At 38.7% G+C, this 217,214-nt stretch overlaps 1 protein-coding gene, 2 long non-coding RNA genes and 1 pseudogene across 4 annotated transcripts; 3 read left to right on the forward strand and 1 right to left on the reverse strand.

Moving 5' to 3' along the window:
• Positions 1 to 21,014: 21,014 nt before the first annotated feature.
• LOC117064253 lies at positions 21,015 to 21,536 on the forward strand (annotated as a pseudogene).
• Positions 21,537 to 23,200: 1,664 nt separating this feature from the next.
• Positions 23,201 to 29,654, reverse strand: LOC117064082. Its single transcript, XR_004429261.1, has 3 exons — positions 29,592 to 29,654; positions 28,644 to 28,777; positions 23,201 to 23,389 (listed from the first exon to the last, which is right to left on the reverse strand). It is a non-coding gene; the product is annotated as an uncharacterized LOC117064082 (long non-coding RNA).
• Positions 29,655 to 29,902: 248 nt separating this feature from the next.
• Positions 29,903 to 185,694, forward strand: ROCK1 (Rho associated coiled-coil containing protein kinase 1). 2 transcript variants are annotated; one of them, XM_033178174.1, is made up of 33 exons: positions 29,903 to 30,750; positions 69,782 to 69,863; positions 83,765 to 83,865; positions 84,415 to 84,552; positions 87,844 to 88,019; positions 89,098 to 89,182; positions 90,425 to 90,569; positions 90,904 to 91,042; positions 93,915 to 94,006; positions 106,562 to 106,721; positions 112,012 to 112,072; positions 115,431 to 115,519; positions 119,766 to 119,814; positions 128,753 to 128,888; positions 130,108 to 130,199; positions 130,303 to 130,549; positions 144,077 to 144,183; positions 145,692 to 145,842; positions 149,895 to 150,055; positions 152,746 to 152,930; positions 154,751 to 154,820; positions 157,564 to 157,658; positions 166,854 to 167,019; positions 168,484 to 168,577; positions 168,828 to 168,916; positions 169,756 to 169,944; positions 170,614 to 170,773; positions 177,760 to 177,830; positions 178,043 to 178,131; positions 180,031 to 180,109; positions 180,232 to 180,493; positions 181,479 to 181,686; positions 184,222 to 185,694. In XM_033178174.1, the coding sequence occupies exons 1-33, from the start codon at positions 30,658 to 30,660 to the stop codon at positions 184,223 to 184,225; spliced, it is 4,065 nt and encodes a 1,354-aa protein (XP_033034065.1). In that variant the 5' UTR covers positions 29,903 to 30,657; the 3' UTR covers positions 184,226 to 185,694. The 2 variants fall into 2 exon arrangements, with proteins under 2 accessions (XP_033034065.1, XP_033034066.1); XM_033178175.1 differs by having other exon boundaries at positions 29,924 to 30,750; positions 115,434 to 115,519.
• On the forward strand, positions 123,265 to 126,561 carry LOC117064084. The gene is made up of 2 exons (XR_004429262.1): positions 123,265 to 123,606; positions 124,588 to 126,561. It is a non-coding gene; the product is annotated as an uncharacterized LOC117064084 (long non-coding RNA).
• Positions 185,695 to 217,214: the final 31,520 nt, after the last annotated feature.

Genomic DNA, 217,214 nt, shown 5'->3' on the forward strand with positions numbered 1-217,214 from the left:
AGGCTGGAGCCACCGCGCCCGGCCGAGTTTTTTTGTTTTTGTTTTTAAGTTTTTTTAGACAGGAGACTGAGGTGGAAGGATTGTATACACACACACACACACACCACACACACACACACACACAATTACCCAGGCATGGTGGCACCAGCTCCTGGGGAGGCTAAGGCAGGAGGAACGCCTGAGCTGGAGAGGTCAAGGCTGCAGTGAGTTGTGATGGCACCACTGCACTCCAGCTTGGGCAACAGAGTGAGACCCTGTCTCTAAAATAAATAAACAAAAGTGTGTATGTGTGTGTTTTTAAGGAAAATAACAGTCATGAATAAGTAATGAGGGATACTATTTCCTACACCAATTACACAGCAAGCTATGCTGGCTTACGCTGCCTTGTTAGGACTAAAAACACCCTAACAAAACTCTGCACTATCCTGAGGTCCAGAAATAGATACCAGTTGATCCTGGCTCCCTCAGGAATTTAGGTTGGCATTTAGGGAGTGGGAGTGTGTGTACTCTGGCATTAGGGGTCACTCTGGTAGTCCTATTGATGTTTGCTGGGAGAACATTAGTTTCCAAGAAGTATAAGACAAGATAGCAGGCTAGAGGTCCCAAAATGCAAGGAAAAACACAACAGAGGGTTTTGTACAGGATTTCAAACTTCAATCTACGATTCCCACTACCCGCCATAGAATGATTTCTAAAATCTTTCTCTTTTGCTAATGTGAGAATTCCTTGTATTTGGAGGTTATATATTTCAGTCACTATACAGCTTTCCACTTGTTGTGCAAGTCAAATAGTTCTGTTTTTAGAAACATGTAAACCACTGTAGTTTCTGACTAAATTAGATTAAGATATGTGACTGGGGAATGTGAGATGGAGTACTTCCAGTTCATGAATCTGGATAGCTTATATTAAAGGAGATTTGGAAAAAGAAGTAAAGTTTGAGTATCCCTTCTCCAAAGTGTTTGGTCCAAGAAATGTTTCAGATTTTGTATTTTGTATTTTTTTTAGATTTCGTAATATACACATACACATAATGAGATATCTTGGGCATGGGACCCAAATCTAAGCATGAAATTCATTTATGTTTCATATACACATTATATACATAGAATGAAGGTAATTTAATACAATATTTTATTTTATTTTTATTTTTTTGAAACTAAGTCTCACTCTATCACCCAGGCTGAAGTGCAGTGGTGCCATCTCAGCTCACTGCAACCTCTGCCTCCTGGACTCAAACAATTCTCCCATCTCAGCCTCTCGAGTGCGTGGGACTACACATAGACACCATCATGCCCAGCTGATTTTTTGTATTTTTAGTAGAGACAGGGTTTCTCCATGTTGGCCAGGCTGGTCTTAAACTCCTGACCTCAGGTGATCTGCCTGCCTTGGCCTCCCAAAGTGCTGGGATTACAGGCGAGAGCCACTGTGCCCGGCCTAACACAATATTTTAAATAATTTTGTTCATGAAACAAAGTTGGGTACACTGAACCACCAGAAAGTAAAGGTGCCCCTCTCGCAGCCACCCATGTGGATGGTCTGTAGTGGTTTGGCATCACCGTCATTCCTGACTCTGAATTCATATGCTACCAATAAACAATCATTTTCTTACACTTATTCACACATGAGTACCTAATAGAAAAAAAAAAGACATAACATTAATACTGAAAATGATATGACATATCACTAATGGCGAAAAAATAATGTGCGTAGGGTAACAAAACAGCACAGCACCACCACCAGAATACCTGGATCAGCTGTTCAACAACAGCATGAAAAACAGCGGCAGGCTTTCAATCTCAACCCACCATGCTGTGTTTTGACTAAAAGGTAACTGTATACTGTATTTTATTTTTTTTAGGTGAGAAGAAACATTAGAAGCAGTCAAGAGACCAGCAAGTGGGTCCTCTAGGGATGAGGAGGCATTCTGAATAGACTGGGCTGTACTCCTATGTTCTGACTGCAATCCATCCATGGAGTCAAGTGTGGAATTTTCCATTTATGGTGTCATGTCAGCACTCCAAAAGTTTCAGATTTTGGAGCACTTCGAATTTCAGATTTTCAGATTAGGAATGCTCAACCTGCATTATTATGAATAAAGTGGAACATTGCATAATTAAAATGTGTAACACATTAAAGATGTAACAATCCTAAATGTGTGTGCACCTAACAATAGGGCTTCAAAATACATGAAACAAAAGCTAAAAGAACTAAAGGAAAAATAAAGAAATCTGCATTTATACATGCAGACATCACCACTTCTTAGAAATCAATAGAAGAATTTAATTACAAATTAGTAGGATATAAAAGAACACTACTGGCCGGGCGCGGTGGCTCAAGCCTGTAATCCCAGCACTTTGGGAGGCCGAGACGGGCGGATCACAAGGTCAGGAGATCGAGACCATCCTGGCTAACACAGTGAAACCCCGTCTCTACTAAAAAATACAAAAACTAGCCGGGCGAGGTGGCGGGCGTCTGTAGTCCCAGCTACTCGGGAGGCTGAGGCAGGAGAATGACGTAAACCCGGGAGGCGGAGCTTGCAGTGAGCTGAGATCTGGCCACTGCACTCCAGTCCGGGCGACAGAGCGAGACTCCGCCTCAAAAAAAATAAATAAAATAAATAAATAAATAAATAAATAAATAAAAGAACACTACTATCAATTAAGTTGACCATATTAGCTTTTTTAAAATAATATTTTACCCAACATCAACAGATTACACAATCTTTCCAAATGTACATGGGACATTAACCAAGATAGACCATACTCTGGACCATAAAATAAATATGAACAAGTTTAAAGAATTAAAAGCATATACAGAATAGGCAATTTCATAGAGACAGAAAATAGACTAGTGGTTACACGAGGTTGGGGGAAATGGTATGCTATTGTTTAACGAGTGCAAAGCCTCTGTTGATGATGAAAATGTTCTGGAAATAGTTATAATGGTAACACAACATTGTAAATGTGCTTAATGCCACTGAGTTGTGAACTTGAAAATCGTGAATTTTATATCATGGTTATTAAAAAAAATCCACTGAGGAAAAAAATCCATATACATAATCTATTATCTCACCAGAACAGGATTAAACAAGAAAACAATAGGACGATATCAGGAAAATCCTCAAATATTCTGAAATTGAACCACATACTTCTAAATAAACCATGTGCCAAAGAGAAATTTCAAGGATATTAGAAAATATTTTGAATTGAATAAAAATAAAAACAAATAAAATAAACAAAAACACATTTAAAAAATCAAAATTTGTGGACTGCAGCCAACAAAGGAAAACTTACAAAACAGAATGTATATATTAGAAAAGAACAAGTGTGTAAAAATAATAGTCTAAGCTTTGAGCTTAAGAATCTAGAAAAAGGATGAAATAAATGCAAGCATGTAGAAAAAATGAAATAATAAAGATAACAGTGGAAATCAATAACATTGAAAATAAGGAAATAATAAAACAATGAAATAAAAAGCCGATTCATTGAAAAGACCAGTAAAACGTATAAACCTTTAGCCAAACTGACCAAGAAAAAAGAGAACAAAGGCAAATTACCAATATTAGGAATGAAAGAGAGGCCATCACTAGAGACACTACCAACATTGTAAGGACAATAGGGGAATATAATTTAAAAATTTATTCTCAGAAATATAATAACTTAGAAGAAAAACACAAATTAACAAAGCTCCTTCAAGAAGAAACGGGTAACCTGAAGAACTTTGTATCTACTTTTAAAAATTAATTTGTGGTTTAAAAGTTTTAACAAAGAAAATTCTAGATTTCCCCAGTGAAGATTTAGGATATTTAAAGATACAACAATTCTACATAAACATAGAAAATAGTAGAGGACAGGACACTTCCCAGCTCACTGTATGAGTCTAGCACTACTGTGACAGTGAAACAAACCAAAGGAAAGGGAAAAGAAAAAAATAAGAGAGAGAGAGAGGGAAAGCCACACACACACACCCCACAGACGTGAGAGAGAGATAGAGAATATAAACATAGACACCTAAAATCTTCAAAAATGTTGGCAAATTGAATCCAGCAATTTATTAAAATAATAACACTTAATGACAAGTTATTCAAGAAATGGGATAATGTTGGTTTAATATTTAAAATGTATTTAAAAGTCAATGTAATTTACCATATCAATGGAATTTTAAAAATCATATGATCATCTCAATGCATGAAGAAAAAACATTCATACTTTAATTTCTAAAAAGCCCACCAAACCAAGATGGGAACTTCTCCATTTTAATAGAGGGCATATGTAGTTAACATAATGGTAAATGACTGAATGGTTTCTCCTAATATCAAAAACAAAGGAAGGATGTCCACTCTCATTGCTTCTATTCAACACTGTACTGGAAAGCAAAGCCAGTGCATTAAGACAAGAAAAAGAAATAAAATGAATACAGATTAAAAAATGAATAATTCTGTCTCTATTGGCTGACAACATGATCATCTAAATAAAAAACTCCAAGGAATATATAAAACATCTACTGGAATGAGTAAGTGAATTTAGGAAAATCACAAGATTTTTTTTCTTTTTTTTTTTTTTATTTTATAAACTACAAAACCCATCACTTGTAAAAATCAAAGGATTTAACGTCAATATACAAACACCAATTGTACTTCTATAAACTAAGAACAACTGTCATATATTGAAATTTGAAGATAATACTATATATAAACAATATAAAAATATGAAATATTTGTGTATAATCTAACAAAATATGTGCTAGAAATTCCAAATGATTGATGTAAGAAATAAAAGAAGTTAGGCTGGGTGTGGTGGCTCATGCCTGTAATTCCAGCACTTTGGGAGGCCGAGGTAGGCAGATCACCTGAGGTCGGGAGTTCGAGACCAGCCTGACCAACATGGAGAAACCCCGACTCTACTAAAAATACAAAATTAGAACAGCATGGTGGCGCATGGCTGTAATCCCAGCTACTTGGGAGGCTGAGGCAGGAGAATCGTTTGAACCTGGGAGGCAGAGGTTGCGGTGAGCCAAGACTATGCCATTGCACTCCAGCCTAGGCAACAAGAGTGAAACTCTGTCTCAAAAACCAACCAACCAACCAACAAACCAACTAACCAACCAACCAACCAATAAACAGAAATAAAAGAAGACTTAAGTAAATGGAAATTATATGGTGTTAATGGATTAGAAGACTCAATATTATTAAGATGTCAGTTCTTCCCCAACTGATTTATAGATTTAATGTAATCTCAATAAAAATCCCATTAGAGTATTTTGTAGAAATTAGCAGGTTGGTTTTACCATTTACATGGCTGGGTGTGGTGCACACAGTAGTTTCAGCTACTCAGGAGGCTGAGGCAGGAGGACTGCTGAGCACAGGTGTTTGAGGCTGTAGTGCACTGTGATTGTGCCTGTGAATAGCCACTGAACTTCAGGCTAGGCAACATGGCAAGACTCCCATCTCTAAAAATAAATAAAATTTAATTTAAAAATAAGACAAAATGATAAATAGAATGTACATGGATAAGCGAAGGACCTATAATAGCCAAAACAATTCTGAAAAATACAAACAAAGCTGCAGCAGTCACACTTCTTGATTTCAAGGCTTTTATAAATCTAGAGTAATCAAGACAGCATAGTATTGGTAAAAGACAAACATATAGATCAGTTGAATAGAACAGAGAGTCCAGAAATAGACTCGCACAAAATTGCTCAATTGATTTTCAATAAAGTTGCCAAAGAAATTAAATGGTGAAAGGACAGTTTTTAGCAACTGGCAATCCAATAATTTGAGATCCATATGCAAAAACAAAATGGAATTATATTTCTGTTGTTGATTTCTTTTTTTCTTTTTTTTTTATTATTATTATACTTTAAGTTCTAGCGTACGTGTGCATACTGTGCAGGTTTGTTACATACGTATACTTGTGCCATGTTGGTGTGCTGCACCTCTGTTGTTGATTTCTAACGTAATTTTATTATGGTCAGTTAAAATGGTTTGCGTGGTTTCAAATTATGTAAATTTGTTAAGATTTGTTTTTGTCCTTCATGTATTTTGAAACCTTCTTATTAGATGTGTACCCATTTAGGATTATGTCTTCTCCAAATTCCTTTTGATTATTTTTTGTATGGTATATCTTTTTCTACCTTTTTACTATTTACCTATTTAAGTCTTTATAATTAAACTGGCTTTCCTGAGGACAGCACATAGGTTTTTTAAGCTAATATAGTAACTTTTATCTCTTAGTTGCCATGTTTAGATCATTTATATTTAATGTAATTATTGGAATGTTTAGATTTAGTTATATCATTATATTATGTATCTTTTGTTTGTCCCATCTGCTTTTTTGTTTCCCTATTTTCCCTTTCCCTTTCTGCCTTCCTATTGGAATGTTTGGATAGGTTTAGTATTCTACTCTATTTTACATATTGCTTTTTGGTTCTCTCTCACTCTCACTCTTTCTAGTTGTTCTAGAGCAGGGTTTCTCACTCTTAACACTATCAATATTTTGAAACAGATAATTCTTTGTTTTGGACCAGATAAATCTTTGTTCTGCATTGTGCAATGTAAAATGTTTAGCAACATTTCTGACCTCTACCCACTAGATGACAGTCACACGCCTTTCTCCAGTTATGGCAATCAAAAATGTCCTCTCGACCCCAATTAAGAATGACTGCTCTAAGTAGTACAATAGAAATACTTAACATTTCTGGGTCTACTTAGAGTAATGTTTTACTGTTTAAGTAATATGCAGATGCCTTACAACAATAAAGGTCCTTTAAGTTCCTTCCTTTATGTTATAGTTGTCATATATATTAAATCTACAGAAGCATTAAAAACCCCACAGGACAATGTTAAATTTTTCTTTCAAATTTTTTTTTCTTTCAACAATTATGCATATTTTAGGCCGGGCGCGGTGGCTCACGTCTGTAATCCCAGCACTTTGGGAGGCTAAGGCGGGTGCAACTCGAGGTCAGGGGATTGAGACATCCTGGCCAACATGGTGAAACCACGTCTCTACTAATAAGACAAAATTAGCTGGGCATGGTGGTGTGTGCCTGTAATCCCAGCTACTTGGGAGGCTGCGGCAGGAGAATAGCTTGAACCATGGAGTTGGAGGTTGCAGTGAGCCAAGATTGCGCCACTACACTCCAGCCTGGGTGATAAGAGTGAGACTCTGTCTCAAACAACAATAACAACAAAAAACAACAACAAAAAAAAACAGCTATACATATTTTAAAGAACTAAAAAGGAAGAAAAAGGCAAACAATCTTTTAGATTTACCCAGCTATTTACTATTTTTGCTGTTTTTCATTCATTCCTAACGTTCCAGGTTTCACCTAGGATTATTTTGCTTCAGTCTGAAGAACTTCCTTGCACATTTCTTTGAGTTAGCTATGAGTTTTCTTAGTTTTCCTTCATCTGAGAATATCTTTGTTTCTCCTTCATGCCTGAGGATATGTTTGCTGGATATAGAATGCTGGCTCGACAGTTTTGTCATAATTTTATAGATGTTGTTCCACTGTCTTCTGGCCTCCGTGGTTTCTGATGAGAAGTCCAACATCATTGTTAACATCATTGTTCTCCTATATATAACGTGTCATTTTTCCTTAGCTGCTTTTAATATTTTTTTCATTACATTTAGTGTTTAGTAATTTCATTATAATGTGTTTGTGCTTTTCTCTGAGTTTATTCTATTTTGGGTTTGCTGAACTTCTTAAATCTGCAAATTGATGTCTTTTTCTCCAAGTTTGGGAAATTTTCAGCCATTATCTTCAAATGTTTTTTCCATACCAGTATCTTTATAGGACTCCAGTGTTATCAGTGTTAGACTTTTGATATAGTCCCATGAGTCTCTGAAGTTCTATTCAGTTTTTTTCCAATCTTTTTCTCTTTGTTCTTCAAATTGGATGACTTCTATTAATCTATCTTTAGGTTCACTTACTCTTTTCTCTGTCATCTTCATTCTGCTATTGAACCCATCCAGTAAACTTTATTTTACTTATGTATTTACTTTGAGACAGGGTCTCACTCTGTCACCCAGGCTGGAATGCAGTGGCACAATCTTGGCTCACTGCAGCCTCCACCTCCCAGGCTCAAGTGATCTTCCCACCTCAGCCACCTGAGTAGCTGGCACCCCAGTTACGTGTCACTATGCCCAGTTAATTTTTTGTATTTTTGGTAGAGACCATATTGCCCAGGCTGGTTTTGAACTCCTGACCTCAAGTGATATGCCTGCCTCAGCCTCCCTAAGAGCTGGGAATACAGGTGTGAGCCACCGTACCCGGCCCCATCCAGTAAATTTTAAATTTCAGATATTGTATGCTTCAATACTAAATTTTCTATTTTCTTTTAAAATGATCTTTCCACTTACTTAACATGTGTTTTCCTTTACCTCATGGAACTTATAGTATCTATTTTAAAGTCTTTATCTGATAATGTTACAAGGTGTGTCATCTTGGGGTTGGCCTTTGCTAATTGTCTGTTCTCTTAAGTACTGGTCAGGGCTGGGGTTGGTGGCTCACACCTGTAATCCCAGCACTTTGGGAGGCCAAGGGGGGTGGATCACGAGGTCAGGAGATCGAGACCATCCTGGCTAACACGGTGAAACCCCGTCTCTACTAAAACTACAAAAAATTAGCCTGGCATGGTGGCGGGCGCCTGTAGTCCCAGCTACTTGGGAGGCTGAGGCAGGAGAATGGCGTGAACCCGGGAGGCGGAGCGTGCAGTGAGCCGAGATGGCGCCACTGCACTCGGGCCTGGGCGACAGAGCCAGACTCCGTCTCGGAAAAAAAAAAAAAAAGAACTGGTCACATTTTTCCGGTTCTGTTGAGTAATTTTCAATTGTATTCCGGACTTTTTGAATATTAAATTGTGTGGATATGAGTCCTATCAAAATCCTCTAAGGGATGTTGTTATTATTACTTTATGTTATCATTTTAGCAGGCAATCACTCCAGTTAGCTTCAGACTGCAAGTTTTAAAAATCACTTTCTGTGGGCAGTGTTCCCATCTCAGTTCAGTTTTCAAAATGCAGTGAATGCTGCTTTGGGTCTGTTCAACACACATACTTCTAAGAAGTTAGTCTGAAACTTGCGTGGTGCTTTACATATTAGTTCAATTCTCAAAGCTGTGCTATGCTGTCTTAGGTCTCTTACCATGCATATGCACCTCAAAGGTAAACATGGATTTGTGTAGTTTCTTACATATTATTAAGACATCCTGTTCTCCAGTACACTTCTCTCCAGGATTCCTTCCACACTCTGTCCCATGGAGGTCCCTTTTTCCAGTTCTTCTGGGCAGAAAGATAAGGTTTCTTTTAAGAGTTTTAATTGCCAGGCCTGGCGCAGTGGCTCACGCCTGTAATCCCAGCACTTTGGGAGGCCGAGGCGGGTGGATCACGAGGTCAGGAGATCGAGACCATCCTGGCTAACACGGTGAAACCCCCGTCTCTACTGAAAATACAAAAAAAATTAGCCGGGCATGGTGGCAGGCGCCTGTAGTCCCAGCTACTCGGGAGGCTGAGGCAGGAGAATGGCGTGAACCCGGGAGGCAGAGCTTTCAGTGATCCGAGATCGCGCCACTGCACTCCAGCCTGGGCGACAGAGCGAGACTCCATCTCAAAAAAAAAAAAAAAAAAAGAGTTTTAATTGCCTGGATCACTGCTACTAAGAAGTTCTGCACTTGAGGCCTGCCCTTGGGGCACAGCCACAGGAGAAAAGAGGGAAAAATGAAAAATCATTGTCATATGTGTTGCTTCTTCAAGTTTTGACTCCACATCACTATTTGCCTGTTTTATTTACTTTCAAGAGTCGTCAGATTTTTTTTTTTTAATTTTGTCCTGAGTTTTTAGTTATAATCAGCAGGAGATATAGGTCATAGTGGATGTGCTCCATTTTGATCCGAATAGGAAGTCATATCCTGATATTCGATGTAAGAAAAAATTTTGGCAGGGCATGATGGTTCATACCTGTAATCCCAGCACTTTGGAAAGCTGGGGCATGCGGATTGCCTGAGCTCAGGAGTTCGAGACCAGCCTGGGCAATATGATGAAACCCTATCTCTACAGAGAAAAAAAAAAGTCATTAGCCGGGTATGGTGGTGTCCGCCTATGGTTGCTTGGGAGGCTGAGGTGGGAGGATGGTTTGAGCCCAGGAGGTGGAGGTTGCAGTGAGTTGAGATTGCGCCACTGCTCTCCAGCCTGGGTGACAAAGTCAGACCCTGTTTCAAAAAAGAAAGAGAAAAAAAAATTTTTGAGGATATTTGTAAGGACGTATGAAATTCATATAATGGAAGGATGAAGTCTTGGAGATCACATAGGTCAGTGGAACTCCCTCAGTAGTTGCCTAGGGTAAGAAGGGGGTAAGAGTGCTAAGTATAGACAATATTCATCAAGTGTATTCTTAAAATAACTGACCGAAGTCAGAACTCAAGTATTCCAGTTATGCTGAGATCTTTTTTTTTTTTTTTTTTTTTTTTGAGACGGAGTCTTGCTCTGCCACCCAGGCTGGAGTGCAGTGGCCGGATCTCAGCTCACTGCAAGCTCCGCCTCCTGGGTTTACGCCATTCTCCTGCCTCAGCCTCCCAAGTAGCTGGGACTACAGGCGCCCGCCTCGTCGCCCGGCTAGTTTTTTGTATTTTTAAGTAGAGACAGGGTTTCACCGTATTAGCCAGGATGGTCTCGATCTCCTGACCTCGTGATCCGCCCGTCTCGGCCTCCCAAAGTGCTGGGATTACAGGCTTGAGCCACCGCGCCCGGCCTATGCTGAGATCTTGATGTCTTTTCTCATACTCTTCTTTAGTGGTGAGCCTTGCACAAACACCCTCCAATGATGTCTAGGATCACTGTTTAGACATTTTGCTCCTCAAAGCTCTAGGCATTCCACGGAGCAGTTTCAGGGCCAAAACCAGTGGTGTGTGGGTGGACTTGTGTTATTAGCGCCTGCTTCAATTAGAGCAGCCCACTTTGATCTCTTTTTCATATTGGACTGCAAGATGTCACAACATGATTTACAGTGGTAAAAAAACATGACAAAAAAAATCATAGGAAATCACCAGTTTACAGTAAAGAGCCTGGGATTGGATTGATCAGCAGTAGCAGTATATGATGTTGCTTTCCAGTTCTTCTCTGATGCTTGTAAAACAGCTGACACACTAGATAGGAAGTAGTGATGACTCTTCAGGGATTGCCTGGGACACTAGGGAAGGTTTAGAGCAGACAACATGTTTCTGTTCCCTTGCATTTAAAGCACTTGTCTCTATGCTGGAAAATGCAAAATTAGCTGTCATTGGCTTCTGTGCTTCACTCCCTTACTACCAGAGTAAACCAGTTCTGCTTGATTACCTAAAGCTATCAAACAAAGATGATACTAATTTTATCTTTTTGGAGAATATTTGCTTTTTATAAGAGACTCCTGAGAATGGTAAATTCTTTACAACACAAATAAATTGAATACTTGCATTTAAGGTATCAGGTTAGTGGGAGAAGAGACTCTTCCTTGATTACCTTATAACACACAGGTTATATAAAGTAACTTAAACAATCTTGGACCCATCTGTTAGGGCTAGGGTAGTGGCTGAGTATTAATTACACCTAATAGTTCTCCCAAGCTTCCAATAAATACTCATAAAGTAGTATCAAAAAATGAAAATGCACAACACACAACAACCTGTGAAACAAAAGATAAAAGTCAAACATAGAGGAGAATCTTAGAAGTATTTCTATTATTAAATTCTTAGTAGAGTCAAATTAAGAAACAGAAGTGCATAGTGATGCACACAGCACCTTTTTTTTTTTTTTTTCTGAGACAGAGTCTTGCTGTGTTACCTAGGTTGGAGTGCAGTGGTATAATCATAGCTCACTGCAGTCTTGACCTCCCAGGTTCAAGTGATCCTCCCATCTCAGCCTGCTGAGTAGCTGGGACCACAGGCATGCGCTAGTGCACCCAGCTAGTTTTTTTTGTTTTGTTTTGTTTGTGTTTTTTGTCTTTTTTGTAAACAAAGGGTTTTGCCACGTTGCCCAGGCTCGATCTCCTGGGCTTAAGCAATCCACCCATCTCGGCCTCCCAAAGTGTTGGGATTACAGGCATGATCCACCATGCCTGGCCTCATATAGCATCTTTTGAATTAGGAAAACACAGCTGGAAAACAGGTAAAAAGAATTCTCTTTTATATCTCCCCTCACTTCCCCTGAGTGCCCGTAATTTGGGAACACAGAGTTTCGTTAATGAGAAGACTAGGCAGCCATAGCTTTCACCGTGTGAAAACTGATTTCTGAATGGTCAGAGTGTCCCATCCCGTCATTAACAGCACCTTTTAGCCAATTGAGGTTCTACAATTCTCAGTGCATAATAGGCTAGGATAAAGAGAATGGAGATCTTGGGATACGAAGTCCTCTCAAATGGAGATCTTGGGATACTATCCACCTTGAATATGAATTTCAGGTGGGGTAAAGGTAGATGAACCATAAAGGTGATACAATCTGGGGAATAGTTAGAGTTTTCATTCACCACTCAATGGCATTAAAGGATAAATACGCTTAAACGTCTACGCTTCTCTAGGTTAAACATCTTCTTCCTAATATAGAATTAGGAAGAGACTATTTCATTCCAAAAAAATGACACAAGATAAATGCTCATTAAGCAGTAAAAACTGGCTTTGCATGTCAAATCACGAGCTATTAGAGAAGCGTCCATCAGTACCTAAGTTGTTATTATTTGTTTGTTTTTTTGAGACAGAGTCTTGCTATGTCACCCAGGCTGCAGTGAAGTGGCACAATGTCAGCTCACTGCAACCTCCGCCTGCTGTGTTCAAGTGATTCTCACGCCTCAGCCTCTCGAGTAGCTAGGACTACAGGTGTGCACCACAACACCCAGCTAATTTTTTTTTTTTTTTTAATAGAGATGAGGTTTTGCCATTTGCCCAGGTTGGTCTCAAATTCCTGAGTTCAGGCAATCCACCTGCCTCAGCCTCCCAAAGTGCTAGGATTACAGGCATAGGCCACCGCACTTGGCCAGTACCTAAGTTAGATGTACTAAATAGCAAAACTCTGTGCCTTATCTGTTTCCAAACTCTGGGCCTAGATATTTTCCCTCCAATTCAAAGACGAGAAAATAAGGAAAAAATAGTGGAGGCTAAGGAAAAAAGATCGATAGTATAAGACAGATCTCCTAAAAACTCAGAAAAGTCTTCATCTAATACTGATTTTCTACAGGCAGAGGAAGAAATTTTAGAAAGATTGTTTATTTTAAAACAAAACCTGTATGTCGACTGACAGGTGAATGGGTACACAAAATGTACTATATACATATAATGAAATATTATTCAGCCTTTAAAAAGGAATGAAATTCTTTTCTATGCTGTATTGTAGGTGAAACATTAAGACACTATGCTAAGTGAAATAAGCCAGACAGAAAAGGACATATATTGTATGATTGCACTTATATGAGCCGCCTAAAATAGTTATATTCATAGATAGAAAGTAGAATAGTGGTTGTTAAGGGTTGCAGGGAGAGAAGAATTGGGGAGTTAACAGGAATAGAGCTTCACTTTGGAAATGTTCTGGAGATGAATGGTGATGATGGTTGTACAACAGTGTACTTAATGCCACTTAATTGTACACTGAAAAATGGTTAAAATGGTATATTTTATGTCAAGTACATTTTACCACAATAAAAAATGCAAAAAAAAAAAACTATGAAAAACCAAAAAAGTTACAAAAAAGTACATACCGTATTATTCCATTTCCATGAAGTTCAAAACCAGGTAGAATGAATCTATGGTGATAGAAATCAGAACATTGATTACTTTTGGTGGGTAAGGTTTGTGGGAAGGGAAAGTGAGGAAATATTTGGGAGTATTGAAAGTGTCCTATGTCTTGACTTGGGTACTGTTCACCCAGGTGTATACATATGTAAAAGTCCATTAAGTTGAACACTCAATATGTATGTTTTACTAAATATACATTATATTCATATATATTATATGTAAATGTATTATATATAGTATATAACAGATATTATATCTAATTATACATATTACATCTGCACCTATGAAATACAAACAGGCTATTAAAAAGAGAGCAGTCTAGGCCAGGTACAGTGGCTCATGCCTGTAATCCCAGCACTTTGGGAGGCTGAGGCTGGTGGATCACAAGGTCAGCAGATCGAGACCATCCTGGCGAACATGGTGAAACCCTGTCTCTACTAAAAATACAAAAATTAGCCGCGCATGGTGGTGTGCACCTGTAGTCCCAGCTACTCAGGAGGCTGAGGCAGGAAAAGTGCTTGAACCCAGGAGACGGAGGTTGCAGTGAGCCCAGATTGCACCACTGCACTCCAATCTGGGTGACACAGCGAGACTCTGTTCTCAAAAAAAACAAAGAAAAAAAAAGAGAGAGAGAGAGCAGTCTAAAATGAGATGAAAACAGATTGAGATTAAAAACAAAAAACAAAAACAAACAAACAAAAAAACAGGCTAGAAAAGCCTTCAAGGAAATCAAAATTTTAAAAGGCAGTAATTATTTGAGAGGCTGTGGCAGGAGGATCACTTGAGGTCAGGAATTTGAGATCAGTCTGGGCAACATAGCACGATCTTGTCTCTACAAAAATTAAAAAAAGTAGAAAAACTTAGCCAGGGCTGGTGGTGTGTGCCTGTAATCCCTGCTGCTCCAGAGGTTGGGGTGGGAAGATTGTTAGAGCCCAGGAATTTGAGGCTGCAGTGAGCTATCATCACATCACTGCACTCCAATCTGGATGATAACATGAGACTCTGTCTCTAAAAAAAATTTTTTAAATAAAAATTAAAATGCAGTAACTCAATAACATCCATTTTGGGAACAGTTTATAGCAGAATTGCAGATCAAATCATGAAGTAAAAGAGTTTACTAATAGGTAAAAATAATTTCTCAGTGCAGAAAATTAAATTCATGTTTCAGAAGACAAACTTGGAAGTCTTCCCAGAATGCAGAAGAAAAGAAAGAAAGAAAAATAAAAACAGATAAGGAGGACAGAGATAAGACCCTAAGTATTGATAACTGATGTTCCAAAAGAAGAAAATGAAATAAACGGAGCATTATCAATAAACTAATATATGAGAAAAACATTTTACTGAGGAGAAAAAAGAACCAAGTCAGAGTTCTCTCTTTCAGAAAAACATTATAAGAGATCCACTTCTGGGATTATACCAGTGAAGTTTTTGAATTTCAGAAATACACAAAGAATCTTACAAGAGCTAAGTTGGAAAATGTTGCCTATAAAGTAGCAAAGCACAGATTACTTTTTAACTTTTTCTCAGTGGCACTAAGTCTAAAAAAGAAAATGGAGCAAATGTAATGAATTTTTAGAAAACTGTATCTACCCATGTTGTCACTGACATGAAGACGATAGGCATTCTTACCTATGCAAGGTTTTACCTAAGTATTATTCATTTTAAAATTATTTAAAGTTTTACTTTAGGTTGCCCAAAATGAGTCAAAATTAAGATTGAAGAAAGCAGATTCTCTAGAAATAAACATGGCAATTAAACATACAGAAAGAAATATGAACATTAATCATAGTTTAGCTACAAATTTGAATTAATATTATAAAACTTGGAAAAAAGGTTATAGTGTTTTTAAAAAAGAAGAGAGAAAGATAAAGTTTGAGGCAGCAAATGTGCAAAGTTTCTCATCCAAATAGAAAGTTACAAAAGTTATAATTTTATTTTTAAATTTATGATCAGAGACATGTATGGTCAACACTGCTTATGTTTCAAGGTAATTATTAGCATGCTAACAAGAATGTTTTAATCCAAAATCCAAATCATTGCAGAAGCAAGAGGAAAATAAGGTCAATGTTACATAGCAAATTATAGAAAGCAAAAACAACAATTAAGAAGAAATTTTTTAAAAAAGAAAGAAGGAGGGCAGGAATAGTGACTCATGCCCTTAATCCCAGCACTTCAGGAGGCCAAGGTGGGAGGATCGCTTGAGCCTAGGAGTTCAAGACCAGCTTGGGCAACAAAGTGAGACTTCCCCTGACCCCACCCTACCTGCTCTATAAAAAAATGGAAAAAAATTAGCCCAGTGTGGTGGCAAGTGCCTGTAATCCCAGCTACTCTTGAGGCTGAGGCAAGAGGATTGCTTGAGCGCAGAAGTTCCAGATTAGCCTGGGCAACAAAGTGAGAATCCATCTCTACAAAAAATAGAAAAAATTAGCTGAGTGGGGTGGCTGGACCCTGTAGTCCCAGCTCCTCTTTGGGAGGATCACTTGAGCCCAGGAGTTTGAAGTTGCAGCAAGCTATCATCGCCCCACTGCATTCCAGCCTGGGCAACAGAGTGAAACCCTGTCTAACAAATATATGTATATATGGATATGATTGTGTACCTATGGGAAGAATAAAAGAAACTGAATACCCATTTCCTTTTGTGAAAGGAACTAAGTGGCTTATGGAGGCTTTATTTATTTTTATGGTTGCCTTCCATTTATGAAAGATGCTTTTTCATCTTCCATCATGGTATAAAGTTTTTAAGTCTAAAAAATTATACAATTAGTGGAGGAAGAATTATAATAATACTTTTCATTGTATACCCCATTGTATCTTTTAAATTTGTGTGATCATATACATATACTAATTGTTTGAATAAAGATAGTATAAAATTTTCAGAATATGGATTGGAACAAGAGACATTTCTTGATCTCTGTTAAATTCACTGTATGTGTATGATGTTGAAGTTGTTGTATTTGGTTTATATGTAGAGAAAAGTAGAACAAGTTGATTTTAAGGACATGGGGAAAATAATAAAGTAGACGTATTTGAAAAGATGAAAACCATTTAGGCTTGAAAAGATGAAGAACATGCTTGGTTCATTGGAGCTTCGCATGTCCTGGTTTTAGTCTCTCGTGGTGCCCAGCTATACTTTCTGCTGTTGCTTAAATTGGCTGAAGTTGGTTTCTGTTTCCTGCAACAACCACATCAAAATACCTAAAACCTTGGTGATACAGTTATAAATAAGAAAATCCTAAATAAACCATTCAAAAGTAGCAGTATATTGGGATGAATGTGTGTGTATTTATCTCTAGACCTACGAGGGTAACATAATATTACCCTTGTAACATAATATTATCCTTGTAACATAATATTGGAAACTTTCTTTCTTTTTTTCTTTTTTTCCTTTTGAGATGGAGTCTCAGTCTGTCGCCTAGGCTGGAGTGCAGTGGCACAATCTTGGCTCACTGCAACCTCTGCCTCCCAGGTTCAAACAATTCTCCTACCTCAGCCTCCCAAGTAGCTGGGATTACAGGCACATACCACCACATACCACCACAAAAATTTTTGTATTTTTCGTAGAGACAGGGTTTCATCATGTTGGCCAGGCTGGTGTCAAACTCCTGGCCTCAGGGGATCGGTCAGCCTCGGCCCCCTAAAATGCTGGAATTACAGGTGTGAACCACCGTGCCTGGCCTGGAACTTTCTTTATATCATACATATGTCAATCATTAGCTATACAATAATGTCAACATATACCAAAAAAGCAATTGATAAAATATTAAACAAATTCCTAACAAAGCTTCAAAAGCAAATTGTATAGATAATTTTAGATGGGACTCAGCATAGTTTTAACTGCAGTGATAACATTATTCTATGTCAATTATCTCTGTAGTCTAATTACTGCCAGAAGAAAGTTCGAGTTTGGTGCACTAGCATATATTTTTAACACTTTCCTAACACTTCCTAATGTCCTTTTTTCCCCCCACTGAGCAGTTGGCATTAGGCTCAGTGCCTTTTTTTTTTTTTTTTTTTTTTGAGACAGGGTCTTACTCTGTTGCTCAGGCTCAAGTGCAGTGGTGCAACCATGGCTCACTGCAGTCTTGACTTCCCAGGCTTAGGTGATCCTCCCACCTCAGCCTCCCAAGTAGCGGGGCTACAGATGCTTGCCACCACGCCTGGCTAATTTTTTATATTTTTTGTAGAGATGGGGTTTTGCCATGTTGCCCAGGCTGGTCAAAACTCCTGGCCTCAAGTGATCTGCCCACCAGGGTCTCCCAAAGTGCTGCGATTACAGGCATGAGCCACGGCACTCAACCAAGCTCAGAGCCTTAAGCAAGGAACAGTAATAGAATGTTACAACATTGTTTTGTGTTATTTTATTTATTTTTATGGTTGCCTTCCATTTATAGAAAATGATTATGTTTTTCCATCTTCTATAATGGTGTAAAGCTTCCTTTTTAGTGGAATTTAAATCTAAAAAAATTACACAGTTGAAGAAAAATGTTAAGTAAATAAAATCATATGTTGTAGTAGATATGATGTTAGTATTTAACTGATGTCCATACATCAGTGAATAGAGAGACACTGTCTTAACATGATAGCGAGTATTTATTTTAAATCAAAACTTAACATGTGCTTAAATATGAGTTGTTTCTGAGGAAAACTGACAAAAGACAAGGATATCTGTTGTCTGTCTCTACTGCTGTAGTTAAAGAACTGAGACCTGAAATAGATGTGAGGTATGATTACTGGTAAGAAAGAAACCAAACCAAATGTCTAAACATTATTTAGACATACATGATATTTTGTCAAATTTAAGATTTTCTTTTTCACATTGTAGACTCTCTGAAATTGAGATACATCTCAAAAATGATAGCTTGTTAGTGTCCTTTCCTTTGGTGGTATGTAAAATAATTATATATCTTATAATTGATATTGTTTTACATTAAAATATGGTAGTTATCAATAAATCTTTAAAAATTTCAAAATGGGAAAATTTTATAGACACAATAAGTTCAATAAAATGGCTGGGTAAGAGATGCTAAATATATCATAATCAATAATCATGAAATAATCAAAATAAAAGTCCTATTCAGAATGACAACACAATTTTTAGAATATCCAGAAATAATCTCAGCAAAAAATCTGTGTGGCCCAGGTGATAACATCTATAACATTTTGTTAATAAATATTTTTAAACATTTTTGCGCTGGGTGTGGTGGCTCATGCCTGTAATCCTAGCACTTCGGGAAACTGAGGCAGGCAGATCGCTTGAGCCCAGGAATTTGAGACCAGCCTGAGTAACAGAACAAAAGTCTGTCTCTACAAAAGAATACAAAAATTAGCTGGGCATGGTGGCAGGCACACGTGGTCCTAGCTACTCAGGAGGCTGAAGTCGGAGGATCATTGGAGCCCAGGAAGTCAAAGCTGTGGTGAACAGTGATTGTACCACCGCACTACAGCCTGGGTGACAGAGTGAGACCCTGTCTGAAATAAATGTAATTTTTTTGAATAAAAGTTACCAATTACTGATTGGGAAGATGGAATAGCATAAAAATTTCTTTTCAAATTAAATTATAATTTAAAATATTTTCAGTTAAAATGGCAGTGGAATGGGGGTATAGTGAGGAAGAACTTGAAAAGTTATTCTAAAAATCATATGTAAGAATAACAAGTTAAAATCACTTTTTAAAGAAGAAGACTAGATTTTCTGGGCTATCCAAACACACCATGTGACTACAGTTATATTACTAAACTAGTAGAATAAATATATTTACAATGAAATAGAAGAGAGCAGGAATATAGTTACATATAATTCATCCTTGTTAATGAAAGTATAATGAATCATTAAGACAAGCTTATTTAATAGATGATGTTAATAGAATTGTTTAGCAATTTGAAAAAGTACAACAGATTCTCACCCTATTCAATACATCAAAATATATTCACTTATAATCAAAAACAAAATATGGAAAACCAAGCCATAGTGGGAGAGTGGGGGGACAAAAGTAAATAGAAATACAAATATATTAAGCCTATGGAAAGTGGAAGGACTTTGGAAAGTGGAAGGATTTTTTTTTCTTTTTCTTTTCTTTTTTTTTTTTTTGAGACGCAGTCTTGCTCTGTCGCCAGGCTGGAGTACAGGGGCGGCAATATCGGCTCACTGCAAGCTCCGTCTCCCCGGTTCAAGCGATTCTCCTGCCTCAGCCTCCCGAGTAGCTGGGACTACAGGCATGTGCCACCGCGCCCGGTTAATTTTTTGTATTTTTAGTAGAGACGGGGTTCACCATGTCAGTCAGGCTGGTCTCAAACTCCCAACCTCAGGTGACCCGCCTGCCTCGGCCTCCCAAAGTGCCGGGATTACAGGCGTGAGCCTCTGCGCCCGGCCGGAAAGTGGAAGGACTTTCTAAACATAAAAATAGCAAAAGAACTGCTCGCTTGGGCACATATACTATAATTGAACGATACAGAGATTAGCATGGCTGCTGTGGAAGAATGACACAAATTAAATTGTTTAAAAAAGTAAACATTTTGGTTGTCAAAAATATACTCAGAATTTAAAAATAAATAAAAACATTGGTAAAAATGTGCAATTAATAAGAAAAAGGTTAGTATTTTATTTATATTCATACAAATCAATAAGAAAAATTCTAAGAGTCAATTGATGAATAGGCACAGAATGTAAATTAACGAAAAAAAAAACCCCAAAACGACTAATTGGCAAACATATGGAACACATATCCAATCTCATAATAATCAATGATATGCAAATCAATACAACAATGAGTTCAGATGCAAATACCCAGTGCTGAGGAAAAAATAATAAAAAGATGCACAAGCTGGGCGCGGTGGCTCACATCTGTAATCCCAGCACTTTGGGATGCTGAGGCAGGCGGATTACCTGAGCTCAGTAGTTCGAGGCTAGCCTGGCCAACGTGGTGAAACCCCGTCTCTACTAAAAATACAAAAAATTAGCCAGGCGTGGTGGTGCACCTGTAGTCCCAGCGACTCAGGAGGCGGAGGCACGAGAATCACTTGAACCTGGGAAGTGGAGGTTGCAGTGGGCAGAGATCGGCCACTGCACTCCAGCCTGGGCAACAGAGTGAGACTCCGTCTCAAAAAAATAAATAAATAAAAATAAATAATAAAAATAAATAAATAAATAAGAAGGCATGCAACTATTAATAGTGGGAGTGTAAACTTGTATTACCAAATTAAACAAACAAAAAAACACTCCCTTTCTTTTGGCCAGAACCGCCATTTTCCAGTAATTCGCCAAAATGACGAACACAAAGGGAAAGAGGAGGAGCACCCAACATATGTTCTCTAGGCCTTTTAGAAAACATAGAGTTGTTCCTTTGGCCACGTATATACGAATCTGTAAGAAAGGTGATAGTGTAGACATCAAGGGAATGGGTACTGTCCAAAAAGGAATGCCCCACAGGTGTTACCTTGGCAAAACTGGAAGAGTCTACAATGTTCCCCAGCATGCTGTTGGCATTGTGTTAACAAACAAGTTAAGGGCAAGATTCTTGCGGAGAGAATTAATGTGCGTATTGAGTACATCAAGTACTCTGAGAGCCGAGATAGCTTCCTGAAACGCTTGAAGGAAAATGGTCAGATCAAGAAAGAAGCCAAAGAGAAAGGTAGGCGGGTTCCGCGGAAGCGCCAGCCTCCTCCACCCAGAGAAGCACACTGTATGAGAACCAATGGGAAGCAGCCTGAGCTGCTGGAACCTATTCCCTATGAATTCATGGTATAATAGGTGTTCAAAAAAATAAAAGACCTCTGGACTGTAAAAATGTTTCTCTTCGTTGAGTAGAAGTGTGGTGTCCTCTCCCAAAAGAAATATTTAAAGCAAATTTTAATTGTGCCCTAATTCATTATGTAGTGTCTTCACTATTCAAATTTAATGTATTTCTTGCTGAAATATGTGGGGTAGCTTATTGTGCAACAAATTACTCAATTGCTTAGAAAATGGCTAGGTATTATGTATGAAATATTTGTACTAGTTTGAAGATAGTCCCTCTAAATCATCAAGGAAGAAATAAAATTATTTACAAAAAAAAAACCACCCAATTTTATGTACAAAGATGTTTACAGTAGCATTATTTATAGATGAACAGAGTAATGGTTAAGCAGACTATGGTAAATTTCAAGAATGGTGTATTATGCAGGCTTGAAAAGTTACAGTTAGAGTATATATAAGACTGTACGCTGTAAAAAAGTATACAGTAATTACACATATAGCATATAAAATGAACAAACAATTGCGGAGGGAGAAAAAAGATGAAAAGGGAAACTACAAAAACATCAACAGTGATGGTAATTGGGTGGTGGGAATATGGGTGATTTTTGTTCTCTGCTTACTTTTCCATATTTTCCAAAATTTTAAAAATAAGCATGAACTATTTTTACAATGAAAAGAAAAACATGAGTATTGCTTTTAAAGTCCTAGCCTATGCCCTAGGGAATGTATGAAGCAGCAAAGACAAGAACACATAAACAAAAACAAATGTATAAATTCAACTAGCAGAGTATTCACACTGCAAATAAAAAGGGGTAAAGTGTATGAGTTATCATGGCTATTAAGAAAGAACAGAGAGTGTAAGGGTAACATTTATATAAATATGGGTGGGCATAAGGAATCAGTGTCTCTCTTCCAGTTAGAGAGATTTTTAGGGAGGAGGTTACATTTTAGGAGGTATTTGAATGATAGAAGGGAGGGGAAAACAGTGAAATGTCAGAAACATTTTTCTGTTTCCAAGTGTTTGGTATGGAAGTCTGAAAGTTGGGACTGAGATGAGTGATAAAAGTTATGACAAATAAAAAAGAGAAGTAGATACTGAGTGACGAGCCCGTCACTGCCAAAAAAAGGCAATTCGCCAGTTTAGGAACCTTAAAGAGGAAGATGTAAGAACCTAAAAAGCGATAGGACAGAAAGTACACTTGGTCTTGGAACTCAGTGGAGTGGTGCTGGGTGGGAGGGGGAAATTTGGATAGGAAGCTGTTACAAAAAAAATAAGAAAGAGTATGTAACCAGCTATGTGTATCTCCTTGATCTGGGCTTCCTTCTCTTATTATGGCCACATACCAACTATCTCAGAAATTCCACAAACATAAAAGCCCCCACTTTTATTTTTTTTATTTTATTTTATTTTATTTTTTTTTTTTTGAGGCGGAGTCTCGCTCTGTCTCCCGGACTGGAGTGCAGTGGCCGGATCTCAGCTCACTGCAAGCTCCGCCTCCCGGGTTTACGCCATTCTCCTGCCTCAGCCTCCCGAGTAGCTGGGACTACAGGCGCCCGCCACCTCGCCCAGCTAGTTTTTGTATTTTTAGTAGAGACGGGGTTTCACCGTGTTAGCCAGGATGGTCTCGATCTCCTGACCTCGTGATCCACCCGTCTCGGCCTCCCAAAGTGCTGGGATTACAGGCTTGAGCCACCGCGCCCGGCCGGAAAGCCCCCACTTTTAGAATAAATTGTAATATCAGCCATTTGCATGCTCAGGATTGTGAGTATAACAGTAGGGTTCCAAAATGGCAATGGCATAAAGCAGGGAAGTAATTGTTTCACAAAAATCCATTTTCCTCTATTTCTTCATTCTGTTTCTAGGGTCAGTGCAAGTATTTTTGCAGTTGAATGGAATAGCAGCTTCTAAGAAATAAAAAACAGATGTTAGAGGAAGGCATTCCAGGGTGAGTCAGGAGAAGCCTTAAGGGTACTCTGTGCTCACAGCTTGCCCTACACTTTTCCTTGCTGTAATCTTGATAGATACCTGCATCCCCAACTCTGCGTAGGCAGCCTCAAGGCCATAGTAGATCTAAAAATGTCAAAATACATTTACTTCCATGCCTGAATGTCCCATGGAAAGAAAAGCTTGACTGATCTCAAAAGGAGTACTCTTAGGTAAAGGAACATACTCTCTTGATTTGCTTTTCAAATCTAGGAAAATATATACAGATAAACTACTTATGGGCAAATATTAATCATATAAAACCAACCTGTTAAAACGAAATGAACTTAATTTTTTTCAACTTTCTGTTTACTAAGGTTGTTCAGTATCAAGTGAAGTTACTCCATATGAAAAAAAAAAGGTAGTGCCCTTTGGAAAGTTATATTAAACATAATAAGTATCATAGTTTCTTGGAAATGTTAGCTAAAGTTTCTATAGAAACTTAGCCACATCACATTGTTAACATGTGTGTGGTATGCATTTTTGAAATAACATGCAATTTATAGCACTGAATTAAAATTGATCTGTGATTGTACCTGCATTTTTGGTATGTTTCTGAAATAGAATAAACATGATTACCTTCTAAATTGAGGATATAGAAAAACATAGGTAGAATGTATTTATACAAGAATATGATAATTTTGTAATAACTTAAAACACCTGAAATCATTCTTTAATTTGTTTAAAAAGCTTTTACATTTCTTTTGGACAGTTTCCACTGAAGTGAAGATTAACATGAGTTAGTCTGTCATTCCTTTACCAAGGGTCTACTGTGGGCAGCTTCCTTTTATAGTGGGTAATATAAAGAAGTATAAAAGGCATTCCCAACATATACCTCTCTATATATTTACTTATGATTAATTCTTTTCTGAAATTCAACTGTTTTGTCTTGTATTGCTGTAAAACTATGCCAAAACCGGCCGGGCACAGTGGCTCACGCCTGTAATCCCAGCACTTTGGGAGGCCGAGACTGGCGGATCACGAGGTCAGGAGATCAAGACCATCCAGGCTAACACGGTGAAACCCCGTCTCTACTAAAAATACAAAAATTAGCCGGGTGTGGTGGCGGGCGCCTGTAGTCCCAGCTACTCGGGAGGCTGAGGCAGGAGAATGGCGTGAACCCGGGAGGCGGAGCTTGTAGTGAGTGGAGATCGCGCCACTGCACTCCAGTCTGCGCGACAGGGAGAGACTCCGTCTCAAAAACAAACAAACAAACAAACAAACACTATGCCAAAACCTACTGTCTCAAAGTACCAACCATTTTATTATTTGCCCATGATTCCGCAGTATGGGCAGAGGGCTTGGAGGGATCAGCTTGTTTCTTATTCTATGTGCCACCAAAGCTTGGGGGCTGCTGGAATGGGCCATAGTCTGGGGTCTCTGTTCTCAAGGTCTGTAGGATTCCTTGGTTGTTTTTCATGTAATCTGTTCGTGTGGTTACTTAGCTTGGGTTTCCTCACACCACGGTGATCTCAGTTTAGTCTGACTTCCCAGAGCATAAAACTGTTAGCTGCCAGGCACCCTCAGAGCTCAGGCCTCCTGCTGGCATAGTGCTATTTTTGCTGCACTGTATTGGTTAAAGCAGGTCACAAGACCCCAGCCCAGATTCAATGTGGGAAGGAATGCCACAAGGTTGTCAATATTGGAGACATAGTTCAGTGGGGGCCATCTTTGGAGGCTAGCTAACACATCAATGTTTATTACAGAAATTCACGAACAAAATACCAAGCCTATTTCCTACCAAATGACCAAAAGCAAAGGAATGCTCAGCTTAATTGTCTTTTACTATACAGAAGTCTACACCCAAATCTTTCTGATGTTTCCATGATCTCTCCCAAATATGTCTCATTCAAATTCTTTCAGCACTGCAGTCTCTTCATTAGGTTCTAGTATGACTCTCATGTACACTAAATGTTTCCAGATGTCTGAATTCCAAAATTCAGAAAAATTAAGATATAACTAGTTTAGTCTATATATTTACAGAGAGTTCTCAACTTTGTAAAATTTTTTAAAATTATTTTTTTCTTTTTTAGAGACAGGGTCTTGCTATGTCACCCAGGCTGGAGTGCAGTGGCACTTGGTCCTAGCTCACTGCAGCCTTGAACTTCTGGGCTGAAGCGATCCTCCTGCCTCAGCCTCCCAAGTAGCTGGGACTATAGACACGTACCGCCATGCCTGGTTAATTTTTAGATTTTTTTTGTAGACATGGGGATTTCGCCATGCTGCCCAGTCTGGTTTGCAACTCCTGAGCTCAAGCGATCCTCCTGCCTTGGCTTCCCAAAGAGCTAGGGTTACAGGCATGAGCCACCACGCTTGGCTAACTTCGTAATTTTTTAATTGCCAATTAGGAACATTAAAAAATGCACCATCTACTATTACTCTTGCTTCTTAAAGGAAAGTATGTTTAATTTTTAAAAAGTAACAGAATTTCATACTAAAGGACAGCCTTCAGTGTGAAACTGGTTACTTTATGAAAACTTACTACATATCTTTATTGTTCTTATTTTGCTGCAAGTCATGAAAATCCCACCAAGGACTGCCACTGGTTCCTGGACCCAGTGTTTGGGAATCCCTAGTCCATTCAGTGTTACTGAACATTTTCAAGGCCTTTAAAAACATTTTTTTTTTTTTTTAATTTTTTGAGACAGAGTCTGGTTCCATCGCCCAGGCTGAAGTGCAGCGACATGATCTCAGCTCACTACAACCTCTGCCTTCCAGGCTCAAGCAATTCTCCCACCTCAGTCCCCTGGGTAGCTGGGACTACAGATGCCACCATGCCTGGTTAATTTTTGTATTCTTTTGTAGAGATAGGGTTTCACCATGTTGCCCAGGCTGGTCTCCAATTCTTGAGTTCAAGTAATCTGCCTGCCTCGGCCTCCAAAAGTGCTGGTATTACAGGTGTGAGCCACCGCACCCACCCTTCAAGACCCTTTTCATTCAACCTGCTAAAATCATTTCACATCTTTACCTAGGGACTATAATCAGATTGATGATATTGCAAATTCTGTAACTCCCTCATTTACATGGCACCATTTAAATCTGTGCTAATGTAAATAATCCAATTGTTAAATACTTGTCACTGTATTAGGACTGGATAGTGTAAACATAGCCAGTAGTTATGAATGGGGGGTTCTGTAGTTAGATTGCCTCTGTTCCAATCAGGGTCTGAGCAAGTATTAACAACATATCTCTCTGCACTTCAGTTTCCCCATCTGTGGCATAGTTTTAAATTGATCATGTATAAAGTGTGTGGAGTAGTACCTAGCACATGGTGAGCACTCAGTATGTTTGTTATATTATTATTATATTTATACATGGCATCAGTATTTTGTACTTACATGTAGGATTTTAACATACTCTACTTTTTTTTTTTTGAGACGGAGTCTCGCTCTATCGCCCAGGCTGGAGTGCAGTGGTGCCATCTCTGGTCACTGCAAGTTCCGCCTCCTGGGTTCACGCCATTCTCCTGCCTCAGCCTCCCGAGTAGCTGGGACTACAGGGGCCCACCACCACGCCCAGCTAATTTCTTGTATTTTTAGTAGAGACGGGGTTTCACCATGTTAGACAGATGGTCTCAATCTCCTGACTTCGCGATACACCCACCTCAGGCTCCCAAAGTGCTGGGACTACAGGTGTGAGCCACTGCACCCGGCCCATACTTTACATTTTAAGGGTGATCTCAAATATCCACAATACTTTGGAAAAGATTAGTCACAATTAGACGATAGAATTTTAAGGTTGGAAGGGAACTTTATTTTGTTTTTATTTATTTATTTTTCTGAGACAGAGTCTCGCTCTGTCACCCAGGCTGGAGTGCAGTGGCGCCATCTTGGCTCACTGCAACCTCCGCCTCCCGGGTTCAAGCAATTCTCCTGCCTCAACCTCCAGAGAAGCTGGAGGTGCCTGCCATCACACCTGGCTAATGGAAGGGAATTTTTAATATCATATGATTCCACCCTATTATAGATGAGGATCTCTTTATTAAAAAAAGTTGGCCAGGCGCGGTGGCTCACGCCTGTAGTCCCAGCACTTTGGGAGGTCGAGGAGGGTGGATCACCAGGTCAGGAGTTCGAGACCAGCCTGACCAACATGGTGAAACCCTGTTTCTACTGAAAATACAAAAATAGGCCAGGGGTAGTGGCTAATGCCTGTAATCCCAGCACTTCCGGAGGGCAAGGTGGGTGGATCACCTGAGATCGGGAGTTCGAGACCAGCCTGACCAACATGGAGAAATCCCATCTCTACCAAAAATACAAAATTAGCAGGGGGTGGTGGCGCATGCCTGTAATCCCAGCTATGCGGGAGGCAGGAGAATCGCTTGAACCCGGGAGGTGGAGGTTGCGGTGAGCCGAGATCGCGACATTGCACACCAGCCTGAGCAACAAGAGTGAAACTCCATCTCAGTACAAAACAAAACACCAAAAATTAGCTGGGCGTGGTGGCACGCGCCTGTAATCCCAGCTACTCCGGAGGCTGAGGCGGGAGAATTGCTTGAACCCGGAGGCGGAGGTTGCAGTGAGCCGGGATGGCGCCACCGCACTCCTGCCTGGGTGACAAGAGCAAAACTCCGCCTCGCAGAAAAAAAAAAAAAAGTTAATTCAGAGTCCATCTATCTTATGGCAGAAGATAACTAGTGATGTGTTACAATCATGAGAAGAGCCTTGTAGGTAAGTAAGCTATATGGACTCCACATATATTTCTAGTAGTTCTGCCAGATTGGTTATCACTTCCACTTATATTTATCAGTGTCATTCATGTATTGTCTTAACTACCTGTATTTTTTCGTATGTGTCTAAATGGAAAGCAACATAATGTTCACTGTTCTCTGAGAACAAAATTCCTAATACCTAAAAATGGTAATAATAATTAAAAAAAGACAAGCAGGGTTTAGGAAATTTATTTTAGGGCAACTGCTAGATTTATTTTAAGCCCTACGCTTAAAAATAAATCTAATTCACATGACCTAAAATGCTGGAGCCAAGAAAAGTCACTGCAAAGGCATTTAATGAAATACCTGGTTTGTCTAGTTGTCTTTGCTATGATTTTTGTATAAACCAAGAACGTCCTATCTTGATATATACAGTGGATTTTATATCTAAATATTTCTTGTATTTAATAAAAATAGAAATAGACTTTTTTTCAAACAATATAAGATTATCCTAACCTCTGACTCACATCGTAAGGTTGGTGGACTGTTCAGATGCTGTACGATGCTTTTTATCCCGATGCTTTTTGGTTCATCTGTAGCATTTTCCATCATGGGGTAAAAGATCCACATTTTCTATTTCTAGTGATCCTTCATTTGATTTCTGAGCAAAAATAAAGTTTGATTAGAAATGCATTAAGGTAGATTTCCTGCTGAAACCAGTGAAAAACATAACTTTATCAGCGGGGGTGAGTGACAAATCTTTCACCTTTCCTCACACCACAGTCAGTGAAGCAACGAACTAGGAGAAATGCCTATTATTCTCATGTCCTACGTCAGTTCTGATAAAAATCACACTTAGTTTCACTGAATGTTTTGACATTGAAACGACAGCATTACACGTCCAGGAGAGAACTACAGTGGGGGTGTTAATGAAGTAAGAGAACTAATATGAATAACTTAAAAATATTGATTTTTTTCCACGGGATTATTTTCCTTTAAAAAAATTAAATTGAGCTTGACTTCTATTGACTGTATCTTCCGGAGTCAATATTTTATGGCTCCCCTGACACACACGCCTGGCGTGGGAGGGTTGAGCGCTTCGAAACTTTCCCAGTGAATCGTAAATGGGTTCAAGGCTAGGGCTCCGGAGGGCTATCCATGGAGTACCACCGAAAACCAAACGCCACCGAAAACCAAACGCCACTAAAAGCTGGTACCTGCCCACGAAAAGGCTTCCTGCCTAAAGAAGAACGTATCACCCCATCCTAACAGTAACAAGGAGAACAAGCACTCCCTCCTCGTCAGAAGTCTCTGGACTGGCTATAACCCAGAGGAAACAGAGCTGGGGCATCTGCCGGGACAGCGACCAGAAGCAGCCAGAGCTCCGCCTCTGTCCGGACCTCCAAGGCGGCTCCAGAGCCCTGCAAGGCTCCTCAGAGCCGGCCAAGGCTAGGACCCTACCGGCAGCTGCTTACCCCACGTCGGCTCCTCCCAGCGGTCCGCCTTCTCCGCCCGCCTGCCCGCAAGGCCCCGCCCACCTCACCGCCCCGCCCCGCCCTGCGGAGGCGACAGCGTGCGCGCGCGCGCGCGCGGGGTCCCGGCTGGTTCCCCTTCCGAGCGTCCGCGCCCCGCATGCGCAGTCTGCGCCGGCGGTCTCCGTTTGTTTGAACAGGAAGGCGGACATATTAGTCCCTCTCGGCCCCCCTCGCCCCACCCCCCCAGGCATTCGCCGCCGCGACTCGCCCTTTCCCCGGCTGGGACCGCAGCCCCTCCCAGGAGCTCCCCCATCAGCAGCCGCCGGGACCCAACTATCGTCTTCCTCTTCGCCCGCTCTCCAGCCTTTCCTCTGCTAAGTCTCCATCGGGCATCGACCTCGCCCTGCCCCACCGGACACCGTAGCAGCAGCCCCAGCAGCGACTGGACAAAATGGGAGAGTGAGGCTGTCCCGCGGGGAGCAGCTCGTGGCCGAGACTGATCGGTGCGTCGGGCCGGGCCAAGTAGAGCCGGGGACGCGGGGCTAGACCGTCTACAGCGCCTCTGAGCGGAGCGGGCCGGGCCCGTGGCCCGAGCTGCGGCCGCAGCTGGCACAGCTCCTCACCCGCCCTTCGCTTTCGCCTTTCCTCTTCTCCCTCCCTTGTTGCCCCGAGGGAGTCTCCACCCTGCTTCTCTTTCTCTCCCCGCTCCTGCCCATCTCGGGACGGGGACCCCTCCATGGCGACGGCGGCCGGGGCCCGCTAGGCTGAAGCACCTCGCCGGAGCGACAAGGCTGGTGGCGACGGCGCTGTCGGCTGTCGTGGGGGCTGCCGGGTGGGATGCGACTTTGGGCGTCCGAGCGGCTGTGGGTCGCTGTTGCCCCCGGCCCGGGGTCTGGAGAGCGGAGGTCCCCTCAGTGAGGGGAAGAAGGGGGAACCGGGCGCACCTGGTGACCCTGAGGTTCCGGCTCCTCCGCCCCGCGGCTGCGAACCCACCGCGGAGGAAGTTGGTTGAAATTGCTTTCCGCTGCTGGTGCTGGTACGAGGGCATTGTCACAGCAGCAGCAACATGTCGACTGGGGACAGTTTTGAGACTCGATTTGAAAAAATCGACAACCTGCTGCGGGATCCCAAATCGGAAGTGAATTCGGATTGTTTGCTGGTGAGTAGCGCTGTTCTCTTTTGCTTGTCTGGGGTTTTGCATGTCTTTCCTTCCTCTTGCATTACTCTGGTTCGCTGCAAAAGAAAGTCTCAGGTGTGCATAATCGTCTTGGAAAACGCTAGATTTCTGCTTCCCGAAGAATCTTGGAGTACCATTAACATCTCATGGCGTGGTCCTGTTTGCCATTTGACTGGCTCTGTACTACTCTCTGAACTTTTAATTCTGACTCAGTTCATGAGTACCCGAAAGATGCTTACAAACTGCTATTGCAGGCATCCTATAAAAAGTTATTACGTCAGAGTTACTGCAACGTATGTAGTTTGTTGAATGGCGATCGTAGTAATATTAATCTTTTTGATCAGTTTGACAGTTAAATTGAAAAGACAACTTTGCTTTTTTTTTTTTTTTTTTTGCGATTTAGCTCCTAGGGGTTTAGTTTTTAGCCTTGAAAGTGACAACGGATAATTGATATTGAGCAAGTGATTTTTGAGCCAAAATTTCATAGGTGATTTGAGTTTGAAGGAACTTTTGGCTGAACTATTGTAAAAACCCAAGATAATTGGTCATATGTCATTACAATGTTAACTTATTATATTATTGGTTACAAAAGTACCGACCATACAGTTATTGTAACTTTTTGGTGGTGTGGCACTTAACATTGTCACTTTTAAAACATTCTAAAGAGGGTTTTATGACATGAAAAACCAAAATCCCATTTTAAAAATAGTTAAGTGGTTGATAACCTACAGTTATCTGTAAATAATTGGAATTCTTAGGTTTGATACATTTCCTCTGTAAACGAGTTTCTGAACACCTAAGGGTTATATAATATTTCTCTTTTAGTCCAAACAAAGCCACACAATCTCTAAAAATAAGGTTTCAGGGAGTATGTATATGGACAGGATTTCACAAAGTCGTCAGTGAAATAATGTTAGATATGCTCAATTTTGGGAATTAAGATTAAGGAAACAAAATAATACCATTCAAAAAAATAATACAATTCAAAAATCCCATCTTGAATCAAAGGAAAATTAATGTAGATTGTTTAAAATTAACGTGCATATTTTTCCACGTGTATGGGCTTTACAAGAAGCTTCCCAAAACTTTCAGAATTGTTTTAAGCATCCCTGACCAGGAAATAAGAGTATTGTGGGTTGTTAGAAATGTCTTACCACATTATGGATGCTCTTCATATTGAGAAATAGTAAAGAAGGTTGATGCACAATGGATTTTAAAACATTTTATTAAACGAGATAAGTGGAAGGAATTAGAATATATCTTTCTAGTAAGGATTTCTATAACTTCTAAGAAGTCTGATTTATCTTTTAATATTTATCCAGTTTTCATGTATTTTTGAGTTTATTTTGCTTTTCGATCTCCTTATTACATGAGATGGTGTTATAAGGAGGGTTTTGTAGCTTTCTTTTTTTATTTTAATCATCTTCTAGCCTCTTACTATAGCTTCATTTGGTGGGGACCTTTATTTAGATGTGGAGGATACAAGGAAATATAAGTCATGGACTCTTTCCCTGAGAGTCCAATCTATTTAATGGAAGACAAAACCTTATCTCACATATGTACACAGAAACAAAGCCAAACACTTCACAGATTGAGAAACGTGATAAATTCCAGATGATTGTTTAGATAATGTATGCTCTTGGAAATTGAGAGGAAGAAGTCACTGTGAATTGAGAAAGCCAAAGTATGTTTTATGATGGATAGATAGGATTTAGATAGAGGGTACTCAGGAGGAGTGGAGGATAACGTGAATAGAGGATGGAGGCATGACTGGCTATGACAGGTTTGGGGAAACAAGGAAGATAAGGTTGGAAGGAAAGATTAGGGTTAGATTGTGGAGGATTTGATTGGTAGGCTAGGGATTTTGGACTGTCTTTACAATGTTGTGGCTGTTAAATATTTATAAATAAGACCCTGCTAGGATGAATGAGGAAGATGAATCTATTGTGTGGAAGATGGGTTAGCGTGGGAAAAGATTGGAGAGGTGGTGAGATTGGATGGTTTTAAAAAATTATTATTGTAATAGTCCAGAAATGATTGAAGCCCAAAATTGGGGCATGAGAATGAGAAAAGAAGAATTAATGGAACTTTATTGGCAGGCTTGGGGAAAAGAAGGGGAACCAAAGAGAGAGGCAGTAGTCAGATGACCCTAAAAAAGTTGAGCCTGGATTATGGGGAGAATGGTAAAAATAGCAAAGTCAGGTTTGGAAATTGCTTGGCTTTGAAGAATAGGCCTACAGATAAATTCAATTTTAGATTTGTTGTGTTTGAGGGGATAGTGGAACAATCATGAGGAAATGACCTGTAGACTGTTAGAGATACAGAACTGAGCTCATAATTACAGATAATGATTTGGAAGTCATTTGCACAAAGGTGCAAGTTGATATGATGATAAAGGGAGAAACAGTGGAGGGAAAACAGGGTGAAAGATGAAGGTTGAACAAGGAGGAAGAGTGGAGGAAGTAAGCAATCAAGGCCTCTGGAGTTAGGACAGCCAGGTATCATGGAGGCCAACACTTCTAAAACAACATTTTGAAAAAGAGAATAGTCAACAGACAGATTTGGTTGTTTTTTTCCCCTTGAAATCTTATAATCTTGTCCCCTTTTAATGTTTAGTTCCACAGCTGTTTATTGATAGTTGTTACTGAAATATTATTAGCCTATCAATCTGAACTTGGTAAAGACTGAATTTTCCTTTTTTTTTCTGAGATGGAATCTCACTCTGTTGCCCAGGCTGTAGTGCGGTGGTGCGATCTTGGCTCACTGCACCTCCGCCTCCCATGTTCAAGTGATTCTCCTGCCTCAGTCCCCGTGAGTAGTTGGGATTACAGGCGTGCACTACCACACCCGGCTAATTTCCGTATTTTTAGTAGAGATGGGGTTTCATGTTGGCCAGGCTGGTCTTGTACTCCTGACCGCAAGTAAACTGCCCGCCTCGGCCTCCCAGAGTGCTGGGATTACAGGTGTGAGCCACCGTGCCTGGCCCAAGACTGAATTTCCTTTGGAGACAAAAAGTCCTTTTTTTCCGGTTTTGTAGTATCTAGCATGAATTTTCTTTGCATGATGTCTTATGTTTAACATTGAGCATTCATTCATTCATTCATTCTGTCATTCACAGTGACCTATCAGGTGACTTCAACTTTTTCAGTGAGTTTGTTCTTGTTCTCCCCTATCTGGACTTTGGACTTCTCATATATTATAGGAGCAAAACTCCTTTTACATTGGTTGCCTTTCTCTATTATTTTGACTTTTGCTGATTTGTTTAACTGATACTTACTTATTAGTGTGTATTATGTGCCATAGGCAATTTAGTTCTAGGGTTTTTAGTATATGCAAATATTTTAAAATCTGAAAAAGTCTGCAGTCGGAAACACTTCGAGTCCCAAGCATTTTTTTTTTTTTTTTTTTTTTTTTTTTTTTTTTTTTTTTTTTTTGAGACGGAGTCTTGCTCTGTCGCCCGGTCTGGAGTGCAGTGGCCGGGTCTCAGCTCACTGCAAGCTCCGCCTCCCGGGTTTACGCCATTCTCCTGCCTCAGCCTCCGAGCAGCTGGGACCACAGGCGCCCGCCATGTCGCCCGGCTAGTTTTTTTTGTATTTTTTTTTTAGTAGAGACGGGGTTCACCGTGTTAGCAGGATGGTCTCGATCTCCTGACCTCGTGATCCGCCCGTCTCGGCCTCCCAAAGTGCTGGGATTACAGGCTTGAGCCACCGCGCCCGGCCGAGTCCCAAGCATTTTAAACAAGGGATACTCAACCTGCAGTAGTGTAGAATAATGTAGCTGGAAGAACTCTGGTAAGTGGGTATCCAACCTTTTCTGGAACACCTATAATTTTTTTCAAGAACTAAGTAAGTTCAGTCTTCATATTATGTATAAAAGCTAAAATAGTCTGCAAATATTAAGCTATATTATGATAACCATTCGCTTGTTTCCTAGAGCATTCAAATTTAGTCAGCTTTGCTTTTCTGTAAGTCATATTCTTTCCAGTGTCCTAATAGTTGTCCTTCTTACTGTCCATGTTACAGTTTATAAGGATTATCGGGAGCTATTTCCCTTTTTCTGACTTCCTTATCTTCTAATTATTTTGTCTAGGGCCTGTAATCATTTCTCAGTGATTTTGAGTACCCTTGAAAACAGAGTAAGGGATAGAGTTTAGTTAAGTCTGTTTAATCTTTGCAGAGGAAAAGATGCTTATGATTTGTAAATTAAAAAGGAAAAACAAGGCCAGGTACAGTGGCTCATGCCTGTAATCCCAGCACTTTGGGAGGCCAAGGCAGGTGAATAGCTTGAGCCCAGGAGTTTTTGAGAGCAGCTTGAGCAACATGATGAAATCCCGTTTCTACCAAAAATGCAAAAAATTAGCCAGGCATAATGGCATGCGCCTCTGGTCCCAGCTTCTGGAAGGCTGAGGCCAGAGAACTGCTTGAGCCCAGGATGGGGAGGTTGCAATGAGCCGAGATTGTGCCACTGCATTCCAGCCTGGGCCACACAGTAAGAACCTGTCTTAAAAGGAAAAACAAAAGTGGTTGGGAGGGTTATGGATATATTTGTTTTGAAGTTTGACATACTTTTCCTGAAAATACAGCCATCCTGCTTGTAGCATATTTATTAGCACACTGCTTCACGATGCCAGTTAAGAATATGACCTTTCCACTTTTCTTCTGGCTGGTGAAGGTGTAGCAATGGGTGAGTGGAGGAGATGGAAGGGAACCAATGTTAGTCGAACAGTGCATGTTGAGTTCTAACACTGTGCCGTTCCTTTTGTACATGTTTGTCACTACTATTTCTCATTAGGGAGTTGTTCAGAATGTGGAAGATAAACGTAAATGAAATTTCTGGTGTTAGTATTTGAGTTTTTCTTCCTTTAAATTATCTTCCTGGGCTCTCTTGACCTAGTGCTTTCCCATCTTTTCATTCTTTTTTTCTTTGCCTCCATCTTTGGCCTATAATGCTTACCTTTGTCTTCACTCTCTTGGAGAATTCATCCATTCTTACAGCTTCAATTACTGTTATCTCTATGCACATGATACCCAAATCTTTATTTTTAGTCTTTTGTTTCAAACCGTAAATATCTGACTGCCTTGTAAGCATCTCTACTTGGATGTCATGTTAGTCTCAAATCCCTCGTATTCCAAAACAGGCTTCCTCCCATAAACTTACCTGTTTTGTCATTAATTCCACTATTGTCCCTCTCACTAAACTGGAATTTTTGTTGTGAACTTTTTTGACAGTGTTAGTCCGCACATTGGGTTATTACAGCAGATTTTGGGTAGCATTTTAGAATCTAGATTATTGCTGTCTAATTCCCGGTACGCCTTGCCAGTTGAACTGATCAGTTTTGGGGATATATTACTCTTGGAATGAAAAGACCTGAGGTCATTAAATCTTTGAGCCTCAAAGTTGTATCTCTGCCAGTGTTCCTAATTTGTGTGTTAATAGGTGTTATTAGTATCAATTGCGTATCTGGTTAGTTTGGACCAGACTTTTTTGGATGTTAGTATGTTGAAGGAACTTCTTTAAAAAAAAAACAAGTTACTGTCCTAATTCATTTTTATTCATTCAGCAAATCTTTGTATAGGGCCTAAACTTGGATTGAAATCTAGGCTCTGCCATGTATTTGCTGAAATATTTTAGGGGGTTATTTTAACCTGTCAATGCTATTTCATCTTCAGAAAAATAAGGGGATAAAAGTACTAGATTGTTGTAAGAATTGAATAATACAGTCAAAACAACTATCACAGCATTTGGTATTTAGTAAGCAATTGTAATATGTCATATTTATAATATTTCTGTTAGATACTAGTCAGTGTGCTCAGTCTAGAAGTTGATGTTTATTGTCTTCTCTAAGTGCAGAGTAATTTATCTAGCACCTCAAACTGCTCATAAATTCAGAATCTAGCTGTGCATTAATGACATCTAAGCCAATTGTAACTGTAAATTGAGACATTTATTAATAGATAGATTGAATAAATGGGGAGGATCTTTTATGGACTGTTTATTTGTTTAGTCATGATTTATAACATGGTATCTACTTTGTGCCAAGGGTTTAGTTGGATATAAAAGGCAATTGGGAACTAATTTATGGAGATTGAGTTGTTATCTTGTTCTCTTTCTGTATGTATCTTTTATACTTTCAGTATGTGTTCTGTAAATAGGCCCTCTTGCACTACAGCCACCCTGTGGGTGTGTAGAGAGGTGGCTCAGAGTAACAGCTGAGATATGAATTAGTTAATTCATTAATCTTTTGAGTCAGAAATATTTTTAATCCAGAAGAAGGAGCTACATGTAAAATTTTATGTTGAACAAAGAGTAAATTCTCAGTTTTAGATTAGATTTTGCATAATTTTACACTAGTTTTACTTCATGATTGTAAGTTTTGGTGTTATGGATATATGGTGAAAACTGCAGATTCTATTATGATAATTGATAGAAAAACCCACTTACCAGGAAATACTACATACAGAGTTCTGTTGCTGAAGATAATCCAATAGCTCTACTTCTCCATTCTCATCCCCGCTAAAAAGGGGGCATATCCATTTAGTTTAAGCCCACAGTATAGCTGTTGGATACAACACACATGTGTTCAAGAAGATGAACAGATAGTACTGCAATTCGCAATGGAAAGTATTTATTCTTAAAAATATGCCATTGGTGTGGTGTTGTGAAAATAACACTGGACTGAAAATTCAGAGCATAGTCTTGTTTTACTGTTAACTCTCTGTGTGATGAAGTACATAATTTTTCTTATCTAACTTTCAGTTTCCCTATTTGTAGAACAAAGGTTGGACCAGATAGTTGCTGATGTCCCTTGTATCTCTGAAAATTCTATTATAGGCTTGGCATGGTGGCTCACACCTGTAATCCTAGCACTTTTGGAGGCCAAGGTGCATGTATCCCTTGAGCCCAGGAGTTTGAGACCGGCCTGGGCAACAGAGAGAGACCTCGGCTCTACAAAAAAAATAAAAATATTACCTGGGTGTTGTGGCTTCCACCTGTAGTCTCAGCTACTTGGGAGACTGAGGTAGCAAGATTGCTTGAGCTCAGGAGGTTGAGGCTGCAATGAGCCATGTTGGTGCCACTGCACTCTAGTCTGGTTGTCAAAGTGAGACTCTATCTCAAATAAATAAATAAATAAATAAATAAATAAAATAAAAATTCTATGAGACTTTGTTTATTACACTTCAATTAAAACTTCAAAAAATTGTCATTGATTTATTATTTAAGAAATAAAACTTAAACAGTTAAATGATGTTGGGGTAGAAATGTAAGACTGTCAGCCATCTTTAGTAAGTGCTGTTTTTGGAACTAGTTCCTACATTAATTTCAATAGTTATATTTGGCATTAGTTTTTGAATTTGTGACTTATGTTCATAACTGTAGAGGTATGAACAGAGGAAGTATAATTTTTCATTTGTTTATCTATTAAGATGTAAAGATATAGTTTTCTTCTCTAGTATACTTGCCCTCTCTGTTTGGGATTATGAAATATAGAGTATATTTTTATTACAGTTCCTAAACAATAGGAAGGTAGATGTTCAAATTAACGTCCAAAGTCTGATATGTCAGGGAGGCGAGACGTTATCTTACACTTGTGTTATATTTTTAAGGGTAAGCCAACCTGTACCCCTCTTAATTGATTCTTACTTCTGATACCAGATTTTTGGCCAGAAATTGAAAATTTTCTCAGATTGTTGTCTTGAACTACTTTTTTTTTTTTTGAGACAGGGTCTGGCCCTGTCACCCAGGCTGAAGTGTGGTGGCACGATCTCAGCTCACTGCAACCTCCACCTCCTGAGCTCAAACCATCCTTCTGCCTCAGCCTCTTCAGTAACTGGGACTACAGGCATGTGTCACCTTGCCTGGCTAATTTTTGTATTTTTTTTGGTCGAGATGGGGTTTTGCCGTGTTGCCCAGGCTGGTCTCAAGCGAGCCATTGGCCTCAGCCTCCCAAAGTGCTAGGATTACAGGCGTGAGCCACAGCACCCATCCCTCAAACTAATTTTGAAACAGTGCACTGCAATTAACTTTCCCTTTTCTCTTTTCAGTTATTCATTCATTCATTCATTTGACAAATGTTTATTTGGTGTATTCTGTGTGCTAGGAATTCTGCTATGTAATGGAACACCATGGTGAATAAAAACAAACATGCCCCGCTTTCATGGAATTTATAGTGTCAGGAAAAGGATTAATTAAATGTCTATCACACTAAGATAGGTGTGGGATAAGGTGAAGGACAGGTAAGAGATGTGATCATGACTTTCCTTTAAGGTTTAGTTTACTTGTAGTAAAGCCATTAAGTGTATAGTTTTCAGATATGAGGCTGTAGATTGTCTGTATCAGATTCACTTGAGGCACTTGTTAAAAATGGAACCTGGAATCTTGCCTAGACAAATAAAATCACAATTTTTTGGGATGATTCTTAGGATTTGCATGAGATATGGCTTCTTAGACACACTCAAGTTTGAAAACTGTAGTTACAGTGGAAAGTGTGAATTTTCATTCTGTTTGGTAATTTTATAATGAAAAATTTCAAACTTACACAGAAGTAGGGAAAATAGGATGGTGAACTCCTATTACTCAGATTTTGCAGTTTTCAAAATGTCATCACATTTGATTTCATTAATCACCCTTTTTCTTACCAAAATATTTTGAAGTAAATTCCATATATTGTCATTTCATCCTTACATACTTCAATAAGCATCTTTGAAAAAAAAAAAAAAAGACGTTTTCTTACATAATCATAATGGCCATTATCATGCCTAGCAAAATTGAAAGTGCTTTGGTATCATTAATTCCCAGTTTATATTCAGATTTCTTTGATTGTCTAAAACAGTGTCTATTTTACAGTTGCTTTATTAGAATCGGAATCCAAAGTCCAAATGTTGCTTTTCTTTGGTTAGGTCCTTTAAGACTCTTTTAAGTCTCTTCTTAATATAGAGAAATCTCATTTCCCCAACTTCTCCAACTCCCCTGCCCCTGCATGTTGAAGGAACTAGGTCAGGGGTGTTATACAGGACCTTGTTTTACATTCTGAATTTTTCTTTTTACTTTCCTGATGATATAATTTAACTTCTTCCTGTATTTTCCATATTTCCTATAGTAGGTAGCTCTAAAAACTTGATTTACTTATTTCAGATTTCTAGTCAGCGGTACTTAATAGATTGTATTTTCTTTTGCCTCACATGGGGGTGCATAATGTCTGGCTAGCCTGTGGTGATGCTAAGGTTGATCATTCTGTTCAGGTGGCATCAGTCTGCGGTAACTTCCTGTAAGAATCCTTCATTAACCTTTCATCTAATGGTTCCATTCATTCATGATCTTTAGCCGAATCCCTGTTATTTCATTAGGGAATAGCAAAATAATGATTTTCTAATTCTGTTATTCCTTTCACATTTATTAACTATAATTCTTCTGTTAAAAGTAGAACTTTTACCTATTAATATCAACTAGGGCTATATGTTTACCATGAAATACAATTCATGAAATACAGGATGAATGCTTCAATCTTTTCCTTAATTGCCACTTTTTATAGCAAGGTACTTTGGAGACTTATTACGGTAGATATGCCACGAACTGGGTAATTTGAGGGAAGTTTAAGTAAAGGACTGTTTACAAAGGTGTAGATAGTATTTAAGGAAGCCAAGCGGGTAGGATTAGTGCAGTACTCTGTGACTGGCCACAGTGAGGAAGAGAGTTGCGATCGCCTCTAGGCCAGCAGGAACAAGGGAAGAGGAGAACAGTTGAGGAGGGCAGCTCTATGGAAGAGGGCTGTCTGACAGGCAGTGTGGTTTCAAGTAAAGAGGAGCTTGTTGATCAGATATTAAGGGAGGCAGAGGGATATATCCCCTACCCTTATTCTCCTCTCTCCCTACATACAGTCTCCTTCTGAGGTCTCCCATTACCTGAAAAGCTAATATGCATAAGAGCCTGTTGATATGATCCATGTGAGTCACAAACAAGACACAACCAACATTTATTTATTTATTTCGCTGTCTTTTTTGTTTTGTTTTTTATTTTTGGCATCATTATAAACACATTTAAAAGTATTTTTGGTGTGTTTCAATCAATTTATGTCATCCTTGCTGATACTCAGCTTGTTCTGTCTTTGGCTAATGGGGGCTTCTTCAGGTTGATTCTTGTGTTATTTGTATATGACCCTAATTATCTTTGATAGAGCATCCTTGTTTTTTTTTTTTTTTTTTCTGCAATAAGGTACTCAGGCTCATCTTGTACATTTCTTGCCTCAGACCTGGAAATCAGCCATTCCTCCAGGAAACTCTTTCCTTTTGGTGGGGAATGCTACTCTTTACTACTGGTTGAAATTGTTTCTTGTCCTTGTTCAGTGAATAGAGCTATGATGTTTTATTTTTGAAAAGAAGAAAAAGTGCTTTATGCTGATTATTTCACCAACTTCATGTCAGTTAGACTCTTTCATTTTAGGTTTTTGCCCCCCTCCATACTTAAAAAGTGCTTTCTTTCCTTTTTGATTTAATTTTTTTGTGTGTGTATGTGAAACATTTACATGCTTTTTGGTTGGTTTGGGTTTTTTTGTTTTTGTTTTTATTTTGAGACGGTCTTGCTCTGTCGCCCAGGCTGGAGTGCAGTGGCACTATCTCGGCTCGCTGCAACCTCCACCCGTGCAGTTTCCAGCAATTCTTCTGACTCAGTCTCCCGAGTAGCTGGGACTACAGGCATGTGCCACCATGCCCGGCTAATTTTTTTTTTTTTTTTTTTTTTTTGAGACGGAGTCTTGCTCTGTCGCCCAGGCTGGAGTGCAGTGGCCGGATCTCAGCTCACTGCAAGCTCTGCCTCCCGGGTTCACGCTATTCTCCTGCCTCAGCCTCCGGAGTAGCTGGGACTACAGGTGCCCGCCACCTCGCCCGGCTAGTTTTTTTGTGTTTTTTTTTTTTTAGTAGAGACGGGGTTTCACCGTGTTAGCCAGGATGGTCTCGATCTCCTGACCTTGTGATCCGCCCATCTCAGCCTCCCAAAGTGCTGGGATTACAGGCTTGAGCCACCGCGCCTGGCCAATTTTTGTATTTTTAGTAGAGGCAGGGTTTTGCCATGTTGGCCAGGCTGGTCTTGAACTCCTGAGCTCAAGTGATCTGCCTGCTTCAGCCTCCCAAAGTGTTGGGATTACAGGCATGAGCCACCACGAAAACAGGCCTGGCTTGTTTTTTGAGACAGAGTCTTGCTCTGTCGCCCAGGCTGGAGTGCAGTGGCATGATCACAGTTCATTGCAGCCTCTTCCTCCTGGGCTGAAGCGATTCTCTCACTTCAGTCTCCTGAGCAGCTGGGACTATAGGCGCGTGCTACCACGCCTGGCTAATTTTAAAAATGTTTTGTAGAGATGGGATCTTGTGGTGTTGCCTAGGCCAAGATCAAACTCTTAGCCTCCCAAAGTGTTGGGATTAAAGATGTGAGCTACTGTGCCAGGCCCATTTACGTGGTTTGAAAGTTAATACTATACAGGATATATTCAGAATATTCTTACTTTGATCCACGTCTCTCTACTCTGTTCTTTTCCCTTTACTCTTTCTTTTGATTTGACATTTCAGTGTTTATTCTTATAAATATAAGCAAATATATATCCATATACAGATATACATAGATATATACATAGGTATGTTTATATTCTTTTTTTATCATTTGTTTACACAAAAAGTAGCATGCTACATATTGGGGTATGATTTTCCTCATTCCTTTTTATAGCTGCATCCTGTTCCATTTCGTGAGTGTTAGCATTGTTTATTCAGTCTCTCATGGATGGACATCTGAGTTGTTCATGCTATTAGTAACTTTGCTCATAAGTCATTTTATATTTTTAGCAGTGTGTCTTTGGAGTAGATTCCTAGAAGTGAGATTGCTGGGTCGAAGACACGTGCATATATAATTTTGCTCACTGTTAAAATAGTCTCCCTCTCCTAAGAGTTGTGCTGTTTTACATTTCCGCTAGTAATATATGGGATTGTCTGTTGTCTTCACCAACAATATGTTGTAAGACTTTTGAATTTTTGTCTGTTTAATAGGTGACAAAGTGGTATCTCAGTATAATTTTAATTTTATTTTCTATTTTTTCTATTCTGATGTTAATTTTAATTTCTGTTCTTCTCATGAGTAAGGTTGAACATCTTTTCATGCTTTTTTTTTTTTTTTTGAGACGGAGTCTCGCTCTGTCGCCCAGGCTGGAGTACAGTGGTGCGATCTCGGCTCACTGCAAGCTCCGCCTCCTGGGTTCACACCATTCTCCTGCCTCAGCCTCCCGAGTAGCTGGGACTACAGGCGCCCGCCACCTCGCCTGGCTAGTGTTTTGTATTTTTTAGTAGAGACGGGGTTTCACCGTGTTAGCCAGGATGGTCTCGATCTCCTGACCTCGTGATCTGCCTGTCTCGGCCTCCCAAAGTGCTGGGATTACAGGCTTGAGCCACCGCGCCCGGCCTCTTTTCATGTTTTAAGGGCCATTTGAATTCCTTCTGTGATCTGCCCATCCATATTTTTCGTTCATTTTAAATTTTCTTCTCAGTTTTTAGAAGCTCTTTACATGTTAGGGAACTTAGCCCTTTTTCTGTGGTAAAATGCAGATTTTTTATTTTTGCAATTTTTCATGTTTTAGACTTTGCTTCTGCATTTTGTTACTTTGCCGCACAATTTTTAAATGTCTCCAAATTATCAATCTTTTTTTGCTTCAAAATTTTGAATCATAGTTAGAAAGATTCCCCCTATGTCCAGATTATAAAGGAATTCATCCATATTTTCTCTGATACTTAACGTTTTTTTCCATTTTTACTTTGACATCTATTTGGAATTTATCATGTATGGTAAATTTTGAGATACATCCAATTTTATCTTTATTCAATAAATGGCTATCTGGTTATCTCCACAGCATTTGTTTTAAAATGCGTGTGTTCAGTGGTTGGCAGTGCCACTTTCTTCATATATTAAATTTCCATGTGTACTTGGGATTATTTCTAAACCTTCTATTCCGTTGGTCTCTGTTGCTTTTTCATGTGCTAGTATCACACTGTGTCAATAATAAAGGCTTTCTAATATCTCTCCAGCTTTTAAAATGTCTAGTAGGGCCATCTCCACCCCTGCCCTCCCATGCACATATACCATCATATAGAAGCCCATGGGTGGTTTTTTTTTTAGGGATAACTAGCTTCCAACCCTGGCTTTGTTGTTTACTAGCCCTTGGTCCTTGGACAGTTTACTAAAGCACTGTGATACCATTTATCACATCTCTGAAATGGGATGATGATGCCTACCTTATACTGTTGTAAGGATTACATGACACCAGCAGAACTGCCTTGTCAGGTATCTGTCAACCTCGTAGATAGTTAATATATACACCAATTTCTAAGAATATAGGCCTGGTTCACTATATATAGTGAAAGAAAAACTGAACTAGGAATCTATAGCCCTGAATTCTACTCTTGATTCTGTAAACTGAAAAATTGTATTGCCTTAGATGGATAATATCTCTTTCTGAACCTTGGTTTTATTTAGGAGTATAATGCAAAATTCACTCATCAAAACCATCTCCAAGTTAATTTGTCTTTAAATAAGAGTTTATTTAAATTCTCAACCTCTTCAAGAAGTTATAGATATATGCTTCTATTTGTTCTTCCTTTTTTTTTTTTTTTTTTGAGACAGAGTCTTGCTGTGTCGCCCAGACTGGAGTGCAGTGTGGCCTGTTCTCGGCTCACTGCAAACACCGCCTCCCAGGTTCAAGTGATTCTCCTGTCTCAGCATCCCGAGTAGCTGGGATTACAGGTGTGTGCCACCACGCCTGGCTAATTTTTGCATTTTTAGTAGAGACGGGGTTTCACTGTGTTGGCCAGGCTGGTATCGAACTCCTGACCTCAGTGATCCTCTCGCCTCGGCCTCCCAAAGTGCTGGGATAACAGGAGTGAACTACCGTACTTGGCCCTTCTATTTGTTCTTTAAATGATTGCTTGAATTGTATTTTCTGTAACAGAAAGAAAAATAAAATGTTTCTCTGATTTTTATCATCTACCCTAAAAGTATTTCCTCATCTCATCCTGATTCTATTTCTTCTGATCATTTCTGATAGGCTCTAGTTAGGGAGGCAGCGTGACATAGTAGTTAAGAGCGTGAATTCTGGAGTCAGACTGGGATTTTTGACTCCCACCCAGGTCAGCCACTTGTTAGCCCTGTGACTCTGGGTAAAGTTCTTAAGAGGAACTCAAACACGTCACCTTCAAATCATAGACCCTCCTAGAACTCTTAAGGATATTAAACGTGATAATGCATGTAATGCTTTGCAGAGTTCCCAACATTTAGTAGATGTTAACTGTTTTTAATCATCATTGTCATTATATATCCTTATGATTTGTCCTTGGGAAAATCTACTTTTGATCTAAGTGGATTATAATCTACCTCACACCTCTGCAGGCCAGGTTTTTATGTAGTTGTGTAATCTTGGACAAGTTACCTAACTTTTTTGAGTCTGAATATATTTTAATCTGCAAAATGAGAATCATGATAATACATCATAGGTTTTAATCAGGAGGATTAAATGAAATAATTGATAGGTGGTGCCATAGTTACATACAAGTATTAGTAGTTAATTCTTTTCCTTGGTTTACTTTTATAGTATAGGCTTGGTGAAGGTTCCACTATAGGCAAAAGTACTACTTGGGGGTAAAGTAGAGTGGGATACTTTATTTGAAATGTTCCCTGAATCTGATCTTTACTTTTTGTTACTGCTGCGCTAACCCAAATCCAAATTTTTCAACCCAACATTCTTGGATTTGTGGGACAGCCTAGCAGCTTCCCAATATAATCTATACTACATCTTTTTCTTAACTTTAGTGCTTTTTGTCATGTGGTCTCAGTGTACCTGTTTACTTAGTCTTTATTCCCAGCATTTCCCAAAATAGACTGTGCTCCACTGGATTTTCTTGCTTTCTGTAGTGTCTCACCTGCTCTTTCCTACTTTTGCTGTCATATTTCCGGGACCTACCTTTCCCCCATGTCCTTCTCACACAATTTTCTCATCTTTATAGTCTGACATAAATCACAGCTGTGTTAAACTGTTTTCTTTTTTGAACTCTTGTAGTCTCATGAAATTTAGAAATTGATCATAGCTGTCTTGTGTAGGGCTATTTTGTTTATCTTACCTAATGAGAATTCCTTGAGGGCTAAGCATAGTAATTCTAGACATCAGTGTTCAGTAGTACTTGATTGTTGTGAATGATTATCTCCCCTTTCCCCATTCCCTTGTTTTTTTCCCGTTCTTTCTCTGAATTAGTTGACCATAGCTATGTGGTATAGGGCTATCTTGTTTGTTAAACTTACCTAATGAGAATTCCTTGTGGGCTAAGCGCAACAATTCTAGACATCAGTGTTCAATAATGCTCATTAATTGTTGTGAATGATTATCTCCCCTATTTCCATTCCCTTGTTCTTTCGCTTTCTTTCTCTGAATTATTTAGGACTCTTTCAGTTGTAAGTGATAGAACCCAACATAAATATTTGTAGACAGGCTGTGCATGGTGGCTCATACCTGTAATCCCAGCACTTTGAGAGGCTGAGGCAGGCAGATCACCTAGGTCAGGAGTTCAAGACCAGCCTGGCCAACGTGGTGAAACCTCGTCTCTACTAAAAATACAAAAGTTAGCCGGGCATGGTGGCGAGCGCCTGTAGTCCCAGCCACCACTTTGGGAGGCTGAGACAGGAGAATTGCTTGAACCCAGGGGGCAGAGGTTGCAGTGAGCCAAGATTGTGCCACTACACTCCAGCCTGTGTGACAGAGCGAGACTGTGTCTCAAAAAAAAGAATATTTGTAGACAAAAAATAATTTTTAAAATGCTTTATTTTACACTTTTATGGGAACATAGTAGATGTATGTATTTATGGGGTACATGTGATGTTTTGATACAGGCATCCAATGTATAATAGTCACATCAGGGTAAATGGAGCATCTGTCACCTACAACACTTGCCATTTCTTTTATTTATTTATTTTTTTGAGACGGAGTCTCGCTCTGTCGCCCAGGCTGGAGTGCAGTGGCCGGATCTCAGCTCACTGCAAGCTCTGCCTCCCGGGTTCACGCCATTCTCCTGCCTCAGCCTCCCTAGTAGCTGGGACTACAGGCGCCTACCACCATGCCCGGCTAATTTTTTTGTATTTTTAGTAAAGATGGGGTTTCATTGTGTTAGCCAGGATGTTCTCGATCTCCTGACCTTGTGATCCGCCCACCTCAGCCTCCCAAAGTGCTGGGATTACAGGAGTGAGCCACTGCGCCCGGCCAACACTTACCATTTCTTTATGTTAAGAATGTTTTGATTCTACTCTTAGTTATTTTATTTTTTTAATTTTTAATTTTTGTAGGTACATAGTAGGTATATGTATTTATTGGGTATATGAGATGTTTTGATACAGGCATGCTGTGTGTAATCACATCATGGAAAATGGGATATCCATCCTCTCAAGCATTTATCCTTTGTGTTACAATCCAATTATTCTCCATTAATTATTTAAAAATATGCAGTTAAACTATTATTGACTGTAGTTAGCCTGTTGTGCTATCAAATACTAGATCTTATTCATTGTTTTCTAGCTAGATTTTTTTTTTTGTACCCATTAACTCTCCCCCCGTCCCTTTCTCCCCTACTGCCCTTCCTATCTCTGTCTCCATTAGTTGAGTTGTTTTGAGTTTTAGATCCCACAAATGAATGGGAACATGTGAGATTTATCTTTCTGTGTCTGGCTTATTTCACTTAACATAATGACCTTAAGTTCTATCTCTGTTGTGCAAATAATAGGATTTTATTCTTTTTTATGGTTGAATAATATCCCATTGTGTGTATGTACCACATTTTGTTTGTGCATTCGTCATGGACACTTAGGTTGCTTCCATATCTTGGGTGTTGTGAATAGTGATGTGATAAACGTGGGAGTGCAGATGTCTCTTTGCTATACTGATTTCTTTTGAGTATGTACCTAGAAGTGGGATTTCTGGATCCTATGGGTAGTTCGATTCGTTTTTTGAAGAACCGCCATACTGTTCTCCATAGTGGTCGTACTAATTTACATTCCCATTAACATTGTAGGAGAGTTCCCCTTTCTCCACATCCTGGCTTGCATTCATTATTGCCTCTTTTGGATAAAAACCATTTTAACTGGGGTGAAATGATATCACATTGTAGTTTTGATTTGCATTTCTCTGATGATCAGTGGTGCTGAGTACCTTTTCATGTACTTGTTTGCCATTTGTGTGTCTTTTTTTTTTTTTTTTTGAGACAGAGTTTCGCTCTTGTTGACCAGGCTGGAGTGCAATGGTGCACTTTCAACTCACTGCAACCTCCACCTCCCAGGTTCCAGCGATTCTCCTGCTTCAGCTTCCCGAGTAGCTGGGATTACAGCCATGTGCCACCACTCCTGGCTAATTTTTTTTGTATTTTTAGTAGAGATGGAGTTTCTTCATGTTGGTCAGGCTGGTCTTGAACTCCTGACCTCAGGTGATCCGCCCGCCTTGGCCTCCCAAAGTGCTGGGATTACAGGCATGAACCACTGCGCCCGACCATCTTTTTGTTTTTGTTTTTTTTTTTGAGATAGGCTTTTATTTTGTTGCTCAGGCTAGAGTGCAGTGGTGCGGTCATGGCTTACTGCAGCCCTGACCTCCTTGGCTTAAATGATTCTCTCACCTCAGCCTCTTGAGTAGCTGGGACTACAGGTGCATGCCACCATGCCCGGCTAATGTTTGTATTTTTTTTTTTTTTCTGTAGAGATAGAGTTTTGCCATGTTGCCCAGGCTGGTCTCAGACTCCTAAGCTCGAGTGATCCTCCTCCCAAAGTGCTGGGATTATGGGCATGATGTATGTCTTCTTTGCCCTTTTTTTTTTTTTGAGACAGAGTTTCGCTCTGTCGCCCAGGCTGGAGTGCAGTGGCCGGATCTCAGCTCACTGCAAACTCTGCCTCCCGGGTTCACGCCATTCTCCTGCCTCAGCCTCCCGAGTAGCTGGGACTACAGGCGCCCGCCACCTCGCCCGGCTAGTTTTTTGTATTTTTTAGTAGAGACGGGGTTTCACGGTGTTAGCCAGGATGGTCTCGATCTCCTGACCTCGTGATCCACCTGTCTCGGCCTCCCAAAGTGCTGGGATTACAGGCTTGAGCCACCGCGCCTGGCCTCTTTGCCCTTTTAAAAATTGGATTATTAGATTTTTTTCCTCCTGAGTTGTTTGAGCTCCTTATATATTCTGGTTATTAATCCCTTGTTTGCACATATTTTCTCCCATTCTTTGGGTTGCCTCCTCACATTGTTGATTGTTTAAAAAAGAATTTTGGATTCAGGAAAACTTAGTCTCATTAAAAGTAAAGATTCAGTTGAACTTCAATAAAAACCAGAACTTGGGCTTAAATATAAGCAAGGCTCATTCTCTGTGTTCTCTTATGTTTTTCTTTATGTTGGCATCATTCTCTCAGATTGTAGACTGGTTTTAGTCATGTGGAAAATATGGCTGCCTACAGCACTGGAATTTATATCTAACAGCTTCAGCTTTGACCATTGACTTCAGATCTTTGGGTCTTGAGTATAATAGAGCTCTGGAGGAAAAGATTCATTTAGTTACATTTAGGTCAGGTGCCCACTCCTTGACTAGACTAATTTTTTTTTTTTTTGAGATTGAGTCTCGTTCTGTCACCCAGGCTGGAATGCAGTGGCGTGATCTCAGCTCACTGCAGCCTCCATCTCCCGGATTCAAGCAATTCTCCTGCCTCAGCCTCCTGAGTAGTGGGAACTACAGGCGCACGCCACCATAGGCTCATTTTTTTGTGTTTTTAGTAGAGACGGGATTTCACCGTGTTAGCCAGGATGTTCCCAATCTCCTGACCTCATGATCTGCCCGCCTCGGCCTCCCAAAGTGCTGGGATCACAGGCGTGAGCCACCGTGCCTGGTTCCTTCACTAATTAATTGTGATAAGGCAGGTAGGATCACAGGAGAACTGTGAGAATGGGGAGGCAGTTCACAGGAAAATGAGGGCAGTAGGGCAGGGCAGACAGTGTCGTAGGTGTACATTATGCTACTCTTTCTTCCCTCTTTGTCCTTTGAGAAGTCATATACACTCTCCTAAAGTGCAGTTTTCTCAATCTATAAAATGGAATTAACAATAGTTTATTTCATGGGGTACCGATGAGGACTAAATGAGATCATTTAGAAAGCAGCATTTGAAACTTTACAAAAACAATAGAGTAACCTGGTGATAAGTGGCTGTACCTTGATCTCTCACCAACGTGCCCTGTGCTTATTTGGCCTGGCCCCAAAGGTTTTGCAAATGATGTGACTGCAGCTGGTTTTCCAGATCTGCTTCTTTGGTGTTGTCCACCAGAGAACTTGTGGTTACAAGACAAGTGCTAGGAGCGTCCAAGACTATTTGTTCAGGCACAGTGGAAAAAGTCTTTTCTTCTTACCTTCAAATAGAATCTCTAATTGATCTGGCCAACTTAGGTATTATGTACCCATATCTGAATCAATCTCAGTCAAAAGAATGGTGTGCTTATGAGCATAGGTCTGCATCATGTGCTCCAGTCTTGGAACTGGGGAAGAGCCAAGATACATTACAGTTGCATGAAGGAGGAGTGGAAATTGGAGTTCATTTACCATTATTAAATTATCTGACATTAAAATAAATATTGCCAGCTATTTGCCAAATTTCAACTTAAGACCACCAACTGAGATAACACTTGGTCTTTTAAGAGAGGGATACCTGTGTGCTGCGTTGCCTTGATGCTGTGTCATAGTGAGCATTTCCAGATTCCTGTTTATGGATCCAACCACGTTAGAACCAAATGCAGATTCTTGTGATTCATCACTGCTCCACCGTATGAGAATTGAAGGAAAAGTCTTGCCTCCCATTTAATAAATTATTTTCTCTTAAAAAATGTGATTAAAAAATGCCAGCCTATATGAAGAGGATGAGCATTTTCTGACATTTGCTAAAACGAAGCTGTGTTTTTTTTTTTTTTTTTTAAGACGAGGTCTCGCTTACCCAGGCTGGAGTGCAGTGTTGCAATCATGGCTCACTGCACCCTTGGCCTCCCAGACTCAAGCAGTCCTCCCACCTCAGCCTCCCGAGTAGCTGGGGCTACAGACCTGTGCCACCACAACTGGCTAACTTTGTTAAATTTTAGTAGAGACGACGTCTTACGATGTTGCCCAGGCTGGTCTTGAACTCCTGGGTTCAAGCAATCCTCCCATCTTGGCTTTCCAAAGTGCTGGAATTACAAGCAGTGCCTGGCCGGTTTTGTTTTATTTTGTTTGGTTGATTTGATTTTTTTAGTGGGGAAGGGAAAATCCAATTTGATACAGAAGCCAAGTGAAGAGATTCCCTCAATCATCATTGTAACTCCCCAATACCTTGTTCCTTCACCTGTCAAAAAGAATGGATTGGCTGTTTTCTTTAGTAATTTATGAAGACATTATTTTAATGTGAAGAGGCTATAAAAGAATAGTTTACAATTGGTCCATGAACAGCATGGTGGTTAGAGGTGCTGACTCCCCTAATAATTGAAAATCTGCATGTAACTTTTGACTCCCCTCCAAATTTAATAGTTTTTTATGTTATTTATTTATTTTTTGAGACAGTGTCTTGCTCTGTTGCCCAGGCTGGAGTGCAGTGGCACGATCTTGGCTCACGGCATCCTCTGCCCCCCCCGCCCACCCCTGGTTCAAGCGATTCTCAGCCACCATGCAGGGCTAATTTTTGTATTTGTAGTAGAGATGGGATTTCACTGTGTAGGCCAGGCTGGTCTCGAACTCATGGGCTCAAGTGATCCACCTGCCTCGGCCTCCCAAAGTGCTGGGATTACAGGTGTGAGCCACTGTGCCCAGCCCCAAATTTAACAGTTAACAGCCTTACCAATGTAAACATTCAGCTAGCACATATTTTGTGATATATATATGTATTAATTTATTTTTTGAGATGGAATCTCTGTCACCCAGGCTGGAGTACAGTGGCATGATCTTGGCTCACTGCAACCTCTGCCTCCTGGGTTCAAGTGATTCTCCTGTCTCTGCCTCCCAAGTAGCTGGGACTACAGGTGCATGCCACCACACCTGGCTAATTTTTGTATTTTTAGTAGAGACAGGGTTTCACCATATTGGCCAGGCTGGTCTTGAACTTTTTACCTTGTGATCTGCCCACCTTGGCCTCCCAAAGGGCTGGGATTACAGGCATGAGCTACCGCACCCGGCTGTTACATATCTTATATACGGTATTCTTACAGTAAAGTAAACTAGAGAAAAGAAAATATTAGGAAAATCATAAGGGAGAGAAAAGATATTTACTATTTATTAAGTGGAGGTGGATCTCATAAAGGTCTTCATCTTCATTATCTACATGTTGAGTAGCTGAGGAGGAGAAGAGATTGGTCTCTTTGTATCAGGGGTGGCAGAGAAGGAAGAGGCAAAGATGGAAAGGGAGGCAGGAGAGGCATACTTTGTGTATATTTTATTGAAAAAAATCTGCATATAAGTGGATCTGTGCAGTTCCAATTCATGTTGTTTAAGGGTCAACTGTTACAGAAAAACGGGTATTTTCACAGATTAAAAAGGTTTGGAGGCCGGGCGCGGTGGCTCAAGCCTGTAATCCCAGCACTTTGGGAAGCTGAGACGGGCGGATCACGAGGTCAGGAGTCAGATCGAGACCATCCTGGCTAACACGGTGAAACCCCGTCTCTACTAAAATACAAAAAACTAGCCGGGCGAGGTGGCGGGCGCCTGTAGTCCCAGCTACTCGGGAGGCTGAGACAGGAGAATGGCGTGAACCCGGGAGGCGGAGCTTGCAGTGAGCTGAGATCCTGCCACTGCACTCCAGCCCAGGCGACATAGCAAGACTCCGTCTCAAAAAAAAAAAAAGGTTTGGAAATTTACTGTTCCTATGAGATTAATTTTTTTTTCCCTAAATGGTAATAAATTTTGCTTACTTGGCTTTTGGGCTTCTGATCTATTGTACTTTGAGATACTGATGCTCTTACTATTGTAAGCTCTGTGAGAACAGGTATCTCATTGTCTTGTTCACTGTTGTATCACTGGCTCTTAGAGCCCTGCTTGACACGTTGTAAGTTTTCAATAAACATTTATTTGTTGTTGAATTTCTAGAAAATATCTTTTGCTTGTTTGTTTCTGTAACAAAAGCCGAAGATGGTTGACATCATGTTAGGAAATAGGATATAATTGATAATTTGTTTAAATGTAAACTATCTATCTGGGGGATAACATTTTAAAACTACAAGAGGTCTATATGCAAATACAGATATTCTGCTCCCCACCCCAGTACCTCTTGAATTTTGAATGAAGGACGAAAAGCCGATAATGTGTTTTTTTGTGTGTGCGTTGTTTGATACAGGGTCTCAAAAATAAAGGGAATCACTTTATTTGGCTTCTGTATGCAGTGGTGGGATCATGATTCACTACAGCCTCAACCTCATGGGCTTAAGTGATTCTCCTACCCAAGCCTCCTGAGTAGCTGAGGCTACAGGCATGCTAATTTTACCTGGCTAATTTTTAAATTTTTAATAGAGACAGGGTCCCACTATGTTGCCCAGGCTGATCTTAAACTATTAGGTTCAAGGGATCCTCCCGCCTTGGCCTCCCAAAGTATTGGGGTTACAGATGTGATGAAATGTGTCAACATTTGGCTGCATAATTCAAGGAACTAGTACTTTCTAAGTGACCAGTCAATGCATGATGTTATAAAATCATCCATGAATAAAAGATCCATTCAAAGTAGAAGATAGACCAATAAATTTTAATGTTGCAAACTGGTGCAAAAAGTTCTGAAACCATTGATATAATTTCAGATTCCATAATGCCCCTAATCTTTAAGAAATACCACTTGTCAAATTTGATGTAGTAGAAAAGAATTTCCGGTTATCTGAAAAGGCTGTTAACGTACTCTTCCCTTTTCCAACTACTGACAATCTCAGACTTAACAATGGTTCACTTTATGACTTTTCCACTTTATGGTGGTGTGTGTAAAAGCTGTATACATTCAGTAGAAACCGTACTTTGAGTACCCATACAACCATTCTGTTTTTCACTTTCAGTACAGTATTCAATAAATTACATGAGATATTTGACACTTTATTATAAAATAGGCCTTGTGTTAGATGATTTTGCACAACTGTAGGCTGATGTAAGTGTTCTGAGCACATTTAAGATAGGCTTCGCTAAGCTATGATGTTAGCAGATTAGATGTGTTAAATGCATTTTCAACCTGTGATATTTTCAACTTACAAGTGGTTTATCAGGATGTAACCCCCACCATCATAAATCTGGAAGCATCTGTCCATATCTGTGTGAAGTTAGATTTTCACGCTTCAAACCAAGACAGTGTATTGCCATAGATTGAATGCAGATGTAGATATGAGTGTCCAATTGTCTTCTATTAAGCTAGATGCTATAGAGATTTATAAAAATGTAAGATAATGCCATTCTTCTTCCCAATTAAAAAAAGTTTTAGGCCGGGTGTGGTGGCTCACGCCTGTAATCCCAGCACTTTGGGAGGCGGAGGCGGGTGGATTGCCTGAGGTCAGGAGTTCAAGACCAGTCTGGCCAACATGGTGAAACCCCGTCTCTACTAAAAATACAGAAAAATTAGCTGGTTGTGGTGGTGTGCCCCTGTAATCCCAGCTATTTGGAGGCTGAGGCAGGGGAATTTCTTGAACCAGGGGAATTTCTTGAACCAGTGGAGATTGCAGTGAACCGAGATCACACCACTACACTCCAGCCTGGTCAACAGAGCAAGACTCTGTCTTAAAAAAAAAAGTTTTAATAAAATATGTTATTTGTAATAACATATAATGGGAATATTTTTAAAAATTCCTGTCCTAGTTTATTTCTGCTGCTGTAACAGAACCAAGACTGGGTAATTTGTAAAGTACAGAAATTTGTTTTCTCATAGTTCTGGAGTCTGGGAAGACCAAGATCAAGGCACCAGCAGGTTTGGTTCTCTGATGATGGTCTAGTCTCTGATCCCAAGAAGGTGCCTGGAAAGCTGTATCCTCCAGAAGGGAGGGGGACAGTGTGTCCTCACATGGTAGAAGGCAGAAGGGCAAAAAGGAGCCAAACTCCCTAATCAAACGTGTTCATCATGGCATTAATGTATTTATGAGGAATCTGCGCTCATGACCTTTACACCTCCCCAAAGGCTCCACCTCTCAACACTGTTGCACTAGGGATTAAGTTTCCAATAAATGAATTTTGGGGAACACTTTCAGACCATAGCAAATTCGTTCAGATGATCCCTTTCTAGTTTCTTGAGAAAGGAACTTAGATTATTAATTGAAAATTATTATTCTTTTTCTTTTCTTAAAAAAATTTAGTTTAAGACAGGGTCTCACTCTGTCACCCAGACTGGAGTGCAGTGACATGATCATAGCTCACTTCAGCCTTGACCTTTCAGGGCTCAGGCTATCCTTCTGCCTCAGCCTCTCCTGGGTGGCTGGGACCACAGGCATGCGCCTTGATGCCCAGCTAATTTTTAAATATTTTGTAGAGACAAGGTCTTTCTATTGTTACCCAAATGGGCCTTGAACTCCTGAGCTCAAGTGCTCCTTCCACCTCAGTCTCCCAAAGTGTTAGGATTATTGGCCTGAGCCACTGCGCCTGACCATCATTACTCTTTTCTAATCATTTATTGCTATACATTTTTTCTTTTCGCAGTGATTTAGCTGCATTCCACAAATTCTGGTGTTGTATTTTCACTTTCCTTCAGTTCAATGTATATTTTTATTTCCTTTGAGGCTTTCCCTTTGACCCAGAAATTATTTAGAAATCTGTTGTTTAGTTTCCAAGTGTTTGGAGATTTCCCTACTGTCTTTTTCTTATTTATTGTAGTTTGTACATTTTGGTCAAAGAACACATTCTGTTATGATTTTAATTTTTTTCATTTGCTGAGGTTTGACTTATGGCACACAATATGGTGATCTGTCTTGGTAAGTGTTCCATGAGCACTTGTAAATGATGTGTATTCTGCTGCTTTGTGATGGAATGTTATATAAATGTCAATTAGATCTTGTTGATTAATTGTGTTAAGTTCTTGATGATTTTCTGCCCAGTTCTATCAATTGTTAAGAGAGAAGTATTCAAGTTACCAACTAAATTGTAGATTTGTGTATTTCTCTTTGCATTTCTGTCAGATTTTACTTCACTTATTTTGCAGTTCTTTTGTTCTGAGCATACATGGTTAAGATTGTTGTGCCTTCCTGGTAGGTGGACTCTTTTGTGATCATGTAATTTTCCATTCTGTGCCTGGCCGTTTTCTTTCTCTGAAGTCTGCCTTGTCTGACACTAATATAGCCACACCCACTTTCTTTTGATTAATATTTGCATGGTAAATAATTTCCCATTCATTTTCTTCCAACCTACCTTTGCATTTTAAGTGAATTTCTTGTCTGTGGATGGGTCATGTTTATGTATCCAGGTCTGCCAATCTGTTTCTTAATTTGAATTGTTGTCTAGACCATTTATATTTAATATAACTATCGTTATGTTAGGCTTTAAATCTGCTGTCATATTCCTTTTTTTTTCTGTCTTTACCTCCCTGTTTTTTGTGTCCGTGTTCCTTTTTTGCCTTCCTGGGCCACTTGAACACTTATTATAATTCCCTTTTGACTTATCTGAAAGTGTTTTTGTGTGTGTATATTTTTGTGTAGCTTTTTAAATTAGTTACTCTAGGTATTAAATTAAGCATAGAAAACATCATATTATATTGGTGTTGACATTTTGCTAGTTCAATTGAAAGGTAGAAATTTTTCCTCCTTTTTGTCATTTTACCCGTTTGTGATATATTCCTGTTTAATATCTTCTTACATGCATTGAGAAACAAGCAACATTATAATTTTTGCTTTAACTTTCGAGAGAAGAAAAATGTATTATCTTTTCCCATATTGTTACATTTTGTTCTTCTTTTCTGATATACCAGATTTCTTTCATCATCTTCTATTTAGATAATTTGCTTTAACCATTATTTTAGAATGTTTGCTTGAGACAGATCTCTTAGTTTTTCATTATCTGAGAATGTCTTGATTTTTTTTTTCAGTGGATGTAGAATTCTGGTTTGACATTTTAAAAAATTGGCTTAGATTTCTTTGGGTGTGTCCTGTTTTGATGTTTGGTCAGCTCCTTCAACCTGTAGGTTTATGTCTTTTGCCAAATTTGGGGAATTTTTAGCCATCATTTATTTTAGTCCCTTTTAGCCCCATTCTGTTTTTCTTGTTTGTCTTCTGGGCATACAGTGATACAGATGTTAAATCTTTTGTTTTGGTTCCATGGAAAATGAATGATTCTCTTCATTTTTTTTCTATGATCAAGGTCTGGTTATATGAGAATTTGTATAAGAATTTCAAGAAAATAACAATTAGCTGAGTTTTAAAAAATTATTTTCGGGCTGGTCGCAGTGGCTCACGCCTGTAATCCCAACACTTTGGGAGGTCTAGGCGGGTGGATCACTTGAGGTTGGGAGTTCGAAACCAGCCTGTCCAACGTGGTGGAACCCTGTCTCTACTAAAAATACAAAAATTAGCTGGGTATGGTGGTGCATGTTTGTAATCCCAGCTACTCAGGAGGCTGAGGCAGGAGAATAGCTTGAACCAGGGAGGTGGAGGTTACAGTGAGCTGAGATCACGCCACTGCCCTCCAGCCTGGACAACAGAGTGAGACTCTGTCTCCAAAAAAAAAAAAAAAATTTCATACTACTACTAACTAAAGAATGTATGACGTGTATTTATTTTTCCCCAAAGTAACAAATTAGATACTTAAAAGAATCATTTGAGAAATAACAAACTCTCTCTCCCCAGAGTCTGAACCATCTGAACTTCTTCAGTTACTCATGCCAGGAGAAAACTTTGATTGTGTTCACCCATACCTAGAAACCTTTAAGGCAGTAGGAAGGAAATCATCCTTGATATTATCTGTGAATATATTTTTGTGACTCGTTTGGATAAATCTTTAAAAAAGAAAAAACAGTCCTGTGTGCTTGTTACTGATACTATCTTGTTTTACAGATGAGAACATTGAGGTGGTGATGGGTTGAATAATTTGCTCAAGATCACATGACTGCTAAATAGTCTAGCTTGGAATATGAGACAGAACGCCATTTCTGTAGAAGTAGTCTCTTACTTTCCAAGGTTAATGTCTTAACTTGGTATCTTAAGCCTGTTCTCCCTTACATCTTTTGGAACCTTGTTAAATCATTTATCTTCTATAAAAATGTCTTTTCTGCCTAAAAATGTTTCATCAAGTTTAAGTTTTAAATCATGCACACTTCTAATTTTTCTCATTTAGCCATTTTTCTCATTTCTTCATTTTCCATTAATTTTTCAATGGACCGTAAGCTGGTATGTGCACCTTCTCCTCTGATGAAGCATTCTACTTAAGATTAATAATGCCCTTAAAAAATTGGCAGTAAAATATATGTTAACATGAAATTTGCCTTTTTTTTTTTTTTTTTTTTGAAATGGGGTTGTCCAGGCTGCTCTCAAACTCCGGGGCTCAAGTGATCTTCCCACTTCACTTTCCTGAGTAGCTGGGATTACAGGTGCGCGCCACTACATCCGTCTCCATTTTTTTTTTTTTTCTTTTTTTTTTTTTTTGGAGACGGAGTCTTGCTCTGTCGCCCGGGCTGGAGTGCAGTGGCCGGATCTCAGCTCACTGCAAGCTCCACCTCCCGGGTTCACGCCATTCTCCTGCCTCAGCCTCCGGAGTAGCTGGGACTACAGGCGCCCGCCACCTCGCCCGGCTAGTTTGTTGTATTTTTTTTTTTTTTTAGTAGAGACGGGGTTTCACCGTGTTAGCCAGGATGGTTTCGATCTCCTGACCTCGTGATCCACCCGTCTCGGCCTCCCAAAGTGCTGGGATTACAGGCTTGAGCCACCGCGCCCGGCCCCCGTCTCCATTTTAACTGTTCTTGAGTACAATTTGGTGGTGTTAAAGTACATTCACAATTTTGTGCTTTCACCAGTATCTGTTTGCACTATATCATCTGTTGCAAACAAACTGTGTATCCATTAATAAATAACTCTTTATTCCCTGTCCCTCCAGCCTATGGTAATCTCCATTCTACTTTCAGTTTCTACAAATTTGCCATTTCTAGGTACTGTGTATAAATGGAATTGTACAATATTTTTTCTTTTTAGTCTGGCTTATTTCATTTAGCATAATATTTTCAAATTTATCTATGTTGTAGTATGTGTCAGCATTTCCTTTTTTAAGGCTGAATAATATTACAGTGTATGTACATACTACCTTTCATCCATTCATCTGTTGGTGTACAATTGTGTTTCTACCTTGGGCTATTTTGACTATGCTGCTGTGAACATTGGTGTACAAATATCTGTTCAAATCCCTGCTTTTGGTTCCTTTGGGTGTATACCCAGAAGTGGAATTACTGATCATGTGGTAATTTTACGAGAAACGGATACACTATTTTTCACAGCAGCTACCCTGTTTTACATTCCCGCCAGCATTGCCAAGGGTTCCAGTTTCATTGCATCTTCTCCAACACTTGTTCTTTTCTGATTTTTTAAACCAATAACTATCCTAATGAGTGTGAAGTGATGTTTCATTGTGGTTTTGATTTGTATTTCCATAATGATTTATGATGTTGAGCATCTTTTCATGTGCATATTGGCCATTTCTGTCTTTGGAGACATTTTTATCCAAGCTTTTGCACAGTTTTAAAATGAGTTGTTTTGACTTTTAGGAGTGTCCTACATATTTTGGGTAATAATCTCTTATCAGACATAGTACTTGCAAATATTTTCTCCCATTCTGTGGATTGCCATTTCACTCTGTTAATAGTGTTCTTTAGTGCACAAAAGTTTTTAATTTTGATGAGGTTTAGTTTGTTTTTTCTTTTGTTGCCTGTGTTCTTGGTATCATGTACAAGAGATCATGGTCAAATTCAATATCCTGAAGCTTCCCCCTGTGTTTTTTTCTAAGCATTTTATAGTTCTAGCTTCTACATTTTGGTCTTTGATCCCTGTTGAGTTAATTTTGGTATATGGTATATTGTGGAGACTCAAATTTGATTCTCTTGCATGTGGATATGCAGTTTTTCCAGCACCGTTTGCTGAAAAGACCGTCCATTATTGAATGGTTACGTCACACATGTTGAAATTAATTGACCATATGTATGTGTGGGTTTGTGGTCTTTTTTTTTTTTTTTTTTTCCTATTCCATTTGTCTATACAGTTTTCCCTTGAATAACATGGGGATTAGGGGCACTGACCACTACCCTCTCCCCATGCATTTGAAATACATGAAATACATACTTTTTAAATTTCCCCAAAACTTAACTACTAATAGCCTACTGTTGACTGAAAGCCTTACTGATAGCATAAAGAGTTGATTAACAACATGTATTTTGTATGTTATATGTAAATATATATACTGTATTCTTACATAAAGTTACCCAGAGAAAAGAAAATATTACTAAACTCATAGGGAAGAGAAAATATATTTACCGTTTATTAAATGGAAGTGGATCATCATAAAGATCTTCATACTCACCATTTTCACATTGAGTAGGCTGAGTAGAAGGAAAAGGAGGAGTTGGTCTTTCTGTTTCATGGGTGGCAGAGGTGGAAGGAGGTATAAATGGACTCATGCAGTTGAAACTTATGTTGTTTGAGCACCAGCTGTATGTGCTTGTCCTTATGCCAGCAGTACACTATTTTGGTTACTGGTATTAGTTTTTAGCTCCAGAATTTGTTTCTTAATATAGTTTCTTTGTCTTTGTTGACATTCACATTTTGCTCATATATAATTTTCCTAGTTTCCTTTAGTTCCTTTTCTGTGTTTTCCTTCAGCTCTTTGAACATATTTAAGAGTTTTTAACGTCTTTATCAAGTCCAATGTCTAGGCTTCTTGGGTATGGTTTCTGTTCATTTATTTCATTCCTCCCAGCCGTGTTTTTCTGTTCCTTTGTATATCTTGTGGTTTCTTTATGGAAAATTGGCCATTTAACTGTTATAATGTGGTGATTTTGGAAATCAGATTTCCTCTATTCTCCAGGGTTTGCTAGTGGTATGGCTTTGATGAGTGGAGGAACACTAGGTTCTTTGTCTCAAGTCGAATTAGAAAAAGCTACACTGGACACACGTGGATCACATACCGAAAGGAAGGAGAACACTTTTATTCTCACTTCTCTTTCTGGATGGGTAACAGATCATCTTCAACATGCACTCCCCTGGAGTGTATTTTAAAGCACTGGTGGCACGCAAGCCCACAGGGAGTAGTTCCCCAGAGCTGAAGTGGGCTCCAGAGGAGCAATCTAAGACAGCTACTGAAGTGCCAACCCTTCCTGTTCCCCTCTATTTGTACCATCAGCCCCACCATCTCCAGTATATCCTACTCTCCCCTCTTCGTTCTTACACCTCCAGGAAATGCTTGATGGGAATGGTGCCATAAAGGTTCAGGTTTCCTTCTCATTGCAGGACCTTAAGCAAATAAAGGGAGACTTAGGTCAATTTTCTAATGACCCTGATAGGCGTGTAGAAATTTTCTGAAATTTAACTCAGGTATTTTATCTCACGTGGAGGGATGTTGTGTTGCTGCTAAGTCAAACCCTCCCTGCAACTGAAAAGCAGAGAGTTCCGCAAGCAGCAGAAAATTATGGAGATGAACAACATATCTCTTATAGCAGACCAAGTTAAAAAAGGGAAGAAAAAGGAAGGTGAGGAAGAGGTAGAAACTTCACTCCCACAAGGAAGGGAAGCAGTTCCGGTTAAATAACCCTAATTGGGATCCCAATAACTCAGCAGATGAATGGAAAAGGAAGCACTTTTTAAGGTGTATAATAGAAGGCCTATGGAAGACCACGGCTAAACCTCTCAGTTACTCTAAAGTGTCCATGATAGACCAAAAACCAGACAAGAATCCCACAGCTTTTATGGAAAGGCTGAGAGGGGCACTAATAAAGCACACCTCTCTATACCCCGATTCAGTTGAGGGACAGCTCATCCTGAAGGACAAGTTTATTACACAGGCAGCTCCTGATATTAAAAGAAAGCTACAGAAGCAAGCAATAGAACCAGAGAGCACCCTAGAAAGCCTCCTGAGAATAGCCACTTCAGTCTTTTACAATAGGGATTGGGAGGAAGCCCGAGAAAAGGAGAAGTAGTACAAGAGAAAAACAGAGGCTCTAGTAGCAGCATTACAATCTTGTAAAGTCCAGAATCCCCAAGGTGCATCCTCTAGCTGTTATCAATGTGGTCAGTCTGGGCATTTTAAGAAGGAATGCCCAGGAAGCAAGACGAAGCCACCTCGACCCTGTCCAGCCTGTGGTGGAGACTACTGGAGACAGACCTGCTTTGGTCTTTTGTTCTGGGTTCAGAACTAGTCTCACAGATGGTCCAGCAGGACTGATGGGTCCTGGAGCTCAAACCCCTGCCTCCAGCGACTCAGACTGCCATTACAGCACAGGTGTCCCGGGCTTTCCTGCTGGACAAGAGCTGCAAAACACCTTCCAAAGGACCCTTTTTTTTCTATCTGCCTAAAATAATTTCTTAATAACTCCTACTACACTAGGTTTTCTGTCTCTCTCTCTCTCTCCTCTCTCTCTCTCTCTCTCTCTCTCATTCTCTCTCTCTCTCTCTGTCTGTGTGTGTGTGTTGAGATAGAGTCTCGCTCTGTCACCCAGGCTGGAGTGCAGTGGTGCCATCTCAGCTCACTGCAGCCCCCCGCTCCCGGGTTCAAATGATTCTCGCGCCCTAGCCCCCCAAGTCGTTGGGACCACAGACGCACGCCACCACCCTGCCAAATTTTTGTATTTTTAGTAGAGACGGGGTTTCGCCATATTGGCCAGGCTAGTCTCGAACTCCTGGGCTCAAACGATCCGCCTGCCTTGGCCTCCCAAAGTGCTGGGATTACAAGCGTGAACCACCATGCCTGGCCTGTTTGTTTTTTCTTGCTGATGGCTGTAGTACAAATGGCTATAATGCATTTGTTTTGAGACTTTTCCAAATTGTTTTTGCAAAGACTATTCCTTACTGTGGGTGATTACTGAAGTCTTGATTCCTTTAGCTTGTATTCAGCTAATGTTTGGGCAGAGATTTCCTTGAATGTCAGGTGCTCCAATACATACCAAGAAAGCCTCAGAAAACAAAGAGAACCACCTCTCAGTCTTTGCAGATTTGCCCTCTGCTGGGGTACTCCTTTACCACTTAGCTAGGCTTGTTCTGAGTTTCAGGATGAAACTCAGATGAGATGAGAGCTTAGGATCTTCTCAGGATTTTTCTTAGCATGCTTCTTTGCCTGGGCTTCACATGGCTTTTTAAATTCTCCTGTATACATGGCTGCTTTTGAATCATCTCATTTCCCAAAGAGTCTCACCCTGCTTCTCCTCTGGGCCTAGATGGTCTATTCTTTGTGTTGTGTCCACTAGTCCTCCCTACTTCCCCGTCTTTTACCTCAGGTGTATCAGTAGGTTTTGTAGTTAGCTTCCTTGGAGCCTTTATGAGCAGCGCCTGCTGCTTTTCCTGCCTGTATTCTGAATTATGTGAAACAGAGTTTAGGTCTTGCCTTAGTCCTTCAGGTATCTCCCATACAAGATAGAATGAACATACACAGTATGGTCTTATTCTACCCCCTTGGGTTCAAGGTTTGGGGGGATGGTAAGAGGAGGAACCAGTCTACTACCTGCTCAAGACTTAAGACTATCCTTAGCGGGTGGGACAAGAGCAAGTAACCTGCCGTAACACTTTCCTACCATTTGGGATAGCTTTTACTTGATTGGATATTTGCTTGTTTGCTATAAACCTAAATTTTCCAGAACTTCTGCAGACCTGTTTCAGATAGCTTGTTACTTTTGATGTTTCTGTGGGTGAAGGAGAGCTTGGAGCTTCCTAGTCCATCAATTTGGTGACATCTGATAGTGACTTAAAATAAATTGTGGCTGTGTGTGTGTGTGTGTGTGTGTGTGTGTGTACCAAGAGGGGAGGATCACTTGAGGTCAGATGTTTTAGTCCAGCCTGGCCAACATGGTGAAACCCCATCTCTAATACAAATACAGAAATTTTTATGTGTGTGTTTATTTGTACACACACACAAAAACATATCATAAAACTTATCATTTAACTGTTTCTTTTTTGTTTGAGACAGTCTCCCTCCATCACCCGGGCTGGGGTGCAGTGGCACGATCTCGGCTCACTGCAACCTCCACCTCCTGGGTTCAAGTGATTCTCCTGCTTCAGCCTCCTGAATAGCTGGGATTACAGGTGCCTTCCACCACACCCAGCTAATTCTTGTCTTTTTAGTAGAGATGAGTTTTCACCATATTAGCCAGGCTGGTCTTGAACTCCTGACCTCAAGTGTTCCTCCCGCCTTGGCCTCCCAAAGTGCTGGAATTACATGCGTGAGCCACCTAGCCCATTTAACTGATGCTAAATGTATAAATCTGTGGCATTAAATCTTTCACGTTGTTATGCAACCATCAGTGATGTTTAAATGGCAAATGATTTGGCTTCTTTTGCATTCTCTATTCTGTTTGACTGCCTGAGGTGTTTTAAATTCATTCTTAAGGCATTTCTGCTTTTTAAGTTCCTTCTCAGCTTCGTTGGTACTATTCTTTCTGTCTTTCTTCTCTTCTCTGTGTCCTTCTCTACCATTTTTGCTCTGTGTACTTCTTTGCTTTTCTTCCTTTTCTTTCCTTTTTTTTTTTCGAAACAGAGTCTTGCTCTGTCACTAGGCTGGGGTGCAGTGGCGCGATGTTGGCTCATTGCAACCTCCGCCTCCCAGGTTCAAGTGATTCTCCTGCCTCTGCCCCCCGAGTACCTGGGACTACAAGCGGGCGTCCCCATATCCGGCTAATTTTTTGTATTTTAATGGACAAGTGGTTTCTCTATATTGGTCAGGCTCGTCTCGAACTCCAACCTCAGGTGATCTGCCCGCCTTGGCCTCCCAAAGTACGGGGATTACAGGCGTGAGCCACTGCACCCAGCCTGCTTTGTGTACCTCTTAAATGTTAGTGTTTCCCAGGGTTCTATTCTTGAGTCTTTCTCCACTCTCCCTGTTTATTCTTGTTGGATAATTGCATATGTTCTCACAGATTTAAGTGTGCTCTCATGACTCCCAAATCTATATTACAGTCCCAGTCTCTCTGTTAAACCCAAACTTATATCCAGTTACCATCTAGTTATCCATGAAATGATATCCCAAAGGACCTCAGATTTAGTGTGTCTGAAATATTTGTCTTCTCTCCAAATTATATTATCTGCCTTGTTTAATGAAGTTGCTATCTACTTACATCAACTTGAAGATCATATAATCATTTTCAACCCTTCCTGTTCCTCTTTCAGTTATTCATCAGATTATTTTGCTTCTAATGCCCTGTTCCTGTTTCCCCAGTTTTTCAGTCTTTTATCCTTTTATGCTTGTATTACCACAGTATTCTCCTAGTCGCTTTCATCTCCACCTATCTCTTTTGCTTTTAATTTATCATCTTTATCATTGACAGTCTACTAAAATAAAAACTAGTCATGCCACTCTCCCTACTGCAGAAATTCCTCTGGTTCCAAATTATCAGAAGATAAATTCTTCTCCTGGTATGTTATACCTTTAACATTCCCTACCTCATTGTCACAGCTTTGACTCCTTCTGCTTCATCTCCTTCTCACCTTTCCCAGTCCAGAACATTCTACTCTCATTCTCTGAATTCTCCTTGCTTTTCACTTCTAGATTGCCTTGCCCCACTTCTGTCTTATTCCTTCATAATTCTGTTCTTCAAGGTTCAGCTCAAATTTCATCTTCTCTGTAAAGCCCCAACAGCCCTTTCTCTGTTTATGTAGTACCTACTTACAACACTCGATATCCTATATTTACTTTTTCTACCTACTAACCTCTGAACTCTCAGAGACAGGAAGTATTTTCTTTTTCTGCTTTCCTGCAGAGAGGAGGCAGATTTAGAAATAAATAATTACAGTATAACAGCTAAATACATAATTTCTGTAATAGCACAAAGGAGGTCATATAACATTGCCTCAGGGCACTGGGGAAGGCAGCACAAAGTGAGGGACATTTTGAGGCAGTCTTAATGTAAGAATGTTCACATTCCAGCTGGAGAATAGAGCAGGTGCAGAGGTTCCATAGGGTAGAGTGAGCCTGGCTTATTTGGGAAATGGCTGGTAGCACACTGTGGCATAAGCCCAGCTATGTACATGTAGAGAAACAGGCTGGACAAAGGTGTGATTGGAAACTGATTGGGAAGAGCCATTGTTTGTTGTACTAGATAATTTGGAACATTATTTACTTATTTATTGATTATAAATGTCCTGGGCAGCATTGACATGGGTATAATAATGTCACACTAGTTAAACAGATATTAATTGTATTTAATATCAGGTTGTTAAAAGTCCCTAAGGAAATTCTGTTTTCATTTTCATAGCTGTGCTTAATTTTGATGAATTATTTCTTTATGAAGTGAAGAAAGATTGATTGATCGACTGATTGGTTTTTAGAGACAGGGTCCCACTCTGTTACCCGGGCTGCGGTGCAGTGGCGTAATCATAGATTACTGTAGCCTCGAGCTCCTGGGCTCAAGCGATCTTCCTGCCTCAGCCTCTCAAGTAGCTGGGACTGCAAGCATGTGGCACCACGCCCAGCTATTTTTATTTTTATTTTTAACTTTTATTTTTGTGGAGATAGGATCATGCTATGCTGTCTAGGCTGGTCTTGAACTCCTGGCTTCAAGTGATCCTCCTGTCTTGATCTCCCAAAGTGCTGGGATTACAGTTGTGAGCCATGACATCTGGCCTAAGGGACTTAGTTAAAACAACATTTTACTACATATACCAAAAGCATTTTCTTTAAATGGTATTATCCTCTCTTATTAGAGTTTGTCAGCACTCTTTAGTACCAGCGGTCAGTCCATTTTAGAAGTAGTTTGGTTTTCAGAAGCCCCAGTTTTGCTGCCATAGTTTTCAGTGAATTTTGAGGGTGGGGTAGTGTTTCTCCAAAAATATGTCTATTAGGTTTAGAATAATAAGCATTTAGATTTTGAAAATTTACCTAAAAATGAATGTTTCTTGTAATAGTGTAACTGTCCTTTCCTCGTTGAATTCTCATGCCTTATAATGTATTATTTTTAATGGATTTAATCCTAAGTGATGTTTTACTCCTGACTCATTTTTGTTAATTCAGATCTATCCAGAAAACTAAAGTTTGCAGTAGCGTTGAATAATTTTCTTTTGCTTCTGCTTCTGCTTCAACTCTGTTGTGGCATAACACAACAGGCCTCTACCTCCTCTTCCCTCTGCTCCCCCTCCCACCCATATCAGTGCTTCTCAGGAAATGTGAAGTGTTTTTACTTTAAAGATCACTGTAAAATGTTATACTTTTAATTGATTATGCCTGACTTTGTGTGTATATGTGAAAATACTTCTCTTATGTAACTACCTTCTTTTAACATATAACTGCTACAACTGGTCTGCTACTCTTGTTCAACTATTAGTAGCAAAGAATTTAATTACTGTAATTTTTTGACATTGATTGGCCCCTCTGTTATATATTTTCTCCTCCACATTTTTTTTTTTTTTTGAGACGGAGTCTCGCCCTTTCACCCAGGCTGGAGGCATGATTTTGGCTCACCGCAACCTCCGCCTCCCGGGTTCAAGCGATTGTCCTGTCTCAGCCTCCCAAGTAGCTGGGATTACAGGTGCCCACCACCACCATGCCCGACTAATTTTTATATTTTTAGTAGAGATGGGATTTCACCATTTTGGCCAGGCTGGTCTCTTAACTCCTGACCTCAAGCAGTATGCCTGCCTCAGCCTCCCAAAGTGCTGAGATTACAGGAGTGAACCACTGCGCCTGGCCTCCTCTACATTTTTAAATTGATGATTAAGCTATATGATGGACATGTTGTGAAAGTAGAGGGTAGTTTTGCTCGTGCCTAAATCATAAAATTAAGTAAAGGACCAGTGGAAGTATATCCTCTGATCATCATTCCTCGTGAATTGTTTTTGCACTTGGATGAATGTTATGTTAACATTCCGAGTCCTGGTACTAGAATTTGGACTTTTAGGAAGTGTGGAAGTCTTATTCTGCATTATTTTATGGAACTTCAGAGAACTGAATAAAAGATAAGAATAAAAGATAAGATTCCTGCGTCATTTGTAGTGGAAAAGCTGCACAACGTTGCTTGCATTGTGCAGCTTTTCCACTGCATTAAAATGGAAGCCTGCATCCCTCTCTCCCACCCCAGAGTCTTGACTCCCCTTAGAAACCTCAGTTGGTGTATGCTTTGGTTAAGGTAGAAGAATACATTCTTGCCAACTTTATTTCCCTAATAAAGGCACACAAGTTTTGCTTATGGGTGATGCTGAAAAGTAATAGACTATCCCGTGGTATTGTAGAATTAAAGTGTATGGTGCCACGTCCAAACACTTAGTGACCATATGTAATTAGTGGAGGCAGCTCATTTTTCGTTAACAAACACATGATCAGATACTTGGACACGCAAAACTCAGCTGCCCATATGTAACAACAACAACAAAAGTACTTCAGATTACTGCACTGGGGAAGGGTTTAACATCATGACCTAAGATTTACTTTTAAGGTTTTATGACCACGTGACTAAAATGTCTATTTTCTGTGTAGGTCATTCCTGTCAATAGGGAGACTAACATTGAGAGCTTTCAAATGTCAGTAACAGAGAGAGAAGTGAGACTATTAAGGTCCAGACACGTCACATATTAACTCATTTAATTCTTACAAATCTGTTATGTGTTGTAATCATTATACCTCATTTTACAAAAAAGAAAACAGGCTCAGAAAGGTTATGTGACTTGTCCTCCCAACAGTATCATGTTAAATATACTGTTTTTTTCTTTAAAATGCTTTTGCCTTGTTCTTTATTTTTTTAATGTTCTGACCCATCTGGAACTGATTACATTATTAAGCATTACGCAGAAGCCATTCTTTCCCATAGTGCAGTTCAGTTATACAAACAACATTTACCAAAGAGTAAGACTTTGTAATGAAGATTGCTTGGGATTATCTGAATGTTCTTCCAGTTCCTGCCATGCGGCAGGCTATAGTCTGAATAGATGCTTTCCCATTTCAGTACTGCTTGGTATACCTTCACACTGCCATGCACTTGCTTAGATAATATTTAAATATCCTCTTAAAAGCAAAAGCTCGGCCAGGCGTGGTGGCTCACACCTATAATCCCAGCACTTTGGGACTCTGATGCAGGAGCAATTGCTTGAGGTCTGGAGTTCAAGACCAGCCTGGGCAGTATGGTGAAACCCTGTCTCTACACAAAAAGATAAAATTTAGCCAGGCGTGGTAGTGTGAGCCTGTAGTCCCCGCTACTCTAGAGGCTGAGGCAGGAGGATGGCTTGAGTCCAGGAGGTGGAGGTTGCATTGAACCAGCATTGCACCACTGCACTCCAGCCTGGCCAACAGAGCAAGACCCTTTAAAAAAAAAAAAAAAAAAAACAGAAAAAATGCAAAAGTTCATGTGTGTCCTTTACTACTAGGTTTACCTAGAAAGTGCCTCAAAGAAAGAAAGAAGACCCATGAAAATCCAATACATTTTTATAATTAAAAATGTATATAGCTTGCATTTGTGATTATGAGGTATCTATTTTATATTAAACCTCACATTTTATTATTTAGCTGTTACCTTGTAAAATATTTATAGTAACAAATGTAGGTTTTTGATGTCTGTGAGATAAAGATAAATGCAGTAGTAAGGAGAAGTAATGCAAAATAAAATTTCATGTCCTTATGAGGGGAAAAGCTCATGGATTGAAATCACTTGCAGCCAATCTGTGGTAATTTTCTTGCCCCTGGGCCCAAAGACTACATATGAAATGAAAACAGCTTTTCTCCCAGTTCTCTCTCATCTAATCTTGTAGAGGGTGTTAAATGTACACAAAATGTATTAGGGGACATTAAATATTAAAGCATGTATTTTATTATTTCATAAAAAAGGAAACTTCATAATGTGATCCAAAAAACTAACCATTGTTTGTTTGTTTCTTTAGGATGGATTGGATGCTTTGGTATATGATTTGGATTTTCCTGCCTTAAGAAAAAACAAAAATATTGACAACTTTTTAAGCAGATGTAAGTAATTTTTTGTGGAGGTTAATGACAGACTTCATATAACTACATTTTGACTTAGATCATTCAAGCCCTTATTTTTTCTTCTATTTACTTTTTGGTGATTTCATCAATGATTTCTACATAGAGTTTAGTAGGAAGTGTGTAAGAAGCAGTTTGGATGCCTGTTAGGAGAACCAAAGTACTTAGAAAGGGATGAAAAATAGCTAAAATAAGTATTCAAAAAACTGTGCATTGAGTTTGAATAACCGCACATTGAGTTTGAGTGACTGCTGAGATATGAGAATTTTTCTCCATGAAAGCTGTTTTATATTTAAATTTTACAGATATTCTTTTCTGAAGGCTCCTTTTTAGATTGGATATTATAATTTAAAATTTTGATTAACTTATAACTTCAAACTTTTAATCTTAAAGAATTAGTAAGATTTAGATCATGAAGTCCTCCTTCAGTTATTTCTGTTTCTAAACTATAAATGTTGATACATATAAGTTTGATTGGTTTTGGTGTTATCTTTCAATTTTGGTTACATGTGTTTTGTTACAAAGATTTTATTTTTCTAAATAGTCATGTCTTTTTGATTTTTAAAATCATTTCTATACTTTGAAATCTTGTATTAGAATTTTTAAATTTTATGTTCTTTTAGTTTTTCATTTTTTAAAAATTTATTTAGTTTTATTTGAGTTTTTGAATATGGTTCCATATTCTGAACTGAGAAGTTTTTAAGTATAAAAGTTTTAATTCTTTCTCATGTCCTATGGACATATTAGTAAAATTTTATTAATGTTTATAGTTGCTTACCTCCCTACCTGACAACATAGTGAAGGAACTAAAAAGATGGAGAGGCTTGACTGTTTATCTTAATGGTAACTGGCGTTTACAGAGATGGTGTAGATGAGGGGTAAATACTCCTTAGTACAAAGGCAGAGGGTGGGGCGTGTTTTTTTTTTTAAAGTAATGGCTAGCAAGAATGAAATACGTACTTCCTTAAACTTAGCTACTTTGTTGCTTTCATAATGTTAAGTATGCTTGTATATTCTATTTTATAAATAGAGACATTAATGCTTTAGTAGAAATAAGTAAAATAAAAGTATAAATCTAAAGTAAACTGTTTTAACTGGTAAACCTGTACAATTTATTTTAATTTTTAAATTGGAGAAAAATGCAGAGAATAATATAACAAAATTTTAGGGAAGTCAAATGTAGCAGGTAAAAATCATGACCAAGGATAGTTTATGCCAGGATTACTAAGTTAGTATAAAATTCAAAAATCAATTAGTTTAATTTACCATATTAACGTACTTTAAAAAGGAAATTTAGTAGATGCAGAAAAAGCATTTGGTAAAATGTAATATCCATTCACAATTTAAAAATATCTGTTTGCAAACTAGGAATTGAAGAAAGCTTCCTTTCCCCAATAAAGGGAATCTACAAGAAACCTACAGTTCAGATTTTATCTACTTGTTTAAGACAAATGCTTTTCCCCTAAGATGGGAAAAGGCAAATCTGTCCTCTCTTACCACTTTTATTTGACATCATCTTAGAAGTTCTAGACAGTGCCATCAGGTAAAATAAAGAAAAGCCATACAGATTGAGAAGGAAGAAGTAAAACTTTCTCAATTTAGACAGCATGATTTTCCGTATCAAAAATCCTCAAGATTCTGCAAAAAAGCTACATGAACTAGTAAGTTTGTTAAGCAAGGTTGAAAGTTAGAAGATTAATATCCAAAAAGCAGTTGCACATACATTTATTAACAACAAGCAATTGGAAATTGATTTATTATAACAAATACAGCACTATTTACAATAGAAGCAAAAACATGAAAAATTTAGGAGTAAATTTGACAAAATATGTGTAAACCTGTATACTGAAAACTATACAGCATTGTAGACAGAAATTAAAGAAGACCTAACAAGATACTCAGTGTTCATGGATTGGACAATTCAGTATTAAAATGTTAACAGTCCCCAAATTAATTGATCTATAGAGCCCGTATATTCTCAGAACCTTAGCAGACAGTTTTTTGTATAAAGTGACTAGCAATTCTTTAATTCATACGGAAATGCAAAGGAAAATAGATAAACTGGGCATCATCAAAATTAAAAACTTTTATTTGTGCTTCAAAGATACTATCAAGAGTGAAGGCCAGGCACGGTGGGAGGCTTAAAAATGCATTTTAGATTCCTGCATGTTGTCCGTGTTGTGTGAAGTAGTAACTTGTTCCTTTTTTCCACTAAATTGCAGAGCAACCTTCTATTGAATGGATGTACCTTGGTTGGTTGGTTCATTCCTCTGTTGAAGAACATATTTGTTATTTCCTGTTTGGGCCAATTATGAATAAAGCTGCTGTAAATATTCGAGTACAAGGTTTTGCATGAATTTAGGTTTTTTTGTTTTGTTTTGTTTTGTTTGAGATGGAGTTTCACTGTTGTCACCAGGCTGGAGTGCAATAGTGCAATCTCGGCTCACTGCAACCTCTGCCTCCCAGGTTCAAGCGGTTCTCCTGCCTCAGCCTCCCGAGAAGCTGGGATTACAGGCATGCACCACCATGTCTGGCTAATTTTGTATTTTTAGTAGAGACAGGGTTTCTCCATGTTGGTCAGGCTGATCTCAAACTCCCGACCTCAGGTGGTCTGCCTGCCTTGGCCTCCCAAAGTTCTGGGGTTACAGGCGTGAGCCACAGCGCCTGGCAATGAATTTAGTTTTAAATTGACTTGGGCAGATACGTAAATACACAGAAGTAGGATTGCTAGGTTGTTTGCTAAGAATAGGTTTAACTTCTTAAGAAACTGCCAAACTGTCTTCCAAAGTGGCTATACCATTTTATTATACATTCCCACCAACAATGAATCAGAGTTTCTGTTGTTCTGCATCCTTGCTGCATTTGCTACTGTCAGTTTTCGTTTGCATAATGTCTTTCATAGAGCAAAAATTTTAATTTTGTTGAAATCTAACTTATAAACTATTTCTGCATTGGTTGTGCTTTTTTTTTTTTTTTTTTTTTTTTTTTTTTTTTTTTGAGGCGGAGTCTCGCTCTGTCGCCCGGACTGGAGTGCGGTGGCCGGATCTCAGCTCACTGCAAGCTCCGCCTCCCAGGTTTACGCCATTCTCCTGCCTCAGCCTCCCGAGTAGCTGGGACTACAGGCGCCCGCCACCTTGCCGGCTAGTTTTTGTATTTTTTTAGTAGAGACGGGGTTTCACCGTGTTAGCCAGGATGGTCTCGATCTCCTGACCTCGTGATCCGCCCGTCTTGGCCTCCCAAAGTGCTGGGATTACAGGCTTGAGCCACCGCGCCCGGCCTGGTTGTGCTTTTTGTGTCATGTAAAAATCATTGCCAAACTCAAGATTGATTTTTTAAAGCAACTTTATTAAGTTATTTACATACTATAAAATTCACCCATTTAAAGTGTACGATTCAGTGAGCTTGAGTGTATATATATTTACAGAGTTGTGCAACCATTACCACAGTTACTTTTACAACATTTTCATCACTTCATAAAGTAACCCCATACCCATTAACAGTCCGTCTCCATTTCTCTCCAGGCTTCCAGCCCTAGGCAACCACTAATCTAATTTCTGTCTGTATAGATTTGCCAACACCCATTAACTTTAAGTCACTCTCCTTTTCTCCCCAGGCTTCTAGCCTTAGGCAACCACTAATCTATTTTCTGTCTCTGTAGATTTGCCAGCTCTACAGAGACATTTCCTATGGATGGAATCGTCAGTAAAATGGTCTTTTGTGACTGCCTTCTTTGGCTTAGCATGTTTTCATTGTTCATCAGTGTTGTAGCATGTGTATTTCATTCTTTTTAATTGCCATAGTATTCCATTGTATGGATGTACCACATTTTGTTTATCTGCTCATCAGCTGATGGACATTTGTATTCTATTTTGGCTTTTATGAATAATGCTGCTATGGACATTTGTGTAGAAGTTTTTGTGTAGACATATGTTTTTATTGTTCTTGCGTATATACCTAGAAGTGGAATTGGTGGGTCATATGGTAATTCTATGTTTAACATTTTGAGAAACTCAAGATTGATTTTTAAATGTATACTTTTATTACTTTGGAGTAAATATATGTGGCTTTTCTGTTGTTCCTGAATAGATAAATGCAGTATGTGTTTATCCCCATTTGCATATAATGTCACTAAGTGTTTTTAATATTTCAGTAGCATCAAGTACAAGTATAGTCTGTATCCTTAAGGATTGTGGGGACATACAATGTAATAGAAGAAACAGACCTATATAAACAATCCCAGTTCAGATTGTTAGGTGAAATATAGGGAAATAATGTTGTCCCAGAGAAGGGAGTCATACCTTGTGCTCAAGAGGGAATCAGGAATGTCTAAAGAGGAGATAAAAGATTAGATCTTGTTTAATAGTAACTTGGTCAGATAAGGTGGTGGGGGAAGTCATTTTAGGTTAGTGATAACATCTGCAAAGGCACAGAGATGAAGCAGTATGGCTTATACAGGTAATTGCAAATAACTAGGCATTGCTAGAGCATAGTTGTGGGGAGTAGCTTATGTAGAAATATAAGACTGGACAGTCACTAACAAGATCAATTTTTTTTTTTTTTTTGCCATGTTGTTGAGGAGTTTGAATTTAGGAGTCTGGATTTTTAATTTATATTTATTTTTTGTTAGTCTGTTTATCAAACTGGATTATTCTGTGTGTATGTGGGTGGGTGGATGCGTGCATATGTGCCTGTGCAGTCAAAATGTAGCACATCTTCCTAGAGCATGATTTTATTTGAGCATTTGGACATTAAGTACTTTTCTTAATTAAAACCGTGCTGGGTGCAGTGGCTCACATCTGTAATACCAGCACTTTCGGAGGCTGAGGTGGGTAGATCACTTGAGCCCAGGAGTTTGAGATTGGCCTGGGCAACATGGCGAAACCCTGTCTCTACAAAAATACAAAAATTAGTTGTGCATTGTGTTTGCCTGTAGTCCCGGCTACTTGCGAGGCTGCAGTGGGATAATTGCTTGAACTCCGAGGTGGAGGTTGCAGTGAGCTGAGATTGCGCGACAGAGACCCTGTCTCAAGAAAAAAGAAAAGAAAATCAGATTTTTATGGAATTGAATATAACATTCTTGTTAATTTTTCAAGTAAGTTTAATTTGTGAGCTTTTAAGGGCTGCTTTCACTACTCTAAAAGTGTGCAATGTATACTGGGCTTTTTTAGGCAGAGTAGCAGTATTCTGGTCAAACAGTACGTGGTATTTAATGTTTATTACCATATTTTACCTATTCTGACATTTAAAAAAATTTGAACATTTTTGAAATTAGAATGTGTCTTAGAATCTCTAGTGGTACGTAAAGTAATGGTACATTTTGTAATCTAGGATCTCAGGCTAGGCAAAAATACATCTTTTTTTTTTTTTTTTCATTAGAAAAGCAAGAAAGGGTCATTATAAAAAACTTAAAATATATAGAAAACGTGGCAGAATAATCTGTAGTCTCACCAAACTCAGAGATGACTGCAATTATTGTTTTGGCATATTTTCTTCTGGCCTTTAAAAAAATTCATATCTGTAATCAGTATATAATTATGTTTTTAGAAAATCAAGTTCATATACTGTATGCAGTTTATTCTATTCTTTGCACAACACTATATGCTGAACATAATTCTATGTAATTATTCAACACAATTTTAAATGTTGCCTAATACTCTATTATATGTATATGAAATTATTTACTCTTTAAAATTGTAAAAACTGTTTTATTGTAGAAATCTTTGTCCCACGTTGTGTCTCATTTCCTTAGGATAAATTCCTAGAAGTAAAATTCACTGGGTATAAAGTATGATTTTTATTTATTTTCAATTTAATTTAATTTTTTTCTTGATACAGAGTGTTAGTCAGTCACCCAGGGTGGAGTGCAGTGGCCTGATCTCGGCTCACTGCAGCCTTCATCTCTGAGTTCAAGTGATTCTTGTGCCTCAGGTGTCCACCACCATGCCCAGCTAATTTTTGTATTTTTAGTAGAGACGGGGTTTCGCCATGTTGGCCAGGCTGGTCTTGAACTCCTGACCTCAAGCAATCCGCCCGCCTTGGTCTCCTGAAGTGCTGGGATTACAGGTGTGAATCACAGCACCTGGCCAATTTTTAAAACAGTGTTAGGAAAAATCATCCATTTGCTTTCTTGAAAATTAGATCCAAGAGTTTATATGTGATCGAAATCCTTTTGAATTTTTGGTAACCCAGAAGCTATAAGTTAGCCTTTTTGTACTGGTCCTTTTGCTAACTTGTGATCATTTGGAGAATGGTTAACTCTAAACTACTAGCTCTAACGATTAGCTAGTTAGTGGTTGTCAAGACTGTGGTTCCTATTTATGACTCAATTTGCTCATTTCATTTCTTGCTGAATATGTTGTATAGTAGTATTTCACTTCTCTGAATCTTAGCTTTCTGCCAGCTTTACCTGACTCATATAGTTGACAATCAGAAATTGCTAAAAGGGTCTAGGTGGTCACAACATCCTATTTGGAGGTTTTAGAATGAATGAGAACTTACCAGATTTATAATTTTGCAAGTATTATTTTGCATAAAACTAATTTTGTGAATAACAAAGAGGTCGAAATCTGCCATAGGAAAAGATAAAACAGTTTAAGAAGGATTGGAAGTTCTGAGAAGTTTACTGTTTTAGGTAAGGTGTCCAGGGGAGGCCTTGCTAAAAGGTGACATTTGAAAAAAGAGTTGAAGTAGTTGAGGGAGTTAGCCATGTGGATGTCTCGGGAGAGAGTGGCATACAGAGGAACAGCTAGTACAAAGGCCTGGAGGGAGGAGAGTGTACCTGACCTGTTTGGGGAACATCAAGGAAGCCAGTGTCGCTGGAGAGGACTAGGCAGGGGAGAGAATTGTAGGATGATATCATAGAAGTAAGGAGATAGGGAGGCTAGGTCATGTCGAGTCTGGTAGGCCATTGTAAAATCTTGGGCTTTTGCTCTGGGTGAGATGGCAAGACATTCGAGACTTGAGCAGAGAAGTGACATGATCAGGCTTGTGTTTTAAGAACATCACCCTGTGTTGAGAATGGACACAGGGAAATCAGTTGAGAGTCTATTGCAGTAATCCAAGGAAGAGATGATGGGGACTTGGTCTAGCATAGTAGCAATGTAGAGGGGGAGAGTTATCGGATTCCAGAAATATTTCAAAGAGACAGCCAACATATTTTCCTGAGAGATATGATGTGGAGTGTAAGAAAAAAAGGAGTCAAGAATGGCCCCTCGGTTTTGTCCTGAGCAAAATTGAGACATCAGCCAAAGTGTGAGACACATAGGTTTAAGTTTTGGGTGAGAATATGTCTTCAGTTTTTGGCACGTTAAATTTGAGGTGTTTTTCAAGAGAGGATATATTTTGAAAGTAATTGAATATATATGTTTGAAGTTTAAGAGAGAAGTCTAGACTAGAGATAAAAATGTGGAAATTGATATGTAGATGGTTTTAAAGCCAGAGAAGTGAGTGTAGATAGAGAAGAAGTCACCATCAAGGACTGAGCCTTGGAATGCTCTAGTGTTAAGAAATCTGAGAGAAGGGGAGGAACCACTAAGGCAACTGAGACTACCGAGGTTGAAAAGTAAAATTTTCAGTATTATTGGAAGAATGTTGTGTCCTGAAAGTCTAGTGAAAAGTATGTATCAGGAGAGAGTGATCAAACCGTTAAAGCCACTGATATATCAAGATGAGAGCTGAGAATTGACCATTGGATTTAGCAACATGATGCTCCTTTGTGACTTTGACAAGTAGTTTTAAAAGAAAGGTTAAGAGCCAGAGCCGATGGCCGGGCGCGGTGGCTCAAGCTTGTAATCCCAGCACTTTGGGAGACCGAGACGGGTGGATCACGAGGTCAGGAGATCGAGACCATCCTGGCTAACACGGTGAAACTCCGTCTCTACTAAAATATACAAAAAACTAGCCGGACGAGGTGGCGGGCGCCTGTAGTCCCAGCTACTTGGGAGGCTGAGGCAGGAGAATGGCGTAAACCTGGAAGGCGGAGCTTGCAGTGAGCTGAGATCCGGCCACTGCACTCCAGCCTGGGCTACAGAGCGAGACTCCGTCTCAAAAAAAAAAAAAAAGCCAGAACCGAACTGAAGTGAGTTTTAGAGCAAATAAGAGGAAAGATTTTAGTCACAGAAAGTGTAGACAACTTATGAGAAATTTTGCTACAGTAGGGAGTTGAGTAATGGGACAGTAGCTGCTGAGAGAAATGGGATCAAGAGATTATTTTTGTTTGTTTCTCTAAGATGGGAGAGAAAACAGCATGGTGGGATCCAGTTAGGAAGGGGAAAGCTTAGTAGTAAAGGAGAAAGGGGAGAATTGCTTGAGCAATGTCCTTGAACTACAGTAATAAAAAAGGATGACATCTAGTGCATGAATGGAGGGTTTGACTTAAGATAGAAGTAGTCTCCCATAGTAAAAGGTGAAAAGACAAAATATATGCTTGTACATGCTGATAGGTAAGTGTATAAGTGGTGGTAAGTCCGTGGTAGTTTTCTTCTGTTTCGTTTGTTTCAGGGTAGTAGCCAAACAAGATCATTAGCTGTGAATGAGGATCAGTGGGAGAGCTGTAGGAGGTGTGTGAAGAAAGAAGAAAACTTGAAATATGTCTCTAGGAGAGTGGGAGAGTTACTAGAAATTTAGGATTGCCAAGTAGAACTAAAGGCCAACTTGATGTTTGTGATTATGAATTTTAAAATAGGATCAGTCATTGTGATTTTACGTATTTATCGAGACATATTTAACTGCATGGGTGCTGACATAGAGTAGTTGGAGAGTTGGATTTAACTGTAATAGAATTATTGTTTTGCCAAACTAAGTAAAGTGAGGCAGAAGAGAGCTCATGACATTAAAGGTATATGCAAGGGAGTGATTATAACAATTGACCATGTAAGCTGGGTAGGTAGGAAAGAGAGGCTATCAGTGCAGTGAGGGAAAGTACGAGTGGAGTAGGATCAATGGATCGGAGGTCCTGGTGGGGCTGGGGTTGTTGGAGTTAAGATACTAGAGGAACTAAGCAGGAAAGCTATAAGAGAGTGCTTAGAGAATGTAAGTTTTCTAATTGAAATTGTGGGAAGATTGTAATTACTAGTAATGACAAGGTCTAGTATGTGACCATGGAAATGAGTGACCAAGGTAACATAGAGGACAAGATCATTGAAGGAGAGAAGTATAGGTGTTGAGAGGCCAAGGTACTGTAAGTATTGTCTGTGGGTACATTAAAGTTATTAAGAATTGAAACAGGAAAATATTGGAGAGAAGTTCAGTAAATCAGAAGTAAAACTGTCTAGCAATGAGACGTGGTGACCTCTGAGAGTCAGTGGATTACAGCAACAATGAGAGGTGGGAAGTACAACCTAATGAAAATCAAAGCTAGCAGATTTAAGGGTGGGGATGTGGAGATCTCCCATTTTCAGGGTCGGTAGTCTAAGGCATGTGGATAAGTAAAGGTCCCCACTTGAGAGCTGTGGGGAAGCAGTGCCCTCAGAGGGCCACTGGGTTTTATTAGAGCAGGAGGTGGTGAACTACAGCCCACAGGCCACATCTCACTCACCACTATGGCTCATGAACTAAGCATGTTTTTTGTATTTTTTTATGAATGTTTATGTATTTTTTATGATTAAAAAAAGTCAAAAGAATAATATATTATGAATGTGACATAATAGGAAATTCAGATTTTAGTGTCCATAAATAAAGTTTTCTTGGGATGTTGCCATACTTTAAAAAGTGTATTGTGTGTGGCGGCTTTTGTTCTACAACACCTAAACTGAGTAGCTACAACAGAGACCATATGTAATTCTCTCCTCACTTCACACTGCTGCTCAGCACAATAGACATCACAGTGATGCTGTTACAGCTTGAGTTTTGAGTGCTGTAAGTACCACCATACCACATTTTATTTTCTATTACCAGTGCATATGCATTGTGTCAAAGCAAGAAGAGAACAGTATACTTGAAATGTTGTCTTTTTTTCCTCTCCCCTAAGAGGCTGTCACACAGGCAGGAATGCAGTGGCACGTCCATAGCTCACTGCAACCTCGAACTCCTGGGCTCAAGCAGTCCTTCTCCCTCAGCCTTCCAAGTAGCTGGGACTACAGGTGCATGCCACCATGGACCTGGCTAATTTTTAAATTTTTTGTAAAGACAAGTCTTGCTGTGTTGTCCAGGCTGGTCTCGAACTCCTGGCCTTGAGCAGTCCTCTTGCCTCCATCTCCCAAAGCACTGGGATTACAGGTGTGAGCCATCATGCCCAGTCCAAATGTTGTCCTTTTGAAGCATAATGGAATATGCATTATTTTTATCAAGTTAGGTGACAAAGCATTTTTTTAAATTGTGCAGTGACAGTGTAGCTGTGCTAAAGGAATACAGTGTACATTGGACATTCCCAGACTAAGCACTCACTATGATCTTCCCGACATAGGACAGCAACAGTAAGAAAAAAGAGAAAATTTAAAACGGAGTATCTCATCCCCGTAAAATTTCTTCATAAAGAAAAATGATCATGCAGGCTTAACAAAAATAAAAAAATAAAAAAGGCTGCAATGTTATGTAAGCATACAAGTGGTGTATTCACTAGCCGAGCAGAGAAAGCTGTTCACTGATGGTATGTGATTGCAGCAGCCAAACAAATGTGTACAGAGAGAAAAACTTGCCTAAGACTGTTAGCCTTTGGGCAAGAATAGCTGCTCAAAGAATTGAGGGCATTGGGAGTGGCATCAATAGTCAATTAAAAAAATAACCAATTTTGAGTTGTTTTCCTTGACTCTTGTTTATTTAAGGAATCAATGCAGAGTTTGAAGTGACTGAAGAATTAGCCTAGAGTCTCCCCTTACAGACTTGGGAAAGCTTGGTCTTATTTTCTTTAGAATATGTATCACAATGTGAAATTAAGTTACATATTTATTTATGTACTTATTATTTCTCTTTAGAGCAGCAGTCCCCAAACTTTTTGGCGCCAGGGACCAGTTTTGTGGAAGATAATGTTTCTATGGACAGGATGGGGGTTGAGGGGGTGGCGGACGGGATGGTTTTCTGAAACTGTTCCACCTCAGATCATCAGGCATTAAAAAAAGATTCTCATAAGGAATATGCAACCTGGATCCCTTGCATGTGCAGTTCACAATAGGGTTTGTGCCCCTGTGAGAATCTAGGACCACTGCTGATCTGACAGGAGATGAAGCTCAGATGGCAATGCTTGCTCACCCACTGCTCATCTCCTGCTGTATGGCCCAGTTCTTAATAGGCCATGCCGGTACAGGTCTGCGGCTCAGGGGTTGGGAACCGCGTTCTAGTGCATGCATTGTTTTCCGTCTCAACGGAGCCATAAGCCTACAAAGTTCAGGCTATATAGTACCCCTAGACCAAGAGTGGGTTTCTTACATGACTACTTTACAATAAATAGGCTTCTGTTTAAGATCCTGAGATTTGGGTGGGTGTGAATACATAGTCCTGAGTGTTTGGGAAACTAAAGTCTAATGCTTAGAATTTTACCATTAAGTTCTTGATTAGTTCTAGGTTGGACCATTGGTGAGATGAACTAGGAAAACTGGGACCATAAAAACTCTGAGTTTGACTGAAAGCCATCCAACAGAGGCACTTACACTTATTAGCACGTAAACCTGTATTAGAACAAGCTAAAATCCAAGGCAGCAGAACATAGAAAGATCTTTTAGATTTTAAATGACTTGTCTGCAGCCTTTGTCAAGACTCTACAGCCTATTCTAGCTCAAATAGCTAGATCCAAGAATCTTTTCTCAACCTCACAGGCTATTATATTATCCAGGTTCAGAAATTTCTGTCTCATCTGGGGTATTACAATACTCTTGAAATTCTCCCCACCTCCTGTCTTGCCTTTATTGAACTCATCTTCTACATATTCCCTAGAGTAGTTTTCCTGAAATGTAAGCTTGACTATGTTGTTTTGTCCACTGTAATTCCTTTTCATGGCTTCCTGCCCATAGTAGTGGTGTTTCTCAGTTCCTAGCAGATTCCAGAGAATTCTTCAGGGGCTGTAGATGAGGCTCTGTCTCTTCTCTGACACCTTTAACCTCCTTTAGAACAGAGCAGTTTCTTTGATCTATTTTATATAGAGAGCTACTTTAAACTTTAATGTGAAAACTTTAATATGTAAATAACACTTAAATAATAGTGTTATTACTATAACTACTGGCTGACAGGTAAAGTTCAAGCTCTTGAACTTATCTGGGGATTTCCAGCCTCTTCTGTCAGTCCTTACGACAAACTTGAGACTCCAGCAACATAGAACTTAGATATAGTTCCTCTGTGCTTGGTTTACATTGCTTGTCTGCTTATATTTGTTTGTTCTTTCATTTTTTTGAGACAGGGTCTCACTCTGTCGCCCAGACTGGGGCGTACTGGTGTGATCTTGGCTCACTGCAACCTTCACCTCCCAGGCCTAGGTGATCCTTCCACCTTAGCCTCCTGAGTAGCTGGGACTACAGGAAACTGTCACTGCACCCAGCTAAATTTTTAAAAAATATTTTTTGTAGAGACAAGGTTTCATCATGTTTCCCAGGCTGGTCTTGAACTCCTGAACTCATACATTCCGCCTCCCTCAGCTTCCCAAAGTGTTGGGATTACAGGCGTGAGCCACCATGCCTGGTCTGTTCTTTCTTTCATTGTCTATTGCCTAGCTAACCACTACTATTCAGTTTAGACTTGTTTCAGGTACCATCATTTATGGAGTCTTCCTACCTGTCTCTCACCCCAGCAGGCTTTGGTTAGGTGTCCTCCTTAGTACTCAAAAAACTGTTTATATTCCTTATTACATTATTTTCAATTCTTTTTTTCATTGTTTCTGTTTCATTTGCTAGTGTTTGAACTCTTAAAGAATAGGAGCTACATTTTAAAGTTACCTTTATTTCCAGTGCTGTACAGCCTGATGTGTGGTAGATACAAATATTTGTGCAGTGAATTAATTGAGTATTGTTTATCTTTCTGATGCATCTTGCAGTGAATATGTAACCTAAAATTAAATGTTCTTATAACTTTGTAGAAATTTGCTCTCTGTTGCTGTATTTATTGGTCATAAAGTACACAAACACTTGACTTTAAATTTGCATTTGAAAAGGAAAACAAGAATATTAATACAGCTCTTATTAGGAGCTAGAACTGAAGTTTAATAGCTGCTGTGTATTTTATACAACTCGGAAATGTGAAGCTTTTCCATGTAATCTCATGCCAGTGTTGACCCATGTGGATTAAAATAGCCCTAATTTAATCTATGACCAAATTAGGAATTAGAATATCTATCCAGTGGGGATTTGTGAATTATTGTAGTTTGTAGTATGACAGGTTTATATAAATAATTGCAGTGATTTTCACTGTGTGTTTCAAGTTAAAATCTAGGTTCAAATAGAGAAATGTAATGATATAAGTATTAAAGATTGCCAGTTGGAAAATTTACTGTATTTTTTTTTTGGTGTATTTGCCTTTGATATCTTAAATTACATCTTTTTTTAAAGGATCACTAAAACTGACCTTATTTATAAAAAGAAAAATTTATTCTAGCATGAAAATATCTACTCATGTTTCCTAAATTCAGATTTGATGTGTACTTAAAATACCAGGAACTAATTAGCTAATTATTCTCAACTTTTGTTTGTAGTGTAATATTTGTTTTTAAAACATTCTATTAAGTCATATTTTGATTAATAAAAACCTTTAGTAGCTATAATGAAGTTATTCTGGAATTTGTTTTAAAAAATCTTAGCAAATTGAACATTTATCTGTTTTATAGCTTCAAGTTTCACCATATTTTCAAATAATTCTTAATGAAGTTTGTTGTTTTTCATTGTTTCTTAAGAACTCGAATGTAAAATAAGTAGTGCTAGTTGTAATACTTTAGTGATTTAAAATGATAAGCTTTTCTTTTCATACAGATAAAGACACAATAAATAAAATCAGAGATTTACGAATGAAAGCCGAAGATTATGAAGTAGTGAAGGTGATTGGTAGAGGTGCATTTGGAGAAGTTCAATTGGTAGGTTATTTTAATGAGAATAAAAAAGGACTTTATTAAATTAAAATAATCCACTTGTGTGTTTAACATATTATTTGGGAAAATACTGTTTTTATAGAATTGTTGCTTGAAGTTCCTTTAGACATTGTTGCCTAAGGGTATGAAAACCTAGTGTCAAATCCAGCCATAGTGGGAAGTGTTTTCCCCAAGTACCTATGGCAGAGAAGAAGTCTCAGGCGTCAGAAGATAAATCTTTGCTTGTCATATTAGACTAAAATGCAGTAGAGTAGTAAGCTTTATAAATAGGAAGCAGCTTACATAGCAGGGTGGAGGGGGGAACGTATCTTATAATATAGGAAATAAAGATTTTCTTAAAACATTACTTCTGATAATTAAGTCTTGACATTAGCTACTTGGAGTAATTTGGCAGAAGAGAAGAAATAAAAATAACTGAAACAGTAAAGCTTAATTATTTAACAAGTATTAAAAGCACTTAGTAAATTGTTCTGTGAAACCTTGAGCTTTAAATGTTAACAAAAGGTTCATTATTTTCCCTTTTCAATTTTAAAGGTAAGGCATAAATCCACCAGGAAGGTATATGCTATGAAGCTTCTCAGCAAATTTGAAATGATTAAGAGATCTGATTCTGCTTTTTTCTGGGAAGAAAGGGACATCATGGCTTTTGCTAATAGTCCGTGGGTTGTTCAGGTATGACTTTGCTGCTCTTTCATTATTGCTCTATTAGTTTGTAACTAAACATATCTGAGAAGCTTAGTTTGTGTTTTAGAATAGTAATAGAGAATTTACTGGCAGTTACAAAATTGTCTAATTACCTTTTAAATCTTAAAGTTTAATTATGTTGAATCATTTCTAGAAAGAAAGGCCAGAACAAAATAATTATGCTTTTGTAGAATTTATATATAGGAAATTTAATTTAAGTGTAGAATTTGGGCTGGGCATTATGGCTCAGGCCTGTAATCTCAATACTTTGGGAGGACGAGGCAGGAGGATTGCTTGAGCCCGGGAGTTTGAGACCAGCCTGGGCAACATGGTGACACCTATGTCTACAAAAAATTTAAAAAATTACTGAGGCATGGTGGTACACGCCTGTGGTCCCGGCTACTTAGGAGGCTGAAGCAGGAGGATTGCTTGAGTCCAGGAGGTTGAGGCTGCAGTGAGCTGTGTTCACGTCACTGCACTTTAGCCTGGGCAACAGAGTGAGACCCTGTATCAAAAATAAAAATAATAAATAAATATAAAATTTAAACACAGAATTTTAAATTAGATCTTTTTAAATACAGAAGATACAGAAAACTTAATCTACTTAGATTTGAGGGAAGTCATATATTATTAAAATTTAAATAGATACTTTTATTTAATATCGATTTTTTTTCCCCCAGACATGAGGCTCTCATTTTGTTTAGCTGTCTCCTCATTTATTTGTCTCTTATTTTGTGAAGAGGAGATAATAAGGGAAAGGAAGGGAAAGTGAGAGGAAACCAAGTTAAGCTAGGTCACCAAATAATACTTGTCTTTAGGTTTTCAGTAGAAAGAAAAATAAACGAAGTCAGTAGTTTTAGGTCCTCGTCTTGATTGCCATAGGCCTTTCTCTGAAGCTATGGCCATGTTACTTAACATCTCTGGGCCACAGTTTCCTTGTTCGTAAGTGTGAAAGTTGTCTTTGATTGGTTATGTTCAATTGTGGAGGTACCTTAGGCAAAATCATGGGGTCAAGTGGGGTTTTGGGTAGACTATAATTCTGAGTTTTCTCTCTGCTTTTATGAGTTCAGCTTCATGTTTTATCTGTCTTATGTATTGGGGTCCTTAATGCAAAATGTCATACGGAGGAAGTTAAACTGGGCTAGACCATTTCTAATTTTCTAACTTGTATTTGTGATTTATTTGTTTATAATATATAATGAAATCTATCCTTAAAAAGCATAACAGTAATTGGAATTAAAAGGATATGAAAAATGTTGAAGGTTTATGCCATAGCACTTTTTTTTTTTTTGAGACGGAGTCTTGCTCTGTTGCTCTGTCACCCACGCTGGAGTGCAATAGTGTGATCTCGGCTCACTGCAAGCTCCGCCTCTGGGGTTCATACCATTCTCCTGTCTCAGCCTCCGGAGTAGCTGGGACCACGCCCAGCTAATTTTTTTTGTATTTTTAGTAGAGATGGGCTTCACTGTGTTAGCCATGATGGTCTCGATCCCCTGATCTCATTATTCGCCCGCCTCAGCCTCCCAAAGTGCTGGGATTATAGGCGTGAGCCACCATACCCAGTCACCATAGCACTTTTCAACTTGAAATGTCTATGTTTTTAACAACTGTGTAGATCAGAGTTTCTCAGGGCTAATACTATTGACGTTTTGGGCCAGATAATTCTTTGTTGTTGGGGGCTATCCTTTACATTATTCCAATTACTGGTGTGTTTATTTAGGGTGTTTGGCAGCATTCCTGGCCTCTACACAGGAGATGCTAGTAGCAACTCTTCCCTCCTCACACACAGTTGTGACAACCAAAAATGTGTTCACCACTGGTTAACAACCACTGATACATGCATGTTCAGTGTCTGTTAGTTCAAAGATATGTGACATAATTGTTAATTTCAGGGCTATTTACAATTTAGGTATTCAGAGCTTTATTTCTCTGGATATATTGTCTATAAATAGGGGTAAAACTGTCACCAAATTAACAATATTTCTTTATGGGGCCCAAATGACAAATTGTGTACTTTAATCTGGGATAGTCATGAAATGCCACTTTGTTTCTTATCCTTCCCTCTTCCCCCAAAATATATTTTTTACATTAAAATAACTGAGTCTTGTCCGGGTGTGGTAGTCCCAAGCCTGTAATCCGAGCACTTCCAGAGGCTGAGGCAGGAAGATCACTTGAGGGCAGGAGTTCAAGACTGGCCCCCCTACCTGTACAAAAAAATAAAAAATCAAAACAAAATAACTGAATCTATAACTACAATTACTAAACACTGTTGAAAAAAATGAAACATTAAGAAGATTTTAAGACAAACATCTGGGTAAATTACAGATCATCTTCTCTGGGGCTTATTTTTATTTTAGTTTAATTCTGAACTTCTTATATTTACTTAAAATGTTATTTTATAAATTTGGCCTTTTTATTTGATCCCCGGTCACATACTATATTTATGCCTGATATCCTCACTAATTTCACATTAGTGGATTTTACTGTTACTATTTTAGCCCTAGCGGCTGCCTTCCTCCTACTTTTGTGTTGTTACTGCTCCTCCTCCTGACTGTTGTCATTTGTTGAGCATCTATTACACTAAGTGCTTTCTATATTCAGTAATCTTTTTTAACAACCCTCAACCCTGAAAGACAGTTAATCTGTTAGGTGCACTGTTACTTTATGGATTAATTTATGATTTGGTTCATTAAGCCTTTATTAAGCAATTGCTAACTGCCAGGCATCTGGATACTTGACTAAGCAACAGGTATAAAAGTTAAAGTACAGTCCTTACAGTGTTTTAGAAGAGATTATAGTCGCAGAGACTCGGGTAGGTTAAGCAAATTACTAGTCACACAGCTAATAAGAAACAGCTGAAACTAAGCCAAATTTATCAAAGCCTTCTTGAGCATTGTGATATTGATATAAATTTAATAGTAGACCTCACTGATGCACAAATAAGAAGTATAGTATTTCTTTGCCTAGGAGATTTGTATATTTACTGAAAATATTACAGTTTAAAAAAATTCTCAGTAAAGGAAATTCAAATAGTATAGAAAGTTATGAAGAAAGACTATCTCCATGTAACTCTTCTGAATAATCAGGTTATAGTCCTTTTGCATATACAGGGGTCTTTGTGGCATTTATGTTTGTCTTTTTTTTTTAACTAGACTTGCAACTTCTGTAATTTGATTAATTTTACTTAAATCTTTTATTAGTATTTTTGCTACTTTTTAAGTGAAACAATTTTGTTTAACATTAATGAATATGTTTTGTGTGTTTTTTTTGTCTGTGTAGCTTTTTTATGCATTCCAAGATGATCGTTATCTCTACATGGTGATGGAATACATGCCTGGTGGAGATCTTGTAAACTTAATGAGCAACTATGATGTGCCTGAAAAATGGGCACGATTCTATACTGCAGAAGTAGTTCTTGCATTGGATGCAATCCATTCCATGGGTTTTATTCACAGGTAAAGATAAAAGTGCTTTAAATTTTCTCATTTGTTGAAGGAAATAGCTAAAAAATAACTTTAACATTTCTTACTCTCAATTCACCCATTCTTCTGTATGACATGAATGATATTTCAGAACTCAAGACTTTGGCCAAGCGCTGACTCACGCCTGTAATCCCAGCACTTTGCGAGGCCGAGACAGGCGGATCTCTTGAGCTCAGGAGTTTGACACCAGCCTGGGCAACATGGGGAAACCCATCTCAACAACAGGTGGCATGCACCTGTGGTCCCAGCTCCTTGGGTGGCTAAGGTGGGAGGATCACTTGAGCCTGAGTGCAGAGGTTTCAGTGAGCTGAGATTTAGTCACTGCACTTCAGACTGGGTGACAGAATGAGATTCCATCTCAGGAAGGGGGGAAAAAAAGAACTCCAGACTTTGAAGTTTATAATTTTAGCATTTCAGTTTAATGTTGGTATAAATATATTCTTTAATATCCCTTAATCTGATCATATAGCCTTTAAATGGTATTCTGAAAAGTAAAAATTGTAAACTAGTTTTCTAAGGTATGTGCCAGGAGTTAAACACTTTGATGTTAATTTTTAAAATATGTAATTTAATTTGCTTTTAATTAGTGAATACATCATATTTATTCATAGACGAATAGTTTCATTTGTTGTACAAACACTGCTGGAATACTGTATGCAGTTGCTGTGCCTACATGTCAGGGATCAAAAATGAAAGCAACTTAGACCCTGCTCTGGGGTTTTTTATGTACTTATCTATCTCATGTTTCAATCACCTTTTGTGTCTGAGTGTTGTATTTTTGATGGTCAGTCTCTCTTAAACGATTTGATTTTCCCTCTGAAAGAATCAAACTCTGTTTAAAAAGGAATATATATGTTTTCTTCTGAGACATTAACATATAAAGAAGTTTCCTTGATGAAATTTAATTTATAGATGTGGTTAGAGAACACATACAGATCCAAGATGGCCTTACCTAAATTGAGGATGCTTGACCTAAAATAACTGCCTCATACAATTTTTACAGTGTCTAATCTGTTTCAGAAAATACTGTACTATTTTTTCCCTCCCGCAGAGATGTGAAGCCTGATAACATGCTGCTGGATAAATCTGGACATTTGAAGTTAGCAGATTTTGGTACTTGTATGAAGATGAATAAGGTTAATTAACTAGATTTTAATTTAGTTTTTGCTAATTCAAGATAGATGCTTCTTTAGAAAATGGCTTAAGAATTTACTAACCATCGCTGGACTTGTCCAGAATTGATATGACCTTATTTGTTGAACTAGATACCATGGTTTCAATGTGGTATTAGTAACTTGTTAGTGATTTATTTTTTCCTCTCTATTTAGGGTAAATGTGGATTGCCAAATTTACTAAATCCTTCATAACAACTCTAATATACACTGCTGGTAACTAGGAATGGAATTAGCTTAAACGTCACTAAATACTTCTGCCAGTGTTAAAATTAGACTTTCATAAAAATTAGATTTCAGTAATGTGTGTATTTTTTAGTGTTTTACTTCTGTTAACATATAAAAAATTTTACTGCTTATTTTAGGAGTGGGTCTTAAAAGATACCTATCCTCACTATATAATACCTATCCTCACTATATAATAAATATAGCTCATTCAGCTGTGTATGTTATTCCTTCACTTCATATAAACAGTGAAGGAAACACTGCATGAGAACTGTTGTGTGAGCATTTAGTTATAATTCTGTTTCATTAATACCAGCAAATATAGGTAACAACGAACAAGTCTCTCAGGTTTGGTGGGGGAGGGCAGTTAAAATTCACATCAAATAGATATTCAGTGTGCTTTACACTATTATGCCCTTTTCCCATACATATGCGCCCCCATTTTATATTTATACAGTCAACTTTTGTATGCTTCTTTTGTAGTTTCAAACATAGTTAAATAGCTATTTTAGTAAAAAATAAGGAAGTCAGCATTTATACCACTATGTTGTAAAATGCCCTATTCTATAAACTCCCCAGTGTATTTGCACTGGCCTGTGTACTTGTTCTCAGCAGTTAAGATGATACCATGATATTGGCACAACTCGGGGAATAATAAATGGTGGCAGTATGTCTTTCTAGTGAGCATTATTACAAAATAATCACTGGTGTGTGTATATATGTGAATACACATATAGTGTGTGTATATGCATACATGTGTATACACATACATTATATGGTATATATGTATATGGTGTGTATATAGTGTGTATATATATGATTAAGCTGTGTTAATTTTTGTCAGGTTTCCATTAAGTTTTAATGTATGATATTTTATAGCTCAAAGATTTGGAGTCCCATAGGTTATATTAATAAGAAAGTCATTTTAAATAATTGAGACTTTATATCCTAATTCAAAATTTGACCTGCCGCTCTTTTTAGGAAGGCATGGTACGATGTGATACAGCAGTTGGAACACCTGATTATATTTCCCCTGAAGTATTAAAATCCCAAGGTGGTGATGGTTATTATGGAAGAGAATGTGACTGGTGGTCGGTTGGGGTATTTTTATACGAAATGCTTGTAGGTGAGTAAAGGAAGATTTTATGTCTCTCTATTATAGTTGTTCATCTCAAAACTCGCCACTTGGCTCTTTCTAATATAATATTTATTTTCTTAAGCAATCTTGATTTTGTTTGTGGGTAATAAACATGATCCAAACCTGCTTTGTATGTGTTTTTAAAAGCATTTAGAGGCTTAGAGCAACTTTATGATGTGTTCTTTTTATATATTTGGAGTATGTTTTTAGTTTAATACATACCTAATAATCTTTTTAAATGGGTAACTTTGACTCGTCCTTTGAAACTGACTTTTTTCAAATGTATTTCATTTTGCTTTTGTTTTCTTTATTGATTTTTCAGGTGATACACCTTTTTATGCAGATTCTTTGGTTGGAACTTACAGTAAAATTATGAACCATAAAAATTCACTTACCTTTCCTGATGATAATGACATATCAAAAGAAGCAAAAAACCTTATTTGTGCCTTCCTTACTGACAGGTAAATAATTTTAAAATTGAGCCTGTATTAATTCTGAGGACTTCTCATCTTCTGCTCCGTTTTTAAGGTCCATATCTGAGTTTCTACGTGTAAATTGTTAGAATTTTTATATGCTACCATTCTCAAAACCGTTAATGACGGTGAGACCTGAGATAATTTTATGATATTCTAGATGTCTTTTGTGGATCTCAGCTCACTTATCATACCTAAGAAATTGTGATGATAATATAGTCTTGGCTGATGGCTAAATTAGATGACTTTTTCTTTTATTGTTAAATTTTTAACTTGGTTAATTATAAAAATTACAGTGTATTTTATTGAATCTAAAAAATTTTTTTAACATAACATCTCTGAAATTAGAGAACATCTCACAGTCAATGGTATGAGTTGGGAGCATTCTTTTTCCTAGTGGTATAAAAATGGTGATACACCTTATACTTTAAACCATTTTAGATTTGATGATGTATGGTATATGGTTGTTGAAAGAGTCAATAATATAAAGCCATTTTTAAAAGTATACTACCTTTTTTCTTCTAGACATAATAGTTGGTGTTCCATCTTGTAGATTCAACAAGCATTTTAATATTTGTCTGCGTTTTTGAAAGAAAAATGACATATTATGTATACCTTTGAAGTTTACTTATGAAATTTGAAAGTGAACCAGATGTATTAGTAAGATTATACTTAATGTTTATGATTGTAAATTGTTAAATATTAGGGAGACCTAGTACTTTTAAATATGTTTCAAGTTGATATTTGCTTTAACTTGCCTCCCTTCATTATGTCCCTTAGAGCTTGAAGTATGGTTTTTCAAATGTTTACTTTTTTTTTTTTTTAAATAGAGGCAGGGTTTTGCTCGTTGCCTAGGCTGGTTTCAAACTCCTGGGCTCAAGTGATCCTCGCACTTCAGCCTCCCAAAATGCTGGGATTATAGGCGTGAGCCACCCATGCCTGGCTAATTTTTACATTGATTGATTGATTCATTCATTGAGGCAGAGTCTTGCTCTGTCGCCCAGGCTGGAGTGCAGTGGCGCGATCTTGGCTCGCTGCAACCTCCACCTCCTGGGTTCAAGCGGTTCTCCTGCCTCAACCTCCTGAGTAGCTGAGACTACAGGTGCCTGCCACCATGCCTGGCTAATTTTTGTATTTTCAGTAGAGAGGGTTTCACTATGTTGGCCAGGCTGGTCTTGAACTCCTGACCTCATGATCTACCTGCCTTGGCCTCCCAAAGTGCTGGGATTACAGGTGTGAGCCACCGTGCCTGGCTAATTTTTACATTTTAATATAAAGAATTGTACTATGCTGTTTATTAAGTGCTAGGGATATAGTAGTGAGGAAGATACAGAGCCACTTCTCTCAAATATCTCATAGTCCTTTGGGGGAATTAGATGAGCAAATCAGACATTTATAGTACAGACAGCTAATTACCATGAGGTAAGTACCATGTGCCAGAGAACCATGGAGAGGTTTTCTTTTTTTTTTTTTTTTTTTTTTTTTGAGGCGGAGTCTCGCTCTGTCGCCGGGACTGGAGTGCAGTGGCCGGATCTCAGCTCACTGCAAGCTCCGCTTCCCGGGTTCACGCCATTCTCCTGCCTCAGCCTCCCGAGTAGCTGGGACTACAGGCGCCCGCCACCTCGCCCGGCTAGTTTTTTTGTATTTTTAGTAGAGACGGGGTTTCACCATGTTAGCCAGGATGGTCTCGATCTCCTGACCTCGTGATCCGCCCGTCTCGGCCTCCCAAAGTGCTGGGATTACAGGCTTGAGCCACCGCGCCCGGCCCATGGAGAGGTTTTCTAATCCAGTTTGAGAGTTTGTGAAAGCTTCTTGGAAAAATTGTCACATGTCTAAGCCAACTTATCTTTTAGCTTATGCAGAAACTTAGAATTTAGAGTATTTTCTTTATTTATAAGCACTCTACTAGGGAAAAAAAGGTGCTGACTTTCTTTTTCCAATTCAGCTAAAATCACATTTTTAAAAACTTTTTCCTCACCAGGAAAGAGGCTAGTATCAGTAACTTGTCCAGTGAAAGCTCTGAATTTTGTGGCAGTATCAAGAATTAGTAGTCACTGACTTTTGAGTGATCAGAAATAATTAATAGATTATAAATTGGAAATTCAAAATTTAAAATGTGTTTCTGGAGGTTTTTGGTAGCATCTGGTATTACTGCCTAAGTAAAGTTTTGGTTGGGGAAAAAAAAGCATAACTTTACCACTGTAAAAAAAAAATAAACATACACACACAAACAACTGTCAAGAAAATGCATGGTGCTTTTTTCATTTTGCTAATGAAGTAAGGTGGTGATCAATTGGGATTTTTGTTGTCAGTAGAAAAGTCATGGGTGTTTTTTGTAGTTATTCTTTAGTTTTCTTTTCTTTTTTTGAGGTGGAGTCTCGCTCTGTCTCACGGAGGCTGTAGTGCAGTGGCATGATCTCAGCTCACTGTAGCCTCTGCCTCCTGCGTTCAAGCGATTCTCCTGTCTCAGCCTCCCAAGTAGCTGGGACTACAGGCGTGTTCCACCACACCCGGTTAGTTTTATATTTTTAGTAGAGATGGGGTTTCACTGTGTTGGCCAGGCTGGTCTTGAACTCCTGACCTCAGGTGATCCACCCCACCTGGGCTTCCCAAAGTGCTGGGATTATAGGTGTGAGCCACCACGTCTGGCCTTTCTTCAGTTTTCTTTTAAAAAAATTCTTTAATGTTCTCTATCTTTAACATATTTTCTATTTGGGCTGAAATTATGCTGACAATATAATTTCACCTTAGAACTGTATTTGTCCTGCACAGATTTGATATTCTGCCCACAAATAAACCTGGACAGGTTATAATAAGATCTCAAATGATTAATTACTTTTCTCCTTCTGTCTTTATTCAGGGAAGTGAGATTAGGACGAAATGGTGTAGAAGAAATCAAACGACATCTCTTCTTCAAAAATGACCAGTGGGCTTGGGAAACACTCCGAGATAGTAAGTTATTTTTTTCTTGCATATTTTAGTGAATATTTGAAAGTAGTTGTGATAATTTGTTGGAACTACATTGCTAAATATTTTTGTGTGTCTGATGAAAATCAGAAGCCACAAATGCTATGTGGGAATTGTCCTAACCTATTAATTTGATAATATTGGGAAGATTATATTGTTACTCCTCTTATGTCCCATGCAGGATACCCAGATGAAATATAAATGTAATGGATTTAGACTTACCAGTCATAATTTTACATTTGATCTTTGTTGAATTGCTCTTTATGTTAGGCATTAGTTATCGTATTATGGAGGTGGTCAATAAGTAGTAGATAATGAGATTAAAATATATGTTTTTGTGAGAAGACAAGTTATTCTCTTGTTTTTGTTAAAACCCAAAATATAAGAAGGTTCTATTATTAATTAATGCCAGAATTCAATTTAATTTTATTTATGAGTTTATAGGCTATTTTGATATACTTGATTCCCTCAGGCTTTTGCAACTTGCAATTCAGAAACAAAAATGTATTGTATTTCAAGAAGCTAATTTTCAGTCAGTTTAGAACACTTTCTTATTTTTTTAAAAAAGTTAAAATTAGGCCGGGCGCGGTGGCTCAAGCCTGTAATCCCAGCACTTTGGGAGGCCGAGACGGGCGGATCACGAGGTCAGGAGATTGAGACCATCCTGGCTAACACGGTGAAACTCCGTCTCTACTAAAAATACAAAAAAAAAAAAAACCAAACAAAAAAAACTAGCCGGGTGAGGTGGCGGGCACCTGTAGTCCCAGCTACTAGGGAGGCTGAGGCAGGAGAATGGCGTAAACCCAGGAGGCGGAGCTTGCAGTGAGCTGAGATCCGGCCACTGCACTCGAGTCCCGGCGACAGGGTGAGACTCCGCCTCAAAAAAAAAAAAAAAAGTTAAAATTATAAGATGATTCACAGAAAACTTTCTGCAATATAGCTGAATCAAAATTATCATGGCGTCAAAGGCTGTCATCATCTTTGTGGATTTGGGAGGTAAAGAATTCATCTTTCCCCTGCTGACATCTTAGGATTTTTTTCCCTGTTCATTTATCAGAGAAAAGATAATGTATCTCAGTCCCTAACTTGCTGCCATAAGAATAGCAGTGAACAGTAACAATGGAAACGAACTCAACCTACCTCGTTTTAGAAAGTACACATTAGTTGTCTTAAGGACTGCCTATCTAGTTGAGACAGTGAAGGATAGTACTTTCCAGAGAGAAGGAAATCTTGTTAATTCTGATGAAATAAATCATGTAGGTTTGCTAATATTAGTGAAGCATTCCGGTTATCAAATATTTTAAAAGAACAGTTGTATTGCCTTCAAGTACTATAACACAGTACTTACGTTGTGCTGAGCTATAAAATTGTCTAAGGAGGAGAAAGGGAAAATAAATTCTCTGGAAATTAAGAAATTATGCAAGGAACATCATTGAATGACCAGCTGTTTGAGAAGCTGTAAGAGCAGCTTGACTTTAGGAGAATTTTATTAATGATTATATACTAGGAAATAAGGAACTACTTCCTCTTCAGAATTAAATGTGACATAATTATTATCTTCATGCTGCAAGTGAAATTGTTACATGACAAAGAGATGATCAGGGAGTGAGAAATGGTTACATTGAAACACTTTTTGTGTTTTTATTCAGGTTATCTTCTTAGTAAAGTTTAAGAAGGCTGAAGATGTGCAAATATTATTATAAATCTGAATAAAACTTTGAAGGGGACTGAAGAAAATACAAAATAATCTTTTGTATTGCTTTAAATTCTTTTTCAAAGTTAAGCAATGCATAAATAATTATAGAATAACCACACAATAAATCACCCTCAAAAGTAATAAAGATATTTTTCCTTTTATGTATTGAAAAACTGGTCACTTCAAAGAGGAGGTAATTTAGTCAACAATTATTTCTTGAACACCTGTTATATATTGAACACTGTTCAGTTTCAGGCAGTGGGAAAACAGCAGTGATGAAACTAACAAAAGTTTTCTTTCTCCCTTCTGGAGTTCATAGTCTTATGGAATTAGGGAGTCCAGATCAGTGGCATTTTATTATATTGCTGTACCTCCTTCATAAAACTGCTTAAGATCTGCATTGTCTATGTTGAATCTATGTAGTCAGATTTAGCATACTTAATAGCATTTTGGTAGTTTTTCCTAATTCTAAGAGGTCCTGTTTTGTGGTTATTGGAAAAAACAAAGAAAAATTGAAGTCTGTAGAACTTATTGTTCTTTGCTTCCCTTCCCCTCTTCCTACCCTTTCTTTACTTCCCACCCCTAAAATACCAAGAATTCTTTTATTCTGAACTGACCTCTTTGACCTGCTAAATTTCTAAAAATTATGTAACAGTTATAATTCCTTTTAATTTTTTTTTACTTTCCATTTTCTTTGGCAAAATTGCTTTCTAATACAAATAATAGTGTTTTTTTTGGTATTTTTACCACTTTACATGTCTCCACGTTGCAATGGCAATTAATCTTCACCTTGTGTTCCTTGGTGGTGTGGGAGCAGGACACAAAATAGCTTGATTTTTGGCAGAATTTCCTTGAGCTTCCTGATCTTGTTCACCCTTAATTCAGAGGCACAAAGTATTAAGATTGTAACATTATTTTTTCCACTCATTTGAGATAAAATTGAAGGAGTGACATGAGTAAGATTAAAGATAGGAGAAAGACATAAAAAATGAAAAGACCTAAATTACTTACTACAGGTCATAACTGCAAGCAAACAACAATGTCAAAATTCAGATCTAAGTCTCTTGACTCCAAAGCCTTTGATCTTTGAAATACCATGTACGATTTAAAGATCTTTACCTGTTCAGTATTACATAGATCAAAAATGGAAGGAATCGACGATTGTTGGCAGTTAAATTTTGGGAAAAAGAAAATAACATTTACTACATATTTAGCCTACATTATTAATAATACTGTTAGTATTTAACATAGTATTAACTTCAAATGAAATAATAAATGGCAAAGGATTTTGCAAGTTACCACATATTTAACATGTTATTAATAATGATTAATAATGAATAGGGCCAGGCGGCTCTATTCTACAGTGGTCTACAGTGTTACACAGTATTATACAGTGGCTCATGCTTGTCATCTCAGCACTTTGGGAGGCCAAAGTGGGAGGACCTCTTGAGGCCGGGAGTTTGAGACAGCCTGGGTAATGTTGCGAGACCCTATCTCTACAAAAAAATTTTAAAATTAGCCAGGTGTGATGGCACGCACCTAAGTTTCAACTAGTCGGGAGGCTGAGGTAAGAGAATCACTTGAGCCCAGGAGTTCAAGGCTGCGGTTAGCTTTGATCATGCTACTGCATTCCAGCCTGGGCAACAGAACAATAACTGTTTCTTTAGAAAAATTAATAATACTACATTAAATATGTGGTAACTTACAACACACTTTGCCATATATTATTATCTCATTTGAAATAAGATATTGGTGTTACTTAATCCACCTGTAGCTTGTGGGCAACACACAAGATGCTAACAGTGGTAATACTTCTGCTAGCTCAAAACTCATTGTATACACACATATATATTATTCTAGGTTCTGTGGGTTAATCAAGACCAGTACCCTCTCTGTTTGAATTTTACATTCTTACGGGAGAGATTATCAGTGTGGGCTTTGTGAATAAAGAACTTAAGGCCTACCAAGTTTCGGGGCTCTTTTACTTAGGAGTTTAGACTTTCTGAACATTATAATGGATTTTTAAAATATAAATTATCTCTTTATATTGTGATAAAGTATGCGTAAGATAAAATTCCCCATGTTGGGCATTTTTAACTATACAAGTCATATTGGCATTAAATACATTCACATTGTCTTAAAACATTACCACTGCTGTGTCCAGAACTTTTTCGTCATCCTATACTAAACTCTTTTAGTTAAACAGTAACTTTCCATTTCCCTCTCCCCTCAACTCTCAGTAATCACTATTCTTTCTATCTCTGAATTAGACTACTCAGGGTGTTTCATTTAAATAGATTACTATAATATTTGTCTTTTTGTGACTGGTTTATTTCACCTAGCATAGTGTCTTCAAGATTCATTCATGTCATAGCATGTATCATAATATTCCATTGTGTGGATATACTACATTTTGTTTATCCATTTATCCATTAATAGACACTTAAGATTGCTCTGTGTTTTAGCTATTGTGAATAACAAACAGTAGAGTACAAATGCCTGCTTTCCATATTGTATTATTATTATGTATTATTCCATATTATATTTTATATCCATATTAGTGTTATATATATGGATATTTCTGTAATATCCCTGTTTTCCATTAATTTGGGTATATACCTATAAGTGGAATGGCTAAGTCATATGATAATTAATTAGTTAGTTTTGTGGAGACAGCCTTGCTGTGTTGACCAGGCTAGTCTCAAACTCCAGGGCTCAAGAGATCCTCCTGCGTCAACCTCCCAAAGTGCAGGGAGCCACCATGCTCAGCCGTATGTTTAATGTTTTGAGGAAATGCCATAAAATTCACAATGTTTGCACCATTTCACATTCCCAGCTGCAGTGCACCAGAGTGCTGGGATTGTAGACGTGAGCCATCACATTCAGCCATATGTTTAATTTTTTTGAGGAGACGCCATAATAGTAACCCCGACGTTTGCACCATTTCACATTCGCAACAGCAGTGCACATGGGTCCAGTTTCTCCACATCTCCAACATTTGTTCTTTTCTGTTTTGTTTTGTTTTGTTTAATAGTAGTCATCCTAATGGATGTGAAATGGTATCTTATTGTGGTTTTGATTTGCATTTCTCTAATGACCAGGAATGGTAAACATCTTGTCATGTGCTTATTGGCCATTCCTATATCTTCTCCTGAGAGATTTCTATTCAAGTTCTTTGCCCATTTTAAAATTTGGTGGTTTGTTTTTGTTGTTGTTGAGTTATAGGAGTTCTTTTTAAATTTTGGATATTAATCTCTTATCAGATACATGGTTTGCAGATATTTTCTATTCTCTACACTCTGTTAATAGTGCTTTCAAGCACAAAATTTTTAATTTTGATGAAATCTGGTTTATTTCTTCTTTTGTTGCTTGTATTTTTGGCTTTGTATTTAAGAAATCATTGCCAAATCCAGTGTGTCATGAAATGTCTTACCTACGCTTTCTGTGAATTTCATAGTTTCAGCCAGTATGTTTAAGTCTTTGACCCGTTGTGAATTACTTTTTATATAGTGTATAGTAAGGGTCCACTTTAATATTTTTGTATGTGGATATCCAGTTTTCCCAACACTGTGTATTGAAAGGACTGTCCTTTCCCTGCATTGAAAGTTGTTGGCCCCTGTGTCAATCATTAGGCCATATACATGAGGGTTTATTTGTGGGGTTTTTGTTGTATTCCATTGGTCTGTATATGTTTGTCTTTATGTTGGTATCACACTGTACAATTATGGAAGCTTTGTAGTAAGTTTTGAAATCAGGAAATGTGAGCCTTTCAACTTCGTTCATTTTCAAAATTGTTTTGACTATTTGGGATCTCGTGAGATTTCCTATGAATTTTAGAATAAGTTTTTACATCTTTGCCAGAAAGGACATTGGGATTTCGATGGAGATTGCATTGAATCTTTAATTCATCTTACCATCTTAACAATACTAAGTTTTCGAGTCCATGAACGCAGGATGTCTCCTCATTTATGTAAGCCTTCTTTAATTTCAGCAATGTTTTTAAGTTTTTGGTGCATAAGCCTTACATCTCTTTGGTTAAATTTTTTCCTAGGTGTTTCTTTTTGATGTTTTTTTTTTGAGACGAGTCTCGCTCTGTCGCCCAGGCTGGAGTGCAGTGACTCAATCTAGGTTCACTGCAAGCTCCGCCTCTGGGGTTCATGCCATTCTCCTGCCTCAGCCTCCCGAGTAGCTGGGACTACAGGCACCCACCACCAAACCCAGCTAATTTTTTTACTTTTTTTTTTAGTAGAGACGGGGTTTCATCATGTTAGCCAGAATGGTCTCAATCTCCTGACCTCCTGAACGCCCCCCGCCTCCGCCTCCCAAAGTGTTGGGATTACAGGCGTGAGCCACCACGCCTGGCCTTTGATGTTATTTTAAATGTAATTGTTCCCTTAATTTTCTTTTCATATTGTTTATTGCTAGCATATAGAAGTAGAATTTTTAGGCCGGGTGCGGTGGCTCAAGCCTGTAATCCCAGCACTTTGGGAGGCTGAGATGGACGGAACACGAGGTCAGGAGATCAAGACCATCCTGGCTAACACGGTGAAACCCCATCTCTACTAAAAAATACAAAAAACTAGCTGGGCAAGGTGGCGGGCACCTGTAGTCCCAGCTACTCGGGAGGCTGAGGCAGGAGAATGGCATAAACCCGGGAGGCGGAGCTTGCAGTGAGCTGAGATCCGGCCACTATACTCCAGCCTGGGCAACAGAGCAAGACTCCTTCTCAAAAAAAAAAAAAAAAAGAAAAAAGTAGAACTTTTATTTCTGATCTTGTAACCTGCAATTTTGTTGAATTTGTCTGTTACCTCTAATGTATTATTTTGTAGCTTCTTTAGGATTTTCAATATTAGGATCCTGTCACCTGCGAATAGAGAGAGTTTTACTTCTTCCTTTCCAATTTATATGCCTTTTATTTATCATTCTTGCCTAATTACTCAGACTAGAGCTTCCAGTAAAGTGTTGAATAGCAGTGGTAAAAGTAGGCACCTTGTCTGTTTCTGGTCATAAGGAGGAAGCTTTTAGTCTTTCACCACTGAGTATAATGTTAACTGGGATTTTCATTAATGTCCTTTATCATATTGAGGAAGTTCCTTTCTATTCCTTGTTGGCCAAGTGTTTTCAATCATGAAAGGGTGTTATGTTTGTCAAATGCTTTTTGTATGACAACTGAAATTATCATATGGGTTTTTTTTCCTTCATTTTGTTTCATTTTTTTAATAGAGTCAAGGTCTTGCTCTGTTGCCCAGGCTGGAATGCGGTGCCATGATCTTAGCTCACTGTATTGTTGAACTCTCAGACTCAAGGGATCCTCCTGCCTCAGCCTCCCGAGTAGCTAGGAACACAGTCATGTGTCACCACACCTGGCTAATTTTCTTTTTATTTTCTGTAGAGATGGTGTCTTGCTATGTTGCCCAGACTGGTTTCAAACTCCTGGTCTCAAGCCACCCTCCCTTGGCCTTCCAAAGTGCTGGGGTTATAGGCATGAGCCACTATGGCCCTATTATGATTCTTTATTTCTTTTAAAATAAATTTTGGCAGTCTGTGTTTTCCAGGAATGTCTCTATTTCATCTAAGTTATCTAATTTGTCACTGTAGGCCGGGCGTAGTGGCTAACCCCTGTAATCCCAACAATTTGGGAGGCCGAGGTAGGTGGATCACTTGAGGCCAGGAGTTTGAGATCAGCCTGGCCAACATGGCAAAACCTGATCTCTACAAAAAATACAAAAAAAAAAAAAAAAAAAAGAACCAGCCAGGCATGGTGGTGCACTCCTGTAGTCCCAGCTACTCCAGAGACTGAGGCAGAGAATCACTTGAACCCAGGAAGCACAGATTACAGTGAGTTGAGGTTACACCACTACACTCCAGCCTGAGTGACAGAGCAAGACTCTGTCTCCAAAAAAAAAGAAAAAAAAAAGTCACTGTACGATTATGCATTGTATTTTCTTTTTACTTCTATGTGGTTGGTAGTTATGCCCCTACTTTCATTTTTTATTTTAGTTGTTTGTGTCTTCTGGGTTTTTTTTTTCCCCTCTTAGTTCAGTAGAAGAATTGTCAATTTTGCTGATCTTTATAAAGAACCGATTTTTAGTTTTGTTAATTTGCATTATTGATTTTCTATTCTCAGTTTTATTTCTATGCACTCCAATCTGTATTCTTTCTTTCCTTTTGCTAGCTCTTGGTTTAATTTGCTTTTCTTTTTATAGTTCCTTGTAGTGTCAAGTTGGGTTATTGGCTTGAGATCATTGGTTTTTAGTATAATAGACATTTATAGGTAAAATTTCCACCGGAGCACTGCTTTCATTGACTCCCATACATTTTGGTATGTTGTTTTCATTTTCATTTGTCTCAAAGTATTTAGTCTTCCCATTTTCATTTGTTCCTAAGTATTTAGTCTTCCTGTGATTATTTCTTTCAGTCACTGGTGATTTAAGAGTGTTTTGTTTAATTTCCATGTATTTGTGAAACTTTCAGTTTTCTTCCTATTACTGACTTCTTGGTTCATTCTCTTGTGGTTAAAGAAGATACTTTGTATGATTTCAGTGTTTTAAAACTTTTTAAGACTTGTTTTTTGGTCCAACTTATAATCTGTCTTGGAAAATGTTCCATATACACTTGAGAAAAATGTGTATTCTGCTGTTGTTGAGTGTTCTGTACACGCCTGTTACGTCTAGTTGGTTTGTGAAGTTGTTAATATCTTCTATTTTCTTATTAATCTTCTATTTATATGTTCTATCCATTGTTGAAAGTAGGTTATTGAAGACACGAACTTGTGTTAAGCCATTTTTGCATTGCTATAAAGGAATATCTGAGACTGGTAATTTATAAAGAAAAGAGTTTTAATTGGTTCATGGTTCTGCAGGCTGTACAAGCATGTTGCTGGCATCTGCTCAGCTTCTGGAGAGGCCTCAGGGAGCTTTTACTCATTGCAGAAGTCAAAATGAGAACAGGCCCCATCACATGGTAAGAGCCAGGAGCAAGAAAGAGGGTGAGGGGGACGATGACACGCACGTTTTTAAACAACCAGATCTGGCAATAACTCGTTCACTGTCTTGAGGACACCACCAAGGGGATGGTGCTGAACCATTCTTGAAAAATCCACTTCTGTGATCCAGTCACATCCCACCAGCCCCCGCCCCCCAACATTGGGGATTACTTTTCAGCATGACATTTGTGGGGACAAGCTATAAAACTGTCAGACTATTATTTTAGAACGGTTTGTTTCCTGCATTCATGTCTATTTTTGCTTCTTACATTTTGGGGCTGTGTTAGATGCATACATTTTTATAGTCATTATATTTTCTTAATGGATTGAGCCTTTTATCAATTAATATGCAGTGTCCTTTTTTGCCTCTTTTGACAGTTTTTTATTTAAAGTCTGTTTTGTCTCATGTTAATGTAGCCACTTCAGCTCCCTTTTGCATGGAATATCTTTTTTCCTCCATTACTTTTAACCTATGGATGCAGGTCAAGTAACCTTTTAACCTATGTCTGTGGATCTTAGGCAAGTCTCTATAGACGGATACAGTTGAATCTTTTTTTATTGCATTCTACCCATCTCAGCCTTTTGATTGGTGAGTTTAATCCATTTAAATGTAAAGTGAATACTGATAAGAAAAGACTTCTGTCATCTTCCTGTTTTCTATGTCATATATTTCCTTTTTATTCCTCAGATAATACATTATTGCTTTCTGTTGTGTTTAGTTTTTTACCCTAGTATGCTATTTTGATTCCTTCTTTTCCTTTTCTGTATATTTTTTAGTCATTTTCTTATTAATTAACATGGAGTTACACTTAACATTCTAAATTGATAACAATCTAGGTTGAATTGATACCACTTTACTTTGAGTAGCTTTCAAAAACTTGCTTCTATTTACATTTATCTAAATAGTTACCTTTACTGATACTCCTTTTTCTTCTTCATGTGGCTTTGAGTTAAGACAGTTTGATTATGGCATGTGATTATGATATGTCTTCATGTGGAGTTTTTGGAGTTTTTCATAGTTGGCATTCAGCTTCTTGGATGTGTAGAGTTATATATTTTACCAGATTTGGAAAGGTTTGGCCATTATTTCTTCAAATAGTCTTTTTGCCCCTTTCTCTCCTTCTGGAATTCCCATAATCTGTGTGTTGGTCTGGTTTGATGCCACAGTTTCCTTAGTCTCTGTTCACTTTTTCATTCTTTTTCTTTCTGTTCCTCACACTTGATAATTTCATTTGTCCTATCTTCAAGTTCACTGATTTTTTTCCTCTGCCTATTCAGATCTGCTGTTGAAGCTTTCTAGAGAAATTTTAACTTCAGCTATTGTACTTCTCAGTGCTAGACTTTCTATTTGGTTTTATTTTCGATCTCTTTCATGATATTTTTTCTTTGTTAAGACATCATCTTCCGGGTACTTTGTCTATAGTGTTCGTTTGTTTTTTGAACACATTTAAGAGAGTTTAAGATTTTGTTGAATAAATCTAATGTCTTGGTTTCCTCAGTGGTGGTTTCTATCATTTTCTATATTCCCTGTGAATGGCCTATACTTTCTTGCTTCTTTACATGCTTTGTAATTTTTTGTTGTAAACTGGACATTGTTTTAAAGCAGCTGTATCCTTCTAAGAGGGACATTTTGGATATTACAGTGTTGTAACTCTGGAAATCAGATTCTTCCTCTTTTACCCAGGGCTTGCTGTTGTTGCTTGTTGTGGGCTGTGATAGTGACTTTTCCAAACTATTTTTGCATTGTCATGTGTATTCACTGAAATCTCCATTTCATTATCTCAGCCAGTGACAGAGATTTCCTTAAATGCCAAATTTTTGTATTCTCTTTCTTCATTAAACACTCCCTGCTTGTTACTAGTTTTTTATTAGGTTCCAGAGTTCTCAGAAAGTTGCTCTGGTAGTTTTTGTCAACTCAGCGTTTGCTTCAGTGGAGGTATGATTTCTTTGTGTTCCCTACTTTGCCATTTTTGACAACATCTGCTGGATTCTTTTTTATGGAACATGGTTTCTACATTAACAGTTATTTAATGAAGGCAGATTTTTAAACAAATATATACTGATGTTTATTCTGTAAAGTTATCTTTATTCTTATTAGTTCTGAAGTGATTATATGGCATTATATAAAGCCTAAGTAAGCATCTTAATTTAGAAGCAGAAATAATTACTTTTATAACTCTTCCAATATTTTCCCCACTTGTGTCTCAGAACTTAAACAGGTGAGAATTTGTCATTTTAGAACTACTGTGAAATAGTGTCATTTATAAAAAGAGTAGATCCATCAGAAACAGCAAGAGAAAATGCAGCACACTTATTCTGCTTCTCTCTTTCTGATATAATTTTAAAGCAGGTTTTCTGAGCCTTAGCAGTTGACAAATAATTCTTTTTGTGGGGATTATCTTAAACTTAAGGATGTTTAGTGGCATCCCATGACTGTACTCATTAGGTGCCAGTAACACCTTTTTTCCATTAATGAGAACCAGAATATGTACCCAGACATTGCTGAATGCCCTCCAGCAGGCAAAAGTGTCTCTGATTGAGATCACTTTTAACATAAAATTTATGCCAAGACCATAATTAACTTTTGTATTTCCCAAGGGCGGCAACTGTTTGTGTTTTCCCCTCATTTTACAAATATTAGAAAGCTAGCCTTGTCTAATCAGTTCTGTTGGCCATTCAGGAAAGTGGAATGGTGGAAAAGCTCTAATCTCACTCTCTTATTACTATTAGTACTACGGCTTCATTCGGGTAAATGTGTTGTTTTGTTTCCTAAATATTAATTTACTGTGTCTCAGATGACACAACAATAAGTATTTCTTGCCTGAAATACCCAGATGATTGAAAAGAAAACTGATTCCTTTTCCCTAAAAGAACATGAGGTTGTTGTACCTAAAATAATTTTTTAGTATTTTGATGATCATGATTCAGGGATGTTTTATTATACTACAGTATCTTTAAGCTAAAAAATAAATTTTCTTAAACTTTTATTTTCTTAGAATTTATTTTTAGATGTACCTCTTGTAACATTCAAGTCCCAGAAGTAGATGTTAGTAGTATTAGTTTTATATAGTATTTTCTCCTATGTTATGAATATTTAAACGTTGTCACATATGGTTTTATATTATTAAGTATATGTAAGACTTGGTCCATATCAAATTTATAATTCTTGAAGATGTCATGTCCGTTTTTTGTATTACTGCCCTTTTTTGTTAACAATGATATCATAAATACCTCACTGCATTAGTCTTAATCACTTGATTCTAGAGGTAGCTAGTCTGAAAATACAATTCCAAATCCGTTGCTCCTGTGGCTTAATCTTATGGAGATATTGGGGTGGGAGAGAGGAGTATTGATCATCTGGATTCTGAGTGAGTAAAAATATTTCAGTACCAAATTATTATGTCCAGGAAGCTAAGAAGTAACCTTAATTTCTGGTTTACTATAAAGCAGATTAACCAAAAAATACTATATTTAAAGATAAACAATTTTTTCGAGTACAGTTTGTTATGCTTTAGTTTCTGAAAAGTTTTTTCTGTAGTCCTGAATGCTTTTGTGTATTTATAGGTACATTCTAAAACAAACCTTAATAATGCTTCATTTGTAATAGTCAAGTTAAACCCAAGGTATAGATAATTATAGGTGACTTTGAAGATAATTGTTTCATAGAATTTCATAATGATCAATTATCAGTTGATTTTTAATCCTGGCAAAGCTTAGTATAATAGGATTCAAGCCAGGTAGAATTTGTGGTTTGCAAACTTTTATAAGAGAGAAACCATCAGTAGTTGGTATGGAATCTGCTTCACTTTACTTGTATTTTAAGTTTGAAATGGGCAACTAATTTTGTTTCTGTTTTTAGCTGTAGCACCAGTTGTACCTGATTTAAGTAGTGACATTGATACTAGTAATTTTGATGACTTGGAAGAAGATAAAGGAGAGGAAGAAACATTCCCTATTCCTAAAGCTTTTGTTGGCAATCAACTACCTTTTGTAGGATTTACATATTATAGCAATCGTAGGTAAGTATGCTAAACAGTGATTGTAGGAGTAAATGCCGATTTTGTTCTAAGAAATATCTAAAAATCATTTTTAAAGTAGATTTAATGGTATATAAAGATATACCTTATGCAATTTTTCATTGATGTGTGATATCTCCAGTATTTCATATTTAATTTGTCTTGGACTCATCCATGTTTAGGACACTGTTTTTCAAAATATTTTTGCTAAATGATATACTATATATCCTCAAGTTACAACAATTAATAGGTCAAAAGATGCTATAAATACTGGTATTTTGATCTGTAGACTTATGGTTTATAATACATTTTGAAACAACATGTAGACTTTTTTTTTTTTTTTTTTTTTTTTTGGAGATGGAGTCTTGCTCTGTCACCCAAGCTGGAGTGCAGTGGCACAATCTTGGCTCACTGCAGCCTCCACCTCCTGGGTCCAAGCAATTCTCCTGCCTCAGCCTCCCGAGTAGCTGGGATTACAGGTGCTCACCACCACACCCAGCTAATTTTTGTATTTTTAGTAGAGATGGGGTTTCACCATGTTGGCCAGGCTGGTCTTGAACTCCTGACCTCATGATCTGCCCGCCTTGGCCTCCCAAAGTACTGCCATTACAGACATGACCCACCGTGCCTGGCCAGTATGTAGACTTTTCTTTTCTTTTCTTTTTTTTATTATTATTGTTATACTTTAAGTTCTAGGGTACATGTGCATAACGTGCAGGTTTGTTACATATGTATACTTGTGCCATGTTGGTATGCTGCACCCATCAACTCGTCAGCACCCATCAACTTGTCATTTACATCAGGTATAACTCCCAATGCAATCCCTCCCCCTCCCCCCACATGTAGACTTTTCTAGCATTGTCATCACCATATTGATGCTATCAATTTTTAGCTCTTCAAAAATTAAGTAATTCCTCCCCAAACCCATTTAATTTACCATGTGTTATAACATGTAGTATTACCTCCACTGTGACCTTGGACAAATAACTTTGGCCTTTTATGCCTCCATTTCCTCAAAAATAGGGATGATGATAATAACAATAATACTACTTGCCTACTTACCTCACAGGATTGTTGTAAGGTGCCAAGACCAGCGGTACTAGAGGAGTTAAAGACACACACCCACAAATATAGAGGTGTGAAGTGGGGAACCTGGGGTCTCACAGCCTTCAGAGCTGACAGCCCGGAACAGAGATTTACCCACATATTTATTAACAGCAAACCAGTCATTAGCATTGTTTCTATAGATACTAAGTTAACTAAAAGTATCTTTTATGGGAAACAAGGGATGGGTGGAATTAAATGAATAGGTTGGGCTAGTTAACTGCAACGGGAACACACCCTTAAGACACAGTTCTCTCATGCTAATCGTTTGTGGCTTAAGAATGCCTTTAAGAGGTTTTCCGCCCTGGGCGGGCCAGGTGTTCCTTGCCCTCATTCCTGTAAACCCACAACCTTCCAGCTTGGGTGTTAGGGCCATTAAGAACATGGTATAGTGCTGCAGAGATTTTGTTTATGGCCAGTTTTTGGGGGGCTTGTTCCCAACAGTAAGGTTTAAGTAAATTAAAACACAGTACAGCACTTAGAAGAGTGCTTTGTATGGTGTAAGCACTCAGTGTAACTATTATTATCATTGGTATGAGTTCATGTTAGCTTTACTCTAATGTACTTGAGATTTAAGTTAAACATTTAACATTATTTTAGTGTGCTGGGCATTTGTTCATTCCACAGATATCTTTGATAACTTATTATTTGTCAGGTATATACTAAGCACCAAATTGCATGGAGAAGGATGAATAAGATACAGTACCTTCTCTTGAGAGGCTCACATTTGGTGAGAAAGGGCTAAATTGTACAATGTAGGTTGGTAAGAATGACATAGTAGAAATCTCAGTCAGGCACGGTGGCTTACGCCTGTAATCTCAGCAGTTTGGGAGGCCAAGGTGGGCGGGTCACTTGAGGCCAAGAGTTTATGACTAACCTGGCCAACGTGGTGAAACCCTGTCTCTACTAAAAATACAAAAATTAGCCAGGCGTGGTGGCACATGCCGGTAATCCCAGCTACTTGGGAGACTGAGTCAGGAGAATTGCTTGAACCTGGAGGACGGAGGTTGCAGTGAGCCAAGATCATGCCACTGCACTCCAGCCTGGGCAATGGAATGAGACTGTCTCAAAAAAAAAAAAAAAAAAAAAAGGAAGGAAGGAAGTGAAGGAAGGAGAAGTCTAAACAAAGTGCTATACCAATATAATGCATTGAACTATATGATAACACTTACTGGGTGGGTTAAATCTGCTTTTAATTACCTCAAAAATAAGTACTTCTAAATTATACTCCTTTGGAATGGTATCAGATAACAGATTTGCTTGGAGTAAATTATTACATGTGAGGTCTTTATAACTAATCTTATTTTAAAGTGAAGAGTCTTGTCATTTTAGTATTAGAGCCATTCGGGTTAAGCTGAGAAATCAGAAAGACAATTTAGTCTGGCTTTTTGAAACTTCTTCAGTAATTCACTGTAAGATAGTACTTAATACTTTTTGTTGCATCATCAGTGAGATAGCTGGCACTTACCTTTTTTTCCTCCCTAACACTCCATAAGTATAATATTTTAACTATTTTCAATTAACATACATATACAGAAGAGCTTCAGGGTGATTTTTGCTGAAGCATTCTTTTTTTTTTGAGACAGAGTTTTGCTCTTGTTGCCCAGGTTGGAGTGCAATGATGCAATCTTGGCTCACTGCAACCTCCGTTTCCTGGGGTTCAAGCCATTCTCCTGCCTTGGCCTCCCAAGTAGCTGGGATTACAGGCATGCGCCACCACGCCCAGCTAATTTTGTGTTTTTAGTAGAGACAGGGTTTCTCCACGTTGGTCAGGCTGGTCTCGAACTCCTGACTTCAGGTGATCTGCCTGCCTTGGCCTCCCAAAGTGCTGGGATTACAGGTGTGACCCACCATGCCCAGCCTGCTGGAGCATTCTTTAACTTTTTGTATTCTTATCAATTATTCTTTGACTTGGTTTCTGAAACACTTAAGTTGTTGATAATAAACAACCTCCAATGTTTTTGTATTTTCTGTAGTAGAGTCCAGCAGTTAATAACTTTAAGTTTCTCTGTATAATGGTAACCTTGAGTTACATAAACATTTATTCTACTCTTTGTCCTACATTATCATGCACTTGGTTATGTTCTCTAGTTTTTCTTTGAATTCATGTTTTATGGCCCAAACTAATTTTTAAGTTTCTTAAAAGTAGAAATTATACTGCTTTTTTTTTTTTTTTTGTGAGATGGAGTCTCGCTATCTTCCAGGCTGAAGTGCAGTGGCGTGATCTCAGCTAACTGCAAGCTCCACCTCCTGGGTTGACGCCATTCTCCTGCCTCAGCCTCCTGAGTAGCTGGGACTACAGGCATCTGCCACCACGCCCAGCTAATTTTTTTTTTTTTGTAGTTTCGGTAGAGACGGGGTTTCACCGTGTTAGCCAGGATGGTCTCGATCTCCTGGCCTTGTGATCTGCCCGCCTTGGCCTCCCAAAGTGCTGGGATTACAGGTGTGAGCCACCGCCCCCAGCCATATATACTGTGTTCTTAACTGTCATAGCCCATTGACAAATATATGTAGTATTTTTTCTCTTAATAAGAAAGAACGAACAATATATATATATATATTTTTTTGAAACAGAGTCTCGCTCTGTTGTCGAGGCTGGAGTGCGGTGGTGTGATCTTGGCTCACTGCAATCTCCGCCTCCTGAGTTCACGTGATTCTTGTGCCTCAGCCTCTGAGTAGCTGGGATTTCAGATGCATACCACCACGCCTGGCTAATCTTTGTATTTTTATTAGAGATGGGATTTCACCATGTTGGCCAGTTTGGCTGGCCTCAAACCCCTGGCCTCAAGTGATCCACCCACCTTGGCCTCCCAAAGTAATCCCATCAAGTTACATGTGTGAGCCACTGCACCTGGCCCTGGCAAAAATATTGATTAGCCTTACTGTAATATGTAAGCATAATTTAGAATATACAGATATGAAATAGAAAACCTCTGAAATTCTTATCCCTGAAATCCAAATATACTTTTAATACCAAGGGCAGAAATAATTGTTGCTTAATTACAGCAGAATTAAACATGATTTTTAAAATAGCCTTAAGCTATATTCCTAATATAGTAACTCCTATTTCTTAAAAAGTTACCTAAATGACCAGATTCTGTGTAAAAGCATCAATATAATATGCAAACGTACCTTGATAGAAAATGACAGAAGTTGGAAGAATTAATGTATACAAGTGATGTCCTTAAATTTCCCTTGCTGCATTCAAGCTTTTATTACTAATTTTGCAAAAGACTAAAATGTCAGTCTCAGTTACATAACTTGTTAAGTTTAGAAAATATCTTAGAGACGAAACAGTCTCATCTAATTTAGATTTCACTGGCATTGCTATATGCCTTATTTATATTACGTAAGCAGAATCTCACATTGAATTTGTGAGATGCTTAATAATCGATGGAATTAAATTGCACTACATCCAGAATTTGTCAATTGTTATATGGGACTTTTCCTCTATAAAACTGCTACATAGCCCCTATTATTGTCTTAAAGTTGTCTGAATCTCCACTGGATCTGAATAATTTTTCAAGGAAAACCTAGGAAGTGGCATATTTCTAGCTGTTTCTTTTATAGTGCCATTATACTGTGTATTTTTATTGATTCTTAATGGATTCTGTCATTCACTGATTTTTAAAATTTACTTTAATTGTTCTTTTGGAACATTATTAATATCTGGTGTGTTAACAGATGCCTCCAATAGCTATGAAGTATACGATAACTATTTGATGTCCTTTTGCGAGAGCTCTACTGGTTAATTGGGATGCTGACTGTAGTGGTGGTGATGGTAGAAGTAGTGATTATAGTAGTTGTAGCCATAGTAATTGTAGCATGGTGGTGGTAGTAGCAACACTAGCGGCACTAGTACCTTACCAGAAAGCCTAATCTGAACTAACTTGAGACTTTGTTTTTTATTTATCTTACTTGGTATGAATATTCTTATGTTTTGCTACAAGAATATTAAGTCATATGTTTACAGGCTGCTACTATTTTTAGACCTAACTGGGTGTTTTCTTTAATATATGTATCATTTCTGAATTATGTTTATAAAAATTATGAACCTATACTTAATTTTTAAAAACAAAGCTACTGTAACACTGAACATAAAATAGGCATGTAGTATTTATTATTGGTTGTTACGGGATATTAAAGAGGTTTTTGTTTTGTTTTCTTTTAAAACTTTTTTTTCCTTCAGATACTTATCTTCAGCAAATCCTAATGATAACAGAACTAGCTCCAATGCAGATAAAAGCTTGGTAGGTATTTTCTTAATATTAAGAAAATTGTTTTTAAAATTGTTTTGTGGGTAATATATTTGTGTGTATGATAGTAAATTTATGTATTGTTTGTGAAGCTGTGGTTAGCTGAACTTAGATTTTTATGACACTTTTATCTCCCGTCTCCTTTTCGGTCTGATTTTTTGCTCAAACATCAAATGAAATAATATATTTGGAGGCAGTTAGTAAACTAAATTGTTACACAGATTGACAGAGGTCATCTTTTTTAATCTTTGGAATCGGGAACTATGATATATCAATGTGTCATTAAGGGTCTTGATAGGCAAACAGATTACATGTTCAAAAGATTTAAACGAGAGTTTTGTGTGTATGGTAAATATACAGAATATGAAATTTACCATTTTAATAATTTTTAAGTGTGCAGTTCAGTGGCATTAAGCACCTTCACATGGTTGTGCAGCCATCACTGCCATCCATCTCAAGAACCTTTTCATCATCCCAAACTAAAAATCTATGCCAATTAAACAATAACTCCTAATTTCACCCTCCCCCCAGGTCCTGGTAACCACTATTCTACATTCTAGGCACCTTATATGAATGGAATCATACAATATTTATCCATATGTGACTGACTTATTTCATGTAGCATACTGTCTTCAAGGTTCATCTATATTGTAGTATGTATTCAGATTTCCTTCGTGTTTAAGGTTGAGTAATATTCCAATGCGTACATATATATACACACACACACTCACACACATACATATATATATACACACGCACACCATATTTTGTGCATTTATTAAGTGAATTGTTTAATGAAGGGATGATTAACAAGCTGTGAACATCAGTAGAGGGAAACAATAAAGCGTACTAAAGCACCCATGTATGAACAAGAGTGGGAAGCCATTGCCCTATACTGAAGGAGCCAAGAGAGAAAACCTTAGTGTAGCTCAGAGAAAGCCTGACATCATAGAAGAGGAATATAAAACATAGAACATTGCAAGAACCACAGTGAAGCACAAAGGGTGTAGGGAGAATGAATATTTCTTTTTTTTACCTTCAGATTTCTGCTGGTGTCTCCTGTGGGTTGAAACCAACCTTAAAGTCATAGGGCTACAGAGTAATACAGGCAATGCACTCTAGATTTTAAGGCAAAGAAGAGCAGAGGATGAAATTTCAACGTTAGAAGCGAATGGGGGAAATGGAGAATAACCAGTATAGTCAGCATCATCTTAATTTGTCCACTGAGAAGTAAATTACTCTCAAAAATAAATTTTAGTTGAGTTCTTTATGTTGTTTATATAGCTCATGTTCTGAGACAGAGGTAAAACAAAATCTTACTTGCTTACATTTCAGAAGGTCCTTTTGGGTTAACAGGAATTTTCTGAAAAATATCCAGAGTAATTATCTGTCCCTTCCTAGAGCGTTCTTTGAACTTTTTGTCTACTATAGCCTACATTTTTTGAGGGGGCACAGAGACATTGCAAGCCTACATATTTTTAACAGGAGAGGAAGAGGTAGCAGCCATTTTTAAAAAGCTGATAATGATTCTTTTCTTTCTCCTTGATATATTGACTTTCAAATATAAGAGAATGTGGTGAAAAGGGAAAATGAGAAAAAGGTGAAGGAACTACATAAATACCCATTTGCTGTTAAGTTCATCTTTTAAATTTTAATCTCAGTAGAGCTGTTTGGCAAGTTATGTATTGCTAACAAGGGCTCAAAAATCTTTGACCTAGGTAATAATAAGGAGTTGCTGTAAGTCAGCTCTCACTGTATTACTTGACTGTAGAGTTAGAAGTACCTTTGGCCTTCAAAAATATTCAAAGGATTCATGTTTTCTTTGGGCGGATTTTGTTCAGTGGTGATTACCATAAGTTTGTCAGTGGTTGCTACCTTTATCTTTTGCTCTAATAATATCAAGGGGGAAATACTAATTATTTTAACCTAGAACTAAGTACAAAATCAACTAATTTAATTTTCCTTGAAAACCTTTTAGCAGAGATGCTAATGAACAACTTTGCAATCGCCAAATACAATGGATGATTTTCAGCCCGTGTCTTATTTTTCTTCTTTGCTGTATTTGACACTGACTACTTCCTCCTTCTTTGGAACTTCACACTTTTCTAACTCTTTTATGTTCCTATTGTTTCCCTCTTTTTTACCTCCCATATTTTTGAATTTTATTTATTTCTCAGTCCCCTTTTCAGGATCTTCCTCCTTTGCTTACTTTCGATTATTAAACATTTCCCAAAGTTCTGATCTTGGCTCTCTGCTCTTTCTCTGTAGGTAATCTCATTCATGTCCAGCTTGCTCTTCTGAGCTCCAGCCCTGAATCTTTCTCTCTCTTCTGTATACTTCTCAGGCATATCAAACTAGGCCAGAGCTAAACTCATTGTTTTCCTGTCCCCATTCCCTCCCTAGCAGTGTGTTGACTGTCTCTCATAATGGTATATCTGTTCTAACTTCCAATTGATTTGGTCATACGTTATGCTTTCTAATTGATACCTTTATCCATTACTTCCTCATCATTCCTATAGACTCTGCCTTTTATCAGATCCATATTCTCTTATCTGAACTGTTTTGATAGCTTTTTAACTGGTTGCTCTTCTTAGAACTTCACTGCCCTCTAAGCTTGTCATTCACCTTATTATTGTAGTGATGTTTCTGAGGTGCCAGCATTATGTCATTTCTCATTTAAAATGTTTATGGGTTAAAGTCCCTAACTCCAATTTGTGCATGCAAGCATCATTGCCTTCTTAGACTTAAAGTGAGTTGTTTTTCCTGTTACATTCTGTGCTCTGCTACAGTGCTTGATTTCTTTCCGTTTCCCAAATGTATCGTATTTTCTTCTGCCTTTCTACATTTGGGCTCATTGTTCATTCTAGCTAAAATGCCTTCCTTGTACCACCTGCTTTGCTTTATCAGATTATCAGTTCCTCTTACCTTTTTAGGCCTCAACTTAAGGATTATATATTCTTGGCAGAGTTAGAAGTGACCTTTTCTGTCCTTCGGAACACTCTGTAGATAATTTTATTATTGTTTACCAAAGTCTGTTGTAATATTTTGTGTATATTTATTTGAGACATTGTAGGTTCTTTTTTCTCTTCCAATTTAACTTTGCCTCACTATGTAACTATTTGCTTCATGAGAACAGGAACCAAATCTTTTTAATTTTTGTATTTCTAATGGCCTAACAGTAGATGTTAAGAAAATGCTTGTTAAATTGATAATAAAAAAATTGAGATAGAAAAGAGGTAAGATTAAACTAAATTATTTTCTAAAAAGGTTTAAAATATTAACATAGACTTGATATTTTAAATGTCTAAATATTCTTAGTAGAATGAATTTTTGTTTTTGTTTTAAATTAAAGCAGGAAAGTTTGCAGAAAACAATCTATAAGCTGGAAGAACAGCTGCATAATGAAATGCAGTTAAAAGATGAAATGGAGCAGAAGTGCAGGTGAGAATATACTTGAAGTTTTTCATATTAAAAGTTTTACATACCAAATACTTATTTGAAAGCTTATACCCTGCAAACATCTGAAAGTAGATAGAAAATGAGGATGTAAAGATTACTACTGATAATGCATTCATGATATGTCTCGGCTAGAATTGAGAAGTTGTATTTATGTTGGCTTAGGTATAGATGTATTTTCCTCAGAATATTTAAAGTACATTTGTTCCTGGCAGTCTGTATTCTTTTTTTTTTTTTTTTCTGAGACAGAGTCTCACTCTGTTGCCCAGGCTGGAGTGCAGTGATGTGATCTCAGCTCACTGCAAGCTCCACCTCCCGGGTTCACGCCATTCTCCTGCCTCAGCTTCTCCAGTAGCTGGGACTACAGGCACTTGCCACAATGCCCGGCTAATTTTTTTTTTTTTTTTTTTTTTTTTTTTTGTATTTTTAGTAGAGACGGGATTTCACTGTGTTAGCCAGGATCTCCTGACCTTGTGATCTGCCTGCCTCGTCTTCCCAAAGTGCTGGGATTACAGGTGTGAGCCACCGCGCCCGGCCAACAGTCTGTATTCTTAAAAAACTATAATGCTAATTCATTTAGTTGCCTGACTTACTGCTTTTTTCTCGTTACATAATTAGCTAACTAAAAAGGCAAATTAGGCTGGGCATGGCGGATCACTTGAGGGCATGAGTTCAAGACCAGCCAGGCCAGCATGAGAACTGCATCTCTACTGAAAATACAGACAATTAGCTGGGCACAGTGGTGTGCACCTGTAGTCCCCGCTGCTTGGGAGGCTGAGACATGAGAGTTGCTTGAACTCAGGAGGGAGAGGTTACAGTGAGCTGAGATCACGCCATTGCACTGCAGCCTGGGTGACAGAGCAAGACTCTGTCTCAAAAAGAAAAATAAATAAAGGGGAAATTAGTTTACATTAAATACAGTGCTTTTTGAAATGTAAAATGTTGAAGATTAAAATATATTAAATTTTTGATGTGGCCATTCTAATTTCCACTGTGGTTCTCTGGAGCAGTAACTCAGAGTATTTTTTTCTGTGGGTCTGATTTCAGCATGTTATTGGCATTAGACCCACAGAAAAAATATCTTTGAGGTATGCTCAAGATTAATTTAAATAACCTATCTTAATACTGAATTACTTATCAATTATAAGCAATACTTTTTTATAATTTATGTTTTTAGTGAATAGTATTGAATAAATGGAATGCAAAGGTAACACAAAAAGTATTCAACAAATAAAATTGGGAACACTGGTAATTTTGTGACAGAGCACGTGGGGGGTTTGGTACGAAACAGGTAAAATTCTCACTTTTAACCATTCTTTATAGATTATATGGTTAAGTGTATAATACAAACTTTTTTTTTTCTTTTTTTTTTTGAGACGGAGTCTTGCTCAGTCACCCAGGCTGGAGTGCAGTGGCGCGATCTCCACTCACTGCAAGCTCCGCCTCCCGGGTTCACGCCATTCTCCGGACTCAGCCTCCCGAGTAGCTGGGACTACAGGCGCCCACCAATATGCCCGGCTAATTTTTTTTTTTTTGTATTTTTAGTAGAGACAGGGTTTCACTGTGTTAGCCAGGATGGTCTTGATCTCCTGACCTCGTGATCTGCCCGTCTCGGCCTCCCAAAGTGCTGGGATTACAGGCGTGAGCCACCATGCCTGGCCAATACAAACTTTTTTTTAAAAAGGTATTTGAATATTATTTGAATATAAGCAAATAACTGATCCCAGAGTTTGGAAAGAATTTCTAAATATAAAATATGAAAATAAGGGGAAGAACTGGGTAGATACTGTTATATAAATGTTGAGAAGTCTCTACATCCAATTTTTTTTTTTTTTTGAGACAACGTCTCACTCTTGTCCCCTAGACTGGAGTGCGATGGTACGATCTCGGCTCACTGCAACCTCTGCTTCCCGGGTTCAAGCAATTCTTCTGCCTCAGCCCCCCGAGTAGCTGGGATTACAAGCACCAGCCACCACGCCCGGCTAGTTTTGGTATTTTTAATAGAGACGGGATTTCACCATGTTGGCCAGGCTGGTCTCGAACTCCTGACCTCAGGTGATCCACCCACCTCGGCCTACCAAAGTGTTGGGATTACAGGCATGAGCCGCCACTCCCGGCCCCCAAAAAATTTTAAACAAAATTAAAAGACAAGTGACAAACTGGTAGTAATGGTGAGTAGGGATCAGTTTGAGGAAGTAATAAGAATGGCTGAAGTGGCTAATAATCATGTGAAAATGTGTCACCTCAAGGAAATAAAATTGAGATGAAACTTTTAAAAAGTATGTATTGAATTGGTAAATAGTTTTTAAAATAAAAACCTAGTGCTAGGGATTGTGGAGTGATATTTACTTGCATGTCTTTAAATTAAATTCTCTGCATTCAAATCATTTTAGTTACAGCCATTTATTCAATAAAAATTTCAGTTAAAGTGTCAAGATAATGTGCTTGTCAACTATATAGTACTGAATAAATCAAGACATGGCCCCTCTCCACAAGGAGCTTGTAATTTAGCAAGAAAAATAAGTAATTATCAAGAAGTGTGGTATGTATTAATTGGGGAGAGAATAAAATTATACAGGAATATCAGGAATACATCAGGAGATGCCTGTACTGTTTTGTCAGAGATAAGAGAAAGCTAAAACCAGAAGAGTCAATGGAAATTATTTGGAGAGGAGTGGAAGGAAGTGTTAGGGTCCAGGAGGTGAGAATCTGTGAAGGCCGTGAGGTAAGAGACCTTGACTGGCCTGTAAGATGTGAGGGAAGGAAAAGCCTGAGATGAGAGTGGGGAGGATGACAAGGTCTAGATTGGGGAGGATTCTTTATTTCTCTTTTTTTTTTGGTGGGGGGGGACTAAGAAATTTGGAATTTATTTTAAGTGTGATGGAAAAACACCAAAAGTCATTAAACTAATAAGTAAAAAATATATATTAAATTTGCTGTTTCAAAAGCAGCATTTGGGACTTTATTCAACTAAATGGGAGTGAGGGAAGATGAGTCAAGGATGATTCCTAGGTGATGTCATTTACTTAGGGACTTTAGAAGAGAAGCAAATTGGTATTGGGGTGGGAGTGTGCAACGGAGGCAGTAAGTTCCATTTTGGAGATGCTGAATGAGGTTTTTGATGAGACATCCATGTGAAAATGTTGCATATATAGGTTTTGAAGCTCAGAATTACGTTTTGAACCAAAGAAAGCAAATTGTAATGAAGATAATACACTGAGTGTTGACAAATGGTGCCTTAACTGATTTGATATATGCTACCTTTCTCTTCGTTTACTTTATCCTGTATTAAAGGATAAATAGCTGATTTTTGAGTAGTGGCAAGTATTGCAGGATGGAGTTTAGGGATACTTAACCTGAAATCCATAGACCTCCCCTAAAGAGTCCATGGATGAAATTTGAAGTCTTTAAACTTGGATGAGAAAAGGTGAATGTTTTCTCTAACTTGTAACTTAATTTTAGCACTTGTTTCAATTCTGAGCATAGGCAGCAATTCAGTCATTAGCAGTAGTTGTTAATTTTTATTACCAATAGAAATTATAGATGTTTTCTTATTACAGTTGTGACAGCTATCTCTAAATATCATTTATGCTCATCACTACTTTGAAATTACTGCCACTAGATCTTGTGACATAATATATTAATAAAGAAGCATATATACTACTGAATTACACATGTTTTTAAAAAGCCTATTACTGAATTTTAATATAATTGGCTCCTTTTTTTTTTTTTTTGGAGACAGACTCTCACTCTATCACCCAGGCTGGAGTGCAGTAGCACGATCTTGGCTCACTGCAACCTCCACCTCCCAGGTTCAAGCAATTCTCCTGTCTTGGCCTCCCAGGTAGCTGGGATTACAGGCGCCCACCACCATGCCTGGCTAATTTTTAAAAATTTTAGTTTTAGTAGAGATGGGGTTTCACCATGTTGGCCAAGCTTGTCTCGAACTCCTGACCTCAGATGATCCACCCACCTCGGCCTCCCAAAGTGCTGGGATTAACATATATGAGCCACTGCACCTGGCTTAATTGTCTTTTAATCATATATAATTTTTGTGCTTCAAAAAATATTTTGAAAAAAGGCCATAGGCTTCACTTGACTGCCAAAGAGATCCATGGCACCAAAAAAGGGTACAAAACTCTAGCAGTGGAAAAGTAAGGAATGTGAGTGTTTAACACTGGGCAATAGGAAATAAATGTATTTCTAATCTGTATTGCTTTTGTTTTTACAGAACCTCAAACATAAAACTAGACAAGATAATGAAAGAATTGGATGAAGAGGTACTTTTTGTTTTCTAATCAGAAGTTTCCTTTTTGAGATTTTTCCCTCTTTCAACTTGTTTCATTTCCTGAGAAAATTGTATTTGAACTCTATAGTTTGAAACACAAAACAGAGCCAGAGAATTGTGATGAGAGCCTTACCTTGGAACTGCAGTTTCAAGTGGTACAGATTAGATTATAGTTTAGTTTCCTTTGTACAATTGTATTCTACAGCCATATTGAAATTTTAGTATGTAAATTTCAGTTCAGTGGTTCTTGATGGTTGAAATGTGAGAAAGGAGCCAGAGAAGCAAGCGATCAGAAAGTGAATCTCAAACTGTATCAGAAAGAGATAGACAAATAAGGAAAAGAAAGAAACACAGTTTAAAATATTTTTAAAAGATTAACACTGACATAATCTCATATAATCAAATGGGAAATATATTGATTTTAGAATGTTCATCTTTTCCATGGTTACCTGTCAAAATTTTTTTATTATCAAAGAAACAATAACAAGCATTCATAATTCAGATGTTTGTTTGCAAATATGTAATACATTTCCATTCCTCTTAGTCAACTTCTAAATATATTTCTACTGTGTCTATGAGTCCCATGAAAAGAAATACACTCTCTGTAGTCTTCTCCTAATACATTATTTTGTCCTTTTTTAGGTTTAATTTCTGATCGTTTTTATGCTGTGTTAATTTTTTCTTCCCTTATAGAATGATATCTGTCAATGGCTTGCTTTCTTTCATGGGTGGCTTTGGATATCCATGTAATCATCTAGGAAGATTTAGAGAGCATTTTACTAACTTGCCTTTGTATTTAGCCTTAGCAGTATATATTTGACTCTGAATGTTTAAGGAGTCCTTTTTTGCATATCTTCCACTTATATTTAACTTTTAAAACACAGATAAAATTCAAATGTGCTAGATTTAAGTTATTCATTTTTCCAAATTAGAAGTAGAGAGGGAAATTTGAGGTATGAAATTAAAATAGTCTCACTTCTAGAAAGATGGAGTAAAAGTACCTTTCCGTATTCCTCCCAGTAAGGACAGCTAAAAACCCTAAACATTAAACATAAAGCAAACATAAAAAGATTTCGAAAGGTGGAAAGAAGGCAAACCAGCCTGGGTTACTTGTGTCCTGAGAAACAACACATGGATGAATCTTCAGGGTTTTCTTTTTGCTGCGTGTATCCTAGACAGGGTGCCGGAGAAGCCAGCAACCTCGAAATATCAACAATTGCAGACAAAGCTCCAAAAAAAGCTAATTTCCTTAGCCTAAAGACCCGAAAAGGAGCAGGCTAGCAAGTCAGAAAACTTATACTATCACTGCTTTTTTTAGCCAAACACCACAGAAAAACGGTGGCCCCATTCTTAACAGCAAAGGCTGAGTGGGAAGTCTAGATTTCCATCTCCACTATGCTGTAGCACACCGCAACTTCCAATTAGAATAGTGTCAGAGAAGGCCCAGTAAAGGAATTTCATCTCCCGTGGGCAGTAACAAACCTTCCTTCTCTCCCCAGACAGCATAGCAGTGACCATGTGGGGAATCTACACTTACACTCCCCGCTGGCAGTAATGGGGTGCCCCTCCCACTGCCTTCTGGGTTGGTTTCAAAAGAGGCATGGTAGGGAGTCAGAACTTTCGACTGAAAATAACAAGCTGCCCTCCACAATGCAATGTCATCTGTGGGGGCCACATGAGGAGCAGCCATGGTGCACTCGGTGGAGGCCTGGTAGAGCGCCAGAACTCCTGCTTCCACCCAGCAATGATAAGGATCTGCTCCCTTCCCCACCTGAGGTGTCAGTAGAAGCTGAGTGGAAAACCTGGACTTCTACAAACTCCACCTGGCAGAAAAGAGGCAGCACCCCCCTAGTTTCACCAGAACAGTGTCAGAGGAGACCTTCTAAAAGAGATTTTAAATAAGATCCAGAATGCTGTAAGATAATGTCCAGGTTTGAATAGAAAACTACTCATCATCATCAGAACTAGGAAAATTTTAACTGGAATGAGAAACAATAATAAACTAATACCAACGCTCAGATGACACAGATGTTAGAATTATCTGACAAGGATTTAAAGGAATCATCATAAATATGTTTCAGTGAGCAACTATAAACATATAAACAAGCAAAAAAATAGTCTCAGAAAGACATAGTATAAAATAGAGCCAACCAAAAATTGCAATAACTGAAATAACAGTCTCAATAGATGGTGTCAGCAGCAGCAGAGGGAACAATGCAGAGGAACGAATCAGAGACCTTCAACAAAGAAAAATAGAAATTATGCAGTCTGAACAACAGAGAGAAAATGGTCAGAAAAAAAGTGACAGAGCCTCTGGGACCTGTAGAACTATAACAATGAAATTCTCACATTCATGTCACTCAAATTACTAAAGGGGAGGAGAAAAAGGGGGTGGGAAGAAATGATGATGGAAAATTCAACAAATTTGACAGAAGACCTGAACTGACTAACAAAAGACATAAACCACCAAGAAGCTTAACAAACCACAAAAAGTGTAAACCCAAAGATATCCACACCAAGACACAATAGTCAGATTTCTGAAAATTAATGACAAAAAAGAAATCTTAAATACAGGGCACACCTTACCTAGAAAGGAAAGAACAGTGTAAGTGACAGCTGATTTCTTACCAGAAACCATGGAGGCCAGGGGGAAGTGGCATGACTTTTTCAGGTGCTAAAAAAACAAAAAAACAAACCTATCAACCCAGAATTCTGTGTTCAATTAAAATATCCTTCTCAAATGAAAAAGAAAATGACAACATTCTCAGATGAGGAAAAACTAAGATAGTGTGTTACCAGCACACCTTCCCTAAAGGAATTGCTAAAAAAAATTCTCTAAACAGAAAGGAAATGATAAAAGAAGGAATCTTGGCCGGGAGGGGTGGCTCACATCTGTAATCCCAATGCTTTGGGAGGCTGAGGCGAGCAGATCAGTTGAGACCAGAAGTTCAAGACCAGCCTGGCCAACATGGCGAAACCCCATCTTAAAATACAAAAAAAATTAGCCAAATGTGGTAGCGCATGCTTGTAATCCTAGCTCAGGAGGCTGAGGCTAGAGAATTGCTTGAACCTGGGAGGTGGAGGTTGGAGTGAGCCAAGATTGCACCACTGCACTACAGCCTGGGTGACACAGCAAGACTGTCTCCAAAAGAAAAAGGAGGAATTTTGAATTACCAGGAATAAAGAAAGAGTAAAATATGGGTAAATACTTTTTTTTCTCCTCTTGATTTTTTTATAATAGGCAGTTGAAGCAGAAATTATATTGTCTAATATGATTCTCTGTGTATGAGAAAAAATATTTTAGACATTATAAACAGAGAATAATGGGTCATAAAGAAAGGTAAAGTTTTTAGGTCGAGTGTGGTGGCTCATGTCTGTAATCCCGGTGGATTGCTTGAGCCAGGAGTTCAAGACCAGCCTGAGCAACGAAGTGAAACCCCATCTCTACAAAAAATACAAAAATTAGCCAGGTGTGGTAGTGCACGCCTGTAGTCGCAGCTACTAGGGAGGTAGAGGTAGGAGGATTGCTTGAGTCCAGGAAGTTGAGGCTGCAGTGCCATAAGCATACCACTGTAGTCCAGCGTGGGTGATAGAGTGAAACCTTTTCTCAAAAATAAATAAAAAATATAAAAATTTAAAAAAGAAAGGGGAGGTTTTTATACTTTAACTGGTAAGATGCCAATACCAGTAGAGTGTGCTATATATTAAGCTATGCATCTACAATGTAATGTCTATGGCAGCCACTGAAAGGCCTTACAAGGAGATACATTCAAAAACACCGTAGGTAAATCAAAAGGAATGCTAAAAAAAATTCTCTAAACAGAAAGGAAATGATAAAAGAAGGAATCTTGGCCGGGAGGGGTGGCTCACATCTGTAATCCCAATGCTTTGGGAGGCTGAGGCGAGCAGATCAGTTGAGACCAGAAGTTCAAGACCAGCCTGGCCAACATGGCGAAACCCCATCTTAAAATACAAAAAAAATTAGCCAAATGTGGTAGCGCATGCTTGTAATCCTAGCTCAGGAGGCTGAGGCTAGAGAATTGCTTGAACCTGGGAGGTGGAGGTTGGAGTGAGCCAAGATTGCACCACTGCACTACAGCCTGGGTGACACAGCAAGACTGTCTCCAAAAGAAAAAGGAGGAATTTTGAATTACCAGGAATAAAGAAAGAGTAAAATATGGGTAAATACTTTTTTTTCTCCTCTTGATTTTTTTATAATAGGCAGTTGAAGCAGAAATTATATTGTCTAATATGATTCTCTGTGTATGAGAAAAAATATTTTAGACATTATAAACAGAGAATAATGGGTCATAAAGAAAGGTAAAGTTTTTAGGTCGAGTGTGGTGGCTCATGTCTGTAATCCCGGTGGATTGCTTGAGCCCAGGAGTTCAAGACCAGCCTGAGCAACGAAGTGAAACCCCATCTCTACAAAAAATACAAAAATTAGCCAGGTGTGGTAGTGCACGCCTGTAGTCGCAGCTACTAGGGAGGTAGAGGTAGGAGGATTGCTTGAGTCCAGGAAGTTGAGGCTGCAGTGCCATAAGCATACCACTGTAGTCCAGCGTGGGTGATAGAGTGAAACCTTTTCTCAAAAATAAATAAAAAATATAAAAATTTAAAAAAGAAAGGGGAGGTTTTTATACTTTAACTGGTAAGATGCCAATACCAGTAGAGTGTGCTATATATTAAGCTATGCATCTACAATGTAATGTCTATGGCAGCCACTGAAAGGCCTTACAAGGAGATACATTCAAAAACACCGTAGGTAAATCAAAAGGAATGCTAAAATAATATTCAGGTAACCACAGAAAGACAGGAAAGAAAATGTAGAAATAACAGAGATCAAACAAAAATGGCAGATTTAACCCTAACATACTACCAATAATAACATTAAATGGAAATTGAATGGAATACCAATCAAAAGAGGTGGTAGGCGTAGATTTTTTTAAATCCCCCATTTATGTATCTGTCAGAAACTCTTCAAATATAACAATATAGGGAAGTTGAATATCAGAAGATGTAAAGAGATAACATACAAATATTAAAAAGAAAGCAGCAATATTGACAATGTTAATACCTTAACGTAGACTTCAGAGCAAAGAAAATTACCATGAGCATAGAGGAATATTACATAATGATAAGAGTTAAGCCACCAAAAATAAAAAAAAATCCTAACTGTACACTACACAAAAGAGCTACAAAATATGTGAAGCAAAAGTTAATAAAACTGAAAGGAGAAATAGACCAATCCATAATTATTGTTGGAGACTTCAACACCCCTAAGAATTACCAAACATAGGAGAACTCAACCACACTGTCAGCCATCAGAATTTGTTCAACATTTACAGAACTCTCTGCTTAACAGCAGAATATGCCTTCTTTTCAAGTGCCTAAGGAACACACACCAGGTTAGACTACATGCTAAGCTATAAAACAAACACATTTGAAAGCACTGAAATCATACAGAGAGTTTCCTGACCAAAATGTACAGATGAGAATAACAGAAAAATCTGCAAACACATGGAAAGCAAACAACAAACTTCTAGATAATCCAGAGGTCAAAGAAGAAGTCTCAGTGAAAAAAATACATTGGAATGTTAATTATGTCTCATAAAACTGTTATGGCTCTTCATCTTTAAAAAATGTTTGAACAATGAAGTGAAAATACATCAGAATTTGTGAGATGCTGTTAACATAGTGATGAAGGTTAATTTATAGCACTAAATGCCTACCTTAGGAAAGAGGAGAAGTCTGAAATCAATAATTTAAACTCCTGCTTCTGGAAACGAGAATAAGAAGAGTGAAATAAACCCAAAACAGACAGAAGGAAGGACAAGTAACAAGAAGAGCAGAGAATAATGCAGTTAAAAGCAGAGAAACAATAGAGAAAAACAGTGAAACAAAAAACTGTGTGAAAAGATCAACAAAATTAACAAATCTCTAGCAAGACTGATAAAGGAAAAAGAGAGGACACAAGTTACCAGTATGAGGAATGAAATAGGGCTAGGGCATATACTATAGACCATATAGGTATCAAAAGAATCATAAGGAAATACTATGAACAGTTCTAAACACAATTAAGACATTTAGATGAAAGGGACTAACTTCTCAAAAAACAAACTACCACAACTCATACAGTGTGAAATAGGTAATTTCAGTAGCCCTATATAAGTGTTAAGGAAAGTGAATCCATACTTTTAAAACTTTTTAGATAATATGGATGACAAATAAACATATGAAAAGAGGTTCATGTAATTAGTCATTTGGGAAGTGCAAATTAAAATTACCATAAAATATTACTCCATAACTATGGAAAAACAGTAAGTTTTAAAATTATGTCAATAACGAACTGGCAAGGATATGGAGAAACTAGATCACTTGGACATTGCAGATGGGGATATGAAATGGTACAGACATTCTGGAAAACCAACTGGCTGTGTTCCTGAAAAACTAAACATGTACCTACTATGTGACCTAGCAATTGTATTCTTGGGCATTTATTCCAGAAAAATGAAAATTTATATTCTCACCAAAACCTGTACACTAGTGTTTATAATAGCTCTATTTGTAATAACCAAAAACTGAAAACAATCAAAATGTTCCACAGTAGGTGAATGGTTGAACAAACTTTGGTACATTTGTACCATAGAATACTCAGCCACAAGAAGGAATAAACTGGAGATACATACAATACATAGATGGATTTTAAGGACTTTATGTTGAGTTAAAAAAAAAAAAACCTGGCTTGGCTGGGCATGGTGGCTCGGGCCTGTAATCCTAGCACTTTGGGATGCCAAGGCAGGCAGATCACGAGGTCAGGAAGTTGAGACCATCCTGGCCAACATGGTGAAATCTCATCTCTACTAAAAATACAAAAAAAAAAAAAAAAAAAAAACTGTCTCAAAAAGTCATGTATTGCATAGTTCCATTTATATAACATTCTCAAAAAGACAAAATTATAGAAATGGAGAACCATTAGTTGCCAGGAATATGGGTGGTGGGAGAACAGGGATGGATGTAGCTATAACTAGTGACTGGAAAGAGATTGTTGTGATGACCAGTTCTGTATCTTCATTGTGGTGGTGCTTACATGAACCTACATATGTGATAAAATGACAGAACTGTACACACCTTATACCAGTGAGAATTTTCTGATTTTGTTATTGTACTATTGTTATATATAACGTAACTACTGGGGGAAGCTGAGTGGAAGGGCACTTGGGATCTCTCTCTACTATCTCTGCAACTTTCTTTGAATGTATAATTATCTAAAAATTAAAGTTAGAATGAGTTAGAATGATGAAGTCTTAGAAAGACCTTGAATGATTTATGTCCAATTTTTGCTTAAAGATGAGAAAGCCCAGAAACACTATAAAACAGGTTTCCTAATGTGGAGTCTTAAAAAGTGAAGCATCAAAAACAAGATTTACTGGTAGTGGTAACTCAGAAAGGTACACTTTTAAGTTGTGAAAATGTGGGTATTTTAGCCTGGGTACGGTGGCTCATGCCTGTAATCCCAGCACTTTGGGAGGCTGAGGCAAGCGGATCACTTGAGGTCAAGAGTTCAAGACCAGCCTGGCCAACATGACAAAACCTGTCTCTACCAAAAATAGAAAAATTAGCTAGGCACAGTGGTGCATCCCTGTAGTCTCAGCTACTTGGGAGACTGAGGCACGAGAAACACTTGAACCCTGGAGACAGAGGTTGCAGTGAGCCAAGATTGTGCCGCTGCACTGCAGCCTGGGCAACAGAGTGAGAATCTGTCTCAAAAAAATAAAAAAAAAATAGACAAAACAAATTGGTATTTTAATCCTCCTCTCTCTGGTAGTTTCTTTTTCTACAATAACAATTTCCTTGATTGCTTTTTAATACACATTGGTGGGTAGATACCTAGAACATCTTAGATAAGCAAGTTGTTGACAGAGATAGGATTAAGGGAGACATCGAGGAAATGGTGAACTCACTGCACATTCTGTACCATCTGGTAATGTTTGAACTTTTCATCACTTTATTATCAGATGATCCTTTCATGTTTCATTCCTTAAATTTGGGGTTGTTATGCCAAAATATTGGTAACACAATATGATTGTCTTAAACTTAGAGAGCGGCTTTCAGTCTGAAAAGATTCACAGGGTTGTATTTTAAATTTTTGGAGCCAGAAGTCTCTGAAAATTTTACCTATCAAGTTCAAGTAAGCAGATTCTCACTGTCTTCTTAAAAGGCAAGCTACTTAGAAAGTTGTGTTAGGAGATAGGAGATACTATTTGCTTTTGAAACAGAACATTTGTCTTAAGTGTTTGTTTTTTTTTTCTTGTTTTTTGTTTTTTTTTTTATTTTTTTTTATTTTTTTATTTTTTTGAGGCGGAGTCTCGCTCTGTCGCCCGGACTGGAGTGCAGTGGCCGGATCTCAGCTCACTGCAAGCTCCGCCTCCCGGGTTTACACCATTCTCCTGCCTCAGCCTCCCGAGTAGCTGGGACTACAGGCGCCCGCCACCTCGCCCGGCTAGTTTTTGTATTTTTAGTAGAGACGGGGTTTCACTGTGTTAGCCAGGATGGTCTCGATCTCCTGACCTCGTGATCCGCCCGTCTCGGCCTCCCAAAGTGCTGGGATTACAGGCTTGAGCCACCGCGCCCGGCCGTTTTTTGTTTACAGTGAAACCCCGTCTCTACTAAAGAATACAAAAAACTAGCCGGGCGACGAGGCGGGCGCCTGTAGTCCCAGCTACTTGGGAGGCGGAGGCAGGAGAATGGCGTGAACCTGGGAGGCGGAGCTTGCAGTGAGCTGAGATCCGGCCACCGCACTCCAGCCTGGGCGACAGAGCCAGACTCCGTCTCAAAAAAAAAAAAAAAAAAAAAAAGAACAAAATACTCTCTTAAATGAATGACGAGAGTATTAATCACAATGGTAACTTTTATCATTATAATTTCAGGGAAATCAAAGAAGAAATCTAGAATCTACAGTGTCTCAAATTGAGAAGGAGAAAATGTTACTACAGCATAGAATTAATGAATACCAAAGAAAAGCTGAACAGGAAAATGAGAAGAGAAGAAATGTAGAAAATGAAGGTGAATTGTCACTACTTTTGAAAAATGATAAAATTTCTAACACTGTCATGAGGTTGTCTTTAATTTAGTGTCCATGATATGTACATAAAGCTGCAGTCCTAAGACACTTTATAAGCTAAATAACCCAGATCTCAAGTTAAATTTATAACATATTAAAGTAAATAGTAAGTAGTGTTTAACTAGAGTAGTGATTGTCATCATGGTGTGCTCCTGGGAAGCTTTAAAGACTACTGGTGCCTAAGTCCCAGCGATTCTAATTTAATTGGTCTAGATATGTGGCCTGAGTATCATCATTTTTTACAAGCCCCCTAGGTACTTCTAACAAGCAGCTGCGTCTAAGAACTGCTAAACTAGGATTTCTTGTGTTTTAATGCCTGTTACAAATATATTTAAAATACCTTTCTACGCCCATTGATGCACTGATTTCACTTCCATAAGTTATTTTACATACATACTCAGACTGCAAACTGATATATGCACAAGGCTATTCATTGTAGCATTGCTTAAAATGACAAAAAAATAAATGCAGTCAATGTTTATATGAAACATAATGTAATACATATATGAAACATAAAGGTAATCAATGCTATAATAAATTTTAGTACATCTATATGATAAAATACTATGCAGCTTATAAAAAAAATCATCTCCTTAAATACTGGTATAAAACAATCTCTAAGATATATCTTTAAGTGACAAAAACAAAGTACAGATTGCTTGTGTTTAAAACAAGAGTACTTGTCTATATATGCTTAAATTAAATATATATTAGGGAGGAGAGTCGGTTAAGGGAGACTCACAAGGAGCAAAAATGACTAAATGGAGAAGGGAAGCCTTATACTATCTACCATTTGATACGTGTTAAATTTTGTATTAAGATATTGAATTATCAAGCAATTGATCTATTGAAAAATAATATTAAAACTAGCTTTATAATTACACTAACAGAGTGATCTTATAAAGGGAATAAAGGAGTTGGAGTTGGAGATTTACAATAGTGAGAAGAAATCTGTTTTTGCACTTTGTATTATAAAATGATGTTCTACTTTTTAATGAATTTAAAATGCAAGTACTTCCAAATTGGAATTTGGCTTTGGGAGTGGACCTAATGTAGCTGAGTGTTATGGCCTAAGACTAAATGTCATTTTTTAAAAAAGGATTTATATGTTTCCACTATGAAAATTTTGTAATTTCTATATATTATTCTTTCATTTTCTAGTTTCTACATTAAAGGATCAGTTGGAAGACTTAAAGAAAGTAAGTCAGAATTCACAACTTGCTAATGAGAAGCTGTCCCAGTTACAAAAGCAGGTGAGTGTTTCAAATGAGGTTCCTTTTTTAAAAAAAATGTAGATAATTAAATTGTATTGCACTTTGGTCAGAAACCTATTTTCTTTCTTTCTTTTTTAAATAGCTGGAAGAAGCCAATGACTTACTTAGGACAGAATCGGACACAGCTGTAAGACTGAGGAAGAGTCACACAGAAATGAGCAAGTCAATTAGTCAGTTAGAGTCCCTGAACAGAGAGTTGCAAGAGAGAAATCGAATTTTAGAGAATTCTAAGTCACAAACAGACAAAGATTATTACCAGCTGCAAGCTATATTAGAAGCTGAACGAAGAGACAGAGGTCATGATTCTGAGATGATCGGAGACCTTCAAGGTAATTTTTTTTTTTATTGTGGTAAAATATGCATAACATGAAATTTATTATAACATTTTAACCATTTTTATGTATACAGTTCAGTGGGATTAAATGCATTTCACAGTGTATGCAACTGTCATAAGTGGAATCATAGAGTGTTTGTCCTTTTGCGTCTGGCTTTTTTCACTTAGCACAATGTCTTCAAGGTTTATCCATGTTGTGTGTGTCAGATTTTCCTTCCTTTTTAGGGCTCAGTAATATTCCATGGTATGTGTATACCACATTTTGTTCATCCACTCATCTATCAATGGAAGGAATATTTTATAATTTTTATTTTTAATTGTCAAAAAATATATAACATAAAATTTACCATCTTGATCATTTTTAAGTCTAAGTTAATATATTTATGAACATATTATCCTCATAAAGAAAATGACTTTGGTGAAACCAGAAATGGTTGCATTCTTTTTTATTTACATTTTTTTGAGATAGGAACTTGCTCTGTTGCCCAGGCTGGAGTGCAGTGGCATGATCACAGCTCACTGCAGACTTGAACTCCGGAGGTCAAGCAATTCTCCCACCTCAATTTCCTGAGTAGCTGGGACTACAGGTGCATGCCACCATGCTCAGCTAATTTTTGCATTTTTTGTAGAGACGGAGTTTCACCATTTTGCCCAGGCTGGTCTCAAACTCCTGGACTTAAGTGAAACACCCACCTTGACCTCCCAAAGTGCTGGCATTATGGGTATGACACACCACACCAGGCCAGCATTCTTTCTCTTTTAGGATAATGCCTACATTTGTATCACGTTGTAATTTCTTCGCCCTCACAGGTACTCCTGCGGGGTAGGTAATGTGGATATTTTTCAGTTTTACAGGTAAATTAACCAAAAACTTCATTTGAAAACTTGCCTAATTCATAAAGGTTTTACTCAAAGTGAGACTAATCCAGGCAAAGAGGATTATCACTATTAAAACCTAGGAATTCCTCATGCATTGTTGGTAGTAATAGAAACTCAGTTGCAGAAATAGAATCCTATTACGCATTAAAAGTTATACACTTGGGAACGTTTGAACTGGAGATACTGACAGTCTTTGTGAATCTAAGAGGCAAAAGATTGAGTATAACTAACAGTGAATAAATGAACAGTTTTTAAATAGTAATAAAATTCAGTTTGTTTTCAAAAAGATTCCTGGCTTTACGTACTTACATATTTTTCTATTTTCTATTCCTGTTAGTAGCAGCATCCATACTACCTAATCAAAACAAACATGCATGGAAGTTGCCAGATCTCTCAGGAAAAAATTGGAGGGAGGAGTTCATTTTAATCTTAGTTAGAGTTGGGAACATAGTTTCAGGTCCCTTGGGGCTTGATGATTAGCTATAATTCAGTGGAGAGAGGTCAGGGTCAGCTTTTGTGACTAAGGAAACAGAAAATACGATCTCCTGTTGGTTCTTAGTTGAGGAGTGTTGTGCAATCATATTTCTCAGGGACCAGGCTTAAAATAGATCTGAATATAACTAAGAAAGTAACCACTTTATATGTAATAGGAAAGTCACAGACTTCCTTAAATTGCTTTCCTAGGCCTTTTTATACAGCTTATTAGCTGTTTGAAAGTCTCTTCATCTCCCTTCTTTGTCTGTAAACCAAGGAGATAAGAATAGGTTACCTCTAATAAATCTTTCCAATTCTGAAATTCTTGTAAGTTTGTGATCTGTATTTGACTGAGCTTTGAGCTCCTTGCTTCAGAGGCAGAGATCATCCATGTACTATCAACAGTGGTTTTAAACTGTATCTATTTTTTAGATACCAGTTAAAGTTAAGGAAAATTTGTAGCATGATTTATTGTTTGTTTATCCTTTTTCAGTGTTTCCTTTGTTTAGTTTGGAACTTAAATGTGAAAAAAAGCTCACATACACTAAAATAATGCACACAACTTATGTGAGTTTCAACATACATATAAAAGGGCATTGTGGTTTTTTAAAAAAATCACAATGTTTATATTACTCTTTTCTGGTCTTTAAGAACTTTCAGGCTTCTCAAGTATAAATTTAGTTTGGGATGATGGGCTTCTGGCAGAGTCTTGATTGTTATTCATTAATGGAGTGTCCTCTATATATGACCTCTGTTGAATAGTCTTTTTTATTTTTTACTTTTTATAACCCTTTAAAGTATAAAAACTATTCTTAGCTTGAGATCTGTACAGAAACAGGCGGCAGCCCGGACATTTGCCAGTGCCTGGACTAGTGAAACAATAAGGCTGCGATTGATTACAGGGAAAGTTTCCAAAAGTTCAGGCTGTAGAGGCTTAATGAAAGTGATCAAAATGTTATGGAGGATTGAAAATTTTAACTGAATTGATAAGCTCTCATATAGTAAGTTTATCTGTGATTCTTCAGATTGAATGGCAAGAAACAATCTTTTTTAATTAACCATTTTTAAAAGTCTGGTTTTTTTTTTTTTTTTTGTATTGTTTGCACCAGAAGTGCTTCAGATTTTGGATTTTGGGCGGTTTGTGAGAATATTTGCATTATGAGTATCCCAAATCTGAAATCCTTGAATGTCATGTCAGTGGTCAAAAAGTTTCAGAATTTGGAGCATTTGGGATTTTTGGATTTTCCGATTAGGGATGCCTAACCTGTCCTGTAGTGGCCTCTTGTGTACTCATCATTTAGCTTCAGAAATCTTCATTTGGTAGCCAGTCGTATTTCATTTGATACCTCTACCTCCCCTTCCCAATCCTCTGACACTGAATTATTTTGAAGCGCATATCAGGCACCATGTTGTCCTTTTGTAAATACATCCTAATTTGTAAATATTTCATTATCTTAAAGATAGGGACTCTTTTTTAGAAAGACAAATATGCCGGGCGCGGTGGCTCAAGCCTGTAATCCCAGCACTTTGGGAGGCCGAGACGGGCGGATCACGAGGTCAGGAGATCGAGACCATCCTGGCTAATACGGTGAAACCCTGTCTCTACTTAAAAATACAAAAAACTAGCCGGGCGAGGTGGCGGGCGCCTGTAGTCCCAGCTACTCGGGAGGCTGAGGCAGGAGAATGGCATAAACCTGGGAGGCGGAGCTTGCAGTGAGCTGAGATCCGGCCACTGCACTCCAGCCTGGGTGGCAGAGCAAGACTCCGTCTCAAAAAAAAAAAAAAAAAAAAAATAGAAAGACAAATATAACTACAATGTCATTATCAAAGGTAGAAAATAGGTGACAGTTATTTAATATTATAAAATATCTAATTACTGCTTAAATTCCTCTAGTAGTCTCATAATTTGTTGTTATTATTGCATTTATTTTGCTTGAATTTGGATCCAAAGTTTGGACATTGCATTTCATTAATAACGTCCCTGAAGTTTATTTTAATCTGTATTTTCCTCCTCCCTTTTGTGTTTTTGCTATTGTTTTTGGTTAAAGAAACCAGGGTTTTTTTGGTCCTGTGAGTGGCTCCCGTTCAGAATTTTACTGATGTCATCCACTGGTATCATTTAGCATGTTGCTGTGTCCGCGATAGTACTTTAAACTAGATGTTAGATCTAGAGATGTGATCTACTTCGGGTAGGACTTTGTCAAGAATACTTATAAGTAGTAGTATTTAGGTACCAGGAGATACATAAACATAAAATCTGGACTGGGCACAGTGACTCACACCTGTAAAACCAACACTTGTGGGAGACTGAGGTGGGTGGATCTCTTGAGCCCTGGAGTTTGAGACCAACCTGAACAACATGATGAAACCCCATCTCTACAAAAAATACAAAAATTAGCCAGGTATGGTGGCACGCACCTGTAGTCCTAGCTACTTAGGAGGCTCAGGTGGAGGATTGCTTGAGCCCAGGAGACGGAGGTTGCAGTGAGCCGAAATCGTGCCACTGTACTTCAGCCTGGGCAACAGAGAGAGACCCTGTCTCAGAAACAACAACAAACAAACAAATATAAAACTTAAACTCTGGCTGTATCTTTTTGTGGTGTTAGTAGCCATTGATGATATCATTGCCTAGGACCTTTGTTTCCTTAGGAATTTGCAGTGGTGATCATCTATTTTTATCCTTATTCATTTGTTAATTGGCATACTGCTCTAGAGATAAACATTTCTTCATCAATTATATAGTAGTTACTTTGAGGTACAGCTTATAAAAGAAAGGTTAAATGCTTAATTATTTGTCAGTTTTTGGAACAGTGAGTTATTTCCCAGGCATCCTCCAAAGATGATTAGTGAATTTTTAAAATGTATCTATGAACTCATGAATTTTAATATATTTAATATATATTAGCCCTTTGCATTCTTCTTAATGATGCTCACTTGAAGTTTAGTAGGAATTATTTAAGTTTAGACACTACCCTAGTAGTTTTGGATAGCATCCTTGCTTTTTGATATGCATAGATTTTGCAGGTTATTTTTTGGCCCAGACTTGGAATCACCCATTTGCCTAGGAACTCCAGTTCCTTTTGTAGCATATGACATTCAGGGTCTGTAACCTGAATTCTATGGGTACTCACTACTGTTGGGTTGGTCAATGTTAGTAGGTCGTTTTAATGGACAGAGGTAGGGAACAATTTTTTTTGTAATTAATAATTTCTTATTTACTGTGATCAGGAACTATTAAAATATTTTTGTCTCTTTGTTCTGTCAAATTTTAAAATGTGTTTTAAAAGTTTTCACTATCATTGTGAGTTTTTTTCTCATAGCCTCCCGCGTATTTCTTTTTTCTTTTTCTTTTTTCTTTTTTTTGAGACGGAGCCTCACTCTGTGGCCCAGGCTAGAGTGCAGTGGCATGATCTCGGCTCATTGCGACCTCCGGGTTCAGGTGATTCTCCTGCTTCAGCCTCCCGAGTAGAAGTAGCTGGGACTACAGGCACACACCACCATGCCCAGCTAATTTTTGTATTTTTAGTAGAGACAGGGTTTCTGACCTTTTGTGTTAGACTTCCTTCACTTAGCTTAATGTTTTACAGGTTCATCCATATTGTAGCATGTGTCAGTAGTTCATTCATTTATGGCTGAGTAATATTCTGTTATTTGTATATACCACATTTTGCTTAGCCATTCGTCTGTTGATGGGCCTGTGGATTGATTCCACCTTTTGGCTTGTGTGAATAGCACTGCTTCAACATTTGTGTACAAGTATTTGTTGGAGTACCTGTTTTTAATTCTTTAGGGGTGTATATTTAGGAGTGGAATTTCTGAGTCTTCTGGTAATTCTTTTTTTTTTTTTTTTTTTGAGACAGAGTCTTGCTCTGTTGCCCAGACTGGAGTGCAGTGGCCAGATCTCAGCTCACTGCAAGCTCCACCTCCCAGGTTTACGCCATTCTCCTGCCTCAGCCTCCCGAGTAGCTGGGACTACAGGTGCCCGCCACCTCGCCCGGCTAGTTTTTTGTATTTTTTAGTAGAGACGGGGTTTCACCATGTTAGCCAAGATGGTCTCGATCTCCTGACCTCATGATCCGCCTGTCTCGGCCTCCCAAAGTGCTGGGATTACAGGCTTGAGCCACCGCGCCTGGCCTATCTTCTGGTAATTCTGTGTGTAACTTTGGAGGAATTTCCAAAGTGTTTTCCACAATGGCTGCACCATTTTACATTCCTGTCACAATGTACAGGATTCCAGTTTCTCCATATCCCTGCCCACACTTGGTATTTTCCTTTTTTCAGTTATAGTTACTCTAGTGGGTATATGGTGATTGTCCCATTGTTGTTTGTTTTGATTTTCATTGTCCCTAATGATGTTGAGCATCTGATATCCAGTTGTCCCAGCAACATTTGTTGAACAGACTATTTCCTCTGTAAATGATCTTGGCATCTTTGTTGAAAATCGATTGGCAGCCAGGTGCAGTAGCTCACACCTGTAATCCCAGCACTCTGGGAAGCTGCATTGGGTGGATCGCTTAAGCTCAGGAGTTTGAGTCCAGTCTGGGCAACATGGCAAAACCCTGTCTCTACTAAAAATACAAAAATTAGCCGGGCATGATGGCACACACCTGTAGTCCCAGCTACTCAGGGGACTGAGGCCGGAGGGTCACTTGAGCCTGGGAGGCAGCGGTTGCAGTGAGCCAAGATTGCTCCACTACACTCCAGCATGGGCAAACAGAGTGAGACCCTGTCTCCAAAAAAAAAAGAAAATCAATTGAATATAGATATAATGCATCTATGATATTCTGGATTCTCAACCCCATTCCATTGGTCTGTGTGTTTGTCCTTATGCCAGCATGTACCACACTGTTCTGTTTTGTTCACTGTAGCTTTGTAGCAAGTTTTGAAATCAGGAAGTTTGAGCCCTCCAAGTTTGTCATTGTTCTTCAGTATGTTTTACGTATTCAGGGTTCTTTGCAATTCTATATGAATTTGAGGATTGGCTTTTCCATTTCTGCAAAAAAGATCTTTAGAATTTTGATAGCGATTTATTTGAATCTGTAGATTACTTTATGTAGTATTGCCATCTTAACAATATTAAATCTTCCAGCCAGGCGCGGTGGCTCACGCCTGTAATGTCAGCATTTTGGGAAGCCAAGGTGGGCAGATCACTTGAGCACAGGAGTTTGAGACCACCCTGAGCAACGTGGCGAAGCCTGTCTCTACAAAAAATTAAAAATTATCCAGGTGTGGTGGTGCACGCCTGTTGTCCCAGTGCTCCAGCCTGGCTGACAGAGGTAGACTTTGTCTCACAAAAACATCAAAACTAATATTGTCTTCCAATCCATGAACAAGGATATATTTTCATTTATTTAGATGTTTCAAAATGTGTTTCAGCAGTGTTTTTGTTTGTTTGTTTGTTTTTAGTTTTCTATATGCAAATTTCTTCCTGGGTATTTTATTCTTTTGGATGCTCTTGTAAATGGAATTTTCTCAATTTTCTTTTTGGATTGTTCATTGAGTATGACATTAGCTGTGGGTATTTCATGAATACCTTGCTTTACGTATTTTTAATGCAGTGTTTTTTGGTGTGTAAGATTTTGACTCCTGTATCTTCTGGGTGGATTTAAAATTTGTATTATAAATTATATTAAATGTATCTGACTCTGAGGCTTTTTCTTAATGTGCATTTTCTTCTTCTTATATCTTGTCCATTAATTTATTTTTAATTTTTGTCTATTCTTGGTGGGACTCAATGCCTTTTTGTAGATTATGCCTTTTTGTAAATTTTATATTTTGTTTTGGCATTTTAACATATTTAAATTAGTTTTTTGCTAAAACAGTGATATTTCAGCAAATGGTATTTGCCATGATGAATGAACTTTTTAATGTATTATAGAATTTGGTTTGCTAGCATCTTGAGGATTTTTGCATGTGTGTTCATCGTGAATATTGGCCTATAGCTTTTTTGTTTGTCTTTTAAAATGTGTCTTCATTTGGTTTTGGTATCAAGGTAATACTGGCCTTGTAGAATGAGTTTGGAAACATTCTCTTCTCCTCTGTTCTTTGGAATAGTTTGAGTAGGATTGTTATTTGTTCATCTTTAAATGTTTGATAAGGGCTGGATGCGGTGGCTCACGATTATAATCCCAGCACTTTGAGAGGCCAAGGCGATGGATCACTTGAGGTCAGGAGTTCCAGACCAACCTGGCCTGGCCAACATGGAGAAACCCCATCTGTACTAAAAATACAAAATTAGCCAGGCATGGTGGTGCATGCCTGTAATCCCAGCTACTCGGGAGGCTGAGGCAGGAGAATCGCTTGAACCTGGGAGGCGGAGGTGGTAGTGAGCCGAGATTGTACTGCTGCATTCCAGCCTGGGCAGCAGAGCAAAATTCTGTCTCAAAACAAACAAACAAAAAACAATGTTTGGTAAAATTTAGCAGTGAAGTCATTCAGTCCTGGGCTTTTATTTGCTGGAAGACTTTTTATTACAGCTTAGATCTCATTACTTGTTATTTGTCTGTTTAGGTTTTGGATTTCTTCATGGTTCAGTCTTGGTAGGTTGCATGTGTTTGATCTTTATTATTTATTTTCTTCTACTAATTTTGGGTTTGATTTGCTCTAGCTTTTCTTGTTCTTTAGGATGTATCATTAAGTTGTTTATTGAAAGTTTTTCTACCTTTTTGATGTAGATGCTCAGAGCTATACGCTTTCCTGTTAGTACTGCTTTCACTGTATCCCATAGGCTTTTGTATGTTTTGTTTTCATTATCGTTTGTTTCAGGAAGTATTTTAATTTTCTTCTTAATTTCTTCATCAATCCACTGGTCATTCAGGAGCATATTCTTTAATTTCCAGGTATTTGTATTGTTTCAAAAATTCCAGTTGTTGGCAGAGCATGGTGGCTCACGCCTGTCATCCCAGCACTTTGGGAGGCCGAGGCAGGTGGATCACTTGAGGTCAGGAGTTTGAGACCAGCCTGGCCAACATGGTGAAACCCCGTCTCTACTAAAAATACAAAAATTAGCTGGAAGTGGTGGCGGGCACCTGTAGTCCCAGATACTTGGGAGGTTGAGGCAGGAGATTCACTTGAACGTGGGAGGCGGAGGTTGCAGTGTGCCGAGATCATGCCATTTGCACTCCAGCCTGGGGTACAAGAGCGAGACTTCGTCTCACACACACACACACAAAGAAAATCCACTTGTTATTGATTTCTAGTTTTGTTTCATTGTGGTCAGAGAAGATAGATACATAATGTAATTTTACTTTTTTTGAATTTTTCAAGACTTGCTTTGTGGCGTAACGTATGGTCTGTCCTTGAGAATGATCCTCATGCTAAGGAGAGTGTATATTCTGTGGCTGTTGGATGAGATGTTCTGTAAATATTTATGAGGTCCCATCTGGTCTGTAGTGCAGATTAAATCTGATGTTTTCTTTGTTGATTTTCTGTCTAGATGATCTGTCCAGTGCTGAAAGTGAGGAGTCAAAGTCTCCAGGATTGTCTATCCCTGTCTTTAGCTCTAACAATGTCTGCTTTATATATCTGGTTGCTCCAGTGTTGGGTGCATCTGTATTTACAATTGTTATATTCTCTTGCTGAATTGACCCCTTTATCATTACGTTATGACCTTTTCTGTGCCTTTTTATAGATTTTGTCTTGAAATCTGTTTTGTCGGATACAAGTATAACTACTACTGCCCTTTTTTTGTTTTCTTTTTTTTAATTGGCATGGAATATCTGTTTTCATCCCCTGTGTTCTCTGTGTATGTCTCTGTGTACCTTTGTATGTGAAGTGTGTTTCTTGTAGTCAACAGATCACTGGGTTCTGTTTTTTTGTTTGTTTGTTTGTTTGTTGGTCCATTCAGCACTCCATGTCTTTGGATTGGGCAGTTTAGTTCATCGGCATTCATTGTTATTTTTAATAAGTAGGGACATACTCCTGCCATTTTGTTATTTTATTTTGTTTTATTTTATTTTTGTGATTGTTTTGTGGTCTTCTCTTCCTTCTTTCCTTCCTTCCTGCTTCCGTTTAATGAAGATGATTTTCTCTGGTGATAGGTTTTAATTTCTTGCTTTTTATTTTTTGGGTATCTGTCTGTTGTATGTCTTTTGATTTGAGGTTACCATGAGGCTTGCAAATAATATCCTCTAACCCATTATTTTAAACTGATGATGATTAACAGTGATTGCATTAACAAACTAACAAACAAGCAAAGAAAAAAACTAAGACAAACTCTACACTTTAACTTAGTCCCCTGCATTTTAACTTTTTGTTGCTTCTATTTATAATCTTACTGCGTCTTGGAAAGTATTGTAGTTGTTATTTTTGATCAGTTCTTTTAGTCTCTCTACCCAAGATATGAATAATCTATGCACTGCAATTACAGTGTTACAATACTGTTTTTCAGTGTACTTATCATTACCCTGTGGCCACCACCCCTGAAACTGTGCTGAGTCAGACCTAAGGCTTCAGCCTTAGAACCTTCTTGTGCTTGAATATTGATATCTTTTTCTAGGTTTGGGAAGTTCTGTATTACCCTTTGAGTAAACTTTCTTCCCCTATCTCTCCTTCTGCCTGCTCTTTAAGGCTAATAACTCTTAGATCTCTTTTGAGGCTATTTTCTATATCTTATATGCATGTTCCATTCTTTTTAATTCTCTTTTGTCTCCTCCGACTGTATTTTCAAATAACCTGTCTTCAAGCTTACTAATACTATCTTTTGCTTGAACATTTCTGCTGGTAAGAGACCCTGATGCGTTCTTCAGTATGTCCGTTGCATTTTTCAACTCCAGAATTTCTGCCCAATTCTTTGTACTTATTTCAATCTTTTTGTTAAATTTATTTGATGGGATTCTGAATTCCTTCTTTGTTTTATCTTGAATTTCTTTGATTTTCCTCAAAATAGCTATTTTAAATTTTCTGTCTGAAAGGTCTTATATCTTTGTCTCTCCAGGATTGGTCTGTGGGGCATTGGTCTTTGGTGAGGTTATGTTTTCCTGAATGGTCGTGATGCTTGTGGATGTTTGTCGGTGTCTGGGCATTGAAGAGTTAGGTATTTATTGCAGTCATTGCATTCTGGGCTTGTTTGTACCTGTCCTTATTGGGAAGACTTTCCAGGTATTCGAAGGGACTTGGGTGTTGTGATCCAAGTTTTTGGTCACTGTAGCCATATCTGTATTAGGAGGCACCCCAAGCCCAGTAATACTGTGGCTCTTGCAGACTCTTAGAGGTACCATGTTGGTGGTCTTGAGTAAGGTCTGGAAGGATTATCTGTATTATAATGCAGAGACTCTTGTTCTCTTCCCTTTCTCCCAAACAAATGGAGTCTCTCTGGGCTGAGCTGCCAGGGAGAGGTGGGGGAGGGATTACACAATCACCCTTGTAGCCACCACCCCTGGCACTGTGCTGGGTCAGACCTGAAGCCAGCACAGCACTGGGTCCCACCCAAGGCCTGTGGTAACTACTGCTTGGCTACTACCTAGGTTCACTCAAGGCCCTAGGGCTCTATAATCAGCAGTTAGTGAAGCCAGCCAGGCTTGTATCCCTCCCTTCAGGGTGGTGAGCTCCCCCTTGTCCCAAGTGGATCCATAGATGCCATCTGGGAGCCAGGGCCTACAGTTGGAAACCTTAGGAATCTACCTGGTGCTCTGTTCTACTGCAGCTTAGTTGGCACCTAAGCCATAAGTCAAAGCCCTTCCCATTCCTCCCTCCCTATTCCACAAGCAGAAGAGTCCCTCCCTGTGGCCACCACTGCTCCAGGCCTGCAGCAGATGCCCCCTGGTGACTGCCGATGTTCATTCAGGGCCTCAGGGCTCTTCAGTCAGCTTGTGGTAAATGCTGCCAGGCTTGGGACTCTCCCTTCAGGGCAGTGGGCTCCCCTCTGACCCAGATCAGGTCCAGAAATGCCATCCAAGAACCAGAACCTGGAATTGGGGACCCCAGGAGCCTGCTTGCTGCTGTGCCCCACTGTGGCCAAGCTGATACATATCACTAAGCTGATTTTTGGTTCTTATGAAGGTGCTTTTCTGTGCAAATGGTTGTTCAATTTGGTGTTCCTGCAGGGAGGACAATCGGTGGAGGCTTCTATTTGGCCACCTTTCTCTGCCTCCCCGTATTTTATTTTTAATTGACACATAATAATTGTACGTACTTATGGGATGTTCTGGTACGTGTATACAATGTGTACTGATCAAATTAGGGTAATTAGTATATCCATCTCCTCAAACATTTGTCATTTCTCTGTGGTGAGAACATTCAAAATCATCTCTTCTAGCTACTTTGAAATATGCAGTATGTTATTGTTAACTATAGTCAGCCTGCTGCATGGTGGGACCATTTTCACTCTTCAGTGCTGCTTTTGGATAAGCAGAAGGTCTTAATTTCTTGTATTTGATGTAGTTCAGTGTATCTAGTTTTTTCTTTATTGTTAGTGCGGTTTTTAGTGTGGCCTATCGAAAAAGTCTTTGACTAGATTATGAAGTATTATCTCCTATTAGCTTTTAGAAATGTTATTGTTTTAATCAACTTAGATTATGATACCTGGTATTTGGGCCCTTATTCCTCCCACTGAGTTTTTATATTTTCTGTATATAAAGCTTCTTTGTTTTCATGTATTGCACAGGTAAGTTCTATTTATTTCTGACATTTCTTTTCAGACAAAGGAGGAAAATAAACTATACTTAATTTGTCTCTTTCATGTGGTTGTTAGGAATCTTGTGTGGATTCAACCCATATAGTTTTATTATCTTGTCTCCTTAGTAAACTGCTTCTACGTGAAAAATTCAAAGATTAATTTGAATTACTGTCTTTGTACAAATTTTTGAAAATGATTTTTAAAACAGATTTTCTCCTAGAACTCCTGGGCTCAAGTGATCCTCCCACCTCAGTCTCCCAAGTAACTGGGACTACAGGCTTGTGTCACCACACCCAGCTGATTTTTGTATTTGAGACAGGGTTTCACCATGTTGCCTAAGCTGATCTCAAACTCCTGAGCTCAGGCAATCTGCCTGCCTCGGCCTTCCAAAGTGCTGGGATTACAGGCGTGAACCACTACACCTGGCCCATTTTAAAGATAATTATATCATTTATTTTTTAAATTATAATTTCTAAATAGCACTTCAACATTTAAACATCTTGGCACGTTTACTTTATCTGTGTCCATACAAACACACACATACTCTGTATTTTTTGGTCAATGATTTGAAAGAAAGCAGCAGGTGTTTCTTTCTCCTACATGAACATACTCCAACATGAAAACATCTTGAGTGTGTAAATAAAATTATTTATTTCATTGTTCTCTAGGTCTAGAACTAATCTAGCAGATATGCATTATCAGGTGCCAAAGACTTAATATTTATTTGTTTATTAAAGAACTACTTTAGAAACCCTGAAATATGGGAGGTGACTAGAGTACATTTGAGAGTGGGGCAAGTACAGTAAGTCAAACTGTACTTTGAGTAGTATAGAATTTTTACTGGCCCTTCAGGTTCTTCATCTATTTTCCTTGTCAAATCCTAGGCCACTTTGAATCACAAAATATGAAAATATGATTTTTATTTTAAGCCAGACAATGTAAGTATATTAAGTTAGATTCTACATGTATTAAATTTGTGTGTTTATTAAATACTTATGCCTTAAATACCTATAAGGTTAAAGCATGTTTTAATGAGTAGACAATTACTAAATATATGAGTTACTACCATTGCAAGGCATGAACAATCAGGTAAGTTAAAACTAAGCTTTGTTAGAGTACTTGAATTCCTTAAAAACAGTTTTCTATGAAAATAGAGTTTGGCTCCATTAAGTTTAAAAGTAATTTTATTAAACACTACAGTGTCTGGCACATATGTACCATTTAATACTTGCCTTAACTGACTAAAGGCTCTCACCTTTAATGTCGTTAGAAGGAGCACTCAGTAAGGACTTGGATCTGATTTCTAGCTGAAGCTGAGGCTTCATCTCTTTGGCTACTTGTAAATAAGGAATGTGCACTAGATTATATCCAATTAGCATTAATATTTTTATTCTGTGTCTTGTGTTTATTGTGAAAACACTTAATAAATTTTATCGGATCAGGAAACTTAATACATTTTTAAAAACAACACATTTTTTAAAAACTAAATTGTCACACTGAACAAAAAGACTTCTTTCAATGACTATAGACTTGAACTTTTTTCTCACTTGATAGCTCGAATTACATCTTTACAAGAGGAGGTGAAGCATCTCAAACATAATCTCGAAAAAGTGGAAGGAGAAAGAAAAGAGGCTCAAGACATGCTTAATCACTCAGAAAAGGTAATTGATTTAACATATACCAATTATTATAAACTAGTAATTACTGATTATCATAGACTACTAGATGGTTTTATAAAATAGCATTTATTCTTAATGTTTATATAGTTACATTTCTAAAAGTGTTTATGTTTGGTTGGTATGTGGGGATGTATGTATGTCTTATTTAGGGTTTTGTTATGTTATTTTTGTTTGTTTTTACCCTAGAGAGCATTAGATGTTTCATGTTAACAGATCATCACAGATTGCTTTGGTTTGGAAATACCTTTTTATGAAGTATGTTTCCCTATTTTCATTGTACATGAGTAAGGTGAATGTGCTGTGAGGGCCTATGAAGAAGGAAAACAACAGCTCAGTACATGGTAGACGATGAGTACCTGTTCTGTTTTGTTACGGTTAGCAAAATAGAAAAGAGCATAAAGTGATTGGCCTTTGCATTTAGAATTTTCTTAACAATAAAAATGTCATTGGTTATTGTCTGTTATATACCTTGCTAAGAGTTAGATAGATGATGTAGAGATACAGCTGTCACTTTTTCAAAGCCTCTCTTTAATATTGGAGGTTCATTAGAACCTCAGGCAAATTATCAGAAAAGCCACGACTTACTTATCTTGTCCTTTGGACATGTTTTGTCACAATTAGAATAGTTTTTGATGGCCAAGCTGGTGTAAATATGGACTTAGGATAAAAGAAGGAAGAGTAGAAAAGGGTACCCAAACAGAAATGGAATATATTTTGACTCATTTTTCCTTTCTATGTCAATGACTTGCCACAGGATGCTTTGTGGTTTGTTTTGTTTTGTTTTGTTTTGTTTTGTTTTGTTTTTGTGAAAGCAAAGTAAATGAGGATATAGATGCAAATGTAGATAAAGATCAGTTAGTATATTTTTTTAAGTGGTACCAGGCCAGGCAAGGTGGCTCATGCGTGTAGACCCAGCACTTTGGGAGGCTGACACAGGAGGATTGCTTGAGCCCAGGAGTTTGAGAATAGCCTGGGCAATGGAGCAAGACCCCATCTCTATTTAAAAAACTGCTTAAAAATTAGCCAGGTGTGGTGACACAAGCCTGTAATACTAGCCACTCTGGAGGCTAAGGCTGGAGGATAGCTTGAGCCCAGGAGTTTAAGGCTGCAGTGAGCTAAGAAGGTGCCACCGCACTCCAGCCTGGGTGACAGAGTGAGACCTCATCTCTTTAAAAAAAATAAGAAGAAGAAGAAAAAATAAAAAAGATGGTATCAAAAATTTTTAAATAAATGGAAAATTTGACTTACTCATTTCTGATCTTAGCAATGAACTGTCCTGAACATAACCACCAGCACAGCTTTGTTCTGCCCTCTGCCATGGTTAATGATTCAAATGGGAAGGGAGGGTTATCTTTTGCTTTTAATTATATGTGTTTATTGTGATTTTTAAAATAAGGCATCTTATCTCTTCCAGAATATTAAATGTAAGATTTACTAACATGCATGCCTTCTGCACAGTTTATTACATGACTCCTACTCCCATTTTACAGGAAAAGAATAATTTAGAGATAGATTTAAACTACAAACTTAAATCATTACAACAACGGTTAGAACAAGAGGTAAATGAACACAAAGTAACCAAAGCTCGTTTAACTGACAAACATCAATCTATTGAAGAGGCAAAGTCTGTGGCAATGTGTGGTAAGTGTCAGTTTTATTATTTTTACAAAATTGGCTTCAAATAGTGACTACAGAAAATTTGGTGTTGATCAAAATTTTATACTGTATAACTCGTAGAAATTATAATATAAATTACAGGCCTGGCACAGTGGATCACTTGAGGCCAGGAGTTTGAGACCAGCCTGGCCATCATGGTGAAACTCCGTCTCTACTAAAAATAAAAAAAATTAGCCAGGTGTGGTGTCGTACGCCTGTAATCCCAGCTACTGGGGAGGCTGAGGCAGGAAAATCGCTTGAACCGAGGAAGCAGAGGTTGCAGTGAGCCAAGATGGCCTCACTGTTCTTCAGCCTGGGCAACAGAGTGAGACTATGTCTCAGAAAAAGAAAGAAATTATAAGTTATAATCAAGGAGAGGGTGCCTTCCTTTTGATACTTTCCTTTTTTTTTTTTTTTTGAGACAAAGTTTTGCTCTTGTCTCTCATGCTAGAGTGCAATGGTGCAGTCTTGGCTCAGTGCAATCTCCGCCTCCAGATTCAAGCAATTCTCCTAATTCTCCTGCCTTAGCCTCCTGAGTAGCTAGGATTACAGGCACCAGACACCATGCCTGGCTAATTTTTGTATTTTTAGTAGAGACGGGTTTCACCATGTTGGCCAGGCTGGTCTGAAACTCCTGACCTCAGGTGATCCACATGCTTCGGCCTCCCAAAGTGCTGGGATTATAGGCATGAGGCACCATGCCTGGCAATGCTTTCCATATTTTAAGATCGCAATTTCACCTCCTTGTTCCCTCAGTTTACTACTCTGTTTCCTATAAAAGTTAGTGGAATCTGTCTTTTCTCTGTTTTTTAGTAGCCCTTTCCTTTATTTTCTTTATGATCCATTCTGGACCTCATTGTCTGTTAATTCATATGCTATCTTGCTTTGTACCCTCAATTTTCTCATTTCTTTGTAATTCCACTGTGTTATGCCTCCAAACACAACCCTAGTTCAGACCAGCCAGCCACTTTCTTCAAGCAGTTGAGTGTTAGTCCAATGCATTGTCTGCAACCTGAGTTGTCAATTTATTTTAATTTTTAAAAATTATTTATTTTTGGTAGAGAAAGAGTCTCACTATGTTGTCCAGGCTGGTCTTGAGCTCCTGGGCTCAAGGGATCCTTCTCCCTTGGCCTCCCAGAGTGCTGGGATTACAGGCATGAGCCACCATGCTTTCTTTAAACATATCGCTCATAAATTTCTTCTCCCAGACTTTTATTTATCATCTCAAGTTTCCTGTGCTGTTTCTTTATCACTCCAATTTTAGGTGAACTCTATTCTTATTTCACAAATAAATAATGAAAGCATAGGTGTGAACTCCTCAAAATCTAGTTTTCTTGTCAATCTATCCTACTTCTTTATCTGTCTTCATTATCTTCACTATTATCTTAAAGGAGGGTAATCTCCTCTTATCTCATCTTAACTTCTTATCTCTTTTTCTTTTCTGTATCCTCGACCTTTTTACTTCCATTATCTTCTTTCTTACTGTAAACATGAACAAGTTTCCCATCTTAAATAGACAAATCCATGCAGCAATCTGTGATCCTTACTAATTACTACTGTTTTATTTCAGATAAAATAATAAAATAGTCAAATTCAATGGTATCAGATTCTTTATGGAAAAAAAATTTTTAATATCTAAACTTCTAACAAATCTTTCTTCGCCTTCTACTTATTCTTAACCTACTACAGTCTGGATGTGTTGGCATCTTAAATTATTTTTCCTGAAAAGAAAGCTCATAATCTTATCCATCAAACCTGCTCTTATTCTTTATTCTCACTAACCTAGTTAATGGCCATAGGGTCTTTATGAGATGAGCCAAGGCTTTGGAATCAGACAGATCAGTGGTGCTCTGTAACTATTTTAAGTTAGATGAAAAATGGATGTAAAGTGCCTGTGCATAGAAAGTTTTCAGTAGCTATTATCTTGGTTACTAAACATCACATCCTCATTTTGCCAAGAGTTGTTCTATTCATCAATCATTCTCACTTAGGTTAGAACAATTTTCTTTTTTGGTCAAATCATATTTTGTTATCCTTAAAATCCTTTAGTGGCTTTTCATTGTTTGCAGGGTACCTTTCAAACTCCTTGGATATACTGAATCTTTAAGTTGACACCTGTCTGTCTTTGCAGTCTTCTTGGTCTGCACTTTGTTGTGTGTACCCTGTGCTTCAGCCATATTGAGCTACTTTTATTTCTTTCACTTAATTACTGACTGCCTACTACAGACAAGGCACAGCTGGGAATATCGCAGAGACTAAAACTGATAGGAAGCCCAGAGATTACATTCAGATGGTGAAGATAGACCAAAAAAAAAAAAAAAAAAGAAGAATACATAAATGAAAATATGTACAGCTTGTAATTATTAATGGGAAGGAAATACACATTAATATCATTGTTTTGACTTGGCACTGCCCTAGATGGGGGTTCTGAGGAAAGGCCCTCTGAGCTCATAATATTTGAGGTAAGAACTGAAAGTCAAAATGAACCACCTGTTAAAGGAGCTAGAGAAAATACATTCCAGGCAGAAGTGATAGTAAGTTCAGTATTCTTATTCTAAGATTTGTATGAAGGCACTAGTGCATTTTAAGCTTCTGGGATGTGTAATTTCTACTTTTAAAAGATCGTTTCTGCTGCTCTGTGGGGAATGCTTTCAAGAGTGAGAACAGTGATAAAAAGGGAGATCAGTTAGAAGGCTGTAGGCTATAAACACTGGTAGTAGTAGAGAGAGAAAGAAGTCGAGGTATAGAGGACAAGAGTTGGTGATGAATTGGATAGAAAAAGACCAGGTGTGGGGACTCACACCTGTAATCCTAGCACTTTGGGAGGCCGAGGCAGGCAGATCATTTGAGGTCAGGAGTTCGAGACCAGCCTGGGCAACATAGTGAAACCCCGCCTCTACTAAAAAATACAAAAATTAGCTGCGTGTAGTGATGCGCACCTGTAAATCTTAGCTACTCAGGAGGCTGAGGCAGGAGAATTGCTAGAACCCAGGTGGCGGAAGTTGCAGTGAGCTGAGATTGCACCAGTGCACTTTGTCCTGGGCAACACAGCGAGACACTGTCGCAAAAAAAACAAAAACAAAAACAAAAGACTGAGACTAACTGGGGTTGGAGTGGTTTGGGGATGGGCCAGAAGTAAAGCATGTATTGTGAATATGTTAACTTTAATAAGATTATTCGATATCTAGGTGGAGATGTTAGTCAATTGGTATCTAAGTCTGGCGCTCAGGAGAGAGAGATCAAGAGTCAGAAGAACATAGTGGATGAATTTGTGTTTGATTAAACAGAAGGGTCTTAAGAGGTGACAATTTACTAGTGCAGCTAAGTTGTAAGTTTGGGGGGAAAGATAAGTAATAGTTTATTTATATTTATTTAATAGTTTATATTTTGTCACCTAGAGGGTGGTCTTCGAGAGTGGGAAAGCAGACTTCAAATAAGCTAGAATCCTGATGGGGCAACTTAGTAGTTGCATGAACATGGAAAAGTTAACCTCTCAGAAGCTCAGTTGTATTTCAAAAAAGGAGCCTCAGTGTAGACTAATATATTCCAGTAATAATTAAAAGAGGTATTATACTACTGTGGAATCTTATTCATCTGAATTGTATAAACTGGAGTTCCTACCATAGCCTTAAGCCTCCTGAACCTTTTCTGGAACAGTGCAGGGTATAAATTAATAACCACAGCCTTATTTTTCTGCTTTTACTTGATGTACCTTCATTGTTCTTTGTTGATTCACTTTCTTTCTAGCTATACTCTTCACCTTCTAGTCTGAAAGTGGTACTGATTAATCTCTCATCATTGGGCAAGAGCTGGGTTTAGAAGATTTTATTGCTATATTATATTTTATAACTCCTTTTCTTTAGAGATTTCTACTATAGAAACAGTTTACATAACATGAGAATTTCTATAATTAATAGCTCTATTCAAGTCCCAGGATAAAAACAATAGAGATGTTTGAAACCAAATTACAGCCCATATAAAGTGAAATGTATTAAAGTACTCTTTCTTTAAATGTATGTACCTTTTTGCTTTCCCAGAGATGGAAAAAAAGCTGAAAGAAGAAAGAGAAGCTCGAGAGAAGGCTGAAAATCGGGTTGTTCAGATTGAGAAACAGTGTTCCATGCTAGACGTTGATCTGAAGCAATCTCAGCAGAAACTAGAACATTTGACTGGAAATAAAGAAAGGATGGAGGATGAAGTAAGAAAAATAGTACTGACTTTGTTCATCTATTAAAAGAGAAACAATTATATAAGTTATGACTGAAGAGTTATATATAATTTAAACACTGTGAAGGAGATTTGAATGAAATGATTGACATGGGTCTATGTTCACTGCTATATGGTTACCCCAGCACCTAGAATTTTCCTCTTCAAATAGTTATTGAACATTCACTCTGTGTAATCTATGCCATTTTTCACTATGACAGTACAACTGTATTGAAATGTCATAGTTCCTTCCCTGAAAAAACTGACCATCTGCTTTAAAAGAAAAAAAAAGTCTTTATTATAATGCATCTTATATCCCCAAAGAAAGCATTGCTCTTAGATTTCAATAAAAGTGTTTAACTGTAGTCTTTCCTGGCTTAGATTGATAGCATGGGGTATACATTTTATAAAGCAGTTAATAAAAAGATAAAATGACAACATGTCCTGTTGGTTACTATATGTACTTTAGAAATTATTTCTAAGACCGAAAGTAGGAAAGCCTTCTCAAGAAGATGTAACATGTTACCTAGATTTTAAAGGTTGAGTAAGACTTCAAAAGGTAATAGTTTTAGAGTCAGAGTTTTATTTGCTAGAGGGAATATTATCAGTAAAGATATGGATAATAAAGTGAGTACCGGGTGGATAAGAAGATGGGTAAGTAAAGCATAAAAAGGAACTTGATAGAACTTTTAACTTTTTGAAGAAAAGAAGAAGACATGTTGAGTGGTCATGGGAGAAATTTGGAGGCCAAAGTATCGATACTCTTTAAAACTTGCATGGGTGGCCAGACACATTGGCTTACACCTGTAATCCCAGCACTTTGGGAGGCTAAGGTGAGCAGATCAGCAGATTGCTTGAGCCCAGGAGTTTGAAACCAGCCTAGGCAACATGGTGAAACCCCATCTCAAATACCAAAATCAGCTATGTGTGGTGGCGTATGCCTATAGTTCCGGCTACTCAGGAGGCTGAGGTGGGAGGATTGCTTGCGCCTCAGGAGATCGAGGCTGTAGTGAGTCGAGAGTGAGACCCTATCTCTAAAAAATAAAACTTGCATGGGAGCTATAGGTGAAAGCACTTCTAGAAAAATCAGTCTGGTAGTGGTATATAGAATGGACTAGAAAGAAGAGAAACTAGAGATACCTATTAAAGTTAACATGCAGGAGGAATGTACAAAATTTGAAAGATAATATTCAGTCATTTAAAAAACATAATTTTTGACTACCTACTATTTGGCTCTGTGCTAGGAGTTGGGGGTTACTGAAGTGAATAAGATATAGATATGGTCCTGACTTTGTTGGAAGTTACAGCCAGGAGGGAAAAACAGATATTAAAATAGTAACTACTGGCCAGGCGCGGTGGCTCACGCCTATAATCCCAGCACTTTGGAAGGCCGAGGTGGGTGGATCACGAGGTCAGGAGATCGAGACCATCCTGGATAACATGGTGAAACCCCGTCTCCACTAAAAATACAAAAAATTAGCCGGGCGTGGTGGCAGGCACCTATAGTCCCAGCTACTCGGGCGGCTGAGGCAGGAGAATGGCGTGAACCCGGGAGGCGGAGCTTGCAGTGAGCCAAGATCACACCACTGCACTCCAGCCTGGGCTACATACAGAGTGAGACTCAGTCTCAAAAAAAAAAAAAAAAAAAAATAGTAACTACAAGCATTGCAAATAATTAAAAAGAAAATACTGAATGCTATAGGGGTGTATTGCTAATCACATTTGGGAGTTACAGAAGGCCTTGCTAAGAGTATAACATTTGAGAGCTGAAGAATGAATAAATGAAGGAGGATAAAACAAGGAGTAGCGTGTACAAGAACTGTGAGGTGAGGGAGAATTTGTTGCATTTGAGGATCTGAAGAATATGATTGGATTGTAGAGAATGGCCAATGATAGGAATAGAGTTAGAACAGATCATGAAGGCCATTGTAAACCACTGTAGGAATTTTGAGTTCATTGGTCCAAACACCTAATAAACACTTCAAAAATATTTGTTGAGTTGAATGAAACATACATTCAGTTTGTTTTGTTAAGCTTTGAAGGGTTGTAGAGTAGAGCATATAAACAGGTAAATTTAAGTATTCCATTCAAATGTTCCCCCAGAAGTGGCTTTTTTTTTTTTTTTTTTTTTTTGAGACAGAGTCTCACTGTCACTCAGGCTGGAGTGCAATGGCATGATCTTGGCTCACTGCAGCCTCTGCCTCCCAGGCTCAGGTGATCCTCTCATGTAGCTGGGACTGCAGGAGTGTACCACCATGCCTGGCCAATTTTGTATTTTTTTGTAGAGCGAGGGTTTCACCATGTCTCAAACTCTGGGTTCAAGCACTCCACCTGCCTCAGCCTCCCAAAGTGCTGGGATGACAGACGTGAACCACTGTGCCAGGCCCAGAAATGAGTTTTATAATCACCTTGTACTCCAACATTTTCATGATGATTGGGTCTGAAAGGAACCAGAATTTTTTTCCCTCCACAACATCTCATGTCTGAAATTTGGGAATTAATTTGACTTAATAGTAAATCTACAATAATAAACACGTGGAACAATGAAGACTCTTTAAAATACTAATATTTTCTACTAGTACCGTGAATTATAATGTACTTGATTTGGTTAGTATTCTTTCAAATAATGTCTAATAAATTATTTAAGAGATTTAAGATCCCAATTATTTTTCTCATTCATAGGTTAAGAATCTAACCCTGCAACTGGAGCAGGAATCAAATAAGCGGCTGTTGTTACAAAATGAATTGAAGACTCAAGCATTTGAGGCAGACAATTTAAAAGGTTTAGAAAAGCAGATGAAACAGGAAATAAATACTTTATTGGAAGCAAAGAGATTATTAGAATTTGAGTTAGCTCAGCTTACGAAGTAAGTCTTTAAAATAACATTGTGATTTCTTTCTTTTTTGTGCTCATCATTGACTTGTGTGTTTGATATTTTACATATGTACAGATTATGTACTTAGAGTTTGTGAAAGACAGCGAAAAAGTATTTAGAAGTAAAAGAATTTACTTGCAAAGGTTTTCAAGGGAGTTCAGGCTTTGGAAAGACCACAGTTTTCTCATCTGATTTTCTTGTCCACAAAAGTCATCACATTTCTTCAGGTTAGAATTACAAAAATCACAGTGCCTCGTAGGAGATGTTCAGAGGCTAGAATTAGACATGACACACTGTGCGTTTTGTTTTGTGTCTTTGGTTCATCTCAAAATGCAAAAATGGCCGGGCGCGGTGGCTCAAGCCTGTAATCCCAGCACTTTGGGAGGCCGAGACGGGAGGATCACGAGGTCAGGAGATCGAGACCATCCTGACTAACACGGTGAAACCCCGTCTCTACTAAAAAAAAAATACAAAAAACTAGCCGGGCGAGGTGGTGGGTGCCTGTAGTCCCAGCTACTCGGGAGGCTGAGGCAGGAGAATGGCGTAAACCCGGGAGGCGGAGCTTGCAGTGAGCTGAGATCCGGCCACTGCACTCCAGCCTGGGCGACAGAGCGAGACTCCGTCTCAAAAAAAAAAAAAAATGCAAAAATGTCTTTTTTCTTTTTCTGTTACTCTTGGGATGTGATATGCCTGCTTACTTGAAATGGAGAACAAGCAAGATGTCAAGATTGCCTTCACAATTTGCCTAAGAATATGCTTCACAAGTTTAATATCAAAAGTGGATATATCTTATGCCAAGTCCTGTGTTTTTATTTCCTCTGAATTTATTTTATTATATCATCACTTGCTAGCTTCATTTACAGAGGTGATTCTTGGATTAAATTGTCAGTTTTCATAAAATTGGATTTATATTGGTGAAATTCTTTTCCTCTTTTAGAGCCACCATTTTCACAAAAATGTGTTTTATATTTTTTTTCTCCAAAAATACTCTCACTCAGCATTCAATGGAGATTGGTGTGGACTTTCTGTCAACCACATGCCTTTTTAGATACTGAGAATACAAAGCCATTATTACTGTCTAATATGAAAGTCTAGCAACTAGATTTTCAAGCCTAGCTGCTAGACTTTCGTAGTAGACAGTAAATAATTATTGAAAACCTATGTCTTCGGGTTACGTTGTGTTTCCATCTTTTGGACTCTGCTCCTTTGTGAGTTGTGTTTATGTATATATTATATACATGCAGTTGTCTGTCTGTGTTCCTCCTTCTTTGTCAGTTTGTTGTTCTTGCTTTCCCTTCTTACCTGATGATTCATTTCCACAGCCCCTTTTTTGTGCTTAATTGGCCATAATGTCTAGTATGTGGTACTGAATTACTACTTATTAAACATAGTATTATGATATAAAGCACTGAATTATTACTAAATTTTTCATCCCCCCCCTTTTTTTTTTTACTTACCGTACGAGACATTTTCTTCCCTATTACTGCTTTTCTCTATAAAAATTTAGCAAAAATATGGTATCAATTTTATTTTTTCATTTTGGATAGAGCCACAATTAATATTCTCCAAAAAGTGATCATCAGTAGAAAAGAGTTCTCACTACTTTTGTATAGCATCATTTTATAAGGAGCAAGATAGAACCAGTGTGGCCTGACCAAGTTAATTAGTAAAATAATAATGAGGTATGTTTTTTAAAAATAAAGATTGTTTTAGTAAACCTTTTTTATATTAGCAACTTTAACAAACTAAGAATAAATAAAGTCTAGTATAAGTAGGAGCGTTTGTTCACTTGTTTTTCTTTTCATCTGAAGACAGTATAGAGGGAATGAAGGACAGATGCGGGAGCTACAAGATCAGCTTGAAGCTGAACAATATTTCTCGGTAAGTGAGAATCATTTTTAACATACGCACTGTTTCAAAACCTGACTTACAACAAGGTATTAGATTCTTTTATGTGAACTTTTTCTTTTTAAAATTCTTTTTTCAAATGACTCTTCATCTTCTAATAAACATTGTGATTTTCTTCTTTTTGTTTATCCATTTGTTTCTTGGCATATTAGGCTATCATTGGTATATGTTTTTAAATTGTAAAATCTTTTCAGGCCAGGCGCTGTGGCTCACACCTGTCATCCCAGCACTTTGGGAGGCTGAGGCGGGTGGATCACTTGAGATCAGGAGTTCGAGACCAGCCTGGCCAACATGGTGAAACCCTGTCTCTACTAAAAATACAAAAATTAGCTGGTTGTGGTGGCAGGCACGTGTAGTCCCAGCTACTCGGGAGGCTGAGGAAGAAGAATCACTTGAGCCCGATAGTTGGACATTATAATGAGCTGGGGTCATCTGTGCTCCAGCCTGGGCGACAGCAAGACTCTGTCTCATAAACAAAATGAAAAACTTTTAAATATTGTTGAAAACGCTTGCCCTGGGTGTTTGCTAAATGTAATTATTCAGAGTATCTACTGCTAACTTCTGCAAAGTGATCTGTAGCATCCCATACACTTTCTTGCCATATGCTTCCACAGAGCAATCATCCAGTGCCTCCAGATGTTTGGATGGATGTCAAATGACTTGCGGTGGTTCCTGTGGATTCTTCATTTTGCTTCTAGAAAATAGTACAAAACCTGACCCTGTCTCAGTTCTGATTTATTGCATTGCTTGTGGGCATTGGATTAAACAGCATTCAATTCAATAAGCTGTTATGAACCAAATTTTAAGATTTGTTTTTATTCTGGGTTTTCAAATCAGATTATTTTTCTTTTTATCCCTTCATTGATTTACTTACTTGAATTTCAGTATTTGAAGTCAGAGAGATAAGAATCTAAGTCCCAAAGGCCAAATAGATTACTTAATTTTAGAAATTCTAAATACTTAACCTAGAGTAAGCCCTTACTCTTCTTTCATTTGCATTCCCATAGACATTTATATGTTTTTTTGCCTAGAAAAGTGCTGTTTCTTAATGTAATAAGTAAGTGTTAAAGTAGTTCTCCACAGCTGTTTGCTGACCCTTGCTATTTTTTTCCCTTCTCTTTTTCTTTTAAAGTGAAGAGGATAGTTAAAAAGAAATAGATATCAGAACTGGAAGTTCACTCTGTAACTTCAGCAACTAACACAAAATGAGTCTCATGTGTTAAATATTTTTCGCTGGAGTTGGCAAAAGCTCAGTGAATTTTGTAAGAACCATTGTTCTGAAATAAGCATATGTTATAGATGTGTTAGCAGAATACTTGATAAATCTTATTTGTGGACATTTCTTTTTCTTTTTTTTTGAGATGGAGTCTTGCCCTCTCTCCCAGGCTAGAGTGCAGTGGAGGCAATCTCAAGCTCTGCCTCCTGGTTTCACACCATTCCCCTACCTCAGCCTCCCAAGTAGCTGGGACTACAGGTGCCCGCCACCACACCTGGTTAATTTTTGTATTTTTAGTAGACACGAGGTTTCACCGTGTTAGCCAGGATGGTCTCAATCTCCTGACCCCGTGATCTGCCCACCTCGGCCTCCCAAAGTGCTGGGATTACAGGCGTGAGCCACTGCGCCCAGCCCTTTTGTGGGTATTTTTACCTGTCTCTCAACTGCCCAGTACATCCCACCTACCAAAACAGAAGTGGTTTTTTTCTAACATTAGTCAAGAATTGATCTAACATTTAAATTAGTAGTGTGTGTTAAATTTCTTTATAATGTCTTCCCAAATCTGTAATATACTTTATTAAGCTATAATTTCTTTTCTTTTTTTTTTTTTTTTTTTTGAGATGGAGTCTCACTCTGTCACCCAGGCTGGAGAGCAGTGGCACAATCTTGGCTCACTGCAACCTCCCGCTCCCGGGTTCAAGTCTCCCGAAGAGCTGTGATTACAGGAGCGTGCCACCATGCCCAGCTAATTTTTTGTATTTTTAGTAGAAACGGGGTTTCACTGTGTTGGCCAGGATGGTCTCCATCTCCTGACCTCGTGATCTGCCCGCCTCGGCCTCCCAAAGTGCTGGGATTACAGGCATGAGCCACCACACCCGGCCATTAAGCTATAATTTCTATGTAATATACCCATTTTAAGTGTACTGGTTAGTAAGTTTTGACAAATATATACAACTGTGTGACCACAACCACAATCAATATGTGGAATTTTTTTTTTCACCTCAAAAAGTTCCCTTGTGGCCCTTCACTCTCCATTTTTCCCAACCACCTCTATACACAGACAATGACTGATTGTTTTCTGTCATCATTGATTATTTTTACCTGGTCTAGAATTTCATATACATGGAGTCACACAGTATATGCCTTTTGACATGTGGTTTCTTTCACTCAGCATATTTTTTAGATTTCTTAGTTTTACATGTTGTATGTATCAGTAGTTCATTCCTTTTTATTGCTAAGTAATATGAATTAACCGGTTTTTTTTTTTAACCCACGTATTGATGGATATCTGGTTCATTTCCACTTTGGAGTTGTTATAAATAAAACCATAAGGAAAATTCATGTATAAGACTAGGTGTTGATATATATTTGTATTTGTCATGGGTAAATACTTGAGAGGAATTGTTGGATCATATGTTAATTTTTTTAATTTATAAGAAACTGCCAAATTGTTTTTAACCCACCATAAACACTTACTTCTTCTTGTCACTTGTTTTGCAGACACTTTATAAAACCCAGGTAAAGGAACTTAAAGAAGAAATTGAAGAAAAAAACAGAGAAAATTTAAAGAAAATACAGGAACTACAAAATGAAAAGTATGTCCATTTTGCTTTAGAACAAGAATTAGTACTGCAACAGGCATTCTTAAGTTTTAAAATAGTGAATAGATGTGCCATTATTCTGGTGGGAATGGTATAGAACGCAATTTATTGGGCTAATTCAGAACAAATCAGATTAGGCTAAATTTACCTTTATGGTGAAAAAACAATGCTATAAATCAACACTGTAGCAATTGCAGAGATTCATTAAACTGACAAAAAGTTGTTTGACAGTTGTTTTCAGGGGTATCTCAATTTTTATTTTTTTAATTTATTTTTATTTGAGACAGAGTCTTGCTGTGTCACCCAGCCTGGACTGCAGTGGCGTGATATCGGCTCACTGCAGCTTCCGCCTCCCGGGTTCAAGCGATTCTCCTGCCTCAGCCTCCTGAGTAGCTGAGATTACAGGCGTGTGCCACCACGCTCGGCTAATTTTTGTATTTTTAGTAGAGACAGGGTTTCACCATGTTGGTCAGGTTGGTCTCAAACTCGTGACCTCGTGTTCCGCCCACCTCGGCCTCCCAAAGTGCTGGGATTACAGGCATGAGCCACCGCGCCTGGGCTAGTATCTCAATTTTAAAAGATCTATTTATATATAAATCATGCTATTTTTGCAAATCATTATTTTAAGTTAGATAAAGGTATTTAAGGTCTTCTTAGGATTACTATGCAGGTTATGGCCGGGCATGGTGGCTCATGCCTGTAATACCAGCATTTTGGGAGGCTGAGGTGAGAGGATCGCTTGAGCCCAGGAGTTGCCCAAGACCAGCCTGGGCAACATAATGAGATCCCATCTCTAAAAATAATAATAATAAAATATTATTATGCAGGTTAATTTTCATTACATGTATATGTTTAGGGTCTTAAAAGGAGAAAACCTTATAAAGCTATTTCAAGTGTAACAGCTTCATTTTAGAATTCAGCTTACAGGTCCAACAAGATAGTAACTCATGCGGAGTATCTCATAGCTAGGTAATGTCAGAACATACACTAGAACTAGTTTTCCAACACTGTTATATTCTCTTTACATTTAATCACCTTTGAAAGACTGTTTGTTGTTGAAACAAACAGTTACAGAAAACAGCAAAACTAATAGTTTTTATGAATTATGACAAATGTCGTCATAACATCATCATCCATGAAAGAGAACCTTGCTATCTACTTCAGAAGCCCACTATATCCCACCTCCTAATTATGCCTTCTTTCCTCCCCACCTCAAGAGTAATCACCATCCTGATACGGATTTGTTGAAGAAACTGGAATTTTTTGTCCTGTAGAGGTTCCCTCAGTTGCAATTTTATTGATTCAATTTCTGTAGTTGGTTGAACATTCCCCATTTCCCTTATGTTTCCTGGAAGTCAGTAGTTATATCTAGAGCTCCTCTGCCAATATGGTGGCCAGTAGCCACATATAGTTACTTAAATTTAAATTCAGTTACGTAAAATTAAAACTTAGTTCCTCAGATGTGCAAGTCGTATTTCAGGTGCTCAGTAGTCACATGCGGTTAGTGTCTACCATATTATAATAGATAGTACAGATACAGAACATTTCTGACATCCTAGAAAGTTTCATTGGACATTTCTGATTTGGAAGCTTAATCAGATTCAAATCTGATTTTTAGGAGGAAGAAGACTAATTCATATATAACCTTGTACTTTCTGGTTTCCCTGTTTCTGTTGTTAACCACTGTGGTACTCAACGTTAGATCTTAGTACATTAGGTGTTGCAAACTGGAGATACTCACTTTTATCATTCTTCTTTTTTTTTTTGTTGGAATACATAACTTTTATTTTTACTAGTTTTATAAATAAACTTTTCGTTGTTTACCTTTGTTGACTTGATTATAAATTAAGAATAATTGCATCTTTTTGCAATTAAGTTGCCTTAATCGAGTTGATTAAGTTGATTAAAATATTTAAGGTCCAGAATTGACAATAGTTTGTTGCCGAACTGTATATTACCATAAAGTTTAGCATCACAGCAGGTATCAACATACTAATTTGGTGGCCAAGTATCATAGTTAGATAACCTAATTAACTGAAAGCTAAGGTAGACACAAAGCTGCATTTCCTGGTTATTCTCTGATACAGTCATACTGTAGACTCTGGTCTGTTACCTCCTCTACCATTTGTATGGTATTGCAATATGCAATCCCAGATGTATGCATTCACTGTGAAGGGCATAGTATAGGCAGAAACCAATCTGTGATCTGAGGAACAGAACGAGAAAGTAATTAAAAGTGCCAAATATTCACTCCATACTATATTGTTTCAGAGTTGATATATTTTCCTTTTTTCATCTCTTCATCTATTTAAGACAAATACATGGATCACCACTGTTGTGCTATAAGTACTGTGCTTTGTGCAGCTATCCAATTATTAGTAAGTTATGATTCTTCAAGTGCTTCAGAATCAAGTTAGGAGAGATATAATCAAGGTACAGTGGCTGTTCCAAAGGATATCTCATCTTACCATGTGGAATTCAGGGAACATTTCCCAACAGAGATCACAACTGAGGGAAAGTAGAATTAGCCAGGGAATGGGATGTGGGGAATAAGGGACAGTATAGGCAGAAGCCAATCTCTGATTTGAGGAACAGTAAATGGTTAGTTCATGACAGATAAGGCTGGAGAGATAAAACTAAGTCAGATTACAAAGGACTTTGTGTATCATGCTGAAGAGTTTAAAATATTGAAATGTGGGGACTTTTGTTTCTTCCATTGTTGTCTATTTATTCCCAGCACTTCAATCAGGGACTTTCAGAGTAAGTATTCAATAAATACCGAATGAATAAATGAAAATTCTAAGCTAGTGACTGACAAGTATTTTAGAAAACTCACTCTAAGGAGTGGAGAAGGAATTGAAGTAAGAGAAAGCTGCATAGATACAGGGAGCCCAGTTATATAACCACTGGAAAAACTTAGATATAAAATTATAGTGGAAGTTGGCAGTAAGAGGCAAGTGCATAAAACGAAGGGGGAAGTAAAAGAAGTAGGATTTGTAGATTTGGAGGCATAGGGGCAAAGGTTAGGAAAATTTTCAGGCTGACTCTCAAGTTTCTGACCAGGGCTGTTGAGTTGATGGTAGTGCTGGTCCCTGAGCTAAGGGATGCCAAAATTGTGAGACGAGGGGAGAGAAGATTATTTCAATTTCAGTCCTGTTGAGTTTGAGGTGCCTACGGGATGTCCAGATAGAAACGAATACCATGGTATTTGGGTTTATTTATTTATTTAGAATGCAGATAAAAGATAAGAACTTGAAGCTGATTTGATAGTCTTTGCATACAGAAACCACTAATACAGAGATCTGTTAAGGTGATTATGTATCTCAGAGTTTATAAACTCATGAGCCTGTGATGCCATTGGTATAATTAGGCTGTAATTAGTGGGGTCTAAGTGCAGATATATTCGTTGCATAAGTTGTAAGGATTATAACAAACTGAAGATCTCACCTCCTCAGTTCCGGCCATTTGTTAACACATGATAACACTGGCCCAGTATGTCAAGATCTTCTGGTTTTGCAAGAGAAACCAAGAGTCTGAATTTTTATGTAAAAGGTTGACCCAAAACTATTTTAGGTGTGTGTTTGTGTGTGTGTGTCTGGAGGGAAGTGGGGGGCACTGTTGTGGACTCATTTGGTCCTCCCAGGTAGCAAGTTGTAGCCCATAGTGTAGGATCAGAAGACACAAGGGCTGAGGAAAGACTACTAGCTCCTAGACGTTCAAGGAATGGGCAGAGGAAGGGAAACTAAGAAGCTACCAACAGCAGGGTGTCACAAAAGCTGGAGGAAGAGAATATTTCAAAAAAGAGAAAGTGATTAAAAGTACCACATATTGGCCGGGCGCGGTGGCTCACGTCTGTAATCCCAGCACTTTGGAAGGCCGAGGCAGGCAGATCACGATGTCAGGAGATTGAGACCATCCTGGTTAACATGGTGAAACCCCGTCTCTACTAAAAATACAAAAAAGTTAGCCGGGCATGGTGGCGGGTGCCTGTAGTCCCAGCTACTCAGGAGGCTGAGGCAGGAGAATGGCGTGAACCCGGGAGGTGGAGTTTGCGGGGAGCCGAGATGGCGCCACTGCACTCCAGCCTGGGCAACAGGGTGAGACTCTGTCTCAAAAATATAAATAAATAAAAATTAAACTTTAAAAAGTGTCACATATCCAGAAGGGTCAAGAAAAGCAGTCATAAACTGTCCATTGTACTTATATTGAAGGTTATTCATTATCTTGGTGAGAACAGCTTCTAAATAGAGATGAGAATAGATATTAAAGTAGATTGAGACTGAATGGAAAGGGTAGAACAAGAGACAGAGTATACCTAACAGCCTGATTCGCCTTCTTTCTACTCAACACACCAGTTAGTCACTCTCCTACCTCCAGGTGTGTACATTGCTCTTCTCTCTTCCGGGAACAGTTTCCTCCAAGTATCTACATGGCTTGCTCCTTGGCCCTCTCCAGGTCCACATCATTGGAGAAGGCCTTCCCTGAATATGCTTTTTAAATTGCATACATCCCCACCCCACTACCTTGGTACCCAGTTCATACATCCTTCCCTATTTTATTTTTCTCTATAGCACTTATTCCCTCCTAATATATAATTTTCTTACTTGGTGTATTTATTGTTTTTGTTTTTCCACTAGAAACAAAGCTCTATGGCAGAAGGAATTTTCAGATGTTTCGTTCTTAGGTCCAATTCATTGCTGTATGTCTAGCACCTACAATTGTAACGGCAGCATTGTGATGCTCAGCAAATATTTGTTAAATTAAAAAATTCAGGAGACTTGGCTGTTATGGCAAGAAGTAGCAGTAGCTAGAGGAGAATGTGAAGGAGAGCGCTTCCTAACAGTAGCGTAAACTTGAACATATTTAAATGGACCATGGGAAGGAAATCAGAGTAGGAGCAGCCCCACATCTCTTCATTCAGGTAAAATTTTTGAGCGCACTCTGTGGGCCAGAGAATTTTCTAGGCATTTGAAATACACTTGTGAACAAGAACAAAGCCACTCTTTATAATCTTATAATCCAGAAGAATATGGAATGATTGATGATTGAATTCTTTTAAGAGATAGGAGAATAAAGGTGAGAGATTAACTTTAAATATTAGTAAAGACAGTCTTTCATTATGGAGAGTTGTAAAGGAAGTCTGGATGAATATGTAGATGCAGGTAATTTTACCCTGAACCATCTAATTCTTTCTTGCTTTTTCTCTTGCACAGTAGCATAACCAGGGATAGAAATATATTCTGGGTTAAATAGGTTTTCTGGTGTTTTAAAGTATAACCCCGATACTTTTATCTGAACTTAACACAAAGCAGAAACTTCAGATAAGAACGTGTCGTGAACCTGAAGCCCTGTGTTATAATAGCTGGCAGAACCACTCCCAGTATTCTTAGATTTGGCATTGGCAGCATTTCCTTTCTTTTCCTAAACTACTAACTCTACTACTTTCCTAAGAAAAGTGTTTCACATCTCGTCTCTACTCAGATCGCCACCTTTTCCTTATTCTTGTACTTAGCTAATGGCCTTGCTTCCTAAAAGTCAGAAGAGAACGTCTATTCTCTTTCACCACCATAGCTACTAACTTGTCTACATCAGAGTAGAGTATCACAAAAGCTGGGGGAGGAGAGTATTTCAAGAAAAAGAAAGTGATTAAAAGTGCCAAATATTGCTGGGCATGGTGGCTCATGCCTGTAATCCCAGCACTTTGGAAGGCTGAGGCGGGCAGATCACAAGGTCAGGAGATCGAGACCATCCTGGCTAACATGGAGAAACCCCGTCTCTACTAAAAATACAAAAAATTAGCCGGGCCTGGTGGCGGGCACCTGTAGTCCCAGCTACTCGGGAGGCTGAGGCAGGAGAATGGCGCGAACCCAGGAGGCGGAGCTTGTAGTGAGCCGAGAGCAGGCCACTGTACTTCAGCCTGGGCGACAGAGTGAGACTCCGTCTCAAAAAAAAAAAAAAAAAGTGCCAAATATTCAGAAAGGTCACCAAAAAGTCATAAATTGCCCATTGTATTTATTTTGAAGGTTACTCATTACCTTGGTGAGAACAGCTTCTAAGTAGAGAATAGTACCTATAAACCCTGCCTTCCTTCTGATGATGTAAATGGACAAGAGCATTCGCTCTTATCTAATGGCTAATCCCATCTCTTCCTGCCTACTTAAGAGTATGACTTGGCCGGGTTTGGTGGCTCATGCCCATAATCTCAGCATTTTGGGAGGCCCAGGCGGGCGGATCACTTGGGTTAAGAGTTCGCTACTAGCCTGGGTAACGTGATGAAACCCCATCTCTACTAAAAATTCAAAAATTAGCCGGACATGGTGGCATATGCCTGTAGTCCCAGCTCCTTGGGAGGCTGAGGCAGGAGAATCACTTGAACCTGGGAGGGGAAGGTTGCAGTGTGGCGAGATCTCACCATTGCACTCCAGCCTGGGTGACAGACTGAGTCTCAAAAAAAAAAAAAGAATATTATGACTCCAACAATTCTCTTATCTTTTCTACCTCAATTTTTACCTTTCTGTAGTCATTGTCATTGTTATGTAAACATATTTAGATATCTCCTTTAAAAACCACCCTCTTACACCGGGTGCGGTGGCTCATGCCTATAATCCTAGCACTTTGGGAGGCCAAGGTGGGCAGATCCCCTGAGGTCAGGAGTTCAAGACCAGCCTGACCAACATGGAGAAACCCCGTATGTACTAAAAATACAAAATTAGCTGAGCATGGTGGCGCATGCCTGTAATTCCAGCTACTCAGGAGACTGAGGCAGGGGAATTGCTTGAACCCAGGAGGTGGAGTTTGCAGTGAGCCAAGATCACACCATTGCACTCCAGCCTGGGCAACAAGAGCAAAACTGCATCATTTAACTACATTATCTACATGGTAGCTACCATCCCACTTTTCTTTTTTTTATAGCCAGCTTACTTGAAAAGTAACATACCAGGTACCTTCCCCCATCTTCTTCCATTCTCTCTTGAGCTCACTCCAGTCATACTTTTGCATTCATCATGCTAACAAAACAACTCTTCTCAAGGTCAGTGGGGTCTTCCTAATAGTGACTTCTCAGTTCTCACCTTATTTCATAGCAGCATTTGACTTAGTTGATTACTCTCTTGAGAAAATGTCTCCTTTGACTTCTGTGACACCAGATGCTGTTTTTTCCTTATTGAACTGGCTACTCTTTCTCAATCTCCTTTGTTCCTTTTTCCCTTCTAATTGCTGAGACCCTTAGGAGTTTGGAGTGCTCAAGGGATTACTCCCTGCTTGTTCTCATCCAGCCTTGTGGCTTTAAATGGTGTCAGAGTCCAAGTACGTTCTCCCTTGAATTCCAGACTTATGTATTCAGCTGTCTAATTGACATCTCTGCTTGAGTGTTAAGCACCCCACATTTAAAGTGTCCAGAAAAAATTCCTGATTCCCTTACTTTGCGAACTGCTCCTCCCTATCTTCCTCATTTCAGTCCTGAACAACTCTATTATTCCCAGGTGTTTCAGTGAAAAATTTAGAGTCATCCTAGACTCTTCTTTTTTTCTTGCACTCTAAATGCAATCCACCAACAAATTTTCCCAGTGTTCACTAAAAATTATGTATAGACTCTAATCACTTCTCACCACTTGTTCCATTTACTGACCTGGTCCAAACTGCCATCATCTCCAATCTTGATTATTTCAGTAGCCTCCTAACTGGTATCTCAACTTCTGCCATTGTCCCCCTACTGTCTGATCTTAATACAGCAGCCAGAATGATCTTTCTAAAACATCAGAGTACCAGAATAAAAGTCAAAGTCCTTATATTGCCTTGGAAAGCCTTACAATATCTGTTGTTCTCTTCTCCCTACTTTTCTTCTGTCGTCTTAGCAGAGAGGCCTCCTTGATCACCCTGTAATAAAAGTGATCACATTCATAACTTTCCATATTTTATCTTGTATTATTCTCTGTGACTTACTATATAGCACTTGTTCATTTTTTAAATTGCCTATACGGCCCCACTAATACATGCTCCCTAAGCCCAGGAACTTTGTTACTGCTGTATTTATTTATTTAGTTTTGAGACGGAGTCTCGCACTGTCACCTCAGCCTCCCAGGTAGCTGGGATTACAGGCACACACCACCACACCAGGCTAATTTTTTGTATTTTTAGTAGAGATGAAGTTTCACTATGTTGGCCAGACTAGTCTCGAACTCCTGACCTCATGATCCGCCCACCTCAGCCTCCCAAAGTGCTGGGACTACAGGCGTGAGCCACTGTGCCCGGGCTGCTGTATCTCTTAATTCCTAGAACGTGATGCATAGTAAACATAGTGTAGTACTTAATAAACCTTCAAATAGTTGTTAAGTGAAGGAATGAATTTTCTGTGTGTGCATGTGTGTGTGTGTCTTTACCATATGTCTCCCTCTGTCCCTCTTGAGGCTTGAGGCAGAAAGTTTGAATTGTAATACTCAATAGAAAATAGGAGGTGGACGTTACTCATTCAGAACGTATTTATTGAGCCCCTGCTCTGTTCAGGGACTACAGTAGTGACTAAGAGAGCTTATCCAAGAGAGGCTCTTCTAGAAGAGTAGGCAAACTGGAGTTACCTCATCTTGGTCTGAATGTCAATTCTGAAATGTTTTAGTATCATTTCCAGGGAGTGTTGTCAAATTAGTTTGTAGTGATTTGCAAATCTCTTAGAAGTTTTCATAATCTCATTGAATTTTGGAGCTGGAAGTGACTAGTTTAACCATCTCATTTTACAGATTTGATGAAACTGAACTACAGGAAGTGTAAGGGACTTGCACTTTGTGCACATTGAGTGTCTCTACTCAATTAGTTAATGACAAAACAGAAATAAAGGTCTAGGTCTAGCCTGCTGATTTGCAAGTCAATGACTTTTCCACTGTGCCATGCTGTCTTCCATTCCAAACCCACAAGAAATTTCTTCTCAAGAGCAGACTATTTGCTGTTGCTTTATTACCTTTTTTAGTTTAGCACAATATCAGATAGAAAACTAAATAGTTATTTTATAATTTTTCAACATGTGAGAGGTTAAATTCATTACTTTTATAGAAAGTTTGCAATAGGTTTAAATTTATTTTAAGCAATAAAATAATTCTTTTTATCATTTATCAGTTAATTGTGTTCTTAAGAATATGATTAAGGTGGAAGAATGAACTGAGTTTGTTTACATCAATTTCTCTTAAAAAATTGTTGCAGAGAAACTCTTGCTACTCAGTTGGATCTAGCAGAAACAAAAGCTGAGTCTGAGCAGTTGGCTCGAGGCCTTCTGGAAGAACAGTATTTTGAATTGACTCAAGAAAGCAAGAAAGCTGCTTCAAGAAATAGACAAGAGATTACAGATAAAGATCACGCTGTTAGTCGGGTAAGTGTGATAGTCAGGTAAGTCACAGTAGGTCACAGTGTTTAAATCACAGTAGGTCACATCTTAAAGTATTAGGGTAAGTGTGTGTGCAAATGTATTTACTTCTGTGTTATACATAGTGGTCATTCTGTACTCAGGTATAAAATAGTTTGTATAATACCAAACATTTGTTAATTATTGAAATTCTTGTTCAAGATATTGGGCTTTTGTTTGTATAGGTACAGAACCGATGCAATATTGGGCTGTTTTTCTCTCTGGCTGTAGATCTTATTAGTTATATTTCATATGAAGAAATGGCTTAGTTTAAATTCATTTGTTGTTCTCTTAATACATTGCAACTGATTTTTTATGGGCCAGAATTCTATGAAATATAGAGAAACCATTTGGGAATGAGGAATTTTTGGGATAATATATAAATCCATTATAAGAAAACCAATACTCCAAACAATTACCTATTCCTGAAGTTTATGCTATAGTCTATATAGAATCATGGGACTAAAAAGAGGAGTTAGATTTTTCTTCTAAAGCCGCTATCAATCACTCTGGGTTCCAGTTTTGCCTCTTAAGAAGTTATATGGTCTTGGCCGGGCGCGGTGGCTCAAGCCTGTAATCCCAGCACTTTGGGAGGCCGAGACGGGCGGATCACGAGGTCAGGGGATCGAGACCATCCTGGTCTACACGGTGAAACCCCGTCTCTACTAAAAAATACAAAAAACTAGCCGGGCGACGAGGCGGGCGCCTGTAGTCCCAGCTACTCGGGAGGCTGAGGCAGGAGAATGGCGTAAACCCGGGAGGCGGAGCTTGCAGTGAGCCGAGATCGCGCCACTGTACTCCAGCCTGGGCGACAGAGCTAGACTCCGTCTCAAAAAAAAAAAAAGAAGTTATATGATCTTGGCAAAGTTGGCTTTAACTTCTCTAAGCCTCAGATTTCTCATCTGTAAAATAGAAATAGTAATACCTCTTCCACATGATTGTTATGAGGATTAAATAAGACAGTAGACATAGAATGATTAATATAACATATAACATAGTAATGATTATACATTACTAAAAGTAATCTATAAATAAATGTTTTTATTGTTTGCATCATCAGTATTCAGATAAAGATACTGAAGTCCAGAAAAATTATGACTTGCTCAGGGTCACATACTAGGTTAATCGCAGAGCTAGAACTAAATACACATTTCTTAGTTTGCAATCTAGTTATCTTGCCATTACATATGCCCCCCTTTCGTTCATATATATATCTATATGCATAAACTGAAATAATTTTTGGAAGCTGTTAACTACTTTTAAATATTTTTGATGTAATTATATCTACATATTTTAAGCTGGAAACCAGACGTTTGCTGTAGTTGAACAGTGTCTGACTTTTCTTTATCAAGCAGTGTATTTAAAGGTTATTGCCTGAAATATGAGAATAGCAAAGAGGCTGGAGCTTAAACTTTTGTGTGCTTTGTTCAGCTTGAAGAAACAAACAGCATGCTAACCAAAGATATGGAAGTATTAAGAAGAGAGAACGAAGAGCTAACAGAGAAAATGAAGAAGGCAGAGGAAGGTATGTAGAATTTTTAAAAAATCATCATGTTAAATCAAATTCAGTGATTTACCTTTACCTTTGTTTGTGTTAGGTTTCTAAGATACCTGTTTTCATATATTAAGCAACTTCTGTAGCCTTAAGAATTATCTTAATGAAGTTACTGAAAGTTAATATGTAGTGTATACTCATTTGAATAATTAAGGACATTGTTAGTTTGAAATGCAGAAATTAATACCATACAATAACATTTAATATGATTTGTTGACAGAATATAAATTGGAGAAGGAGGAGGAGATCAGTAATCTTAAGGCTGCCTTTGAAAAGAATATCAACACTGAACGAACCCTTAAAACACAGGTATACACGCTTTCGATCTTTTCCACATGTTCATTTTTGAGTTAATCGTTGCTCTTTATGCACTTTTTCCTAAAACCAAGGCTTATAAGGTTCAAACTTTTCATCAGAACAAATAACATAAATTCTCTCCCTGCTAACTATAAAAAACTTACTTGTGAAATAGGATTTCCAGGCCAGGCGCGGTGGCTCATGCCTTTAATCCCAGCACTTTAGGAGGCTGAGGCCAGCAGATCACTTAAGGACAGGAGTTCAAGAGCAGCCTGGCTGACATGGCGAAACCCCAGTCTCTACTAAAAATACAAAAATTAGCCGGGCATGGTGGTGCACTCCAGTAATACCAGCTACTCAGGCGGCTGAGGCACGAGAATTGCTTGAACCCAGGAGGCAGAGGTTGCAGTGAGTAAAGATCATGCCACTGCATGCCAGCCTGGGTGACAGAGCAAGACTCGGTCTCCAAAAAAAAAAAAGAATAGGATTTCAGTTAAGAAAGCTAACTTGCCTAGTAATATTGTATAATTGTAGGAGATAAGAGTATGTGGCCAAGGCATAGAAGCTTTATTTGCTAGTGTACCCAACATCAGAGTAGGATTAGCATACTCTTGATTCAGTACTAGGTTGTAAAGTTAACCAAAGAAAGGCTCCTGGTTCTTACATTTGAGTAGTGTGATAAATCAGTGTTAGTTACTTGTGCTACCAGTTATCATGTCTCAACCATCATTAAGTTGTCCGAATTTTCATACACACAAAAAGTCCTGCTTCCTTATTTTGAAGAAAAAAATACATTTTAGTATTAAATTGGATGACTACACTATTGATCTTTATTAATAATATTTTAATAGGCTGTTAACAAGTTGGCAGAAATAATGAATCGAAAAGATTTTAAAATTGATAGAAAGAAAGCTAATACACAAGATTTGAGAAAGAAAGAAAAGGAAAATCGAAAGCTACAACTGGAACTCAACCAAGAAAGAGAGAAATTCAACCAGATGGTAGTGAAACATCAGAAGGAGCTGAATGACATGCAAGCGGTAAGGTTTGTGTGTGTGTATGGACACGAGTGTGAAGGATTATTTTCTTAAATTATTTCTGTATATACTTGTTGTCTATTTATCTTGTTTAGATTGGGAACAATCAAGGGTTCCGCCTGTTTGGTTTCATTCTGTAATTGGGATATGGCTGTTTTAATACTAACTGTAATTGGGGTAGAGGTTTTGAAGTATTGTAGCTTATTTTCTCTAGTCAAGACTCACTTTTTTGAAATCAAAATAACAAGCTTAATTTTTTGATACCTCTTGGCTTGTTAATAGAACAAAATTGAGAACCTGGTCTCGGGCACTTAGATCTAAGCTTTTTAGCTCCATCAATTATGGTTTTCTGAAGTTTTCTGTACCTTTAAAGCTACTTCATTTGGAGCCAGAAAAGCATTTTCTATTGTAACTTTTTTTTTTTTTTGATGGCTTATGTTTGAAAACAAAAACAAAAACTCTTTTTAAGGCAAGTAGAAAAGGAATTTGTCCGAGCAATGTATTACTGAGAACTTGACATTTCTGTAGTGTATCAAAATCTGTGGTAGCAAACATTCATGAAGTTTACTGTACATTTTTAGTATTAGCAATTTAAATTACTTTATTTCAGTTAATAATGTTGGAAATTGTTTTAGCTTGATTATATATTATCTTGATACTTTTCAAAATTAGCAATTGGTAGAAGAATGTGCACATAGGAATGAGCTTCAGATGCAGTTGGCCAGCAAAGAGAGTGATATTGAGCAATTGCGTGCTAAACTTTTGGACCTCTCGGATTCTACAAGTGTTGCTAGTTTTCCTAGTGCTGATGAAACTGATGGAAACCTCCCAGGTAAGAATAATTCCGTATCATTCAAACATGTATAAATGTCATGGAAATTAGTGTATATTTCTTTCATTTGGGTTTCTACCTCCTTGTCATTCTGTCCATGGATTCCTAAGAAGGAATTCTTATTTCTGATAGCCAAGGCCTGATGATGATTATACACTTGGTGTATTTTATGGAGTAGAGCAGTTGTAAGCAATCTTAGCCTATTTGAATAGACCTAAGAAGCTTTACCTGAATAAAAACCATAAGAGGTTTAGGAACCTATTTTGAGCAGCCTAAGTCCACAGTGAGAGTCAAAGCTGCTACTACACATCTCGCTATTTTTTAAAAGTTGTACATTTTTGTCAGTAATAGATGTTTAGCATTTTATGTATTCTTGTGCTAAAACTAGGAACTGTACTTTATCATCAGAATCACAGCAGCTATGTATAGAAGCCTATGTAGTGGAGTAGTGATCAACTTCAATCAGACTTCGTTAAGTTTAAAGTTTGGAGAAATAGATAAAAGGGGTTGGGCAGTGCAGTAAGAGGCCAGGGGTGTCAAATAAAGGCAGGAATGAGTGGCTAAGATTTCAGACTTTTTTCTGTGTCTTCTTTTTCCCAGTGGAGAATCAATTTAAAAATAAACACAACTTCATTCTTGGCTTAATCATCATGTAAACTACAGTACATTTATGTACTTTACAGAGATGAGAAATACACATACTATAAGTTCAATTTAGAAGTAAAATGAATAGGTTATCATTATTAAAACATGCATTTGCATATACACAGAGTCTTAGTTCAGAGTCTTGGAAGTTTTGTATACATGGTCATAAACTTGAAAATATATTTTAATTAGTGTATTTTCTGAATAATACATAAATAGGAAGATATTTATGAAGCAGCATGTTTGATATTATAGGGATTCTATTTTCACAGATATTACTTGTTATTGTGACTTTGATATAAGGAACTAGATGAGTCACTCAGAAAACTTTATAGTATCTTTCTTGGTCAAGAAAGTGGGACTCAAAGTGGGAAATGAATTCAGCTCCTCTCTGTATGCCATGTGATCCCTAGCCTCATTCTTGTGTGGCTTTGCTAGGTCAAAATCAGGTGTCTGGGAATGAAAAGGCAGTGAAGAAATATTTCTTGTTTTAGTGGTCAAGGAACTCTTCTTTTTACCTATTTTTGGCTCTCTGAAACTGCCTACCTCTTGAGAAACTTGCAGGTACACATGATTCTTTATTGGAGAATCGCTTTGGATTTAATAAGAACCTCTAGCTTTAGTAGTTGAACATCTTTCTAAAGTTAGACTTAATCATCACTAAGAATACAACTTTTAGAAGTGTTTGGCTACATTCTTTCAATTGTTGAACTGAATTTGTAGGTTAGATTCCCACTTCATTTACCCTGAGATACTTCTGGAGTTATTTAGTATAGGAGTTCTTTATGTATGTATGTATGTATATACGTACGTATGTATGTATATACGTATGTATGTATGTATGTATGAAACAGTCTCACTCTGTCACCTAGACTAGAGTGCAGTGGTGCGATCTTGATTCACTGTAACCTCTGCCTCCTGGTCTCAAGCGATCCTCCCACCCCAGCCTCCTGAGTAGCTGGGAGTACAGGTGCGCATCACCACACCCAGCTAATTTTTTTAACTTTTTGTGGAGATGGGATTTCACCATATTGCCCAGGCTGGTTTTGAACTCATGAGCTCAAGCTATCCACCTGCCTTGGCCTTCCAAAGTGCTGAGATTACAGGCATGAGCCACCTGCCTGGCGACCTTACTCTCTTTAGTGTCAATTCAAAATTCTGACCAATTTTATTTTTATTCCACCCATTTCTCTTTAACTATTTATAATGCCTTATATGTACCTTAGTTTTCTTAGTATTGAGTTAAATATGTCAGAAATGGACACATTATTAGTGAATGCTAGTTAAAAGATTTGAGTTGAAAGATGAGCTGGTGGGACTGCTAATGAGGAAAGTGATGAATTTTACCCACCATCGTGGCTGATTCAGAAAGGCTAAGCTCATAGTGCCATCAGCTGGCTTCATTGGCAGACTTAGGCTGGGAATCCATTTAGATTTCAGAATCCTGACCTAATAAATTGACTTATTGAGCAAAGAGATTTTTAAATGTTTCTACTAGCTCTATTTTGAGTATATTTCTTAGAATATTAGTGTACTTTCAGGAATTTTGTTTTTTTTTTTGTTTTTTTTTTGTTTTTTGAGACGGAGTCTCGCTGTGTCTCCCAGGCTGGAGTGCAGTGGCGCGATCTCGGCTCACCGCAAGCTCCGCCTCCCGGGTTCCCGCCATTCTCCCGCCTCAGCCTCCGAGTAGCTGGGACTACAGGCGCCCGCCACTGCGCCCGGCTAGTTTTTTGTATTTTTTAGTAGAGACGGGGTTTCACCGTGTTAGCCAGGAGGGTCTCGATCTCCTGACCTCGTGATCCGCCCGCCTCGGCCTCCCAAAGTGCTGGGATTACAGGCTTGAGCCACCGCGCCCGGCCAGGAATTTTGTTTTTAAGGTTATCAAAGTCCAAACCAAGTGGGGCAGGGAGTACTGGTGGCCATTCTCCCTTGCTAGAAAATGAGGCCAGTTAATACTCTTTTCCTATTACTGTGTTCTTAATTTTGAGACTTTATAGAATCTCAACAGTGCTGAACCTTGGCTTTCATATTGGAAGTAGAAATTAATGGATAATCTTTGTCAATATTATTTACCTCTCTGTGGGGCAGATATTTTGCTAGTAAATTGAAAATCTGTATTAAATCCACCATTTACTAGATGCTTAAAAATGGTCCCTGGCAAATAAAGTTAAGGTTTTGCAGTCATATCTAGGAAGAATTGTTAAAGAATGTTGATGTTCATTCTTAATATTAGATAGTTACATATCATTCAAGTGTCTAAAAAATGTCTTGAAGGTAATGGCTAATGATTAATTTTTACTTCAGTTTACAAAATTAATAAATGAATATACATACTAAAAAGGAGAGAACTTTGAATAGATTAAGTTTACTCCACAGTTAAAATAATGGCTTTTTGAAATATGGGTCATGTTTTTCAATGTTTTTTTAAGTAGTTGGATGGATGAACTGACACTGCAACTTTTATTCTCTTAGATTTCATCATTCAATATAAAGATTATAATTTAATTATCTTGTACATCTAGAGCACAGCCTCTATGAATCCTCAGTGGCCATTTTGTTATTAACTAGCTTAAATCTTAAATCTCCCCTCTGAAATTCCCAATTCTAAAAACCTTATTAAAAAATGTTACTCCTTCTCTGACTTATAACTCTTTGAAGTTCTTGAAGTCACCTTCATTCTCTTAATTCTTTTATGTCTTTATCCTCTCTTTGGTTGTGTAGCAGGTTGTGAACTACCATACAATGTAAACATAAAGATTACCCTTAGGGTTATGGATGCCTGTTGCTTAGATGACAAAAACTTTTCTGTGATAACTGTTTCTTTTCTTCATTGTTTCTCTTTCCTTCTTTTGGAACTGTTAACCTAGACATCTGAAGAGAATGTAGAAATAGATGAGGCATTAGGAAAACTTGGTATTGATACTCAGTAATATTCATGGTCTCTTATGGACTATTTGTATCATACTCTTTTTCCATCCAGCTTGACCTTAGATTATGTAACTTAAACCTGAAAATGGTGGATCACTTGGTGTGTTTCCCAATATTTGAATATATGAAGGTTTCTGACTTTGCCCAAATCTACAGTGATTTGAAGTTGGTGTATCTGGCTTGTTGAGTGTTGACTTAATTTTCTTTTTTATATCACTTTTGAATTTAATTAAAATATTTTGAAATGGTTCTCTAGCCCTGTTTCTTAAGCAGTATGTTTGTGGTATAGCTAAATAAATTAGGTTGTCTTCAGAGGTTAGTTCTGATGTTTAAATTGGCTGTATCGAGTATTGGTGTACATATAGTTAGACTGTCTCTTATTTGGGTAAAGAAATCGCTGATATTGTAGTAATATACATCTAACTTCTTATAAGTTAAAATTGCTCTACAAATATATTGTATAAAATTTGGAGCCAAGTTGTTTTTGTACATATGTAGAATATTATTAATGATAATCCAGACTTAGAGGTTCTCTCGGTGGGAGTTTCATTTAGTTATCTGGAGAAGCTGTTTTCTGTGCTTGTGATATAAAAGATGGAATTTACAGCGTTATACCTCCAGGTCACCACTGAAGTCACAGGTAGTCCCGATTTTAGAGGAGGTCTTTATATATTTTAAAAACTGGTAAGTATATTATCTTGCAACTATGGTAGGAGTAAGGAAAGGAAACACAGGAGAAGCTAGTATGTTTTTTTCTTTTTATCTGTTATTATTGAGCTTAGTTCAGTTGCTTCTCTGAGGAAACTCACCAGATGGAAAAACTAAAATTTTCTCCCATGACTTTGTTGTAAATTGGCAAAAACCTTCACATATTCTTGACACCTTTATTTTCATTCCAGATTTCTTCATTTAATTTATTTTCTCCCTGGGCCTCTTCATTTAATTTAAATATGAGCAAATGTAGAATTCTGGCTTATTTGACTCAAAAATTCCCTTGGTATATAAAATTTCTAAGGAACACTGAAATGACATATAAAGCCATACCATATAACAACTTATTGAAGATATATTAAAGAAAACTGGCAGGTTAACTCACATCTAGAGAAAGAAGGCATAAGTATTTTTGACATTTATTGTCACAAAGAAATAATGTGAAAGTATAGGGTATTTTGGCATACAAAATTTTGTGTAAATGTCAAGATTTCAAAGGCTTTTATATCTTTGTTTTTGGTGAGGAATTACTGATACTAAACAACTTTGTATTATCAGATATTAAGACTACTTTTCATTCTCACTAATGTTCATCTTAATGTTTTCCAAACTACACTTTAAAACCAGAGCTGCAATTTCTGCCACACTAATGGGAAAATTTCTGGCAATAACTTTTTTGCTTTTATAAAATAAAGCATTGGTGAATGATCAATATGTGATCAGCAGTCTTTTGCTTGTTATTTAGTATAAAACTGCCTGTTTGGTTTTTAAACTGTAACCATTAAAGTCACCAAGGATGACTTTAATTGGCTAATTCAGAAGAACGAAGAATTGCAAAACAATCAACAAATATCTGTCATGTACCTCCTCAGTGTGTCATTTGCCATGGGATATATAAAATCAAGTGTTAAGATATGGTCCTTGCTCTCACAGAACTTACCAAGGAACTACCTAACCAACAAAATAATTACTTCATGAACTAAATTGCAGCAATTAAAGCTAGGTGCTGTGGTACATGCCACTGCTCAGGAAGCTGAGGCTCAGGAGTTCGAGGCCAGCCTGGACAACATAGCAAGACTTCATGTCAAAAAAAAAAGGAAAAAGAAAAATGTTGGAAGAAGAGAGGGATCATTTTGAACTAAAGTTATCTCATCATTTCCTCCATTTTAACAATTTATATGAAGAGGAATAACACAAGCAAAGGAGTGGAGACATTAAGTACCTGGTGGGAGTAGAGGAAAAAAATATTTCCCACAATTCAGTCAACTGCAAAGCTTGTTTGGGAACAGAATAGTGTTGTGCTCTAGAAACATAAGCTCAGAAGTTAGACTGCCAGGATTTGAAACCATAGAGCTTTGATAGATACTGATAGAGTTGCCTTGCCCAAGTCAGTTTACCCTGCTAAGCCTTAGTCTCTTCTTTTGTAAGTGAAAGATGACAGTAGAACCTAATTCCAAATTCCTAGGAATATCCTGTGTTCATGGACTTATACATAGGTTAGATATGAGATATTATAAAGCATGTGGCAAATAATAAATGTATAAATAAACCAGTGAATCAGTCAATGTTACCTATTGTTAACTGTTGTTGTAGGACTGAGTTTATAGCTTGTGAGTTATATGAAGGGGGACAATATATATTCCCCTTAGGATTATCATTTGAGTGATAGTATAATCTCATATTTTAGTGTCATACTTTGAAATTGGTTACTTTTCTATTCTTTTGTGTTTCAAATATAAGGTAGATATAGAAAATAGTTAAATTGAATGGATTTTCTTATTTCCAACCTAATCTAAAATAACCATTTCTAATGGAGTTGTCTTTATCCTCCAGATATTTCTAGTAAACATTAGTTATGTATAAACAACAGGGATAATTATTATAGAATGCCTTGATCAAAGAGTCGAGGAATTCCTGGTATGCACGTACTAGTTGAAATAATGACGGTAGACCAAATGGATTCTGTGTTTTTACTGTTTATCAAATTGTGACATCACAAACTTAAGAGGCTTTAAAACTCTTTAGTTTGAGTAGAATTGTAATTGGACTTACCACTAGAGTTAAGTGCTCCCTTCAACCAAATTTGGACGATTTTATTGAAATTGTTACAAATTCAAATTGAAGTTGTTTTACCAAAAAGCTTAATCAGAATATTGTACTGAGAAAACAAATAAAATACTTGTCTCTTATTCTTTATATCTAGTTGATTCTGCCTGCATTCCTTATTTATTTATCTTCTATTCTTGTCTTCTGTGAGTAATAGGACACTTCTATACTTTTGCTTGCTCTTGTGTAAATCATGGCTCTGATTTGTTCCACTTGCTGCATAATGTTTTTCTTTCTTTTTTTTGCTGATTATTTTTATATGAATGTTAAATGATAAAGTCTTCTACATCATATCCCATTTAAGCTGCAATCCATTCCAGTCTTGCCTGGCTCTAAGGGTATTGTTACTTCATTCTTTTGTAATTGAGTACTAAATGTTAAATTGTATGGGAAAAGTGGCTTGAAATTTTTTTCTGCAATATTTGTATGGCCATTAAAGTTGACTTGTGTGATTGAAGCATGGAAGAGCAAATTATAGCACTTATTCATTTAGTTGTGTTCAGTTGCTTGTTGCTGCATGCTGTCAGACAACTTTTCATTGTTTTTCTTTTGTTACAATTTAAGACTGACTAATATATATATTCTTTTTCTCCTAGAGTCAAGAATTGAAGGTTGGCTTTCAGTACCAAATAGAGGAAATATCAAACGATATGGCTGGAAGAAACAGGTACCGTATACCTATTTATTTTCTAACTGGTATTTTGTTCTATATTTTACTTTGAAGCATAGAACTTATATTAGCTACTTTTTTACTTTTTGTTAGCATTGATTTTACATTAATACAATATAATCTAGATATTAGTGGCAAATAGTATGCTTTTCACTTTAAACCAAGTTAATGTTGCTCTTATAACTCTTCCCCCTTTTTTCTTATTTCAGTATGTTGTGGTAAGCAGCAAAAAAATTTTGTTCTATAATGATGAACAAGATAAGGAGCAATCCAATCCATCTATGGTATTGGACATAGAGTAAGTTGCCTTTGATTGAATTTTAAAGGGATTGAGAGCTAACTTTTGATAATTATTTTTAGACTTAAAATTTATTTTATATTTTGTGTTACTTCAACACTGTTACCTACTTTTCTGTTTTTCTTAAGCATAAATGTTGACATTATATTAAATCTTTTTTTTTTTTTTTGAGATGGAGTCTCGCTCTGTAGCCCAGGCTGGAGTGCTGTGGCCGGATCTCAGCTCACTGCAAGCTCCGCCTCCCAGGTTTACGCCATTCTCCTGCCTCAGCCTCCCGAGCAGCTGGGACTACAGGTGCCCGCCACCTCGCCCGGCTAATTTTTTGTATTTTTTAGTAGAGACGGGGTTTCATCATGTTAGCCAGGATGGTCTCGATCTCCTGACCTCGTGATCCACCCGTCTCGGCCTCCCAAAGTGCTGGGATTACAGGCTTGAGCCACCGCGCCCAGCCTATATTAAATCTTTAGCAAAATGTGAGAAGGAAAAATGTATATACTTATTTCATGTATTTGGAAGACAAATTTTTTATTTCAAGTGTTTAGTAGTTTAACTTCAGAGAGCATTTCAAAACGTATAGTCGGCTGTGTATTAGTGGGTTCCATATCCACAACTGTGGACAGAAAATATTTGAAAGAGGGCCAGGTGCGGTGGTTCACACCTGTAACCCCGGCACTTTGGGAGGCCAAGGCAGGTGGATCACCTGAGGTCAGGAGTTCAAGACCAGCCTGGCCAGCATGGTGAAATCCTGTCTCTACTAAAAATACAAAAATTAGCTGGGCGCAGTGGCGGGCACCTGTAGTCCCAGCTACTCTGGAGGCTGAGGCAGGAGAATCACTTGAACCTGGGAGGCAGAGGTTGCAGTGAGCTGAGATTGCGCCATTGCATTCCAGCCTGGGCCAGAAGAGTGAAACTCCGCCTCAAAAACCATTCTCCTGCCTCCTGTCTTTCTCTTTCTCTCTTCAAAATCCCCAGAGGATTTTGGTATCCTCCAGGGTCCTGGGACCAATCTGCCATGGATACCGCGAGACAACTGCATACAATCATGTCATCGCCAAATAATGAGTTTCACTTCTTTATTTCCAATCTGTATGCCTTTCTCACATGTATAGATTCGTATGGCTACCACCACACTCAAAATACAGAACAATTCCATCACAAGCATCCCTGTGCTACTCCTTTTGTAGCCAAAAGGCAGCTTCCTTCCTCCACCTCTCCCTAATCCATAGCAACATTAATCTGTTCTCCATCTCCATAATTTTGTCTCTTCAAGGGTGTTATATGAATGGAATCAAATAATGCGTAATCTTTTATGATCAGCTTTTTTCCCATTGAGTATAATTCCCTTAAGATCAATCCATGTATGATTTGTTTTTTTTCTTACAGAGTAGTATTCCATAGTGTAGATGTATCACAGTTTGCTTACCCATTTATTTGGGTTGTTTCTAGGTTTTGGTTATTATGAATAAAGCTCCTATGAACATCTATGTGGAGGTTTTTTTAAATAGATATAAAGTTTTATATGAATTTTTGTTTCTTGGAATTAAAGGCCCAGCAGTGCAGTTTGCTGGGTTATATGGTAAGCATATGTTTAGTTTTCTAAGAAATTGCCATATTCTTTTCCAGAGTGGCTCTGTAATTTTCCATTCCATCAGCAGTATATGAATGATTTACTTTCTCTGCATTCTCACCAGCATTTGGTGTTATTACTATTTTTATGTTTTTTAAACTCTGATAGATGTGTAGTGACACTCATTGTGGTTTTAGTTTGCGTTTCTCTAATAACTGATGATGTTGAATATCTTTTTATGTGCTTATTTACTACCTGTATGTCCTCTTTAATGAAATGTCTTTTACAATAAATGAGTTTTTGTAAATGGCCTATATTTATTTTCATTTTAGTAAACTGTTTCACGTTAGACCTGTAACCCAAGGAGATGTGTATAGAGCTGAAACTGAAGAAATTCCTAAAATATTCCAGGTAAAAATCTGAAGTTATAATTTTAAAGAATCTAAGTCCTAAGTGTTTTTGTGAAGCAAATGTAAAATATACCAATGCTTAAGATTTTAAAAATCTTTTCCTTTCACCATTCCTGAATGTAGATACTATATGCAAATGAAGGTGAATGTAGAAAAGACGTAGAGATGGAACCAGTACAACAAGCTGAAAAAACTAATTTCCAAAATCATAAAGGCCATGAGTTTATTCCTACACTCTACCACTTTCCTGCCAATTGTGATGCCTGTGCCAAACCTCTCTGGCATGTTTTTAAGCCACCCCCTGCCCTAGAGTGTCGAAGATGCCATGTTAAGTGCCACAGAGATCACTTAGATAAGAAAGAGGACTTAATTTGTCCATGTAAAGGTAAGGCATGGTAATTATTGTTACAACTTATAACAAATTTAGTTTTAAGTCTCAATGAAATAACTTATGTGTATTAATTTCTATACCAAGTTGAAAAGAGATTATAAAAAGTAATATTTTGACACTGGTGGAGCAATGTGCAGCTATTTACAGATTTAGCTTTTAAGAATGTTTTTATTTATTTTTATTGATTGAGATACAGTCTCACTCTGTCTCGCCCAGGCTGGAGTGCAATGGCGTGATCTCAGCTCACTGCAGCCTGTGCCTCCCAGGTTCAAGGGATTCTCCTATCTCAGCCTCCTGAGTAGCTGGGACTGTAGGCATGTGCCACCACACCTAGCTAATTTTGTATTTTTAGTAGCGATGGAGTTTCAGCATTTTGCCCAGGCTGGTCTTGAACTCCTGACCTCAGGTGATCCACCTGCCTTGGCCTCCCAAAGTGCTGGGATTACAGGTGTCAGCCATTGCACACCCGGCCAACAGTGTTTTTAAAGAGAATCACCCCCTTGTGAACAAACAAAAAAAACAAACATGCCACTAAGAAATTACCCCAAGTTGGAGAAGAGAGCAACAGGTGAGTTCCACTCTACTCACCCCTTAGTTTTTCCTCTTCTTTTTGTCTGGCATTCACTGCCTAGATCAGCATGCATGCTGTATCATAGACAGAATATTTTCTAGTTTAGCAGAGGTAGCTTGAGGGAAAGAATACAGACCATAGCTATTTTCAGATAAGAAACTTATGTTCTTTAAATACATTTATTTGTTTTACATTTTTTTATATTTCTGATTTTACTTAATTAGTTTGACTAATTTTTTTTAAATTTCAGCCTTATTTAACTTAAGGAGAATGAGATATTGTTCATGCTTAATTAAGCATATTAAAACTTTTAGAACCTTAAGAACTTGAAAAACTATGCATTTGATAGGTTGGATTTAAAAAAACGGTATGACTTTAATTATGCTTTTTTTTTCCTCCTCAACCTAGTAAGTTATGATGTAACATCAGCAAGAGATATGCTGCTGTTAGCATGTTCTCAGGATGAACAAAAAAAATGGGTAACTCATTTAGTAAAGAAAATCCCTAAGAATCCACCATCTGGTTTTGTTCGTGCCTCCCCTCGAACACTTTCTACAAGATCCACTGCAAATCAGTCTTTCCGGAAAGTGGTCAAAACTACATCTGGAAAAACTAGGTAAGGATTGGAAATGCTGACCTTTTTAACAATGTGAAAATGATTGGATAACATCTATTAAAATCAGAAATCTAATTGTTCTTTTCACCACAGAGGGCATCATTTTTAGGTCTTTGTATATGACTTACAGTGACTTTATAAATTAGTTTGACTTGTTCTTGTTAGAATTTAAAAATAATAATACGTGCAGTATTATATTTATTTAGTTCTGTCTAATTTTGTCATAAGTTGCTGTACATGGCATAGTTTTAGCCCTTAATGCTTTAACCAACTTGTTAATTTTTTTAATGCAGAAATTCATATAAAACTTTTAATTATCTTTTCTGTTTTTTAACTGTGTTGGCATAGTTTTCTACAAAAACTAAAATTGTTTTTCTCTTTTTTGTTAACTTCCCATACTATCCCAACATACAAAATTATTTGGTATTATCAGTGACTATTTTTTTAAATTATTCTACTTTAAGTTCTGGGATATACATGCAGAACATGCAGGTTTGTTACATAGGTATACATGTGCCACGGTGGTTTGTTGCACCCATCAACCCATCATCTACATTAGGTATTTCTCCTAATGCTATCCCTCCCCTAGTCCCCCGACCCCCCGACAGGCCCTGGTGTATGATGTTCCCCTCCCTGTGTCCATGTTTTCTCATTGTTCAACTCCCAGTTATGAGTGAGAACCTGTGGTGTTTGGTTTTCTGTTCCTGTGTTAGTTTGCTGAGAATGATGGTTTCCAGCTTCATCCATGTCCCTGCAAAGGACATGAACCGATCCCCCTCCACCCCCCACCTTTTTTTTTTTGAGGCAGAGTCTTGCTTTGTTGCCCAGGCTGGAGTGCAGTGGCGTGATCTTGGCTTACCATAACCTCAGCCTCCTGAGTAGCTGGGACTACAGGTGCATGCCACCATGACTGGCTAATTTTTGTATTTTTAGTAGAGATGAGGTTTCACTATGTTGGCCAGGCTTGTCTCGAACTCCTGATCTCGTGATCCACCTGCCTCTGCCTCCCAATGTGCTGGGATTATAGGTGTGAGCCACCACGCCCAGCCGAACTCATCCTTTTTTGTGGCTACATATCAGTAACTACGTTATTACAAACAAAATTCCCAGTTAAGTCCTACTTCTTTTGTTGTTTAACTTTTTTTTGTTTTTTAAGAATCTTACTCTGTCACCCAGGCTGGAGTGCAGTGGCGGTGCTGTCTCAGCTCACTGCAACCTCCACTTCCCAGGTTCAAGCAATTCTCTGGCCTCAGCCTCCCAAGTAGCGGGGATTACAGACGGATGCCACCATGCCTGGCTAATTTTTGTCATTTTAGTAGAGAGAGGGTTTCATCATGTTGGCCAGGCTGGTCTCAAACTCCTGACCTCAAGTGATCTGCCTGCCCCAGCCTTCCAAAGTGCTGGGATTACAGGCATGAGCCACCACACCTGGCTGTTTAACTATTTTTGATGAACTTTTTTCCAAAAATATCTTTTATGCCATGATAAACAATTATAAGGCATAACCATTCGCTCATTCATTCATTCATTCATTCATTTTGAGACAGAGTCGCTCTGTCGCCCAGGCCAGAGTGCAGTGGTGCAATCTCAGCTCACTGCAACCTCTGCCTCCCGGTTCAAGCTATTCTCCCACCTCAGCCTCCTGAATAGCTGGGATTACAGGCACACACCACCACACCCTGCTAATTTTTGTATTTTTAGTAGAGATGGGGTTTCACCACGTTGGCCAGGCTGGTCTTGAACTCATGACGTCAGGTGATGCACCCTCCTGGGCCTCCCCCAAAGTGCTGGGATTACAGGCATGAGCCACCGCACCCAGCAATTAACTCTTTCTTGGAGAGAAATTATGAAATCTAATCTCATTAAGTTCTCATTTTACTCATTAGTAAATAAGGCTCAGAGAAATTAAGCAGTTTGCTCAATCACAGAGCCAATGGATTGGAAACCATTTCTGTCCAATTCTAAAGCCTATGTTGTCCAATTCCAAAGCCTCTATTCTACCACATACCAGCTTCCCTAGAGTGTACTCCCTAGATTAATAGGGTCACTCGAATCTAGAAGCTGAGACCTAACACTGATTGGCCTCGCTGCCAGTGTCACCCACATCTTCCAAGCAGGCTTAAAGCCATCTTGAATTCATCTCCTTTGTTCATTCCCTATTGTCAGTAACCAGGCCTAATTCTTTGAAATGACTTATATCCTTTCCTTTCTCAGCCACCACACTATGCCAGGTATTACCACATCACTGCTAACTTAATTCTGTAGAATGCTATGTCAGCCTTCTCCTGAGCATAGGGTGTAAACTGGATCTAAAGTGATTTGAAATGGGATTATAGCTGAGTAAGAAAATGTGGAGAAACAAAGAGGAGAGAATACTAAGTATATTTTTCCTATTCTTTGTTTCCCAAATTTTGTGTAATTGTTAATTATTGTATGTAAAGATAATGTATATTTACTTTTCCTCCTAATGTTTGTTTCTTGTATTTTTAAACAGAGTGCATTTCTTAAATTAGCTTTTTTCCCCCTCCTCAACAGTTAACCATGTGACCGAGTGCATTGTGGAATCGTGTGGGATGCTACCTGATAAACCAGGCTTCTTTAACCATGCAGAGCAGACAGGCTGTTTCTTTGACACAAATATCACAGGCTTCAGGGTTAAGATTGCTGTTATTCTGTCCTTGCTTTGGCACAACACACTGAGGGGTTTTTTTTATTGCGGGTTTGCCTACAGGTAGATTAGATTAATTATTACTATGTAATGCAAGTACAATTGGGGGAAAGCTTAGGTAGATATATTTTTTTTAAAAGGTGCTGCCTTTTTGGATTTATAAGAAAATGCCTGTCAGTCGTGATAGAACAGAGTTTTCCTCATATGAGTAAGAGGAAGGGACTTTCACTTTCATGTGGAACGGCCATCACTATCAAGATCAGCTCATGGAAGGAGTAAAGAAAATATCTCAAAATGAGACAAACTGAAGTTTTTTTGTTTGTTTGTTTGTTTTTTAAATGACTTAAGTTTTTGTGCTCTTGCAAGACTATACAAAACTATTTTAAGAAAGCAGTGATATCACTTGAACTTCAGTGCCTTCACTGTAGAATTTAAAAGCCTTACTGTTGATTGCCCATGGTGGACTTGATGGAGAAATTAAATATCTTTCATTATGCTTTAGAAAATACTGTATATGTTTCAGCAAGTTTGGGGAATGGGAGAGGACAAAAAAAATTACATTTAATCTATGCATTTTTGCCAAGCCATATTGAGTTATTTTACTACTAGAGACATTAGGAAACTAACTGTACAAAAGAACCAAGTTTAAAAGCATTTTGTGGGGTACATCATTTCTATAATTGTATAATGTATTTCTTTGTGGTTTTAAATGATAAAGACATTAAGTTAACAAACATATAAGAAATGTATGCACTGTTTGAAATGTAAATTATTCTTAGAACACTTTCAGTGGGGGTTGCATTGTCCTTTTAGTGCCTTAATTTGAGATAATTATTTTACTGCCATGAGTAAGTATAGAAATTTCAAAAAATGTATTTTCAAAAAATTATGTGTCAGTGAGTTTTTCATTGATAATTGGTTTAATTTAAAATATTTAGAAGTTTGTTGGACTTTCATAAATTGAGTACAATCTTTGCATCAAACTACCTGCTATGGTAATGACTTTATAAAACTCTGCAAAAAATGTAGAAGGTTGCACCAATATAAAAAGGAAATATGGCAATACATCCATGATGTTTTCCAGTTAACATAGGAATTACCAGAAAAATACTGTTAAACTCTTGTCCAGTAACAAGAGTTGATGCATATGGACAGTATGATTTATTGTTTATTTTTTTAACCAAATACCTCCTCAGTAATTTATAATGGCTTTGCAGTAATGTGTATCAGATAAGAAGCACTGGAAAACTGATCGTCTCTAGGATGATATGCATGTTTCAAGTGGTATTGAAAGCCGCACTGATGGATATGTAATAATAAACATATCTGTTATTAATATACTAATGACTCTGTGCTCATTTAATGAGAAATAAAAGTAATTTATGGATGGATATCTTTAATTTTGACTGCAATGTGTTTTCTCATGGCTGAAATGAATGGAAAACATACTTCAAATTAGTCTCTGATTGTATATAAATGTTTGTTAAATTCCACGGTTAGATTAAAGTATATTTTTAAAAGAGAAAACGTGGTCTTGGGCTCTAAAACAAGAGTGGATATAGTTCACATGAAAAGCTGGCTAATGTGTGTTGGAAAACAATTCTCCGTGGGTCTCTTGCATTTCTGCACATCAGGGAAGCAGAGGCTCTGACAACCTTTCTTTTGACTATCTTTTCCAAGGATATTTATGTAGTGAACAGCCTTGGAAGATAGAGTGTCTCCCTTGAGAGGATGTTGGGTTCTTTTACTGTCCAGTATAATAAAGATAACGTCTCCCACCTATAATGCAAACCCACTGTGTGCTCAGCACCCACCTGGGCCACTATGCATTGCCCACATGAGACTTAGAAGGCAAAGGAAACTAATGGAACATGAAACTCGTGCTGTTTTTGCTGTGCTGTGAATGAAGTCATCTGACTCTGACCCAGGGGTCTCATCTCTTTTGTCAGGATCCATGAAACTGTGACCAGCAGCATGCAAATAGGATAAAATCTCAGCACAGTTCCTGACAGTGTCCTTACTACCTTCTCAGACTCGTCACCATTACCTAATATATTAAGGTCCAGTTGCAGAGAACAGTTAATTCTAATTAGTTTAAGCAAGAGAAGACTTTTTAAATGACATGCTAATCTGAACTTAGAGTTGTTGAGAACTGAGAGAGCTTTGAGGAATCACTCCCAATGCGACACTGCAGAACCAGGTCAACCAAGAGAGCTGCTTCCTCTTCTAAGTTCAGGAAACCACTCACTCCCAAGTATACCAATATTGAGAGGGTCCAGATAGTGCCGTAATCAGGAAGCCACACTACCACTGCTGGTTCTCTGCAACACTTGTCAGGCCTGCTACGATCTACCCCCAGTTAGTTGCTTTGTACCATTCCTCTTGCCACTTAAGAACCTCAGAAGAGGCACTTCCACACTGCCTCAGGAAAGGCACTTCCCATGACCCTGCTTGCTGGCATTAGCACAGCCTGCATCTCACACCTGCCTTCTCTAGGTGCATCAACTTGGCCAAAACTAAATCACATCTAGACCCCTAGCTGCAAGAAAGTCAGAAATACAGCTTCTAGCTTTCTCTCTAATTTGTTGCAGGAGGACACACTAGGAGTGTGGAATGAAGGTTCAGCATTGAGTTAGCCCATGCACCCGCACTTGTAAGCTTCTCTGAGACCAGGGACTCCATCCAGCTTTGGGCTACAAAGAAAACATAGCCACTAGCCGGGCGCGGTGGCTCAAGCCTGTAATCCCAGCACTTTGGGAGGCTGAGACGGGCGGATCACGAGGTCAGGAGATCGAGACCATCCTGGCTAACACGGTGAAACCCCGTCTCTACTAAAAATACAAAAAACTAGCCGGGCGAGGTGGCGGGCGCCTGTAGTCCCAGCTACTCTGGAGGCTGAGGCAGGAGAATGGCATAAACCCGGAAGGCGGAGCTTGCAGTGAGCTGAGATCCGGCCACTGCACTCCAGCCCGGGTGACAGAGCAAGACTCCGTCTCAAAAAAAAAAAAAACATGGCCACTATCATTATTCACAAGTTCACTCTGATCACCTGTCATTTGGGGTTTCAGCTTAACCTGTTCACCCTTCATTTAAAGTAAAAAAAAAAAAAAAAAAAAAAAAAGAACTTAAATGACAAACTCATAGTTACTTGAGTTTGTAATTCATAGTTACTTTCACAGTTCTACAATCAATCTGGAATTCATTTGTGAGGTAGAGATCAAGAAGTATTTTTTTGGCTTTCTCCCATATGGATATTCAGTTGGTACTGCAGTATTCATTTAAAAGACTCCTGCATTGTAATTCAGGTGAACAATCCATTGGTGTATTTCTCTATCTTTGCCAGTGTCACAGTTTTAATTACTGTAGCTTTATAAGATTTTATATCTATAGTGGAAGTCCAGCTTTGTAATCCCTCCAAATTGGCTTGGCTATTCTTGACCCTTTGCATTTCCATATATATATATATATATATATATTTTTTTTTTTTTTTTTTTTTTTTTTTCCTCTCTAAGACTAAATTTCGCTCTTGTTTCCCAGGCTGGAGTGTAGTGGCGCAATCTCAGCTCACTGCAACCTCCGCCTCCCAGGTTCAAGCGATTCTCCTGCCTCAGCCTCCTGAGGAATTGGGACTACAGGTGCCCACCACCATGCCCGGCTAATTGTTGTATTTTTAGTAGAGTCAGGGTTTCACCATGTTGGCCAGCCTGGTCTTGAACTTCTGACATCAGGTGATCCACCCGCCTTGGCCTCCCAAAGTGCTGGGATTACAGGCATGAGCCACTGCACCTGGCTGCATTCCCATATAAATTTAAAAACAATCTACTGAAAGATGTGTGTAAGACCTCCACCAAGAAAACTGTAAGACATTTAGAGAAGTTTAAAAAGACCTAAATAAATGGAATTTTTTTTATAAATGATTTTTAAACTTGATCATTAGGTTAATAAATAGTCATATTCTGACAATCTGATGAGATTATATTGCCCAGGGTGGTCTCTAACTCCTAGCCTCAAGCAGTTTTACTCTCTCATTACAGGTGTAGGCCACCATGCCTGGCCTGACACTTGGAAATCTTAATCACAATTGTTCTTTGCTTTTATAATGTTTACTGTTCAAATCAGTTTCTGGTTGGATAGTATGTATATATAAAGCCATGCTCAATGCCCTAGATATATTTACTGCCAAATCTTTTATGCTTTTAGTGTTTTTTTCTGGACAAGATCTATGCTTATTGCAATAAATTAAACGCAAAGAATATTCTAGTAGAAAGTCAGTCTGCACTTCCTAAACCCCACCCTACCCCACCAATTCCTTCATAATTGTTATTAACAGTTAGCTGTGTTTTCTTTTTTTTTTTTTTTGAGACGGAGTCTCGCTCTGTCACCCGGGCTGGAGTGCAGTGGCCGGATCTCAGCTCACTGCAAGCTCCGCCTCCGGGGTTTACGCCATTCTCCTGCCTCAGCCTCCCGAGTAGCTGGGACTACAGGCGCCCGCCACCTCGCCCGGCTAGTTTTTTGTATTTTTTTTAGTAGAGACGGGGTTTCACCGTGTTAGCCAGGATGGTCTCGATCTCCTGACCTCGTGATCCGCCCGTCTCGGCCTCCCAAAGTGCTGGGATTACAGGCTTGAGCCACCGCGCCCGGCCCTGTGTTTTCTAATGGATTATCTCCAAAGTATATGTAACTCAGATTTTTGTGAGGTAGGAAAAGAATAACATTAATTCCGCTTTACATATTGAAAGTCTAACATACAAAGATTAAATGTCTCCTTTCTTTTGCCAAATGTTAATGAATTGTCTTATGAGAATTAAGATATGATACTTTCTCCCAAGCTATCCTGTTTCCCATGAAGTATTTGAGATGTTGGAGATTCAAGGGAAAAAATATAAATGCTTCGAAATAAATTTTATAATTCAAAGATTGTGAATAAAGTGACACTTATATGTTAATCCTATAAATTGGTTTATTGTACCATGTAGGATGGTTTGGCTATTAAATTTCATTAAGTAGTTCATTTGCCTGGATAACTGTGAGTGTAGAATCTAACATTCACTTAGACTAGTTGTTTAAGAAAGTCTACAACCAACCAGGTGCAGTGGCTTACACCTATAATCCCAGCACTTTGGGAGGCCAAGGCGGGCAGATCACGAGGTCAGGAAATCGAGACCACCCTGGTTAATACAGTAAAATCCCGTTTTTACTAAAAATACAAAAACAAAATTAGCCAGGTGTGGTGGCGGGTGCCTGTAGTCCCAGCTCCTCAGGAAGCTGAGGGGGGAGAATGGCGTGAACCCAAGAGGCGGAGCTTGCAGTGAGCCGAGATTGTGCCACTGCACTCCAGCCTGGGCAACAGAGCAAGACTCCATCTAAAAAAAAAAAAAAAAAGTCTACAACCAAATAACGTGGCAGAAATGTAATATGGACCCAGCTGGGTAAAAGGAAATATTTTGGATCTTCCTTCTACTTAGGCTGAATGGATGCTTCTGGTTTGGTTTGGTTTGTTTCGAGATGGAATCTTGCTCTGTTGCCAGGCTGGAGTGCAGTGGTGCGATCTCGGCTTATTGCAACCTCCACCTCCCGGATTCAAGCAGTTCTCCTGCCTCAGCCTCCCAAGTAGCTGGGATTACAGGTGCCTGCCACCATGCCCAGCTAATTTTTGTATTTTTAGTAGAGACAGGGTTTCACCATGTTGGCCAGGCTGGTCTTGAACTCGTGACCTTGTCATCCACCCGCCTCGGCCTCCCAAAGTGCTGAGATTACAGGCGTGAGCCACTGTGCCCAGCCTGAATGGATGTTTCTTAGATTTACTCACTCCTGGCCAAGGTGTCATTCGTGGTGGTTGATGTAAGTTCTGTGCTATGTGCAACACATTTGCTAACTGCTGAGGCCTAATTCTCATTCAAAATATGTCAGTTAATCACAAGAGGGGCCATCTAAGAGTAGGCATAAAGGAGGTCAAAACTAGAAAAGAAAAAAAATGTTTCCACTATATTATTAACCTCAAGATCTTGAAATCAAGATGTTTCAAGTTTAAAACTTAACTTTCACCTTTACAAAAAGTATCCTATTCTCAACTCTACAAGGTATTACCAACTATAGGTATTAACATCCCTACTTTATGATGGGACAATTTTAATGTGTAGGCCAGGCACAGTGGCTAACACCTGTTATCTCAGCACTTTGGGAGGCCAAGGCGGGCAGATCACGAGGTCAGGAAATCGAGACCACCCTGGTTAATACAGTAAAATCCCGTTTTTACTAAAAATACAAAAACAAAATTAGCCAGGTGTGGTGGCGGGTGCCTGTAGTCCCAGCTCCTCAGGAAGCTGAGGGGGGAGAATGGCGTGAACCCAAGAGGCGGAGCTTGCAGTGAGCCGAGATTGTGCCACTGCACTCCAGCCTGGGCAACAGAGCAAGACTCCATCTAAAAAAAAAAAAAAAGTCTACAACCAAATAACGTGGCAGAAATGTAATATGGACCCAGCTGGGTAAAAGGAAATATTTTGGATCTTCCTTCTACTTAGGCTGAATGGATGCTTCTGGTTTGGTTTGGTTTGTTTCGAGATGGAATCTTGCTCTGTTGCCAGGCTGGAGTGCAGTGGTGCGATCTCGGCTTATTGCAACCTCCACCTCCCGGATTCAAGCAGTTCTCCTGCCTCAGCCTCCCAAGTAGCTGGGATTACAGGTGCCTGCCACCATGCCCAGCTAATTTTTGTATTTTTAGTAGAGACAGGGTTTCACCATGTTGGCCAGGCTGGTCTTGAACTCGTGACCTTGTCATCCACCCGCCTCGGCCTCCCAAAGTGCTGAGATTACAGGCGTGAGCCACTGTGCCCAGCCTGAATGGATGTTTCTTAGATTTACTCACTCCTGGCCAAGGTGTCATTCGTGGTGGTTGATGTAAGTTCTGTGCTATGTGCAACACATTTGCTAACTGCTGAGGCCTAATTCTCATTCAAAATATGTCAGTTAATCACAAGAGGGGCCATCTAAGAGTAGGCATAAAGGAGGTCAAAACTAGAAAAGAAAAAAAATGTTTCCACTATATTATTAACCTCAAGATCTTGAAATCAAGATGTTTCAAGTTTAAAACTTAACTTTCACCTTTACAAAAAGTATCCTATTCTCAACTCTACAAGGTATTACCAACTATAGGTATTAACATCCCTACTTTATGATGGGACAATTTTAAATGTGTAGGCCAGGCACAGTGGCTAACACCTGTTATCTCAGCACTTTGGGAGGCCAAGGCCAGTGGTCACTTAGGTAGTTCAAGAGCAGCCATGGGTAACATGGCAAAACCCTGTTTCTACCAAAATACAAAAAAGTAGGCAGGCATGGTGGCATGCACCTGTGGTCTCAGCTACTTGGGAGGCTGAGGCGGGAGGATTGCTGGAGCCCAGGAAGTTGAGGCTGCAGTGAGCCATGATTCTGCCACTGCACTCCAGCCTGGGTGACAGAGAGACTGTCTCAATAAATAAATAAAATACATAATATTCTGTTCTAGGGTGCACAGCTGTAAACCTCAATTTTCTAGATGGAATGTGAAGGTAAACTAATTTACAGCTGAAATAAAAAACAGTCATGAATTTGCATCCTGACTTACTTTACTGGGCATTAGTATATTTCATATATTGTAATCTGTTATTTAGGGGGGAAAACTATTTGCTTTCACTGTCATGGTATGGAAAAAATGTCTTGGTTTTTTAAACTTTATAGTATGAACTCATCATGCATTTATAGTAGGCAGAAATATAGATACAAATGAACATTTTATCAATACAAAATAACACAAATACAATAATAGGTGTCATTTTTTACTGGACTGAAAGCCTCTAGCTGACTACCTTCATAAAGGAAACATTAAATGAATTATGAGCTTTATGAACACTATAGATTATTTTTCCTTTATGATAATGTCATTTAACAGAAACTTTATTCACTAAAATTCATCTGTAGGCATTGTTCAGTTGGATATATATAATATGTTGTATGTTGTCATTTCATAATATTCAGAAACTAATATTTGCTGTTACAGAAATTTTTATTTTTCCTTTTTACACCATATATACGTAACATCCTATGTCAGCTACAGCTCACTTCTATGGTTCTGACTATTCAACAAGAATTCCTAGGTCCTGTATACTATATTGTTATTCTAATTATCCATATAATTATACTTCATTAAACACTGCTATTTGTGTATGGGCTCATTTATTTTACTAAGTTCATTCAATACTGATATTTTTTAATTCTGCCAAAAATATAAAATGCATTTTTATACCTGCTACCCAGAATGAGCAAATATTGTCTTTATATTTCCTTTAAATTGCTTTTTTTTAAAGAAATAAAAATTACAGATTTAACCAAAGACTTCTGTGTTCTGCCTTTCCCAGTTCTATTCTCTTTCCTTCCCCCTTAAAAGCCATAAATAACTGCTGTTAATTTGATGTGTATTCTTCTCATTTGTATTCTATCCCTTTGCTAAAACCCTTGTATCTATATAAAGCTGTTTTATATGGCTTCTACATTTATATAAATGGCATTACACTTTTCACATGTAATACTCTGTAACTTGACTTTTTTTGTTTTTGTTTTTGCTTTGTTTTTTTTTTTGTTTTTTTGTTTTTGTTTTTTGTTTTTGTTTTTGGTTTTGTTTTTGTTTAAGATTTTGTTTTTATTTTGTTTAAGGTCTTGCTCTGTTGCCCAGGCTGTAGTGCAATGGTGTGATCACAGCTCACTGCAGCCTCGACCTCCTGGGCTCAAGCGATCCTCCCCCCACCCCACCTAAGCCTCCCAGGTAGCTAGGACTACAGGCGTGTACCACCATGCCTGGCTAATTTTCTTATTTTTTGTAGATATGGGGTTCCACTGTTGTCCAGGCTGGTCTTGAACTCCTAGGCTCAACCAGGCCTCCCACCTTGGCCTCCCAAAGTGCTGGGATTACATATGTAAGCCACCAAGCCCTGCCTCTATAACTTGTTATTTCATCAATATTATTTATATCATTTACAATCTGAAGAGTATTTACATTACAGGAAATAGTATAGCAGAACTGTTGTAACAGTTGTCTCCCACATTTAAACGTTTTGTTCATGTAATGCTTATTATTGTAGAAACACTGTAATTGGTTTTAAATCAGCTTCATTATTTTTGTACTTTCTAAACAGAATATATTCACATAAAAAAAACTTTGTCAAACTATAGGTTAAAATATTTTGTATCATAATGTTATATCTATTGCAACCAGGCTTTCAAGAAAGTGCATTTACTGTCGTAGAAAAAAGGGAACATCTTCATAATCATGTGCCTGAAATTGTATTTCTCATTAGCTCACTTGTTTAATGAATGAATCTATTACATTAATTCACACTTGCACCACAAATACTCAAAAAGTAGAAACTCTCAACTATTCTCATGTTAATCATATTATTCTTACAAATTATTTATGTGATCAATAACTCCTCTAACTATAAAAGAGGCAGGCCAACCTAGAACAAACATCATAATTAACAAGGAAACTTCAGAGTCAGAAACAACCAGGATTCCTACTACTATTCAACGTTTTTCTGAGATAAATGCAGCAAAACACAAATACATATTACACGTATTGGAAAGAAGCCACAAACCCATCATTACTTGCCAGTCATATGATTGCTTACCAAAAATGTTCCAAACAACTAGTTGAAAATGATTAGAACTAGTAAGGGACCTTAGTCATATTTAGCCTTCTTATTTGTTTTGTTAGGCTCACATCATATTTTTAAAATATTGTTTAGTTGCTAATTTATCTTTTTTGAGATGTGTGTTAGTCCATTTTCACCCTGTTGATAAAGACATACTTGAGACTGAGCAGTTTACAAAAGAAAGACATTTAACGGACTTACAGTTCCAGGTGGCTGGGGAGGCTTCACAATCATGGTGGAGGGTGAAAGGCTTATCTCACATGGAGGCAGACCAAGATAAGAAAGCTTGTGCAGGAAAGCTTCCACTTATATAATCATCAGATCCCGTGGGAGTCACTTACCTCCACAAGAACAGCACAGGAAAGACATGCCCCCATGATTAAACTACCTCCCACCAGGTCCTCCCACAATGCATGGGAATTCAAGATGAGATTTAGGTGGAGACACAGCCAAACTACATCATTCCACCCCTGGCCCCTCCCAAATCTCATGTCTTCATATGTCAAAACCAATCATGCAGTTGGGTGCAGTGGCTCATTCCTGTAATCCCAGGGCTTTGGGAGGCTGAGGCAGGCAAATCACCTGAGGTCAGGAGTTCAAGACTAGCCTGACCAACATGGTGAAACCCTGTCTCAAATATATAAAAATTAGCCAGGCATGGTGGTGGCACCCATAATCCCAGCTACTTGGGAGGCTGAGGCAGGAGAATCCCTTAAACCTGGGAGGCAGAGGTTGCAGTGAGTTGAGATCATACCACTGCACTCCAGCCTGGGACTCAGAGCAAGACTCCATCACAAAAAAAGAAAAAGAACAAACAAAAAAATCATGCCTTCCCAACAATCTCCCAAAGTCTTAACTCATTTCAGCATTAACCTAAAAGTCCACAGTCCAAAGTCTCATCCGAGACAAGGCAAGTCCCTGCTGCCTATGAGCTTGTAAAATCAAAAGCAAGTTAGTTACTTCCTAGATACAATGGGGGTACAGGCATTGGATAAATACAGTCATTCCAAATGGGAGACATTGGCCAAAACAAAGGGGCTACAGGACCCATGCAAGTCCAAAATACAGTGGGGTGGTCAAATTTTAAAGTTCCAAAATAACCTCTTTTGACTCCATGTCTCATATCCAGGTCACGTTGATGGAAGAGGTGGGTTCCCATGGTCTTGGGCAGCTCTGCCCCTGTGACTTTGCAGGGTTCAGCCTCCTTCCTGGCTGTTTTCATGGCTAGTGTTGAGTGTCTGTGGCTTTTCCAGGCACACAGTGCAAGCTGTCAGTGGATCTACCATTCTGGGGTCTGGAGGATGGTGGCCCTAGGTGGTACCCCAGTAGGGACTCTGTGTGGAGGCTCCAACCTCACATCCCTTCTGCACTGTCCTGGCAAAGGTTCTCCATGAGGGCCCCACCCCTGCAGCAAACTTCTGCCTGGGCATCTGGGCATTTCCATACATCTTCTGAAATCTAGGCCAAGGTTCCCAAACCTCAGTTCTTGACTTCTGTGCACCCACAGGCTCAACACCACATGGAAGCTGCCAAGGCTTGGGTTTTCCACGCTCTGAAGCAACAGCTGAAGCTGTCTCTTGGCCCTGTTTAGTCATGGCTGGAGTGGCTGGGATGTAGATCACCAAGTCTTTAGACTGCACACAGCATGGGGACCCTGGGCCTGGCCCACAAAACCATTTTATCCTAGGACTCCGGGTCTGTGATGGGAGGGGCTGCTGTGAAGGCCTCTGACATGCCCTGGAGACATTTTTCCCATTGTCTTGGGGATTAACATCTTACTTATGCAAATTTCTGCAGCCAGCTTCAATTTCTCTGCAGAAAATGGGTTTTTCTTTTCTATCACATTGTCAGGTTGCAAATTTTCTGAACTTTTATGCTCTGCTTCCTTTATAAAACTGAATGCCTTAGCAGCACCCATGTCACCTCTTGAATGCTTTGCTGCAATCCCAGCACTCTGGGAGGCCAAGGTGGGCGGATCCTTTCAGTCTAGGAATTCGAGATCAACCTGGGCAACACGATGAAAACCCACCTCTATAAAAACTACAAAAATTATCCTGGTTGGCCGGGTGCGGTGGCTCAAGCCTGTAATCCCAGCACTTTGGGAGGCCGAGATGGGCGGATCATGAGGTCAGGAGATCGAGACCATCCTGGCTAACACGGTGAAACCCCATCTCTACTAAAAATACAAAAACGAGCCGGGCGAGGTGGCGGGCGCCTGTAGTCCCAGCTACTCAGGAGGCTGAGGCAAGAGAATGGCGTAAACCCGGGAGGCAGAGCTTGCAGTGAGCTGAGATCTGGCCACTGCACTCCAGTCCGGGCGACAGAGCGAGACTCCGCCTCAAAAAAAAAAAATTATCCTGGTGTGGAGGCACCTGCCTGTAGTCCCACCTACTCAAGAGGCTGAGGTAGGAGGATCACTCGACCCTGGGAGGTCAAGGCTGCAGTTGCTGTGATTGCACCACTGCACTCCAACCTGAGCCACAGAGGGCCACAGAGCAAGACCCTGTCTCAAACAAAACAAAACAAAACAGAAAAAAAATGAATTAAATAAAAGTAACTCACATCTGAGTTTGTGAGGATACTGGCATATTGGAAGTTTATGAGAATCTCAGCCTTTCATTTCAAACTAGGCTGGAGGAAGCATATGTGTTTTCATATTGGAATCATAAAACCTTTCTTCCAGAGTCATCCAAATTATTTTCCAGAACCAAATAAATGGCCCCCATCTCAGTGTAAGAGCTATGAAATCATCAATTTCAGAAATTTAGTAGAGACCTTTTCACATTTAAGTATATAGTACATATATAAATTGTACTAGATAGCCCAATATTTAAAGATATTAGTAGGCTGGGCACAGTGGCTCACGCCTGTAATCACAGCACTTTGGGAGGCTGAGGCGAGAGTATCACCTGAGGTCAGGAGTTTGAGTCCAGCCTGACCAATATGGTGAAACCCTGCCACTACTAAAAATACAAAAATTAGCTGGGCATGGTGGCACGTGCCTGTAGTCCCAGCTACTCAGGAGGCTGAGGCATAAGAATCGCTTGAACTCAGGAGGCAGAGGTTCCAGTGAGCCGAGATCGTGCCACTGCACTCCAGCCTGGGCCACAAAGCAAGACTTCGTCTCCAAAAACAAACAAACAAACAAAAATATTAGTATAAATATGCACAGGCCTCAGTTTTAAGTACCATAATTTGAAAAGATGCCAGAATAGTTATTCGAGTTAAATATTAACAAAATAGTTGCTTTTTTTTACCATAGTGTCAAGAGTATCATATTGAAAAATTATTTACATATATTATTTTTTTGAGAGAGAGAGTCTTGCTCTATCATCCAGTCTGGAGTGCAGTGGCGAGATCTCAGCTCACTGCAAACTCTACCTCTCAAGTTCAAGCAATTCTTGTGCCTCAGCCTCCCAAGTAGCTGGGACAGCAGGTGTGCACTACCACACTCGGCTAATTTTTGTATTTTTAGTAAAGATGGGCTTTTGCCATGTTAGACAGGCTGGTCTCCAACTCCTGGCCTCATGTGATATGCCTGCCTTGGCCTCCCAAAGTGTTGGGATTACAGATGTGAGCCACGGGGCCCAGCCTGTTTATATAATTAAAGGAGGGTAATGAAGAAGCAGGAACTGGGGTTGTAGTGGGAAACTAGTTAAAGATTGTCTGGCTCACTCCATAGTGATTGTACTGTTGGGCTTGCCAAATATAAATATAAATATAATTGAGTGCAACATAATGTTCTTGACCAATTCTCTTTGGATGGTGGGACTCATGATTGGGGGCATGTGTGGTTTTTCCACCCACATCTGTTTTGCCTTTCTTCTGGTCTCAGCATCTCAATTTTTGAAGGATGGGAGGAACTTCCTTTGTGCCATTGTGTCCTGGTTTTGTTTTTTTAAGAGACAGAGTCTCTCTATATTGCTCAGGTTGGACTCAAACTCTTAGGCTCAAGTGACCCTCCTCCCGCAGCCGCCTGAGTATCTGAAACTACAGGCGTGCTCTACTGCACCTGGCTTGTGTTCAGTTTTGACTGTCAGTTGAGGTAACTCCCTTAATTTGGTGGGGCCATGATTTTCGGCATAACAGTTGTGGTTGTTCATTTTATGTGTCAACTTGACTGGGCCGTGGGGTACCCAGACATTTGGCCAACCATTAATCTGTGGGTGTCTGTGGGGCTGTTTCTGGATGAGATTAACATTTGAATTGACGGAGTATCTATCCATATAATGTACCAACAAGAAATTACTCGACCACACAGGAGCACTAAAAAAAAAAAAAAAAAGCTGTCAAGCTGCAAGAACACATGGAGGATACTTAAATGCTGTATTAATCCCTTTTCACGCTGCTAATAAAGACATACCCAAGGCTTGAGCAATTTACCAAAGAAAGAGGTTTAATGGGACTTCTAGCTTCAGGCGGCTGGGGAAGCCTCCCAATCATGGCGGATGGCAAGGCGGAGCCGCCGGCAAAGAAAGAATGAGGAAGACGCAAAAAGGAAAACCCCTGACAAAGCCTTCAGCTCTGGTGAGACTTATTCACTGCATGAGAACAGGATGGGCGAAACCGCTGCCATGATTCAATTATCTGCCGCCAGGTCTCTCCCACAACATGTGGGAGTTACGGGAGTACAATTCAAGATGAGATCTGGGCGACGACACAGAGTCAAACCATATCAAAGGCATATTGCAAAGTGAAAGAAGCCAATCTGAAAAAACTATACACTGGAAGATTCCACCTAGATGATATTCTGGAAATGGCAAAACTATGGGGACGGTAAGGAGATCAGTGGTTGCCTGGGGTGAGGAGTGGGGAAGGGAGGAACAGGTGAAGCACAGAGGCTTTTATTGGGCAGTGAAACTACCATTTATGATACTGTAATGTTGGATAGATGACATTATACACTTGTTACACCCATAAAATGTTAAACACAGAGTGAACCCTAATTTATTTTTTTATTTTATTTTTTATTTTTTTGAGACGGAGTCTCGCTCTGTCGCCCAGGCTGGAGTGCAGTGGCCGGATCTCAGCTCACTGCAAGCTCCGCCTCCCGGGTTTACGCCATTCTCCTGCCTCAGCCTCCCGAGTAGCTGGGACTACAGGCGCCCACCACCTCGCCCGGCTAGTTTTTTTGTATTTTTTTTTTTTTAGTAGAGACAGGGTTTCACCATGTTAGCCAGGATGGTCTCGATCTCCTGACCTCGTGATCCGCCCGTTTCGGCCTCCCAAAGTGCTGGGATTACAGGCTTGAGCCACCGCGCCCGGCCGTGAACCCTAATTTAAACTACGAACTCTGGGCTGGGCGCCGTGGCTCACCCCTGTAATCCCAGCACCTTGGGAGGCGGAGGTGGACAGATCGTTTGAGTCCTCAAGTTTTGAGATCAGCTTGGGCAACGTGGTGAAACCTCATCTGTATAAAAATGCAAAAGCTAGCCAGTTGTGGTGGCACGTGCCTGTAGTCCCAGCTATTCAGAAAGCTGAAGTGACAGGCTCACTGGGCCTGAGAGGTGGAGCCTGCAGTGAGCTGAGATTGCACCACTGCATTCCAGCCTGGGTGACAGAGTGAGACCCTGTCTCAAGAAAAAGGAGAATAAACTATGGACTTTGGGTGATAAAGATGTGTCAGTGTTGGTTCATTGATTATAACAAATGCACCCCACTGATAGGGGATGTTCATGGTGTGGATGGCTGGGAGTGGGCATATGGGAATTCTTGGACTTAACAATCAGTTTTTCTGTGAGCCTAAAACTGCTCTAAAAAAAAAGTATATTAATTTTTTTTTAATGAAGGAGAAATAAAGAGTTTCTTAGACACACAGACACACACACATGAAACTGAGGGGTTCATTTAGTCAGCTCTGCCTGCCCTGCTTGCTTCTGATCGCTTGCTTTTGCTTGTTTGTTTTTTCCTTTTTTCCAGAGTGTTGAAGGCTGCAATAGCGAAGGCCTCACCACTGAACGCTGAAACTTAACCTTCGCTGGCTACTTTATAGATAACATCCATAAGTCACCATAGTAATGGTTGCTTCAGTTGTTTTTCAGAAATGTGGGCCAGCTCCTGTCAAACTGTTTGAGATCACTGACCCTTCAACTGGGCCAGCACAATTGCCCAAGAGGTGGCCTTTTGACTTCAGAGGGCCAAAAACTCCACCCTCAGATCAAGCTAATGCCATCATTTTCTGTACATATGCCACATGAATGTCATGAACCCAGCTATGCTTGTGCATCATGAACCTGTTACTTTATATTTTCCCCTGCCAATCACCTTGCCCTATGCCTTAGATCACTCCACTTTCCTAACCCATAAACATCCCGAAGCCTCATTTTCATGGAGGTGGACTTGGGAGCTGTTCTCCCACCTCCTTGCTTGATGCCCTTGTGAATAAATATTTTCTCTTTTGCAAAACCCATCTTCACTGTGATTGATTCACTGTATGCAGGCAGAATGGACCTGGACTTGGCTGGGAACACACACAGGCACACACAGACACACACACACAGACATGCGCACACACACACAGACATGTGCATGCACACACACACAGACACGCACACACACACACTCTTGCAGATGGACTAAAAAATGAGATAAAAATTCCCCATAGACCAGAAATGGAAGCAGGCAGAGGTGACAAATTTTGCTCTTGTAGGATAACAGATTAAAATGCTCAGCATGGCTGGGTGCAGTGGCTCACGCCTGTAATCCCAGCACTTTGGGAGGCCAGGTGGCAGGATCGCTGGAGCCAAGGAGTTTAAGACCAGCCTGGCCAACACGGTGAAACCGCGTCTCTACTAAAAATACAAAAATTATCCTGGCATGGTGGTGCACACCTGTAATCGCAGCTACTCAGGAGGCTGAGGCAGGAGAATAGCTTGAACCCGGGAGGTGGAGGTTGCAGTGAGCTGAGATCTCGCCACTGCACTCCAGCCTGGGTGACAGAGAGAGACTCTGTCTAAAATAAAATAAAATAAAATAAAGTAAAATAAAATGCTCAGCTTGAAAAGGTGAATAAGAGTGGATAAATACTTACAACCAGAGGCAAAGGAGGAATTGCCCCACTCATGAAACAGGCTGAAAATAACAACAAAAAATACATAAATAAGCAAAACCAAAAACTAAAAACCTTGTCTCTCTGTGTGGAGCTGTGACTCCAGGAAGATGGGAGAGTAATGGCAAAGCTATTGTGACAAGTAACTGAACTGAACTGACCCTTAGCTTAGTGACTGGATGTGTGATATCCCAAATATCAACAAGGAGCAAGAGACCCCAAACACCAGGCTGGAGAACGTCAGCAAAGGAGCAGAAGACAGGAGGGATGAAAACAGTGAGTCATCCTGCAAATTAGACGGTCCCCCAACCATATGAATGGACTCCTCCTCTCAGCTAAGGACATTCCAGAGTTACCCTGATGAACTAGTTCAGGCCATGATGGAAGAGGGGTTTGGGCATACCTCATTACACCTCTCCAGCATTAATATCGACACAGACCTTAAGTCTGATAAGAAACATTTACAATCTATTCTCTCTGAAGTCTGCTACTTGGAGGCTTCATCTGCATGATAAAACCTTGGGCTCCACAACCCCTTATCATAACCAGACATTCCTTTCTATTGATAACTCTTTCTTTTTTTTTTTGAGATGGAGTTTCACTCTTGCTGCCCAGGCTAGAGTGCTTTGGCGGGATCTTGGCTTACCGCAACCTTCACCTCCTGCGTTCAAGCGATTCTCCTGCCTCAGCCTCCTGAGTAGCTGGGATTACAGGCATGTGCCACCACTCCCGACTAGTTTTATATTTTTAGTAGAGACAAGGTTTCTCCACATTGGTCAGGCGGGTCTCAAACTCCCAACCTCAGGTGATCCACCAGCCTCAGCCTCCTAAAATGCTGGGATTACGGGCATGAGCCATCATGCCTGGCTATTGATAACTCTTTCGACCAATTGGCAATCAGAATTTTAAAATCTACCTATGATCTGGAAGGCTCTCCCTGCCACTCCGAGTTGCCCTGCCCTTCCTCCCTTCCAGATCGAACCAGTGTACATCCTACATGTATTGACTGATGTATTATGTCTCCCTAAAATGTATAAAAGCAAGCTGTACCCCGACCACCTTGGGCACATGTCATCAGGACCTCCTGAGGCTGTGTCTTGGGAGTGTCCTTACCCTTAGCAAAATAAACTATCTGAATTGATTGGGACCTGTCTCAGATACCTTTGGTTCACAACAGGGAGCCTAACAATGGGGGGATCATCACACAGTCTCACCTGAACTCTGCCCTGCCATTAAGCTTACCTGATCATTACTAAGCCTGGGACCATCAGATGCTGTGCACCTCCTGATCCAATGAAACATGAAGCACACAGCATCATTCTTGGAGTATTTCTGTAAAAAAAGCTTAGCTAGAATGTAATCAAGTCTCTACAGCTAATTTCTTTTACAAGAAATGTAGGGGAAAGCAAGGTAAATGGTACCACAAAGCAGCAAAGCAACAACTCCAGACTATGGGACATTTCAAATTATGGAATGGCTTACCTGGCTTTTCTAAAAGTCAGTGGCATGAAAATAACATAGTGGGGTAAAAGAAAGGCAGCAGCAGCTGGGTGCGATGGCTCACGCCTGTAATCCCGGCACTTTGGGAGGCCGAGGTGGGTCGATCACTTGAGGCCAGGAGTTCGAGACCAGCCTGGCCAACATGGCAAAACCCTATCTCTACTGAAAAAAATAAAATAAAAAAAAAAATTAGCTGGGCATGGTGGTGTGAGCCTGTAATCCCAGCTACTCCAGAAGCTGAGGCAGGAGAATCGCTTGAACCTGGGAGGTGAAGGTTGCAGTGAACCAAGATTGCTCCATTGCACTCCAGCTTGGGTAACAGAGCACAAGTCTGTCCAAAAAAAAGAGAGGCAGCAGCTTTATTTCAAAGGTAACTTAAGAGGCATAACAAATGTAATCTATGGATTTCATTTGGATCCTAACTCTAACAAAAAAATTATAATCAACAAATGAAAACAAACAAGAAAACCAGCAAAAAACCCACCATTTTAAAAACAACAGGGGAAGTTGACTATGGTCTACAAAATAGATAATACCAAGAAAATATTGTTAATTTTGTTAGGTAAGATAATATTATAGCTATCTAAGAAAATAATTCATACACTTTTAGGGGTGGTTAATTGAGGTTCTTAAAGAAAAAGAGGGAAAGAATAGATGAGACAAATAGGCAAAACTTGAATTTTGTAAAATATTGATATGGGAATACAGAGGTTCATTGCACTATTCAATATGCAACTGTCATAATGATTTTATTCTAGGTGAATTTTCTTTTATGTAAAAGTCTGTAAAAGATGAAAATTAGGCTGGGGAATTATTGTTTGAAATTTACAAAAATTAAAAACCATAACTCTAAATGCAAGGCATGATCTTGGACTGAATCCTGGACTAGAAAAAAATTGCTATAAAGGACATTTTTGCAAAATGTCCTTTGAGTAAAGTCTATAGATTAGGTAATAGTATTATTGTATTAATGGTGAATATCCTGATTTTGGTAGTTGTCCTATGGTTATACAAGTGAATATTCTTGATCTTAAGGAATAATAGTGATTTATTTAGAGCTAAATATACATCATATCTGCAACTTACTCTCAAATGATTAAGAAAAATATCATGAGTGTCTGTGTATAGATTTATATCTATATATATCTATAACTATATATATATATCAACTATGGTGAAATGTTAGTGAAGGGTAAACAAGAGTTCCTTGTATTACTCTTGCAAACTTACTGTAATTTTGAAATTACTTCAAATAATAAGTTAAAAAATAGTAATGACAAAAATATTAGTTTGAAGGGATCATAGTCTCTTCAAAACACCAATAAATTATGAAAAGAAAACAAAATATTACACATGACAGGACAATTATGAAAAAGAACCAATAAGCAATCTTGGAAGTGTAAAATAATCATTAAAATATAAAACAATAGATGGGAAAACTGGTTGACTGGACAGAGAGAGAATTAATGATTTGGAAGAGAGTACTGAGAATTCAAACATAATTTACCATAGAGATAAAGAGATGAAAGAATATAAGAGACCAGGTAAGACAAATGAAGGATGTAGAATCTTCAACAGGCCAGGCGAGGTGGCTCACACCTATAATCCCAGCGCTTTGGGAGGCCAAGGCGGACAGATTGTTGAGCCCAGGAGTTTGAGACCAGCCTGGGCAATATGGTGAAATCCCGCCTCTACAAAAAATACAAAAAATTGGCCAGGCATGGTGGCGCAGAGAATTGCATCACTGCACTCCAGCCTGGGTGACACAGTAAGACCCTGTCTCAAAAAAAAAAAACAAAAAAAAAAAAAAAAAGAAGAAAGAAAGAAAAGAGAAGCTTCAATAAAAGCCCAATTGTAAGATGACAGCAAGAATACAAAATTGTGTTAATTTTTAAAAATATGAACTATAAGAGAAAATTTTGGCGGGGTATGGTGGCTCATGCCTGTAATCTCAGCACTTTGGGAGGCTGAGGCAGGAGGACTGCTTGAGCTCAGGAGTTCCAGACCAGTCTGGACAACATGGTGGAACCCTGTCTCTACTAAATAAATAAATAATAAAAGAAATTTTTATTTTAAAAAAAATGGTAGTTCCAAAACAGAGAATAAGCAGCATCCAAAAACCTAAGTCTCAGCTCAAAAGTTTACTCCTACTACCGAGATGGATAAATTAAATACACAGCTGAACATGCTACATGAAACTGCATAATATTAAGAACAAAGAGAAAATTCTAAGAGTTATTAGAGAAAGAAGACCTTATCTACAAGGTAACAACAAATTAAACTTAACAAAAAAGTTTCATCAGCAATAGTAAATGACAGAAGACAATGAAGTATCTTCAAAGTGCTCAGGAAAATTACTGCCAATCTATTAATCTCTACTCAGTTAACCGATCATCAAGAACAAGATTAAAATACATTTGTAGACACAGATAGAATAAGTGAGGCTATCTAGTACTTACGTAAGAGAGCGCATCACCTACCTATCCTGACTGAAAGTACTGTTAATATAGCTAATGTTAATAATGTGAAATAATGTGAACAACGTGAAATAATGTGAAATAATGTTAATACTGTGAAAGAATTCGTTCCTCTCAGCAGCAACATCTTCAGGAGGACTCATTGCCTGAAATCACTACTGTTCCCCAACCCTCTGGGGCTTCCATCATTTTTGTCCATTTCTTCTTAATTCTTTTGTTTGTTTTTGAGATGGAGTCTCGCTCTGTCGCCCAGGCTGGAGTGCAGTGGCGCGATCTCGGCTCACTGCAACCTCCACCTCCCAGGTTCACGCCATTCTCCTGCCTCAGCCTCCTGAGTAGCTGGGACTACAGGCGCCTGCCACCGTGCCCGGCTAATTTTTTGTATTTTTAGTAGAGATGGGGTTTCAATTTCACCATGGTCTCGATCTCCTGACCTCATGATCTGCCTGCCTTGGCCTCCCAAAGTGCTAGGGTTACAGGTGTGAGCCACCGTGCCCAGCCTCTTCTTAATTCTATAATATTCTTAGTTTCTGTTGTTGAAAATATTTCACTATATAAGTAATGGTATAGCTGAAAGACATTGGAAGTGAAGGAGATAAAAAGGGAAGGGAAGGCTAAAAATTCCAATTTTCTTATCTTACCTAATAGCAGTCAGGAAACACTCTAAGATCAATAGAACAAGAAATGGATAGTTAAAAAATGTGCAGTGAGGCCAGGCACGGTGGCTCACTCATGTAATCACAGCATTGTAGGAGGCAGAGGCGCGTGGACCACGAGGTCAGGAGATAGAGACCATCCTGGCTAATACGGCGAAACCCCTTCTCTACTGAAAAAAAAAAAAAAAAAAATTAGCTGGGTGTGGTGGTGCACTCCTATAGTCCCAGGTTCTCAGGAGGCTGAAGCGAAAGGATCGCCCGAGCCCGGACGCTCAAGGCTGCAGTGAACTGTGATCACACTGGGCGAGAAAATGAGACCCTGTCTCAAAAAAAGAAAAAAAGAAAAAGAAAACAAAAAAGTAAAAGTAACCAATAAAATAACTAAAACCTAATTATTGAAAAGTGGGAGCCAGGCATGGTTGCTCATACCTATAATCCTAGCACTTCAGAAGGTTGAGACAGGCAGATCATTTAGATTAGGAGTTCAAGACCAGCCTGGGCAACATATTGAGACCCCCCCCTACAAAAAGTGAAAAATAAAAAATTAGCTGGGCATGATGACACATGCCTGAGGTCCCAGCTACTTGGGAGGCTGAGGCAGGAGGATCACTTAAGCCCAGGAGTTAAGGCTGTGGTGATCCATGATCTGGCCACTGCACTCCAGCTTAGGTGACAGAGTGAGACCCTGTCTCTAACAAATAAAATAAAATAAAATTGAGAAGAGGGAGGAAGAAGGGGAGGCAAAATAAAGCATCACTGACCCACATCCTTATTATATACACTGGGGTTCAACAGATATTGCTTACACTTCATACAATTAAATAGAATTATAAGCATATTACTATTATGATTTTTTTTTTTTTTTTGAGATGGAGTCTTGCTCTGTCACCCAGGCTGGACTGCAGTGGCGCGATCTTGGCTCACTGCAAGCTCCCCCGCCCAGATTCACGCCATTCTCCTGCCTCAGTCTCCCGAGTAGCTGGGACTACAGGCGCCCGCCTCGTCGCCCGGCTGGTTTTTTGTATTTTTTAGTAGAGACGGGGTTTCATCGGGTTAGCCAGGATGGTCTCGATCTCCTGACCTCGTGATCCGCCCGTCTCGGCCTCCCAAAGTGCTGGGAGTACAGGCTTGAGCCACCGCGCCCGGCCTACTTTACTAATTTTTAAAAAGTAGATAACATTAAAGGGGCCTTTCTGCCTTAACTCATGGGGAGCCCTATGTAAGGCTTTTTGACCCAGGTTAGGGCTTTGCTTTGGAATAAGAGATCATCAGCAACAGTCGAGTACACGGACTTCTTTTTTTTTTTTTTTTTTGAGAAAGAGTCTTGCTTTGTCACCTAGGCTGGAGTGCAGCAGCAGAGTCTCAGATCATTGCAACCTCCACCTCCCGGGTTCAAGCAGTCCTCCTGCCTCAGCCTCCCGAGTAGCTGGGACTACAGGCATAAGCCACAATGCTGGCTAATTTTTGTATTTTTAGCAGAGATGGGGTTTCACCAAGTTGGCCAGGCTGGTCTGCAACTTCTGACCTCAAGTGATCCACCTGCCTTGGCCTCCCAAAGTACTGGGATTGCAGGTGCAAGCCACCTCACGTGGCCTGCACAGACATTTCGACATTATTTTTCTTCTTTGTGATGAATAGTAATTTTAAGAAGATAGAAAACCCCACCTAATTGAGACTAGTATTTTAACCCTGGCACTCAGGCTGTCTGTAATCTCCCCCCATATTGCCAGCCACTTTATCTATTGCCACAGCCCCACATAGAGGTCCTCCATTCTGCTCTAGTCTCCCTCCTACCACCCATATGCATAGTTGTTATATATTTTAATTTTTTTTCCACTTTTCTACTTTTTTTCTTTTTTTTTGAGACAGGGTCTTGCTCTGTCACCCAGGCTGGTGGGCAGTGGCACGATCTTGGCTCACTGCAACCTCTGCCTCCCGGGCTCAGGCAATTCTCCCACCTCAGCCCCCAGCTAGCTGGGACCATAGGCGTGTGCCACCATGCCCAGCCAATTTTTGTATTTTTTGTAGAGACGTGGTTTCACCATGTTGCCCAGGCTGGTTTTGAAGTCCTGGGCTCCAGTGATCCTCCCGCCTCAGCTTCCAAAAGTGCTGGGATTACAGGTGTGAGCCACCACACTCAGCAATTGTTTTCTACATTTTCTGATAGACTGTGAACTCCTGGAATGCAGGGTCCCTAAGTAGACAGTCAATAAATAATTATTGAATTGATGAATTTGATTGCTTTGAGATTTTGCTTTTTTTTTTGAGACAATGCCTTGCTCTATCACCCAGGCTGGAGTGCAGTGGTGCAATCACGACCCACTACAGCTTCAACCGCCTGGGCTTCATTAGTCCTCCCACTTCAGCCTCCAGAGTAGCTGCAACTACAGGTGTGCACCATGAAGCACAGCTAATTTTTTATTTTTTGTAAAGACCTTGCTATGTTGGCCAGGCTTGTATCATGCTTCTGGGCTCAACTGATCCTTCTACCTCGACCTCTCAAAGTGCTAGGATTACAGGTGTGAGCCACTTTCTTTTTTGTTTTTTTTTTTGTTTTTTTTTTTTTTGAGACAGAGTCTTGCTCTGTCACCCAGGCTGGAGTGCAGTGGCCGGATCTCAGCTCACTGCATGCTCTGCCTCCCGGGTTTACACCATTCTCCTGCCTCAGCCTCCCAAGTAGCTGGGACTACAGGCGCCCGCCACCTCGCCCGGCTAGTTTTTTGTATTTTTTAGTAGAGACGGGGTTTCACCGTGTTAGCCAGGATGGTCTCGATCTCCTGACCTCGTGATCCACCTGTCTCGGCCTCCCAAAGTGCTGGGATTACAGGCTTGAGCCACCGCGCCCGGCCTACCACTTTCCTCCTCCTCCTTCTTCTTTTATTTTATTTATTTATTTATTGTTTTGAGAGTCTTGCTCTGTCGCCAGGCTGGAGTGCAGTGGTGCGATCTTGTCTCACTGCAACCTCTGCCTCCTGGGCTCAAGCAATTCTCCCACCACAGCCTCCTGAGTAGCTGGTACTACAGAAACCCGCCACTACACTCAGCTAATTTTTTGTATTTTTGTAGAGATAGAGTTTTGTCATGTTGCCCAGGCTGGTCTCCAACTCCTGAGCTCAAGCAATTCACCTGCCTTGGCCTCCCAAAGTGCTGAGATTATAGGCGTGAACTACTGTGCCCAGCCAGGTTTTGCTGTTTCTATATTTCTCTAGAACCGTCCTGCCCCCAACTGCTTCCCACCCCCTTCAATTTCTTTATTCTCTGAATTCCTATTACCAATACCCTCAACCCATTCATTCACCAAATATATAGAATACCTACTTCATGCCAAGTCTGTACCAGGCCTAGGAGACACAAAGATGAACAGCATAGATGCAGGCACTGTCCAGACACGAAGGAGATAATATGCAGATAGCAATCTAATGATAATTATTAAAGTGCTTCAGAGTATGATATGACCTTGTATTCTCTAATTGAAATGATCCTCAAATATTATTGAAGGAGCTGCAAATAAGTATTCATAGTCTAGATGGAAAGATAATATAACTGCCAGGGCAGTGGCTCACGCCTGTAATCCCAGCGCTTTGGGAGGCTGAGGCGAGCAGATCACTTGAGAGCAGGAGTTCGAGACCAGCCTTGCCAACATGGTGAAACCCTGTCTCTACTAAAAATACAAAAAATTAGCCAGGTGTGGTCGTGCCGGGTGTGGTGATGGGTGCCTGCAATCCCAGCTACTCAGGAGGCTGAGGTGGGAGAATCTCTTGAACCTGGGAGGCAGAGATTTCAGTGAACCGAGATCATGACACTTCACTCCAATCTGAGTGACAGAGTGAGACCTTGTCTCAACTAAAAACAAAACAAAACAAAAACAAGATAAGAGAGATAATAACTGCTCTATACACATAAAAGACAGTAAATATTAAATGTTTAATGTCAAATATAGTAAATATTAAATGTTAAAAGATAGTATATATTTAAAGATGGTAATAAAATGTTGAGTGATACAAAAAGCAATTGCTTAAATAAGCAGAGAAAAGTTCACGGTTTGTATCATGGAGGTGAGAAATAAGTAGAGAGGAACTGGGAAGAACATTCCAAGGTAGTAGCATGGGGAAAACAATGGAAGGTAAGAAAGCACAGTATCTTCAAGTATCATTTAATTTTTTTGTTTTGAGACAGGGACTTACTCTGTTGCCCAGGCTGTAATGCAGGGGTACAATCAGAGCTATGTGCAGTCTCAACTTCTTGGCTTAAGTGATCCTCCCACTATAGCCTCTGGAGTAGCTGGGACTATAAGCGTGCATCACTACACTCGGGTTTTTTCTGGTTGTTGTCATTGTTGCCGTTTTTATAGTAGAGACAAGGTCTTGCTATGTTGCCCAGGCTGGTCTTGAACCCCTTGCCTCAAGTGATCCTTCCATCTCGGCCTCCCAAAATGCTGGGATTGCAGGTGTGAGCCACTGTGCCTGGCCAAGTGTCATTGAATTTGAGGTAATATAGGTAAAGAAATGTTAGGGATAAGGCCAGACAGTTTATTCATGTCCAGTTGTAGAGATTTTTGTTTCTAAAAGAAACGTTTTGAGAGTGAGGATTGCAAATCATGTATTTCTGTTTTGGCTTTAATAATGAAAACTTTGGGAATTGAACTTAGCCTAGAACTTAGCCTAATCATATGCAGATATATAAACAGATGAGTGCATCTGCTATTTTTTCTGTTGTGGTTTAGCTCTATCTGATCATTATTCCTGACACATATGCTCTCAACTAGCTATTTATACCTTACAACTCTAGGAGGGTCCAGGGACAGATATGATCATTTTCATATTACAGTTGAGAAAACTAAACCACCAGGAGTTTGATCACTTGTTTTAGGTAAACTTTATAAGCTTGAAGATTATTGACAAAAGAAACCCCTATCTGCATGGCAGAGACTGCTGGTTTTCCATGAAAATCCCTTCTCTCCTTCTTGCATCATAATAGGATTAGGATGTGTCTATCTGTGACAGGTTAGAGACTATATTTCCCAGATTTGCACACAGCCAGGCATGGTCACGTAACTGTTTTCACCAGTGAAATGTGAATGGGAGTGATTTGGGCACATTCCTCCCATTCCTCTTGCTTAAAAGGAAATTGCTCGCTTAAAAGGAAATAGAAGACTCTTTTTGTCTTCTATTTCTTCTTCTTAGGGCCTGAAACTTGGATGTACCTGAAACACATCTTCAAACAAGTGAAAGATAAGCCCCTTCACAGCTTACTACTCAAAAGGGTAATTTTCAGACTGAGTATTATTGTTTCCTGAGAGCTTGTTAGTATCTTTGACTCCACGCAGGACCTAGGAAATCAGAATCTGCATTTTAACAAGATCCCAGGTGATACACGTTCACATTCACCTTCAAGAAGCACTGCTTTAGCGGGTAGCAGAGGAGCTTTACAGATGGAATGTTGGTCTGTAAACAACCTCATGATACAAGTACTTACTTGCTCTTCCGTGGCTGCTGCATAATTTTCTATCTTCAATAAGCAACTGAATCTGGCTGGGCACGGTGGCTCATGCCTGATCCCAGCATTTTGGGAGGCTAAGGCGGGTGGATCACTTGAGGTGTGGAGTTCGAGACCAGCCTGACCAACATGGAGAAACCCCATCTCTACTGAAAATACATAATTAGCCGGGAGGGGTGTCACATGCCTGTAATTCCAGCTACTCTAGAGGCTGAGGCAGGAGAATCGGTTGAACCTGGGAGACAGAGGTTGTGGTGAGCCAAGATCACATCATTGCACTCCAGCCTAGGCAATGAGAGCGAAAACTCTGTCTCAAAAATAAATAAACAAATAAATAAATAAGTAACTTAATCTTGTGGCCCCTTTGCCATAGCAGCCTAGCATTCACCTAATATATATTTTTTTTTTTTTTTTTTTTTTTTGAGGCGGAGTCTCACTCTGTCGCCCGGACTGGAGTGCAGTGGCCGGATCTCAGCTCATTGCAAGCTCCGTCTCCCAGGTTTACGCCATTCTCCTGCCTCAGCCTCCCGAGTAGCTGGGACTACAGGCGCCTGCCACCTCGCCCGGCTAGTTTTTGTATTTTTAGTAGAGACGGGGTTTCACCGTGTTAGCCAGGATGGTCTCGATCTCCTGACCTCGTGATCCGCCCGTCTCGGCCTCCCAAAGTGCTGGGATTACAGGCTTGAGCCACCGCGCCCGGCCGCATTCACCTAATATAATTTGCATCATCTGTTGATCCAAAACTAGGTTATGAATTCATTTAGGAAATACTTAAAAAAAAAAATATTTTAGGAGACTGGGTCTCAGTCTGTTGCCCAGGCTGGAGAGCAGTGGTGCAGTCTTGGCTCACTGCAGCCTTGAACTTCTGGGCTCAAGTGATCCTCCTACGTCAGCCTCCCAAATAGTTAAGATTACAGGCGCAAGCCACCCTGCCTAGCTACTGTTTTTAATTTTGTTTCGTAGAGACAAAGTCTCTGTTACTTAGACTGGTCTCAAACTTCTGACTTCAAGCCATTCTCCTGCCTTGGCCTCCCAAAGCACTGGGATTACAGGTACGAGCCACCATACTTGGCCAGGAAATACTTACTGAAAATCTTTTTAGGCAAATTACCATTCTAGGTTATAGAATGTATGTGTGTGTGTGTGTGTGTGTGTGCGCGTGTGTGTGCACGCGCGCATGCGCATGTGATGTGTGTGTGTGTCTAGGATCCAAAATTATTATTATTATAATATATATTTTTTTGAGACAGAGTCTTGCTCCGTCGCCTAGGCTGGAGTGCAATGGCACGATCTCAGCTCACTGATATCATCCTCTGCCTCCCAGGTTATCCTCTGCCTCCCAGGTTCAAGTGATTCTCTTGCGTCAGCCTCCCGAGTAGCTGGGACTACAGGCACCTGGCATGAAGCCCAGCTAAGATTCATATTTTTAGAGAGGGGATTTCACCACGCTGGCCAAGCTGGTCTTAAACTCCTGACCTCAAGCAATCCACCAGCCTCGACCTCCCAAAGTGCCAGGATTGCAGGCATGAGCCACCATGCCCGGCAGGATCCCAGATTATTTAAGACAGGGCTTATAGTTTATTATGTATTATTTTTTTTTTTGAGAAAGTCTCGCTCTGTCACCCAGGCTGGAGTGCAATGGCACAATCTTGGCTCACTGCAACCTCTGTCTCCCAGGTTCAAGTGATTCTTCTGCCCCTGCCTCCCAAGTAGCTGGGATTACAGGCGCATGCCACCATGCCAGGCTAATTTTTTGTATTTTTAGTAGAGCCAGAATTTCACCATGTTGGCCAGGCTAGTCTTGAACTCCTGACCTTAAGTGATCTGCCCCACGTCGGCCTCCCAAAGAGCTGGGATTATAGGTGTGAGCCACTGCGTCCAGTAGGGCTTATATAATTTATAATTTAGTAGAGAGAGAAGAGGGAAACATAGGAATATTAAACTATAAGTGGTCTAAGAAAGTGTAGTGATATTTGTTGTTTTTTGTTTTATTATTTATTGGCAGTCCTTGGTAGACAGAATAATACTTCTACAAATATGTCCATGTGTTACTCTCCTGAACCTATGAATATGTTGGTTGCCGTCCAGAAGGGACTGGATGATGTGATTAAGGATCTTAAAATGAAAATAGTATCTGGAATTATTCAGTTGGGGCTAATGTAATCACAAGGGACCTTCTAAAAGGAAGGCAGAGGTCAGAGTCAGAGCAGGCGCTGTGACCACTCAAGCAGGGGTTGGAGTGATGCTGTGGCTGGAATGGAGCCAGGAGTCAAGGAATGTGGACAGTATATAGAATCTGGAAAGAGTAAGGAACAGATCTACCTTCAGAGGCTGGGTGTGGTGGCTCAATCCTGTAATCCCAGCACTCTGGGATGCCGAGGCGGGCGGATCACCTGAGGTCAGGAGTTTGAGAGCAGCCTGGCCAACATGGCAAAACCCTGTCTCTACTAAAAATACAAAAATTAGCCAGCGTGGTGGTCTGTGCCCGTAATCCCAGCTAGTTGGGAGGCTGAGGCACGAGAATCGCTTGAACCCAGGAGGCGGAGATTGCAGTAAGCTGAGATGATGCCACTGCACTCCAGTCTGGGCAAAAAAGTGAGACTCTGTCTGGAAAAAAAAAAAAAAGAATTCACCCTCAGAGCCTCTAGGAGGAATGCAGTCCTGCCAACACCTTAATGTTAAGACAAGACTCAGACTTCTGACCACCCGAACTGTAAGATCATAAACTTACAATAAACTTACATTGTTTTAAGTCACTAGGTTTGTGATAATTAATTATAGCGCTCATGGGAAACTAAAACAGCCATAATAAAACATAATACTATTTGACACGAAGGGTCGATTGTACAAGAAGGCTTTCAGTTTATGTAAAAAAGCATTAAATGGAAACTTTAAAGTTGGACAGTATTTCCCATGGCCAGATGAGGAGGGAGGGTGCATTCTAAGCAATAAATTGTAGGTAATTCACCAAGTGAAAACATTTCTGATATTTGGTCATTTTTTATAGAACTTATTTATGTATAAACATGCAGATTAAGATCTTACCAATTTATTCATTATTTAAAGAAGTCAACCTTAAGAAGAAAATCCCATCCATTAAATACATGGAGGGCAGGGCTTAGCAATGTGTGTCATGGCGATGAGGTTGCTGTCATCTACAACTCTCTCTGACGTCTAGGAAGGCCAGCTGTGCAAATTTCTTTTTATGCTTCCTTTCAGTTGCTAGCATGGTTCCACCTCCTCACTCTGCCCTCATCTGTCTTAAGTTTAGGTCTGCAGATTTTCAAAGAGGCTGGAAGAAGCTAATGGTACCAAAGGGACCAAAACTTGGTCTACAAGATTCCCTGGTCATCTACAGAATGAATAAACTTCAGATAGGTAACTTTCACATCCAGTTCTCACAGCATCAGGTAATTCCTGAGTGCCTACCAGATAGCCACAATTCCTGTTTATAGTGTACTTGGGGGAATACAGACATTAAAAGAACAGAAGTACGATGAGTTACTAAAGAAAAAGCTGGCCGGACATGGTGGCTCATGCCTGTAATTCCAGGAGTTTGCGAGGCCAAGGTGAGCGGATCGCTTGAGGCCAGGAGTTTGAGACCAGCCTGGTCCACATGGCGGAAACCCCATCTCTACTGAAAACACAAAAATTAGTCAGGCATGGTGGTACACGCCTGTAATCCCTGCTCCTTGGGAGACTAAGGCTTGAGGATCGCTTGAGCCTAGGAGGCGGAGGTTGCAGTGAGCCATGATTGCTCACTATACTCCAGCTTGGGCGACACAGCAACACTCTGTCTCAAAAAGAAAAAGAAAAAGCAAAAAAAAAAAAAAAAAAAAAAAAAAAGCACGAGTTGCAATGTGAGTGTAGTAGAGAGGATGATGATTTGCCTCTGAATCTTTCAATCTTTAGGCCTCCTTTACTGTCAGCTTCAACAAAGGGCAGCACACATTTTTCCACAGATGATCTATACATTTTTATTTATTTTATTTTTATTTATTTATTTTTGAGATAGAGTCTTGCTCTGTCACCCAGGCTGGAGTGTAGTGATGCAATCTTGGCTACTGGAACCTCTGCCTCCCAGGTTCAAGCCACCCTCCCATCTCATCACAGCCTCCCGAATAGCTGGGACTGCAGGTGTGCACCACCATGCCTGGCTAAGTTTTAAATTTTTTGTAGAAATGGGGGTCTCATGTCATTGCCCAGGCTGGTCTGGAACTCCTGAGCTCAAATGATCCACCTGCCTCGGCCTCCCAAAGTGCTGGGATGACAGGCATAAGCCATGGTGCCCGGACAATCTATGAAATACATTTTTAAATATATATGTCATAGAAATATATTACTGAACATTAAAAAAATAGAAAATAAAGCTATCCATAGCCTGCTATTCTAGCATACCCTGCAAAATCCCTTTGAAGTTTTACTGTGTAATATAAAATAGGTATCATTTATTGCAACCATGTGTAATGCACTGTGCTAAGAATCTTCTATACATAATCTTATTTAGTCCTCATAACAATTCTGTGATGTAGATATTATGCCATTTTCTCCATTTTACATGCACAACTTGAAGATATTGCTAGTTTAGTTCCAGACCACTGCAATATTGCTAATATTGTAATAAAGTGAGTCACACAAAGTTTTTGGTTTCCCAGTGCATATAAAAGTTATGTTTCTACTATACTGCAGTCTATTTAGTGTCAAGGCTGGGTACAGTTGCTCATGCCTGAAATCCCAGCACTTTGGGAGGCCTAGGTGGGCAGATTGCTTGAGACCAGGAGTTCAACACCAGCCAGGTCAACATGGCGAAATCCCGTCTTTACAAAAATACAAAAAAAATTTAGCCATGTGTGGTGGCGCAGGCCTGTAGTCCCAGCTACTCAGGAGGTTGAGGTGAGAGGATAGCTTGAGCTGGGAGGTTGAGGCTGCAGTGAGCCCTAACTGCGCCACTGCACTCCAGCCTGGGTGACAGAGTGAGACCCTGTCTCAAAACAAACAAACAAACAAACAAAACTTTACTGCTAAAAAATGCTAAGGATCATCTGAGCTGTCAGTGAATTGTCATCTTTTTGCTGGTAGAGGGTCTTGCCTTAATGTTAATGGTTGCTGACTGATCAGAGTGGTGGATGCTAAAGTTTGGGGTAGCTGTGGCAATTTCTTAAAATGAGACAACAATGAAATCTGCCACATGGATTGACTCTTCCTTTCATGAGTTTTCCCTGTGACATGCAGTGCTGTTTAGCATTTTACCCGCAGAAGAACTTTCAGATTTGAATTTTTTCAAAATTAGTCAATCCTGTCAAACCCTGCTTCTGTTTTATCAACAGTTCTGTAGTTTATGGACTATTCTAAATCCTTTGTTGTCAATCAACAGTGTTCACAGCATCTTCACCAGGAGTAGTTTCCATCTCAAGAAACCACTTTCTTTGCTGATCCATAAGAAGCAACTCCTTGCTCATTAAAGCTTTGTCTTGAGATTGCAGCAATTCAGTCACATCTGCGGGCTCCACTTCTAATTCTAGTTCTCTTGCTATTTCCACCACATCTGCAGTTGTGTCCTCAACTCAAGCCTTGATCCCTTGTGGGAAATGACTTGTTGCCAGAGCAGTCAGAATACACAAAACATTGGAGTTTGCTGTTTTACATGGGGGTGGTTAGTAGCACCCCAAAACAATCTGATGTTACTATGTAACATCAAAGATCCCTAATCATAGACCACTGGAACAGATATAATAGTATTTAAAAAGTTCAAAATATTGTGAGAATTATCAAAATGTGACACAGAGACACAAAGTGAGTACATACTGTCAGAAAAAAAGAACGGATAAACTTGCTAACCCAGGATTGCCACGAGCCTTCAATTTATTTAAAAAAAAAAAAACCGCAGTAAAATGAGGTGTGGGTGAATAACAAGAAAACTGAGGTTTGCAGACATCATACAGCTAGCTAGTAACAGCTGGCATTCAAAACACCTCTGACTTTACAATCACTAATTTTATT

This window comes from Trachypithecus francoisi, unplaced genomic scaffold (assembly GCF_009764315.1).
Source record: "Trachypithecus francoisi isolate TF-2019V2 unplaced genomic scaffold, Tfra_2.0 Lachesis_group19, whole genome shotgun sequence".
Classification (NCBI taxonomy): Eukaryota; Metazoa; Chordata; class Mammalia; order Primates; family Cercopithecidae; genus Trachypithecus; species Trachypithecus francoisi.

Coding starts and splice junctions, on each gene's coding strand:
- ROCK1 (XM_033178174.1), top strand. CDS start 30,658: ATGTCGACTGGGGACAGTTTTGAGACTCGATTTGAAAAAATCGACAAC. Junction 106,722..112,011: donor ACATATTATAGCAATCGTAG/GTAAGTATGCTA, acceptor TTTTTCCTTCAG/ATACTTATCTTCAGCAAATC. Junction 154,821..157,563: donor AAGCTGAACAATATTTCTCG/GTAAGTGAGAAT, acceptor CTTGTTTTGCAG/ACACTTTATAAAACCCAGGT.